Source organism: Botrytis fragariae (assembly GCF_013461495.1).
Source record: "Botrytis fragariae strain BVB16 chromosome Unknown tig00000012, whole genome shotgun sequence".
Taxonomy (NCBI): Eukaryota; Fungi; Ascomycota; class Leotiomycetes; order Helotiales; family Sclerotiniaceae; genus Botrytis; species Botrytis fragariae.
The window spans coordinates 1,693,235-1,909,521 of NW_023500989.1; the positions used below are offsets into that span (position 1 = coordinate 1,693,235).

At 43.0% G+C, this 216,287-nt stretch overlaps 69 protein-coding genes across 69 annotated transcripts; 39 read left to right on the forward strand and 30 right to left on the reverse strand.

Moving 5' to 3' along the window:
- Nucleotides 1–2,504: 2,504 nt before the first annotated feature.
- On the forward strand, nucleotides 2,505–3,702 carry Bfra_002743 (putative histone h1 protein; the record flags this gene model as incomplete). Its single annotated transcript, XM_037333156.1, has 6 exons — nucleotides 2,505–2,647; nucleotides 2,783–2,817; nucleotides 2,879–2,892; nucleotides 2,995–3,122; nucleotides 3,184–3,455; nucleotides 3,511–3,702. The coding sequence occupies exons 1-6, from the start codon at nucleotides 2,569–2,571 to the stop codon at nucleotides 3,700–3,702; spliced, it is 720 nt and encodes a 239-aa protein (XP_037195284.1). The 5' UTR covers nucleotides 2,505–2,568.
- Nucleotides 3,703–8,957: 5,255 nt separating this feature from the next.
- Bfra_002744 (putative phosphatidylinositol-4-phosphate 5-kinase its3 protein) lies at nucleotides 8,958–12,005 on the forward strand (the record flags this gene model as incomplete). The annotated part of the gene is made up of 3 exons (XM_037333157.1): nucleotides 8,958–10,279; nucleotides 10,330–11,333; nucleotides 11,383–12,005. 3 exons carry the CDS (start codon nucleotides 8,958–8,960, stop codon nucleotides 12,003–12,005), a joined length of 2,949 nt encoding a protein of 982 aa, XP_037195285.1.
- Nucleotides 12,006–13,946: 1,941 nt separating this feature from the next.
- On the forward strand, nucleotides 13,947–19,159 carry Bfra_002745 (uncharacterized protein; the record flags this gene model as incomplete). Its single annotated transcript, XM_037333158.1, has 5 exons — nucleotides 13,947–14,091; nucleotides 14,145–14,687; nucleotides 14,780–14,822; nucleotides 14,941–17,054; nucleotides 17,115–19,159. 5 exons carry the CDS (start codon nucleotides 13,947–13,949, stop codon nucleotides 19,157–19,159), a joined length of 4,890 nt encoding a protein of 1,629 aa, XP_037195286.1.
- Nucleotides 19,160–20,387: 1,228 nt separating this feature from the next.
- Bfra_002746 (putative dna-repair protein rad2 protein) lies at nucleotides 20,388–21,747 on the reverse strand (the record flags this gene model as incomplete). Its single annotated transcript, XM_037333159.1, has 3 exons — nucleotides 20,388–20,909; nucleotides 20,966–21,544; nucleotides 21,649–21,747. The coding sequence occupies 3 exons, from the start codon at nucleotides 21,745–21,747 to the stop codon at nucleotides 20,388–20,390; spliced, it is 1,200 nt and encodes a 399-aa protein (XP_037195287.1).
- Nucleotides 21,748–22,372: 625 nt separating this feature from the next.
- On the forward strand, nucleotides 22,373–23,886 carry Bfra_002747 (putative glutaryl- dehydrogenase protein; the record flags this gene model as incomplete). Its single annotated transcript, XM_037333160.1, has 3 exons — nucleotides 22,373–22,586; nucleotides 22,640–23,665; nucleotides 23,736–23,886. 3 exons carry the CDS (start codon nucleotides 22,373–22,375, stop codon nucleotides 23,780–23,782), a joined length of 1,287 nt encoding a protein of 428 aa, XP_037195288.1. The 3' UTR covers nucleotides 23,783–23,886.
- A 1,414-nt stretch (nucleotides 23,887–25,300) lies between these two features.
- Bfra_002748 (putative ubiquitin conjugating enzyme protein) lies at nucleotides 25,301–26,221 on the forward strand (the record flags this gene model as incomplete). The annotated part of the gene is made up of 5 exons (XM_037333161.1): nucleotides 25,301–25,344; nucleotides 25,513–25,558; nucleotides 25,694–25,723; nucleotides 25,843–26,026; nucleotides 26,082–26,221. The coding sequence occupies 5 exons, from the start codon at nucleotides 25,301–25,303 to the stop codon at nucleotides 26,219–26,221; spliced, it is 444 nt and encodes a 147-aa protein (XP_037195289.1).
- Nucleotides 26,222–30,244: 4,023 nt separating this feature from the next.
- On the forward strand, nucleotides 30,245–32,101 carry Bfra_002749 (putative cytochrome b-245 heavy chain subunit beta protein; the record flags this gene model as incomplete). The annotated part of the gene is made up of 3 exons (XM_037333162.1): nucleotides 30,245–30,423; nucleotides 30,476–32,007; nucleotides 32,067–32,101. 3 exons carry the CDS (start codon nucleotides 30,245–30,247, stop codon nucleotides 32,099–32,101), a joined length of 1,746 nt encoding a protein of 581 aa, XP_037195290.1.
- A 3,152-nt stretch (nucleotides 32,102–35,253) lies between these two features.
- Nucleotides 35,254–36,003, forward strand: Bfra_002750 (uncharacterized protein; the record flags this gene model as incomplete). The annotated part of the gene is made up of 1 exon (XM_037333163.1): nucleotides 35,254–36,003. The coding sequence occupies one exon, from the start codon at nucleotides 35,254–35,256 to the stop codon at nucleotides 36,001–36,003; it is 750 nt and encodes a 249-aa protein (XP_037195291.1).
- A 1,210-nt stretch (nucleotides 36,004–37,213) lies between these two features.
- Bfra_002751 (uncharacterized protein) lies at nucleotides 37,214–37,759 on the forward strand (the record flags this gene model as incomplete). The annotated part of the gene is made up of 1 exon (XM_037333164.1): nucleotides 37,214–37,759. The coding sequence occupies one exon, from the start codon at nucleotides 37,214–37,216 to the stop codon at nucleotides 37,757–37,759; it is 546 nt and encodes a 181-aa protein (XP_037195292.1).
- Nucleotides 37,760–39,172: 1,413 nt separating this feature from the next.
- Nucleotides 39,173–39,790, forward strand: Bfra_002752 (uncharacterized protein; the record flags this gene model as incomplete). The annotated part of the gene is made up of 1 exon (XM_037333165.1): nucleotides 39,173–39,790. One exon carries the CDS (start codon nucleotides 39,173–39,175, stop codon nucleotides 39,788–39,790), a length of 618 nt encoding a protein of 205 aa, XP_037195293.1.
- Nucleotides 39,791–40,717: 927 nt separating this feature from the next.
- Nucleotides 40,718–43,935, reverse strand: Bfra_002753 (putative small s protein; the record flags this gene model as incomplete). The annotated part of the gene is made up of 5 exons (XM_037333166.1): nucleotides 40,718–41,050; nucleotides 41,091–42,757; nucleotides 42,807–43,372; nucleotides 43,487–43,583; nucleotides 43,623–43,935. 5 exons carry the CDS (start codon nucleotides 43,933–43,935, stop codon nucleotides 40,718–40,720), a joined length of 2,976 nt encoding a protein of 991 aa, XP_037195294.1.
- A 1,660-nt stretch (nucleotides 43,936–45,595) lies between these two features.
- On the reverse strand, nucleotides 45,596–47,639 carry Bfra_002754 (putative transcription factor cys6 protein; the record flags this gene model as incomplete). The annotated part of the gene is made up of 2 exons (XM_037333167.1): nucleotides 45,596–47,378; nucleotides 47,440–47,639. The coding sequence occupies 2 exons, from the start codon at nucleotides 47,637–47,639 to the stop codon at nucleotides 45,596–45,598; spliced, it is 1,983 nt and encodes a 660-aa protein (XP_037195295.1).
- A 167-nt stretch (nucleotides 47,640–47,806) lies between these two features.
- Nucleotides 47,807–48,177, forward strand: Bfra_002755 (uncharacterized protein; the record flags this gene model as incomplete). The annotated part of the gene is made up of 2 exons (XM_037333168.1): nucleotides 47,807–47,908; nucleotides 47,995–48,177. 2 exons carry the CDS (start codon nucleotides 47,807–47,809, stop codon nucleotides 48,175–48,177), a joined length of 285 nt encoding a protein of 94 aa, XP_037195296.1.
- A 475-nt stretch (nucleotides 48,178–48,652) lies between these two features.
- Bfra_002756 (putative heterokaryon incompatibility protein) lies at nucleotides 48,653–51,101 on the reverse strand (the record flags this gene model as incomplete). Its single annotated transcript, XM_037333169.1, has 2 exons — nucleotides 48,653–50,616; nucleotides 50,684–51,101. The coding sequence occupies 2 exons, from the start codon at nucleotides 51,099–51,101 to the stop codon at nucleotides 48,653–48,655; spliced, it is 2,382 nt and encodes a 793-aa protein (XP_037195297.1).
- Nucleotides 51,102–51,535: 434 nt separating this feature from the next.
- Nucleotides 51,536–53,047, reverse strand: Bfra_002757 (putative f-box domain protein; the record flags this gene model as incomplete). Its single annotated transcript, XM_037333170.1, has 1 exon — nucleotides 51,536–53,047. One exon carries the CDS (start codon nucleotides 53,045–53,047, stop codon nucleotides 51,536–51,538), a length of 1,512 nt encoding a protein of 503 aa, XP_037195298.1.
- A 551-nt stretch (nucleotides 53,048–53,598) lies between these two features.
- On the forward strand, nucleotides 53,599–54,387 carry Bfra_002758 (putative integral membrane protein; the record flags this gene model as incomplete). The annotated part of the gene is made up of 2 exons (XM_037333171.1): nucleotides 53,599–53,894; nucleotides 53,949–54,387. Exons 1-2 carry the CDS (start codon nucleotides 53,647–53,649, stop codon nucleotides 54,385–54,387), a joined length of 687 nt encoding a protein of 228 aa, XP_037195299.1. The 5' UTR covers nucleotides 53,599–53,646.
- A 287-nt stretch (nucleotides 54,388–54,674) lies between these two features.
- Bfra_002759 (putative secreted aspartic proteinase protein) lies at nucleotides 54,675–56,834 on the reverse strand (the record flags this gene model as incomplete). The annotated part of the gene is made up of 1 exon (XM_037333172.1): nucleotides 54,675–56,834. The coding sequence occupies one exon, from the start codon at nucleotides 56,832–56,834 to the stop codon at nucleotides 54,675–54,677; it is 2,160 nt and encodes a 719-aa protein (XP_037195300.1).
- A 122-nt stretch (nucleotides 56,835–56,956) lies between these two features.
- On the forward strand, nucleotides 56,957–57,371 carry Bfra_002760 (uncharacterized protein; the record flags this gene model as incomplete). Its single annotated transcript, XM_037333173.1, has 2 exons — nucleotides 56,957–57,070; nucleotides 57,285–57,371. The coding sequence occupies 2 exons, from the start codon at nucleotides 56,957–56,959 to the stop codon at nucleotides 57,369–57,371; spliced, it is 201 nt and encodes a 66-aa protein (XP_037195301.1).
- A 30-nt stretch (nucleotides 57,372–57,401) lies between these two features.
- Bfra_002761 (putative het domain protein pin-c1 protein) lies at nucleotides 57,402–59,316 on the forward strand (the record flags this gene model as incomplete). Its single annotated transcript, XM_037333174.1, has 2 exons — nucleotides 57,402–57,699; nucleotides 57,896–59,316. 2 exons carry the CDS (start codon nucleotides 57,402–57,404, stop codon nucleotides 59,314–59,316), a joined length of 1,719 nt encoding a protein of 572 aa, XP_037195302.1.
- A 12,431-nt stretch (nucleotides 59,317–71,747) lies between these two features.
- On the forward strand, nucleotides 71,748–73,310 carry Bfra_002762 (putative camp-independent regulatory protein pac2 protein; the record flags this gene model as incomplete). The annotated part of the gene is made up of 1 exon (XM_037333175.1): nucleotides 71,748–73,310. The coding sequence occupies one exon, from the start codon at nucleotides 71,748–71,750 to the stop codon at nucleotides 73,308–73,310; it is 1,563 nt and encodes a 520-aa protein (XP_037195303.1).
- Nucleotides 73,311–78,259: 4,949 nt separating this feature from the next.
- On the reverse strand, nucleotides 78,260–79,905 carry Bfra_002763 (putative asparaginyl-trna synthetase protein; the record flags this gene model as incomplete). The annotated part of the gene is made up of 3 exons (XM_037333176.1): nucleotides 78,260–79,399; nucleotides 79,461–79,581; nucleotides 79,631–79,905. The coding sequence occupies 3 exons, from the start codon at nucleotides 79,903–79,905 to the stop codon at nucleotides 78,260–78,262; spliced, it is 1,536 nt and encodes a 511-aa protein (XP_037195304.1).
- Nucleotides 79,906–81,247: 1,342 nt separating this feature from the next.
- Nucleotides 81,248–82,370, forward strand: Bfra_002764 (uncharacterized protein; the record flags this gene model as incomplete). Its single annotated transcript, XM_037333177.1, has 5 exons — nucleotides 81,248–81,413; nucleotides 81,475–81,594; nucleotides 81,645–81,779; nucleotides 81,827–81,877; nucleotides 81,928–82,370. The coding sequence occupies 5 exons, from the start codon at nucleotides 81,248–81,250 to the stop codon at nucleotides 82,368–82,370; spliced, it is 915 nt and encodes a 304-aa protein (XP_037195305.1).
- A 2,370-nt stretch (nucleotides 82,371–84,740) lies between these two features.
- On the forward strand, nucleotides 84,741–85,163 carry Bfra_002765 (uncharacterized protein; the record flags this gene model as incomplete). Its single annotated transcript, XM_037333178.1, is given in 3 exon segments — nucleotides 84,741–84,911; nucleotides 84,922–85,065; nucleotides 85,095–85,163. The coding sequence occupies 3 exon segments, from the start codon at nucleotides 84,741–84,743 to the stop codon at nucleotides 85,161–85,163; spliced, it is 384 nt and encodes a 127-aa protein (XP_037195306.1).
- Nucleotides 85,164–85,608: 445 nt separating this feature from the next.
- On the forward strand, nucleotides 85,609–86,118 carry Bfra_002766 (uncharacterized protein; the record flags this gene model as incomplete). Its single annotated transcript, XM_037333179.1, has 1 exon — nucleotides 85,609–86,118. The coding sequence occupies one exon, from the start codon at nucleotides 85,609–85,611 to the stop codon at nucleotides 86,116–86,118; it is 510 nt and encodes a 169-aa protein (XP_037195307.1).
- A 1,217-nt stretch (nucleotides 86,119–87,335) lies between these two features.
- On the forward strand, nucleotides 87,336–87,772 carry Bfra_002767 (uncharacterized protein; the record flags this gene model as incomplete). Its single annotated transcript, XM_037333180.1, has 2 exons — nucleotides 87,336–87,565; nucleotides 87,679–87,772. 2 exons carry the CDS (start codon nucleotides 87,336–87,338, stop codon nucleotides 87,770–87,772), a joined length of 324 nt encoding a protein of 107 aa, XP_037195308.1.
- Nucleotides 87,773–89,164: 1,392 nt separating this feature from the next.
- Nucleotides 89,165–92,254, reverse strand: Bfra_002768 (putative sec23 sec24 family protein; the record flags this gene model as incomplete). Its single annotated transcript, XM_037333181.1, has 4 exons — nucleotides 89,165–89,251; nucleotides 89,314–90,494; nucleotides 90,550–92,158; nucleotides 92,237–92,254. The coding sequence occupies 4 exons, from the start codon at nucleotides 92,252–92,254 to the stop codon at nucleotides 89,165–89,167; spliced, it is 2,895 nt and encodes a 964-aa protein (XP_037195309.1).
- A 379-nt stretch (nucleotides 92,255–92,633) lies between these two features.
- Bfra_002769 (putative rna-metabolising metallo-beta-lactamase protein) lies at nucleotides 92,634–96,327 on the forward strand (the record flags this gene model as incomplete). The annotated part of the gene is made up of 2 exons (XM_037333182.1): nucleotides 92,634–95,430; nucleotides 95,948–96,327. 2 exons carry the CDS (start codon nucleotides 92,634–92,636, stop codon nucleotides 96,325–96,327), a joined length of 3,177 nt encoding a protein of 1,058 aa, XP_037195310.1.
- On the forward strand, nucleotides 96,328–96,981 carry Bfra_002770 (putative rna-metabolising metallo-beta-lactamase protein; the record flags this gene model as incomplete). Its single annotated transcript, XM_037333183.1, has 1 exon — nucleotides 96,328–96,981. The coding sequence occupies one exon, from the start codon at nucleotides 96,328–96,330 to the stop codon at nucleotides 96,979–96,981; it is 654 nt and encodes a 217-aa protein (XP_037195311.1).
- Nucleotides 96,982–98,852: 1,871 nt separating this feature from the next.
- Bfra_002771 (putative copper amine oxidase protein) lies at nucleotides 98,853–101,120 on the forward strand (the record flags this gene model as incomplete). Its single annotated transcript, XM_037333184.1, has 3 exons — nucleotides 98,853–99,131; nucleotides 99,226–99,433; nucleotides 99,484–101,120. 3 exons carry the CDS (start codon nucleotides 98,853–98,855, stop codon nucleotides 101,118–101,120), a joined length of 2,124 nt encoding a protein of 707 aa, XP_037195312.1.
- Nucleotides 101,121–102,066: 946 nt separating this feature from the next.
- On the reverse strand, nucleotides 102,067–104,514 carry Bfra_002772 (putative zn 2cys6 transcription factor protein; the record flags this gene model as incomplete). The annotated part of the gene is made up of 4 exons (XM_037333185.1): nucleotides 102,067–102,327; nucleotides 102,399–103,176; nucleotides 103,223–104,046; nucleotides 104,131–104,514. The coding sequence occupies 4 exons, from the start codon at nucleotides 104,512–104,514 to the stop codon at nucleotides 102,067–102,069; spliced, it is 2,247 nt and encodes a 748-aa protein (XP_037195313.1).
- A 1,604-nt stretch (nucleotides 104,515–106,118) lies between these two features.
- Nucleotides 106,119–106,514, forward strand: Bfra_002773 (uncharacterized protein; the record flags this gene model as incomplete). Its single annotated transcript, XM_037333186.1, has 2 exons — nucleotides 106,119–106,163; nucleotides 106,323–106,514. The coding sequence occupies 2 exons, from the start codon at nucleotides 106,119–106,121 to the stop codon at nucleotides 106,512–106,514; spliced, it is 237 nt and encodes a 78-aa protein (XP_037195314.1).
- A 133-nt stretch (nucleotides 106,515–106,647) lies between these two features.
- Nucleotides 106,648–106,779, reverse strand: Bfra_002774 (uncharacterized protein; the record flags this gene model as incomplete). Its single annotated transcript, XM_037333187.1, has 1 exon — nucleotides 106,648–106,779. One exon carries the CDS (start codon nucleotides 106,777–106,779, stop codon nucleotides 106,648–106,650), a length of 132 nt encoding a protein of 43 aa, XP_037195315.1.
- Nucleotides 106,780–109,442: 2,663 nt separating this feature from the next.
- Bfra_002775 (putative mfs monocarboxylate transporter protein) lies at nucleotides 109,443–111,441 on the reverse strand (the record flags this gene model as incomplete). Its single annotated transcript, XM_037333188.1, has 4 exons — nucleotides 109,443–109,985; nucleotides 110,038–110,620; nucleotides 110,676–110,709; nucleotides 111,141–111,441. 4 exons carry the CDS (start codon nucleotides 111,439–111,441, stop codon nucleotides 109,443–109,445), a joined length of 1,461 nt encoding a protein of 486 aa, XP_037195316.1.
- Nucleotides 111,442–114,654: 3,213 nt separating this feature from the next.
- Bfra_002776sa (uncharacterized protein) lies at nucleotides 114,655–116,021 on the reverse strand (the record flags this gene model as incomplete). Its single annotated transcript, XM_037333189.1, has 3 exons — nucleotides 114,655–114,910; nucleotides 115,072–115,318; nucleotides 115,349–116,021. The coding sequence occupies 3 exons, from the start codon at nucleotides 116,019–116,021 to the stop codon at nucleotides 114,655–114,657; spliced, it is 1,176 nt and encodes a 391-aa protein (XP_037195317.1).
- Nucleotides 116,022–116,388: 367 nt separating this feature from the next.
- Bfra_002776sb (uncharacterized protein) lies at nucleotides 116,389–116,614 on the reverse strand (the record flags this gene model as incomplete). Its single annotated transcript, XM_037333190.1, has 2 exons — nucleotides 116,389–116,523; nucleotides 116,573–116,614. The coding sequence occupies 2 exons, from the start codon at nucleotides 116,612–116,614 to the stop codon at nucleotides 116,389–116,391; spliced, it is 177 nt and encodes a 58-aa protein (XP_037195318.1).
- Nucleotides 116,615–117,650: 1,036 nt separating this feature from the next.
- Bfra_002777 (putative 60s ribosomal protein l27a protein) lies at nucleotides 117,651–118,456 on the forward strand. The gene is made up of 3 exons (XM_037333191.1): nucleotides 117,651–117,711; nucleotides 117,867–118,065; nucleotides 118,167–118,456. Exons 1-3 carry the CDS (start codon nucleotides 117,680–117,682, stop codon nucleotides 118,383–118,385), a joined length of 450 nt encoding a protein of 149 aa, XP_037195319.1. The 5' UTR covers nucleotides 117,651–117,679; the 3' UTR covers nucleotides 118,386–118,456.
- Nucleotides 118,457–118,725: 269 nt separating this feature from the next.
- On the reverse strand, nucleotides 118,726–120,225 carry Bfra_002778 (putative protein kinase protein; the record flags this gene model as incomplete). The annotated part of the gene is made up of 2 exons (XM_037333192.1): nucleotides 118,726–119,900; nucleotides 119,949–120,225. The coding sequence occupies 2 exons, from the start codon at nucleotides 120,223–120,225 to the stop codon at nucleotides 118,726–118,728; spliced, it is 1,452 nt and encodes a 483-aa protein (XP_037195320.1).
- Nucleotides 120,226–120,563: 338 nt separating this feature from the next.
- Nucleotides 120,564–124,370, forward strand: Bfra_002779 (putative condensin complex subunit 1 protein; the record flags this gene model as incomplete). Its single annotated transcript, XM_037333193.1, has 3 exons — nucleotides 120,564–121,380; nucleotides 121,429–124,136; nucleotides 124,200–124,370. The coding sequence occupies 3 exons, from the start codon at nucleotides 120,564–120,566 to the stop codon at nucleotides 124,368–124,370; spliced, it is 3,696 nt and encodes a 1,231-aa protein (XP_037195321.1).
- Nucleotides 124,371–125,364: 994 nt separating this feature from the next.
- Bfra_002780 (putative oxidation resistance protein 1 protein) lies at nucleotides 125,365–126,521 on the reverse strand (the record flags this gene model as incomplete). Its single annotated transcript, XM_037333194.1, has 2 exons — nucleotides 125,365–125,880; nucleotides 125,979–126,521. The coding sequence occupies 2 exons, from the start codon at nucleotides 126,519–126,521 to the stop codon at nucleotides 125,365–125,367; spliced, it is 1,059 nt and encodes a 352-aa protein (XP_037195322.1).
- Nucleotides 126,522–127,343: 822 nt separating this feature from the next.
- Bfra_002781 (putative uroporphyrinogen-iii synthase protein) lies at nucleotides 127,344–128,370 on the reverse strand (the record flags this gene model as incomplete). The annotated part of the gene is made up of 2 exons (XM_037333195.1): nucleotides 127,344–127,984; nucleotides 128,043–128,370. The coding sequence occupies 2 exons, from the start codon at nucleotides 128,368–128,370 to the stop codon at nucleotides 127,344–127,346; spliced, it is 969 nt and encodes a 322-aa protein (XP_037195323.1).
- A 398-nt stretch (nucleotides 128,371–128,768) lies between these two features.
- On the forward strand, nucleotides 128,769–129,395 carry Bfra_002782 (putative fad-linked sulfhydryl oxidase alr protein; the record flags this gene model as incomplete). Its single annotated transcript, XM_037333196.1, has 2 exons — nucleotides 128,769–128,847; nucleotides 128,977–129,395. 2 exons carry the CDS (start codon nucleotides 128,769–128,771, stop codon nucleotides 129,393–129,395), a joined length of 498 nt encoding a protein of 165 aa, XP_037195324.1.
- Nucleotides 129,396–130,038: 643 nt separating this feature from the next.
- On the reverse strand, nucleotides 130,039–131,571 carry Bfra_002783oa (putative uroporphyrinogen-iii synthase protein; the record flags this gene model as incomplete). Its single annotated transcript, XM_037333197.1, has 1 exon — nucleotides 130,039–131,571. One exon carries the CDS (start codon nucleotides 131,569–131,571, stop codon nucleotides 130,039–130,041), a length of 1,533 nt encoding a protein of 510 aa, XP_037195325.1.
- Nucleotides 131,572–131,797: 226 nt separating this feature from the next.
- On the reverse strand, nucleotides 131,798–132,635 carry Bfra_002784ia (uncharacterized protein; the record flags this gene model as incomplete). The annotated part of the gene is made up of 2 exons (XM_037333198.1): nucleotides 131,798–132,217; nucleotides 132,258–132,635. 2 exons carry the CDS (start codon nucleotides 132,633–132,635, stop codon nucleotides 131,798–131,800), a joined length of 798 nt encoding a protein of 265 aa, XP_037195326.1.
- Nucleotides 132,636–133,824: 1,189 nt separating this feature from the next.
- Nucleotides 133,825–136,027, reverse strand: Bfra_002785 (putative phospholipid:diacylglycerol acyltransferase protein; the record flags this gene model as incomplete). The annotated part of the gene is made up of 3 exons (XM_037333199.1): nucleotides 133,825–134,411; nucleotides 134,465–135,590; nucleotides 135,698–136,027. 3 exons carry the CDS (start codon nucleotides 136,025–136,027, stop codon nucleotides 133,825–133,827), a joined length of 2,043 nt encoding a protein of 680 aa, XP_037195327.1.
- Nucleotides 136,028–136,593: 566 nt separating this feature from the next.
- Bfra_002786 (putative n-terminal acetyltransferase c complex catalytic subunit mak3 protein) lies at nucleotides 136,594–137,286 on the forward strand (the record flags this gene model as incomplete). Its single annotated transcript, XM_037333200.1, has 2 exons — nucleotides 136,594–136,800; nucleotides 136,882–137,286. 2 exons carry the CDS (start codon nucleotides 136,594–136,596, stop codon nucleotides 137,284–137,286), a joined length of 612 nt encoding a protein of 203 aa, XP_037195328.1.
- A 122-nt stretch (nucleotides 137,287–137,408) lies between these two features.
- Bfra_002787 (uncharacterized protein) lies at nucleotides 137,409–137,703 on the forward strand (the record flags this gene model as incomplete). Its single annotated transcript, XM_037333201.1, is given in 2 exon segments — nucleotides 137,409–137,662; nucleotides 137,673–137,703. The coding sequence occupies 2 exon segments, from the start codon at nucleotides 137,409–137,411 to the stop codon at nucleotides 137,701–137,703; spliced, it is 285 nt and encodes a 94-aa protein (XP_037195329.1).
- Nucleotides 137,704–138,621: 918 nt separating this feature from the next.
- On the reverse strand, nucleotides 138,622–140,095 carry Bfra_002788 (putative dna polymerase ii large subunit-like protein; the record flags this gene model as incomplete). The annotated part of the gene is made up of 5 exons (XM_037333202.1): nucleotides 138,622–138,845; nucleotides 138,935–139,190; nucleotides 139,369–139,564; nucleotides 139,636–139,975; nucleotides 140,026–140,095. The coding sequence occupies 5 exons, from the start codon at nucleotides 140,093–140,095 to the stop codon at nucleotides 138,622–138,624; spliced, it is 1,086 nt and encodes a 361-aa protein (XP_037195330.1).
- A 1,036-nt stretch (nucleotides 140,096–141,131) lies between these two features.
- Nucleotides 141,132–142,767, forward strand: Bfra_002789 (putative wd-40 repeat-containing protein; the record flags this gene model as incomplete). The annotated part of the gene is made up of 2 exons (XM_037333203.1): nucleotides 141,132–141,502; nucleotides 141,555–142,767. The coding sequence occupies 2 exons, from the start codon at nucleotides 141,132–141,134 to the stop codon at nucleotides 142,765–142,767; spliced, it is 1,584 nt and encodes a 527-aa protein (XP_037195331.1).
- An 867-nt stretch (nucleotides 142,768–143,634) lies between these two features.
- Bfra_002790 (uncharacterized protein) lies at nucleotides 143,635–144,545 on the forward strand (the record flags this gene model as incomplete). Its single annotated transcript, XM_037333204.1, has 4 exons — nucleotides 143,635–143,753; nucleotides 143,843–143,999; nucleotides 144,135–144,229; nucleotides 144,389–144,545. 4 exons carry the CDS (start codon nucleotides 143,635–143,637, stop codon nucleotides 144,543–144,545), a joined length of 528 nt encoding a protein of 175 aa, XP_037195332.1.
- Nucleotides 144,546–145,227: 682 nt separating this feature from the next.
- Bfra_002791 (putative coatomer subunit protein) lies at nucleotides 145,228–149,185 on the reverse strand (the record flags this gene model as incomplete). The annotated part of the gene is made up of 6 exons (XM_037333205.1): nucleotides 145,228–145,470; nucleotides 145,521–146,641; nucleotides 146,697–148,595; nucleotides 148,652–148,971; nucleotides 149,022–149,071; nucleotides 149,144–149,185. The coding sequence occupies 6 exons, from the start codon at nucleotides 149,183–149,185 to the stop codon at nucleotides 145,228–145,230; spliced, it is 3,675 nt and encodes a 1,224-aa protein (XP_037195333.1).
- Nucleotides 149,186–149,860: 675 nt separating this feature from the next.
- On the forward strand, nucleotides 149,861–154,440 carry Bfra_002792 (putative udp-glucose:glycoprotein glucosyltransferase protein; the record flags this gene model as incomplete). The annotated part of the gene is made up of 3 exons (XM_037333206.1): nucleotides 149,861–150,006; nucleotides 150,060–150,410; nucleotides 150,465–154,440. The coding sequence occupies 3 exons, from the start codon at nucleotides 149,861–149,863 to the stop codon at nucleotides 154,438–154,440; spliced, it is 4,473 nt and encodes a 1,490-aa protein (XP_037195334.1).
- Nucleotides 154,441–155,628: 1,188 nt separating this feature from the next.
- On the forward strand, nucleotides 155,629–157,548 carry Bfra_002793 (uncharacterized protein; the record flags this gene model as incomplete). Its single annotated transcript, XM_037333207.1, has 3 exons — nucleotides 155,629–155,649; nucleotides 155,726–157,371; nucleotides 157,413–157,548. The coding sequence occupies 3 exons, from the start codon at nucleotides 155,629–155,631 to the stop codon at nucleotides 157,546–157,548; spliced, it is 1,803 nt and encodes a 600-aa protein (XP_037195335.1).
- Nucleotides 157,549–158,880: 1,332 nt separating this feature from the next.
- Bfra_002794 (uncharacterized protein) lies at nucleotides 158,881–160,015 on the forward strand (the record flags this gene model as incomplete). The annotated part of the gene is made up of 2 exons (XM_037333208.1): nucleotides 158,881–158,925; nucleotides 158,987–160,015. 2 exons carry the CDS (start codon nucleotides 158,881–158,883, stop codon nucleotides 160,013–160,015), a joined length of 1,074 nt encoding a protein of 357 aa, XP_037195336.1.
- A 409-nt stretch (nucleotides 160,016–160,424) lies between these two features.
- On the reverse strand, nucleotides 160,425–160,627 carry Bfra_002795 (uncharacterized protein; the record flags this gene model as incomplete). Its single annotated transcript, XM_037333209.1, is given in 2 exon segments — nucleotides 160,425–160,597; nucleotides 160,609–160,627. 2 exon segments carry the CDS (start codon nucleotides 160,625–160,627, stop codon nucleotides 160,425–160,427), a joined length of 192 nt encoding a protein of 63 aa, XP_037195337.1.
- Nucleotides 160,628–161,057: 430 nt separating this feature from the next.
- Bfra_002796 (putative major royal jelly protein) lies at nucleotides 161,058–162,449 on the reverse strand (the record flags this gene model as incomplete). The annotated part of the gene is made up of 3 exons (XM_037333210.1): nucleotides 161,058–161,348; nucleotides 161,400–161,943; nucleotides 162,031–162,449. 3 exons carry the CDS (start codon nucleotides 162,447–162,449, stop codon nucleotides 161,058–161,060), a joined length of 1,254 nt encoding a protein of 417 aa, XP_037195338.1.
- Nucleotides 162,450–164,855: 2,406 nt separating this feature from the next.
- Nucleotides 164,856–165,669, forward strand: Bfra_002797 (uncharacterized protein; the record flags this gene model as incomplete). The annotated part of the gene is made up of 2 exons (XM_037333211.1): nucleotides 164,856–165,508; nucleotides 165,570–165,669. The coding sequence occupies 2 exons, from the start codon at nucleotides 164,856–164,858 to the stop codon at nucleotides 165,667–165,669; spliced, it is 753 nt and encodes a 250-aa protein (XP_037195339.1).
- A 2,560-nt stretch (nucleotides 165,670–168,229) lies between these two features.
- On the forward strand, nucleotides 168,230–170,786 carry Bfra_002798 (uncharacterized protein; the record flags this gene model as incomplete). The annotated part of the gene is made up of 2 exons (XM_037333212.1): nucleotides 168,230–170,027; nucleotides 170,149–170,786. The coding sequence occupies 2 exons, from the start codon at nucleotides 168,230–168,232 to the stop codon at nucleotides 170,784–170,786; spliced, it is 2,436 nt and encodes an 811-aa protein (XP_037195340.1).
- A 1,608-nt stretch (nucleotides 170,787–172,394) lies between these two features.
- Bfra_002799 (uncharacterized protein) lies at nucleotides 172,395–173,639 on the reverse strand (the record flags this gene model as incomplete). The annotated part of the gene is made up of 1 exon (XM_037333213.1): nucleotides 172,395–173,639. One exon carries the CDS (start codon nucleotides 173,637–173,639, stop codon nucleotides 172,395–172,397), a length of 1,245 nt encoding a protein of 414 aa, XP_037195341.1.
- A 1,663-nt stretch (nucleotides 173,640–175,302) lies between these two features.
- On the reverse strand, nucleotides 175,303–177,122 carry Bfra_002800 (uncharacterized protein; the record flags this gene model as incomplete). Its single annotated transcript, XM_037333214.1, has 3 exons — nucleotides 175,303–175,878; nucleotides 175,953–176,975; nucleotides 177,084–177,122. 3 exons carry the CDS (start codon nucleotides 177,120–177,122, stop codon nucleotides 175,303–175,305), a joined length of 1,638 nt encoding a protein of 545 aa, XP_037195342.1.
- A 3,432-nt stretch (nucleotides 177,123–180,554) lies between these two features.
- Bfra_002801 (uncharacterized protein) lies at nucleotides 180,555–181,049 on the forward strand (the record flags this gene model as incomplete). The annotated part of the gene is made up of 3 exons (XM_037333215.1): nucleotides 180,555–180,631; nucleotides 180,814–180,957; nucleotides 180,987–181,049. Exons 1-3 carry the CDS (start codon nucleotides 180,614–180,616, stop codon nucleotides 181,047–181,049), a joined length of 225 nt encoding a protein of 74 aa, XP_037195343.1. The 5' UTR covers nucleotides 180,555–180,613.
- Nucleotides 181,050–183,002: 1,953 nt separating this feature from the next.
- Nucleotides 183,003–184,845, forward strand: Bfra_002802 (uncharacterized protein; the record flags this gene model as incomplete). The annotated part of the gene is made up of 3 exons (XM_037333216.1): nucleotides 183,003–183,833; nucleotides 183,880–184,014; nucleotides 184,072–184,845. The coding sequence occupies 3 exons, from the start codon at nucleotides 183,003–183,005 to the stop codon at nucleotides 184,843–184,845; spliced, it is 1,740 nt and encodes a 579-aa protein (XP_037195344.1).
- A 4,704-nt stretch (nucleotides 184,846–189,549) lies between these two features.
- Bfra_002803 (putative alpha beta superfamily protein) lies at nucleotides 189,550–190,602 on the reverse strand (the record flags this gene model as incomplete). The annotated part of the gene is made up of 1 exon (XM_037333217.1): nucleotides 189,550–190,602. The coding sequence occupies one exon, from the start codon at nucleotides 190,600–190,602 to the stop codon at nucleotides 189,550–189,552; it is 1,053 nt and encodes a 350-aa protein (XP_037195345.1).
- Nucleotides 190,603–192,043: 1,441 nt separating this feature from the next.
- Bfra_002804 (uncharacterized protein) lies at nucleotides 192,044–193,129 on the forward strand (the record flags this gene model as incomplete). The annotated part of the gene is made up of 2 exons (XM_037333218.1): nucleotides 192,044–192,215; nucleotides 192,327–193,129. The coding sequence occupies 2 exons, from the start codon at nucleotides 192,044–192,046 to the stop codon at nucleotides 193,127–193,129; spliced, it is 975 nt and encodes a 324-aa protein (XP_037195346.1).
- Nucleotides 193,130–193,378: 249 nt separating this feature from the next.
- Nucleotides 193,379–194,553, reverse strand: Bfra_002805 (putative short chain dehydrogenase reductase family oxidoreductase protein; the record flags this gene model as incomplete). Its single annotated transcript, XM_037333219.1, has 6 exons — nucleotides 193,379–193,658; nucleotides 193,711–194,002; nucleotides 194,054–194,196; nucleotides 194,250–194,315; nucleotides 194,367–194,415; nucleotides 194,463–194,553. 6 exons carry the CDS (start codon nucleotides 194,551–194,553, stop codon nucleotides 193,379–193,381), a joined length of 921 nt encoding a protein of 306 aa, XP_037195347.1.
- A 2,177-nt stretch (nucleotides 194,554–196,730) lies between these two features.
- On the forward strand, nucleotides 196,731–197,809 carry Bfra_002806 (uncharacterized protein; the record flags this gene model as incomplete). Its single annotated transcript, XM_037333220.1, is given in 4 exon segments — nucleotides 196,731–196,745; nucleotides 196,834–196,912; nucleotides 197,002–197,606; nucleotides 197,618–197,809. 4 exon segments carry the CDS (start codon nucleotides 196,731–196,733, stop codon nucleotides 197,807–197,809), a joined length of 891 nt encoding a protein of 296 aa, XP_037195348.1.
- Nucleotides 197,810–199,327: 1,518 nt separating this feature from the next.
- Bfra_002807 (uncharacterized protein) lies at nucleotides 199,328–201,444 on the reverse strand (the record flags this gene model as incomplete). The annotated part of the gene is made up of 5 exons (XM_037333221.1): nucleotides 199,328–199,951; nucleotides 200,005–200,462; nucleotides 200,623–200,740; nucleotides 200,794–201,148; nucleotides 201,212–201,444. 5 exons carry the CDS (start codon nucleotides 201,442–201,444, stop codon nucleotides 199,328–199,330), a joined length of 1,788 nt encoding a protein of 595 aa, XP_037195349.1.
- Nucleotides 201,445–203,184: 1,740 nt separating this feature from the next.
- On the reverse strand, nucleotides 203,185–204,557 carry Bfra_002808 (uncharacterized protein; the record flags this gene model as incomplete). The annotated part of the gene is made up of 2 exons (XM_037333222.1): nucleotides 203,185–203,795; nucleotides 203,858–204,557. The coding sequence occupies 2 exons, from the start codon at nucleotides 204,555–204,557 to the stop codon at nucleotides 203,185–203,187; spliced, it is 1,311 nt and encodes a 436-aa protein (XP_037195350.1).
- Nucleotides 204,558–205,739: 1,182 nt separating this feature from the next.
- Bfra_002809 (uncharacterized protein) lies at nucleotides 205,740–207,727 on the reverse strand (the record flags this gene model as incomplete). The annotated part of the gene is made up of 2 exons (XM_037333223.1): nucleotides 205,740–207,281; nucleotides 207,335–207,727. The coding sequence occupies 2 exons, from the start codon at nucleotides 207,725–207,727 to the stop codon at nucleotides 205,740–205,742; spliced, it is 1,935 nt and encodes a 644-aa protein (XP_037195351.1).
- A 3,912-nt stretch (nucleotides 207,728–211,639) lies between these two features.
- Nucleotides 211,640–214,712, forward strand: Bfra_002810 (uncharacterized protein; the record flags this gene model as incomplete). The annotated part of the gene is made up of 3 exons (XM_037333224.1): nucleotides 211,640–211,777; nucleotides 211,845–212,735; nucleotides 212,799–214,712. The coding sequence occupies 3 exons, from the start codon at nucleotides 211,640–211,642 to the stop codon at nucleotides 214,710–214,712; spliced, it is 2,943 nt and encodes a 980-aa protein (XP_037195352.1).
- Between the last annotated feature and the right edge of the window lie 1,575 nt (nucleotides 214,713–216,287).

The window sequence follows — 216,287 nt, forward strand, 5'->3', positions numbered from 1 at the left end:
TGGCGAAGCAGAATATTCGTGAACGGAAAGACAGAAGCATCGACGGGAGAAGAGTATCTGTTGTATTTATTGACAATCGTATTTGTTTCCATATGATAATGATCCCTTGCCCTAAGATGTATAACATGCTCAAAAATCTCGTGCATTGAATCGTTTCGGATTGCTGCAATAACGTTGTTAGGCTCTAATTTCTGCCAATGACCCCTGCATTGATGACGAGGCATAAGCCAAGAAGGAGGGAGCGAATCACATGGTATGGCGCTTTGACCCCTGCCGCTTTAGTTTGTGTCTGCCAATAAGAGCATGATATAAGAATTGACATCTCATTCACAGTTGGTTAACAACAGGAACGCAGGTGCAGTGCGTCAAAGAGAGTGAATATGAAAGATGCATCCCACAGTAACGTTCCTTGAAAGCCAGTTTAAGATGCATTCCCCCCAAAAGTAAATAGGCATTGCCAATCTCAACTTCCAGAAGCTCATCCATCCTCGTGTGGCAAACTTGTAAATGATCTCCCAAATCGAAGTAAAGATCGAAGTAAAGAATTGGTTGCCTTTTTTTGATATCAAAGATAATCAGAGCTCGAACTCCAAGGAATTAGGTAGCAGCCGTAGTTATTTGTATGTCGATTGGCACCCTGGCCAGATTGTGCGAAAGGACGATGTCAGTGAAAGTAGACGGCATTTTGAATAAAGTCAGTCATATTATCACCTACCGCCGACATTGATAGAAATATTAGAGGTCGGCATAATCAGCCTCACTCGTCCAATTGCCGAAATATGTTGTTACTGTAGGAGAATATATCTGGGGCTGGCAAAAGTTGAAACAATACACGTGGCATCGACACGATAGTTTCCGGAAATGCATATGCGAGTATAGATGACAGTGAACAAAGTCGAGAGATTCGGGTTAGAAATTGTTGTCGGGAGTGGTATGATCGGAGTAGCGTCGGAATTGAGCGATGAGTTGGCTGAATGGTATGTGGCATGGTGAAAACCACACCAGTTCAATCAACCGCACATTGCGATGAAAATTATTGAAATTGTTCGGATCGATAGAGAAATAATGAATATTTTTGTAGATAGAAATTTATTTCAAATTAGTTGAGGCTGTGTTGTATTAGACTTCTCTTCAACTTTTGTGGCACAATCCTATTTTGATTTTGCCAAGTTGAGTCATTTTTCGGTCGCACTCTTTCGGAACACCCGGACAAAGTTGCACCAGAGTACTCGCTATCTCTAAATGCTATGGAGATTCTTTGGAGAGGAATGTCGTGAAGATGATAGTCTCTTCGAAAATTCTTGAGATCTCGAAATGATGTTGAGAGTGTTCTTCGTCTTATGCCCTATGCTATGGCTGTCGCCTTGCGTATGCCTGCCAAACTCCGTAACCTAGCATAGCAAGCCCAACAAATAGATGAAGATAATTTTGTATGGCTCACAATATAAAGAAATGATCGATGATTTGCGTGTTTTTTCATCGGCATTGATGAAAATTTGAGGGAATTATTCAAAAAGGTAGTTGGGGTCTCGGTCGCAATCTGAAATAATCGCGAGTCAAAAATTGGCCAACTTTCGTTGATACTCATAATTGAAGCAGCAACAAGCCAAAATAATATTCTTCTCATATACACTTGATGATATGTCAAATAGGCATCCCCTCATATATAATTTATAACAATTGAACGTAGTTTCGTTGATTGTTGGGCGTATGTTGAAGATACGTAGAAAAGATCGTGATGCTTCAAAAAACAACAAATATCTCGACACCAAATTCAATCTGATGCACTCGCAACCACAACTCAAATTTTTGGAACAAAAGTGTCATTGATGTAACTATTTAATTGATGAAATCACTAATAACATTGAACATTGTAATATAAAGCGCGTTCCTTGTGTCTAATAGCAAAAACAGTAAGATATGTCAACTTCATCAGACTCGACGATTTGAATTTTATATCAATCATCTATCAAAAGCATCGCGTACTACGGTCATCAATTCGCTGAATTGAAAGATCAAAATAGTTTTGATGAAAAACAAAGATTCACAAATATCAAGAGGAGATACAAAACATCCCCTCTCCCCAGATAAAAGAGAAAGAAAAGTGTGGCAGATTCCCAAAAGTTGAGAGGGGGATGTGGAAAAGTGCGAAAAAAACCGAGTAAGTCGAGTTGGGGTCGCATGATCAAGGCGAAAGCTTTGAGGGGGTATTAGACGGTTGAACTAAGCATCCATTTCCCTCCTTTAAACCAATTAGCTTCCGTGAAATTGGAATTCAAAATGCCTTTCGTTTGCATTTTTTATAATTAATTGCTTAATTCGGACTAGTGATAACAATTCCATTAGAACTGTGGAAAGATCACCAAGACCTTTTCTCGCATCTACATAAACAAACCCCCCCCGCTTCCCAAACACGAACTTTCGGAACCTCTTTTGCCTTTCAACATACCAACAACTTTCCACGTACGATCAATTCAAATCATAATCTTTTGGACTTTCTTGTTCACTATCTCAACTTTTAAATCAGATTAACTACTTTTAAATCCTTCCTACCAAATATCAATCAAAATGCCACCAAAGGCCGCCACCACTACCGCTGCTGCCCCAAAGGCAAAGGCTGCTCCATCCGACCATGCCAGCTACCAAGGTAAGGAATAGCTTCCGCATCCACAACACCACGTCGCATACACATTATGTATACATGGTTATGATCGCATGCTTCTCATGCATCGGACGTGGAGCTTCATTTTCCCATATATCAATTACTGACGCGTCATGATAGACATGATCATTGATGCTATCATCAACTTGAAAGAGGTATGTTTTGATTTCCCCATCCACTTCTACGTTTCACACATATGCTAACATTCTTTCGTAGCGCAATGGATCTAGGTATGATTCCCTATTTATATTTCGCACAATCTCCTACAATCAATACTCGACGCGTCTCATAACAACTCCTCGTACTCGGATCTCATACTAATATCAACACAGCCGTATCCAACTCAAGAAGTACCTCAAGGCCAACAACAAGATCAATGCCGGCGACAGCATGTTCGACTCTCTCTTCAACCGCGCCTTGAAGAACGGTGTCGCTAAGGAGGTCTTCATTATGCCAAAGGGTAAGCCTTTCCTTGCATCGCCTCATATCAAACCTGTCAATATCTAATCCCTCTTCTCCAGGTTCCTCTGGCACAGTCAAGCTCGCACCAAAAGCCAAGAAGACCCCAGCTGAGAAGGCCCCAAAGAAGGCTACCGAGAAGAAGGCTGCACCAAAGAAGACTGCCGTCAAGAAGGCAACTGCCACCAAGGAGAAGAAGCCCGTTGACGTCGCCGCCACCAAGGAGAAGAAGGCTGCACCAAAGAAGGCCGTCGCTAAGCCAAAGACTGCTGCCAAGCCAAAGGAGAAGAAAGCTACAGTCACCAAGGCAAAGAAGGCCGTCACCCCTAAAGACGTAGGTCGACTATATTCTATACGCAGACATAAACATGACTAACAATGGACTACAGGCGCCAGCAGTAGTTGAGAAAGACACCGTCCTCAAGAAGACCGCTTCTGGACGCGTCACCAAGACCAAGACCGACGCACCCAAGAAGACCGCTATTAAGAAGACCGCCACCAAGAAGGCTGCCCTAAGAAGGCCGCTGTTGCTGCATAAACATTCTCTTACGAGAGATATTTGCAAGCATCTTTCTTTCTAATGAACTGTTCATAAGGCGTTTGGGAAGGAGCGGGATATCACGCGTGACTGGACCGCGTTTGTTTATTATTTGTGGATTCCATATTTTTTGTGCTCTGCTCTGCTATGGTTCTGGGAATATGTTAAAAGCGTAGTTCTTCAAGATTACATTTTTGACAATTACAGGTACTAGGAAACTGTGTATTCGACTGGAATGGAATGGATGGGCGTTGGGAGGGTAGGGGTTGCTAGATACTTGGGATTTTGTGATAGCGATTAGTGATGGATATCAGATTATGTTGTACTTGTACAAAAGATCAACGACAGCCGATGGTAGCGGAATATAAAGATTTTTCAAGTTCATTTACGATTTTGTTGCTGTGATATCTTCAAGTTCTCCTTGCCTTGCTCACGTCTGCATTGTGTTCTATTTTATTCTCGATGAATCAATTCCATGTGGTGAATTGGTTGGTTGGTTGGTTGATTCTTACTCGAAGATTTGTGAATTGAGGGTTGTGAGACAACATCTCTTTTTTTCTCTTCTTTTTACTATGAATAGCAAATATATACATTTTTCACTCCCTCGAGTATAAATAAATAGATAGACATTTACATTTACCTCCAGATATTCGCACGTCAATGGCAGAGATGGGAGAGAGGAAACAGATGGTGAAAGGTTGAAGAAGAAAGAGTACGCGCGACGCGTCGGTTGTTTTGTTTTGTTTTGTTATGTTTTGTTTTGTTTACTTTGATTTGTTATGTTTTGTTTACTTTGATTTGGGTTTGGGTTTGGGATTTGGGATTGGAATTTGATTCGGGATTTGATTCGGGTCCGATTGATGAGGGAGGGAGGGAGGGAGGGAGGGGAATGGATAGGGTGTGGAAAATGGAAAATGGAAAATGGAAAATGGAAAATGGAAAGTTATTTTCTCTCCGAGGATCCTGGTGGGAGATCGGAGGTTAGAGGGGGGGGTTTTGTGGGTATGTTTTGGTTTGCTTTTTTGTGGTTTGTGGTTTGTGGTTTGTGGTAAGGGAAGGGAAGGGAAGGGAAGAAAGGAGGGATAGGAGAGAGAGGGAGATTTGGGGGGAAGGGAAGGATTGGATGTTCTACGAGGGAGAGAATGAGAATGAGAATGAGAATGAGGGAGGAAGTCGTGAGTAGAAGTATATATGTGAAGGGGTTGTTGGAGAACTGCATATACATGTGAGGAGTAGATGGGAGAGAAGGAGAAGGAGGAGATGGGAAGAGGTGAGGTATTTTGTTTTTCTTGGTCGGTTGGTCGGTTGGTTGGTAGGTAGGAGATACAATGAGAGGTTTACTAGGTGTTGTATTTGGAGACATGTAATGTAATGTAATGTAATATAATGTAATGGTAATGAGTGAGATTTGTGAGGATGAGGGGTAGAGAGAATTACATGTTTGGAGACGGGATTTGGATATCTAGTATCTAGATGGTTTTGGTTTTGGTTTGGGGAGATGATGTTTCTAGCTCGGGATGGATGTATTACGTGTAGAGATATTTGGATCGGTATTAGATAGATAGATATTAGATCGATACATACCAAGTAGGTGAATGGAAAATCATTAGATGTAGTAGGCAGGACATAAATGAGATGGATAGGATATAGAGGGATATATATACTTTTACCACCCAGTTCTGTGATATTTATCTAGGTCTATTCTGATTGTTGTAAACATCTATTCTATCAACTCAATTGAATATACCTCCTACCTACCTACATATAATCTAACAGTATTAAAATAATCTTTACTCCCTAAAACATAAAGTAGATATAATACTATTTATGAAAAAATATGTATATACAAATAAACAAGTTGTTTTGATGCATCTTGAGCTTCAGGTTTCGGATTTCAAGGGTGTGCAGAGAGAGAAATAGAATTCTGTCGATTTGGTATATATAAGATGAGAGATGAGAGATGAAAGATGGGAGAGAACATATATCGGTTTGTGTAGGGAAGTAAGTAAGTGAAGCTTGAGCGATGAATGAGTGAGTGAGGTTGAAGGAGAGAACAGGAGAAGAGAGCAGAGGAGAGGGATGAGACATTTATTATTATTATCACGACCTTGGTAAATACCATAGTGGTTCCTGAAGATGATGGATGAATGATGGGATGGGATGGGATGGTATGGGATGGTATGGGATGGTATGGGATGGTATGGTATGGTATGGTATGGTATAGTATAAAATATCTAGGATGAGAATAGATCTACTCGTATGCGTATGAGATATTGGTGATACACGCACCTCCAGCTTCCTCTCCTCTTCCTTCGTATCTTCCTTTGTATCTTTTAATAACACAACACTGATACAGCGTTACATACACAGACATAACACAACATAACATAACACATAGCGCACGGTAGCTACCTACCCAGCCGAGCCAGCTAGCTTAATGAACGAGCACTGAGGCTGAGCTAGATGGATACCTAGGATAATAAGCCAGCTGGTGCCGCACACGTGAATTTCGGAGTGTCGGATGTACATGATTTATCCGGGTGGTTCTTGAACCGGATGGAGATGGAGATGGAGATGGCGTATGAAAGACTTGCATGTTTGTATAGGGAGAGTGGATGTGATGGAGATGGAGATGGTGAAGTTAATATGTATGCATGTATAAAATCCCAAAATTGAAGGAGATGATGATACGAGGGGAGAGGGGTATGTATATATGTATAGTATTTAACGATCTCGCGAGTGAGAGAGAGAGAGAGGGAAGAGAGATGAGTTGTAGAAGGATGAGACTTCTGGAAGTGATTGCGATGTGTTGTTCTTGTTATGATGATGATTATAATTATTGTTATTGTTGTTGTCCAATTCCCATTTCGATTTCCATCTTCCAACACGGAAAAGAGGCACGGAAGAGAAGGAAAGGGCTGAATAAAGTGCTGATGCCATGTGGAAGGATTTATTTGGGTGGTGTGGAGTCCCTTGGATGGTACTAGGTAGTACTAGGTATCACGTCCAAAGTACGAGTACCTGGACCGGCGAGACAGGGTAAATGGTATGGGTGTGGATGTGGACGTGGTGGGGGTTAAATTTCCGTACTGGTAGCTATTCTAGGATAGATGAGGAGGGAGGTGGAATTGGAATTGAAGTGAAGTTTGGGGGATTGTGATTGTGAGTGTGATTGTGATTGAATGGATCTGGATGAATGTAGATATGGTATACAGAATACGACGAGATGAGATTTTTCATGTGCGGGAGATTTGTTCTCTTGCTCTTCTTTTCTTGTTCAAGGCTATGAATGAATGAATGAATGAATGAGAAACCGTTGTTTCAGCGGTCTCTATCTGGGTTGCAGATGATCAGAGAGATCGACGGGTTATGAAAATATAAATGTATATAAATATACCAGATGGAATACATCAGACCAATGAGGTTGAGTGAGTAATGATTGGTTGGAAAGTCATCATTGATTGCATCATGAATACTCGTGGACACAGGTACAGGTATCTCATGCCTTGAATTCTTTGGAGTCGTCTGATATTTTGGGGTCGTTGATTAATTGTACTTGGGTGTGTATGTATGTATGTATGTATGTATGTATGTATGTATGTATGTATGTATGTATGTATGTATGTATGTATGTATGTATGTATATATGTGTATATGTATGTATGTATGTATGTATATATGTATATATGTGCCCGTATAACTTTCAAGCAGAGTAGGTATAGTCAATCATGATCTCATTCCCCTATTGATGAGACATCCCATCTCTCCTCTCGTCTTGTAACTTTGGAGGATGTATGTGTGAAGTACTTGAGAATGAATCATCTTCCTCTCTGTATACTCGATTCAATCCCTATCTATCTCCCTATAAAAAATGAATAATCTTTTCACAAGCTTATTACACACCTACTCACTCATTTATGAGAAACAAAAAGGAAGACCCTTGAAAATTATCCCCATAATAAATTGAAAAATGGATCTCCATGAAGATTAGTCTTAATGAGAATACCGTAATCTGTTTTTTCTTTCCTGTCTACGGAATATGAGAGGGTTCTATTTCTATGCACAGGTAGGTCCACAGGTAGGTCCACAGGTGGGAGGGACATGCATAGGTGTATGCAATAGGTACAGAATCTAACAGCTGGATGCTTCTGAAAATAGATTTTTTCTTTCTTTTCTTTTCTTTCTTTTGTTTTGGGGTATGGAAATTGAGATTGAGGGGAGAGTGAGTGATGTTGATGATTGTGGCTGTGGCTGATGGATGGTGGATGGGAAGCAGATGTATGCTGAAGATGTATTGAACGTGATATAATGATAATAATAATAATAATAACAATAATAATCACAATAACAATAACAATAACCATAAAAATGTATCAATATTGAATCCGACGTAAAGTACCCAAATACTTTGTAAGCAAATTGAAGCTTTTCATCTTGCACGAAGAGAGAACGTACGGGGACCAGGTAAATTAATTGTCATGGTGATATGCTTCATCTTGTCGGTCTTGTTAATAGTTCGTCTTGGTTGTGATGGACTTTCTTTGTTCTTCTTTTTGGTCGACTTGGCTCTTGGGTGGAATTTCCCTTGGGTGGAATTGCCCTCGTGGTGAGATGTAGGTAGGTAGGCAGGTTATTGGGTATAGTAGAGCGAAGAGGAAAATATCAAGTGGCTGGAATATCAACATATCATACATATACAGATCATACATATACACATCAGACACATAATAAAAACCTCATCCACTCAAGGAAAAAATAAAAGAACCTCTTAAAGTCTTAATTCCTACCTCTACCTAGTGCTTTTGCTGCACACTTGCTTGGATCCCTGATTGCAAAGTAATAATCCCGATACCGACCTACCTGCTACACAACCTTGCAATTCTTTAACTTCTCTCTCCCTCACTACTTTTAGTCTTCACTCACTCGTTCACTCGTTCACTCACTCACTCTAACTTCGCGTGCTAAATCCTTCAACTGGCCTAACCTCAATTCAATCTTCTCTTTCACCCACCTAAGAAATGATGATATGCTGATAATGTTCATATGCTCATATATTCTATCCAATTATTCGTCTTCACTTCAAATTCCATCTTGTTCTAACCCTCGTTACAACTAGTCAATTACTGACTTACTTACTCACTCAATAACCCACGCACTATCAATTGGCACCCGCATCCGCAAAACCCGTAATCTCCTTTTTAAACATCCACTACCCGTACCGTACTACCACCAAACCCTCTCGATTCACATCAACAACAAACGCGACTTAGTCTCGATACCCATTAAACAGCTTCACGAATGCCACACTTCGAAGAGATGCCATCGTTCTTAAATGACGACACAGGAGGCTCTATGTATTCTTCGTCATCCCGACCCCCATTGGATCTTCCCAGCCATCTTCGAAATTCACACGAAAAGCTATCCCTCAATGGTGCGAATGGCATAAATGGCATAAATGGCAGAACCTCAACACACAATTCAATAAGGAATGGTTTGGAGAACGGATCGGATCTATATATCGATGGTGGTGCTGCTTCAAATGGTCACTCAAATACTCATACTCACTCAAATGGTCATGGGACGACTGGCAGGCACCAAATGAATGGAGATTCTCATCATGAGCCAACCTTAAACTCCTTACCAAATGGTCGATCCAGCGCAGGTAGTTGGGATTACAGATCTCGTTCTTCGATGAATGGCAGTACATATTCGGTAAATGAACAACCCAATGGTTCATCCCAGAATGGAAGGAGGAGTCCAGGTCCTGCAAATGGCTTTAATAGGTTATCGAATGGTGCTGGAGATAGAAACTCTTTTGCATCAACAAATGGAACCATATCCAACGCTACCGTCGACTCACCACGACCAATCACTACGAGTGATAGTGAACACCAGAATCGAATTTCGAGTCCTCAATCACAGCCACATCCTCACAGCACAGGTCCACTAACTTATCAATCACCTTTATTACCTTCGACTCCAGTACCTACTAATAATTCATTACCTATACCCGAAACGCCAGGTCGTTCTACAAGTACCTCACCACAGCCACCACTACAACCACAACAACCACAACAACCACAAAGATTTTCTTCGCTTTCTTCACCTCCAACATATCCACCGCCCTCGTCACCTTCACAAAACTCTCTTCAGCACCCTGGTTCTACCCAGTTGAAGCACCGACACACATTAGAAGTACCTAAAGTTAGTTCGGGTAGAAATTCAAGGGATGGTAATGACGCGGTCTTTACGAGTGGAAGATTTTCTCCAACTTCGGTAGCGACAGCAGGTGCTAGACGTGGATCCTCAAGTATCAATAGACGAAATACACAATCGATACATTCTAATATGCCTCACGAGGAGGTCCCTCCGGATGAGGATGCACTAAGGTGGGCAGAAGCGGTACGACAGAAGCGTGCGAGTAAGAGAAGAAAGAAGGATGAGGAAGATGATGATAGAGTGGTGGTTGGAACGAAAGTTGATCAAAACCATGTTAACTGGGTTACGGCATATAATATGTTGACGGGCATTCGTTTTACCGTTTCGAGAACGAACGCGAAGCTTGACAGACCATTAACTGATGCAGATTTCGAGGCCAAGCACAAATTCTCGTTTGATATGTAGGTTACAATCAACATGTGCGAAATGACTTCACTAATATTATATACAGTACCGGGAATGAGTTGACCCCATCTGCAAAGTACGATTTCAAATTCAAGGACTATGCGCCATGGGTATTTCGAAGTCTTCGGGCAAGGTTCAAGTTGGATCCTGCGGATTATCTCATGTCCTTGACAAGTAAATACATTCTTTCTGAATTAGGATCACCCGGAAAGAGTGGAAGTTTCTTTTACTTCTCGAGAGATTATAAATACATCATCAAAACGATCCATCATTCCGAGCATAAGTTCTTGAGAAAGATTTTGAAGGATTACTATCACCATGTGGAGGATAATCCTAATACACTTCTATCCCAATTCTATGGACTTCATCGAGTGAAGATTCCTTATGGAAGGAAGATTCATTTTGTGGTCATGAACAACCTGTTTCCACCACACCGCGATGTCCATCAAACCTTCGATTTGAAAGGGTCAACCATTGGTAGAGATTTTAAAGAGGAGAACCTAGAGCAAAACCCCCGTGCTACGCTCAAGGACTTGAATTGGCTTCGACGAAACCTTCACCTGGAATTTGGGCCAGAAAAGAGACGAGTCTTCTTTGAACAAATGGAGAAAGATGTAGCATTATTGCAGAAACTGAAGATTATGGATTACAGTATGTTAGTCGGAATACATGATTTGACCAAGGGGAACGAAGAAAATCTACGAGACAAAACTTTACAAGTCTTCCAGCCTGGGGGAGATAGCCCTGTAGATGACTCTGGACCACCTGGACCCTTGATGAGAACACCGAGTAAATTAGAGAGTGCCAGGAAAGCCAGAGAATTACGCCAGATCATCAAGCAGGAAAAGCCAATTCCAATGGGTCAAAGCAGTTCACGAATGCCGGATGAAATTGAAGAAGAAAACAAGAAAGACTTCACATTCTACAGTGATGATGGCGGATTCCGAGCTACACATGAAGATAATAGTCCTGGAGAGGAAATCTTCTTCTTGTCGATTATTGATTGTCTCACTCACTATGGTACTCTCAAGAAACTCGAACATCTTTTCAGTAAGTAGACTTAATTTTCGCGGGGTAATATATGCTAATACAAAAACAGAGGGTCTCAAGCATGACAAGAAAATGATTTCTCCAATCAATCCCCAACCTTATGGCGACCGTTTCATCGAATTTATTGAGGGAATCACAAAATCTCAAGAAGAAGCTGCCCGAGAAGAAGAATGCCCTCTCCCACCCGTACCCCACACAGACTCCAACCTTACCATGGGTTCTACACGTCGTCGTTCAAATAGTGCACATATGCACCGTACCGTCACAAACAACACCACCATTCAACGTGCTGAAAATGAAGCCTTGAGAACTGAGCATGATGGAAGACGAGAGCATATCGAACCCAGAACCGTCTCAACAGTTAGAAGCCCAAGTGCGGAAAGGACGAATGGACTACAGGGACAGATACTTCCAGTTGTTGAGGAAATGGGAGAAGCGAGTAGTACGGGAGGACGAAGTGGAAGGAGTATCAGAAGTACACATGATGATGATGAGAGAAGGCCAGCTACGCCTGCCAAAGATTACCCTCCCAGTTTGAATGACAATCAAGGAAGACCGCAAAGTTTAAGGAGGATGATTAGTAGAAGTAGCTTGGAAAAGCAATTACCGCCTTTGCCGCCAAATGGAAGAGGGGTGGAAGAGAAAGATTCTGGGATTGGGATAGGGAGATGATTTGCATAGGCAGGGATTGTTTAGGAATGGATACAAGAGGAGTGAAATAATACATAGCGAGTTGATAAGGAGTAGAGTTGGAGCAATAGTCAGTAGGCGCAGTGCAGTAAGTGGAGGATAAGATAAGATACCATGATACCATCTAGCGAATCGCCTTTTTTACTTTACTTTCCTTTTACTTTCTTTCTCTCTGGGAGGTTTTTGTGGGATGGGAAACTTTCATTGAATCTTAATCACTTTTTTTTTTCTTTTCCCTCTGCTTGCTTTGATTTTTTCTGGGACTGCCATTGACTGGCTTGGTTGATTTGGAGGGTCGTCATCGTATTCGTAGTTGCTTTTCTTTTGTGTTTGTTTATTGTGGAGGTTGGTGGAAGGAGATGGGATGAATGAGGAAGGTGAAAGAGGGGAAGATGAGAAGATGGAGTAGGAAGGATGAATGACACAATCTCTACTATTGTTTGTTTCTTTGAGTTTGAGTTTGAGTTTGGTGGGTGAGAGTTGGGAGGAGGGGAGGAGAGGAGATGAGAAGAGAGGAGAAAAAGTTTTGTAGATAGATTTGGTTACGTTGTTGTTGGTGCTGTTGGTCTTTTTGTTGGATGGAAAGCATAGAAAGCATGGAAAGCATAGAGAGTAAGGGAATGAAGGATCGATCGTTGGGAGAGTGGATAGGGAATTAAAGCAATAGTTGAATGTTGGTGTTGATGTTGATGTTGATGTTGATGAGATTGATTGTGGTTGTGGTTGTGGTGTAAATTGTGTAAATTGGATGGATGGATGGTAGGATGTGTGGATGTATGTATATAAGGGGTTTGGGGGCAGGGGAGGAGGGAGAGTGTAGATAGGATACGATAGGATAGGGTGTTGAATGAGAAATGTAAAAGAATTATATTTTTACGTTTTGTTTTGTGTTGTGTTGTGAGAGTATGTATTACAATTGTAGGTGCATGGGTACTAAGTAGTTCTCAATGCTTATAAAAGGTGTATTTGCCTGTGCCTATACTTTTTCCTTCGTGGTGATGTTTGACATTGTATAGCTGGAGGGAGGGCATGAGGGAGAGGGTAGGGGGACTACCTGGTGATTTCTTGAGTTGAGAATGTGGTCGTTCTTGCTTTGTTTTGTTTTACTTTGCTTTACTTTGTTGTGGCGAGATGGTGAGATGGTGAGATGGTGAGACTGTGGTTTCCTTTTCCATTGGTCACTTTGCTCGATTTCATTTTTGGGGTAAGAGGAGAGGAGAGAGGAGAGAGGAGACGAGATTTGTTTATCTTCTGCACTTCACTTTGTCTTTACTTCTTCATCTCTCGCCACACTTTGGGCCATGTGGAAATGATTGTGTATGTGTATGTGTGTGTGTATTGATCCAAACGCTAGGTCTTTTGAGCTAGTACAAGGTCGGATACTGAGTAAAGAGAGTGCAGAGAGCGAGGAGAATCTGTTGTTAAGTCGATTACAACGGTGGGGTTTGGAAGGAGAGACGGGGATGGAATAGGGTGGATTGATGCTGCTGTGGGATCAGTTGCTGCAAGGAGCTCAGATACAACAGTTAGGTTTGGCACAGCAAGTTCAAACACAATAGTGGGGTCAAACACAACAGGCATACAGTGACGGTCATCACAATCAAGATCAGAGCATCTTCAATACGGATTCGACCGAAGCACAGAATCTTCGAGAATCAAGAGACGCGGGCGTATAGAGAAGCTCGCCAGCATTTGGTAACTTGCAATCACCAGGGGCTTTGCATATCAATTAGGTACAACATCGATCATTAAATTCTAGGCACCCACCGCCATCAAGTCTAGCACAGGTTGTCTTGCAGGAAAACTATAATCAAAGCCAAACATCCAACAATAAGGCACAGCTAGGACAACCGTTGGGATACCCCCTCTTCTACATTTCTTGCGAGAAACTGTAACGACTTGCCACTTACTGTTGGACCTCCGATGGCAGAAGAAAGACCTGAGCCAGTTGAGGATATAGATAAACAAATTCTCGAACTTGAGAAACAGATCGAACAAGAGTACAAAGTATCTGCCATCGCCGCTCAATACGACACAGCGGAAAAGCCAACCGCGATAATTCCAAAGCGTACGTTGCTGAACTTGAACAGACTCTTTCTGACGCACGCCAGCGGAGTCAAGAACTCCAAATCAAAGACTTGTTAGGCGCAGATATCGAAGATCAATTCGAAAAGTTGGCTGCAGCACAATTGACTTGCGTGTTCCCACAACTGAAACAAAAGTATTTGGAGCGTAATTGGGAAGCAATACTCTGTGGGGAACGTCCTCTACCCCCTTTCCACCCGGCGGTCCTATCTCCGCACAGGGTACCGAAACTATTCAAGATTGAAATTAGGATTCTGGTCAAAGCCTATACGATCCTCGAAAGTAGTTTGAGTGTCTGCAAAATCCCGACACAGGAATACGTACGCAGCATTGACATTGAATCGGTGCACGAACGACAAGAGTTCCAATTGCATAAAGCTTGTACCGCAGTAGCGTACACTTCTGATATCCTTCACATTCCTGATAGCTTGTTGCCGGTTACCAAAGAAGGGGTGCGCATTGCGGTGCAGAGCTTCGCTCGTGTGGGCGAGTTAGTATCGTACTTGTACTGTTTTGATCCTCCGTTGAGTCCAGAGACTGTACCTTTGGAGAATCCAGAAGCGAAGTATAAGGATCTGGGTAAGTGCATGGTGCTGATTTTCCTGGGCCCTCGAAGTGGACCTGCTGACTGTTGAATCGATCTTTATATTCACACACTGATTGACTCTTAGACATAGTTTTCCCTGTGGACGAAGCCGGTACTAAATCAGTTAGGTGGGGTATCTCGTGGTAGATTAGTTACCACGCACAGCATTCCTCATTCATTATTCGTTGATTGATTGATTGATGAAATACTCAAAATGCATATTTGGGCTGGCTCGGGTTCGGCCAGTGGGAAGGAGACGGTTAGACGAAGAGAGAGAACACCTATCAAGACTGGCACGGTTCTCAAGAAGAGAAAGAGTAGCGCGAAGATTGGATCGGGAATGGATGGTTCGAGTTCCACTGAAGATAGTGGGAAATCGAGTCCAGGTCCAGGTCCTAGAAGAGACTCGGTAATAGACTCTATTATGGCATCTGAAACTGATTCGGATGAGTCGATCGTTACTGTTGTTAGTATTGCAACTTATGATGTTGAGGAAGCTATGGTTAAGCCTTTGAATGTTGGTTCGCTAGATGGCGAGGGAAATCTGATTGCGATTGGGGAGATTGGAAGTGGTTTGCAGATGTTGCGGGAAGAGAAGATGGATAAAAATCTGCAAGAGGGGTCAGAGCATTCATCGACTCCGAGTAAGGTAAATGGGAATGGCATTGCGCCAATGGATATGGATGATTCAAATGGAGAGGATGCAGATGACTTTTCTTCGTCATTGCGAGGTCTCAGTCGTATTATGGCGAGTAATTATAGGATGTTTCGAGCAAGCAGGGAGGAGGAAGATCGAATCAAAGATTCGGACAATAATGTATTTGCTCAGAAGGAATCAGTGGATACTAAATATGGTATTCCAACGAGCTTACCCCTGCCATCAGAGATTGTCGGCATACCTGCCGAAGATACACAAGCTGTTTGGCATGAATATGCGTTTGCCGGAAGCAAAAATGAGCCAGATTCTCATATCACATCAGCTGCTAGCTGCATCAGGAAGAATAGCTCTGAGGGCGAAAATGAGCTGGAAAGACTTTTCAGGGTGGACTCGGTGCACACTTCGGAAAGTGAAAAGAAGGATAGATATCTTGATATAAAGTTTACCCATGCAATCGATATTGATTTAAATCTCAAAGAGGAGAAAGAGCCAGAGAAAATTGTCAAAAGCCCACATGAGCAACTCTGGGATGAGATATCGAAATCTGTTGACAAAGCTCTTGATGCATCGCAAGAGAATAGACGGAAAGAGAGTATCCGAGGATTTTCTCTCAAAGTACCTCATTTGGTACAAGAAGCTAAGCAGGGTCTTTATCGCTCGCCTTCTCCTACTCGTTCTAGCGCAAGCAATGAGATGGTGGGGGAAGTGAGTTCGTTGAAAGAGATAGAGTTTTGTGCGAGTGGACTTAAGGATCGTGGTGTGGGGGAAGGTAATCTGGTGACGAATATTGAGGGATTAGGCGGGGATTGTTCGGCTCGGATGCACAGGAAGGATGATCGTGCAATCGCGAGTCTAGAGGGGGTTTCGAGTAACCTTGGGAGTCCGATCTCGTTGTCTGTGATGGGGAGGGGGGGAAGAGATTATGCTGAGGCTGGGTTGGAGAAAGATGTGGGTGAGTTATGTGTAGGTGTTGGTGTGGATGGTGAAAACTGTGCATCGTCGGACTCTCCATGTCGACAAGTTAAATTACGTGTTCCTGGGGAAGAGATTGATGGAGACTTTTCAGATCACAAGGGAACTCGTGAAGATTCTGTTGAACGTGAGAATGAGCGCGATATTGCGAATTCGGAGCGCTTCTCGCCTGTGCATCAAAGGGTTATACAGTTGATGACACCTAAGCATGGTCGTTATCACACTGTCAAAGCAAAAGGTGGTAAAACGCCCGCGAGTTACCGGATGTTTGAATCGCAGGCACACGAGAAGACTGCATCGCAGGAATTGGGGGGTATTGCGATGGAGAGAAAGGCTTCGCAATATCCAGCGAAAGAGAGAGCATTCTCGCAGCCTTGTTGGTCGAATGATTTGCATTGGGTTCATCAGTATTCGTCTGGTTCGTTTAGAGCTGACGAGTCTAAGGATTCGAGTGGAGATGGGTCGGAGGAATGGTTGCTGGGGAAAGAAGGACGTAGTGAGATTGAAGAGGAGATGGAAAAATTCTGGAGAGCCAATTCGGAGGGACCGATGGCTCAGTTTGGGAAGGCGATGGAAAAGATGGATACGGAGACTGAGATTGAGAGAAAGAAACTTCCGGCGATGGATCGAGAGATGAAGAGGAAGATGGTGGATTTGGGATCGTGGAAATTCACGACGGATGAGAATGGACGGGTTTCGATGGGTAGCTCACAGGTTAAGTATCGTGATGGTGAGTTCTCTGATTGTTATGTTTGGGTGTTGGGTTGAATGATGTTGATGAAGATTGTAGTTCCTACGATTATACGACGTTCGTTGCCTCAGTTGGATGGTCCTACTTCGCCACCATTACTAGCGGTGGAATCTCCGGCTGGAAGTACTCGCTCTCCATCTCCTCGTAAGAAATTGCAAAAAGTTAATCGGTCAAAATCGCCGAGTTTGATGAAGACATCTAGTTCTTCGCTGGGGAAGATTTTCCAGAATTCGAGGGTGGAGGGGATGGAGGGGGGGATGAGGGATTTGAGGAGGGAAGTCGAGGAGTTGAAAAATATGGTGGGGAGGTTAGAGAGGGAATTTGGAGGGGCTGTTGAGTTTGGGGTAGAGGATGTTGGGAAGGTGGGAGGACGGTTAGGAGATAAAGTGAAGGATGTTTGGAGTGTGGTTTATGGGAAAGATTGGGAGGAAGGAGGGGTTTGGATAAATTTGGAGGAGATAGAGTGGATGAGAGAGGTTAGGGATGTGGGATTATTGAAGATCGTGGGAAGGATGAAGAAGAAAAGTGATACAGAGGAAGTTGCGCGTGTGGTGGATGGATTCTTGAAGGGAAAACAAAATAAATCATTTGAGAAAGATTTGATGATACCGAATTTAAAAAATCCTGAGCTTGAGGATGAGGATATTTCTGCTCCGCAAATCTCGATGGAAAAACTCGGGAGTAGGGAGTCGGCGGTTAGTGGTGAGTTGAGAATTAATGAATCTCGTACTACAGTACCGCAGCGAGTGATTAGAGACTTGTCCGCGGATGAGGTGGGGCTGGAGGGGGAGATTGCGAGGTCGAAGGGAGAAAGATGGGATTTGAAGGATGAGAAGAGTGAGGATTGTGACGTGGGGATGCTTGGTGATATGAGAGCGCGAGATTGGATGATTAGAAGGGACTCAAAGGTATCAGAGTCGGACGTGAGGAATTGTGAGTTGGCGTCTGAGGTGCCTTTGTATGCGGATTGGACTGGGGGTCAATCTGAAAGTTGGACTCAGTGTCCTTTAAGTATACAAAAGCTTCCAGACTTGTCGAGTCTCGAAAGTAGAGGGGATATGGAAAAAGAGGGGAAGAGAAAAATGGAGGAGAGCAGGAAGAACGAGACGGGTTTTGGAGGAGTGACTCGGAATAAAAAGTGCGGAAAGCGAGGTGGTGAAAATGAATCGGAGTTGGAACGACTTGATGAGGGTTTTGAAAAGGAGTGTAAAGCTAATGGAAAGGTGGAGGTGAGATATGTTGATAGCGAGGGGAATTTTATGGATCAGCGAGAGGCTTTTAGATATTTATCGAGCCAGTTTGAAGGTCTGGGAGGTGATAAGAGAAGAGAGAAAGGAAAGAGGAAGGAGGGTGAGAGGTCGACTCGAATTGTGGAAGAGGGAGTTGGAATGGTGGCATGTGAACACGGGTGTATGATTATTGGGGGTCGGAGATTGGATGATATGGAAATGGAGGGGTTGCTTGATGCTGGAGTTTTGGGGGGAAAGGGTGCAGAAATGGAGAAGAGTGATTTTGATGTATCGATGAAAGGAAATGGAAAGGGGGTAGGAGTAGAAAGGGAGGTAGATGCGGAAGAAAAGATGGTGGAATATTTGATTGAAGATTTATTGGCAAAACAGGAAGGAGAGAGAATGAAGAGGGAGGAATGGTGGGAGAGGGAACGGGAAGGGGATAAGATGGAGATTCGGAGACTTGGGGGTGTGGTAGAGGAATTAAGGGAGTTAGTTTTGAAAGGGATGGAGAAGGGAAAAGATAAGGAGGGGGGAAGAGTTTGTGGTGGTGAGAGGGGGAGTTTGGAAGAGGATGGATATGAAGATAAGGATGAAATGCACGATTGTGATAAACGGTGTTGTTGGTGTCAACCGAGTGGAAGTGGAAGTGGGAGAAAGGGTGGGAGGAAAGATGGGAAGAAACATGAGTGTGGCGCGGGTAATGTGGCAAACATGAGGGCGCGGGATGTTTATGGTGATCAGGATGAAGATGAAGATGGAGATTGGGATTCTGAAGAAAGGGGAGTGGGAAATGGGAATGGGAAAGGCTTTTGGGATTGGGTTGGTGGAGGGATTTTATGGAGACAGGATTGAGGGATAGATGGATTGATGGGGAAGATGTGGAAAAGAGGGGTAGGAGGGGAGGAAGATATGTATGGATTGGTGGTTGGGGGTTTATTGTTGTTTTGGTGGGTTTCCAGGGTTGGGATGTTATTGGCATTGGTACTGGAATGAACAGTATGGGGTGATCAAGTAGAAATTGCTTTTGGGGGAACGTGTGTGTGTGTTTGTTCAATATTTGATACAATATGATGGATGGATGGATGGAGAGAGGATGAATAAAGCATAAGATGAGATGGTGTTGAATAGTATGCGAGACTGGGTAAAGAGGGGAAGGGAATTGTTTATTATTGGTATTGTTATTGGTATTGCGACTGTTATTACTACTGATTAGAAGAGAGTTGAAAAGGAAAGAAGAGGAAAGTAGAGATTAGAATAGAGTAGATGGATCAGAATAGAATAGAATAATAGATAATAATGAATGAACGATAAAGATGATGAAATTGCGAATTGAAATGTTAGTATTAAGTTTTAATTAAAAAGAGCTCTGGGGGTAAGGTGAATTGAATTTTTGAGCAAATTGGATTGTTAAGTGAAGAGAGTATATATATATACAGAGAGAGAGGGGGGTAAAGGTCCTCATAAGCGAGAGAGGTAAGGGGAGGAGGAGGAGAAAGAAGAAGGGATGAGCGGGTGCAATAGTGGATGAGAGGTGAGGTGGTTTGAAATGGGACGGGATGAGATGAGATAGTATAGGATAGTATAAGATAGGATAAAGACAAGAAAATCTAATCAGCGGTGACCGAGTTTGGATGGATGAATAGATAGAGGACAGCAATTAAATGGATAGATAGATAGATGTATGCATATATGCTGTGATGTAGTGGGGATATAAAGTATCTGTGATGAGGTTAATGATGAATTTGATGTATTGTACTACATTGTATTGCAGTGTATTTATTGGTAGCGCATCGATTTACTATGTTATTCTCTATGTCAATATACCACCCTCTCCTTTCCAGCTACCCTACCTAGTATGAGTAGATAGTTGTACTTGTAATTGTAGTCGTAATCGTAGTTATTTCTACCCCAAGCAGGAATATATTACGTTACCTACCTACCTACCGCCTTGAACTCCATTCCCTGTCTTCCTAACATTTATTCATCTAATGCATGTGCGCCTGTGCAAGTAAAGCAAACCCTGATCTAGCAAATAATACACGTTTCTCCCATCCGAAAGGCATGAATAAGTTTTAAAAACTCAAGCAGTTCCTCTAGGCTTTGCTTTCGCCTTTGCCTTTTCCTTCTTCTCGTCCTTGACCTTCTTCTTCTTCGCCTCGTTCTTCTCATCATTTTTACGTTTCAGATTTGCTCTCTCTTCATCTGTCTTTGGGATTGGTTTGAAGAATCCCTCTAGTCTAGCTTGTTGCGATGATTTTAAATTCTTGGTGAGTTTTTGAGCAGCGCTGCGAACACGATCTTCCGAGAAACCTTTTTCGACAACGAGAAATTTGATGAGTCCTTCAATGTCGGGGGCTTCCCATTTGAAGTCACAATCCTCGTGGTCGGCGGGACGAACATCGGGTTTGAAGAATAGTTCGCGGGCGTCTTGGTATGGCCAATCTTCGGGAATGGCATAGCGTTCTTTCTTGTCGGCAGTGATCCATGCGACTAGGGTTTCGAGATCGCCGTGTTCGCGAATGAGTTTGAGGGCGGAATGGGGACCGATTTTGGGTATAGGGTCGAGGTAATCGCAGCCGAGAAGGATGCAAAGATCCACGAACTTTGAACCTTGTTAGTATTGCGCCGTAGTCTAGGATAAGCGTAAAGGTTTCTTACTTGTTTGCGATCCATGTTTAATCCTGTAAGAACTTTCTCCAAACTAACTTCTTGAATGGGTTCTTTACGCTGTTCACTAAATGTGAGATGTCGAAGAAGAATGGGAGAATCGAAACACAAAGTATCCATATCCTCACTTGCCGCAGCATAAACCTTTCCTGCTCGAGCCAACGCAGCACATTGTGCCTCTGCCTCCGTTGGCGCAATAATATATGGAATACCCATCAACTTTAACAGTTTCTGACACTCTGCATTATGCTCCCTAGTAACACGAACGGTTCTCCTTGAAAACTTCTCAATATCTTCTGCAGTACCAGTCTCCTTTGCTTCTTCAAGTCCTTCTGTTGCAGTTGCTTTGCGCTGGAAACGTTTTGCCAATTCGCCGGACTTGAGTTTCGGTGGTGCACCATCGAATACGTAGACTGGTTTGATACCATTATCGACAATACGAAGGGTGCGGTAAAACATGCCCATTAAATGAGAGGTAGTTTCGCCATCTTCGTTTGTGAGCATCTCACCTCCAGAGCGGACGGCGATGAGGAAACTATAGATGGACATGGATCTGAAAGATGTTAGTTTCTAAGAGGTGTGGATATTACTGTAGGAAGTACACACGCATCCTAGAGAAAAGTCAGTCAATTGCGCAAATGTGAGTATGAAATGAATAGCAGTAAGATACTTACAATAGCAACTTTTCTACCAAATTGATTTTTGATTTCTCCTTCCTTGACTGCATCAGGAGCTTCATCCTTGATGATTGACATCAACTGTTTGATACCCATGATTGTGGTGGTGCTTTATCAAAAGAGTGAAGTTGATGTATGGTTTAAATTGCAAAAAGTTGAGGAAGAGGGAAGACTTTTGATTTTGGATAGAGTTTGGAGTTGACGCGAATGAAGTGCATGACGCGCGATCTTCTCGCGTTAAGTGGTTCAAGCCTTAGGCAACAGAAGCCGCTATGATTTCAGGCATCCGATCGGGTTGCGGGGGAACTACGAGACTACTAGGTATTCATCATATCTAGGGGCCGCTTGTAAGACCTTTACTACAAAGTCAACTAACGATATGTGATCACCGGTGGATGTAAAGATTTGTCAACCTATTTAGCTCATACTTTACTTTACTTTACTTTACACCTCTGTGGCTAATTGTCTCCATCTTCATACGGAATTATGGATTTACCGCATGGTTGAATCCTTACATGCCTATCTACTCACAATGCAACATGTACACACGGATCGACAACCGTTTGTATCCGAACATGCCTCGGAGCTCCAAATCCAACTAAATGGTGGCCCGGATTAGTTTATAACTTTAGTACACCTGGGGAAGTGTTTATACCCAACAGCCCCTCTCACGTTTTCTTTATCTTCAAGTGATAATACAATTTACTTGTCGAATTTAAAGATGTATAGACCGATATTACGAAGTGCCGGTAGGCAATTGGCAAATGCGAGACCGGTAGCTATTACTACTAGAGGTCTTGCTGCTCATGCTACCCCGCAACCATTTGATTGGAAAGATCCTTTAAACGCACAAAATCTTTTTACAGAGGAAGAAATAGCTATTTCAGAAACTGCGGAGCAATATTGTCAGGAACGGATGCTACCTCGAGTTTTGCGTAAGTGTGTTAATTGTATGTCGGGAGCGCAAGCTAAAGGAGGGGTTAAATAGAGGCATATCGAGACGAACATTATGACCGAAAGATACTCGAAGAAATGGGGGAACTAGGCCTATTAGGAGCTACGATTAATGGTTACGACTGCGCTGGTGTATCAAATGTTGCTTCGGGACTTATTACCAAGGCGGTTGAACGAGTAGATAGTGGATATCGATCTGGAATGTCAGTACAGTCTTCGCTGGTAATGGGAGGTATCGACGAGTTCGGCACACAAGAACAAAAGGAGAAGTACTTGCCAAAACTGGCAAAGGGGAAATTGTTGGGTTGTTTTGGTTTGACAGAGCCGAATCATGGTAGTGATCCCGGTTCCATGGAGACAACAGCGAAACCTCATCCAACAAAGAAGGGCTATTATTCAATATCAGGAGCGAAGACATGGATCACAAATTCTCCAATCGCAGATGTATTCTTGGTATGGGCCAAGTTACAAGAGACTGGCAAGATTAGAGGTTTCATCATCGATCGAGCAGATTGTCCACCGGGGACCTTGGAAACACCTGCTTTGAAAGATAAAAATGGACTTCGAGCTTCTTTAACTGGTATGATTCAACTCGATGAATGTCCAGTACCTGAAGCAAATATGTTCCAAACAGTCGAGGGTCTTCGAGGACCATTTACTTGTTTGAATAGTGCAAGATATGGTATTGCTTGGGGAATGACAGGTGCACTGGAAGATTGTATTGATCGAGCTAGGACATATGCCCTTGAACGAAAACAATTCAAAGGCAATCCATTAGCCAAATATCAACTCGTCCAGAAGAAGCTAGCAGATGCCGTCTCAGACGCGGCTTTTGGTACACTGGCTTGTGTTCAGGTTGGAAGACTTAAGGACAAGGGAGAAGCAGCACCGGAGATGATCAGTATGATTAAGAGACAGAATTGCGATGCTGCACTTCGAAATGCGAGAACATTACAGGAGATCTTTGGTGGCAATGCTGCGAGTGATGAGTATGGTATTGGAAGGCATGTTTCGAATTTGTTTGTCACCCAAACTTACGAAGGACAAAGTGATATTCATTGTAAGTTTTGCCTTGATCTTTTCTTATTAGTTGATGATGTGATTCGAATTAATGCTAACAAATGCATTAGGTTTGATACTGGGAAGAGCAATTACTGGTATTCAAGCATTTTGTTGATTGAAATGGGTTGATGAGTCGAGTTAAACGAGTTAGCAAATGGGAATGAGAAATGTATGTATGAGATATTGATTGGGCCATATAAAAATTGGAGTAGAATGACCCGTGGACCATCAAGGTTTCGGTTCTTGACTCCTGAAAAGGAGGCTTCTTTTTGAAAAGGGGTGAATAGGAGGAATAGATGTGTAGGAATTATTACAACATGCCTTGATTGAACAAAGAAATGTAAAGTCGAAAATCAATATCAGCAATGTCTTGAGCTTTGGTGGAATGGACCTTGTATATCTATCTATCTTACTCATTATACCTTGTCTAACATGAAAAACGTGAGAATTTGAAATGGTCGAATATACCTGACTTCTCGAGGAGAAAAGGCTTTGAAATTTGCCACCATTCGGATATTTTCGGGGACAGTGGAAGAATAAGAAGAGAATTCATGTATATTGAATGAACAGTAGATATTTGAATGGATTGGTAAAGCTTATTATGTTTCGTGAATGGATTTGAGGATACATTGCCGACTCAGGCAAATATTGTTGATGGCCTTCTCTTCCATCCACATGTGAATTGTCATAGCTGTCATAGCCACCATCCCTTCCGTGATTGCTCATGAATTGTGAAGAGTTGACAAGAAATTAGTAATCTTCAAGTAAGTTCGAAGTGAATCCTTTAACTTCTATGGTACCGGTAAGTGATGTGATGTGTTAGCAAAAGAAGAAGAGTGAATAAATGTACAGCTGAGTAATTGTATGGAAGTATATCATAGGTTGGAATGATAATTGAATACTGCGCTTTCATACTGCACTTTCGCCGCTCCTTTGCAGCCCCAAAGCGAACAAGATAGGCCAAGGCACAAGGCAAACCAAAAGCAAAGGCAAAACGACGGCTGGCTGCCCAAGAACATTCATCGTACAGTTATTAGCTAACACAGACACAGACACAGACACAGACTCAGACTCAGACTCAGACTTGCGACTTCTTGATAAATAAGTTAACTTGCCGACTTGATTTTACAACTGAATTTGAGAAAAGATATTCCACCTGTAATAGAACTCTTCCTCCTTTCCCCAAGTGCCTACCTACCTAGTAGTCAAAAGAAAGAATACCTTCGACTCTCTACTCTCTCTCAAGGACAACAAAAAGTCAACGACCATTTGGTATGTACTCCAAGATCTTTCTTGTTATTCCATTTAAAATCTCCAGCACTCTTTACTTCTCCATGTATTTGTCTATACCATCTATACGACTCTCCAAAATACATTGATATAAAGATTTACCGCTTCTCTCTTCTGTACCATCTTGTACCCACAATCTCTATCCCCTTCCGTCATCTTCGGCATAGCCGCTCGCGTGTTTTTTTTTATGGGTGGTCGCTAACAACAAAATCGTGTCTACCAGAAATCCCAGCCCACTTACTCACCAGTCCATTAAACTACTGCAACCTCGAGAAATTCATCAACATACTCGACAACCCTTCACACTACACAACATCCTCCACACAATAATACATACTTCAAAATGGCTTTGAAGAGAATCAACAAGGAACTCACAGACTTGGGCCGGTATGTTATTTCTCTTGTCATTTTTGTCACCGCCACGACGTTTGAAAGATCTTGGTGGGGCTACTTCGTGAGCGGGGTCTGGTGCAGGATTATCCAAAACTTCATGACGGCGATGATATTTCATATGGATGGTATTGGGAATAGTATGCTAATATGATGTTTGAATAGTGATCCTCCCTCATCATGCTCTGCTGGTCCTATAGGAGACGATTTGGTATGTTGTTCCTCCTTCAGGATTTGATGCCCCTTCGAGGCACAGAATACCTTGGAATGCGCTCAAGATAGATATCACATCATGACGAGTAAGATATATCGAAGAATGGATACTAACATTATTTGTTTCATTTAGTTCCACTGGCAAGCTACTATCATGGGTCCTGTAAGTTTGATCTTATCTCCAAGTCTCTTTAATCCGAGGCCCTTCTGCCAACGATCTTTGAAATTTCGAATTTCATGAGTTATCACGATCATCTATCAATTTACTAACATCTCTAATAGTCTGACTCACCATATACCGGAGGTGTCTTCTTCCTCGCCATTCATTTCCCTACCGACTACCCATTCAAGCCTCCCAAGGTCAGCTTCACAACTAGAATCTATCACCCAAACATCAACTCGAACGGAAGCATCTGTTTAGACATTTTGAGAGATCAATGGTCCCCAGCTTTGACTATCTCTAAAGGTAAATTGTCACTTTCAATACTCTTTGATGAATCACAACTAATCATTTGTTTTAGTCCTTTTGTCTATCTGCTCCATGCTCACCGACCCCAACCCCGATGACCCACTTGTTCCAGAGATCGCACACGTTTACAAGACCGACCGATCTAGATATGAGGCCACAGCCAGAGAATGGACCCGAAAATACGCCATCTAAATTACCTACTATAACCTTCAAATTACATATGACAAAGCATGACGGATCGGAATAATGGATGGGTTGATGAATTTCCTCTGTGTTCTCTCTATCTCTTCTATTCTATCCTATTGCGTAAAGGATTTGCTGGCGTCAACGAAACTCGATGAATGGACAACTTTTTGGTCTGGGTTTACTTAGGTACTTTACTCTTTTACACACGGAATACATTACATGGCAGACTTGTAAGCGCTACTGCTGGGGGGAAGATTTTGCGATGGATTGGGGCAGAAATTGTGGGAGAGGCGAGAAAGATTTGTCGTGGATAGATATCGGGAGAATGCAATATGATGGATGAATGGATGGGTGGTGATGGATGATAAATAAGGGATGTGCTTGGGGAATTAGATGATCATGTTGCATGATGAACGGGTTGTCGTCGTCACCGCCTTTTTCTTACTATTCCTCCTATTCTTTGATATTCAGGTCCATAGCATTACTCGGAGCTTTTCTTACTTTGTGGTTTGCTTTTCTTCTTCCTGATTTCGTGACGATACCTTTTGAAAGGGGGTAGTTGTGAGTGAGTGTGAAGATGTGAGTTTTGAGATACAGTATCGGGTGTAAAATGTGATATTGGTGAAATAGTGGGAAATGTGATGGGTATTTAGTGATATCCATCCGTCCTTCCGTAACACAAGATTGGGTATGAAAGGTAATTGTGTGATCCGTCTGTTTATGGCATTTATGGTAAGGATAATACAAACTAGTTTCTTTCATTGTTTCACTTCAGGGGTTATTTATGTGGTTATTTGGCTTGGTTTGTTTGTTTTTGGGCGATGTTCTTGTCATGGGGGCTAAGTTTAGTATGTATGTGTTTTTTGTTTGGTTTGGGTGTGAGGGAGGAGAATTTGTAGCTAGAGTATACGGGGTGGGATCTGGATTTAGGTAGAAAGGAGGATTAGGATTGGGGTGATGAGTGTTGCTGGAGAGTTGCTGGGATGGTGGGGGAGATGGTGATTGAGGAGAATGATTGAGGAGGGAGATGGTGATGATCTTCTCTTCTTCTTCTTCTTCTTGTTCTTCTTGTTGTTTGTGTGTTGAGGCACAGACGGAGAAAGTGAGGTAGAAGTGTGTCTGTGTAAGCGCTTGGGTCGATTCTGGGTTCTGAGTTCTGAGTTCTGAGTTCTGAGATGGTGAGTGGGTCTGATTGACTGACTGTCGTGAGGATGTTTGATGTTTGATGTTTGAGATTTTAGATTTTAGATTTGGGTTTGATGGTGTGGGAATTTGGTAATGTGAGAATGTTTCGGAGGTGGATGGAGGGAAGAGGAAGGAGAGATGGTGTGTTTGGGGTTTGAGGTTTGAGGTTCGTGGGGAGGGAGGGTACGTACCTTGTTTGTTAGGATTCGGGACCGAGGGGGAGGGGTTGGAGAGGTTGTGTTATGGTGGGTGTGAAGATGATGAGGTTTTGTAGGGATTTTGAAGGGGGAGGGAAGGGATGCAGATGTGAGAGAGGGATGGAATGGAGGAGAGGGTAGAGGAAAGAATGTAATTGGAAGATGCATAGGTACTAGGTAGCAAAGATATGTCTTGAAACTCTTGTAACCTCTTCTCTCACGGTGCGAACACTGTACCCCGGTATGTATCTATGAGTCGGCGCTTTCTCTTGTAAAATCTAGAAAGTAGGTACCCGTACTCTTCATGGATATGTAGTCATACATGCACGAAGTCAGTATAAAATTCACACCTAGCTAGCTAGCTTAACCTAAGCCCGGCACTGAATACCGGATACTGCATGTGTCTATGGGGTTCCTTGTTGTTCATCAATATCAAACGGGAATTTTACCGAGTCTTCGCGTTTTGATTCTTGGGGTTTACGGAGGTGTGAGGATGAGTTTGAGATGGTGATGTGGGCTGATTTTGACGTACTATGTATGTACTACGTGTCGGTATGCGTGGAGATATGTGTGGAGCGGAGCGGTTGTAGGAAAAGATTAGTCGAGATGCTTGGAATTGAAGGATTATGTATGGCAAGGTAGGGCTGGAATTATAGTTGGAGTTGTACCTGTTTGTGTTCTTTGTGTTGCGTAGGTAGGGGGATCGACGGGAAGGATGGAAGATGAGGGGGGACGGGGAGTTCTCGGTACGGATTGCTGAGTTGTATTTATCTATCTATCTATCTATCTATAGATCGTGTAGAGGCCTAGTTGAGCGATTCCTGAGAATATTCTAATGGCAGGTGATCATCGAAGATACCTATTAACCGATCTATACAAGGGATTTTTCTTGGAGGTAAGGAATGGCGTAATGGGAATGGATTAATGGGCTGATGAGAGAAGAAATAGTGTAGCAAGGCTTGGGAGATCATACAATTGGTGTTGGGATATCGTACGCTGATATAGGTATTTGTATCTGATTAGTTGGCATCATCATCATGCGCGCCGTTGCCAATGTTGAATACTTTGATATTGAGTTATCCACAGGGCGCAAATAAGCTTTGAGGAGACACGAATGGTACCCCTTCATCATCAGCTACACTCGCCAGCCACACTCCCATATCTAAAATCACGAATTCAATAGGACAAGGCTTACCGCCGCGGATTTTCATTTCTATTAAATCTCTGAGCCTCAGAAGTGCATCAAACATCTTGGATATTTTTGGGGTAGTTGTTGTACGATAATGTCAGATGCGTGTGTATTCTGATTGGCTGCTGATTATGGCTTAGATGATTCTGGTTTCAGTTTTTCGCAATGCATGCTAGGCTCGCACGCTCGCGCAGCGCTCTGGGCAGGTTTCGGGCGGGGATTTCTGGAACGAAGATAGGATACGGAGGCTTGGGGTTACATCTGGGAGGTTTCGAAAACGGGGTTGTGTGTGTGATGGTGAGAGGTGTGGCGAGTGGGATATTGGTAATTTGTAGGTGGTTTGTTCTGGTTAGGATGGATGAGATAGCATATGACTTATCATTCGATTAATTCAACACCAGAACAGCAACATTCTCGTAATCCTTAACGCAATCAGTCAATTGGTCAACCCAAGCAATAACCGATTGAACGCGTGAACGGGTGAACTTCGTATCCTTGATGTATAGGACAATAACTGTTGTTCAGATTCGCGCTTATTAAGGTTATCCGTAACAAATTTAGAACCCCATATCAAACAGACCAACCACGGCCCCTCTCAACCCATGTAACATCAATCCCCAATCCTCCCCTCGACCATTTTCTCTCCCACGTACCTTTCGGCAATCCTGCTCGAAGAATTTTTCATCTCTCACACGTCCAAAAAGCTGATGAGACTAAACCTTAAACCCCCTAGTCAACTATGGCCACCACTATCACTGTTTCGAAGCCCCTCTCTCTGACCACCCATTGCAACTCAGAGACGCTGGTTTCTCGACTCTCGAACCCATGAGACTGAATTTGTTCTATACATTATGCTCAGACACTTCCATACGAATCTAATTGTCAGGCCATCACATCCTGTTCCCCATGCATAAACGTGATGTTCTGAATGTTTTGTGACATTACCTTCCTCCCTCCTTCTCCTTGGCAGAGAGTTTCCTCGTTTCTTCTCCTCTGCTCTGAACACCTCTTCTCTTGGATTTCTCTTGTCTTTTCTTTTTGGGATCTCTGCAAAGTGAAGTCATACAACTTTCGATATTAATTCGCTGATTTTGGGACAGCCATCGGTGCAGGCATTGATTACAGGTACGTTTTGAATTTGGACGCCGAGTGTCTTGTTGATTGTTGTATTACTTCTCTTGCAACCACGTCGCAAGCTAGAATGAAATTCTTTACTGACAATTTTGGGGGGGTTTCCAATAGGCTTTTATCGTTTTTACGTTCATTCAAATAATTTTCTTTCGTTTTTACGACTACCTTCTTTTGGGAACTTCTGTCTATTCAGCAGGTCCTGAATCATATTACCCTTTAATACTACAACGATACCCACGTATAATTTGGACGAGAAAGAAGACGGAGGGATTTTTTTTATTTTAGAACGACCTTCAAAAATCACGATTCCAGGTCGCAAAGTTTAAGATGTCTGAAAAGGCTTATGACAGAATGAGTACGGGGTCGGTGAGGGTTTCGGAGAGATCAAGATGGCCACCATTGACGAGAATGTTAATGTCTGGTGAGATGACGGCGGAAATGCCGAGGGAATTGACGATGAGGGAGAAATTCGACAGATGGATGGTTAACGAGGGATATCGACGATTGTGGGTTATTACTAGAATCACAGGAAGCATCGAGTCACTAACATCATTTCAGTTTCGTCTTCGTCTTCGCTTTACTCCATGTCATGGTTTTCACATTCGGTTTCTTGAATTATCAGCTCAAGGATAGTTTTGGTATTGCACGAAGTACATTTACCGTCACCTATGCGATTGCTAGATCCGCTGCCTTGACGCTGCATTTCGATGTTGCTATGATTTTGTTCCCGGTTTGTCGTACTTTGATCTCTTTGGCACGTCAAACCCCTTTGAACGGCATTGTACAATTCGATAAGAATATCACTTTCCATATGCTCACAGCGTGGTCTATTGTATTCTTCTCTTGGGTACATACTATTGCGCATTGGAACAACTTTGCTCAAATTTCAGCAAAGAATAATCTCGGTATTGGTGGTTTCCTCCTCGCCAACTTTGTCAGTGGACCTGGATGGACTGGATATGTTATGTTGGTTGCTCTTATGGCTATGGCTATTACTTCATACGAAAAATATCGTCGGGCAAACTTCGAACGTTTCTGGTACACTCATCACTTTTTCGTCATCTTCTTTGTATTCTGGTCCGTCCACGGAGCTTTCTGTATGATTCAACCAGATACCGCACCTTACTGTGTTAGTGTTGGTACATCGGCTATTGGTGTCTTCTGGCAATACTGGATGTATGGTGGTTACATTTACCTCGCTGAACGTATTGCACGTGAAATCCGCGGGAAGCATAAGACCTACGTTTCGAAAGTTGTTCAGCATCCTTCCAACGTTTGCGAAATTCAAATCAAGAAAGAGAATACAAAGACAAGAGCTGGTCAATATATCTTTTTCTGTTGTCCCGAGGTCTCGATTTATCAATACCATCCTTTCACTCTCACATCGGCCCCCGAAGAAGATTATATTTCCATTCATATCAGAATGGTGGGAGATTTTACTAGAGCTGTTGGAAAAGCCCTTGGATGTGAATTTGATAAGCCAAAGGATGGAAAGGGAGGATCCCAAGTTGTTGGTGTCAATCAAGGCTCACCAGGATCCGATGGAGCTGATTCGGCTATTCGTCGCATCCTACCCCGTGTCTACGTCGATGGCCCATTCGGTTCCGCCTCTGAGGATGTTTTCAAATTCGAAGTCGCTATGCTCTGTGGTGCCGGTATTGGTGTTACCCCTTTCGCCTCGATTCTCAAATCTATTTGGTACCGCATGAACTATCCTCAAAAGAAGACGCGTCTCGGAAAAGTCTATTTCTTCTGGATTTGTCGTGATTTCGGTTCTTTCGAATGGTTCCGTTCGCTTTTATTGGCAATCGAAGCTCAGGATATGGATAACAGGATTGAGATTCATACGTATTTGACGGCTAAGATTAAGGTGGATGATGCGACGAATATCATGATCAATGATGCAAATGCAGATCGTGATGCGATTACCGGTTTGAGAGCACCAACCAATTTTGGAAGACCTAATTGGGATATGATTTTCAAGAGTGTGAGGAAGATTCATAGTCCTAGTGAAGCGGGTGTGTTCTTCTGTGGTCCAAAGGTGTTGGGTAGTCAGTTGCATATCAAGTGTAATATGTATAGTGAGCCTGGTTAGTACTTTCCATTAATCTCCTTTTCACATTGATACAATGTACTAATACTGGAATAGGATTCAATTTCTGCTGGGGCAAAGAAAATTTCTAATCGTTACGACAACTTCACGTGCCACTGGGTACGATTCAAAGGGCAGCTGCATGCGTTACGAAGCAGCTTGGCTTCATTTATTTGACATCCATCTTATATCCATAGATGCATACATATTCCATTTTTCATTCATTTCTGAAATACCCTCCTTTTTGAACTATATTGTTTCCTTTATGGGTTGTATGTGATGGGTTTGGGTTTTGATTTGCAGTGGAGATGGAGAAAAAGAGAGGGGGAGAGAGAGGGACAAGAGATGTCTATTAGATTAGTTGGTTCATGAGAAACATGGATGGATGGATGGACGATGAGTGCGCAGGGCGCAAGATACCAATCAGTATATGAGAAATATATTATCGTATATTTTGATTATTATTATTATTGTGGTTGTGGTTTTTATGCATAGTACTAGGTATTCGAGATTGCAAAAGATTTATTTGTATTAATAGTTAAAAATTATGATTGCTTTTTTATAGAGATGAAGAATTGGGAATTGGAATTTGAGATTTTGAAATTTGAGATTTGAGATTTCAGATTTTGAGATTTCAGATTTTGAGGAGGGGAATTTGTGGTTTGTTGGTTACGTAGTTATATGTGGTTGATTGTAGATGGTGATCTGAATGTTGGGAAGATTGGGTGTGAATTTCTAGGTTTCTAAAGGTACAATTACGTATCTACATACTTGGCCTGGGTAGTATGTTGAATTCAATGTCTTACTGTATCTAAAGGGACTCGCGGTACTTGTATGGAAAGTATTCAAGCAAGTTCGAAGCTGGATACTCGTATTGCAAGAAGCGAGATGGTAAACTACAAGGGGACGGATGATGAGTTTGGTTTTTGCAGCAGTAGAGATGTACTGAGTATACTTTTTCGCTCTATGAGGAATCATTGAGATCAGATCATTACACGTGATGAGATGAGAAGTTGGATACTTTGTACGAAGTAGTTTGTACTGAGGAAGATGATATAAATGGAGGGTTGATAAGCTACCTATTGAATGGCATGAATGAAGTTTGAACAGGACCCTGTAACCTTGAGCCAATTGAATCTTCTCCCCTTTGTGTAGGTAGATAGGTGAGATTCTACAATTCTACACCAAATGATTCTACAGCCACTTTCCTCTCGATCGCTTCTAGGGTTTTAATTATATATATTGATTCGAAAAAGAAGCTTAAATGATTCTTTGGAAATTGGTTGTCGTTCTGGTCAATATCATTTATCGATCCTGGGATGGGTGGGGTGCCAATGGGAGATATTTTATTTGACTTTTTGTCATTTGAGGGTGTGCAATGCAGAGTTCATGTATTGCGTACATGGTTAGATTTTCGGATTTCTTGCTCTTTTTACTCGTCTGATTTCGTTCAGGTTTCTTTTGAGCATACTTTTTCGGGTATCGTTCTTTCTCGTGAATATCAAGATCAGTTGTTCCGAATCACCGTTTCATATCTCGGGGTGGAGTTTGAAGTCCAAGCACATGGATCTTGGCATCGGTAGAATGCGCAAGTGAAGATGTGCCAGGATGGTCTCGGTGTAAGATTGGATGGGAGCCAATTGGGGAAGCCAAGCGCGAAGCCAAGTCTCCATCGAGGTTTCGAAATCGTAAGTATGGGTGGATGATTTTAAAATGAGATGGGACGGGAGACAATAGTGGCTTGAAGGGGAAACGTCGTCAGGGGGTGATGATCATATATTTGAAGAAGTTGTGGAGAGTTGAAGTACTGTGAGCTTGCATCCGAGTATGGGAGATCATTGGATTATGGAGATGTGTTACTGCATTAGGGGATTGTCGGAGGGATAAATGGAGGTGGTGCCTACTTATGGAAAAAGGTTGGAGCAAGAATGGGTGCATAAAACAAAACAGGGTTATGGAGGACCCAGGAGAACTTGGATATTGGTGGAGATATACAGAACTAAGTACGGAGTACTTACATACCTCAGTCTCACAAAGTCTGCACGTCTCGGCGTACATCCATTCAGATATCGAACGCCGGTCTTGGTATTCTCCCTTCTTGAAAGACTGCCAGGATGGATACTGTACATCGCGAACGAAGACTCCGTAAACACGACGGAACCAGCCCGAGAATGGCGATTAAGCTTAACGGCGTCGTGGCATATTGATTAACTTTTCTACTCTTTTTTTCTATTCTGGATGAGGAAGGAAGATTTTGATTGGTAGGCTTAGCAAGTGGCAAGCCGTACTAAGTGCAGTTGAATGAGACAATGCGTTAGGTGGATATGCGATAATTGAATTTTGAGAGGGTGATTGACGATATATGAAGATGGGTGAATTCCTGTTTCGTTTCAATTTCCCCTTGGGCTGTTCGTCTGATCTTCTTGTCCTATAATTTTGATATTACTGGTTTTGTGGAACATTTTCTTTTTATTCCAAGGAGAGATTATTTTATGAGTGGGAAATTTTAGAAAAAGATTTGGAGAGGGGATTCATTCATTGCAGATATTATTACTGTATCTCTTGACGAGATTAGTCTTCTGGGAATTGGAAAGGGAATTTCTTCCTTGAGATATTCTTTGTATAACTCTTACAACGCAACTTCTTTATCGACTCGACAGGCTCGAGCTCAAGACATTATAGCATAACACTACACGAGGGGAGATTATCTGATAGATATCTCTTTGTCCATTCTTTCGACCATCACTACGACGAACCCACATTCTTTCAACGCCGGTTTCAGTCTCTTTGAAAAGAACATTTCCTTTAGGAGAGGGGGTTAAGAATATATCATCTCAACTAGACCTATCACGAACATCGATATCGCAAGATCACAACACAAAGTCTTTGTGTGAATCTTCGCCCACTGCGAAATAGATTTCTTTGACTCAGCCTGGGAACCAAATCATAAAGTTATTGATACCACCCCGGGGCTTGGAACTTAGTTTGAACTTTGCAACTGATTGGAACTTCATTCTATATCATTTTGGATACTTTACATTTTACCTATTACGTACTGCTGGATCAACATTTTATTTTCGAGCTTACAAGAGATTACTTTCGCATCGCTGGATAGCATATCATTTACCTTTCAGGTTGATCAATCGGACCGATCGACTTTGTACAAATTTACTTCCGGGGAACAATATACATATCCTACCCACTCGTTACATCGGGAACTTCATAAACATCACATCGAGCCGCAATGTATATTCCACGCCTTTCCTCCACTCTCAACGCCCCAACTCTCACCACCCGCGCGGAATCCCCCCCTACTTCCATCGCCAGTGAAGGATTCTGGGAAGTGCAGTTTAATTTCTGGGGAACCATCCTCGCGTTCATCGTCGCCATCGCTATCATCACCGGACTTTTAACATGGTGTTTAGTATGTCGCGGCAAGCGGATACAGAAGAGACTCGCCAAAGCCAAGGAAAAAGAACGTGAAGAGGAAGAGAGAGCCAAGAATGAAATGATGGGAAAGGTTCTAGGAGGCAGCGCAAATGGAGTTGCGAGAAATGGAAGTAGATTGGGTGTGGGAAGAAATGGGACGGTGAGGAAGAGTGAGATTAGCAGACCATTCCCAGCGAGATCAGAGAGTTCGGGGAGTGTGGATTCGATGGATGAGAAGAAGGAATTGGAGATGGAGTATGAGAGGCAGAGTGAGAGGGATAATCACTGGTCTGAGAGGGCGGCATGGAAAGAAGAGACGGTGGGGACGGAGAGTCCGGTTCCGTCGTATCATTCGAGGGAGAGGAATGGGGATGAGGAGAAAAGCGAGTGGAGGACGGAGAGTTTGAGAGGGGGTGATACCATCGGAAGTGGAAATGCAAGTTCCACGAATGTGAATGGAAACGCAAATGCATGGCATAGGATTGAGGTTAATGGAACGGTGTATATGGGGCGAGAGAGAGGTGATTCAGCATATTTGGAAAATAAAGAGATCAAATTTGTGTAGGAATGAGTGGTGTTATTCATTACAGGGCACTTTGAGTCAGATTGGAATTCACTGGATGATTCATACATATACTGACGAGATGTCATGTGCACTGAATTGAGCTACCCCTCACTTCTGATGGAATTTTTGAATTTTTGATGGAGAGTTTGATGGTTGGGTGCGGAAGGAAAGGGAAGGGATAGAATGGGAATGGGAATGGGAACGCAGGAAATGATACCATAGGATACGTTTGGAATTTGATAGCGGAATTTGCATAACTAGCTTGATAGTGCTTAATTTTTGAAGCAAGAGTGATGGTGTGATGCATACATCCTTACTTCTGTCTTTACATCTTTACATACATATATTAATTTCTAATCATATGACATCATATTATATAACATCTTAGAATGAGTTCAGGTGAAGTTCGAAGTACTAAGATGTGAGCCACCGGACGGTGAGAGGAGAATGCTTCGGGAAGAAAATTTCTTTGTATGTGTGTGTGTATATCTTCAAGTTATTCCTGGTATGGAATAAGGTACCCTACGTAGTGGTTAGTCTTTACATCTTTTTCCATACCTAATAAGTATTTATAGACGATAGTCTCGAGGAATCGAAAAAGATGTGCTGGTGAGATCAAATATAGAATACCTAAGTAGATGATGTCCTTATCCTATCCAAAACACATATCATTTTCTTTCACCCCTTACAATCATTTCTAAGAATACCTTTCTTGTCCTTGAGATTTATTTCTCAATATAGCAATCTTTTATATTTCTTCTTGTCTCCCGTCCTCTCACAAAGCCCTCCGCGACATATATAATTTCTCCATTGTCAGCCTACAAAGATCTTCATCACTGCTATCTAAATCACCTCTATCAAAGAGCTCTCATAATGGAAAACATCTTTTCTTTCTCCATTGCACCTAGTACCTTTGCTCCAAAGATATGCACAAAGAGAGTCTTTATTTCTATTGTGTGATTCTCAATCATCGTCTTGACTTATATTATATATACCTTCCTGTCCTCGCGGTTTTATGTCTCCATTCTTGATTTTGTTATACCACTTAACAACACAAATGAAAAGATAAACAGATAAACAAATTAAAATAGAACGTCAATCATTTTACTTATATACACGCTACTATATATATACTTCTCCAGCTCAAAGAAGAAACAAAAGTACAAGAATATAGATACAAAACACACAAAAAATAAAGACCAACAACAACATGGCGCCCGCACCACCCCCACAAACAAGCGTCTCAAGCCTCCTCAACCCATCCATCACGACCCACCTCCCAATCACCGTCGCCAAAGCCATCGAAACCGGCTCCGCCTCCAAAATCCCCTCTATCGAGATCCTCCCTCCGAAATCCACTTCCGCCCCCAAAAGCATCCCCACATCCACCTCCACATTCTCCACCTCCATCATATCCAAAACCAGTTCCACCATATCCGGAACCGCCACTGCATCAGCAACATCTACTGCCGATAAAGGAGTATTCACTCGTCCCTCTGGGAGCCTTACTGCGATTATCACGATGATTATTGTAGCGATTTTTGTGGCGTATTGTGTGATTAGGTGTTGTGTTTGTAAGAGTATGCGGAAGAGGAAGGAGAGGAAGGAGTTGGAGAGGGAGAGGGGGGATTTGGAACGCGAGAGGGTGAGACAGATGAGGGAGAGGGAGGCGATTGAGATGGCGGGGAGGATGAGGGAGAGGAGTAGGAAGGATGGGTGGGAGGATGTGCTTTTGCATGGGAGACATGTTGGTTAGGTGGGAGGGAAAGAAGGATGAACCAGAGTTTAAAATTATATTGGTAGGTAAGGAAGGAGAGGAGGAAAATCAGTAAGTTTAAAGGATAATAAGACAGGATCTCCGATGGAGGAAAAGGAAAGGTAAGATATTGTTATATAGGTAAGTCCCCTCCCCCAGAAGGTAAAGTAATTCACAGGTAAGTCGTACATGGTAGATGGCATCGGAGTCTTGTGAAAAATAGAAAGTAATTGAAATTGAATTATTGATAGACACACGAGATTCTTTCCGAGTTATGTTGATGCGATTTAAATTGTTTGGTGTGAACGCAAGATATTCAAATCTACTGGGAATTTAGAGGAGTCTCAGGGACCTGGAGAAGTCTCCAATACAAAGATTGAACTTATAGGGTCTAGACAAAGGAAACATATAACATGAATGAGATATCATCATTTGATTTCTCTATCATTCGTCTGGAATGACCAACTACCTACTACACCAAGCTCTTTATTTCATCGTTCTGTAAGTTATTGGACGCAGCAATTTGTGAGTCTCCGCATTTGCCAACGCAAAATTGAGCACCATATCAGGTATTCAATTTGAGAAATACTAATGTACCAAAAACTGAGCATTCAGTGCTTCGTCAGTCGACGTGGTACGGAATGAAAAATGATGAGATGTGTCTGAGATTGATTGTGGATATAGATGTAGAAAAAAGTAAGTACAAATTCTTTCGATAAAGTCTGAATATCTGAAATAATTAACGCCATCGTAATAATCCAATGTCTGACAAGCTCAGCCTATACAAAAGGAGTCAATACCACTACTTGAAGCTTGAATCTTATGTTTGGTTCGGTATCCATGGGCGACCGATGGCCTTATGTACCTACCTAAGTAGGTAATAAGCATAAATTTTGGCACCACCATATTAGGCACAATCTGACCTGTATACCACCATACTGACATCTAAAGGTAATGGATCCGAAAGCATTGCAAAACTAACTGGAATTGTAAGTGATTACGACCATAATACACGAGGAGCACTGTGAATCGTCGATTATATATGAGGTAGTCGTCTAATTTCACGGATACGAAGGAACTTCCAATTGCCTTACAGTATTTGCTCCATAAGTGCCATTTCTGCCTTGCAGTAAGCAGGGCATTTGCCAGAAAATTATGATGTTTACGATAGTCCAATATCATTTATTGGTGAATTCGGTGACTACGCCGTAAAAAAAAAAGTTCCTGTAGGCAGCTGTGCCGCAATTTCGACCAATACGGAATATCTTCAAGGCAGCAATGCGACCCACACCACGATGAATATCCAAAATCATGAGTTTAAAAAGAAAGGCTGCGCACGCTGGTGTGCAATATGAGTAGCAATAGCTTCGAGAAACAGACAGGCAGAACGACAACTGTTCAATCGAAGACACCATGGTCAAACAAGCAGAACCTCAAAGTAGCCCCATGCCTAGCATGCCTACAGGTGCCTCCAGCCAAATCCTGAAATCGACCGGCTTTCGAAAGTTTTCTGCTGTGGCTATGATTGTTCTTCTTTACACCACTGCAACTCCGTTCAGCCCAATAGCATGGCTCACCTCCTCAATCGAAGGCTCGTTATTCCTCGATCGAATTCTCGCCGGTGCACTCCTCTTTGCAGCCATGTTTTTTCAATGGCAAGTTGCTGTACAAGCTTATCCCATTGCCATAATTCTTCCGACTGGTAATCGTACAACGATCTCAAACGGAAATATCGTACAATCAACTGGGGATGTGATCTGGATATACGAGCCTTCGAAATATTGGGAATATGTGTTGATTGAAGGCTTAGGGTTGATAGCGGTTGAATGGGCAGGAGTAGAACTTATCAGGAGGGGTGTGGTCAGTGTGGTTATCGCGGCATTGTGGATAGTAGGTTGGAGTGTTACGCCAGAGCGAATGAAGAGACAGGGGTGGGAATATTTGAAGAAATTTTGGTTTTGGATTGCGTTGGATGAGATTATGAGGGTGGGACGGGGTGGTGGTGGTGGTATGAGGAGAAAGAGATGGTAAATTATGAATGCTGGATGATTTGGCGTTTGTTGATCGAGAATAATGTAAATTATGAAGAGCTTGAATCATCTGAATGGATGGACTAGAAGATACAGATGGAACATAAGAGCCGAAGGAATTCAATAAGGAATGTTCACATTTGAACCAACTTTGGTTCGCAGAGTCAAAATGTGTAGGAATACGATGAACGTGAAATGTTGAATACCTTTTTAGTGCTAAAGATGTACTTTGTATCATCAGTTTTTGCATTCCATAGACGAAGACGAATCCGATCACGACCAACCCCGCCAGACACTTTCAACCACATGACATCCATAATTTCAATCCAACAATTCTGAGAAACCTGATTCTCCTGATACTTTATTACTCTGCAATTATCTCAAGAAGCTAGACACAAGTCTTCCTTAGCTACATTGCGAACAGAGAAGCGTGTTTTTTTTAGAGTGTGTCACGTGAAACAATATTCTCGCAGCATGCTCGAGCAATGTTAGGCTGCATCACTGGATCATCAACATCTTGATTGAGGCAAGATGTTTCAAGATGAATTGATTTTTTTTATACAGGTGGACTTAAACTTTTACTGTATTGACGCGCCAACAAAATAACCTCGATTGTTACGCCGCAGAATAGCAACAAAAACCTGAGCTTTTACAACATTAAAACATAAAATCTTCAACATATCAAACCAATACCCCTTTGTCCACGAGTAGAAGTACCTCAAGTTTTGGATCGAAGTTCAAGAAAGATGCTTTGTAACATCTCCATGGAACTGAGAAGTACAACACTCTGTTGTAGTGATCATTCCTCATTTTCCACAATATACTTAGTACATATTCATCCAATCCCTTCGAAATGCATCAGGCCGACCCATCAAAATTACTCTTTCTTTGGAGTCTTTCAGTAATCAGAATCATCCCTCAAGGCAATCTAGTCACGCTTTCCTTTGCCTTTCTTCCTGTTTCTCTGCTTTTGTTTCCGTCCTTTATTGCCGCCAGATGAGCCAGGTGTTTGATTTCGACTCTGCTTCTCAATGGCTAGTTCCTCTGCCTTCTTTTCCGCAACTAGGCTCAGTAGCTTCGCTCCAAGGTCTGAAGAATCTATTTCGAATGTATCCTTAATGATCCGTTCCAAGGAATGTCGTACTTCCCATGGCTTGTTATGGTTTTCGCAGATATGGCTTGCGCTGTCATCGCTCCGATTCCTCGAACCGAAGCCAAAAAAAAACACCCTTGCGTTCCAGCGGGTGTTTGCAGTGTTGTTCTAATTCTTCATAACGAGTGGGGTATTGATTGGGAAACACTTTATGCCATGCCATCTTTTCTTCAATACAACACACTTCAACGTCGGCTCCGCGCTGGAGCATGATTTCTATTGCCCGAAAGATATAATTAAAAGACCTATGATACACAATAGCATAGTATTCAGTATGAAGAGCGTGAAGAAATATTTTCCACAAACTGTGACCGTGATACATCTCATTAAAATTGGCGTTGTTTTCCAACAGAAACACCAGTAATCTCAATCTGGGGTAGCTTGATTCAGATCTACGATAAGCAAAGCAGAATACCATCAGAGGAGGATCATATTTCAGTCGCATCAGAGAAGGATCTGATATTATCTTCATCTCAACATAAGGAGATACATTATCATTAACACATACCGAAAATAAGTTCATCATAATCCATAAATCCGCCCTGTCACCCTTGGAGACATCTTGACCAGGACATCTTTCATCATAGGTGTTACAATTAACATTAGTACGAAATATAGGAGTAGATTTATACTCAGACTCGTACCAATGTTGCAACTGATCAGTAGTTTGTGGATAGAAGTTCGAATACCGCTGAGCGACTCTATCAAACTCCTCAACCAATTCGAGAATATGGTCTTTGGCTCTGCTGGAGGCAATATAGTGAAGCCCCTTTTTAAAGTGTCTCCAATGTTTTCTCAGTCTTGACCTCCTCATGGCTGGAAGCCCACCTATATTCGTACGCGCCTTGACTGAGTTTAAATGCAAAATTGAAAAAGTAAACCATGGTTCAAATTCCAGGTCTGATGTATGAGTAAGGAGTGCTTCCCACCTCTTTGGCATTTGGATGTATTCCCGAGCGGTTCTATGAATGTAATTCACTTCGCCTGTGCTCTCGGTCAATTCTAAAAGTCCTCCGCATCGGGTGCGTAACACATTTGCCAACTCCCCCCTGTAATCCTCGGGCGACATTTGGTGAGAGAAGAAAGGCGTTTCATCTTCAAATATAGCTTGATTGAAAGACTTCAAGCCCAATTTGTAGGCAGCGTAGAATTCTATAGTGCCGGATCCTGACACATTCGCACGCATGAGTCTTTCCAATTGAAATATTCTCGATGTTTCTCCCATATATATACGATCAATAGATGATAATATGCGGTCAAAGAGGTCATCTATCTCCTTTGGGGTTTTGCATAGGCGAACTCTGAGCGTCGAAATATCGTCCCTTTGTTGGAGGCCATCAAGTAAAGAATTCACGACCAGCCTAACCCATAAGAATACCCCATCCCCGTCATCCACGACTTCGGTTATCAGCGCCAACGCATCCGACGGACTATTGTTCATCAGAAGTCGCATTTGTGAGTTATTCTCCAATTTATTTCGAACGTAGTTTGTTATGTCAGACTCCGTTAGGTCATGGAGCTTTAGTTGTGGCATGCTTCTGAATATATCCAAAAATCCAGTCTCAGGCCGGCTGGATAAGCAAAATTTCGCGTGCAATGATTCGGATAGCTCGTAAAAGTACTCTGCAATATCCCAATAATCTCCTTCATATTCATCCAAACCATCGATGAAGAAGCAAAATGATAATATTCCCGACGTTTTCTCGATTAATGTACGGAATGACTTTTTTAGTACAGGTAATGACCAGTCTATTGCCTTAATAGGGACATTATGCAGGGTATTCTCGAATGCAGTCTTCCATTCCTTGGGAAATACTTCGGGTATGAGAGTGCAAATGTTTCTCAAGAATCTCGTAAAGTAGACTTCGAAGTAAGCCAGATTGCGATCTTTGCACCTCGTCACCACTGTTCCAGAAGAAAAAGGATGGTGTCTCCAGGGGAGTATTATGTGCCCATGTTTCTGCGTAGCCACGAGATCGAGGATCTCCAACTATGAATTTCATCAAGGTTGACTTTCCAGATCCAGGCTTGCCATAAATCCAATAGATGCAATTCTCGGTTTTCAACCATTCGCTGAAATTGCTCCAAGGTTTGTGTTCGATTTTGGGATCGCAAAATATCCACTCAAAAGTTTGCTGATGTGCTTCGGCAATCGTCTCATGCCGAAGATTCATCGATGAAAATTTGAGACTTCCAAGAATACTTAATTCCGCCTGGCGCCGATGCCTCGATGCTTGTTGATCGACAAGCACACTGCGAGTGTGCGAATGCTCTTTCTCCTGCGACAACCTCAAATGATCGAAGTTTTGCTCAAAATTAGTTAAGCTACTCTGGTGATTGTATAGGAGGTCTTGCATTATTGCTTGCAATGCTTTATCGAGCGTTTGGAAATTGTTTTCCTGTTCGAGCTTGACTTGAATCATTCGATATCTAAATGGCCCTGTTAGTACCGAATAAGTTTGATTAGACTGTATGAATGAAGGGGCCGGTAAAGAGTACGCGAGTCACTTCTAATCTCACTAGCTCAGAAGATCATGGGCTTACCTCAAGTCAACAAGAACATGTGTCTCGAGATTGCTACGCAAATCACCCAAACGACTTTTCAACCCTTGTATCTTTTCCTCATTCAAAATAGCCCTGACTGCTTGTTAGAAGCTTGCTAGCCTGGGATGCTTAACACTTAGATTGAGCTTTAGGGAGCCAAGAAGACCGCTAAGTTCCTCGGACAAGTCGATGCATTTAGTGCAGATACTTTTGAGGGCTCGATCAGCATCCGCTGGTGAAGGTGAAGGTGCGTTTTGAATTCCTGAATGAAGAGAGCTCCTTAACGGCTCAACCAAGTCTTGCAAGCGATTTGTCGCCTCCCCAAGTTCAACATTGGCCCCAAGCTCTCCAGACTTATAAATCTCTCTTCCTTTAAAAGCTAGTCCCGTGCCGTAATCAATGAACTGTATCACAGCTGCCGCGACTCCCAAGGCTGTGACTGGGTCCATATTTCTCCACAAAGAATATTCAAAAATGACGTTCAATTTCGGAGAAAATAGTATCAAGGATTTTACACCACTTTAAATGATATATACGGTACAGTTGATGAGTCGGCGCAACGACCATTGATGAGGCTGCTATTTCAACATTATATATTCAACAGAAAAAAAGCCTAGATACATGTCAGCTTCTGACACACTTCAACTTCCTAGTGTCTTGCGCACTCCCTACATATTGGATGACCAGAGCCTATCAATTTCCTCAATCAGCCAATTATTCAACGAGCTGCTAATATTGTCTCGGTGGTTTGATAGATGCCAAATCCTCCAAAAATGCTTTGCATTTTGTATCACCAATCCATTTTCATTACTGGTAGGACGAACAACTAGTTCTTCAAACTGTGGTGACAGCTGTAAAGATCAGGAATTGAAATTTGTTGTGTTCTTGGAGTTTTTTTTGATACAATATTTTCAAAATCCGTAATTGACTGCAATCCGGACTGGCTGAGCACAAAGCGTCTCTTAAAATGGGCCTTTGACATGGTAGACATCCCCATGTTGAAAATAGAGGCTAATTGCCTCGAATGAAAGAGACAAATATCGAAATTCTGAGACTTGAATAGAGGGATGCAAATGAGACGTCGCGATCTGAAAACCGCGAGCAATACGAGTAAAAGCCGTGCGTTTGCACCAAGAGAGGAGGAACCACGTCACCACGTGACTCATATCGACAATTTCTTCTACACACCTTTTAAGATCAGGAAGATGTTGTAACTCTCATACGATTCATAAGCCGACCTGGGAGAAAGTGGTGTTTGTTTCATCTGAATGAGAACTAGGGAGCCGATGAGAGAAAGCTCTCTTACAAATTACTCCTCCAACGCGGATGCAAACGGCGAGCGAAGTATTGCAAGCCAAGAATTATCGTAAAGAAAGGAGAACATCATCTTGCAACAATTGACGTTATATTCATCCTCTCGGGTTATTCGATTGATCGTTGAAGTTTTGGGAGTGCGAGTGAGCACTAGCAGCTCTATTTATCTTGCGCCACGTTCAACCGTCGCAGAAACCCAATGCTTAAGTTATCTTATAAATCTCAAAGTATCGTGTTCTCGAAACTTTATACTCTTTTGATATCCTACAAGTCGTGAATACGCTTCACAAATCATACTCAAGGTAACTAGGCACGTTTTCCATTGCTATTCTCCATCTCAACATCCAATTCCATAACCCTTCTTTCTCGTCGCGCAACAATCTTCGGAGATCCACCAGAAAAAAGCTGGCATGACAAAAATCCACACTTCTTGTGTTTTTGATACCATTTTGATGCTTTCTGGAATGAAGGGATGACTGATCGAATAACTCTGATGATGCATAGCTTATCATTCTTTTTGATTACGCATTATGTACATAGTCAACCAACTGAAACACCCGTTAGAGAACATATAACCCTAAGATCCCTGGGGCAACTTCTTCCATGACGTAGGATTCATGCTAATCATATCTATTGCATCTCTCTCAGGCAGCACAACAGAGCGTGCGCTTCTGGATGTACCCAGACAAGATACTTAAATATTTTTATTATTCTGTCGTATAGCTGCTCTGCTTATACATATTAGTCCTACAGTGTGTCGCTTTTGAAATACATTGATATCATCCATATTCACTCTCAAGGGGATGCTCTAACGGGCAGTTCCTCGACCCAGCCCTCCGCATCCCCCAATTCCACACAACTTCCCGTCCTTCCTTGCCCTTGTTCACTCCTAGGACTACCACTCGTTCCCCGTCCCATATCACTCTTAGGACTACCGCTCATTCCCCGTCCCAAATCACTCCTCGAACTTCCACTACTGGACCTCCTCTCCCAGTTCACCGATCCAATCAATCTGAAAATTTGATTTTTATCCTTCGCCGCATTCCGCATGTGGCCATCTCCAATCCTTTCCGAGCCATCTCCCCATACCGAACCTTCTTTCTTCTCTGATGCACATTCATCCCATTCTGCAAACGTTTCGCTATCCCACACTCCCTCCCTCATCGGTTCCCCATCACTATCTCTATACGATCTCAAAAGTTCTATTGCCCGACTCCGGATCGTGGGGTCATGGCACCATTTTGCGGCAATGTGTAGAGGCATTATGACACCTTGTTCGAATTTAAAATTCCCAAGTTGTCGTTGGTCTTTTGTCTCGGTAAGAATCTCCTCAGTAATAGCCAATATACTTTGATACTCCGGAATGATTGCGTCGTGATCTGGTGGCGGACCGCCTGGCGCAATTTTCATAATTATATCCATCGCGATGCTCTGCGCTCTTAATAGATTGGCTCCGGCAATCTGATCAGTCTCAAGCGGTGGGATATCAGAACAGAACAAATCGAAGGCTGATGTCCATCTGATAAGTGATTGTGTGATTCCGTATTTAAGGGCCTTTATGTCCACTAATTCAGGCAGGCTATTTTCCTCTTTAAAGCCATTCGTTACTATGATTGCAGTGGAAGGATCAGTGTTTCTGGCGGCAGCGGCACATTCAGCTGCTAGGTATCCAAAATGTATCGATCGTCTCTCGATTAGCTCTAGATATAAGCGGGCTTCCTGTAAGTCTGGAAAAATGCTGGGCATGTCTTGTATTGTTCCGATTGATTCGTATATTGTCTCCTTGTGCTCTTCACTCGTTCCAGGGTCTCCAAATGTTGCAACTTGTTTGTCAAGCCTAAGGAAGGCTTGAACTAATTCGTCCTCGATCATCCTAGAGTCCGGAGAACAGAGACCTGCTTTGTAATTTTTACCTCTATAATTTCTTAGCCACTGGCGCAGTATTTTAACACCACTTCTAGCATGTTCAAGAGCAGTAAAGTCATTTCCTAACAACCATTCAAAACAGCAAACTAAAAGGCAACCGATCAAGGCCTTCCTTGGACCTTCACTGGTTTCTAGTTTAGACAATCCAACACTCATTGAACGAAGGGCAAGCCCATATCTCTTGACAGCAAAAACTCGCATTTGCACTGCTTCATCCGCGTATCCCCTCGATTGGACATCTTTGGATTCAGCAAATGAACCAATTGCGACTAGCATCTCCCGAAGATAGGATTCATCGTGTGCAGCTTGCATAATGATGCGATCCCATAACGACGAAGGAAAGACGCGACTTCGACTCCAAGTCACGGATATGCTTGTCTTAGTCAAATATGTTCGAAAATATCGTTCTTCAGATTCATCTCGGAAGGGCAGTCTCATCGACGGCGAGGAATGTGACGATAGTTGTTGTGAGTGAGATGACTGAGGCGATGACGATATTGGCGATACCTCATCAGTGCGAGGGAGAAGCGGTTTAGGGTCGGGTTTACGTCGATTTATAGAGATACGAACGCCATATCCTTCACATGCCACGCCAAACACCTGACATCGATTGCATTCGGGTTTTCGCTCGTCACATTTGATTCGCCTTCGTCTTTAAATGCAGATGTATTAGTGTCATCGAGCCTCACAGTGTCGACGAAGCATCGACTTACTTGCAAGTTACGCATCCGGACCGAACCTTGGGGAGGTTAGGCCGCTTCTTGGCTTGTCTTCCGGAAGTACCATTAAGCTGGGCCGAGGGGTTCATCTGAGCTTTATTGTTGTACGGAGTAATAATTGTGTTGCCATCAATTGGGCTTCCATCTGAGGCTTGAAATTGGACGATGTACCCGATGGGAGTATTAGGCGCCATTGCATACAATGATTTTTCTGGGAATTGCTTGACTTGTAGTAAGTATCCAATTGTCTCTAGGAATCGTCTCCAGATCTACTCGAGTAGTCTGATGATATTCAGCCTTAGACCAGACGATGGGGTGTCTTGAATTAAGCACGGCCCCCTGATTATGGATCGACTAGCCAATGGGATCAATGATAGATATTAGAGACGGAACTGAATCCGAGAATTCTGCTGGAGCCGCCAGTCTGGTAATGTCTACAACGGGAAAGGTAACATATCCACGGGTGTATCGATGCTGGTGCTCGATTAAGCTATTCAAATCGTGTATGGGATAAAGATGAGATGTAAGCTGACATCTAACGGGCTTAAGACGGGGCTCCGAAAGAATAAAAAAGCTAGTATCCTGAGAGAGAGGCGTAACCACTTCTTGGCCCTAGAAATCTCGTCTAATAGAGGATACCACGGATACCAAGGCATTTCAATCAATTTCATTTATTTTACAGGGGCGTTTCATAGACAAGGCTCAAAAAAATCACTGTATTTGACTTTTTGACATCCAAGGCCCTGGATGATGGAACCATGATAGGAACTCAGTTCCGTGGGTCTTAATTGTCTCTTTATCCGGCTGGGGCTGTATCGATTCGGGGGGCGATGGACGAAATGAGCTGCACACTAAACAAACCTTATAATCAATGTTCTACTCGATAATCAAATGCTTTCAATGTTCAAATCTGAACCTGAATTTGATAATCAATTATTGTTAGTCTTCTAAGTCGGTTTGGATAGGTATGCTAATATATTATATATTCCATTTCAATTTAATAGATACTCAATCATGTGTTTGTAAAATCCTTTTGGAGGGCAGTTTATATTATTCATATTTCTACATGGAGAGGTTTCCATGATATTACTGGACCCTTGTGCCGTGGTATCGCCACACTTAATTAATATCCTAGCAAACTGTTCGAGTAAACCATAAAGCGTTTAGCCTTAAACGATCTGCAAAGATGCTCTGGAAAGATGGTCCTTTACACTAAACGGATCGTGCTTCGGTTTGGGAATTCTTTCGGTCTCTCTTGCCATACCTTTGCGATAAGTTTTTCCATTGGAGAAACAGGCTGTACTGTCCAAGAATACTCACCCCTTTTTTCTGCCTTTTTCGCCTCGGAAAGTGTCATGATCGGTTTGCCTTCAGGATATCCTTTAGATCTTTGAATCATGATTGCACCGACCCTCCGATATTCATTGTCAACAGTTCCAGTTGATTCGACGAGAAGAAATGCTAAACTGCCGTCTAAATTGAAACCACTGTTATCTTCAGAAACGCCTTCGATGTGCACAAGGAGAAAGGCGCCAAATTTTTGGTTTGGATGTGGTATATGTTGCTGTTCGAATTCAAAACTTGCATGATCAGCGTCATTTATCCATTCATGAATGTACTCTTGAAGTGCAGGCCATGATCCGGAATAGATCTTCTCCATGCCATCATTACCGAGCCTTTCTTGAAATTTTGGGAGCGGCTCAGGGGGGTCAGAAAATCTCCAGTAATAATCTTCTAGGTTGTGGATTGGAAATAGGACCCCTTTCATGATCAACGCGCTGTCTGGCTCAAGGGGGCCAAATATATCCGTCCCTGAATGATGAAGTTGAAGATCGACTAAGGCTGCTATTTGATGTACGGCAGCATCCGCGAATGGATATGGTTCTAATTGTGCGCTTCCGGCATTGATGCTTGCCCAGGACCAGGAAGGAGCCAAATAAGATTCACGCTTCTTCCAATCAATATGTGTAAAGAACTGGGTGTCAATTTCAGACCCCGATACTTTTTTAGTCTTTCTGAATGCTCTCCTGTTCCAGAGTAGACTGGGAATTAGGTAAGATTTCCACATCCCGGAAATGTAAGTATCTTTGGTTATCATCGAGAACTCCCGAGCAATACCGGATAGAGCTGGTAATACATCCGTCATATATGTCAGATTCCTGATTGAGAACTGTTGCACCATTTCAGACCATCTTAAATACGGATCCATGCCCCAATTTTCCTGCATATTAATCCCTGTGGCCGCAAGCTTTTTAGAAGGATAGCCTAATTTGGCTCTACGATTATCAAGTTCCGAAAAAAGAGCATAAGTCTGTAAAGACAAACTTTGTATGGCGCGACTCATTCTATTGGTTTGTTTCTTCCGCAGTTTGTGTAAAAGATCTTTACTGTCGTAATTTTGATCCAGAAGACCGATGTGACCACTCTCATCCTCCGTATGATAGGCACATTCCCATATCATCTGATCTCTGCCATATGATAATGCTCGTGGTGACAATAGCCCTTCCTGGAACGTCCAGCCACGAGTGAACCAAGAACTAGACTTAGCAGCCTGACGAGATATGTGAGATACTAAGCGAAGTGAGACGCTGGTATTGGTGTCCCAAGGCAATTCACATCGTGCAACGGCCTGTACATTTTCTGGGCGAGGAAAATGTATTCCAGCGCTAGTCGAAGTGGAATTCGCTGCGACAATTGTGATTGTCGCGCCTGCGTAGACATCTCTCATCCGGCCGGCTTCAGCCTTCCAATCATCGGTGCTATCTTGACGGATGCAAAGAGCATCAATCCACACATATTTCAAACCGAGTTCCCTTGTTGTCAAAACTGCATCTCGTAGGGTAGCCGGAAAATCATTCACCGGAATACCGCTTTTGAGACTTTGATATGTTGACTGTTCCAATTTCAGGTAACCATTGCCACCCCATAAATAACTAAGGGCTGCCCATTCAACGTCACCACGATCGGGGTTTTCATCCAAAAATGGATTAGTGTCTGTAGAACCTACATCAATGAGGCGTGTAGGACATCGAGTTTTGATGGGTCCGCAGTCCTTATGATCTCTTGAGCAAACTCTCAACCATTGTTTGGCCAGTTTGTAGCACTCTGGAGAATTTGATTGTGCGAATATCGGCCTTCCAATAAAAGGACTCTCCTGATGTACGGTACTATCTGATATTAATATTTCAGTAAATTTGAAATCATGGGAAAGAAGGCTATAAAATGAGATCAGGCCTACCTGGAATTGCAAACACTTCAAGATTGCATAGATCCCGTGGAGAACTATTTGCAGGTCGTTGGGACACCAAAACGTAAGGACTCTCACGTTTTGCGACACTAGAACTTCCTGTTCCAATGAAAATCTGACCCTGACCAGTCTCATCAAGCCACTTGTCTACAACTATTTCTTGCTCCTTCTTTGATCGAGTCGTCCATATCAAAACACAAAATTCACATCCAGTTTCCGAAGAAGATTTTAGAGCGGCGGTGCTTATATGGTGCTTGTAAAATTCCGGTAGACCAGGCCGTACCTGCAGATCAACACTCTGATATCCACTTATTGCTCCCTTGGCTGATGTCGCATTTTGAGCGGCGGAATCAAGGAAGAGCTTTCGAAGATCGAACTTTTGACATGTCTCACAAAGATTCGATGACATGATGATAAGAATAATGATAATTGTTCTTCCAGAAAATCATACAGGCGCAAAAAAATTGTTCATCCAAATCAACTTATAGCAGCTGCTGACAGCGGGCGCTTATGTCAAGTTATGCGTAAAACAGCTGAGATCTCAGCAGGGATTATATTCCTGCAACGTTTAGCCCCCAAATACAATTGACTAGACGCTGGTGCGAATTGTACACGAACTGTACGACAGAAAGCATAACATACAAAAGTGACTAGGCACTCTGGTGTCAAATATCCGGTCCATATATTTGAGATAATCTTTCCAATATCTGAATCTAAAAAATGCATGGATTCTCGGGTAAGGAAGTTGTGCCATTGTTCTTCATTCTTGAATTTTATCGGAATGCACTGTGTCTCGGGCGTGATGTGAGAAAGATCAACATTACTTTAACATTTCTATAATTCTTAATACCAATTATGGCCATCTTCTCCTTTCTCTTCGTTCTTTGGATTGAGCGACAAGATCCTCTGCGCAGGAAGCGTAATACCAAATTGTGATTCAAAAACTCCAGAAATCGCACGCCCTTTAACGGTATCGAATGAATCATAGCCCTCGAATTCGCCGTTAATCGCAGCCCATTCTGGTGATAACGGAGAAGTTCCATTGCCTAAATCGCTCCACCTTGTCACAGTCATAGCTTGCTTGAATCTGTTGACTTGGTCGGTTTTATCCTCGGCAAATTTAAGTTCAACCAAGTACTCTGTTGGGCATCGTGGACATCGACGCAGAGGCTGACACACAGAACATTGCGAAGACATTTGACTTCTCTGATTTGCAAGTGAAAAAAGAGCATTCGGACTGTTTTTCAATGCTGAGGACGTTGTTTCTTTGCGTTTAGGTATGTGCCCCAACGCACATTTACATACATCCATGAGATCACCATCTCTCCAATGAGCGCAGACCGAAAAGTACGGAAAGTAATCTTCGCGGGAATACAAAAGGTTCCGCTGCGCACTTATAGGGAGATCTGGTTCTGGAAAACATTGACTGATCACACGTAAGAGAAGATGGCCTTTTTCAACATAATATCGGCTTTGATGTGACCAGGTTCCTGTGCCTTGGGCTCCAAGTTGAGGATCTTTCCAGCGTTTGGATATCGATTCTACTGTAATTCCATGGCTTGGAGAGTAGCGATTTGAGCGTAATACAAGCTGCACAAACGAAAACGGAAGAGTATGGCCGACAGTTAGTCGAGTCCTTGGGGCGACCTGTGTTAGAGCATTTGGACATTCGAAAAGATGATTTATAATATGTGTGGCTTTCAGACGTTCTTCGCCTGGTATTATGCGAACATGATAGATTGCACAGGGGAAACAAAGAAGATGATTAGGAAGATCACGGTCCATGTGAACCAAAAACTCAATCCTGTATCGATGGTTTTCTGGAAGATCCAAATTATGCCATGGTTTACGTCCAACTCGATGAAGGAGTGTTTTGCTTGAGAAGGCAAGACTCGCTGCATCACTAGGTGAAAGATATCCCACAATAGACCTCCAAATGCTTGAAGGTAAACTGGCTATCGCGAGCTCTCCGGGGGGCCGATCTGGATTATCCATACCGTAAGCTTCATGCATAGAATCAAAAGATCCCACGTGGGCTAAACCGTGGAGCAATGCGGTATGATCGACCCTCTCTCCAGTTTGCTCATCGACTGCACCATCGAACGATCGGCCATTGGGGCGAAGATATTGAGTGGCCTGTGAAGCCCCTTTTCCTTTCGGATTGGCGGTCTTCGGACGAGTGGGCTGCTCTTTCCTCAATTTATTCCGAGATGGTTTAAATCTTAAAGTATTGACGGTACTCCCTGCATCTGACTCGGCTTTCAAGTAAGCCGACTCCCCTTCATCTGACTCTGTCTTCAATCTATTTCGAGAAGCCTTTGGGCGTAAAGAGTTAAAGAGTTTACTGAAGACCATGATACTTGGCGCGATATAGATATCTGAGACCCTTGAGATTACAGTGATACTAGAATTGGTAAATTTGCTATCAAGAAAATGTACAAAGGTTAGTAGAACAATGAAAAAACGTTAGCACAAGGGACGGGACGCGATGTGATTGCGCCGGCAGATCCGCGTGCTGAGTCAGGCGAGCTTCCCAGTTACCGCAAATAGCTCCAAAGCTAGTATGTGTATGACATCAATAGTAGTAGTACTTGAGTATACCTAGTGTGTCCTTCATAGGTCTTCTTAACAAGAAAGATATTGACAGTTAGATGGATGGTTCTATGATAACTTAATAATCAAGTACTGGGCAAGACTTTTCAAGGCGAGCAGCCTCCCATCAAAAAATGCCGAAAATTATGATCCCAAATTAGAACTCTTAGTAATCATTGATAAACGCATAACAAAAATTACTAAGCCAACCCCCTTCTACATTCTGGCCACTAGATATGATGTCCAGTGCATGCAAGAGCTCAGCCTCGAAAACAGATGCTACAATATCAATATAGAAATGCTCAAACATTTTTCCCCATTAAGGTAGCAAGTGCGCATACCCAACTACTTTATCCATACACATGGCACGACGAAGAAAACCGCCGCGCGCTGGCGCCATTTCCGAGTTACCACCCTTAAAGATCCTCAGCCAGATTATAATCCTTCAAGTGCTCTGGTATGTTATCGGGACGGCGCTGATACTCTTCACCGCACTGGTTGCTGGAAGAGCCTTTTCCTTCGATATGGTACTGAGTTGGAGGAGCTTAAGGGGTGATACAACCGTTGGCTGGATGTTAGGATTTGTTTGGATGTTGAATAGTTTTATAGGGTTTGTTGTTGTCTTACATCGATTCTTCCTCCGCGGAACTGACATAAAGTACAGAGTTATCTCCCTCCTCCTTCTTGTTTCGCGCTCCAAGCTTATTCCTGATTTCGCCATAACCATCCATTTCCTGCATCTCCTAATCACGTCCTTCTATTCGCACTCCGTCCCCCGCAATTGGCTTTGGTGGGCTTTACAATTCGCATCTGCGTCTCTCATGACATTTTTAGGCATATGGAGTTGTCAATGGCGAGAACTGCGCCCTATAAATTTTGGTACGAATTCAAATACTACTCAAAACAACACAAATACTGTTACAGATAGTACTGGTATGGAGAGAGATATTAGTGCCGGCATGGAAGGAGAAGATGACGTTACAAAGGATATAGAGCAAGGATATGGAAGAGGGAGAGGGAGGGGTAGAGGAAGAGATGGGGCTGGAGATTATGAGATGGTTGGTATGGGAGCAAAGGCAGATGAGAATATCAACCCTGGTTGAAGAATAGAGAAGAGGGTGCTAGCGGTTTGTCGTTTGGATCTGGATTTGGGCGTATAGACAGGAAGCAGATATACGGAGGCGTTTTGGAACTAGGGACTAAAGATGTACTATTATTGATGCACAGCGGCAGAATAGGCACTGCATTGTAACAAAAGAATATAAAGATACCCAAGGCAGGTTCAATGGTTTATTATTCCAATTTTGTACTTTCTTCCTTTTGCTCAACGATTTGTTTGTTCAATTTGACCGTTGATTACGATTTAGGAATCGCCAACTGTTTTTGAGTCTTACAAGTATGTCCTTTCTCTTCGTTTTCCCATATTGTCGACTGGGCCATCCCAAAATTCCTTTCCAGGACCAACCGGCCTTCCATCAAGTTCGATTCCGTCACTACCGGGTCTAAATATCTGAGTTCCACTGGAGTTCGCCCTTGCCAAATGAGCTCCTTGAAATTCTTTCTCTTCATCACATTTCAAGGTCCCGTCGTCATTGAAGTCTTGTGGAGTGCACACCTCTGATAACAGACTTGTTCGTCTTCCTTGATATGAACCGGCTACTAGCTCTAAAGGTGGCTGAGAGCTTGATCTCGATTGAATAAACATTGCTCCTGCAGCGTGTTCTGTCCTTATCATATTTGGTGAAACATAGCCACCTGTGTCCCTGAACGAATCGGGCGGAATCATGACATGTTCTGGTTGACGTGAATCAGCTAGAAAAGATGTGACGGCTGCCATAGTATCTGCTCCCTTAAAGAAAGGAGACATTAGTCTTAAACCTGGTAATGAAGGGGTCACAGGTGTCGCAGGAGGCGTGGTGGGGATCATAAAAGGTGACAAGGGAGTCATTGGAGTCATCGGGGTCAGTGGGGTCATGGGTGTCATCGCACCACTTCTTGGAGTGTTGTAGTACGGGCTATCATCACCACCGGCACTATGAATGTCTCCTCTTTCTTGAGCTCGACGTCTTCGTGCTCTTGCATCCGTGCTGAGTGCTGAACTTGTTGCATCACTTTCTGACTCTGATTCGTCATTTCTAGATCCTCTTCTTGGTAAGGAAGCTTGCAAGCTACCCCCAAATTGGCGCCGTATCGATTTCCATCTCTTTACTACGAGCTCCCTCACAGGCTGCACGTATACTGGATGGGGCTCTGACCTGAGGACTGGCTGTAGACGATAATTGGTCCTATGTGGCAGAGTTGGCCGTACTCCTCTATATATCTTTGAGGTATCGATATCCGCATCATCAGCCAGTATTGGTGGCATTACTTCTGGTAGATCTTTGACCAATGAATGCCTAGGATTGTGTCTTCGGTTATCAGCTCCGGACACGTGCATTGTTGTCGGCATTTTTCCACATTCGATTGTATGCCCGTCTCTCAATTTCTGGCCCATCGGCGTTCCAACTTTGCCACTGAATGTGGAATTGACGCTTAAAGAATGATTGCTTCTATAGCTCCCAACAGTGCAATCACATGCCGATTGTTTTGAGATATTCAATGCTCTGTGGACTTTCTGTAATCTACTTCGTCTTCTTGCAGGTTCTGACGTGATACTCAACGGCGTAACATCGCCACTGCATGGCGGTGACGACGAATAAGTCGATGACCCGTCATAACCTCCGCAATCCCATGGGTGGATCGGAGATGTGCTTCGTGCTTGATGTCCAAAGCAAGGTGAATACCGAAATTGGGTGTGCATACGCAAAGAACTCATCATCCTAGAATCTGGTAGTTTCGAGTCTCCTTTCCTGTTATATGATGTTGGAGTCGATGGGAGAGGTACGAGATACTCTGGTGCTAAAGTGAAACAAGCTCCGAGAAGTTGAACAGCAATCACTTTTGCAAGTTCTTGTACGTCGCTGGAATCTGCAAGATTGGTATCGTCCATGGTAGCGTAACGTTTCTTTAGAGGCGGTCTGGAGTCGTCTCTAATATCTCTCATCCAAGCTCGTGTGCTGCGCTCCCCATGATTCTTTGGAGATAGTGTGGAAGTACGACACATACGGGTACTTCTGAACTCAGGTGACCACCAGAAAGGCCTACCAGTACGACAAACATATTGCCATTCGTGTATTTCTTTGTTGATGATATCCCAAGAAACTTCCTCGGCCTCACTATCGAGATCAGAATCAATCTCGCTATCCCAATTTTGACCGAGAGTTGCAAGAGAGCTATTGCTCATGGTTGACAAGGTTCGGCGCTGTGGTTTTGGTCGTTGGGGTCGTTTCGAATCTGCCATATATAGTACCTCACTATTCTCGGAGCTTTTGTCTTGGGGGGTTTCTGCCTCAAGAGGATCTGCGAAGGATACGGACTTTCTGAGGTTTCTTGTGAGAGATGCTCGGCGGGCTCGTCGAAAGAAATTAGAAGCAAAGGATGAGCTGGAGGGTGGGGCGGCCTTGCTGGAAAACTCATGCCGGGAGTAGGGAGAATCATTTTGCCAGCTCATTTTAATGTTATTATAAGAATACAAGAAGGGGCGTGAAACAATAGGTGGGCATAGGTTATGATATTTCTAGGTATTGAATCCGATGATACGGATTATGAATTTGAGAAAACGGGATTTCGGATATGGAATCATACCGTTCGGCAACTCCGAGCAATAACCCGTCAACATCGTTAAGAAATGGAAAGAGCTGTGGACGTATAGCGTTGGCACGAATGCACCTTCCTTATCCCAGACTGGTAAGTTTGTATTTCGAGCTGGTATTGCAAACTATAGTCCCAACTACACCACTTCCGTTGATGATAGTTGCCACTGCCATATGTCTGGCACTACCTACCTACATGTTTCATCAATTCTCACATGCGACTGACAAAACTTACTCCTTCGCATCAAAGCATTGATCTCACATGAAGCTCACTGCGATATCACGTGAAATTTACCCCACTTACCAAGGTTATGCCACACTTGTTAATCTTCCATTCTTGTTTCCATGATCAATCTAGTTTGCACATGCAACACATTACAACCGAAATAGCTTAAAGTGACCTTGTTCGGTACAAGCCTACCACCATGGGTATTTGTGATTTGTGTCTTGCCATTCCTGCAGAGCCGTTTCTCAATAGAGGTATTGAGGAGTTTTCACATGTTCATCATCTTTCAGTGAAAGGTCTCGAGATATCCGCAACAAACTGTCACATATGTGCCTTATTCCATAGTGCTATTGCTTCCGCTCCATCTCGTAACGAAGGGCAGAAGACTTATTTGAAGATCGACCGAAAGCAAGGGGCTTCTACCCCTCTTAGAAATCCTATTTCCTACCAAGTGGGAAGGGATGGGCAGTCGTATCTATTTGATGTAGAAACTACGGGTATGAGGAACTCTCTTTGATGTCAGTCGATCTCGTGCTCTATTAGGGGTTCCTCGCACATAAATCTCACATCTCTCAGACGACTTAAACTCCAGCCTTTTGTTCCCGAGAAATCAGAACATCACCTCTATCATATCATCATGGATTAAAACCTGTATTAATGAGCATGTAAACTGTAATATACATTACGATACAGGATTTCGGCCTCGTCGGCTCATTAATGTTGGAAGGTATGGCACACCACCTCGACTAGTGGAGACGCAGCAAAACAATGATCGTTATACAAAGTACCTTGCGTTGACACATTGTTGGGGAAAGGAAATGCCAGAGGCTGCAACAACAAAAACCAGAACACTCGAGCGGCGCTTGCTCTCCATCCCTTTCAGGACGCTACCTCGAACATTTCGCGATGCGATCACTATTACCAGACGTCTCGGACTACAATATCTATGGATTGATTCTTTGTGCATTGTTCAAAACTCTTTGCAGGATTGGCAACAAGAATCAGCTAAGATGGGGAAAATCTATTCCCATGCATACTGCACGATCGCAGCAGCGGCAGCAACCAACTGTGAAGGGGGCCTCTTTGCACTACATAGCGAGCTACCATTGCTTCCTCAAGCTCCTAATCAACCTGGAATACTTTTCAAGACTCCTTACCCCGGATGGGACAATCTTTATAACAAAAGTACACTGATTCAAAGAAGCTGGACCCTACAGGAGCGTGAACTTTCGCCCAGAATTTTACACTTCACTAAACACACTTTGCTTTTTGAGTGCCGAGAGGCTCGAATATCCGATCATAACCATGGATTGAATAGCAATAAATGGGCTTTAAAATCTAGTTTATCACGTTATGTCTTGAACTCGAGTGTAAGGTGTCTTGACAAGATTCACGAGGGTAGTCCGCACCACGATATGATGACTGAAAAGTATCATGAACTGTGGCGAAAGATGGTGCAGGATTATAACAACCGTAGACTTACGCATCGTTCCGATAAATTCCCGGCGCTTTCTGGTCTTGCTCTCGAATTTGCTTACCTCTTGAATGATGAATATGTAGCCGGTCTATGGAAAAAGGACCTTGTCAGAGGCTTATGTTGGAAGTGGTTGTCAAATCGTGCGAGGCAACAAAGTACGCATAATTATGGACCTTCATGGTCTTGGGCCAAGATGAACGTCCCGATAACATACGGCCTTCTAAGAGAAGACCGGGTCTTCGAATCGAGGGTCAACAGAGGACAATTTGTTCATGTACCAGTAGATTCACGAATTAGCGATCCGGAAATTTTACACATTAGTATCGTTCCTGAAGGGCAAGATCCTCGTGGCACTCTTATCTCAGGGAGAATATATCTTCGCGGACAATTGCTCCAATTACAACGGTCTAAAACTGGTGACTATTCTATAGATGTCGAATCATTACCAATTATATTTGATCATTTACCTCAACCACCGGTAGACCTTTACCTGATGAGCTTAGGGAGAACAAATGTAGGGCTAGTTCTACAGGTATTTGAACAAAGTAGCAAGGAATACAATCGAGTAGGAGTAATTGCTCCTACGGAATGGGAATGGTTTAAAGATATCAAATTCGAAAATATAACACTTGTCTAAATTGTCGAAAGGATATGGTCCTTGACCAATGGTCCCTCGGCAAAAGGTCAAAGATCATGGGCCCAGATATTGATTGAATACTGTGGGTCGACCTCATAGGAAGATCCAGCGGTCAAGAGGATAAAACTCTGAAGCCGCAGGAACAACCACATGAGTGAAACTCTTGGTGTTATCAAGATACTGAACTTTCCTCGATTTCGATTCTAAGAGCAGAGCAAAACATGAATGAGAGGCATGCCAAATCATGGTGCAATCTCCCCAACGCAAAAGGGCAAGTTGAAAGAGGGGCGTCTGACAATCTATTATTCAGATAATAAATCTTTCGCGGCTGCTCCATTACCAGACCGGAATATCAAATACAGTCGCACAAACTCGTGGCCAGCCTTTGTAATCGTCGCCAGCCCTTGATTCATGCCACAGGAAACAACCCACCGAACTTTGAGCCATCACTCCTTCGCGCACCTTATTTACGTTACCAACTTTGCTCTCATATTCAAGATTCATATCACCCAGTAACGGCCAACATCAATGGCCAACAGGAAGCAGTCGCTTTTGCCATGTTAGAGATCTTCCGGAAGACCGTGGGATATGAAGACAATAGAATGTAGTGACAAGATGTAGTGATTCGATATGGGCAAGTACTTAGGCTATGGAAGGGCCCATTAGAGGCTGAGGTATGGAATAGGGAAGAAAGATGAGGAGATGAGAAAATGAATAAATCCGACTTGAATCAATCTCTTTTTGTTACGTACTTGAGACATAATGTGATGACTAGATGAATCTGGGTTGAATGAACCTTATGGAGTATTAACATCCGCAATCAATATTCCTCTTTAAGATGGGACGGGATGGGATAAATAGATTTGTGTGATATGATGTTTTCCTGTATACTGAAAGACAAGCCTCCCTCGGGCTTTGAGAATATATATAACCCATTGAATACACCCGCAACCTACATATAGTGCAGTGGACCGCGCATATATACACAATATACATCACCTACCTATCTACGAATGACATACGAATGACATACGAATCTCTTCTCATCCTCTCCTTTTCCCCTCTCGAGAATCGAGATCCCGTCGAAATCTATTCCATTCCCGACCGACAAATCTCCTACCCTACAACCTTCTTTCGCCTCCCCATACCTATTTCCCTTATCTCCATTCTTCCAAAATATACTCATTCCGTTTTATCCTTTCCCCCCTCCTCCCTCTCTATCCAGATTCTAGACTCTCATGCCCCAAAACCTACCTATTATCCATATCCCCTCTAATACCAACCACCCACCACCTCACCCCCATTCGCCCACTCACCCAGCCCCTCAACCTACGAATCACAATTTCCCATCTTATCCCATCCTATCCTATCCTATCCTTCCCATCCCAATCCCCTCCTCTCCAATTATCCCCCAACAAACAAAAAACAAAAATTAAAAAAATGAACAATAAAGATGACGCGTCCCTACCAGGATCCGAGTCGAACGGGTCGAACCCCCGGATCCCTCTTTCCTTTGGCTTTCTTTTTGTTTTTTTTTTCGCCCTCTGCACAAGTGAATATGCACAATGAATGTGCGTATGGAATGGTGGGCCTCGCTCGGAGGGTTTGTATATTATACAGTTTATACTAGATGGGTGGGTTATGGGGCTGGGAGATTTTGGGTGATGTACTTTGTTGGTGGATGGGATGGGATGGGATTGGATTGGTGAGGGATATGGATGTGGATGGGAAGGAATGCAGGTGGATTTTTTGGAGGTATGGAGGTTTTGAGTTATTAAGCTTGTTGAGACGTTTGGGGTTGGGGTTGGGGTTGGGGCAGGGGATTCGGGAGGTTGATTGGAAGGTGATTGGTATCGAGTGTTGGAGGATGAGAATGGAGAGATGAATAAGCAATGACGAGAATACCTTACCTACCTAGCATATAGAAATTGATTTAGAACCTAATCTTCTTATAGTTTGAATTGTTATCTATACATACCATATATATATTTTTTATTCTCTTATCTAGAGGTTTGAGTAACTCTTCAATGAGTCTTGTTGATACATACCTACATATTGATAATGCTAGAGAATGTGGAAAAGAGAGACAGACGAAATGCCAAGATGACAGGGAGAAGGGAAGATTTTTAGGTTTAAGTTTAAGGTTATTTTTTGGGGTGCTGGATGATGTGATGATATGTCATGTCAAGTCATGTCTGTCTTATGAGGGTGATGTGTGAGGATAAGAATGAATCTAGTCGATTGTTGAAATGGTAGTGATTGGTTATTTGATTAGTCGAATGTAGGTATATTGACGTTGACTCTGTATTATGATCATTAGTCATGTTTGAAGGACGGCGAAGAAGAAGGAAAGAAATATATCCATCTATCTGTTTGATCAACGTACACATGTGTGTACCTATGCATGCAGTCCGCTCTTCAGGAAAAGATCAGAGATCTCACCAAAAAAAAATGGATGAATGGTTGGATGGATGGATGGATTGAACGAATATAATAAGCAAACAAGCATTCATTTCATCTCTCGTCTATTTACCTAACCTTCTTTCCTCTCAAAACGGTGGCGCGAAATAAGAATCATGGGATGGATTCTGCAAAGATGTCAGATCGTAAATTTCCTTTCTCGATATCCCATCTCCATATCTCATCCCCATGAGCGGACGAATCTGTAAGCCGCAAGATATTCCATCTCTCGTAGCCTAGCCTCGTGCTGTTCCTCAAACAAGGGCCAAAGTATCACGCTGACGCCAAGCATCGCTATGTGAGCTTATACATATATGCCCATGTACGATAGGTACCCTTTCAGACTAAGAACTGCGATTCGTGGGCTCGGTACGGTGGGCGTCGTGTCTAGGACGTCAGATGCAGATATGTAGCTGACAATTCTCCACCGCGACCCTGATTCTTGGGATTTGCGAGGAGGCGAGTGAACGAATGAAGTTTGAACGAGCGAGCGGATAACCGAATCGGCTTTAGGAGATGGGGATTACGGTCTTTTGATGCTTGCTTCTGTTTGTGAGGGTCTCCCATGGAATTATGAGTGGGGAGTAGTGTATTGCTTACTGAGCCTTAACGTTCGACTATTTGTTCGTATTGTAATCTAGAGATGGGTTTACATGTCGCTTTTTGCGTGCCGGGAATACGAGACCGACGAGATGATGTTTCTGAGTGATGTGAAGTGAAGTGAGGATTATGGTTAGCGATGATGATGATAAACCGATGAGAGTGATGAGATGATCAGGCAACTCCAACATGTCAAGCCATTGGCCCCATATCCCAATCCCGCATGTGAATCACAGCTAACATAGTGAACCATATGCCACGCTGTCGCAGAGCAACTTCTCAATTGCGTATCCATTGCGTATATATTGGCGGCTGAACACCCATCATTACTCAAACGAGAAGCACCCAAGTCACCTCACTTCACGCAACACTGATCTGTGTAACCTTGGCACTCATATCACATAACAAACAAGCAACGACAAACGGATCTCTACATCCATCCAGAACTAAATAAGCTCGTCATCTCACTCCCAGCCTTATTCCTTATTATTACCCCATCTCCTCATTCATTCCCTTCCCTTCCTCTCACCGGAACTGTTTCTCCCATTTCGTATACGCGAATGCAACTACCCGAGCCCCCGTACCGCAACACCACCTACACACATACATATCTGTACGTCTCGTACATAAAAATAAGAATTTAAGAGTAAGCTTAAGGTTCCCGGCTATCGCGAGATCTTTCCTATTCTAGTTTCCATTACGACCCGAACTAGGTACACGACGTGATAGCAATCAACCATCCATCATCCATTATCAATAAAAGTGATGTGACACCCTCGCTCGTGCGGCCGGGGAACCGGACATCGGGTTCGGGTTGATTATACGTATTGGATGGAATGATTTGTCCACCTGTATACATACCTAGCAGTCATCCTGTACATCCTGAACAAGAATCCAACAGTTGCTACCTGCTACCTAGGTCCTCCTAGGACGCCGTCTCATTCTCCAAATCTAGAACATATTCCCCTCTCCCCAACCCAAACTTTGCCATCGCGTTAAACTTACCTACCTCCGAGTCTACCTACCTATAGCAGATATCGACATATTTTTCCGCGTCTTTAGGGGAGATCTCGATGCACAAAAGCGCCCAACTCAGATCGTGCGCGGCATCTTCGGAGAAAGTGTTTTCGCCGTTATCGAATAGCAATTTACCAAGTTCTTGGTTTGATCACCACGGAAAAAGCCAGTCGGTCATTCATTCATTCATTCATCCATTCGGAGTACATGTCTACATACATACATACATACAAACAATGTTTGCATAACCTATCTATCCGTCCCAAGCAAAAAGTAATTCACAAAGGAAGAAAGGATTGAAATATAATAATAATAATAATAATAATAATAATAATAATAATAATAATAATAATAATAATAATAATATAATAATAATCATTTAAAGTTTATTAGAGTTCACTAGCCCCTCCCCTTCATCCAAGTAAAATTAACCTTAAATCTTCTCATGTGCCACAGCGTGGCTTGGCACTTGCTTGGCCTTGTAGAGTTCTCATGTGAAATTTGGAGAGAAAATTGTATTGTTCTTTGCGTATTTGTCTGGAGACGAAGCATGGAGAGGAGATAAAATATGCTTGGCTCATTCATAAGGGTTAATGTGATCAAAGAGAGTTTAATATTGGCAGAGGCTGTGTAGGATGGGCGTTGATTTGTGAATTGTGAATTGTGAATTGTGATTATCGCATTGGAAGTAAGTTTTGGGGACGAGTTTGGTGTCATGCTATGTATGCGGTACGAGAGGTGGTTCTTGGGTTTGCTTGGTGCGGAGGGAATATGGTTTGATGGGTTATGGAATGAGGAGGTTCTAGATCTTGGACTGATTGCCACAATGGATGTTGGCTTGGTTGGTGAGGATGGCATGTGTGTATGCATGGACGAAGTATACCGATGGATGTACACGAATGAATATAGATGTGTATGTGCGCACAAGTAAGCATCAGTCCATCCGATCGCTATTTACCCTCATCTAGCCACCACCACCACCACCACCACTGACACCAATATTCATATCCGTATCCATGATACGAGTACATCATACATACCAACATCGCTCCAAAATCCCACCACTCCCAAAGCAGGCTAGAGCCCATCTCGTGCTACTCACTGCAAAGGAAGATTCCGTTGCTTACCTCCCCGTCATCCCACCCAATCTCATTGGCTTTATGAATCATCATAGCCGACCCGGATCGACACCCTGAGCACTTTAATTCCCTTCACTAAAAAACATGCTTAAACTTTGACGGCTGAACACATCCACTCACAATACGAAGAAGACGGCGCCAAGCGCAAACCAAGAAAAGTAAGAAAACGCCTTTGATGGGGAGAGTGGAGAGGCTTGCGTGGAAGGTTTGGAATATGGATGGGGGGTGTGGATGGGCCCCTTCATTTTTTTCTCTTTCGAATTTTGATTAGAATTCCACGCTGGGTTTTTCTTGGGGGAGACTCGGGAGTCGGGCGAGGGAGAGAAAATGGAAAAATTGAAATTGCGTGAGTGAGAGTGACATTCCAGAGAAAAGATTTTTTTTTGTAAAGAAATCGAGAGGATTGTTTAGACAATCAATCAATGTCTAATATGTATTGATAAAGAGAACAAACAAAATCTCATCGGACTCCATACCCCAATCAATAAGAAGATATTGAGTAAGCATCACCTCCTCCTACCGTAGTACACACGTACTAAGCTTAAAAATTCCCGCACCTCGTCGCTCTTGAGCCTCAACCTAAATTCAATAGTGTGGTTACACAGGTGAAGAGCGGCAGACACGAGCTCTGTTTCTCTCTTCAGAACATATTTACTGTAGCAAGATAGCATTACGCGGAAAGAAAGGAAGAAATCAACAAATCGATAAATCAATAAATCGATAGATAGTTCAATCATCAATCAATCAATCAATCAATCAGATACACCAATCTAATGCTCAAACCCTAAAATAACAACGATTACGATTACGTCTCTTTATACTTTTGGTTAGCTCATGCGTCAATCCATCCATCCATCAAGTCATCATCATCATTCTACATACGCACGTCCAACATACATATCATTCGTTCCGCACTCAAAACCCTATTTCCCACATAGAGTTTCGGGGCCGATGCAAATAATACATCCGATTTGTTTCATCATGCGTCCATTCATTCCATTTGGCTGATTGTGAGCACTATTATCATGTATTGTAGCTTGGGGAAGGGAACTAGCAAGTATAAGGTTATCAGATGATGTGTCTAACTTCATGATCACCTTCCTGGTTACTGGGTAGTCACTCAAACAGGAGGGTTGTGAATACACCCGGACTTATGCCGGCGAAGTCCTTAGCCTTGTGCTTCGGATGAACAGATCCTGGTTTGATATGAGGTGAGCTGGGTTGGTGGACGGTGTGCTTTGTTGTGTGTATGATGTTGACGATGAGGGCTTGGGTGGAGGGTATAGCACATCGGTATATAGTCTCTTTTTCATCTATTTTCGGAGGAATTGCTCCATCGGCGATAGGTAGTTTCTTCGCTGAGGTGGACTGGTACAACAGGATAAGCTTCCAGAACACAGGATTTTGGATGGGCCTTGATGCTATCTGTCACTTGTGTGTTGTGTAGGAAAGCAGGTAAGATATTGCATAATACCGTAAAACAAAATACACCGAAGTTCATCCCGATGCAAAAACTTCGGGGTTTATCGAACTGAAAATAGATAGATAGACGGATAGATAGGGATCCAAAGCATGTTGGATCTGAATCTGGATTTCCAGAGAGCTGCTATCTATAGATCCATTTATATGATCGTAGGAAGTGTCTTGGAATGGAAACTTATCCTCTGTACGACCCAGAAGATCGACGAGTATAGCGTGATGTAAGATATAGATGGTACTCAAGTAAATCTATCCATCTATCTATTCGTCGAATCCATTCCCTCTCATTTCCCACCTGTTTGCTGTTCTACCTACCAGCTTACTGTACATACATAGGATATACATAGGATACACATACGCCATCCATCCAATCCTCCCCGTACCGAAGCGACCAATCCCATGCAGCCCGCGTCAAAGCTGACTGACGCCAACAGCATGACAGACACCCAAAGCTAAGAAAAAGAAGAAGAAAATAGGGTTAAAGAGTCAACTTAAGAGTAAGCGTAAGCTTTTAAGCTTCATTACGATGTGTATTTTTTTTTTGAATCCATATGTACTCCATATTTATATATTAAAGCGGAGATTTAATTACCTACTTTCCTACGCTCGCCTCGCAATGTTTCGCGGCGTGAAACAAATTGGGAATTTGAGGATTGGGAAAAAGGATTGGGGGAGATCCACTGTATTCGTCAGTCAGTTAGACTTTGGGGAGCGAGAAGGGAATACTTCGTAGGTTTCTATGTATGTATATATATATATATATATATATTCTCCAGTATTGTGTATAAAGTCCGAAGAGTCCGATTAGAAAGGCATTTCGGGACCGATGGTTTGAATTAATTTTTAATCTGGAGTTGAGTAGATACAGAGTACGCAATAAGGTTATGAATTAGATCATAGATGAGGAGAGAAGAAAATTTTAGCCCGGAGCCGCGTGCGAATCTTCTCGTAGAATGGGGCGAAGGAACGGATAAGGCATGCCGTTCATTTTCGAAGAAAATGTCTGTAAAGTGAGGTTAGGAATTAGGATAGCATAAAGTGGCCTGATTTGATTAGAATGATCTAAATTGCCTTTACACTCCTATAGGGACTCCGTTCGTAGGATTCGTGATGGCGGCTGTGTTGATCCTGGTCGATGTTGTGTTTGTGCTCGCTCACGATGGCGTGTTACCTAGGTACTATCTATATGTACATTGAGGATAAAAATATGCTACTGTGAAAAGAAAGTTGAGAGAACCCCCAAGTCAAGAAAAGATCTCAAACAGTTACATTACATCTCGATGTCACTCCCGAAATCTCATCCGGAAATGAAGAATGAGGCCATCCTATTCCTCGCCTGCCCACTCGTGCTCGCGGCTGTTTCTCGTGTCTGCACGGCAAGGCTATATGCAATACGATGCTAGCTATGCGCATCGTATCGTGTCGTAAGAACGTTACCGACTGTCTGGATCAAATTTGTGCTGTCCTTACCTTGCCTTGGCCTCTCACGCGAGAAGATTGGAGGGGTGTAAAGTAAGATACTTTTAGAATGCTGACATAGGTTACAGGCGTTTGGATGATTTCAAACAAGAATATGGGGGCCAAGGAAGGGGAAGAGCTGCCGGTGAGCAAAAATTCACTTTGATGAGGCGCTGCTTGCTTTTGTGTATTGTTGTGTTCTTATGCGGCCGGTATATTACTGTTTGATGTGCTGACTGCGCCGGGCAGTGATGTGCATGGTGATGAGACCGATGGACTTGGCCCCGAGGTGTACGGAGTACAGGATATTAGAGCAAACATTTGGTAGGTGGTCTTGTGATCTGGCCTTTTGTTGGCTGTTTGGTGGAAATGGTGAGCCAAGATTATGAAATTCGATGATCAGTGTAGCAGTGTGGTGGATGATTGTGGGGATGTGGGATCAAAAAGTCTTGAAGTTGGTGATGTGATGATTTTCGAAACTTCACCCCCAACAAATGACTGGCTGTAAAGCAATGATGTTTACGATTCATATACTCGGCCAGGCTTCAGCCCCCTTTTCAATTGCCGAATCTGGAGAGCCTTGAAGAAACATAAGCTTTTGCATTTACGCTCACACAGTTACCTTTTTGATCCTTCAGGTTTGATGATATTCACATCATACTCCGTATATGATACATAACAGTTGGACCAACAGTCGTAGTCAGCTAATCATGCTTTTGTGTGGCTGATGGAGACTAATAGTCCCTTCTGCAAATCTGTAGGCGATGAAATAAGCTCATACACAGTTATAATCCATGTAAAAGCAGGGGTTTTGCCCGTCAATCCCAATCCGAAATGCTTTCCTTGAATCCACTAAGCTTACGAATCCAGGACCCTCATCATTTATCCTTGTTACCAAGGTTACATTTGTAAAAAATGACTTAAGGAAGATGGGGAGAGTGAAGATGTATTGATTTGTCGGTCCCGGTCAAGATGTAGATGACGGATGAGTGTTTGCTGACGATATATATTGGAGGATAACGGGTGATAGTGCTCTCAAGAAGTATAACGATCTCCATTGGCTCGTGCAAGTACGGTCTAGCGAGATACTTACAAACGCGCATACGCTCGTAAATCATCAGAATCCCAAACTATGAATGATATCGAAACAAAGTTTAGTGCATCGGCGTGCTATCATAGAAGCTCATTAAGTTTTCATGGAAGCCAAGTAAGTTTATTTAGAATAAAGATTAGTTTAAAGAGGTTACGAATGCCTTTAAACCCAACTAAGGTAAAATCCCGTAGACAAGACTTTTATTGCTTGTTTGCTTGCAAGGAACAAGGAAAGCTTAAGGCAGATCAGATCTCCACATCCATTTTGCTGCCCACGAGTCCTAATCAGACATTGGGCTAGTAAGCCAAGAAATTCTATTCGCACTTCCAAGATCAAAATTCTTTCTATTGTAAATTGCGATTGCTTGGGAAGATCATACAGGTTGCATCAATTATGTATGTATCTTACGTTAAGTATAAAGCTAGAAGCAAATGAAGGGGGAGCTTCGGGGAAAGAAGATCGAATATCGGCAGTTGTTTGCAATCCAGATTAGACACATTTTCATACCTGGTATCTGTTAGATATTGCTTCAGCTACTCCGTGCAGTCTATTTGTATATTCATCTCTGCTGCTCAACTTGGTATTGCCAAGGTTCAGCCAACAAGAAAGACCAAGGCATTCTAATACGAGTAACAGAAAATAGACAACTTTGAGGTATCAACAAGCTTTAGACACATACCTACGCGAGAGACTGAATGAAAAGAATGTCTTAAAAAAGGATAACTGCGTGAATTGGATACTGATCTTACTCAAAGAAGTAACATGACCCTTTCAATACTACCTAGTCAGTACACTTTCTAATTGTGAAGTAACCGTATGGAAATGTAACCCACTTCAGGACAAAGCATTTACACCCCTGGGAAACCAAGAAAGTCCACATACTCGTTCAGTTACCATGCTCGTACTTCCATATTGCTCCATAGGGTTTAGTTTGGAAGATCCAAATGAATATTACAGCTTTGAGCTTCAGACTGAATGGATACCCATTCCAAACTTAATCTACAGAGTAAGATTTTCACCAACCAACCGGCGAACCTTCTTTTACACTTATAGATTTTGCTGGGATTCTGGGATTCTCATTTGCTACAAGATATTTAGCATTGTTGGTGACTGGGTCCTCTTGCCTTTGCATCTGCCATACAAATTGATACAATCGACAGTACGGAGTAGTCTTTTACCTTATTTACTTTAAAAGAGACGGGCGTTTATATTACGAGTTACCGGCATGCTTGTCTTTTCCAAATTCCGTCCACCCCCATCTGATCTTCTTACAAGTTACAGGAGTATGCATTACCTGGTAGACCAAGACTAAAACCAAGACTAAGAATACGTCCACGCACGACCACGACTGCGACTGCTTTATATTCATCGGACATCTTTGAGTCTTTACTATCCGAACTAAGTCTTGAGGGCTTACGCTGCACCATCCAATTCACAATCTCGATCAATTAGATCATACATAAACTCCTGAAAGGCCCCAAAACCCTAAACCCTTGAACCTGCCTATCTTCTCCACCCGAAAACGGTTTATCAATTTATGCCGACGTACTCGTCCATTTTCATATCGCGCGGCACTTTTGACGAACAAAACCAAGGGATTGGTACGGCACCGAGTGAAAGATAGAAAGATAGAAAGAAAGCTTAATTCTTATTCCTCTTCTTCCATTTCACCCTTTCCTCCTTGAATAACTTAACTTTCCAACCGACAAACAAGAGAATCAAAGTTCGATAAACTTTCACCTACTTATCAGTTAGCTATAGTTATATCAACTTCGATCCGTCAACGTCAAAACCTCGAACTATAGCACTCTTCAAGTCGAAACTGTCAAGATATAAGTTAGCTGTTCGGCCCATTCACAACATCTCTCTTCTCATTATATCAGGTATGTACAATCATCTTTCCATGAATGCACACATATACACGCACACATGTTTCATACACATCTTTCATATTGTTCAATCATCTTCCCCTTTTTAAAAGAGAGGCATACAAGAGACGAGAAGAGAAGAGAAGAGAAGAAAGTATCCGGGTATTCGAATATTCCAGGTGGTGTACCCTACTTTTGCTGTTGTGTACCCAGATACCTTTAAATCTTCCAGCTCGCACTCCCGTTATTCGTTATTCGTTATTCGTTCTTCGTTCTTCGGTAGGAGAGACAAACACACATCAGTTACATCATTGTCTCTATCATCATCGAAATCGAGAAACATTTCCAATCCCCTTCAATCCCATCCACTCCATACCAACTCAAACCTTCACATTCATTCATTGCACACCAATTATGTTTCTCTTCCCAAGACTCTTCATTCCTCAAAGTATTTGAAAGAGCGAAAGATATGTCATCTCAACATGTTCGAACACTCGTATCAATTCAATGCGCGAGGAAAGGATAATTGCGGACACATTCAAAATCTTCGCAAATCCACACATTCAATGTTTCTCATACAATTGTCATTCTATTTTTGTCGTGGACCGTTTTGTATCAGAATTGATCTTGAAAGAAGCAAAAAAGATTAAGCTCAAGTTCGAGCTCGAGCCGTGTTCAAAACTCTACAACTAGAAACTCTTCTCCACAAGTTCCACAAGTTCCCAAGTCAAAATCTATTCATTTCCTTACTTTTTTCTTTCTCGGAGTAAGAATAAGCGTGAAGTCTGTGAAGCTTTAGTTTAAGCTTCTGTCACCGTGTGCGTCAACTTGTCTCATGTTCGCGTCGACTTCCGTCTTGTATTTTATTTTGGGGTGGGACAAAAAAGATTTCGAATAATTGACTAACAATTCATCTGAAGCGGAAAGAAGATCGGTAGAAGAACCTCTTTCATCAAACGTCTCACCATCAGAAATACACTCGACAATACCTTCACTTTTTTGAGATTTACGTCAAGGGTCAAGATTCAATCAATCAATAAATAATCTACCCACCTCGATTTTATTACGTCAAGAACGTTAATGTGCCGACTTCCTCCCACCCGCACAACCTTCCATATTTGACGTCCGAGAATCTGCCAAGAAATTAAGCCGCGTAACTTCATCAAGAACAGAAACGCGAGAGGATAAATCTTGAGTTCACGAGTCAATTGATTTGGACAGCCCTAGTACGATTTTACATTGAGCAGAGTTTATCTACCATAATTTACGTTATCTACAAACACAATCGATCTTCAATTACTTAACCCATACTCCTCCATGGAGACCTACCACGGACATGTACGCACTCCTGCGGATGCGATCAAGTTATTCGAAGCCTGCCGACTTGGTCTATTACCTCGAGTACAAAGAAGACTATCGGAGAAGGAAAGACAGTCAATAAAGGCCGGATCAGTATTTGTTTGGGATGAAAGAGAAGCTGGAATGCGCAGATGGACTGATGGGAAATCATGGAGCGCAAGCAGAGTGTCGGGGAGCTTTTTAACATATCGGGAGATGGAAGGAAAGAGAGGAGGTGGTCAATTTGTACCACCGCCCGCACGGAGAATGGCAGGAAAGACACCGGACAGTGGAAAGGGTAGCGATGACGATCAGGATATGGACGGAGATGGGCCGGACGGGTACAGATACAAACCCGATGGTTTGATGAAACAATCCTTCAGTATCACAACTTCTACTGGGCATCATCTTCATTTAATCAGTTACTACTTCTCGCGACATCATCCAAATGCTCCCGAGCTTCCACAGCCTACAAGTGATCCACAACTTCAACGGATTGTCCCTGAAAAAGGCATGTATCCAGAATCGACAGTTCATGAAGCTCAGGGTCCAGCTATCACCAGAGCGCCAATGCAACAAGGTCCTTATATGCAACAGCCACATCCACACATGCATCAATCTCAACATCGAGTTTCATATGGGTATCCTTCGGGATATGGTCCATGGCCGCCATCGCCAGTTTCTACCCCTCCATATCATCCTCAACAGATGTATTCGTCACAACTTCCTCCGCCACCACCGGGCTCAATGCATCCTTCCCCTTATCACATGGCACCGGGACCTCCGCATACATCTCCTTACCAATCTCACCAGTATAGTCCTCATCATTATCCTAGTCACGCTCCCGGCATGATGGCACATAGTCCACCACAACCAACAGTATATGACCGACCTCCACCACCTCTCTCAAACTCCTCTTTGCCACCACCGCCCCCACACAACTATCAAGCCGGTGCTCCTCAGTCACATCGCCCAGTCTATCGTCCCAGTCCTCAAGCTGAACATGCCAGAATACAAGCTGAACAGCATGCACTGATGGCTCAAAGAGCGTTACAAACAAGTGGAATGATTGATCCAAGATTGGCCCAACCGCCGCCACTTCCACCAGTTAACATCGGACCCAACGGGGTTCAAAGAACAACTACTCCACCAAGGCAGGCAACAATTTCCCCGGCTCACACACCAAAGAGTCTCCATGAACAATCAGCCAATTCTCCAAATGGAACACCAAACGGAATTAGTAAATCAGAGGCTCAAACAAAACCATCCATCTCGAGTCTTGTTCATAACACCGATTCAGCATGTGTCCTAGAGGATAACAAATCGAACAGTGGCAATACTTCTAGACCTGGCTCAGCTAGTCCAAGACAAAATGACAAGGTTGAATCAAGGATAGATGAGGAAAAGAAAGCTTCGGGTGTCACGAATGGGGCATCAGAAATCGGAAAATTAAACGCAGGAATTTCTGCTGCAGGACTTGGGTGTAATGAAAGGGAAGATCGAAGAGCCATAAGTGTCTTGGATCGAAAATTTATGATCTAGAGGGAGAGGGGTATGGATGGTATCAGGGGCATGAATACTTGGCGCGCAAAATTACAGGAAAGGAGAGGTCGGGAGGGTCAGTCAATAATGGCGTTAGGTATAAGCGGAGTTTTGCTTTTCAGGAATGATATCCCATACTTTCGTTTTTTTGGTTTCGATTTATTGCAACATACATAGTTTTCATCCATTCTTTCTTCTCTGTACAATTTTAGATGCACAATCAGGCTTTTTTTCATAATGAAAGGAACAAGCAAAGGGGTATGGCTCGGTGGTTTGTTCGTTTGTCTGTGGATGGTTTAACGTTACATTGCATTGCTATGGAGTTCACTTTTGATACTTCTCTTTCGTGGTTTCTGAAGAGGAGAGGAGAGGACAGGACAGGAGATTAGATGGGACATCATCTACTCATTCTACCTTATATTACATTATATTCCATAGCTAGATACACATAAATTCAGAGAAAAAAGAAGAAATCAATTTGAACAATTTGGTCTTGTGTCTATGATCTATGATAGTATAATCGAGATGAGACGAAATGAGATGATATGAAATAAAACAATGAAAAGAACCCCCAAATTCATACGTGTGTACGTTGTATGCAAAAGATACCAGAACTGGAGAGAGCTGATTATGTGGCGGAATGGGGGGCGGGAGAGACAGAGGGAGCCTAGTGCTTGGGTTGGGGGTGGTGGGGGTTGTAGAATGGGGATGGGAGGGGAGGGGAGGTGATAGGGGCAGTAGGGTGGGATGTGTACTGTGCTGTACTGTGCTGCAAATATGAATATAAAGCAAAATAAAATAAATCAGTATTCTGAAAATATATATGTATGTATATATAAATGACTCAAAAACAAATAAATTAATAATAAATAGCTATACCTACTCCAAGAAAGAAAATGTGATGAAACGAAATGGGTTGTGATGGGTTGTGAGGTAATTTGGTCCCGACAGAGTGGTTCATTCACATTCTGTATCTTCTGCATGTGTATATCTAGGTATATATATATAGGTACATACACCATGTCATGTATGATCAATCGTATAAGCAAATTTTGGGATGGTACTACTGTAGGTTTGCTTGCTTATTATTATATTCGAGGGGTGCGTGGTTGTTGAGGTGGGATGAATGAAGAGTCAAGGTGTGAGCTTGGTTTGAGCTTGGTTGATTGGGTGTGGTTGGTTGGTTGAGAGGGGAAGATGTGGTGGGATGAGATGGGATGAGATGGGAGGGGGGGATATTGGTGGGTTGTGTGTATGTATGTGTGCATGTTTTTCTTCGGGGGATGAGAGGGGAAGAGAAAGGAGGATGTAAGGATGGGGGGGGGGAGTCACTGATGGGACGGGAGATGGATGTTTTCTGTTTTTAAGGGATGGAATGCTAGGATATTGAATGTATGTGTATTGTGTATGTATGTAACGTAGAAATTGTACATAACGTACTAGATAGAAAGAGAGCAGCAGAGATGAGAAGACAAAAGAAAGTGGAGAGGAGTTATTTTAAAATTTGTGTTTTATTCATTATTCTACTACTCTACCTCTCTACCCAGAACTCTGGTAATCCATGATTTGACCGTGTGTGAGATGAGATGAGACGGTTCGATAATTCATCAGATTGTAGGAATAATACATATGGATATCCACGTATATCCACGTATATAATAAGCATAACATAATGAAAACTGAGATAGGGTGAGATGAGATGAGATGAGACGCGAGCCTCATGAAATTAAGTCAAGTTTGATCTTGCCTCATCTTATTTCATTCCATCTCATCTGACCTCCTCTATTCTCCCCCCAAATTTTCGGACGGCTGCTTGGCCCCGGCTAAGTACCTACCCATCTAGGTCTCTCAATCGGATCAGCATTTCTTCACCAAAGCACTTTACCGAATTACCTCACCGAATCTCACCCTTCGGTAAGCGACACTTGCATCCGTAGTATCTAAAGAGCCTAAAATCGGCTGCGTATGTACATGAACACAAACATAGACAAGCATACTCGTACGCACACCCACGTTCCATAAACGAGGTAGTACTTCATTCTAAGGTTCTCTGCATAGCACATACCCCGTATTATCTCACTCTGTAAGAAAGATGAATCTAGGCCACACTCCATCTCTTGTCTGCAGATCCTAGATGTCAGGGACGAATAAATAGGAATCCGATCCGCATGATATTCTGCACGCATGTCCGATTGAGTCTGCTGCTTGGTTCTGCCCCAACAGTCCCATGAGATTGAAATTAACATTAACCTACTCGTGGATATATTTCGGGAGGGTGGTATGCATACAGTATATGCACACGGTATGTAAACTTGGCGCTTGGCAGGGGCACGAATCGATTTGATTTTTCAGGGTTGGAGAAGAAATGATTAGAATACAAAATGTTTAAGGTACACATCTGACTCATAAAAATCTTACCATTACCAACAATTGGCAAAAATGACAAATCTAACCGAGTCACATCTCGAAGAAGAAGAGCAGGCAAGCCAAGATATTGTAAATGCAGACGAGAAGCGAGCAGTCAAGTAAGCAAGCAAGAAAAGGATTTTCATGAAGAAAAAGTGGAGTGAATGAACGGTGGCAGTTGTACAGATATGCAACAATGAGGCGCGTTTAAATTTGAGCCCAGGAACATCATCCGGATATACAATTTCCGGTAGTGAGGAGAGAAAACAAGGTTTTCTCTATTTTTCCATTTGAAGATAGATTCCCGTGAAAATGTCCACAAGCTAAACTTCTTCAACGGCTCCGGTGGCATGGTGGCTGCAATAGTAAGAAAGAGGGTGTGCTTCAAAGCCTGCAACATGCGCCAACTATGCAAATGTGAGCATGCGAGCATGGAAGCGAGGTAAGAAAGGTGTAATGATATGGTAAATTGAGACCCCAACTTTGGGGTGCTGAGTAAATACAGGGGTAGTGCATAAGGTGTGGGTGGAGAGCTCGAGGTAGTATTGGAAAGTTCTTTGGGAAGAGCAGGCAGGGAGTAAGGGTGGATTGTAACATCGGACAAAGTGACGAATAGCAATTTATTTCGAAATTATCACCCTATTTGTGGATTTTGAGAAATACAGAGGAGATCTGGTTTCATTGGTATCAAAATAAGCTCGCGTAAAACAGAGATATAATAAATACAACTTTTCAACAACGCCAAACTTGACTTGAAGTCGAGACAAACATGCGGGGTCGTGGCGCTTAACTTCTCATCCTAATCCGAAGCAAAGCGCAGCGCCTGCCTGCCCACCTAAAACCCGCGCCCAGTTACATAGCTACCTAAGAGGCACAGCAAAACACAAGGTGTTGCGTCTCGGTCGAAATTATCCAAACTATCCACCCGGGATTTTCAGCTCATGTTCCAGATTGCGCTTCGGCGCTTGTCTAAGGCTGGCGGATAAATTAAAACATGCTCTTTTGACTTTTATACTTTCGAAACTTTCGAGGCTATGCTTCGACGACGTATCGGAAGTTGTTAACCACATATTCTAGCAACCCAAAATGGGTAAATTCTCCGATCCTTCCGCATCTTCATCACATCTGATATATCTATCGATGGATCCTTTCACATCTCAGATCTTGGCTGCCTGTAGGAAGTTACTCTATTCCCTGTGTTCTTGGTATTCAGTTGAATTGCCGACATTCCATTATCTCAACTTCTACCTACCTAGTCTTGACGATAGGAAAGTAAGCTTCATCTCATATACCGGCGTGACATTCGTTGGTTACTGAAGCAAGGGTGTTTCGAATTTGGTGAATCGTTATTTTAAATTCGAGGGGTATCGGTGATTGTAAATTACGTGAGGGCTTTGTCTTCGATGTGACGATATGTTAGATGCTACTCTTGCAGTACACAATCACCAACTGTTATGAATGCAGTGCTACACGCTTCAACCAGAATGTTCACGCCCTTTTCAATTCCCAAATCATTTAGTGCTTCTACCGTTGGTATGAAAACAATGAAGAGTATTGAGTGCGGAGAGAGAGAGAAAAAAAAAGAAAAGAAAAAAGTGACCAGCAACACTGAGTAATATTCAGTAAATAAACTATAAATATTCAAACAAATCTTTACTTCTGAGGTCTGTAAACAACCAGGTATAGAGAAACCGACCATATTGATCCACCCGTTCCGTTAACTATAAATTTAAACTAGACACAAACTTCTATACATAACCCGCAAACTTTATGCGGGCACCTACTGTTCTCTGAATCGAGAACGCTATCCTTCGCAAACGATCTGTCAAAAATAAATGACCTGTGATTAAATAATCATACATCACTTCCGTGGCCTGCTGAAAGCTCAAGCTGGGGGTCAGGGGCATGCACATGCGAATGAGGCTGGAATCAGAATGAAACTTGTTGAAGATTCGGATGTGCACCACCTGAACTCAGGTACAGTGTTGTATTTTGGGGGCACACGTTCGCAATCATGGTTTCGGTGAAGATTTGCGGTAAATTTCCAGTTATGTGGGGAGGATTCTAACTTGACATCTTAGTCATACGCTTTCAATTTGTATCATTTAAGAGGGGAAAAAAGCGGTTGATGGTTGGTTGATCGGTTGGTTAAAGGCTAGGTAGTGGAGAGGATGGCGGTGAGCAAACAACGTCATGTAACATTTCGTAAGGAGGCGAAGCTGACTTTGTAACGATTATGCTAAAGTTGATGTAGGCAAGCATTATCCGAAGATAAAATCGACATTAGAGTGTGTTGGATTGAGTGACAAGATGCACTGAATTGTAATAATTGCTGCGTCTCGGGTTGCCTACAGCGAGGCATTTTCCTGTTGCCAAGAGATTGTCGCTGCATGGATTAGTGATCTCGTGTCATAAAGCTTTCTATTCTCATGATGCCCACTATAATTGTGTCGTTCGGGCTCCCCTAAGAAAGCCTCATGGCAAAGCTATCCCGGGGTTGCTGGCCCTCGCCTTGAAACCACCATGCGCCATGTTGATTCATTTCAGCAATCACATCTCCCAACCCACCTTGGAAATGCGACTATCTCTCTGATGTTCGGGACACCAGAAAGATACCCTAGCAATCTATCGAATCCCAAGCCGAACCCTCCATGAGGTACGCTTCCCCATCGCCTGAGTTCTGTGTACCATTTCAAGGAACCAAATTCTTCTTCCCCTGCGTCACCTCGCAACATACCATTCGCCCGCATTGCAGAGATGAGTTCTGGCAATCTATACTCACGCATAGATCCACCTACAATTTCACATGCTTCTGGGACTAGAAGATCGAAGCACTGGACAGTCTCCTGTGTTCCTCCTGTACGCAAATTTTCTGAAGGTAGCATATAAAATGGTTTGATGCTTTTTGGATAGTCTGTTACGAAAACAGGCGATCCAAGTCCGACCTTATTGGCGATATATCGCTCGTGTTCAGCTTGAAGACCTGAACCCCAGGCGGGAGGATGTTCGAAAGTTTGGCCACTATTTTCAAGTTCTTCGATTGCTTGCGCATAAGTGATCCGCGGCCAAGGCCCCTTCATCATACCTTCCCATCTTCGGGTCAATTCATGTCTTCTGCTTATTGTATCTTTCTCCTCATCTCCGCTTCGCTTCGATTCCAATATTTCTCTCCCTACTTGAGTAGAGTATAGGTTCGATGTCAAATGTCTCAGCATGTTTTCCACAAGATCCATAATTTCATCCATTTTTTCAACGAAACTGCACTCTGCTTCCAACATGTAGAACTCGCTCAAATGTCGTGGCGTATCACTTTTCTCGGCTCGGAATGTAGGAGATAATGTCCATACTCTTCCCACTGATTGGGCCAAAGCCTCCAAGTGTAGTTGACTCGAAACAGTCAGGTATTTTGGCGATCTGAAAAATGTTCCATCATCACCTTTCCCAATTGGTCCTTTGTGCGCGCTACCGACTTCAAAAACTTCCCCCGCGCCTTCACAATCTGAAGATGTAATTATAGGAGGATGTGTTTGGACGTAATCCTGTTCAGTAAAGAATTGTGTCAGAGAAGCTATGCTTTGCGATCGGAATCGAAGTAATGCTGAATTGAAGGGCGTTCGCGTTCGCAAATGAGGAATGGTGCGGAGGTATTCAGGCGTGTGGTATTTGTTCTGTAGCGGAAATGTCTGCCAATCCAGATCAGTAGTGATCATCAATGACAACGTATTGCATCCAAGCCTTACATACGGCGGGATCCGCGGCACCTAAAACATTTACTTCAAGCACATGTAACTCATTGCTTTGTGCCTTCTGGTTCGGGGAAGGTTTCCAGTATCCGGTGAGACGTACAGCTGTACCCGTCGAGAGTCTATCGTACGATTAGGAGTGGAAGAGAACTTATTGTATGGTTATCAGACCTTTCAGCTTGTTGTGGGGTAAGAAGAGCTTGTAACGGTTGCACACTTGAGCCATCGCCAATTGAAGCAAACGATATCTTTTTTTGGTTCCTAATTGAACGAATAAAACCATTGACATTGACTTTAACCTCATCTACATTTTCGGGAGATGTTCCAAGTAATTTCGCAACAGATAATTGGGAAGATCTAGTAGGATAAGAAATACTGAAGCTCCTTAATTGAATAAAAGATCGTGCGACATATTTTGATTTTGCCAAAAAGCGGGGTTGTACCATTGTTTCTTATTCGATATTTCAGAGAAGCAGGCGACTTGGCAAGATCGACAAGATTAATTTCAAAATTCTCTAAATGGAATAATTGTGGTTGCCTTTGGTGATTTTGATGTCGTATCAATCATACATTCTTTTTGATGTTCATGCTTTTCTTCGAGCATCTGATATTAGAAGACGTAGTGGTAAGTGAGGGTCACCGTAGCCGCGCGCTAAATGCGGTTCCAAGGAATTAGGTAAAGCATTGCCGAACCGAAACGACCCGAGCCGTTGGCTAAGCATTGCAAACTTTCCATCAGATCTGATTCATGATCAATCAACAAACTAAAATCGTGTAAAAATGCCCACATTCAAGTTCGAACTAGACAGATTATGGGGCTGTCATCTAAGCATATTTATATATCGAGATCTGGAAACTCTAACCTTCGAATCCTCGTCAGGGGCTCATAGCATTACGAGTCTGGGCGTCGCCAAAAGCAATTCAAAATTGGAGAAAATTTTTCATATTGCTTTCTCAAACCTTTTGTTTATTCGTTTTTATCCTCCCTCAAATTTCTCCCAAATGAATTGTATAAACAGGCTTCTACATCAATGATTCCTCTGCCACAGTATACTAAGTGACGAAAGCCTGCCTTACACAACGATTTCTGGAATGTACCCCTATCTGTATAACGTTATACGGTACCGGTATCCCATTATTACTGTCTATACCCGTTATCATTTTGAACCAGTTCGAATATGCACAGACTAATATTGTTTCTCATCTGCCCTTACCTATTCTTATTGGAGAATAACGATGGTTGACAGATCTATTTCTCGCGAATCTTATGTAACCCACAGAATTTGATCAAAAGATCTCTGGGTCGGTCTTCGGTAACATGCATACTTTTGGTCACTTGGTAGCAAGGACTCGGAAGCTGCAACCCATATCATCCGCCTCCAATTCACTGTCGATATGTCTTCAGCTCGGTGGAAATGATCTTGACTCAAAAAGTCTGGACCTAAAAAATCAATCATCAATATGCCTTTTCTTGACTGACAAAAGTTCCGGGAATCTATCAGCTCCAGGTCTGTGATCGAGATCGTGCATCAGGAATGTGGACTAGATCGCGCTCGCAGCATTTACTTTTTTTTGAACCACATCTCTTGTATCCCTTCGTTTATATATACTCGGGCCATGCCCTTCGTCTTGCTGTCGAATATCGCGGTGAATCGCATCTACTATAGCTTTTAATTTAAGAATTTGCTTCGATATATACCCATCTTTTTTTTTCATTCCGCCGCCTTGCATTAGTCAATTTCTCATTCCATCTAAATCCTTATTTTTTATTTCACCTACAGTTTCAACATGCCCCCCTCAAAGCCAAAGCCTTCAGAGATCGCTGCTGAGGCAAAGAAAACTTATGTCCCTTATATACGCAGTGCATGTCCGCAGTGGCCAACTACATCGTACTTATGTCATTCAGATTCTTTACGAGACCAGCCAATTAGAGAATCAAGACAGTATACATTTGGTAGGTATTCTAGGGCCTTGGGAAAATCTTAGATTTAGATTTATTGGCTAACATTTCAAAGCTTTTATGGAACGAGATCCCGTGGATCTTGCTCTTGAATGGACGGCCAGCGAGAATGATCGACCCATTCCAGTCGTCATGCCGGCACATGAAAGACGACCAGGTGGTGATTGGGAAGCTGGTATGCTTTTTCTAACCGGGTGCCTATCCCCTTCTAACTCATTTCCTCAGGTGTTATGCAACCGGAAGAATGTTTAGCCAGACGAAGCACTCTATATACTTGCTTGACGACACCGGCATCAGATAACATCACATCGAATAATTACCCCATTCCCGAACGAGCTGGTATTATCTCTCAGAACGTTGGTAAGTCAACTAGACTCAAATGTGATATTTTGCCTAACAAGCCCAAGTTGTTTTCCGCAATGGACCAGAAAAGTATGAGCCGTGGTCAGAATACAAATGTGAGTTTTCAAAGCATCAACTATGAAGTTCTTGTTAACAAAGATCTCAGCACTGCCCATAATCTCTGTGCCTACCGTCAAGCGTCCTAAGCTTGATAGCTCAGGCAAAAAATACTCTTTTAAAACGGAACGGGAATTGATGAAAGCTTCCATCAAGACCGCCTTGCGGATTGCAATTTTCTACGGTTATGATAAGATTGTAATCGGAACGTATGGACTTGGCCCAGGTTTCAAGAATCCACCAGAAGAAGTTGCAAACATCTGGCGTGAGCTGCTCGTTCGTGATAACGAATTCAATCAGCAGTTTTCGGCCATCATCTTTGCCTTTGAGCCATGTGAAGGTCCCGGAGGCTCCAGCTCTAGCAGTCCAAGTTCCTCATCAAAAAGTTCAAAGTCATCAAGCTCAAGTAGCAAAACTTGTTTCACTCACGAACTCGAAATTTTCAGGCAGACGTTCAAGCCAGCAAATCTCCACGGCGCGTTCAAGGCTTGAAACTTTTCAACGGTGATGTTTGCTTGGCGTTCTAGGTGGTGCAAAGGGTAATAGCTGTCACGATGCAGGCATGGGTGTATTACATAGTGGCGTTTGTGACGCGACAGGGAATACAGAATTCAGACTTGGCTTAAGAGCGGTGGGAAAATGTTGGGACTACTTTATCATTTTTTCTGTAGTCAGCTATTCAATTGCGAGACATTATACTTACGAATGGTTCTTACTACCTGTTACTGAGAATGCCTGATTACTACACATGGATAAATTGGAAGGTGAGACAGGGAGTTGAGGAAAGCTCCTTGAGTGATGGGCTATATGGAATTTTATCCGCCGATTACTTCCTCCAAGGAGGACCAACTAAATCCCATGGCTTGAAATGTAACTTCCTTGGAGAGACCACACTGGTCATTGTTGGACAACTTCGCCTAACGTTGAGTTGACGGAGACGAAAATATCTCCGGTCTACCTTTGATTACTCTTTAAATCAATCATTTATTTATGCGGGATATCCAATTTCAGTCTTATGTTATCAGCTCCTAATTCCCAAGACCTAATAATTCTCCGTTTCCAGATATCACATCGTGGTCACAGCATGCGTCAAACGGAGATTTTCCTGCGCCTTCCTAAAAAGAAGAAATCCACCCATCAGAAAGCTCAAGTGCATTTTTTTGCGGCACGCAACGCAATGATAGTATCACATCAATATGACATATGTGGCTCCAACCCCAACCAAATATACAATCTCCCGCACGATTCCGCTCCCAACAATAGAACTCTCCAGATCTAGTGCGACGTCCAGACACGGCCGAGCCTACTTCCCGGGCCCTCTACTTTGTCTCTCCTTGCAATGTGCAACGACGTTCGACCAAATCGGCGGATCCTGCATTGCGTTACTGTTATCCGTATTGCTTCAATCAATTGGTATGCATGTTCCCTACGTTACACGACGCCGTTCTAGAAGGAGAACGCTCGAATCGTGGAGGGGGTTTTATCGAATCTGAAAAGAGATGTCAAGGCTGCGGGCCGCAAGTGCAGTGTTACACGCGAGATGCCGGTAATCGAAATCTCTGTACCTGTACCAGTACCACGAAAGGTTAAGAGAGTGTGGAGAGGTGAGATTGATGGAGATACGACGTCACAGATAGATGTGGGAGAATGCGGTGAGGTGGGACCGTGGGACGAATATGATCATGTGAAATGATTGGTCTCGTTGGTACGCCGCTAGGAGAATATTTATTGGTATTGGTATCACTATGAATCTTTTTCGGATCTTGACTTAGGAGTTTTCTATCACAGCTGCATAATATGACGGATCGGAAATGTTGTGCAGCATGAGAGAATATTGTTGTGGCATGATCTCGAGAAGCACTGACTGGCACAGTGAACAAGGGGGTACATCCATTCGGCCCCCAATATTACCGTTCCTGGAAACTTGAATCAAGGAGAAACATGTCACATTTTGTGACCACATATGACGTTGGGTATTTCTTAGAAGTCTAGATAAATTTCGATTGATTGTGGGCTCTCTATCGAACACCCAAGTATTGTTTTCTCAATCCGTCGAGCCACTTCATGAAAGCTCTAGCCTCATATCATAACTCCAGGTTTAGCTCCAAACTGGACTACCGATCTAACTAACCTGATCTATAACGCAGACCTTCATCTTTCGATGTCACAAAGGCTCGGCCCGAGTTGTCATACCAGCTTCAAATGCCAGTCATGGGCATGATGGTACCGACTCGGCCTTAATCTTTCGGACGACTTCGGTGGTACACAATTTTCCCGATCACAGTAACTTGCATGTTTGACCTCTTTGTATTCCTGCATATGATGTTGATTGTGCCGCGGACATTTCTTCTCCCAAAAGTAGCCAATAATGTGGCTACATCGTGGGCAGACAGTTTGCACGTAGATACACATTTGCTCTTGCTCTCTCTTTGCTCTTTTTTCTTTTTTTGCTTTTCTTAGTTCTGAAAGTGGTGATATCCTTTGTAATGTATCGCTTGGATGGTTTTGGAAAGGGAAGGGGTGTACAATTTAGAACTTCTTATCATTTGTAGAGCACAAGCCGTGTCCAAATGATTTTTCACGCAACTGCTTTGACAATGTTCTTTGTTCGTGATTCATACTATGTTATTGTCTGAGACTTGTTTTCTTTGATAAAAAAGCTTTTTCATTGTTATCTATTTCTAAAATAAGCTCACTTGCAAGCGAAGAAAGAGATATCGATATCCGGGTGGATATGCCGGTTTCTGCATTATCTCAAAACAATGAGCATCAGAGACGCGTGTAACGGAGATAACTCCATTGCCTTCGTTAGATTCTAGAACCCCCTTTCCTTGAGAATGTGTGATATTCTTTTGTGATTTAATGACTAGAAAAGGAACACGATTCTTGGCATGCTTTCCCATAGCCTTCAAGTTCTTCCCAGAGCTTTTGAGATTCACAAGCGACTTACATCTTTCCTCCTCCACCCTCAAATCTTGGTCACCGCATAAGATATGTGCCTTCTCGAAATCAGATATTGCATCACGTGCAAAAGTCGGACTAGCGTGCGCTTCGTGCCTCCGAATCCGGCCTTAAAAGTATTCGTACCGGAAGTCAAACAGATACCGGTATGCTGTTCCAAATGCACCAGTCTCCCAACGAAAAATCGAATGCCAACGAACGAAGATCCATTCATGAGACGATGATAGTATATGGAGCATGAGATTCTATGAATAGCTGGCGATTATGGTTCCAGTTGCAAAGAATGGACAGGAAGGGATCACAAAATCATATCGTAGATCATAATATGAGTAGTCTTTGGAAAACGATCAGTACTGCAACTCATATGATCATGGAGTCGTTGTGAATGGAAAGGGGGGCGAGTGAACAGTGCAGGAACAACCTCTCGACTCTCGAAGAATATCTCTCTCATCGTTAGCAAGGGGTGCGTCTACACGCCTGGAAATTAAATTTCAAGTAGTGAAATAGAGACTGCGTTGAAAACTTATTGTTATTTTGAGCTCTATTTAGTGCACCTAGATTACATACGAATTGGTGAACAAGTTCGAAACAAACCACTTCTTCAATCTATATAAATCCTTCTTTATTTCTATTCCTATCATCTCTATTTTTCTCATCAGCCTTGAATTCACAGGAATCAGTAGCATAAAATCCTGAATCTGCAAATCCAAATCCTTGAACTCCGCAACCAAAGCGAATTTCAGAAGCCCCAACCCAAAAATCACAAATCATGAAATCCTTTTTCATGATTATCTTCCTCTTCCTCACAATCGCCAGCCTCGCAGCAGCGACCACCGTCCAGGAGCAACACGACCGAACCCACGACATTTTCACCTTCTACCACCACGACGTCGGTGCCGAATTGAAGCCCCACCACTTCATTCTCGACCTCAACTGTTACGTCGTGCCCGCCTCACACCCAGCCACACTCAAGCTCTCTTGTGCTCTCGAAAGCACTAGGCGGGTACACGAGTCCGACAACGACCCTGTCGATTTCCAAATCCATTTCCAATCCAAGGGAGTCCCGATCTTTCGCAATGGACGTATGATTCGACCGACAATTCTTCAACCTTTCAAAATCTTACATTCGCATATTCCTCAAGGAGAAGAGCGAGTTGCAATGGAGGTGGCATGTTTGAAGACTCATCGGGGATGGCTTCATGGACAAGCTCAAGCGGACATTTCATGCGATGTTTTGAAGGTGGAAGCAGTGGATACACGAGATGAGGCCAAGCAATGACGACCCTTTTCTTTTGGCGAGAAAAAAGAATTGCGATTGAGTGGAGCTGAGAATTGATTATTTCCTTTTGATTCGTCATTGTCAACACCAAAAATACCAAATATTTTACTAGAAAATCTTCCCTCCTTAAATAATGTTTGATTCCTCCATTATTAAAACCACCCAATGTACTATATGCAAATGTATCGATATTATATCAGCCATCAGAAATCCAACAGCAACTCAACATTAAATCTATACAGTGAATATTACCTCTCATGTGATGCACCACGCATCGCCCAATTTTGCGAGTAAAGAAATAGACCTTGCAACTGAAAAAGAGAAGGCGAATGTCAAAACTGTAATATTTACCTGATATACCTTTTAACGCTGGCGCTCTCCAAAATTCTAATGAAGATCTCAAATCAAATAATCTTCCAATTCCGGACTTGTAAGCTAGTTAGTTTCTCGGATTCTGTGAGGTGTTCGACTTACTACTCATCTCTCACTGTATATGATAGTGAATATATCTCTAGACAAAGCACTATCTACCACATACGACCATAGACTGAAGAGAATTGGGCATCCCGTCCGCTCTGCCATACACAAGCTTCAGATCGGTGGATTAGTAGTTGGGTGGGTGACCACCAGCGAATCCCCACTGTTGTATGTTTTTGTTTTGCTTTTTATCTGGTGGATCACTCACTCTTTTGTAACACTTCATTTTAGCAGGGCCGACTGTTGAAGCGAGGTAGTTGGAGAATGCTGGAGAATTACAGTGTACATCCTTATTTTCCTCGTCGCTCACACCATAGGTCTCTACGGGTTACAAGATGGGGTATCCTCAGAATGGGTGGGGGAACTATGTTTTACTCACTCACTAGATGTTGAAACAAAGAGATTTTATATTGGTCTCAGGTGGTCTCTCCATATAAACGGTAGCCGCATTGAGAAGAAGCTATTGGACACGAGAGAAGCGTATTCTCAGACAGGCTATCTACGAGATAGAAATGGAACAAGAACGATAGCTATCAAAGATATGAAAGATAGATACCCTTGATACCCTTGCCTCACGGGTGTGAGGCAGAAATATGCCCCCCTCTTCTCTTCCAAGATTATTTTTGAACAATCCTTAAACAACGACACGTATCGCCCACTTATACCCCTCCCTATTCACTTCTTAACCCTACGTATCCTTCCGCACAACTAATAAAACCAACGTCATACAATAATTCTACATGACGACCAAGCTCATCAAGCCTAAGCCAGAAAACGCACCAGTCAAAAGCGAGGAAATCCCGCACAAAATCTCCATCTTTGCCTGCGGATGTAGAATCGAAGATGAGCGACCCATGCTCGAAAAACTCAGGGCTACTTGGTGCTGTTTCATGAAAACAGAAGCCCCAAAGCCAGTCGTTGAACGTCTGTTTGGGTTCAGATGCAAGAACTGTGCTAGTCTCGGTCGAGTGTGAGTGTCTTAAGTATTTGACGCAACCCATTATGTGTTGATATCAGATGAGAAGCTACTAACTTCTCACCTTAACAATGAAATACTAGTTATTATTGAGTATATTCCTAAAGTTATTTCGACATTAACTTTTATGTAGCAAGAAGTTATAGCGAGAACAAAGAAATAGAAGCATTTCACCCAAAAAAAGCCATGATCCATATGTAAAACCAGTGACGAAGTGAAAATGAAACATGTGAGAAGCTAGAATATCAGACAGTAAATTAACACCGCCACATAAGAGCTGCCACAAAGTCCCATCGGAGATACATTCTTCCCAAAGAAACGTCGCTGAGCAAACATCCGTCGCACAGCATTCATCCACACCCACATATTCAGTGGACGAATGAAAAAATTCAGGAGTTTTCAATCATTTCGAGATTATTCCTCCCAAGATGTAAAAATATTATAAATCTAAGATTAGACAACGAGGGAGCCCCTCACCCTGCAAATCTTACCATCCGAAGACTCCTCGGCTCCTCGCCAATGCAGACAACAAAAACCCATACTCGCCATATAAATCCCTTAGATCCAGAAAGCCACCGGAACACTTATTATCCGCGCTCACTCAAACGCATGACTACCAAAATAAACGCTTTTGCCAACAACATGTATTTGAGATAAAATCTTCTGCCCGCCTAGTCTCAACGCCATATGTAAACACTTCTCTCAAAACCGTTTTCCGCGCATATATGCCGTGCATGACTACCACCATCTCCTTCCCGACAGTTCGTCAGTTCGTTCCTTCTTCCTTGTACCATCCGCATCATATACTCATTTGATCCAATTCTTTACCATTTACGACCAAAGTTTAGCAAGCGAGGTTAGGAGGACATGGATTCGTGCGATTCGACAAGCATCACTTTAGTGGTGTGGTGTAGAGTGCCGACGCCGTACATAAGCATAAATAGAGTTGCATTCCCTAGTCTCTACCACACTTGTGTCAACCATGGCACCATCTAAATACTCCCTTGGAGATGGAAAAGGATATACGAGCGGAAAATAGCACGTCTAAAATAGGAGTTGACAAGGGAAAATATTTGATTTTTTTCTTCAGTCAATTCATGCACACACTTACTGGAAACATAACATGGTACCAATTCGTCACCAACAAAGCCCGGGGCTCGGCACACTGGGTAAATAGTACCCGGCGGGTCAGCGTCTATTTACGAAAAAGAAGGATAACTAAGACTCGGGACGACACGCGTGTTTGCAGCATTACCTTGGCAAATTTCTCGACTTCCTACGAAGTAGTGATCAACAAAATTAATGAATAAACTCTTGGCCTGGTTAATCATGAAAGGGACTATATCCATACTAAGCGGTGACAGAGTTCAGCAAGGCGAAGCCGAGATCGTTTGAAGAAGTAAGGATTTTAGTCGGGACCGAGATTTGGATGTTAAATGTTGACTGATTTTTTATGCACGCTAATCACATATACTGTCACACCGCAGTACCATTTCCTCCCCCTACCAAAATCCGACCCCAAAATTCCCTATTTTTTTTTCGGGCTTGAACTACGTCGTACGCTTTTCTTCATCCATCATAACATCATGAAATTTACCAGTAGGGAGGTCTCAAACCTGCAAAATTCGATGTTATTGATGAATTATCCCCGCTATCGTCCTTTTTTCTCTGGCCAGTTAACTATTTCCGCAGATAATGTTAGCACTAACGTTTCAGTCTTGGTCGGAAAAGAGATGGCTTACCTCCAACTGTACGTGCCGATGCAGGTGAACCAACCAATCCACATAGCTCTGGGCCTCATTGTTTCTATCTTCTACCAATAGTCTGGCAAATTCATATTCTGCACCGTCAAGACCTTGTCTTGCAAGTTGAATTGTCAGAGCTTTCGCTCCACGCATTGTCTTCAGATATTCTAGTATGTTTCGTACTTGGGCGCTGAGATGAGTTTGAAGCACCGGCAGAGATGAGAGGTATGGGTCCAATGCCTTGAGGTTATCTTTGTCTTCGCCGAATAAATCAATGATAAGATTAGGTGAAGTTTGGCCGTGCATCCATAAGTAGCAATTTTGTCCATTGTCCACAAGGTATACCCCACCCTCTTCAACTCTGGCGAAAGAAGCCCGTACTGAGGGTGGCATCCTAAGGTGGCCGTCTTCATTTGCAAACCCATCTTCGGGGGCAAGGTTGTGAATTGGGATCATGCGAGGATAAAGGTATAAAGAAAGCTCTAGAGCACCCATGCTTTTGATCATACGCGCGTCGTGAACTCGGCGGTCGGAAGGTTCTTGTCCGCCTTTAAAAGCGCGAGATTTGACAAGACCCAGAATGTACATACTGAATTCTTTGAGGTGCTCTGGTAGAACTAATTGACCTGGAGGATGAGATCCCGAAAAGTTCTTACGATATCCTGCCAATATATCGACATTTTTCTCTGACAGGGCACCTCGAATTTCCTTTAATGAGTGTGCAAGCATTTTTGATGCTGCCTCTTTGGCAATCAAAGTATAAATAGCATCTTGATCCACAAAGTTCATACAATCCTTAGCTTGATCGCTCACGCTAGCGATGACATTTGAGCACCTAACTCTTCGCTCACCACTAGCTGTAGTGTAGAGTAGAGCACTTTGAAAGTGTGCATCCAACTTGGAATCTAGCTTTCCGTCATAGCTGAATAAGACTCCCATAGCTTTATCTGCATCAATAACGCCAAACTCAATATCAGCTCCAAAGGTATGTTGGATAAAATTGCCATGATATGAAGAGATCTGCAGGCCATTGGAACATCGGACCTTCATCAGCGCTTGATATCCAGTCTCGCGTGTAACGGAGCGCACAACTTCATGCGACAATTTCTCATTGTCTCTTGGAGAGACGAAGTTGGGGTAGTAGAATGTTTCTCCTCCAGTGGCAGCAGCAACATGACCTAAGAACGTGGTTAGTAATTCCAGCAACTAGGATATAAGTTCGGAGATATTTACCGATTGTTGCAATATCAAGATAACCACCACCAGGAGCAGCAAGGAATAAGTCAATACCAACTCCAGTTGCAACCATCTTATCCGCTGCTTTCCTCCAGCCAGGGTGTTCAGTTGTAAAGAGCTTTTTGTCTTGTTCTCCACCATGGGGTTTCCCATCATCACGGAGGAACAACCTACCAGGCCCCCAGGTTGGAAGAGCCGATAGAGAACACACAATCTTTCCTCCAGTCTTCTCAAGAGCTGCCATGGCTGCATTGATAGTAGGAAGTAATGCCGGCTCAGGATTTTTGACTTGAGAGAATATTTGTGGGAGTTGACTCAGTAAAGATGTAATGTTGGACTTTGCTTCATACGGATCCACGAAAAGTCCATCACTAAGGGGAACAAATGGGTCCTCAATATCCGGCATGATCAACATCTGAGCTTGATCTAGTGCAGGGTTCATGTTATAAAAGTGAATGTCCTTGTCGAAGGTTACGAATCCGACCTTTGATCCTTCGGGAATTCTGCGTTTTGAAGATCCATCCTCTTCAGTTGAATCATCACCTCCATACAAAGCTGCCAGAATGCCTTCACAAAATGCTTCCAAGAATCCCTTGTTTAGCGCTTCTTGGCCTACATCGATCAAGAAAATCCATCTCAAACCTACCGGCTCTTGCGACCAGTATTCTTTTGGGACCAAGAACTCCACAGTACCTCGCATCAACTCGGGCCTCTGCTCCCTATCAACTCTAGCCCCTTGTGGTGTAATCGCACTGAAGTATTCCGGAGGCACATCGTTTGCATAGTTGCACATATTGCACACAAACTTGTTACCTCCCGATCTGAATACCATAAATGGGTTGATGTATGCACGGCATCTATGACATCTAGGGGGGCCTGTTTCTCCAAAATCCAAAACTGGTATTTCGAGCTCTCCTGGCTGCAATGGGGCTAATGGCTGTAATAGAAGTCCAAGTGGCAACCCAGTTGAATGTAACGCATCTGCCGTGGATGGGATGTTGTTCATTGTCAAACGTGCAAACTTTGGCGAAGCGTTTCCTTGGTCGTAGGCAACGAACGGCACTGTGGCTGTTGGAGGAAGATGATGCTCAAATGTTGGGTATACGTTCTTCAGGTAATACTGCGCTATCGCATCTCTCGATCGAGGTACACTGGGAATTTGATCTGGGTCTACCCGGCCTTGCGCCGAAGTCTGCACATTAGCAGAGAAACTATCCCCGAGTCCAGCCCCAGCAGCATATTCATTAAGTGTGGCGGGATTCGCAGGATTAAATGGCGCATTCACAGGGGCAGGAAACTGGGACATTTGAGGTGTAATGGGCGAATTTAGGAACTGGCCGCCTGGAGACGGCATTGATGAAGGGTCGGCATTGAGATAAGCTGAAGGGGGAACGCCGCCCTGTGGCATTCCATTAAATGCTTGCGAAGAGCCTTGAGCTTCGACAACATGGTATGCGTGCCTATCCTTCTTCTTTTTCCTCGGAGCTGGTTGTTGATTCGATATCTGTAAATTCTCCATGCCGAGATCGTTTGGGTCTGTGGGATGCATCATAGGATTTCCCTGGCCTTGGTAGAGAGGCTGACCCCCATAAGGAGGCTGCTGTTGCTATAAATCATGATCAGCTCATGGACAGAAGCAGGAAATGATCCTTAGAAGACTTGTAAATAGAACAGATTGCCTTACAAAGGGAGGTTGCGCCATTTGTCTGTCGAAGATTCAGATAGCTGCAAGATATTATAATATTATATGGATTTGCAATAGTAGAGAGTCCGCGATGACAAATGTCATTAACAGGAAGAACTGGCAAAAAACATTGAAATATAAGCCAAGGTATTAACTGGATGGAAATGAGGATATAAATTCCGCCCACTACTTCCTTAAGGCTACCTTGCCTTATGTACCCAGTAATTTTGGACCAGGCCTAAACCTTAAATTTTTAGCGTGTTATCACATTATTGGGCACTAGGTCGCGGCTACAGCCTTTCAAGATAGCCTTGCATTGCTCTTTATTATTGTCAACTTTGAGACAAATACATCGTATTGCTTTTCTCTCTTGTATTCATCACAGCATGCGATAACAATGTTCACCTTTTGTTCCTTACAGGGAGCGCAATCCGAATCATCGGCGTCGCAATCATTACTTGAGCTTGATGGAGGGATCAAGGTGCTGATTGATGTAGGATGGGATGAAACTTTCGATGTGGAAAAGTTGAGGGAGCTGGAGAAGCAAATCCCTACGCTTTCACTTATTTTACTTACTCATGCAACCGTTCCTCATATCGCAGCTTACGCACATTGTTGCAAGCACTTCCCTCTCTTCACTCGAATACCTGTCTATGCGACACATCCTGTCATCGCGCTTGGAAGAACTCTCTTACAAGACTTGTATTGCTCAACACCATTAGCATCAACCATTATACCCACAACATCCTCTTTCCTCCTTCAATCCCCAACGAAAGAAGAAATTAACTACTACTTCTCGCTTGTTCGTCCTTTAAAATATTCACAGCCTCATCAACCACTGAATGGGGTAACAATTACGGCCTACAACGCTGGACATAGTTTAGGAGGCACGATATGGCATATTCAACACGGACTTGAATCTATTGTATACGCAGTTGACTGGAATCAAGCTCGTGAGAATGTTTTGGCTGGTGCAGCTTGGTTGGGTGGGGCAGGGGCTGGAGGAGCTGAGGTTATTGAACAATTACGAAAACCTACCGCGTTGATATGCAGTAGTAAAGGAGGAGAACGAGTTGCTTTACCTGGAGGTCGGGCCAAGAGAGATGAACTTTTACTGGATATGATTAGATCATCAATTAGCAGAGGAGGGATTGTCCTTATACCGACAGATTCTGGAGCGCGAATGATGGAACTTGCATATCTTCTAGAGCATGCTTGGAGAACAGAAAACCAGGAGGAAGAAAGCGCATTCAAATCCGCGAAACCTTATCTAGCAGTGAGTACGAGCGAAATGACGATGAGATATACAAGAAGTATGTTTGAATGGATGGATGAAGCTATCATTCGGGAGTTTGAAGCGCAGCCTGGCCATGAGGAACAACGAACTGGACAACAAAGGAGAAATGCGGAGGAAGCAAAACAACACATCGGCCCATTCGAATTCAAACACCTTCGATTACTTGGGCGAAAGGGTCAAATCGACCGAATGTTGAATGAGACGGACAATCTAGGACGATCAGTAGGGAAGGTTATCCTTGCTAGTGACACTTCTATCGAATGGGGATTTTCGAAGGAGGTGCTATGCAAAATCGCGGACGATGACAAGAATCTTTTGATTTTGACCGAGAGACTGAATCCGATAAGTGGAGCTCCAGGTTTAGGAAGAACTTTATGGTCATGGTGGGAAGAACGACGCGATGGGGTCACTTCGGAACCAAGCTCAAGTGGAGGAATTCTGGAACAGGTATACGGAGGAGGAAGAGATCTCGAAATCAGAGAACCCAAACGCATACCATTAGAGGGTAATGATCTGACTGTTTATCAACAGTGGTTGGCAACACAACGTCAATTGCAGACCACTCTTCAACCGGGTGGCGCTACAGCTCTTGAGGCTTCTGCTGATATTGTTGATGATGCTTCATCGGATTCATCGTCAGATTCTGATGACTCTGAGAATGAGCAGCAAGGAAAGGCTCTTAACATATCCGCAACCATGGGCCAAGCAAATCGGAAGAAGATTGGCTTGAGTGATGAAGATCTTGGCGTTAATATTCTTCTTCGGAAGAAAGGCGTTCACGATTTCGATGTGAGAGGGAAGAAAGGCCGTGATAAGATGTTTCCCATGGCGATCAGGAGGAAACGAAATGACGATTTCGGAGAACTTATTAGACCAGGTGAATTCCTACGGGCTGAAGAACGAGACGAGGTGGATGGACAGGAGCCACAGCGACCTGGAAAATATGATACGAAAGATACCCTTGGCAAAAAAAGAAAATGGGATGATGTTGCAGCGTCCGGTAAACGTAGAGCGTCGAATGAAGGCAAGAGACAGCAGATCGGCAATAACGAGGATGGTTCTGTAGCAGATGTCCCAGAAGAGGATGACCTAATGGACATTGTAGAAGAAGAGATTCCTGGACCATCCAGATTGGAAATCTCAATCAAGACGCTCAAAATTAATCTCCGAATTGCATTTGTCGACTTCTCCGGACTTCACGACAAACGCAGTCTTCAAATGTTGATACCTCTAATCCAACCTCGGAAGTTGATATTAGTTGGCGGTATGAAAGAAGAGACATTAGCACTCGCAAGCGATTGTAGAAAGCTTCTTGGTAGCACGAAAGAAAAACTCATCGATGTGTACACTCCAGAGATTGGTGTCATTATTGACGCAAGTGTAGACACCAATGCGTGGGCTGTTAAACTCACTGATTCTTTGGTAAAACAACTACGCTGGCAGAACGTCAAGGGACTAGGAATTGTTACTCTTACTGGCCGACTAGAAACTACACATATTGACAGCGATTCACACAACTCAGAAGGTGCCAACAAGAAGCAAAAGATGATAAAAGAGGAGTCAGAAGAAACTCCAACACAGGCAGCTCTTGATTCAGCAAAAGCTGTTGTTGAGATGCCAATTTTGGATGTCCTACCTTCGAATATGGCGTCCGCAACAAGATCAGTTGCTCAGCCATTGCATGTGGGCGATTTAAGGTTAACCGATCTGCGAAAAATCATGCAATCTTCTGGTCTCACTGCTGAACTCAGAGGAGAAGGTACTCTTTTAATAGACGGATCTGTGATTGTCCGTAAGACTGGCACTGGGAGAATCGAGGTAGAAAGCGTTGGCGTCACAACGAGTTCCTTTTACGCTGTTAAAGGGAAAATCTATGAAGGTCTTGCGGTAGTGGCAGGTGGATAAAACATTAACAGTCGGCTCTTCCAAGGGGCCAACTGGAAGAGCCAACTATTGCAATCAAACGTCATTGGTCTTTTCAAAAAAAATTAAGGATAAGCGAAAACTGCATCTTTTTTGTACCAATATCATACATAGGGGGCCTCAAGGTTGGGTTTAGTCCTGCATTCACAAAATATAAAAATACACCCAAAATTATTTGTTGGTGATTCATCCTTTGATTGCCAAGTAATGCTTTAGTATGTTTCCGTTTCTGTTGCTGAAGTTATTTTTTGAATCATCAGAGGGAAGTTTCTTAATCGAAGATGTCTCATGATTCACAAACATTTTCTCCATTCACGACCACTGTTATTTCTGTCCGAGTGTGTCCCCTTTGCATGGTCTATTTAACCAAGGCTCTTCTTTCTCACAAGCCCAAACAATTCATCAATACTCTATTCATCTACAACCTCTGTTTATACTCCTTATCGCTCATATATCTACAACTTTTAAACATTTCTATAATCAACTACCAGAACCTAAGCTTCGGCATTTTTATGTTCAACTCGACATCGTGGCGTCCTCTCGAGAACCAAACCTTGTAACTTTACCTTCATACGAAGACGTGCAAGTTGTTGTTTCGTACAAAACCCTTTGTGATCCTTTCGACAATATCCAGCAGGTCCAGCTTCTCCGCGTACAAATTTTCAACATTGCCGGTTGCGAAATCTTCTACTACCAAGAACTCGTGGCAAAATCCGATCCCTACAGTGGTTGGAATAGATACCACGGTCGAGACCCAGGACCACCACCTCCGCCATTCCCACCTCAGCAACCCTTTCCACCTAGACAGCAAATATATCAACTGCCGATCGCACACCCCCCTGTCGTATATCCTTCTAGTCTACAACAATAAATGGCTGGCATACCATTCAACTCCTACCACGGTCCAGATTCGGGTCCTATTCCCCCAGGTGTCGGTATGGCATTTCCAAACTCCCCATTCCCCATGGGCTACGCACCATCGCCTTATGGCTACCCCGATTACTACTCTACGGGCTATGGCCCACCAGGCTTCGCAGCTCCTCCATATCCATTTTCCAGCACTCATCCCGCGCCCCCTTCTGCCGATAGAAGCGGCATGCCTGGAATCAACGTCAAAAATCAATTCGACGGCATCGGCCTTCCCCCAGGCTACAACTATCTCTTTCCCCCCTCTCACTGCCTTGTACATGTCTTCATAACCGGCTCCACACCCCCCTGGCTCGCGAACTCCCCGCTCTATCCACATGATGTGGCTAATCATCGTAAGTTTTTTGTTCCGTCTACCATGACGATCAAGGATATGATGCAACAACTGGGTTGTAGCAATAAGGATGCGGATAAGAATGTGATGACGGAGGTTCAGGAGGTGGGGAATGGGAAGTGGACTAAGGGAATGGTTTTTAAGGGAGGGAATGGTCAGAGGATGAAGATGACGCTTGCGAGTTTGGGATGGGACATGGGAAGAAAGAGAACCGGGTTGCCGGGGCAGGGTCCAGTGATCTGGGTTTATATTACGGGGGACTAGGTGGAAGTGGATTGGGGGAATTTGGGGTTTCGAGATGTGGGTAGAATGCTGGAAATAGGGTTGAAATAAGTGTCATCGTTTCGAAGTATTTTTTTTTTCATAACAAAGTATGGCTTTCCAATTCTTGGAGTTTCACGAGGATCTAGTTAAGTCTATTTGGACTTTCGCATAATGATTTTGTCGTATAGGATATGTCCACTAAACAGGAATCGCAGAGGAATGCGAGGTTTTCATAGTATTATTTATCAAGTAGTTTACATATTCTAGCAATATAACAATATGTTATTTAATCAAATGAATGCTCGCCCATGTGATCTTACACGGTTGTGTTTTAAAATTCTCCTTCCATACCTAATCGTGATTCATAGCCGAAATACATTGAATTGTATTCACTGTCGCTTCGCCCCTTTCGATTGTCGCTTGCAACTCGCCTGTGCTCTGAATGGATCATTGTGGCCATAGTTAGAGTGATTCAGAAATATTCGGGATATTCATACATAGTTGGCATGTATGCTCAGTGAGACAAATGGAATGCATTGGTCTGTCTTTCTAGGGAACTAAAAAACACAATGTTATACATGGGGATCATATTTTTCGGATATGGAGATATGTATCAATTTCAAGACGTGATCTGACTTCGCTTCATCTACCCCAGGAATTTGACAATTCGCATGCAAACGAAGATGTCATACTACTTGAGTACGTAGTTTCTTTCCTGTTTGTGATTCGCCTGCTATCTTGTAAATGACAACAAGTGATCCAAAATTTAATAATCATGAATCCAATCAAACTTTTGACGGACGGACGTCTTCACGAGGGCAGTGCGCTATATATATTTGGATGGTGCAGTGGCACGCATGGATGCGAGACGCCCAACAGACTCATAAAAGTCGTAGTTCATTCAAGTTGACAATCTTGTCAGAGGGTCGGTCATGTTGACATTGTTTGATCAAGGAATCAGTCAGCCCCTCCAACTCCTAGAATAGACAAGAGCAGCACAGTAGAAGCGCTTCAAACTTGCACCGTAACCCATGATGTCGGCAAACGCTGTTTGTGTACGTTTTGAGGATAAGATGTAGGGTAATGGTGAAGATGTAAAGAAGATGACTTTTGCCACTTTGACCTTTTGCCCTTTGCCTTGCGACAATAAATAAGAAACATTTCCGGAAACAATCGGCTATCACTGTCCGGGCATGCAAGCGTAGATAAGAATGAGGTAACCGGGATAACCGAAAGCTCTTTTAGGAAAGTCCATGCGAAAGACGGAGTCAGAAATTCCACAAAACATCGGATAATACTTCAGCATTTTCGATATCATGAACTCGATACACACAATCCACATCACCGTCGACACATCGAAATGCATCTAAAGTTTAAGCTTCCAAAGCCTATCTGTTTCACAAATAACGATAATGCATATGACAAGCAAACATCAAGTAAATATTTGCTAATCAACTTATCTTCATTCGCAGCAGATTCTTGAATCATGGATCTATTAGTGATCTATCATCACTACTCCAACCCCGCGTTGCTCCTTTTGGAATGTCCATGCGAATGATAAAAGATAGGTGGATGAAGTGAAGTGGGGTTACCACAGACACATAACATGAAAAATACATGCAACATCTAACAGGACGATGATAAGATTATGCGAATGCTATGATTCGAAAGAGGGGTCCAATAGATTGTAATGGAAAGTTATCGTACAATATTCATTCATAATTGAAATACGAACATCTTGGCTCATTACTCCGGTAGCTAGAAACCGTACTTATATTGAAGGGACCCCTCCGTTTCTTCTTTCCATCTTGCATCTTCACATTGTATTTTTTCTGATCAGCTCTCGGATACTTGCTTCCACGACGCATACAATGTCTACAGCCGAAGTTTCAACTTCCCTCCCTTTTGTGGGAGGCAAGAAAACTGCCTTGGAACATCCTCTCGGTCCATTGACTGCTGCAGAGATCTTGCACAGTTCGCAGATTATTAAGAGTTCATGGCCTGCTGAGGTTACGCTCCAATTCAAGAGTATTACCCTCGAGGAACCAAAAAAGGCTGAACTGGTCCCCTTTCTGGCTGCTGAGCATTCCGGATCTGCTCTCCCAAAGATCGACAGAAGGAGTTTCGTGGTTTACTACATTAAGAATACTGTAAGTCTACTTGCTCGAGTTCCTTCATGTCTATTTTCTTGAGTGGCAATTGGTTTAAATCGCTCGGGAACTGATACTGATATGCCTTCTACAGGATAAATTACACGAAGCTATCGTCAACTTGTCTGCCGGACAGGTAGAGAGCAATGTCAGACTTGGCCCCAATGTTCACAGTGGTGCCGACTCGGAAGAACTGGTAGCAGTCGAGTTAATTGCCCTGGAAGATGAGGGAGTGAAAGCCGCGATTGCAAAGCTTCAACTGCCAGAAGGCACTGTAGTCGTTTGCGACCCATGGATTTATGGTAGATCTACCTCAGCCGTTTCGAATGAAAGTTTTACTGACGATTCTCAGGTTCCGATGGAGTTAACGAGGGGCTTTTCACCGATGACAAACGCTATTTCCAATGTTTCCTTTACATTCGAGACCCAAAGAACCCCAATGAGGTCGATGGTAACCATTATGCTATGCCTCTTACCATTTCCCCAGTCGTCAGTGCCGAGACCATGAAAGTTACACGTATCGATATCATGCCAACCGGAGCCGACAACACAATTAAGGAACTCTCGCCATACAAAGTTCAACCTCCAAACGAATATATCCCAGAAGCACAAGATCTCCGAAAAGATCTCAAGCCATTGAACGTTATCCAACCAGAAGGTGCTTCATTTGAAGTTACCAAATTCAGTGAACAGGGACATACTATCGAGTGGCAAAAATGGAGCTTCAAGGTTGGTTTCAACTTGAGAGAAGGCATGGTTCTCTACGATGTTCACTATGATGGGCGTCCTCTCTTCTACAGATTGTCTCTTTCGGATATGAACATTCCATATGCCGATCCTCGTAACCCCTTCCATAGAAAGGCTGCTTTCGATCTCGGTGATGTAGGTGCAGGTATCACTGCAAACAACCTTCAACTCGGATGTGATTGTCTCGGTTCAATCCACTACCTCTCCGCCGTTCTCAATGACGACAAAGGAGGAGTTCTCGAGATGCCAAACGTAGTCTGTATTCACGAACAAGACAACGGTATCGGATGGAAACACACCAACTATAGAACCGGCCGTGCAGCCGTCGTGCGCAATAGAGAGCTCGTTCTTCAATCCATTCTCACCGTCGCGAACTACGAGTACATTCTCGCTTTCCAATTTAACCAAGCCGGAGAACTCATGTACGAGGTTCGCGCCACCGGTATTCTCTCCACCCAACCCATCGATGAGGGTCTCACCGTTCCATGGGGTACAGTTGTACACCCAGGTGTCCTCGCCGCCCATCATCAACACATCTTTTCTCTCCGTGTGGACCCTATGCTCGACGGCCCTCTCAACACCGTTGTCTACGACGAAGCGCACCCCATGCCCCGCAGCGACTTCAACCCCCACGGTGTCGGTTACACCGTTGACACCAAGCCCATCACCGTCTCTGGTGGTTACGATCTCAACTACGACGTTAACCGCACCTTCAAAATCCAAAACTCCTCTGTCAAGAACCCGATCAACGGAAAACCCGTCGCCTACAAAATTCACGTTCCTCCCTTCCAAAAGATGCTCGCGGACAAAGAATCTTTCCACCACAAACGTGCCGAATTCGCAGACCACAACATTTACGTTACATCCTACCGGGACGGCGAGCTCTACGCCGGAGGAAAATACACCAATCAATCACGCGGTGGAACCGGTGTGCGCTCCTTCGCTGATCGTCAGGATAATGTACAAGATGAAGATATTGTCGTCTGGGTCCAATTTGGTATCAACCACGTACCGCGCATTGAAGATTTCCCCGTTATGCCGGTGGAGATCATCAAGGTGGGATTGAAACCAGTTAATTTCTTCACCAAGAACCCCGCGTTGGATGTGCCACCCTCGGAGCAAAGCTTCAACAAGAGTGTATTGGCGAAGGATAGCGCGGCACAACACAAGCAAGAGGCTGGCGAGGCGGTAATTGGATCCAGCGGAAAGGTGTGCTGTGTTAAAGAGGGAAGTAAGTTGTAAGTAAGATATGAGGAAGCGAGCTTGACAACAAATATAATTGCCAGCTACGAAGTTGATACGATGATGATGCAGTTTTATATGGGTTAGACATATCCTACATGTACGGCGTTTGGAATTGCTTAAGATGTATATAGCAGGCGTTGAGAAACACGGATATACCAGGAGAATGGCTAGCTACCTACCAACCCCAGGGAAGGGGATCTTTTTTAGCTGAAAGTCATGTAGAAATATATATTGTACTCCGAATTTTCTGCTGTTGCGTTTCATTTTCCATTTGTGATGTGTGAGAGGAATAGATTACTCCGTGTTTTCTTGCTGACGAGTCAAATGAACTTCACATACATTGTATTGGATATGCTAATGTGGATATCATTTATTTCTTGTTTCTTATTCTACATGAACTGTTATACTGCATGTGCAAATTGCATTGATTGCTCCGGCAAAAAAAACCCATGCGCGATGTGTGGTTGCAGAAATGTACCGATGATCTAGTACAGAGTACCACAAGATACCAAAGTTGTTATCTCTTGTGGCTGATCCAGCTACCCAGCCCACCCGTCCCCCCATCCAGCCCCCCAAAAACCATTTAAGCAAACCTTATTTTTTTGTTTGCCATCCTGCCATTGATTGAATTCCCATATGAACATTGTAGATCCAACCACTCCATCTGCTTCACTCGAATCCCAATCTCGTTCACCATCATACATACATATTCCATGCCACAAAACCAATCGTCTGCCCATCCCACACAATCCATCTATCCGTCCATCCATTTCACAATAAGAAGATCTGCGCCCGAACCCCATTTGCCCAAATTTTCCTTGCCATTCCATTGCAAACGCATTAATCATTTCTCTCTCTCTCTCTCTCTCTCTCTCTCTCTCTCTCTCTCTCTCTCTCTCTCTCTCCATCTCTCGTCACCTAGCCCCAAACCTTAATTATGATCTTACAATTCGTTCAAGAATCCTCCAGATTGAGCGAATCTCGTCTGATATTCTCTGAGATCGGCCCAACTACTTAATTCTTCTTCCTCATCAACCACACCATCAGCACTCTCACTTCTAGCACCGGCCGGACTAGCTCTCTCAAGTTTCATCAAGATATCCAGGAATTTAGCTAGGTACTCTTCAGTTTGTAATGCGAAAGGTCCTTTGCGATTTTGCGGGGTATCGACTAAAGTTGACGCTATTTGGCGGATTTTATTAACCTATAGCAGAAATTATTAGTAAGCCCGAAAATGAAATTACTTGAGGAATTAAAACGGAAGGGTTAACCAACAAAACTGCCACCATTAGGTTCCATGTTTACTTGTTGAAGACAACTTAGCGCCTTCAGCAAATCCTTCACAATGCTCTCCCTTTCATTCATGACAATAGACTCAATTGAATCTTCTGTTGCTGATCGTGGCAGCATTCCATCCAAGCCACTTGCGATCAGACCTGGAGATCCTAATTTGAGATCCCCTGAGCCGCCTGCTTTAGCTTTGAGCTGCTCGTAGGCATCTTGAAGATTCCAATACTTCTCAACGAGATATGACCTGGTGGCCAGCTGACTAGCGTAAATATTAGATTTCATAATTTCATATTGTCTCCTTCTCTTCTCATTTCCGGTGACTCCATTCCAAGATTGTCCTTCGATTCCACCTGAACGAGCACCCGGAAACCCTTCCAGAGGTGGATAGTAGGCGTCGTTTCGTTGACCAAATTCTCCTGATTCAGAATTTTGCAGAAGCATCAGTTCATCTGGTAATTGGTCCAGAACGTGTTTGGCAGCGTTAAGACATTGTGAGAGCACCCTTCGTTGACGTTGATAGTCAAAGACTTGATCAATTCCGTATGCAACCTCCATTGTTGAAAGAGGTGTACATGTCATGTAGGTCTTGACACCCATATTAAATCCAACAATGCCTGATAAGACACCTTCAGGCTGTGATTGGATGTGATCTACAAAAATGTATTCATCGTCAACTTCCACGGGTAGTGGAGGATATGGTTCGTTTGGGGTTGGTGGAGGGATCAGAAGTTCACCAAAAGTTGCACCTAGTTGTTGCATTGATCTTCTTCGTCAGTAGGACATTTCTAATAGGGGATAAAATCACATACCGAATACCAACAAACATAACCCAGAATAACCTTCTGCCGATCTCTTGACGAATATAATCGACAGGTTCAGGCTGATCAACGTATTGAGGACTTTCAGCACCAAATGTCGCAGGAAGATGACCTATAGTAGCCATCCCACCAGTATTCTTGGTTCTGTGTGCTCCCAACATTCTTAAAATGTTTAATGTCTCTCCAAAATACAATCTACATTGTCTCCAATTAAATGTGTATGCGCCTGACAATCCGAGAAAATAACTTGTAGCTGCATCGTAGACCGAAAGATCCTTATCGAGGTATCCAGCACCCCTAGCTTCAACTGCCACTTTATGACATCTTTCGACCAAATTGAGCGAATGTGGGAACAGATGTTCTCGATGTTGAGCTTTGAGATGTAGCCTAGGCTTTCTAGGAAATGATGCTACCAATATTCCAACCATGGATGCCAACAATGCAAGAAACGATGAATTTGTTAGGTCTTCTCGATTTTTGAGTGCCACTCGGAATGAGGGTTCATGTGGAAATGGGGCGAGCGGATGTATGTATGTGAAGAAATCATCGACGAAGAGCTCAAGAGTAGCTAGTGGCAATATCGATTCGGCAGATAGAACTGCGTGTGAAGAGAACGATGCCAACGTCGCAGCAACATTGTTTGGTGATGTCGGAGAGGAATAAGATGCGCCACCCGAAGATTCAATCTCGAGTCTTCTCTTTTTTACTGCTTCCGCATGTCGATTTGGTGGACCTCTGCGACGACTTGGTCTGTCGAATGTACATGGAATATCTAGTGCAGCGCATGCTCGACATGGAGGACCAGACTCGTCGCACTATTAAGAAAAACAAATGTTTAGTATTTACCCCGCAATATGTAAAGATAAACTTTGGATGCTTTGGAATTTTTCTAGACTCACCTTGACTTTTCTGATACTGCATGAATCGCATGCTTTCCGTAATCTATTTCCTTTGGGTACTTCTCCGGTTCCATTCATGGATGATGGTGTTCCAGCTTGAATGGGTAAACCATCATGGCCATTCGTCATTCCATCATTATACTGTTGCATTGGTGGGGGCATTTGGGGTGATGGCTGACCCTGTGGAGCTCCCATTTGAGGATCATATTGAAAAGAGGGTGAGACAGGTATGCCGAGCTGTTGTTGATGCTGGTGTTGAAGCTGTTGATTATGGGAAATCAAAGAATCATTTGGCGATGGGATTGATGTTGGGCCGTGCAATGGCAAGGAATTGTAGCCATTGTTATTGTTGTTGTGACCATTCGGAACTGGGTAGCTGGACATCTTGCCAATAGAAATCCCTGAAGTTATTTTATTTTTTTGTCGGCGAGGGTTGTATACCGGTGCAAATCCGGTAGAATTGGGGAAGAAGTGGGAGGGGGAGTGGATTTTTGTTGTCCCTTGGTGTTCTGATACGAATTTTTTTATCGGAATTGGTAGTAGGTAGGTATGGAGTTGGTTGAGTTTTCGGATCGAAGTTTAGACGTGGGAAGTGGTATATAGTACCTAGGGAATCTAACACCAGCAGTTATACATATATAACACGGGTACTGGAGAAAATCGAGAAGTGAATGGATGGACGAATGATTTAACAAACAACCCGACAGACAAACAAATGAATAAATAAAAGATTAATAGGTTCAAGCCCTTTCGAAAGAGAATTCTAGAAGAAGTGGAATGTAATATAAAACTCTTCACTGTCGTCGCTATCAGAGGCAAGAATCAATTGAAGAGGAAGCCGGTGGTGAATGTGTAAAGTTGTACTCGAGTATATGTATGTATAAGATGCAACCAGCTTTTTCTTCTGCTTTTTCTTCCTCTTCTTCTTCCTACAATCCAACCGCTTTTTGAATGTTGAATCTTGGGGGGATAAGAGACAAATATTTACACGTTTACAGGGTTGCTATCGATGTCAACCCTGGTAAATTTGAGTGAGAGGGAGAGCTTGACGTTTTCGGGGAGGGACAGAAAGTAAAAGAGCATTTACTTAATGAAAGGTGGAAATCCTTGGGATGATCAATTGGGACAAGTTGGGATTTGTCGTATATAGACTCATGAATGGGACGTTTTGGAGGGGGTTGTGATTCGTGAATGGTTCTTCAGGAGGACAGTGGCTCAAGTGGGAATGATCACCTAGGTATTTGTGGATGTCGATGGCAGTGATAATTGTGAGAAATAAGAGGAATGAGAGGAATCCCTGGCGGTATTGTGATACAAGGGCAGTTGGGTACCATTGATGATCTGTGGTTTCTGATAGAACTCTATTATACTTTCTGAGATGTGGGATATTACTACGATATTGGATATTGGATATTGGATATTAGACGTTGGATTGCTTGGTGAGGCTGTAATCTGTATGTGATGAAACTTGAAAGTAGATATCTCGAGAGACAGAGTAACTCGAATGAGTTTGACAAGATGAACTTAATTTGGGGCCAGCATCCAGAATCCAGCATCCAGATCCGGCCGGCCAGGTACATGTGATTGATTGCTTGACTACATATTAAATATAGTTTGAACTTTGATGAAGAGAACTACGGATATGGAACAATGGCTTGACAAGACCGTCGGCTTCATATCTACCGACCTGAGTAGATAGTAGAGCGCCGGGAGACATTCAGTAGGTCAAAGCAGTCAGATACGACTGTAGTTCCAAGATATTTCCCTTTGGCCGCGATCTCTACGAGCATCATCAACAGAATCCATCCAGATCCATCCAGATCCACGGACTAAAAGATGCTTCTTCTCATATGAGCCCTGAACAGTCAAAGGACAACCAACGACACACCTGCATAGTTTGGATTATCTAATGAATTGCCAACATCTCATTGTCTATCTCTCTCCCGGTATCTCTTTCTCACACAGACTAACACTCTTTTAAATGCACCATGGAGAATTCTTTAAACACCTATCTCAAAGCCAATCCTCTTCCAGTAAATGATCTCTGGGGACCTGACTTATGCATTGATGCACCGCCATTTCGAACATTTTAGGCGGGGATGGCGGCTTCTAGAAAACCGTTAGATTGATTTGGTTTCTAAATCCTGAATTTATATTATAAGCTTATGCATTCTTTCTCCAATACAGAATAGAATGCGGGAACGTTGACCAGATATTGGGTACAGACTGCAGATTCCAGAGTTCTGCTTCCCGAGCCCAAATATCTTTCTGCATGGAATGAAGAGGAAGAAGCAGAAGAAGGACAAGGACGCAAGTTGCTTTGGACCCCGACACGTGCATGCTTGAAAGTCACAATGTCACATTTCTCGTGTTGTTCGTGGTAAAAAGGACCGAGATAGAAAGAGAGAATTGCTTGATAAATTCCTTGCCTCCTCCTTGCTGCGGTCTTTCCCCAACCCAAGCACTTACGTCTCAGAAGGAATATCTCGATAAAAGGTATCCATCTGACTTCTTTCATCACACTGCTTCATCGTCGTCATCGTCGTCATCATCATCATGATCGTCACCATCATCTACGGCTGCTTGAGCAGCAGTGATATCGTGGCCCGTTAGGTCAAGTCCGGAAGGTTGCAGTGTAGAACTTCGCATGCAGCATCTGATACAATTTAGAGTTTTCCTCTACATGCACCTACCCGGGCTCGCCAGGGAATGTGTAATCTTTACGGTGAGGCCGATTGAGCAAATCACGCAACTGATGCAAATACACGAGAGATACACAAATCTCCTAAGCTTCTTCCAGATTTCAATCATCAATCTTGATTCTTCACATCACAGTAAACTTTATTAGCTGCGAGTCATGTTTTCTCGTCACAAATTGAATGCAGCGCGCATGCCGCACGCCGCACGTCGCACATACCGAAACTTCATCAACAACTTCATTTGGATCCGAATGCTGAGTCTTTCCCCATCTTACCCATCTTACCGTGGACCCATTGCTCTTGCGATTTCATCCACCAATCGCTACACCTAGCATGATGCTCTCCCGTTGACAGGTCTCAAATGCTCCATTCTCATCTTGACAGACTTTTTCACTAATGTGATCTGTAACAAGCTGAAGACGCTGGGCTGGGGACATCACTACATAAGGTTCAACACCTTACTCCAACTACTTTCTGGGAGTCGGGCCATCATATCATGCCACCCGTACGAAAGTATCATCATCTCTATGAGATTGCGTTTGATCCCTTGACCGCTAAATGAAGCAGGATCATCGAGGCAACTCGAGGTAATTACGAAAACAAATGTTTCCTCCTCATACGCTTCATCTTTTAGAGTTTTTGGTAAGATTTATACTCAAGATTTGATTGGATTCCATTTTTGCACATGGGAGTCGATCACAAAAAATTACAATCTACAGCTGCATAAGCTTTTCCGTGAGAGGGGTCCTACCATCGATCTTCCAAGGTTCATTGAGCATACGTTACAACCAAAAAGAAGGGTAGCAAGATCGTATGATGGGTCGTACCGTCTGTCCACCAAGTCCTCTATTGGTAAATCATTCCCAATGACAAGTCTCAACTTCAAACGTCACCCGTCGCCCCGCTGTCATCTTTCCTTCCAAAGACCATGCATGCATACGTCAAATCAACACTTTCAGCTACCGCCAATACCGTACCTATACGAGATATAACGGAAAGCATGATATTTATAGGGAAAAATCGGGTGAAGAATTATGCGGCAGCATCGGTTGATCCTGCACGTACTCATAAGGCTATAGGCTTATTAGAGTACTTGGAACAACAACAAAGCCAACAAGATCATTGTTGTCTTACAGCTTTGCAATTCATGCATAAAATTCCTCTTTCTAAACAAAGAAATTAGGGCAGATAGGGCTGCGGAGAGACTGCACTGTCCCATCTCATCTGTCTTCGAGATGTAACACCACGAGCGAGAGCAAACCAAACTAACTCATTTTCTAGCATCAGACTAAATAGTATCAATTTAACCTTACCGGTATTCTCCTAAAAGTCGGGATGTTTGGAGCACAAAATTGCCAACACCCACGACTACGGCTATACAAGACGACGGTCGTAGCCTCCAGTGTGCACACAGGCAAGCTAAGCCTTACTTACTAGGTACTTTCTAAGTATGGCCATGGCCTTCGTGGGTTGAAGCTTACCATCAACCTTGGCAAGGTGGAACAATTATTAAAGATTTTAGTGAGTGTAACTTGCCGGCACATGCCTGCAAACACTGATGGTTGTCGACAAGGCTCAAGCTACCCATGGGATTTCAAATATCATTGTTGAGTTTTCATAAGCAACGAAATTCTTTTTTGTTTTATCGCAATTTGAGGTCTTCCACTCAGCTTTTGGCTATTCCAATCTGGTGCCACTGTGTTTTCTTGGCCTAGATCTTCAAATAGCACGTTCCTGAATTCCGGTAGCGGGTTGCTTCATTTGCTTAAGGTTCATTTTCTACCTTCACTTTCCCCAACTGTCGTCGACTTGATTGTCAAAGGGCAATACCCATGACTACAGTAGTGAGTTACAGCTTACTGGTTAGCACAAATTTGCGGAAACATTGAATGAACCCTGGACCCATCAGTACCATGCTTGTGCGTGGCTAACTAGGCATGGTAGCTACGCGTGCATGCCTACAATGCGGTCGATGTGTCAATACCCTTTCACAGGGCCCACTCTCTCGAGGTCAACCTTGAACGCTCAGCCTTTTAACTTTCATGATTTCATTGTGGTTGCACCCTTACAGCACCACAATTCACGTGTTGCTTCGGTCATATTATGGGGCTCTGCTCTTCAAATTGTACCGAACCATCTACGGATAGCGGGTATCCCACAAATGGACACAAATGAAATCTCCGCTTTATCAATTTTGAGCAGATGCGGTAAGGAAGCCGATCTGGAAATGTGAATGGCTTCCATACTCACGCATCTGGATTAGTATGCCGTAGGTGATGTCAGGAAAGGATGAAAGCTTTTTCACTTGCATCTATCTTCCACTATCGGTGACACTATCGGTGAATACTAAATAGGTACTGCTTGCACAGTGTTATGAAAACCGTAATCATCTCTTGTGGCTGGGTTTGATGGGGCTTGTAGTCATGTCTTGTTTACCCCAGAAGGTTTAATCTTAGCTTGCGTGTTCAACGAGCGCAGCGCGGGTATCATTAAACTACCGGAAACATCCGACTACAAACGCCCCGTTACTCGTATGTATCTAATCTAATGGTACAATGAGACAGACTAATAGCCGCAATCATAACAGCAATCTAGCTTGGACCTCAACCCTTCTCACATCTTAGTAAATAACTTCTTGGATTTAGCTAACCTTGCCATTATCAAGAAAGCAGTCCCAATGAGCAAGTCAGCAGCGGCAAAGATTTGCGCGTACTCGTACCCCCCATTTTTCTTTTGAATTAGCACTCCTCCGATAGGAGGACCCGTCAACACAGCAAAACTTACAACGGTAAATACCATTCCCATTCTAACGCCGGCTTTTCTTAGGTCTGTGGTGAGACTACTCAAAGTTGCCGGAAATAGTCCTTGGATACCCGCTGCAAAGATTCCATACATAACCGCCCATGCATACAAACCACCTCTTGATGATACGGCAATCCAGCAGAAGCAAAGAACGCTGTCTATGATTGCTATTGGAATGAGTGTATTCAGGGGTCCAAATACTCGATCTGCCAGGTGATTTGGTAGGACGCGACCTACTACCCCAACGGCATTCAGTATGATTATTATATTTATCGATTCTGCAAGTGGCAATCCGATGATTGATCTTGCGTACGCTCCAAGGTAATAGAAACCAAAATATAAGCCCCAAAAGTTCTGTTTGCTCGCATCAGTTTGTGTCGATCAACACATGATTACCACAACTTACGAAAAACATTCCAATTGCAAATAACACATATGGAGCGTCCTTGAACGATGCATAGTCTATCAAAGCACCACTCTTCCTCGGGGGAACTCTCTGCTTAATCCCAATATTACAAATTCCAAGACACACTAATTGAATAAGACCCAGCGATCTCATCGTCCACCCATATCCAATTTTGGGCAATAACTGTTGCACCATAATCGGGAAAATCACACCACCTGTTGCGCTTCCCGCAGCCGCAATCCCTATGACCAAGCTCTTCTTGGTACTAAAGTACGTACTGAGAGTTGCAAGAGCAGGACAAAATAAGCAGCCATTGCCGAGACCCATACAGATTCCTTGCGCCAGGAATACTTGCCAATAGGTCGTGGAGATGGAGGTCATGAAGATTCCGACGAGACCGATAATGGTGCCGATGAGGAATACGGAGCGGAAATATCCAGCGTCGGTGAGACGCCCGGTAAAGGTACCGACGAAAAAGAGGAGGAAGATTTGCATGGAGCCGATCCAGGAGATATCGGAGGCGGGGCGGTTGAGGGTGGTGACGTAGTAGGTTTGGAAGACGCCGAAAGAGTTTATGAAACCCCTGTGGTGGTGTTAGGTTGGATGCGAGGTATTGGGAATGGTTGGGGAATACTAACCATGTGTTCATGATGACAAGATGACTGAGGATGACTGCGGAAATCAATGAAGTTAGTGGATGGTTCGGTAAGGTCTAATACTAAACCACTGACATCTCTCTAGCAAGTTTCTGCAATTCAATTTAATATACAATTTAGGCGTGTTTTGACACGGTTTCCCTCATTTGTCTTGTCTTTTTTTCTCCTTGCATTTATATTCGAAGTTTCTCTTGGACTTGTACCTGCACTTGCGAGGATTTCACGTTGACACTTTGTATGAAGACTACTATCACGCGAGATACATTGGCGTCTGATCTCTCCATGCTGTCCCTACATTTCCTTGCCGTTTCAACATTCTTATTTCTCCCTTCTCTTTTTCAAACCACAACCTTCCTCACAAATATTTATTCTTCCGTCCCTCCTCCCATTTCTCCATCCCCGCCTCTCACCCCGCGAAATAATAAAAAGAAATAACAAAACACACACCTTGCACCCAGGCTTTCGTTCCTCCATCCGGCGGCGGCCCCAGAGCTCTCCAACTCGCGGTCGTCACTTGGGTTCCATTGGTTCGAGTTCTCCGCGCTAGGGTTTCTTCAAATGCTGCGTCTTTTTCCTCGGAGCCGGTTGTTAGCTCGGGATCGGAGTGATCGGGATGGTGGGGTGAGCTGGAAATTTCTTTGTCGGGGTTGGCAGTGTGGATTGGGTGGGTTGGGAGGTAGCAATAGCTGGTGTAGGTTCCTTCGGTGGTGGTTTTTGGATTTATGGGATTGGAATCGGGGTTCGCCATTTTGGATGGAACTCCCAATTGGGGATTACGTATAAGGTATAATATGATATAATATAATATAATAGTCTGAAATCCAGCAAGCGGTTTAAAAGGAGAATCCTGATTTATATAAAAGAATCTATCTAACAATTGGAATCCTCCGAGAGAGAGGGAAAAAAATCATCCTCTGAATCATTCACTGGAAGGAGTCATAGATAAAAACGATGGTTTGGTTGATAGATAGATAGATTGATAAAGTGGATCCCCCACACCGAGCAAGTGTTGAAGAAAATATCGTAGGGGAATGGAGTTGAAGCTTGGATGATATGATGAGGTAGATGATTTGATTTGTGTGTGTATGTATGTATGTATGTAGATATGTAGATGTGTAGATATGTGATTATGAGAATATGTGAAGATATTGTATCTTTGGGCAATTGTCGATTTTTAAAGAATGGAAAAGCAGATGGATAGATTTCTATTTCTGTTTAGAGAATTGATTTGCAATCTTCTTGATACACCGATTTGAGGGTGTGTGGTTACTAGATATGTAGGTACTGGGTAGGTACTGGGTAGGTGCTGGGTAGGTACTGAGTAAGTAGGTGTTGACTGAGTAGTGCATTACCACCTGGTATACTGACTGGTAGATGGGAATGGAGAGTGTATGCGTAGGTAATGGTAATGGTAATGGTAATGGGAGATTTTATTACCGGTTCGGATGTTGGGGCCGAGGGTGGGGGCGAGGGGATGAGGATGGAGATGGGGATGGACATGCAGGTTGATGGATTGATTGATGATGTGTAAGGAGAATATAGATGGATATGTTTATATGAGGATGAGGATGAGAGGATGGATGTTTGGAGTGTTGAGTACTTGGGTATATTGGTAGGCGAGGGGAGGATATACAGATATACACATGTACATCGAAACCCGAGTACAGTAACCGAATGCTTTGGGTGTGGAAAATTGAAATCGATGTATAGGTATTGATGTAGGTAGGTACCTAACCCGAATTTTTATGTAATGTGAAATAGTGGAATTGGATAGTTGAAGAAAAGATACCTACATGGAGATGAGTGATATGGTGGTGAGTAATTGAATGTTTAGTCCTGCTGTTATGTATATCCATATACTCGGGTTTGTAGTTGTATTTCTCTCGACTGACTGACTGACTGACTGACTTACTGCTTTGCTATCGAGGGATATAATTGATTGATGCGCCGGGAAGGATACAGGAAGTTTGGATGATCATATACACACATACATACATACATACATACATACATACCCAAATAGATAGAAGATCACCCATACATACCTCTGATGACAAACAAACCAACAGACGGCAAAAACAAAAGCAAAAACGCGGGGTTGCAACCCCGCTGTGTACTTACACTACAATATTTCATCAGACACCGATCTATTACCGGTAATCTATTATTTTCCGACTCCTATCGGGGACTTTGATTCCTAAGCATTTGTAGCTTGGACATTTGAAAGGATATTTACTATCATACTGTATACACCGAATTCAAGTTACTGGTCTGGTACTCGAAACCCAATATACAGTGTACGAGTACCTACCGAAAGTATATCGAAATAAAGACCCACTCGCTATACTTCATAGATGTTATGCAATAAACTGACACTTGGCACTGACACTGACAGAAGCCAAGACAGGGACAGACTGCCGTGTTGATATCACAGGACGAATGAGAAGGAGAGAGGATGAAGGAGATGCCGATGTCGCTTTCCAAGATATCTATTCGAAAGCAGTGAAGACATCTTGGGTAAACAAACCGTAAATGGAGAATGGCTCCAGGGTAAGTGAGCCCTGCGCATCGAGGAGAAAAGGGAAGTTTGCCGAGCGTGCGCGGGTAGGATGCATGCCAAGAATCCAAGGTGAATAATTGAGTTTGTGTCTGTGTGTAGGTTTTTATTGCAGGTGGGAGCCGTGCATGCTAAGGGATCAGGGTCCCTCGAGGCCCTGGCGACTTTTGGGTATGGAGGGATGCGAGGGAGGCATGAATGAGACACGGACGGATGCGGATGAGGGGACACGGATACGGATGTGTGAAATGGCGGTAAGGAGGTGTGGGTTTTATTTGCTATTATCCGGACGCACTGATGGATAAGTTTTCCGGGCGAACGGGGGATTGAAAGGTTGGTCTGCGGGCTCACCGGGAGCAGGTTTATTTTGGGATGGGAAGTTGTGAATATACTTCTTGCTTTTGCATGAGTGATACTAGGTTGAACTTTTCCCTATAGAAAAGGTCTCTAAAGTTTGAACCCACTAATGCGTTTAAACGAGATAGATATTACAAATTTAAATCATTCGAAAACGAATTCAAACCATCCGGTTTGTTGAATTAAAATCTTTGCATTGAATGTTGAGATTACCTCCTCTTTAAGGTCTTTTCGAACCTTTCCAAATTTAGATATGCAATAAAACTTACCATGAGGGAAACACCAAATCAACTACAAGCTAATATTCTTCTATCAGAGATAATTCCATAAAGTTCACCGATTTTGAGGCTTGGAGTATAATATATTGTGTTGAAGGGGCTGAGGGTGCAAGTCAGGTGGCCATTTAATGAGTCTGGTAAGGTTTGTAAAGTGAGGAAATAAGAAAGAGCAACAGGAGCTTGATTTGATAGTGTGTGAAGTATGAAGTATGTCTTGTCGTGAACGTCAACAGAGAGCAAGTCGGATCTAATTGCCTTAACCGATACAACATATGGTTGACTGGCTTACAGTGACTTGAATAAAAATGATGGATGCGAGTCTATAGATTGCTTAATGAAATGAGACAAGATGAATAGCTGTAGCGAACTGCTATGGAATTAGAGCATATGCCGTCCTAGGTCAATCTCTTATACTACATGAGTACAGACGCCTATCCCGAACATTTACGTTACTCTATGGCTATCGACAAATTGGAACAAACCCAAGCGTTCGTGCATTCCGTATATGCCGTATATCCGAGACCCTCCTCCATATATCCAGTCACATGAATACCCATTTCCAAGACGCAATCTCTTCATACTCCATATAAGCATATTTTACTTCGAATATGAACCCCACCCTTCCTCAATCTCACTACATCGTCCTCAAAACCCAAAACCCAAAACCCAAATGTTTAACTTCAACACTCCCAGCCATCCCAGCCATCCCAGCCATTTCCCTGACAGTACCCTTTTTCAGCTCTCCAAACTCCAATCTCGTCTTTGCCGTTTATTTGTCAAGAGGTAGTGAGCCCATGCAATGACCCTTGGGTAGAGCATCGAGTTCGGGGTTGCGCGTCGTAGCGACGAGAGCTGAGAAAGCGGTGCTATGGGCGACGCCATTGCTGATGCATGATACTATGCCTATGATGATACTTATGAAAGCTTTGAAGCCTGCGATGCTGTAGGATAATATAAGGGTGCGCAGATTGTACTGGTAGACGATTGTTGATCTTCTATATGTTACATTGTCGTATTCCAGTTTCCTGTAAAATGACTATCAACATGGCCACCTATAACTGGGTAAAAGTGCACTCTTATTTTGTGGTGTTGCTTATTGCCACTACACTGATATCCAAAATACAGTAGTAATGATAATGCTGAATCTGAATTCTGTGAAAACTTCAAGTATTTGAAAGGTACCTACGTCAATTGAGCTGCGCTGAGCATTCTTATTGTGATGTTTTGATAAAGATCCTCAATTGCTTGATCCAAAGTTCGATTGCGACACATAAATTTAGGCTTGCCAAAAATTCTGCTAGTGTTATTGATTGGCCGACTATACTGTTCGGACATCGAAGAGTTAGACCACACAATGGAGCGGGTACTACTGCAAGAGGAATTGTCCATTTTCATTTTGTCATAATCACTAGCAATGCCTCTCACAAGTACATCTATCCATAAACTGTTAGTAAAATCCTCACATGCGTCGAGCCCACTTCTTAACATCAAGCTGGAAGATTCATCAATTAGAAATTTCCCACTAGCTCCAAGCCAGTCTTCACGTACAGTATTGTTACCCACTAAGAGGTTGCATAAAGCTACAAACGATGCAATGTAGGAGTCATGTTCAGTATATGGATAAGGGTTGAAGTAATCGAAGCCGTCAGCGTGAGAATTCATCAGTACACGCTCAAACCCTATGGTTTGAAGACTGGTGATTTTTTGATCGCCATTTGCAACATCAAAACCTACTTTGTAAGATGTGTTAACTAGCGAGCATGCAAAATTATCTCGTGAGGTCTGCACACATAATTGTGTCTTTAATTTCAAATGGATACTTGAATTAGACGGTAGTGACCAGAGGTTCTTATTATTGAAACCTAAGGAGTCGAAACCCGCGAAGAGCGGCGTGAATGCAGAAAACATAAGCATTGGAAAGCCAGGTTCATAAGAGTATGATCGGCTTGCAGTAGTAATATTGCCTAGGATTGAAAGTGAATGAAGCGTTATTGTATCATTAGGAAACGAGGCGATAAAATTGTTGAAAAATCGCTTTTGGACATCTGTCAATGATGAACATCTTATAGTCGGCCCCCAAAGTTGTAAGTAGTAAGACGAATTATCGGCCATTGGATAATGCGAAAGAACATCCATATTCTCAGCTGCAGACGTTGTGAGTGCGGAAACTTCAGCCGTTGGTTGAGCGAATGTATCGAATTTTAGATAGTGAAATCCTTTCCAGCTCCAATTGAGAGTTGGAAGTTTCGCTGATTGGCTTTCAATAGAAATGTCTAGAACCACAGATAAAGTGGCGGGCGGTGCAATAGCAGCTAGAGCTACCAACCCGTACGAAATATTAAGCAATCGTCATCATTGGTTTCATAGGAGGAAGTGCTTACCAGGAACATAATGCTAACAGCACGGCCAATTTGGTATGTGCAAGTAGTTCAACATTGAAGAAACCAGTAAGCGTTGACTTTAAGGCAAAAAGATCGTCAATTCCATTCAGCGAGAAAGAACCCTATTTGGACAACGTCCATAACTGCTGATCGTAAGCTGCTTCTATTGCGGCTGCCAATAGTGAAGCAGTGGCATAAGCAAATATGGTACCAAAGCTGATAGGCCATTGCTGGCGTAACGGTGACTCAGCCGCAGTCTTATAAAAGGAGTAGGAATAAAGGTGATGCCCAATGGCTAGAGCATACCCATACAAAACGAGCAATATCATAAACCAGAGGGGTTGCCATGCGATTCCCCATTTCACGTATTGTCGTGATCTATGAATCTTGCAGGAATTTGGTGAATGAAAGGTGTATGCACATCAGGAGAAAGGGCCTGTTGTGAGCCCTGCATGTCAATCGAATTTTGCAATATCAAATTGATACATTCAGAATTACTTCGTGAGGATGTGCTCCCGTTTTCGTGTCTTTGGACCATACTAGGCTGATCGCTATAACTAGTTGCCACGGTGTGCCTGATATGGAGATTCCACGTCGTATACAAGAGAACAGTATATGAGCATGGAACGACCGAATCAAAACTGGGTGCTTTGGTTAAAAAATTTGGTCAAAAAATTACAATCCTCAAAGTTAGATATCGAGTCAAGATGCCTGCGAAATGTTTAGGAGATGCCGAATGATACCAATCCCCAAGTCTTGGAAAACCCCATTTTATAACTCTAAATGACAAGAAACGGTTTGATTTCAGAAAAATGGTTGGCTTATGGAAATTTGTTCTGTAATCATTCCGCCTCAGGAGAGACTTCGCCCACGAGAAGTTTTTTCTGCGGAGGCATCCTACATTGCATTCGTACAATATACAAGAATAGGCCAATAGAGTGCAAAGATTGTTCCACACTGGTAGTGCAATACTTGATTTCTAGAGAACGCATACCACCAAGGTAGATTGATGATGATTATAGACCCAGGTAATTTGGGGGTTGCCCGCTATTGACTGAACATATCAACTGGATCATGATATATTGTAGCTTTTCTATAGAGTCTCGGGTTCTATTGAACATTTGAAATTCTGACAAAATGATATGTGTTTATCATCTTTATCCAACCCAGTAAGATTGAAAAAATGAATAGAAATTAAGAAAATTAATTTCGAGATTAACAAAAGAGAAAGCATGGCGAGGGTTCGTGAGAAGAAATAGAACTGTGGGACCTGAGGCAAAAACTATTTTATTTGTTCGCTTACTAGCGTCCACGTGCGCCCACACAATTGCTTGAATTCCTATTAACATTTTTCGAACTTTCAAAGTCTCACCAAAGACATCGACAACCACACGGCACTCTTTCAACGACAAGATGCCTACCCATTTGAGCAAAACCCGCAAGCAGTACGTTCTATCCCTCGAAATCGCAATTTCCTATCGACAAAATTACAAACCGATTGAGCGCGCGCGCCCAGATCAATTCCCCTCGAAGTTGTTGATAGTGTATTGGATGGAGGAATGAAAAAGAATTGAAGCTGACGAGATTTTTTTCTGTATAGCCGCGGTCATGTTTCCGCCGGTAAAGGTCGTGTAGGAAAGCACCGCAAGCATCCAGGTGGTCGTGGTCTTGCTGGTGGTCAACATCACCACCGAACCAACATGGATAAGTACCATCCAGGTTACTTCGGAAAGGTCGGTATGAGATACTTCCACAAGCAAGGCAACCACTTCTGGAAGCCAGTTGTCAACCTTGACAAGGTACGTTCAATTCCACGATGATTTGGCTCGCGGGGAGGTTGAGATCTTTCGAGATGCGATTGATATGGCACAAAAATACATTTACTAATGTTGCTATCTAGCTTTGGTCCCTCGTCCCAGCCGAGAAGCGTGATGAATATCTCTCCGGCGAAAAGAAAGACACCGTCCCAGTCCTCGACCTCCTCCCACTCGGCTACTCAAAAGTTCTCGGAAAGGGTAGAATCCCAGAAATACCATTGGTTGTACGCGCAAGATGGTTCAGCAAGGAGGCAGAGAGAAAGATCACAGAGGCTGGAGGAGTTGTTGAATTGGTTGCATAAATGGGAAAATTCATAGCGAATGGATTATAGGTTTTCTCAAAATACCATGAATGGCTTCTGAACAAATGGCTATTGGAGTTCTTGATGAAAATGAAAGGAATTATGAAACCATTTTTTCGTTGGTGAATTGATTTTCATTATTATGGGTGCTGTGCAATCTGAGAGAGGGTTCACTTTTTGAAGTAACCTACACCTAGATCGGGTGCTATGTAGAACAGTATCTTGAGAACTGGCATGCAATATCACCATATCCTCGCAATACTAATATATATACAAATAAAGTCCCAAAACAAATTTACCATACTCCCCATAATCCCAAAAGCGCCAATACACCCATTCATTACGCTGGAATCATACTTAATTCGTCCTCATCATAATCTTCGTTCTTGATGTCATCTTGCGTTGGTTCCAGAAGGAATGGATGATTCAAGGCATCTTCTGCGCTAATACGTTTGTGCGGATTGAGCTCCAAGCAGCGCTCCAGAAATTCAACGGCCAATTTCTCTTCCTTGGTCAATGGCTGTTCCGCCCCATCTGGTCCTCCATCATTTCTACATGTTGACCATAGGATGATTTTCTCCAACGCAAACCCTGCCTGACCAATCGTAGGAATATTGGTTTCAAAAACAGTCCCGTGAAGATAAGCACAGTTCTTCATTCTCTTGACTCCAAATATTGTAGCAATCTCAATCATTGCCTCAACATCATCAGCGGAATTAAAGAACGGAAAACGTTTTGAAAGTATAGTCAAAAGTATTACTCCGGCAGACCAGATGTCGATTTTTGTTCTTTGCTCTTGACACTTGAAAAGGACTTCAGGAGCTCGAAAGCCACGAGTTCCAGCCCGATTTGCACGCCGCGATGGTCGACTGTCATGTTTTGGGTAGCCAGCCGATGGCAAGTTTTGAATGGCTACACTATTCTCCAGCTTCCTTTTGCGTGTGTCATAATCTCTTGTACACAGACAAGATTTACAATCCTCTTCTTCTCGCTCTGCCAATCCAAAGTCCACAAGTACGCCCCTTTTCTTGTCCGGCTCGTAGAGGAAATTCGTCGGTTTGATGTCCCGATGAAGAATACCCTGGGCGTGAACGGCCTTTAGAGCGGTGAACAGCGACCGGAAATACACCTGCATATCTGAGACTTTCATCTTCCTAAAATATTCCCTGAAATCCGTATGTCTGAAATATGGTAGAACTGCTACTACTTGATCGGTATGCCTGAATGCTGTGATGAGGGGGCAGACTGAATCGCAGCCTCGAAGGTCGTTTAGGAGATCCAGCTCATTGAGGATTCGAGTTGGACTGCTTGTAACATAAATTTTCTTTATGGCGACATACTTTTTCCCACGGCGTTGTTGATTATATTGGTCTAAGACATCTCGAATTCCACCGGTCCTCCTTTTCTTTACGGGCGGTGACGTCCATGCGGAATGTTCTTTCTCTTCAATATCCCAATCATTATCGTAATGCTCATATAGAAGATCCTCTGCTTTGTAAACGGTAGAAAATGTACCTAGATCGCGTTAGTAACCGTACCATATCACACAATTGCTTCATTTACCCTCTCCAATACGATTTATCAGCCGAAATCGATCCTTTATGCCCTTGAAAGTTGCTTCAAATTTGGCGATATCCTCTGCAGTAGCAGCATCAACAGCATCATCGCTTTCGTCAGAGTCTTCCGAATACCCTTCTTCTTGCAGCCTTTCGTTATCTTCAATTCTTGATTCGTCGTTCTCGAGGCCCTCTTCATTCATTGCCTCTTCATGATTTGTCTCGTCATTGTGAATTTGGAAAGAATTTTTGGTATTCCCTTGACGTTGACGTGCTGTTGACATATTGCTATTGAATAGAATTTTGAGTAAATTGAGATTCTTAAAGACCCATCACTGAACGGAGTCGAGATCTCGATCGGTTTGCTTAGTACAATCTACGCAGTAGTAATTTATTGCTCGCTGTATGTGATTTTTGGCGGGGTCTTCAAGTCGCGGTCAAATCGCGGTGCAGATTCCAGGCGCTAGTCCTAAAGTGGTAGAAAGTCAACATCAATAAACACAAAACCCCTAGCAACTATTATCGCAAACTTCACTCGAACAAACAAATAGTTCAACGACAATACACAACCTCGGTTTATGTATTCTACTGCGATTCTGGATAGGTCGTTATTGTCGACAATATGGATACGATAGATTTCGATATCAATGATGCTCTTAAGCATTATATGAGCGACCCCGCCACTGTTCCGACACCAGAGGCAGATTCCAACCTTGTCGATTGCGAAAATGACCCCGAATCGCTCACAAATGCCCTGGTCAACAGTGTCCTTAACCCCATCGTGGATTCAGTTGCAGAGAATCCAGATGCTATAACAAGAAGTTCATCATTTGATTCCTTGCAATTCCTGCTAAAGTGTGTACCAGTTTGTCCTCAATCTACTCAAAATTACCCCACCGAACCAGATTCTGAACTCTTCAAACTTTCTAGATCCTCTTCCGCCCTACCTACACATGCCTTGAGCAAAATCTTTGACCTCATAGTCTCCGGTCTTTCCGCCGAAGCGGATATCATTCATAACGATCTCGAAACAGATGAACAGGAATTAGTGGCTCACCATAAACAATTACTGGAGATCTTTGGATTCCTATTACAATGGACGATCGCAGCGGTGGAAACCAAGGCGGCCGAGAAGTCGACAACTGCGCCGGTGGCTCGTGGAAGAGGCAAGGCCTCAAAAGCTAAAGCAAGTGCGAAAAACGAGAACTGGGACTCATCTGCTCAATTACAAACAGCACTTGACACTATGTGCAAGGTCTTGAAGTTAAAGCTTTCAAAGATATTTCTAACAACATCCGAGAGGGACACATTTATTAGTCTATTTACGAGACCTGTGTATATGGTACTAGAGAGTGAGCAAAGAGTTAAGAATACAGCAATCCGAATGCACGCTTTCAAAGTGCTCTGCATTGCTGTTAAGCATCACGGCCACGGTTATGGTAGGTTATTTTCAGATGTATAAGGGGTTTGAACTGACTAAGTGATAGCTGCACAAATATCTATCGTGCAGAATTTGACCTACTTCGAGCATTTAGCCGAACCTATGGCCGAATTTTTGCATATTCTATCAGAGCAATATGATTATCCTCAATTATCGGACGAAATCATTCGAGAGCTTAGCAATAAAGAATTTAATAGTAACGATACCAAAGGACCGAAGTCGGTCTCAGCATTTATCGTCAAACTCTCTGAGCTCGCTCCTAGGCTGGTTATCAAGCAAATGACTATGCTGGCAAAGCAACTGGATAGCGAAAACTACGCAGTACGATGTGCTCTCATCGAAATCTGTGGAAATCTCATAGCAGATCTGAGTAAGCAGGAGGAACGTGGCGATAATCATAAATCGCAACTCAATGCATTCTTTGACGTATTGGAAGAACGATTCTTGGATATCAACCCTTACTGTAGATGTCGAGCAATCCAAGTTTATATCAAGCTTTGTGAACTTGAACAAAAGTTTCCAAAGCGTCGACAGAGAGTCGCCGAATTAGCCGCGCGAAGTTTAGAGGATAAGAGTAGCAATGTCCGCCGAAATGCAGTCAAACTCTTGGGAACCTTGATCAAAACTCATCCATTTAGTCTAATGCACGGATCGCAGTTGAATTTCAAGGAGTGGAATTCTCGATTAGAAACCGTTGATGCGGAGCTGAATGCACTTAAGCCTCCAGCCGAAGCAGCTGGATTAGCGGATACTACCATAGCAGAAGCAGATCCCCAACTACTAGACGATGCTACTGTTCTGGAATCGGATTCTCCCAAGAAGGCTCAAGCACCTATGAGCGACGAGGAAAAAATTGCGGCAATCAAAAAAGCACAAGAAGAAGCTGCTACTTCAGAGGCTATCAATAAGTTAACTCTGACCAGACGATACTATGTTGAGGCTCTTAAATTTATTGAAGTTTTACATGGAGCTACTACCATTATCTGTCAACTGCTTGGATCGAAGAACAAGAGCGAGGTCATTGAGGCTATGGACTACTTCGAAGTTGGCGACGCTTACAATATCGAACAAAATAAGCTTGGCATCAGGAGAATGTTACGTCTAATCTGGACCAAGGGTAATAGTGACGAAGGAAAGGGTGTTCAAAATCATCTTATTGATTGTTACAAACGTCTCTTTTTTGAAGCCCCTGATACATACAGCGGAAACGATGCTGCGAATTACGTTGCACGTAATATGATTAGTTTGACGTTTGGAGCGACACCGGCAGAGTTAACGTCCCTTGAACAACTATTAAGCACCATGATGAAGGCGAACCATATTCCGGATCTCGTCATCTCAAAACTTTGGCAAGTCTATGGAGTCCAGAAGAGAGAAATTTCGAAGAGTCAGAGACGAGGTGCAATCATTGTGTTGGGTATGCTTGCTACCGCAAAGCCGGAAATTGTGGTTGGGGAAATGGAAACAATGTTAAGGATTGGTTTGGGGAGTCTTGGTAGATCAGACTTGCAGTTGGCCAAATTCACATGCTTAGCCCTGCGAAGAATTAACCCTACTGGAAGGCAAGCGACACAGCAAACTTCGAAGCTTAGTAATGATCATGCCGTCCTCGGAAAGTTGGCTGCTATTATCGAAGTGGAGTCTGATAATAAAGAGTGGTACGGTGTAGCCGAGCAGGCGATTAGTGCCATCTATGCCCTTTCGAAACATCCAGACAACCTTTGCTCGGAGATTCTCCGAAGAAAAACGAAAAACGTATTCCAGCGGCGAGCTGCGGCAACGCCTCAACCTAAATTGGATGAGGACAATGATACAGACATGATGGACGTAGATATGCCGGATGCAGACGCCGAAGAACAGGGACAGGAAGAAGAAGCGCCACCAGCGGAGACTGAAACTCCAGCACCATCCGAAAACAAGCAGAAGGGTTCTGTTGCGTTATCGCAACTTCTATTTATAGTCGGACATGTTGCTATTAAACAGATTGTGCATCTTGAGCTTTGCGAAATGGATTTCAAGAGGCGGAAGGTAGACGCTGAAAAGAACAAAGCAGCGGAGACACCAGCAGATAAGGCCGCGAAAGAAGCTGCCGATGATCTCGACATGATAGGAGGAACAACAGAAGATGATTTCACGGACGCCATGTCACACATCAGAGAACGTGAACTGTTATTTGGACAAAATTCTCTACTCGCTAACTTTGGACCACTTGTGGCTGAAATTTGTTCCAATAACACAACCTACAAGGATCGCAACCTTCAAGCAGCTGCTACCCTTTGCTTGGCAAAGCTCATGTGTGTCAGCTCCGAATATTGTGAAACCAATCTTCCTCTTCTCATCACTATTATGGAGCGATCGAAGGACCCGATTATCCGTTCGAACGTGGTGATCGCTCTTGGTGATATGGCCGTCTGCTTTAACCATCTCATCGATGAAAATACCGATTTCCTTTATAGACGATTGAACGATAAGGATGCAAGTGTGAAGAGAACTTGTTTGATGACTCTCACTTTCCTCATTCTTGCCGGTCAAGTGAAGGTCAAGGGTCAACTAGGAGAGATGGCTAAATGTCTCGAAGATGATGACAAACGTATCGCAGATTTGAGCAGAATGTTCTTTACTGAACTGAGCACGAAGGACAATGCTGTATATAATCACTTTGTTGATATGTTCAGCTTGCTGAGTGCCGAGAAGGAGCTTGAAGAGGACGCTCTCAGGAGAATCATTAAGTTCTTGGCTGGATTTGTTGAAAAGGTATGTTGCTACATTTTTTGTATATATTGATTTCACAGGAATTGATACTGATCTGATAAATAGGATAAACATGCCCGCCAACTTGCCGATAAATTGGCAGCTCGATTAGCTAGATGTGAAAGCGAAAGACAGTGGAACGATGTCGCATATGCTTTGAGTTTATTACAACACAAGAATGAAGAAATTACCAAGTTGGTACAAGGAGGATTCAGAGTTGTACAGGCCAGTGCTTGATTTTACGTCGAAGGTGTGTGTCAGGCAGGAGATGAAAATTGGGAATGGGCTTTCTTGTATCGAATGGTTGATGATAATGATGATTACGGTGTTAGGGTTATGATCATCAAGAAATGATACTTGATACCTGGCGTTAGGTTGTATGATGTATTAATGATCTTGATGAATATAACGTTTTTCGACATACGATAACCTAGAATTTTCCAAGTGCAAATCTGGATCTGAAGTGATTTCGATGATAAGAATGAATGGATCATATCTACATTTCTCTTCTATCAAAATGTGCATTTCCTCAGCTAGCTACTCCACACTTGGATCACGCGTTTAGGTATGTTATATAGTGCTCTTGAAAAAGTACGGAGAGAATACTAGGTACTATTTACTCTCAACATTCACCTCTCGACGAAAACTAGAAGTATTGGAGAAACGAATTGTCGAGCTCACCGGGGAAATGTTCACCTCCCCGGTGAGCTCTCAGCTTTTGTTTTCTTTCTACCAGATATGAGCTGAGAACGACAATTTTTGCATTTCCTCGCATGTATTGTGATATTGCGATATCTTGCTGAGAGTAATAGTACTGACGTGTTAGGAACGGAATAGAGTAAAAGAGAGTAGAATCTCAATCACATCATGTTACACTGTACTACCTATCTATAATGTGAAGTTTCCACGTCGTTTGCCATTTGCTCCAAAAATCCCATTTCAATCCTTGAAAAGGAAAGGTTAGATAAAGTAGCTAAAACGGTTCTTTCTCACTGTATACTCCTACTGTATTACCAACGCCTACCATTTTCTTATTCATGAATTGTAATGAGAGTGAAATAAAATTGCTTCAAGCTGCCTACAAATTTCGCAATAAGGGTATCATGCATATATCAATCAATTCGGATCGTCCTGCAACCTCCTCTTCCCTTTCTTCCACACCCTTTGCATCTTCTGCTCCTTTTTTCTTTCTCCTTGCCGAGGATCTTCTCCTCCTGTGTATCACTGCCACTTAATTCCCAATACTCCACACTTCTACCCCTATGATATCGAATTTCTCCCCCTCCTCACTCAATGGTTCGTTTCCGAATGTAGGACAACTGCTACTTACGCCTTTCTCAAATGTATCATCTAACCAGAGTCCATAATGCCCATCTCCACCTCCTATTGATAGGAACCCTGTTTCGCAGAGCATCATGTAATCGTTTATTCCAGAGTAGGGGAAGGCTTTGAAGCGGATTCGTTCGGGTGTGCTGGCGCCTGATTTAATGGAGGAGGGGGATTTGGGAGGGGGTTGGGAGAAGGTGGGCGAGAGGAGTGAAGAGGGATGGGCGGGGTTTTGGTTTTGATTTCGAGGAGCGCCGATGGTGGTTGAGCGTTGCAAGTTCGTAGTATCGGAGGAAGGGGGAGGGGGAAGGTTTGCTAGGAGGGAGGAGGAAAGGATGGTTGCGCGCCAGAGGAAACATTCTCCTGTGCCGAAATAGTGAGGTGCGGGGTGCGGTGCTTCTGTCAGGTATGCGCCGAATAACTATAGTCCACAATCTCATTAGCCAAATGTCCAATGTCATACGCGTCGCAAAGACCTCCAAGATAACAACCAGACAAGAGATAAACAGAGATACATACCCCACCCTCTCCATCCTTAACAACCAAGACAAAGCCATTCCTCAAACCCCTCAAGTCATCACACTTCTTATAAAGCGTCCCCAAACTAACCCCATCCTGTTCCAAACTATAAACCAAATTCCATTCCTCACACAATTGTAATCGTGGGGGAACCAGTAATCTAATTTCCTCCGCCAATGCGCGGCTCAATAATTGCGCAGACGGATCTGTATTTTCTCTCCACCCCTTCAACGTCACCGGATACAAAGGCGGTGGTTGAAATGGCGACGCTGTTCGGTGAGGAGGTGTGTAGACGCCTTGAATACCATTTTGCGCTGGGGAGAATGATGGAGATTGGGATTTCGCGTGATTGGAAGTATTGTTGTGATGATTCCCATTGCCGTTACCCGAATGAGTAGAAGGTTCGGTGGAAAAACGTCGCAGTAGTCCAGTGACTGCGGTGGAAATGGTCGGGACAGCCCAACTTGTGGAGTTTGAGAGGGCGGGGGTAGAGTTGCCGGAGGAGGACATGGGGGTTTCGTCGTGATAGCGATTGTTTGGCATTGTGGATGGATGCGATTGTGAATACGGTGTTGGAATGGGTTTACTGCATTAATGGACCCGCTCGTAAGTATATGTCGTGTATGCGATGCGTGAGTGTTACTGGAAGACTTCGTGGTTTTGTTCCGAGGATAGCTTGGAACCTTTATAAAATGAGAATGCGGGAGGTAGAGCTTCTTGGAATGGATCTCGAGATGGCTGCTGTAGTAATTGAGAGCAAGAATCGTATTTATACTTTGAAAGCTGTCGTAGTTGTACTTGAGTAATTGGTTGGAGTGAATTCACCCATTCGTGGTCTGATGAAATGAGAGATGTCGATTGTCGATTGTCGATTGTCGATTTCCAATTGCCAGTGCTTTGATTGTTGAAGGGGGGCGCCACTAAGTTTCAATTGGTTAGATTAGCTGAGATACGGATAAGGCTGAAAGGTGTGCGGGAGCCAAGAAATGTTTGTTTGAGTGGTAGATTTCAATGTTTTAATGCTCATGTTCATCAAAAGTTCTGAATGTTATATCTCGTCTTGGGAGATTCATTAAATTCCTCCCAGCCGAATTTGAACGTTCTATCTCATACATAACATACATCTTCAATGGTATATTCAATCCGAGTCGACGGTTCGACAACATCCATAGCCGTTTTTGTACGTTATCAAAACAAATGATCGGACGATTCCATGTATGACAACCTTTGGAATGGATTCCCATCAATATTACTGCATCAATTCAATATGCTGTATCACCAATCCACAAATTACATACAAACCTGCACCTGAAACCCAAATAAGCAGATCATGTGTCAAGAATCTTGCAATCATTAACGAGATATCTATAACAACCTATTATCCAAGAATTTCTTAATCCCCTCAATTACTCCTTCAGGACTTGGCTTCTCAGCACAAACATCCGGTTCATAATCAAAAGTATTCTTAAGATAATCTCTGGTGGTCGGTCCAATCGTCGCGATGAAAGTCTTTCTCTTTCCATCCTCTTGTTCATCTGCTCGCTTTATTCTCCCACTTTGGGAATCTAACATCCCGAGTGATCGTAACATGGCATCGCATCCTGTCGGTGAGAAAACAACTACCCATCTGGTATCCCTATTCTCCGTCTCCTTCAATAAAGCTTTGAAATCTTCCTCGAAGGATTCCATTACCCCCGTACCATAAACGACTAATTCATCGACTTGGATTCGCTTCTCGGCCGATAATTCCGAATTCATCAATGTTTTAGGAATGATATCCCGTCTCTGTTCACCAACCATGAAAAGTAAAGATGGTTTTAGGGAGCGATCCTTGTACCAATTCCCATAATGTTCTAATATGTAATGTGCCAATGCTTCGCCATTTCCTGATTCGGCACCAAAGATATTTAAGGCGGGGGTTTGAGGTATCGATCGTAATGCTCGTGAAGTAGCTGGGCCGACGGTATAGACTGGTATATTTTGTAGATGTGGCCACTCATCGCTCTCTAAAATATTATCAGTCAATGATCTATATCACTCAATCAAATAAGATCCATCACATACCATCTTCGTTTTTCCCCTCCTCCACCAACTTAGCAAATAACTCCACAGCCCTCTGACTTGTGAAAATCAAGCCTCCATATTTCTTCCCCTCTTCTCTCCCAATGCCCTTCTCCTTAAGTAACCTCTTCACCTCATCCACTCCTTCATCCACAAACCTATGTTCCAATACCGGCACAAAAATCGGTTCAAACCCCCTATCACTCCCCTCCATCCCTCCATACCTCATCGCATTAAAACTCACTTCCTCAAACCTCTCCTCATACCCATCATTCGGCACACTCTTCGTCTTCAACAAAAACGTCGGTATTCTTCTCCCCATTCTTTCCATTCCTTAATTTTCTTTTCTCCTATCTCTCAAATTGTCACTCGTATCGTAATTTCCCTAGATTCAAACGTCAAAATCTCACATTCGGAAAAAGCACATGAAACTTTATCCATCTATCCCACTTGCGGGGCACATGTCGGAGAAATGACGATTAGCCTCTGCTCCAAGCTATCAGCACTAGAACTCTTTCTATTCGACAACGACATGTCAATCTTTTAAGCTTAAACCATACCCCTGTACCCATGTACCCATGCGGAAAATGCGGAAGAGGCCGATCATTTTCCTTTTCTTACAAACCAGAGCTGCAATTATTCATATATGTAGACATTTTTGTACATTTTGTAAAATTCAGACTTATCTCATCTAACTTTTGTTCCTTCCTTCGAATAATAAAAGTGAAAATGTCAGACGACACACAGGATGAAACCACAAATACACCTACCGCGAGCGGTGCCGTCCCTCCCAAAAAATACCCCAAAGGTGTGATATTAGGAAAAGATGGGAAGCCGTAAGTCACACATACTGATTTCCCCTCCCCTTCCTCCTCTCAATCTTACCACATCACATCACGGATATTCACTCAACCCTAAACTAACCCCCCATTCCCAGCTGCCGCTCCTGCAACTCCTTCGCCTCCTTCACCTCCACCACCAAATCTCTCCAATCCACCCCCTCCCCCACCCCCCAACCGACTGCCCCCCGACGTCGAAGCCCTCGGCCGCGCCTCCTGGACCTTCCTACACACGCTCTCCGCCTCCTACCCCAGCACCCCCACCCCCACCGACCGCACCAACATCTCCACCTTCATGAGCCTCTTCTCCCAACTCTACCCCTGCTGGACCTGCGCCTCCGATTTCCAAACCTACATGGCCGAGAACAAGGTGCGCACGGAAAGTCGTGCCGAGTTTGGGAAGTGGATGTGCGAGGCCCATAATGATGTGAATCGGAAGCTGGGGAAGAGAGAGTTTGATTGCGAGCGCTGGGAGGAGAGGTGGAGGACGGGCTGGAGGGATGGGAGATGTGGGTAGGAGAGGGGGGAGGGATGTAATGAGTTGAGGAGCCTGAAAATGGATTCGGGAGTCTACAAAGAGATGGTTGGGGTTTGAGTAGTGGCAAGATATATTATGATCTTGTGAAGTGAGGAGAGGTTCGAATATGAAAACATGGAAGAGATGGTCTTGTGGAATGGGATGGGAGGATGTATTATATAGATGGGGAGAGGGTGTACGATATGATATATGATGAGATAAGATGAGATGAGGTGTATAATATAATGGCCAACCCAGCATAATTCGGCGTTTCGGGACAAAATCAAGAAGGTCATGCATGGAAGGAGGTAATCTCGACTCGAAAACTGTACATGAATTTATGAAGAATTCTCTTCTCAACATTACACTAAGAAAAGTATAAGAGTATAGGCTTGATGTATAAAGCTGATTTATTTCGCTAATGATGCGGTGCTGACTTCAGTCGATGATGTATGTATCCCCCTAATCAACATCTAAAATACATTTCATACAATTCCTCACTTTACCCCTTCCACGACAACACATACAATCGTCCATCTACCATCTCAATCGAACAGATGAGTGCCGATACCACTCCTTCAACATAAACATCTGCAGCCTCCCATCTGATGTACAGGTTCCACTGCATTGATACGTATCAAACTCAATATCTCCTCGAACACTCCAACCTATCCCAATTCATCAGTAGTTTCTTGAAGCCGTAAAATGAAACATTACAAACAGAGCCTTCATCATCCATATCAGAATCAGAATCTTCATCATCGGCATCATCAGTATCATCCGCTTTCACATCTTTCTTCTCCTTTTCGCCCTTCTCGCCAATTTTTCTTCTCTTTCCATTGGATGCATAAGCAGCAACATCAAGACTCAAACTCCTAAAACCACCCCCAAAGAAAACCGAAGTAGTAACACCACGTCTTTGTCTTTTTTTCTGCCCTTTCCCTCCAAGGAGATTTAAGTCCCAGCGATCGGCTTGAAGTTCTTCAATATTGTAATCCGCCTCCAATTTGGTGAGTGTGCTCCTGCTTTTATCATTGGTCTCTTGCGCGGATCGTGTAACAATATTCGATTGACCTGGTGGTTCTCTATCTTCGTCCCTATTCCCATTACCTGGGTTTAAATCATGACTTCCCCCAGACCCCGAATCTTTTTCATCTTGTCGATCTTGTGGTGCCCGTTGACGACGATTGCTTGTCCCTGATCTAGGACAATCATAATCACTTGACGATGTCTCGCTTTTCTCACTGTTTTCATCATGAGCTTCCGAACTTGTATCTGAACTTGACTCCTTATTTTCTTCCTCTTCCGTATCGGAGTGTCCCTCATTCGGCCCTTGGAGAATTGACACTGTTTCCCTCAAGTTTGTTCGGGAGTACACATCAGCGAAAGCCATGATTCTATCCCCTATCAAGGGTCGAAATCGCCTCGACGTGTTAGAAATTTCACTACTGGCGGGCCGGTCGAATACTGCGAGCATCATACCAAGAGAAGCTCGAGCTACACGGCCACCTTGGGTGGATGAATCAGATTCGTTTGAGAGAAGTTGAACAGGAGGTACAGAGCCTGCAGTTACAAAACCAGCTTGTGAAGATCGATCAGAATCACTCTCACAATTTCGAATATCAAGTGCAGAGATTGAGGCTGATAGTATAGTAGTCATCGTCGTCCTTGACTTCGAAGGTAAGTCGTTATGAGATATCGATGCACTATTAGACGGCGCAGTCTCCATCATCATGGTAGAACTTGACGAACTTGACAATAGATTTTCACCTGCAAAATTTCCCACTTCAGGAGCAATGTGTGTAGCATTTCTTGCGCTCCCAGCCACTTGCATCTGCATGTATCCATCCTCACCCCCCGCATACTGGTTCTGATCTTGATCTTCAGATTGCCGAGCAATCAAGGCGGAGGAGGCCTCCAATAATCGTGGATCGCTTTTAAAACTGATCTCTTTTTCTTCTGCTTTCGTTGCACTGGGAGTCGCACTGAGGCTCGTGCTGGAGGTGGTGGTACTGCTGATGGCCGTGCCCACGATTGTACTGGGTCGCGTGGTGGTACTGGGTTGTCTGATGGCTTCCAATACTCTTTGATCGCTCTCAGAATGCGTGTCCTCTTTCTCTGCCGTTGTTGCACTGGAGCTGGTCGCAACGCTACCGGTGGCTTTTCTGGTAGCCATAGTGATCGCGACTGTAATGGATTATGTGGTGGCGTGACTATTGTTGGCTTCCAATATTCTTTGACCGCTTTTAGAACGGATCTTATTTTTCTATACTTTTGTTTCTTGGGGGATGCTCTGAGGCTTGCTCTGTGGCTTGTACTAGAGCTGCCACTGAACCTGGATATGGGGCTGGACCTGGAGTTGGACCTCGAGTTAGACCTGGAGTTGGATCTTGAGCTGGACTCTAAGCTGGGCCCGGAGCTGGAGCTGGAGCTGGAGCTAGCGCCGATGATGAAAGTAGTTCTAGCAGTGGCGATTGCACTGGGGCTGTCTTTCGAAACTTCTTGACCAATATTTGAAGCCCCTTCTTTGCTGTATTCACCTGTCTTCGGCACCACTTCCTTTTTCTCTTCTTTGGCGCCAATGTCTCTATTATCGTTCTCTCCACGGCACTGACGAATGGGGGACTTGGCGGGCGTTGACATGTACGTCTTTTAGGTGGGCGTGATGCCTGTGGTGACGACTGTACTGGCGATGCGTGTCGCGAGTGTTCTCTCGACGTCGACTGTACCGCTGTCTTCAGAGATTTCTTTTCCTCCGCTGGGCTAGACGCTTGAGACAACGTTCGTCTGACTTCCTGATTCTCCTGACGCTCTTGAGTCTGCTGCGAATCCATCAATCGTCTCGTCCGTCACCCTGCTTACACAATAGTCTTTCACGATATAACTAGCAAATTCAAAACCATATATTGTCATGGGGTTTATAAGTACTACCTCCCCCGTTGCCCTGACTGCAGTTGTAATTGCAGGAATGTGTAAAACAGGCGACGGAATCGTCCTTGCTGCTGAAGATGGGATGTATGCTGCTTCGGGAGTTTGACCCGCAGAAGAGAGTGTGGTGTTAATAATGACTACTTGAGTTGTGTTATCAGGAGGAGTAAGATATATTGTATTACTAGTTGTTACTAGTGGTACAACGCTTTCAAGCGAGGATGCTCCTTGCCTAGAAATAACACAACTTCCAGTTCGCCCACGCCCACAGATGTAGGGCCAGGTAATTGTGCGTGGATGATGACCAGGCATGTAATCGAGAGAGAATTATCCTTCAGCCCAACTATTTTATGAATGGTCTCAATTGACAACTCAAGATGAAATGAGAAGCACTGAAGGTGTAGGTGGTCAGCGAGTGACAAACTCTCAACGTATGATGCACTGATGTAAAGAATAAGACAATAAATCTATATCCCCAAAACGAATGTGAACGAGAGCAAAACTACCCTAGCAACAAGCCAGAAGCAAGAATTGTGTAGAGAAAACGAATGTTGTTATTGTAAAATTGGAAGCTATGGATAAACAGTAAGCTGATAATAAGTTGATGAAGAGAAAGAAAACAGAAACAAAAACCAAAGTCCTCTCGGGTTTATATATGAGAAACTAAGTAAACAAACAGACCAAATCGTTCCTACTTCACGTAACATAGAAACAGCAAGTACATTACTATCTCCTTCTGTCCTTTCCTTCAGCATCTATTGAAACCACATCAGGAACTTGCGATGAAGTGAAGTCACAAGATCGATTCCGTGGGAAATAGAAAGAGGAGGAGGGTTTGAATAGGATAAGTATACTACTAGGTATAACTAGATAGTACACATAGGTAGGTATGCAGAGATCCAGAGCCTGAGAGTTTTTAGAAATTTCAGCAATTTCAATGTATTGAATAAACCTTCCTCCTCTGCTTACAAATTCGAGATATCGAACTATCGAGCTATATCAGGAAACCACGTTCGTTCAAGACTCCAAGTGCCGAACATCAACAATCAAGAACAACATCAAAACCGAATTGCCAAAGAACACATACTCATGATTAACAATCACCACCAACCGAAAAAGGGGCAAAAGCTCTTCTTTCTCCTCGCTAAACAATTAGTTGCTGACACAAGTTTATCACTACTACATATATTTATCCCCTCAGAGTTCCTTGCTCACCTAACAATAAACGTGTATTAGAAGAATTGCGATGTACACAATGCTTTTGTGTTCAAATATAAGGTGCGGCTATGTACAACACATGAAAAACGCACTTTCTTCCCTCTCCCGTCTAAAACGCCTGGATTCCGATCCCAACTCCGACCCTTTCCCATGCGACTCCATATTCTAAGTCGTTCTGTATGATATCATGTGTTGTATCATTTGTATATACAATCTTCAACCCTCGCCATTCCCCAATCCCGACCCAGCCCCAAAGGAAGATAAACACAAGTGTTTTTTTCTATCACAGTTCATCTTTATTTCCCTTCTTGTCCCCATCCTTCCCCGCCACAATCCTCTCCAATGTCTCGAACACCTCTTCCACTTTCTCTTCAACCTTGTCCCTAACTCTCCCTCTTCTCTTCTCCTCCTCTTTGCCATCATCTTCTTGCCCTTTAACTTTATACTCCTCCTCTTCCCCAATCTCTACATTCGCCGCATACTCCGCAATCCTACTGACAACCATTTCCTCAATTTCCTCGCCCCTACCTGCCGCTACTCTCAAAATCAAATCATTCAAGCTTTGTCTCCCCAGAATATCCACATGATCTCCGGTATTTGGACCTCCACGAGGACTAAAACGATCTGGTTCGTGGGGCATTTCGTAGGTCTTAACTTTTACACCTGCTGGATTATAGCGATGATATTTCCAGCCACGATTACACATGTAACCGACACTGAGTAAATTGACGGTTCCATCACCTTCGCCAAGAATCACGCCGTGGTCTATGTTAGCTTGGGATAGACCGGTATCGATTGTGATATTGAGGGACGAAAGGGGATTGTCCGAGTGGCGATAGAAATAAGCACGCTCGGTTGGTTTACCGATACCTGTTGAAAATTAGCACCGGTTAAGGGGAAGTTTTGGAGATAGAACAACATACCATAGAAACAATAAATTTTCAGATTTGGCGCAAGAGGTAACCTCGTCTCGAGTGGATTAATCCATTTCCTTGGATCCTTTTCATTTGCTTCCACTTCGGCTGTAGTATGAGCTACACCATGTGAATAGCTACCTTTGACTGCCTTTCGATACCAATCTTCTGTGGTATTGAATAAATAGTCTAGGGATTGCGATACTGTAAGATTTCGATACCCCGTCGATGTATTTTGATTTTTGAAATTTAGAAATTGTCCATAGCTGACTTCCTGACCCGGAGTATCATCTGGTGCCCAGGTTGCATTACCCCAAATAGCATCGCCTCCAATAGGGAGCATGGATGAGATTCCTGGCATGGCTCGGAAGAGCTCAGCTCGTTCTTCTTTATTGAGGAATTTTTCGAGGCCATAAACTGCAAATGCATTTAGTTGCGCGGTATCTTTCATCTCTCCTGATAGCACAGCAGGCAATCCTTTGAGAGCTCCAAGCATGCATCCACTAATATTGATCCAAGAATCAATATATTTATCAACCCAATCATCTCCACCGTTCCCGCCACTCGGAGATGCTACCCAATGCATGAAATAGAACAGCACTTGACCACCCATAGAATGCGAAACCAAGACCACCTTTTTGTTTGAAATCTTACTCGCCAATTCGATATGCGTCTTTAATCTTGTGAAGTATTGATCTCTAACCTCCAGGTTCGCATACGACAATCTCCAATCGTAAGCTGCCGTGTAACTATTTGTAGGATCGTAACCAATCGTCGCCAAGTTCTCCAGTATCTTACTCCAAATCCAATATCCTGTTATGAAGAAGTCGGCAGCGTCAAATCCTTGCGCAGCTCTCAATTTGATTCCGGGAGGATCCAGTCCAGTACGTTTGTCTAACATAATATGTCTCTTCCATCCTTCTTTGTCTGCAACCAAAGCTCTCATCATACTCCAACTTCCCCACAATCTTTTGCGAAAATAAGGTCGTGAAGCATTAGTGGTGCCCCAAGATTCCAACCCCGTCGAGATAACACCTGGAACCATGATAACTGGATGATGCGCAAGAATTCCCTGCGACTTGAGATGCAACCCTACAGAAAATGAATCATAATTCACAGCTTCCCTTTCTCCCTTCTACAAACAAAAATTCATTAGCCTCACATTTCAACTCAAAACCTTCCCATGCCCAACTTTCCCTCATAACCGAAAGAGGGATACAATACAGAAAGGCCAGCACCTACAGCCAGATCCCTTGCATCCTTCACAAATCCCGCAGGTAACACATCCATCAGACTATCCATAGTAATCCCCTCCAGCATTTCCGGCAACTCGAGTAAATCATTCTTGCCCGCGAAAAACCCCGCTATCACCAACCCAAAAAGGCCACCGAGGAAAAATATAAATGTATTGCGTCGTTTTCTATGTCTGCGTTCTTTGTGTGTGAGGACTCGAACTACGGGCGCGAGACGCACTTCTTCGCCGTTGGAGGGGGAGGAAGAACGGGTTGGTGGAATGGAGGGGGAGGGGGATGGTGTCGGAGTTCCGAGGAATAGGCGGCGGAGTACGGACATGATGAGAGAGCGAAGATGAGGATTTATGGGAAGAGAGATGATGAGAATGGGAAGAGGCAAATAAATATCAATTCATCTCTCCATTGTCGGAAAATGGGAAGCCGAAATATGAAGAAAGGAAAGTTTTTTGTTCACAAATAATTTGGGCTCAAAGTAATCGATCCATCTAACTTGAACCTGCCAAGCTACGTAATCGCATTGACCCCAATTGTTTGCGCTTGCTTCGGGATTGGCAGCTTAGCGGCTTGTTCGGAACTTTTTGTTTTCCGTTCTCATGTTCAACTTTTGATTGGTTAATATTTTTACATGTGAAGAAAGAAACCAAAAACTTTCCCTCCAACATCTCAGGAATCCAGAAATGCAGAAATTCGGAAATTCAGAAATTCATTCAAATTCTGCCGAAGTTTCTCCAGGAGCCAGTCCAACTTATCGGATCATCATCACCGTTTGTTCCGGTGGTCTGGTGGTCCCCTCCATCAAGATTCATCCCATACCTCACAATATACCCCAAACACAAAACACAGGTGGAGATCTCACAAACAACCACTTCGATACTTTCCGCAGACATGGCTTCAGAAACCAGCTCCGGAACACCGATATCTGCAAGCAATAGAGATTTACCAGCCGAACTACGATATATGCAATATGAGCATTCACTCGAAAAACAATATTTGCCCTCAATTCGAGCCCTGATATCTAAAGATTTGAGCGAACCTTACAGTATCTATGTGTATCGATATTTCCTGTACCAATGGGGAGATTTATGTTTTATGGTACTCCTCCCTTTTCATCCCCAGCCAAAAAAACCCAATCAATAAATCAATTCACTTCCAAATAAAACTAACATTCCCCAGGCACTCGACCCCTCTCTCCCTCTAACCCCCACAACTACCCCCCCTCTCCACGGCATCCTTATCGCCAAACTCGAAACCCATTCCTCCCACTCCCCACCTACTCTGCGCGGATATATAGCCATGCTCGCAGTTTCATCCTCATTTCGCGGTCAGGGCATCGCTACCAAATTGGTGAAACTGGCAATTGATGCGATGGCCGCCAGAGGAGCAGATGAAATAGTTCTAGAAACTGAAGAGGGTAATGTGGCCGCAATGAGATTATATGAACGATTGGGATTTGTGAGGAGTAAGAAGTTGAATAGATATTATTTGAACGGGAGTTGTGCATATAGATTGGTGCTGCATTTGAAGAGGGTGGGCGACATGAGTGGGATGGTGGAGGGGAGGGATGAGGATTATGTTTAAGGTCTATTTGTGAGCGGTGATGAAAAGCCTACTGATGGCAAAAGACAAATCTTTGAATGTCGAGTACTATCGCAAAGTAAGGGAGGTTTGGAGATAAGGAGGGGAACGAAACAGAGGTAGCGATGCGGGGTCCCAATAACAATGGGAGAAAAACTGAGGATATAAAATGGGAGCTTGCATTGGTTTCCATCTCCCCATTCCCCCATCCCACTATATCCTCCGTATCAGCACGCCGATCAATCAGAAGAAGAGGATGTATGGACAACTTGTCAATCAAGAAAGGTCCCAGAGACGGCGAGGGCAAGGAGGAAGAGCATATCTCGTCTAAATACGGCCCACCACCACCACGAAGAAACGGTACTAACCGACCAAATGAGTAAGTAAAGGGTGCCCACTATCCGCAAAGGATCTCGGTAGCAGTTAAAATAGTAAGATAGTAGAAACCTCCAATCTTACCTACTTGTACCCAAGGAAATTATCTGTAAATTCCAAAATTGAACAGTCCATTCGTCAAAATCCACTCTATAAATTCAACACTGAATATCGAGGACGTTTCACACTTCCAAGATGGTAGGTGGCAGCTCGTTTCATATCATTCCGCTCACCATTTAAGGATGATAGATAAATTATTACCCAGGTAGGTACCCAATATAATGAAGTATATATACCTCAACACGAGCCCAACTCACTACCTCCTCTCTACGTCCATCCTATCCTATTCCATTCTATTTTTCTCTCCCAAACGAAAAATACAAGTAGCCACATGATAGATTATTCTGATCTTAGAAAATTGTATTTGAGACTTCTAGTCAACAGCCGATACACTTTCCCGATGACTGGCAAATAGCTATCTATCTACACTGAGATTATATTATATTCCTCGGACATCTGTATCTGTATGGGTGTGCTCAAGCATCTGTCCCTCTTCGAATGCGGCCTGATTATCCACGATCGTGAAGTGAAGAAAGGAAAGTGCCATTCGCCGAGATAGACCTCATCGAAAGTGTGATTTTGATGAGACGCACATGTTGCTGACTTCCTAAGCCATCCTACAATCCTAGCTAGATCTCTGGATTAGAGTCCCTCTGGAAAAAGATATTCTTTAATCACGAGCTGATTCGCTGTAGCTAGCTCCAAAAAGGTCGTGTCGGAAAAACATTCATGGTAATGGGACTGTCATTTTTATTGATTTCGTTACGTTTCCAAATCCTGAGAGCGCCGAGAAGAACAAAACGTGCTGACACCGCTTGAGCATTATCTTCTCAAGAACCCTCATGTTCATCCTCAAGCCAGACCGTAATTCAAGCCCCGCAATTTCTCAACAAACCCAGCATCTCATTCATAATCAACCCGACGCATAGCCAAATCACTTGGTTCCTTCTTAATTTTTCGAAAGAACGAATCCACCTTCCCATTTTCCTTTTTGACAGTGCGAGATCTTAGTCCAGCAGCTGTGGAAGGAGCAAGAGGAGGATTTTTGAAAAATTCAAAAGAGTTGTAGAGAGAGGCTTTGATGTCGTAGGGATTGTGGGAGGAGAGTTCTAGGTAGGTGTATACATCTAATATCCCAATGGTTAATCTCGTTTCACCAATGCAACCTCGTCTAGCTCCCTGATAGAATGTGGAGAGATGAATGAGGCATACATACCTGCTTTGTAATAAATCGCGCCCTTCAGAGCCCTATCGACCAACCCTAATTCTCGAATAGCTTTCAAAACTCGATACACATCCATCTTGTCTGAGAAATCTTCGGTGTAGATACATATGAGTCGAGATTTTTGGAGTAGGCCGGCTCCATCGTTGGGTGCTACTTTAGCGGATATACCGAGAGAATTGGTGGAGGTGGCTTTGGCGATTGCGGCCCAGATTTCGTCTACTTCGGAGGAAGGAGAGAATATCATCCACTGAGGAAGAGTCAATATTAGAGTTAGAACGTGTATATGGTAGAGGGAGAAAATAGGAATATACGGCGGTTCGATTGTAAATACCCGATATGTATTGAGGGTTATCCGAGAACTACTTGGACACTAAACAGAGGGGTAAGAAGCTAAGATATCCGGCGCAACAACATAAGCGAGATACACTACATGCCTTCCCACTCGTACATCCACAATCAATAGCTGTATCTAGAATTTTCTGGACAATGATCTCTTTCTCTTTATTTATCATCCGATCGATTGCAACTGTGGACTTCTTCGAGTTTTCTCTCTCGATGGTATTCCGAATCGTGATCAGCTCATCAAGTAAACGATTCCCCTCGGTTACACATCTCGCCCAGCTATTTTCATAATTAGTATGTGAAATATGCTTCTCCAAATTCTCTCGGTCTTGGTATCCAGTATCACTCACTCGGTATGTTCACTAGGAGGAGCTTCATCGTTTACCGCAATGCCTTTTGGAGCCTTTCGGAAAGGATTGGTAACAAATATCCACGGAATTGATTGACTAATTTCCGTGGTTCTTGGTGGCAATCGTCGCAAAAAATCATCAATACTCTCATCAAGTTGCCATGCACATGCCTGACCTGCATACGGATTATACAAAGTCGCTTTGGATTCTGGATTTGCAAGGGCTTGGGCAACATTGGCATCTGCTTTTTCGGTTAAAGTTGGTTGATGACTTTTCCAATATGCTGTAGTGTCAAAGTCTGCAGCACGATCTTCGAACGAAGCTTTGGTCTCGGGATCGCCTAATGTGAGGGTTAGTAGTGGGATGAAAGAGGCGTCATGGCTGAATTACCATAGAAATCCGATTCATCTGATAGATAACCCTCATTGTCTGATACTTTGGTTTCTTTTCCATTCGCCATGACGTTTTTGGAAGAGACTTTCTCACACGAACTTTCGGGTGACAAGTGAGTGAAGTCGAAGTTGGAAATTGGAGAAACACGTAGATGAATTACTAATATGTGCACGTAAAGCAGTAATTATATGACCACTGGATCAACAAATCTTGAGTAGATAAAAGTAATAGTACTAAGATATGTATGGAAAGAGATGTAATATTTAAGAAATTTGACAGAAGATTTCGACTTGGAAGTGTTGAGGGGATTCACTTCAAGAAAGGTTATGCACGGACCATAGAATGCTGTCTTTTGATGGGCATCCAAATCTTGCTTTCTAGGACGAGAACCAGAAATGTTTTTTTAAGTCAATTGGGATATTGAACTTGTGGAACATTCTAGTGTGTGATGCTTGGTGTTTGATTTTGACGCTTTGGAGTTTGGGGATAGTCATTGATATTGGATTTCGTGTTGGAATGACATTTTCACCGAGAAGTATTCATCCTCTAGACCTTTCAACAGCAAACATGACCTGCACATGTTTTTCTCGGGGACGGGGGAAGCAGACACCCGAATGCATAGCGAACCACAGGGGTTCGTAGATGCTTGCAGAAGTTTGATGAAGAAGCAGTCCGGAGTACATGTAGAGAGATGGTTATGACGGGAGTGGAAACGAAGCGGAAATTGTGTGGTACTCATATTACTCCGATTCGCCGCTCCTTCTCAATATATTTGGGGCGGCCGAGCGGGATATAAAGGAAGGATGGAGATTGATGCGTAAAAGAGAATCCATTGGTTAAGCTTTCGTGACTTTGTGACTTCTGGTTCTAGATCTCGCAATTAACCCTTATGGTGACTTCATCGCATGCGGTGGCGGTGCAATGTGGCTTGAATTCACAATACTTTTCCTTGGAAACATTTAAACCTTGAGACAAGATCAACATAAAAAAATCGAAACATTTAGAACAGTCATCCCTTTCTCTCATTGCACCTACTATATTTCTCGGGAGATCTTTTGTGAGAAACAAGCTCTCCATGCCAAAAACCCATCAATCAATCAAAAATGGCCTCAAAGATCGAAGTCCTTGATTCTGATCTCTTGGACCTCCCTCCAAGTTGCATAGAATTTTGGCCAAATAACCCTTCATGGTTCGTCATTGGTACATATGAGTTAGATAAGGAAGATGAAGACTCATGGGTAAATGTTGAGAAGGCTTCGAGTGAAGTTGCTGTGAATACAGACCCTTTTCCCAATAAAGAAGGAATAATCTCTCCAGCTCCTTTGAGTTTAGTCGATCATTCTCACGAACCACTTGTTTTTGTCGAAGATAGCGATGTTATCCCGGAAGAATCAAAAGGCCAATCAGAACCTCCATCAACTCTTCAAAAAAGGAATGGAAGTGTGATGCTATATCATCTTGAGGATGGTTCCCTGTAAGCATCATTCACGAGCTTATGTCCTTCTTGTCACCTCTGATATGATTAGAACCCTTTGCCAATCACGTCCATATCCATACGGAGCGATTTATGATCTTCACTTCTGCCCCACAGACCAAGATTATTTTGCAGTTTCCTCCAGCACGGGTAGAATATCCCTCTTCAAAATAACGACTAATGATGATACTTCTCCTAATATCGAACACGTCAATACATGGAAGATATTTGATGATTCCGTTCTGATCACCTATTTTGCGTGGTGTCCTTCAACATCTACAGATGGCTACCTATCTTTAGCTGTAACGGCTTCAACCGGAGTCGTTCAAATACTTAACATCACTGGAGCTATCTACGGCAAGATACATGGTTCGGACTTACACATGAGGAAGGAAGAACCGCCAGTATCATTGCATTCTTTAAAGATCCCATATTCTGGCGAGGAGCCTCAATATGCATATTGTTGCTATTGGGCTTGTCATCCTTACATATCTTCCGAAAACTTCGGGATCTTTTCAGGAGGCGATGATTCGAAACTCCGCACTTGCATTCTAGGAAATCCCCGTAATAGGGATAACCATGTTGATTTGAATTTGCAAACGTCATACTCGGGGCATGATGCTGCTGTTATCTCTATTTTACCATTACCATGTGGGGGTAGAAGATGGATTCTCTTAACTGGTAGTTATGACAATAAAGTCAGAGTCATTGTCATGGAATGGTCCCACGGCCCAGTAACGTATGATCAGCTTGCAGAGGAAACACCAATCGATGTTGTAGCAGATTTGGATGTTGGAGGTGGTGCATACCGACTTGAATTCCTTCACGAATATCCCAGACCAACCGAAAACGAATCCAGAACTGAGTCCAGCGACGACATCTCCTTCCAAGTGCTAGCGTCATGCATGGAAGTCGGCGCAAAAATCCTAAAAGTAGAACGAAAAGATAGCATCTGGAGCGTTAAAGTTCTCGCATCCATTAACATCGAAATTCCCAAATGGCCAAACCCAACCAACAAATCTCAATTATGTTATGCCAGCGCAGTTCAGCCTGGCAGAAGAGATGGAGGTCTGGTTTTCCTAAGCTCTTATTTTAATAAGAGACGACTGAGTGGTACACCGAAAAGAGTACAGCCTACTATCACGAATGAAGATATGATTTTTGTTAGCACGTGTTTTAACAAGCGACAGTTGGGCGTTTATAAATTTGTGGAGGGGGGTAATAATGAGATTGACGAAATTGCAGCTGGAGTTGAGGCTCTTTGAGCATCGCAATCTTCGAATGATGGAAAAATTGGAACATTATATTTTTTAGTACTCGCATTGTTAAAGCTCTGCAGTTAATGAGCCGTCGGATGAAAGCTTGTTAATGGATATTGCCGATAATATCACCAGCATCAAGATGGGTACCTCGCATGCCGACAGGCATAAAATCTTTGAGAAACGACCTTAAATAAGGAACGTCTGTATTTAGCTAAATATCCTGACCCCGAAAGGTATTCGAATTATATTATGTATATCAATGCAATTTGCTTGACGAGAAAGGTTTTTGTCAAACGAATCCCACTCACTTAGCAAACAATTCCTTCTTAACCCAAAATTTTCTCAATACTATAATTACAATACCACCGAATATAATACATACAATCTGTTTCACCAGTCTATCCATCTCGTACGTATGTTCTAGGCTTCATCGTATAAACCAATCACACACTCCCGAGATCAGGCTCCTTCATAAGCACCAATCATATTAACCGAGCATCAGGCTACCACGTTTTACCATATTATTGACTATGCCGTTTTCCCCTGTTCTTCTCCATGTACACTGTGCTTCCTTTACTTGGCGAGGCGTGAGATTAAAAATCGGGGATTGAGGATTGAGGGAATGTATATATTATACTTGAGTAGACGAAAATTATCAAGTTTCTAATCGTGCGGTTTTAAGAGCCATTTTGTGTTTCGGTGATCTAGATTTATCTCATTTCTCCTTCACTACACTACAGATCATCAATAAATCCTACGCCCCCTCCTACAACGAGATTCCTCCATCATGGACTCTGTCCCCACCACCCACTCTCCTCCCCGTCCCTCTCCCTCTCCCCCCGTCCTGAACCCCGCTCCCTCGGCCAAAACATGGCTCACACAGTCGGTGTCTTCCAAGCCCTCATTGCGTTCCCCGTGATGATACACGCAGGTGTATTTACATTTTGGTGTTTAACGCTAGATGCCAATTTTACGATATATGAATTTGTGTATGTCTATTTACTCCTCTATGAAAAATGAAAAATCGCTTTTTCCATCTTTTGATTCCCCTTCTGTGATAACTAACAAAACACCCCAGAAATGCCCTCTCAAACGCCTTCTTCTCCGCTTCGATCTTGTTTATCATTATTACTCAACGAGGGGGAAACAGTGGGGATATCAGTAAAGAGTTTATGGTCTGGTTGGAAGTGGCAAAAAGCGGTTTTGCGAGTGCGGTGTGGCTTTGGTTACTCTTCGTACGTTTTACCCTTTTGCTTTTGAGAGTCTGTATGAGGATAGGAGAAGAGCAGGGAAGAGGAGAGGGAGGGATCTGTGGAAATTTGTACTGAGCGATGAAAATCCCGAGCTAATCAAACTTTATAAAATCATAGGATAGCATTTTTGGTCCCGTCCACAACTCCTACAATCAACCGCAATCACGAACGCCCCGAATTGCACAGGCGATTATTAGTTTTCTTGGTTTACCGTATGTGTTCCCTCTCTCCTCTGCCCTTTGTTCGCCTGCCCTTCCATCCTTACCACATTACCTCTTGGTTCCCTCCCTTCTGGTTTATCTCATACAATCTTAATAACAGATCACACTCCCCATTCAAAACTAATCTAATTCCCCTTATTCCCCAAATAGTTTCCTCTTCTATCCTACCCTCGCCTTCGCTATTTACGATCTCAAAACAAGTCGGAAATCTGAATTGAATGTGAATGCAGGGGTAGCAAGCACAGCAGTAGATGTAGATGAAGAAGCTGCTGCGGGAGAGAGATCACCTCTATTGAGTAGGGAGTAACTCTAATTTAGAATGTTGGATTTGTTTGACAATTTGGGTTTGCGGAATGGTTGTATAGATGGATTGGAGAAAGTGAAATTGAGAGAAGGAAGAGAGATGAGGAAGAGAAGGTAATGTGCATCAATACATTGAAGAAATAAGAGAGCATTGTAAGGTTTTTGAGAGCAGCATCATGTGAAAAAGGGAAGGCAACGAAGTAAGATTAGAAATCTGAAACGGGAATCATGTTGGCTATAACATTTCGATATCGCCAGTGCTGCCATTGAATCCGTCAATCCCCAACCCAGATTCGTGGGTTCGATAGTTGTGAGCTTGAGTGTTGCTCCTAAGCAGGACTCGCTCCAATTCAATTATATAAGAAGGGTTCCGGATAAGCCAACCAATCATTGGATCGCGAGATTTCGATTCCATAGACATCTTTTTCTGAGGTTGTGTTCACTACTCAGACAGTTAGACTTATGCCACTTGAAAAGCACAATTCTGTACTCAGCAATCATCATCTATACCTGGGATGCAACTACATAATCTTCATTTATAACTGAGCAGCCAAGAACCACGTTCTACATTCATCAACTAATTTAACGGCGTAATTTTTCCTCAAACTCCAATATGAATTTTATCACCTCAACCAAAAGATATCTCAATCATCCTACACCACCCTAAATTCATGCCACCATTGCACCTAAGCAACAAGTTTCAATCCACTTCCATTCTTACCAACCTCGCAGACACCACATACTGCACAGACAGTACCCTTATATTTAGCTTGATATTTGCTACCATCAAATGCGCAGACTTCGAATGGGGAGCCAGAGTAAATAGGTGTGTGTGAGGCAGCACAGACATCGAATTCAGCAAATTGATCAAACTCAATCTCATGGGTATCGTTGGGGTTACGTTCACAATTAGCCTTAATCTTACGAGCCTAGAAATTCTGTCAGTTAATGTCATTAAATAGTGGTGTGGACTGCTTACATTCTCAAGAACCTTGGCACTTCCACCGTTTGCCAACATCCTGTTAGCGAAGCTTAACGCGGAGTTATAGTTCTTGCTGGTGAAAGCCAATTTCATCGCACTCGTTAGAGCTAATTGTCTATGAACAACTTCCAACTTGGGAATAGTGAAATAAGCTGACAATTCCAAACTGCGCTTGAGTTTCTCTGGTGATTTTGAAATTTCATCAGCAGTTCCAATCTTCCGCCTTGAAATTTCAATAGCCATTGCTATACTATATTCTGATGCTGTCGTGATGAGTTTCTTTGCCTCTGATACCTCGGAAGCGGTTGAGACAGCGTTCACAAGCAGAGCATGAAGGATACCCTTGAATATAGTAGCGCCATCTTCAAGTTTGTTTTGTCGCATGGCATCGTATCCTCTCTGTAGGTCGATGGTTGCTAATGATTCGATATCTCGTGGAATAATAGGAAGAACCTTGCGAGGATCTGTCTCATCAACTGTTCGTCGAACATAATTGACCAAAGGCGAGAGACTTGCGGATGCAGGGAGGTAAGTCTTTGATGCTTGGTAAATTTCCATGAATCTAGGTTTCAAAGGCTCAAAGTTGACGGCGCCAAGTTGACGATTGAGTAGTTGCATAGCAGTTTCGAAAGAACCGCCGGCAACGTGATCAGCAGCGATAGGAGAGTTGCGAGCCCATAAATCAGCCTCACTGCTACCAGCGCCAGCCTCTGCACTATCAACATTGACAAAGTCATTCTCAACCTCTGGGACAATATCATCGCCCATATCCCATCCTGCAGCATCTTCATCATCATCATCGGCCTCAATGAGAGCACCAGTTTTAGCTTCATCATTTCCAGCTTCGTCAAAACCGAATCCATTTGCAGCAGCGGAAGGTTCATCCTCTAGGGAGAGACCCTCGACTTGACCAAGAAGGGCTTTCTCGAAGAAAGATTGCGAAGTTGCCTTTGTTGGCCAATTTGCCTTGAAGGTGGGGATGACAGGTTTGGGAGGGGTAAGTGGCGATCCAAGGGTAGGCAATGTGATTTGATCTTCGGTGAGGCCAGTAGCCTCGAGAATCGACTCGCATTCTTCTGTAAGTCCATGCGATTTTGCGGTCATGTAAGCAAGAGGATCTAATCTGGGTTAGTACTTCGTATGTGAGTAGCAACATGTTTAATGGAAACTTACAAAGATCAATCTCCTTGAACATCTGTATCCTATCTTGAACATCTCCAAGATATAGAGCGTTCTGGAAACGGGCAGTGAAGTCGCCACGATGTTCCGCAATTTTGGCCATTCTCGTTAGTTTTGCTTCGTCTCCAGTGGCTAGATACAGGAACGATAATTTGTCAAATTGTCGCAACTTCTGATATGTCATCTCAACAATTTGATGATTACCGTGAGCTAGGGCTTCCGCTGTCAATCTGGACCACAACTTTGGTCGGTCTAATTGCTTGGCCATCTCAACTGCGACTTCTAAGTTACCACACTCGATTGCCAATTCAAATCGAGTTTGTGGATCTTGAACGAATTGTAAGGCAATCTCTGGGTAACCCTTCTTTTGCAAATAAGAGATGATACTTTGACCAACAAGACTGGAATTCTTAATGATTTGCAACATCTCCTCATAGTTTCGCTTCACAAGGGCAAGCTTGAAACGATACTCAGTAGGATCAATATTCAGAATCTTTGGCTTAGCACTTCGGTCTAAACAGTACATAGTACGTGCCTTCACTCTGACAAGATAGACGGTTTGATCGAGGGTGCGAACGATACCATTGTCTCCGTTCAATAAAGTGTATTTGATGTGGTTCAAAGTTGAGTAAAGAAGAACGCCTGCATCATCCCAGGTTGCACTCTTGATGCGGATGGTTTCGTGAAGGGTGCTGACTTGTTCTAGAGATTTTGTAACAATTGTGACATTATGCTTGCTCAAGAGAGCTGCGTATAAGCCGTCGTTGGACCAGACAACATACTTGACACCCGATACAGTAAGTTCAGCAGTTGCTTTCTTTTGCTGGATGTCATATAAATGAACGGCAGTGGGGGTGATCAGCAAAAGATTACCAGTTCCACCAAAGTATATATCGGTGGTTCCATTTGGAGGCTTGATGGTCTTGGTTGTGGAGTTGGAAAGATCTTTGATATCGATTTGTTGAGTTGTAGCATTAAAAACGGCGAATCTGTTTCGTGCTACAAATACAGCAGAAGTACCTTGGCCTCGTTTTGTGTCATTTGAATCCATTGAGCCGGCTCCATCTCGAGGAAGATTGATGAGTTCATATGAACCGCCATCTGCAGGAGAAGTGACCAAGACAGCTCTTTCGGCTGGGTTGTAGGAAAGTGATCTAGGTGGGACCCAAGGGCTTCCGAGTTTTTTCAAGGTCAATAGTGTTGGACTTTCAATATTCTTTTGGAAATCATAAGATTTGACATGTTTATCCTTGGTGATGTAAAAGAGGTTGTTCTGATAGAAGGCAGATGCAGGGCGTTCTCGCTCAAGTTTGAATACCATGACACCATTATCGTGTCCAGCAGCGAAAAGGTTTATCTCAGGGTGAGCTGCAATGACCCAAAATCTATCATTCTCTCGCTTGAATGACTGCACTGATGTACGTTTATTGAGATCCCAAACTCGGATAGTTTTATCTTCGCCAACTGACAAGATCAAATCCTGATGAGGGTGGAATAAGCATCCAGATGCGTTTTGGAAATGCCCCCGGCAGGTGTCGACTTCCCATGCCTTTGTTTCGCTCATTCGCCATAACTTCACGAGTCGATCATCACCAGCAGAAACGATCAGAGGTAAAGTTGGATGGAAAGCTACCCAATTCACACCTCTATCGTGTCCTTCGAGTACGAATTTGACTACAGCATCAGTATTTCCAAACATATCTGCTTGAGCCTGGTTCCCTCTTGACATCTGGTCTTCGAAAGTCATCGAAGTTGGCGCCGAGTGCTTCTTTCGCAAGCCTGAGATATCCCAAACTCGAACCGATTGATCAAGGGATGCAGAAACTACCAAATCGTCTTTGGGATGGAATTGAGCGCACATTGTGTAATGATTGTGACCGGTCATTGTGCAAACTGAAAAGAATATTAGTATCGTATGCGAATACAATGTTGAGCCATTCCCAGCTTACTTAGAGAGCGATTCTGCCAGTTCCATATTCTAATAGTTTGATCGTCCGAGCTGGAAATGATCCAAGGAAGCTCATGATGAAAGAAAACTGTGCGAACATAATCCAAATGACCGTTCAAGGTGAATAGACATCTGCGAGTCTGCAATGACCAGACCTTAATCTTGTAATCATCACCACCGGAGACGAAGAGGGGTTGTGTCTTGTGGAAGTCAATTCCTCGAACTGGCCCATCATGCTCTTCAAATCTATCAATCAATGTTCCCATGCGATAATCCCATAGCTGAATGGTCGAAGAATGTAAAGAAACTAGAATCCATGGCCTATGAATATAGTTAGGTATAGGTATTGCGCATGGAATTTGTGAACGAACCGTTTAGGATGGAAAGCAATGCCCTTTGCTCTGGAAGATTTCGACTCGAACTTATATGCGTGTCAGTATTATAACCCCATTGAGCGAGCCTCTCAGTTTAAGAGTCAGAGGCCGCAACATACCTTCGTCAGCATCGTCGGGGAGGAATTGGAATTAGATGCCATGTTGACCGATGCTCTGAATGACGAACAACCCTATACGTTGCGCATCAAGTAACTGGGCGAATTAAATTAATCTTCTCCTGGTATGACACTTTCTCAAGTATAGTGCACAGTATTCTGGAGAAAGACGTAAGAAGAAAAGATATCCGGTGGTTTGTTTGAAATTAAGGTAAAGTACAGGAGGATATGGTATTAAACATCGAAGCGTGTGAAATGCGACGTTGCTGTTTCCCGCAAATAAGGCATCAACACACTCAATTGACAAGGCTGCCACCCAATTAGCACCAAAAGCTTCACCAGCCACAGGAGCTCGAAACAATCCCTGAACCACTTTTGGTTGGAGCTCTAGATTATGGAAATCTGTCCCTTGAGGGGAATGCGATAAGACCTCAATTCTATCTAGTCAGCCTTGTCTATAACATCTTCATATTCTACGAGTAGGGAAATTTTTAAGTGATCTCTACTTATGATATTTATGCTACTCATGTCTCAAATTTGATAATACATTGTAAACTTTCTTTTGTCTTGATCTTCAGGCGGACAACAGCTTCAAAGAGTTGTCTACCATCGTTAGCCTTATTAGCCTTATCTATAGCTTGGGGAAGTTCCCCTATGAAAGACCGTATAGAGGAGCGTCTTCCAACACCCAGCCGAAGCTTTTAGAACTCCACATTCAAGATGGGAGGCTTCACATTGCCATGGGGACTCTCAGGAGCTCTATTGGCATCTACATATCTTCATTCCATCTGTGTTACTGCTAGCCCATCCATCAATGTTGGCTTGCAAACATCCTTTCCCTCAGCCCCATATCTCCTTGAGCTGCTGTATGTTTAAATCTTCTTAGAGTGCCTTTCTAGCTATACTGATACCCGTGTAGAGAAACTGCAGCAACGGAAAATGTATCCTCGTACTTCCCTCTCCTTGACCGGATTGCAGACGGCTATTTTGCAAGAGCATCCACCGACAAAGACCTATATGACAAATTTATAAAAGTTCTGACAGAAGATGGTCATATGGATCCGGAGGCACTTTCATCATACAAGCTTGCATTGTCAATGAGAGTGGCTGCACCGCGTATTGAAGCACAATTCCAATATTATCACACTGCCGCAGAGGCCTCTATACAAACAGAGCAAGATTCATCCTGTCCAACATGGGTGCTCTTCGATGGACATCAGTATTGTTCTCACACATTGGATAAGCCTCATGGAACAGTGACTGGCGATTCGTGAGTTTTGAGTGATCGAGTGAAATCATCAAGTGGCTAATAGTTGGCTTATAGACAAACACAAGAACTACCATTTGACTATGTTCTCGGGAATCCTACTGGACCCCATTCCATCTTATATGCTGATATAACATCCTCAACATTTGGTTTATTCCACAAAACCTTGGTTAAAACTGCTCGTGAAGGTAAAACATCTTATCGTCTCCGTCATAGGCGAGCGATCGATGCTAGCTCGAATAAGCCTCTCATGATTCCGGGCTATGGTGTAGAGCTCGCCCTCAAAAGAACTGACTATATCGTTATTGATGACCGCAAAGATGATGAGGGAACAACTGAATCCAAGACCGAGGCCAAGGTCAAGTTTGAAGACGAGGAGGTAGCTGATCTCAAGCCCCTCTCCACATCAGAGCTTTCTTCACTGGGACTCAAAGCATCTAGTTTCATTATGCAGAGTGACAAGCCATTTGATTCCCTCATCAAGCTTTCACAAGACTTTCCAAAACATTCCAGTGCTATAGCTTCCCACAATGTCTCTTCCGAGTTCTTTGCGGAGCACAATTACAACCGCGGCAAATTGGTCCCCGCAGGGACCAACGTATGGTGGATGAACGGTGTGCAAATGATAGATCGTCAGATTGATGCTATAAATATCCTCGATATCTTACGAAAGGAGAGAAAACTGATCCATGGTGTTCGTGATCTTGGGTTGACAGGACCTGAAGCTGTCCAGTTACTTTCCCATTCTAGCATTTCCGAAGCTAAGAGTAATGGAGACGTTCAAAGGTTTGATTGGAGAGATGAGATTGAGGGAGGTAGTGTTATCATGTGGTTGAATGACATCGAAAAGGACAAACGCTACCAAGAATTTCCCGAGACTCTTGGCGCTTTACTGCAGAGAACATATCCTGGGCAGCTCCCCTCAGTCCGTAAGGAAATTTTCAACTTGGTTATACCAGTGGATTTCAGTACGAAAGAAGATATCGCACTCGTCGCTGAAACACTTGCAAGTTTCGTCAAAAGAAAATTAGTCCTCCATATTGGGCTTGTTCCAATCACCACTTCTCCAACCGCTGTAGAGCAAACAAGAGTCTTGTATCATCTTTTGGATGTTTATGGACTCTCTGGAGCTATTGCTTATCTTGAGGCTTCCGTTACAAATGGGGCAGCTAACCCAACTGAAAAGTCTTTCCAAGCCGCTATCGAGGGACGGGAGGTTCGAGCCGAGAAGATAGCAATTCCTCTTGTGGATTTACTGAAGTCAGATCATTACAACGATCAAATTGATGCTGCAGGCCGCTGGACCACAAGACTCTCTGCGAACGGCGACTTTCCACCAATCTTCGTAGATGGAGTCGCGCTCCCTAGAGACGAAAATTGGTTGCAAGCAATGGTCCAACGACTCACCGCAGACTTGCAAGTTATTCAGCAGGGAGTTTTCAACGAAATATTTACCCAAGAATCTTACATCCCAGACTTCTTCCTCTCCGAAGCAACGCCACGACGAAACTCCCTTATAGTTCCAGAAAGTGACAAGAATCTGAAGATAATTGATATTACCACTCTTTCGAAGCAGCATGGCGATCTTCTTTCCAAATTACCCAAGATTGGATCAGATTCGGCATCGCCTAAGGAAGATTGGGCTCACATGATTCTGGTAGCAGATTTATCATCTGCTTCTGGTTTAGAGCTTCTTTTATCCGCGGCTACATTCCGGGAATCTGTTCCAGCTCTTGAGATTGCCATCCTCCATAATTCTCCCGGTGAATCCGAAACATCAGATTTCAGCACCCATTTGTTCTCACATATCCAGAAGAAGTCAGACAAACCATTTGTGGACGCACAAGTTTTGTCTAGCTTAGTGAGCCCTGAAGGACCTGAATTGGATCTCACGACTCAAGATTCCGCAAGGGCTTTTTGGAAGGAAGCCGGTCCATTGGTCCGAGCTGCAGCCCTGTCACCAGGTGAAAATGGCATCTTGCTTAATGGACGGCTTGTTGGGCCAATACCTGCTGGTTCCGAACTTAACCAAGAAGACCTTGAGCAGTTGATCTCATATGAACGTGCCAAACGCATAATTCCTGTTTATTCTGCCATGCAAAGTCTCGGATTGTCAGATAAGATTGCTGATCCTTTGGCTGGTGCCAAAATTTCCTCGATGGTCGCGTTGTCATCAGTATCAGATACACCCGATGGCATGTTTGAGCAGGCACCAACTAATAGAATCAGTGCATTCGACGTTTGGAACTCTTCTTATACATCCATCGAAACAGGAGATTCGTCAACTGCAACCATACATATGACTGTTACTATCGATCCAGCTAGTGAACAGGGGCAGAAGTGGGTTCCAATCGTGAAGGCTATATCTGAACTCGAAGGAGTCTATCTTAAGATGTTCTTAAACCCCAAAGAACGTCTCCAAGAGCTTCCAGTCAAGAGATTTTATAGATACGTTCTAGATTCGAAGCCTACTTTTGACGACGAAGGTGCTCTGATTGAGCCTGGTGCCTCGTTTACCGGCGTGCCACAGGAGGCATTGTTGACTGTCAAGTTGGACATACCACCAGCATGGCTAGTTGCTCCTAAAGTTTCTATCCATGACCCGGATAACATCAAACTCAGCTCTATCAAGGCTGATGTCGATGCGTTATATGAGCTTGAACATATTCTCATTGAAGGTCACTCAAGAGACATGCCATCTGGCAGTCCTCCTCGCGGAGCACAGCTCATTCTAGGCACCGAGAGAGACCCACATTTTGCCGACACCATAATAATGTCTAATCTAGGGTACTTCCAATTCAAAGCTAACCCTGGATTTTACAAGATTGATCTACAGAGTGGAAGAACCTCCGAAATATTTAAAATTGATAGCATAGGCTCAAAAGGATGGGCGCCTGTTCCTGGTGACAACACCACGGAAGTTGTTCTCATGAGCTTTCAAGGAGCCACTCTATATCCTCGTCTTTCTCGCAAGCCTGGTATGGAAGGAGAAGATGTCCTTGAAGCCAAGGTTGAATCTGCAATGGACTACGTCTCCCGAGGATTAAACTTTGCGCAAGGCATCTTAGGCAGCAAAACAAAAGCTACTGCAGCAGTGGAGGAGCAGGCCGAGATAAACATCTTTTCTGTTGCTAGTGGTCATCTTTATGAGCGTATGCTGAATATCATGATGGTTAGTGTCATGAAGAACACGAAGCACACTGTAAAGTTCTGGTTTATTGAGCAGTTTCTATCCCCATCTTTCAAAGATTTCATTCCTCATCTTGCCGCAGAATATGGCTTCAAATACGAAATGGTAACGTATAAATGGCCTCATTGGCTCCGAGGACAAACTGAGAAGCAACGTGAGATTTGGGGCTACAAAATCCTCTTCTTGGATGTTCTTTTCCCATTATCTCTAGACAAAGTTATCTTCGTGGATGCCGATCAAATCGTTCGTACAGATATGATCGAGCTCGTAAATCATGATCTTCAAGGTGCACCATACGGCTTCACTCCTATGTGCGATAGCAGAACCGAAATGGAGGGTTTCCGTTTCTGGAAACAAGGCTACTGGGAGAAATTCCTTCGTGGCTTACCTTACCATATCAGTGCTCTTTACGTTGTAGATCTCCGCCGATTCCGTCAGATTGCTGCAGGAGATCGTCTTCGCCAACAATATCAATCTCTCTCTGCAGACCCAAATAGTTTATCAAACTTGGATCAAGATTTACCAAACCATATGCAACAGGTTCTTCCTATCCACAGTCTACCGCAAGAATGGCTTTGGTGCGAAACTTGGTGCAGTGACGAGAGTCTCAAAGAAGCGAGAACGATTGATTTGTGTAACAATCCGTTGACTAAGGAACCGAAGTTGGACAGAGCAAGGAGACAGGTACCGGAGTGGACACTGTATGACGATGAGATTGCCGCTGTCGATAAGAAGAGAAAAGGGATCAATATAAATGGAAATGAGAGTGCGGAGGGTAGAAATACGAAAAGTAGAACAATGGAGGAGACGGTGGATACAAAAACTAAGAAAGATGAGTTGTAGATGAGTGGGGAATAGAGAATTGATCTTTGTATGATGTATAATATTAGTTTATTTGTCATGATGCCTTTGTTTGCGTGCTTTTTCACTTCGTTCACTTAATATTTCAAGCTTCATTATTGCTGTATCAAATGTGAAGTGTTGATAGTTACACAAGCATCATTGACTCAAGCCTTTGTATATTGCATGCTTCATTGTAACTGAGCCACATATTTTCATCGCCCACTGTCTGACTGCTGCACAAGAATGAAGTAATAAATGTGTATGATTTGTATGAATTCCGGAGCAATTATTCATTACAAACATCTTGTTCCAAATATGCATCCTCTATATTCCAATCCATAGCTAGTAAGCTAGAAAATTGTACACCGCTTCAGCTCTGCTTGGGTCACTTTGAACAAGCACTATATCTCTACTTGTTCACATAGATCGAAGCGTTGACTGTAGGATCAAAGAATCAGGAGAATAAAGCAAAGCAGATTAGATTTGCAAAGTGTAGAAGCATCTAGTGATCTATGAATATACCGAATGAGGGGAATTCACACCCAAGTAATGTATACGCAACACCAATAAGGATATAGTAGATATTCACTTAGTCTGATATTAAGCCTTACACTTCCTGGACCTTCGTACTTCCATTAGTATGCCTTTGAAGTTCATATGGAACATTGAGCAAGTCAATCTCAACTCTCTAGACTGAAGGTACTTTAGTCACTCCTCGTCACGAAGGAGATCTCTCCCATATATTGTACATTATATCCAATTAAAAAATAATCAAAATCACATCAAGTTTACATGTTTCTCCTCAAAGTAATAGATGTCAGTCATAGTTCGAATTCACCCCTGCTGAGTGTCTGAGAATTCAACAGAGGTTGGAGGTCCGAGCACATTTCTCTGGATTTTGGCCGTTTTAAGTGAGCTGTATCCAACTCAAGAACCTCCCATTCGAACACTCCATAAACCTCAAAATCTGCAAACCAAAGTTATGGGTAGCACTATTAATCCTTGAGATTTCATATACCAGTTTCGTCTTTCATCAACAAGAGAAGAATTGTGGTACTTCATTTCAATAAAGGATACAGATTATTTTGGCTCAATCAACAGAGACCCATCATAACTCACTGTTACGACTTCTGGTTTTCACAAAAAGCTTACACAGAACATTGACTGGAAGGTCAAACAGAATTCAATATGCCTTTTAAGCCGTTTTTCGTGAGTATTTCCTTTCTCTTCAAAACCAATCAAGCAATTTGTTATCTTTTAGATCTCTTGACTAATTGATTCGTAGCCGTTCAATCAGGACCATCCAACCTTTCCTGCCGAATTTCGCTCCCAGCAGAAAGATTTCTCTTCAAGGGACGCAGCGAGAGGGGCTAATCCTATTCTACAAGATGATCGAATGAACCACAGCTTTATCTTCGAAAAAGGATGCCGCATAGCATTTTCTGGATTTTTCCGTCATGGATCAAAAGACTTTTGTCTTGTCGAAAACATGAATCCTGACCTCCTCACGGAGATCTTTTTCGAGATCAAACATAGTTCCAATCCTTCGGAACATGCAGATATCACAGCTGCAGTATGTGGTATCCGCGATTCGACTAAGTTCTTCTTCGTCAGCTGCAACTATCATGACCCAGAGCATATTACTATTCGCACATATGCCAAATTTAGGAACTTTGATTGGAATGACCAGTCGCAGATTGATGATCTCAATCTCTTTCGGATGGCAGCTATTGCAGAGGGTTGTGGCATCATTGCTTTTGCTGAAGACGGTCAAATACTCCCTCCATCTGAGATGAGATCGACGATTGAAGTAACACCTGAAGAGCAAAGCTCGAAGGAGCAGAGGGCTTCCACAATCGCAGAGTCTTCATTTGATGACATGCAAAATGATACACGCGTCTCAAACAGCTCTGATGCAAAAATTCATGTTACAGCTTCCACACCCGTGCTTTCAGGAGCGCAAAATTTGCAAGCACACCCGTCGGCACCAAAGTTCCAGTTTCGACCAACTGCACCGCAATTCCAACCAGTTACGACCAAATTTCAGGTCAATAGCAGGCAGCCCCATTTCAATGCCGGACCACTTGAAAGTGACCGAGTTCGGGGAGCGCCGGGCGTTGGGCAAGGGCTACAGAGTCTTATACGGCCCGGAGGACATGTGCAACAACCACCCGCTCAACATGATCGCAGCAATGAAACATTACACCAGTTCAACCAACGACAGGTCGACAACCAAGGCCAAAATCCAGGATCCGGAATGCAGCAACGACGTGAAAAAGTTGCGTCTCCTCACTATTCTCAGCAGATTGTGACCCAATTTCAAGGACAGGAATTTGGGATGCGAAAATTGCCTATCCATCACGGGAGTGATACTTTCCATGCTCAAGAGTATGGAACGCTACCACAACAGACACAACAAATTTACGGACATATGCCCCAATATACAACATTACAAAACTACACTCCACCACAGGACCAAAGATACAATTTTCAGCAGCAGCATCATCGACAGAGCTTTAAGCAATTTCAAGCCCAAGGTGACGTGATGGATCAGTGGTATAACCAGAAAACCCCATTACAATTCCAAAATCAAGTCTGTGGAATGTATCAACAATATGACCAGGGCCAGCAGAAGCTTGAACAGCCTCAACTTCATGGTCCCCACGCACCTCGTCAATATGTCCAACAAGATCAAAATGACTTCCAGAATCTTGTGGCCTCTCAACAAATTGCCCAGCGAAATCCTGTCCAAATCCAAATCGAAAGACACGGGGGAGCCCAGCAGTCACGGCAAGGTTATTATCACTTTGAAAACCTGACCACTGCGGAATTTCAACAGTATGAAAAGAACAGGAATAATAGCCAAGATTCGAACCCTCAGAAAGTACAATCTGCGCCCGAACAAAATAATCTGGACCCTCCCGAGTTCAAGTACTGAAGGCGAGACACTGACTTCTCGGAGCAATAACAAGACATCCGAGTCCAGATACTGGTGCAGGTGCAGGCGCAGGCGCAGAGGTGGGTTATCAAAGTGCTTTAAGTTCCATTTTTAAATGGGGTTTGTCGAATGACTTCGTCGGTACTCGTATGAGTGTCGAAAAGTATTAGAATATGTGGCTTCTATTGTGTAATGGCTGCCTGCAACTTATCAGTCCGTCGGGGGATATGTATATCGTGGGAGAAGGTGATCATACTAAAATAAGCGGATGTTAGTGATGTGAGCTTTCATAGTAGATGGGATAGGGAGGTAAAGAAAAGATTGTAAATAGGCCTGCTACTCTTGGCGCAAGAAATCCCGCTGTTCTTGTTCGCTTCTACCTAATTAGTGTTGCGTTTTTGCTTGGTATCAGGTGTGGAACAGACTATAAGGTTTTTGCAGCAGGATATTAGTGATGGAAAGCTTCTCAACATGGTCAGGGAGAATTACTGGATTAAAATGTAAAGAGAGTTACTCAAACCAGCCGCATGACGAGGTGTTCCTGACAAAGGTGATTACTTTACCTTGTCGTGTTATGCAAAAGTTTCATAACTTCGAGAACTCCACGTCACTCACATATCTCCCAACGATCACAATGATGGTGATCTTCATGATTATTTCAGGTCTTTTAGAAACCCTCAAGACAAAACTGAGTGAATTTGCTGTCCTAGCTATATTCGACTTGAAGCGAAATCCCGTGACTTTTGGGAAAGCAGTGTACAATTGAATTTCTCCCCTCCTCCCCTCCGCTACGGCAACCAGTCTTTTCATGTCAGTTTTGCAACCACATTTCTTCGAATTGCAAAATCAAGACGGCTTTCTCTTCCTTGTACATTTCTATTGAGTGATACAATTTACAATCATTGGAGTCAGAGTTGCCATCACTTGCACTTTTTTTTTTTCTTACTGAGCACCTGGTGTCTCCCCTCTCCACCGAATATTGCACAAGTTTGAGAACAATAGACTTTCATAACACTAGTAGGGATTCCTATGATGATAATCTTCTATTTCTATTGTTTTCGGTTAGATTTGCTAATATTGCCTGAAAACTAGCAGCTCATTCTGACAGGAACCGATTGTCATCAAGGCAGAGCCCAAATTACTCAAAACAAACTCAAAAATTGGCGCATCACGAAAGCTTCAGTCACTTAACACGCAGATAATAAGCAGCCCAAGATTTACAAAAACAACATCGTCGTTGGCCATTGATAGCGACTGGGTTGCCCTTCACGTTTCAAATACTTGTTCAAACCAAGCAATTTGAGTTGCACAGAATTCCCACATACAACCCTCACAAGCAGGTAGCTCTACTGGATTATTTATCAGAAAATTCAGGATCAAGTAAGTCCAACAAGCTACTTTACCTTTCAGCATGCTAATATGGCTTTAGAACGTTTTGAAGGTCTTCGCCAGAAACAATTTCAACATCCTCTTCTAAAACTTGAAACTACTACAAATTCATTATGTCTCCACCTCAGATATCCGTAGACGTTGCTTTGACCTTGCTTGTATGTTGGCTATGATATAACATATCTTTGATGGAACAATTGTATACTAACTGATACCCAGAGGAACAGCGATACTAATTTTCTCATCGGCTACGAAAATTCGATCCCTGATCCGAGATACTTGACAATCGAGCAAAGAAGAGACCACACTGCTGCTGTCTTGGGAAAGCCCGAGCCTCATAAGTTCATCTACTTTCATTTCAGGAAGGTCGACGACTGGGTAAGATCTAAGCAAATTATCATGCATAGATACCCCAATGCCCGCCACCACGATTGGGACAATCAGGATGATATCAATAAGCTCAATGTGTTCAGAATTGCTGCCATCACATTAGGATTGACTGGTACTGATGTTTCAGTTGGAGAGAGATGCTGGAGCATTGTACCCAAGTCACTAAAGAGAATGTGGTTCCCAAATTTGGTACAATTTGTTGAAGAACGCAGAGCTGAATTTGCCAGATATTTAGCTCAGGCGACCATCGATGAAGAAGCTGATGGAGATGATGAAGATGATGAAGACGATGAAGACGATGAAGACGACGGAGATGATGGAGACGACGCACATAATGGTATTTCTTCAGGGCTTTCCGATGAATTTAAGATTGTAGCTGACATTCCTGGAGGTCAGAATAACCCTATTACTCTAGCTCACAGTACCACTGAAGCTGTAGCTGTATCCTCAGAAGAACAGCAAGGATCCGCAGAAGCAGAAAGCGGTATGACTCTTGAGACAATTGATAATCACAGTGTTGTAGTTAACAGCTCAGATGATGACGACTTATCATCCGATGGCGATAGAGATCGTCAAGCGCTTCGAGCCTATGACGCTGCTCAAACTGCGCTCGCATCTTCCTCCAACATCCCCGTTGGATTATCAATTCTGAACCCAGAATTAAGCTCTGCTTCTACACATAGCTGCTCGCCAATCTTCTACTCTCCATTCATTGGCTCTCCAATCGTTGGTCCTCAACCATTGAGTTTACCTGCAGAAATGGGATCGTTGAATCTCAGTGATGACCCTGATGAAATGGACTTTGAGTTGGAGAATTCTGTCAACAATGAGAGCTATGAAGAAAGTTCATTGCTATAGAGAGCGAGATAGCTGCAGGTGAAGGCAAAGTTTGTGTGCGTAAATTTATCCAGAACTTAACTTCTGATCCAAGCTAATGTCAAATTTCCAGAATAACAAAAGCTTGCGTTGAGAAATTTGGATGTACTGGGATCTCAGTAAATCTCTAACAAAGTTCGAGAAATATCCTTGGTGTTCGTATGATTCGATTCTCTCCACCAAGCCTACGTGTTGCTCAACTACCAACGTCTCACCATCGGCGAGAATATTTACGCGGATCAGCCTCGGATATTCTGCGAATCCAACAGCGATATCTCTACAGTTTCGCAAAATTCCCCTTTCAACAAGCCTCCATTCCACAAGCCTTCATTCCTGCGACTTATGTTTTTGGCAATATTATGTCTAGAAGAGCACCTTTTTTTGATAATAGTCAATGGCAAAGCCAGAAAGAACACCGGTGTTGGCATAGCGGGTTCACTACGGTTGGCTTTTGAATGTTGTTTCCTTTTCTGTCTATTTCTTTAATTTCCTTGATAATAATAAAGTTGATGGATTTCGTCGCAGAAAATCTGTTGAACACAGACATAGCTTCGTTCAGACCTTCTATCAAAGACGTTGTTCTTCAGTCGACATTGCGTCTTCGTCGCGATATTGGATCAACGCTATCTTGGCTAGATTGCACTTGTTTGTAATCCTTCCGGGAAGTCATCTTAGCTAGGTAGTTCATGGAATAAAATTCTCTTGAATCAAATACGATTGAACGGATTCTCAGTTTACTCGCTGATGACGCATGAAATGTCTCTGTTATGATTCTGCTTGTACATGTAAAAGCCGCATACCAAGAGAAGATCAATTGAAACTAAAATTCATCACTTCTAGTTAATATTCATGAGCCGCAGCTACCTTTTCTGTCCTGTGAACTCCAGAACGGAGCACCTCAAATCGGGGCTTTTTTTCAGCATGCCAGTTCAAGATACAAACAGTAATTCTATTTCAATATATATTTACATGACTAAGTAATTATTATCATTAAACTCTGAGGTGTATAGCGAGCGCCAAGAATTTAAACAGCAGGTCCTCTACCAATCCAGGTACGATAACTTCTGAAAGGACCTCTTCGTTTATCAATATTCTTATACTGTCTACCAGGAGCAAGTCCTTGTTGATTGGTAGTAAAGTATAACCATCCATCCAAGATGGCCATTGTATCAGCAGCCTGAACTTGACCACCACGAACGAGGGTCTTGAGGTTATAGTTCGCAGCTGCTACCATGCCTTCACCACCAGCTGGGACCCCGTTGACCTCATCGGTGACTTCGGACTGAAGAGTATCAGCGTAGAGAATTGCGTTTTGCTGCAGGTTGAATTAGTAACAGTATGGAATCATAAAAGGTAAGAGACATACAGCAGAAGCACAAATATATACTCTTCCACGGTCATCAGCCGTAAATCCAGCTTGCTCAGATGGAAAGTTTCCAGGATTCTGAACTACGGCCTCGATCTCTGCGTCTGTCAAATTAGAGATGAAAGCTTCCTGAGACGCAAAGTACCAGTGGTTAGAAGCCTTGACACCCCAGTACACATTACCCCCAGTCAACGCAATGCCGTTAGTTCCAGAGTTGAGGTTTGAAGATGTAGTACCGACCCAGTTTCTGATGACTTCTCCATTGTACATGGAGATAAAATGGGGATCGGGGGTCGTGAAGGTGCTATTGAAGAGATGTCTAACAGTGGCTCCGGTGTCGAGATCTATAGTCGTGATAGAACCGTATGCTGAGTCCTCGGTAACAAATGCATATCCGGCGGTGCCAAGAGTATTGTTGACTTTGATATCGTTCAACTGGATTTTGGTATAGTAAAGCTCAGGTGGATAGATATAGTTACGGATCAGCTCTCCGGTAGTGTAGTTGAATGCCATAATTTTAGCTCCATAGGTCGTGGGGTAGGAACTAAGTGAAGGTCAGCTGATGTTTCACACTTCAAAAAAGCACTAAGCCCCTGAATTCGTAGACGAAGAAACAGAAATATAAACATACGCTCCATTAGGAACTCCACTATCAATAACCCAAAATGTGCCCTCCGCATCCAAAACCACATTCTGCACATTGACAAAGCACTCTGAAGCATTTTGACCCGCAACACAATTTTGCCATTCAGCTGATGGCCAAGGAGCTTCACTATTGAAGCCTGTTGCTTTTGTAAGAGTCCAGTTTTGTGGCTCCATATTCCGTGCATAGGTGAAGAAGATATTGCCATCCGGATCCAAACCTAGTCCCGTAGGAGCACGCACATACTCATGAACGGCTTCCAATCCTGGCCCGATGACATCCAAATCGGCTGAACATTGTCCAATGGTGGTGAGATTGGTGCGCTGTTGTGATAACGGAATCGGACAGGTGCCATTGAAGGTTTGAGCGGCTGCTGTCGCTGCAAAAGCAGCTAGAAGGAGTAACATCCTTACGAGTCTAGAATGTTCGCGTATTGACGAAAAATGAGAAGCACAAAGAAACTCAATAAAACACACGGTCTAAGATCCATTCATCATGATTAGACGGGAGGTATGTATTTATTTGAAAATTTGAATAAGGCTGCGCCTGCAATCATGGCAATACTGCGGTACTGAAAAACTTCGGCATTTCGATTTAAGGTTGGTGATGATGATATTCGGAACTTGGCACTCGCTTGGCATATTCCACAATTTATTTAGAGGCGCCGGCGACCCCTCCACGGCCACTTGGCGCATGATATTGTGGAATAAGCTCAGATTAATGAGGTGGACGAAGCGGCTTGCTCGTGGTGGATCTCCAAACACCTTAATAGATAAATTGGAGGTAAATTATTTGTTCCAAGGAATTGGCAAACTTTCTGCGATATTGTATATATAAAGTGAACCCGCGGATTTTTTTTTGGAAAGAAATGCTATATGTCTCGGAGGTTTGATTCTGATTAAGATAAGGTTTGCTTACTTGGAATTTCTACAAAGCTCAAAGAGGGCATATGCTGTGCCAAGTGGATGCTGCAAACTAACATAGCTAATTATTAACTGTGACCCCTTTTTTGATAATGCCCAAAATCTACATTTTCCCCAGCATGTCATCTCAATTATATCCTTATTTCATTAAAGATAGAAGTACAAAGTGTGCGAATGAAAGAGACCATGGACAAATAATTTGTTAATGCTCTGTTATCGGGAATCATGACATGCTAAAACCAGAAATTTCATTTATGAAGTTCTGGTTTAAACAAGCTTCGATATCTCTTTTTTCTCACATGGGTACCCGAATCGAGATTCTAGTGGCCCAAGTTCGCCTAAGCAAAGCAACTCCTCTGACGCCAATTCCTCAATCAGTCAGATCTCCTAGGATCGGACTAAATACTATTGCCTTTAAGAAGGAGTTGACGAAAAATCCTGTGATCAGATGTACCTGGATCTTAAGATCGAGAATAGTGGAGTTGCTGTTCGGTACTGGCTGCCGCAAGCCTCAAGTTTATAAGTTAAATTTGGTAGACACTGAGGTGAGGGATCCGCCGTTCGGAGCGGAAAATGCTGAGAATGTAGGGAATTGAAGGTCTTAGACAAGGAAGTCTTTAGCAGCTCGATATTCGACAGGAAATATGCTAGGTCGCTGATTATAAGGAATGAAACGGCTCATTGATATCTTATGTTAATATCCCGAGTTCTCCAGAGCGAGAAGGAAGTACTTGGAAGGTAATGCCTTTTGATGAAAACATTTTTTGAAAAATTGGGATTCCCTCCTTGTTCTCTCCATACTTCATTCATATCCCATTCATTGCGAGTGGATTCAAACGTAATTCGTGTGCAAACTGGAGATTCAAGAATGACATATCCGCGTCGTGTACCCAAAGACTCGATAAATAAAGCCACGGATTCAAAATTCAATACCTACCCGGGTGCATTTCGTTGCATTGTAGTTTTGTACTTGAAAGGGGTATACCTGGTCGTGATTCAGCAGTTATATAATAAAGATAATATACGATGGACTTCGAAATAGCTCTGTAATTCTTTTAGTTTGAATGCAATGGAATGCAAATTATCAATCTGTAAGTGAAATAGAATGAATCTCAATGATGCATTACCGGTATTCTTATAGAGTTGTTTTTGGCATTCACCTAAAGTGCTCTGTGTTGAAGCTACCCAGCATTGTTAGCCATTGGACAAATCAATTTTATCTGATATCATTTGAATCAATCACAACTAGCTCCTCTTACTTTTAACATGTAGTAATGCTAGAAACCACAAACATCACAAATAACTCTATCTAATTCCTTTCCTGATTCATTCCATGTATAATGTGTTTGTATTTGATAGCATTTAGTTCGAGTTAGTTTTCTACAGCAACTGTGAATAACGAATCCCTGAGCATACTGTCGTCGACCTGCCGACCAGCTGTACGTCGTTTCAGAACAAAATGACCGTACCTTTATTTATCTATATAAACAAAAGATCTTACAACCTGAGAACTTCTTTACTTCATGAGATAACTTTCACACCAAGTACCTGAGAAATACTACTTTCAAAAAGACTTCCAAGGACAAAATCTTTCCACCACAGAACCAAGTTCATACACTCTTTCCGTATTTTCATACTTGAAACATACTGTCTGTCAAGACATCTACTATCCAGAAATTATTTTAACTCAGGACATCAACTTGTAAGTATATTTCACTATCAAAGACTTGAGAATCTATCCAGAGTTAAGTATCAAAGCACTGCTCTCAACTGCTCCATGGTATCCAGCTGAAGACTAGCCAGCAGTTTTACTCATCCATACTTTTTATTTTCAACACCAAACAATCGTTTATATTCACTAACGGTAATAAAGATTTAATCTAGATCAACATGTCCCAAAAGAAGAACCAAGAACTTCCACCCACCAAGGCCCCTCTTCCCCCATTTGGAGAGCCAGGGCACCAAGGAAAATCCGCTCTCCTCCGCGAAAACTTTCTCTGCAACCTCGCAGATGCGATCGTTCCTGCTGGTCTTTTCGGTGATCACAAGAGACACCGCCGAGACAGCGCCTATAGAGCTGGCGACTTCAAAAAGGCCGATGTAGAGGCCCACGATGAGGAGGATGACTGGGTCAATTTGACAGATAAGACAGTCAAATCTGGTCCTCTGCAGATCACTCCCCGTGATGCGAAATCTGAAGAGCGTCGCCGCAGTCCCAGCATGAGCAAATCACCACCAACGAGTCCGGGCTTTAGCCAGGCTAAGCTCAGTGCGAGATCAATCCAGGATGCCTTTGTTGCTTGGGCTATCACTGGCGATACCGATCTGACTCCTGCCGTTGTTGGCCAGCCCGACAACTCCAAGTTCGTCCTTCGTCGCTACGATATCCGTGATCCTACCAAGATCGAAAAGAAGCGAATCGATTTGCACATTGATGAATTCGACTGGAACAACAAGGAGCATGTTGATAGGTTGAATAAGGCTCGTCGTCACTGGGAAATCAACACTCTTGAGTCTAACCCTCAGACCAGTGGAAAGTCCCGGTAAGTCACACATGTCCTGAGAATTGAGAGATTTCAAATGACTAACGATAATCATCTGCAGTGTCACAATCGATGGAAGACGTTCGCCTGTCGACACCTCCGTCGGAAGCTGGTCACCTGGCGATGAGGAGGATGATGATGGAGACTTGATTGATTTCTAGAATAGCTAGAAACTTAGCGAGCAATATTTGTTAGCCATTAGCTGACTACTGAGCATGTTGAATCATTATGGGATGTTATGAACGGGACAATTCCTTGAGATGATGTAATGACCTTGGGGTTATGGAGCGGCAGGACTTATTTGTTTGTTTTGACATCACAGAATTTCACGGCGTTTTGCATGTTTGTAGACCAGGTTTTACACAGATAGAAAATGAGCTTCGGTGCATACTATTCGTGTTCAGTTTTACATGTGACTTATTCTGTGATATGACTACTAGTAATGATGCCCCTTGATAAATCTTTTGGAACCTCGCATATGTCGTCGAAAGATAAAGCTTAAAATGATGGAAGTTAAGTTGATCATCAGATAAAGGGCTGCCGGGTTTGAAATTTCAGGAGATCGAAAAGGTGCCCACACTAAGGAAACTTCCTCTTTTCCACCCCGAATATAATTTCAGGAATGAGAATGATCTCTTGCTAGGTGCTAGATATCGCGTTCCGAGTCTGATTTCTAATTAACATGCATTTACTTCCCACAATAATCGGTGGTATACTGGACTAAATCGTAGAGCAGAGAGTGATGAAGAGAGAAATTTGAGATGAAGGTGAGACTATGATGGACTTCACAAAGAGGGATGACTCAGTGTGAACACAGAGATGGAATGAAAGGGAGGACGAAGAGATGGGCATCGAGATGGGAAGAAGAGAGGAGTGGGTGCTAGTGGATACTAAATCGTAGAATGAGACAAATGTAATAGATACTCCGCAAAAACTGATTCTCCTTCTAATATGCTTTTAGATAATTAAGCCCTATCTAACGACAGATCTGATTTATGGGGTCTTTTCGCTTGGAATCTTGGCGTAATATGTGCTTCTCCTCCTGTACCTTCTTTTGTTTCTACCAGCCCGAAGGCTAGAACAGCGGAGTACGTGTAAACGAAGGTGATGCGAGACTAGAACCAAGAAAGCTGGCGGGAATCGATGCTGAATAGGATATCCAGCCCTTTCATTCTCATTGCCTCCATGCATAGAATATGAGAAGGTTGTAGCCTCCACTTGAAACGCATCTTGGACTTTGGAATAGTGATGGGGCCTGCTCCCTCTCTGTGAGTTAGGATTTAGGATATGCCAAAATCTAGAACCAATTCTGTTTGAAATGCTTCAACCTCCAGCAGATACATTGCACTGATTGGTCAAGATTTTGACAAGAGACAAGGAGAGGCTCACATAACTTGTTTCATTGATCTCAACACCTTAAAGAAACTGAAGACCCAACATGAGTGTCTATGTACATCCCATGTATGCTCGAAAATGGTGAATGAAAAAGATGAAATCTGAATTCATCCTCATACCGACAATATCCATACGTTAAGGTAGAGAAAGGATAGAGAAACCGCAGTATTAAACCAATTGTTTGTAGTAAAACATGTACAACTCTGTGAGGTTAACAAATACATATTAAATGCTTCTCTCGTATTCACTCGAATCAAAAACAATTGTACCATCCCAACCATCTACAATATTCACTCCTCACTTCCCCCAAGAATACAATTGTTTCTATATGTAACATTCACATAGCAACCACCGTATCAATGGCGGGGTAAAGGGTGATGCCTGATTCTACCGAAAAAGGGAATCTTTTATCAAGTTCAACATTGATACAAAAGGATCCGGAATTTTCATCTTCTTCGAATTATTTCTTTCTCACAATAACTTCTTCCACCCTCACAACATCAACGTTCCGACCTCACAAAACTCTTTTCAACTCTTTTTTTAACAACAATTCAATCTTTTCTTGGTATTGGATTTCAACTTTCTTCCGTCAGCAGCAACCTCTTTGACACGATTTCTTGATTTCTTGATTTCTCTTGAGAATATCCCCGAAGTTTCCAAAATACATTTAACCTTCAGTAAGTGCATCGATTCTTTTCCAGCTCTTTACATGCCATCTCTTACCTGAGTTCTTTGCCTATCCTTGTTCTTCACTCTTGCGAATTGAAGCACTTCTCATAAAAGCAATCCTCTTCCTGCAGAATACACTTCCTCCACTCTCTCTACCCTCGCGCTCGCGCAGATAGATCAATCTCCTGCATTGTACTTAGCTCAGTCAATCTTCACTTTTGTACGAAGAGCCTCGTATCGTCGTTCAGTGCACTCTTTCTGGAGCATCTTCTTCCCAATCATTCTGGCACATCATCATTCCTTCTTGCGCTTGTGCATTGAATATCCAAAACCTTTCGTTGCACGTCTTCATTCAGATCTGCTGCCCCCATTGCATAACAGATTCGTACAAACACTTTCATCTTTCATCCTTCGATCAATTTTGTACGATCATATCTGACATTTTCTTGTCAGTGACATCACTCTGCACACTCTCCCAACTCAAGATTATCTGGTTCACATCAGTGAGCAGTCTTCCAAAGATCTCGTTTATTCTTTGCATGAGTTCCAAGAACTAGGTATTCACCTGAATTAACTGATTGAAGATCTCATGTATTGGTACTAATTCATTTGAAAACTTAGCGAAAATCGAAATCCGAACACAGACGAGTACACATGATGCAGAGTATACGAGAAATGAAACAGAACGGAGGAGAAATCATGTACAACCGTCCGAAGTTACCTCCTTGCAAAGGCTTGGATGTTCTTAGTGCCGCTGCTGCTTCCCAGGAAGAAGATCGAGCTTCTGTAACTTACCACAAAGATCTCGGAGATGAACAGCAAAGATCTGCCACTCCTTTCGAACGCCTAGAACATAGCTCGAGCCGCGTTTCTGGGAACAGTAATGGTAGTAAGTCCAAGAACGCCTTCACGGCCGGTGAGAAGATTACACACAAGACTTCTTTGCCGAGCGACCACAGAGACGGATCGGAAATGTCTCTCGATACAACAATCAGTCCCTTACGTTCTCCACGTGTATCGCGGACTATTAAGGAGCAGCTCAGCCAGACTTGCCCTTTCCAGCGTAACCACTTAATCGGTAGATTTTGTTTTAATTGTCGATGTATGGAGATGCCATGGGGAGACAGACTTCCAGTGGCTCTCGACACGAACGGCAACAAAATCCAAGTCCCCCCACAAGGTGCATTGCTAGAGGGTGTAAGGAACTTAACTGAACCGTACGAAATTGCCCAGCTTTCTTTGCTCGTCGAGTTTCGCATCATAGAACAAGACCTTGCCACCATTCCTGGTCTCGTTGCAACTTTCAAATACTTCCCACATTTGCATGATGTTGCTCATCGAATTGCAGATATGGTCAAAGAGCTTCGAACCTTGGCTGATGAAAGTGAGAGTGAACGAGTACCACAATGGTTCGATACACTCCATGAGCTGTTGAAAAATCCAAATTTGACGCATGAACAATACTTCGCACAGATAACTGGGGATTGGAACTTCCAAGCCAAGAATCCAGCACCACCCGTCCAAGAAGCTCGAATTCCAACACGTGTATTTACCGGTATTCCAGCAATGCTCACCATAGAAGATGCAATCAACTATGAAAACAATCGCGACAGCCAGACCGAAGCTGAGGCTCACGAACTTATGGATCATCTCAATAGGAATGAGAGCAGAGGTCCAGGATTTGTACAATTCACGATCGACTTTGTAAGTTGGTTGAGGGAAGGAGCGCATAGCACTGGTAAAGGTGCGCCACAATGGAGTCCTCGCTATGCTCAAGAATACTACAAGCATGTGTATCCCGCGCGTGCATTGGCTCCCGGTATCAAAAACAATGGCACACGATTGTGTGGTCGATTGGATTTCTCAAGTCATCGTGACTCCACACCCACAACACCACGTTGTAACGAAGAAGCTTCTGATGTTGAGCTCTACGATAGCAATGATGACGAAGAAGAGCTTGAAGGAGCTTACTTCCGTAAGCTTCCAGAAGTTAAGAAGAATACGCCAGGTCGTGTCAATGTTACGTGGCGATTTGTCGAAGGAACAGATATCACAAATGCACAACTAGGCAACCCTGATCCTAGCAAGTTCTACTTGACCCGCCAAAATGTCGATGATCCTGAAGAGATTGATCTCCGCCAATACGCACAAATTGCCGGATTTGACTGGAATAATCCTGCCGATATCAAGAAGCTCAACAAGGCTAGAGCTCAAAACCGTAAGCGTACCCATGGTAATATTGCCGAAACACGAATCCCATGGACACAGTTGGAGAAGGACAAACTCATAGAGGAGGTACAAGATGCGATTAGGGTTGGTGAAACCAGACACACGATTGACTGGGATGAGATTGCAGAACGTCTCAGACAGAGATTTGATGGCTTTGTGCAGAAGAAGGGATCCAAGTTGGCACCAGGAGTCGAGAGAGAACCAAAGAATGGCAAGAAAGATAGAAGTAAGTCAATATTTCTTTGATGCTGTTGTATGATTCAAGACTTGAAAGCTCGGAAGTTCCGGGCCACTATTATAGATTCACTTTATTCTTGAGATAGGATAGCTAACTAATTATTTCACAGCTCTCAAGACTAGTCGCAGCGATCGCGTAGGTTACAACCGCACAGGCTCTGCAACTGAAACACAAGCCTTAAAATATCCAGACATCCTCAAGTTGATAAATGATGCAACTGGACTTGGTGGAAAGGGAGGTCGTGGCATGCTTAGAGGTCCTCGTCGACTCTCGCAGGCTGCTGGTGACGAGAAGAAGGAATCAAACAGCCGGCCAACAAAGCAAGACACGCACGCCTCCCGCCGCAGCTTTTCACAGTCTATCGATGACGAACAAGATGAGGACGACCATCCAGCAACAAAGAAATCAAAGGGTAGCAGGGCTTCTGGAAAGATGTGTAATGCGCAGACCAAAGAACTTAATCCTCTGGCAAAGCGAACTCTGGACCTTCCCAGTTACAACTTTGTGCACATGTTTGATGACGTATACGATGAAGAAAATAATCGTCCATCGAAGAAGGCAAAGATTATCCATCGTCGCCACTCAAGTAGCCCACCACCTCGTATGCTAAAGAAGCATTATAATGATGATGAAGATGACGGACCGCTACCTTCACCATCCCGATCATCTGCATTGAACGCTGCGTTTAGATTGAGGCTTCCGAAGAGTAGTGCAAAGCAATTTGACGCCACTTCAAGCAGGAAATAGGCTGTTTCCAAACCCATACCGGTGGAATCTCTACTACTTCTTGGTGTCAGACATGCTTCCTCGCGCTCCTTGTTTACGCATAGATTCCAGCTCAGACTATGGCACCAAATAATATTCTCGATATTTTGTCTTAATCTTCAATAACTTTCGGTTCTCAGTCAAGATGTTGAGAAATAAAAGGTTTTCACTGCAAATTTTCAATATGTACGATTACTGTTTCTCAATAATACGAGTTCAGCACAATTTTCGCAGCGATTCAATTCAAAAAAAGCACACGCGAACACTTTACCCAGCTATTTTCGCCTATCAGAAGGTGCTTCTCATGAAAAATGATGACATCAAACCCACGCATTCGGCATTCGACAGTTCTACACACCATAAAAGTTTCTTTCATCTTAGGTTTAGGTATGGCGATAAGGTACGGTACATAGTAATATGGATATGACGAAGATTATACGAAGAAATAGCTTCGACGGCATACATACAGCTCTTATTGTTTCTTCTGATGCAATAGGGTTGGAATATGTATGATAACTAGAGGTTATGGAGCACTTTTACAATCATGATGTAATTTCTTTTGTTTATTTGGGTTTAGGTTGGGTTTGTGCTTCATTTTATGATAGTGTAGGATAATTAAATCGACGAAGAAAATGTTTAAGCCAAATTTGTGATGTGCGTGGTGTGAGTTGTGTTGTCTTTGTACTCGTAACGTGTTAGGAAGTGATGATGTATGTATAAACACAACCCCTTTTTGTCCGCTTATGCACTCCGCTTTTGTGTGACGTCAAGTATTCAATCCTCCTACTTTGCTGGAATCTTTTCCACGCAGCTACCTGCCACTTTTATTTTTCAAAATAAGAGGTGTGTGTTTCTATTAACCTAGGAAAATCTCAAAGGCCCCTGTATATCTACGAGGACAGTCCGATAATGATTGAGACCCGTAATAAAGAGTAGAGTGGTAAAGATACGGATATTCATTTCAAAGTGCAGGCTTAGAACTTTAGAAAAGTTGCCGTAGCATGGACTTTTATGTAGATGACTTTTTACTTGGGATGACTGGATGTTGCGACGGCTATTGAAAGTGATCGCTGTGTAGATATCTGACGGAAGACAAAGCACCATTTATCGGGAAAATCTTGCGGTTGAAACTATCGGATTCCAGAGGGGAGCGAAATTGCGAGTGGAAATTGGAAGGCTGGATAGAAGAAGGATTGTGGAATCAATCTCGAGAAAGTAGCCTTGACAGAAGAGGACTTGGAAGGAGGGAAGGGAAGGGAAGAGAAGTATATCATACCCAATGGGGAGACGTATGCATGAAATCCTCATACTTCCCCAAACGGACATGATACCGTGAGACCAATAATCCGTAGTTCTTTCCCAGCGAATTGTAACAATGTCAAGTTGAAATAAGGGTTGTCAATTCATATTATGTATTGGAAAATTATATACAAGAACGTAATGATTATGCTTGCGATGAGCTCTGTACAGTGTACTCTATTCATTCCTCTTTTTCTTTCTTTCTTTTTCTGAAAATCGGATGAGTTTTTCCATCCATCTCTTTATCCACATGTATCCTCGCATCCAGACTTTTTTTTATTCTATGATTTCCTAATAATCATCTTCTTCCTCATCTTCATCTTCCTCGTCGTCGTAATAGCAGACATCGTCGTCATCATCACCGTCATCGTTGTCGTTGTCGTCATCCCCTGCAGTACTGGAAGATGCGGCGGCAGCGGAAGTAGTGGTTGTTGTGAAGTTGGTGAAGATTAGGGTTGGAGCTGCTGAGGAGAGGGTTTGGGAGGTGATTGTGGAGATGGAGATTGAGGAATTGGTGTATACCAAGGTTGGGGCTGCTGCGGAGGTTTGGGAAGTGATTATTGTTGTGTTGGTTGGAGAGAGGGTGGGGATTAAGGTTGTGGTTGCTGCGGAGGGGAGTTCGGAAGTACTGGTGGTTGAATTGGATGGGGAGATAGTAGAAAGTAAGGTTGTGGTTGCTGCGGAGGCGATTTCGGAAGTACTGATGGTTGCATTGGGTGGGGAGATGGTTGATATTAAGGTTGAGGCCTGGGAAGTACTGGTGGTTGCATCGGTCGAAGAGATGACGATGACAGAGGTACTGGCAGCGGCTGAAGGGATCTCAGAAACACTGGTGGTTGCGGCTGCAGATGGAACTTCCGAGGTACTGGTGGTTGCCGCGACTGAAGAGATTTCAGAAGTGCTGGTGGTTGTTTCCGCTAAAGTACTGGCAGCAGCAGATGGAGTTACAGTCGAAGTATAAACGACTTCGATTGTAGACGTAACTGTCTCGTAAGAAAAGTCTGTTTGAAACGCAGTGCTCGTGACAACACAAGGATTGGTTGTCAATTGCACAATGTTGAAAACGCTTGCCGGAGCTGGTACTTGAGTGACTGGTCCATTATTCAAGAAGCACTCATAAAGAGCACCAATAGTGGTAAACACAATTCCGTTACATGAACTGGCAGATGTTTTCAGATTGTTGAGAGCGTTGCAGAAGGATACACAGATAGAAGTGGCAGCAGCTCCAACGGGCTCGACATAGGCACGAATAACAGTTCCACCAATGAGCGATGCACCGCACTGCTGAGAATAATAATTGCCTCCGGTCAGGGACCAAACTGCGCCGGCCGAGCAAGTGCCTTTTGGGATTACGCTATCTACATTACAGGTAGTCGCTGTAGTGATAACAGGGTAGGCAGTGGTAATGGTGTTTGTGACTGTACTGAGGGTGGTCGATGTGACTGCAACTTCTGAAGGACTGACAGCTTGTCGTGGGGCGACGACGACAGCCTGACTCAAGCCGGTTAAGGCAGAAAGAACGATCAAAACTCTCATATTGGATGACTAAAAACAGTTTAAAAGAACGACAGATAGAAACAAAGATAAATGAGTGATTGAATTGAGAGAGACGAATGGATATGAATTATCTAAAGAGAGATGATCTACAACTTTGTATAAAAATGATTGTGGGGAACCAAATTCAGCTCTATAGTCCTAAGGAAAACAATGAGATTTGCGCTAAGTATAGATAGTGCGATACCACTAGTATGCGAGCACGTTCTGGTCCATTGAAGAGCAGAGTAAGATCGTTTGCGGAGCGAGCCGTATTTTCTTGCCACGAGGCAAGCATTGCATTTGTATATTTGCACACATCACATGAAGTCTCTTGGGGTATCGTGATTCCTTTGTTGTTCTGGCCAGGATGAAATCTGAGAGAATACCTTCTCTGGACACCAATTCGTTGCGTTTCCGATTCTTTCACTGCCTCCTAGAAGATACCATAGCATGTAAGGAACATATGGCGGACCCAACAGACAACACGACCCCAGACTAATTACCTGTGTCCCGCTATGAGACCCTTCATTCTTTTCTTAGCCTGAAAATAACGGACGAACAATCCCATTTAGAGCGCCGACATAGTCGCTTACTATGTCAAAACCTTCATTATTTCCCAATCCGTCTCTAGCTTCTTCCCATTCTCAATCATCCGAAGAAAGAATACCATAGGAGAAGTGGATTGATTCGTGAATGTTCACCAGAATGGGATATCTGTGGATCTGGGGCTGATTGTGGCTTGCTCATTCATTGCTCTTTAGTCCCTTTTGGTGGGAGAATGAGAAATTTTTAAAATTGCAATATCTTTCTACCGCGTCTAGATTTTTCGTTTGTTTTCCCCTGAATTTCCTCTCCACGATTCGTTGGGTGATCAAAGCGCTGGGATCGCCGTGATTCGTCGATCTTTGCATCTTGAGGCTTTGATTGGCTTGTTATGAGTGATGATCCTCCATCTCATGATCATGTGACTCTATTTCTTCGATGTCAATGTATAGGTCTTGTTTAAATTTTATTTTAAGCTTAATGAAGGAAGAAACTACGGATAGAAACAAGGATAGTTGAGTAAAGACGCTTGTTTGTCAAGGAGGGAGCTTCAGGTAGAATGATCTTAAGATGTCACGTTTCGGCTGAGATTCGGAATGAGGTGCATGGGCATTCATTTTAGTTCACTTCAATTCGAGCATTGAATAAACGTTGTCTTTTGACTTCGAGACCGACTGGACCACATTTTCTTCTTCGAATGCAAACTATAATATCAATGCTTCGCGATGACTAGAAGTGATTCATATGCTCAAATGCTGCGCCATAAACATACAAGTTCTAACGAGAAGAGTCAACCGTACACCAATGAAGAACCCAATCACGCTCAACTACCATTAAAACCATCTTTGTCCATATCTGCACACTCTGATCGTTAGACCAAGCTCGTCATAGCGAATCAAGTCCCTAAAAGTAAAAAATCCTACAAACCTTGAAAATTAAGACTTGAATGGTTGCGACGGAAGCTCTTGTGTTAAATTTGCTCAAGATTCTTAGTGTGGCAGTCCCATCATTGTAGGTGTCCAGGAGTGGACGAATGAAAGAAAGAGTAGTGAAAGTTCCAACATGAAACTAAATGACCATTGAATGAGAAAATGTAATGTATCGTACTGATTTGAAATACTCATTGACTCTGCTCCGAGCTTTTACGTGTCAAAGGATGGACATTACCCGGGGATTTCTTGCCGTCAGCCTGGCCTGATTTTCTACGCTTCATGATAGGCTCATTTTTTGAAGACTCATCAGCACTATCTACCTGCATCTTATCGATTCGTGTCGAAGAAGATTCAACACATGAGTTTTCTTCCTCATTCACCATTTGCATTTCAGTATCGGGCGCGGCACAAGCAGTCGTGCCGGCCCTGATATTTGAAGGAGGATCTTGATGTGTATCATCAATTATCTTAAGCATCTCGTCAACAGACTTGCGCTTGCTGGGGTGTTCTATGCTGTTTCGAAGTAATAGGTCAATATCACCAAACTTGGCAGCCTGGTTCATACAGCCAGATGCATTCCGATCGGAACCGGTTCGATCTTTTTTCATCTCGCAGCATCTTTTGGTTTTGTGATCTATGCGTTGCATCCCAGCGTTCCATATACTTGGTATGGCAAGTGCGGAGCCTTGTTTTTGTGTGACTTTTTCCAGGTCGACGTTGATGTTGTGAGCAACTTGCTCCCATGGCATATTATGCTTTGTGTACTGCAGGTCATGGTTAGCAATTGTGCGCAACAGAGCAATGCTACGTAATATTCAGTATGAGTGAGAATACTTACGCCGTTTTTGAGACCCTTGATTACTTGATGTCTCAAGAGATCCTTCTCAACTTGCGACCAAGCTAAGCGGGGCGGAGTCTTTGGCCCATTGGTTCGCAGGATAATTTGGTTTCTTCCTCTATTTAAGGCATGGATGGCCTTCTTATCATTCCAATCAAAACCAGCGATGTGAGGATACTCTCTGATACCCATGATGCTTGGGTCCTCGCGAAGCTGACGTACCATGAAAAACTTCGACGTGTCCGGTGTGGCCCAACAAGCAGGCTTCAAATCCTGTCCTGGGACAAATTGCCAAGGAGATATTTGGCGTTTGGTTTTGGAGTCCCCAACTTCGCCCTCGTATTCGTCATCATTACCGTCGTCTAAATCGTTCACATCGGCTCCATCGCGACTAAGGAACAGAAGCTTTTTACCCTTTGATATGTTGTCAGTGTTATCATAACCAAGGTCATCATCTTCCTGCTCTGGATCATCATCTGCAATGGGTAAGGTAATTAGTTCGTTGCCTTGCAAATCAATTTTGAAGGCTGGTGGCACTGCCTCAGGTCTGCGATATCGTGCTTTGAATTTGGCCACTGTCCAATCGGGATTCAACAGAGCTTCGTGCAATATATTCCACCATCTCACTAAGCCTCTGTCTGGAGAGTTAGGTGACGCCATGACTGTAAATGAGATATCTACAATAGCGTGGGCAGCAGCCTTGATTCGTCCTTGTTCGATCATAGGATTAATTTTGACAGCCTCCTTCCATTTGTTTTCCAAAACTGCCCATATGGCCATGGCGACCAAACTCATCTCATAAGCATTGTCGACTTGAACGGCTTGTAAGATTGTGCCTTTTCGCCCCACGAAAACTGGCATTTTATTATATCGGGAAATTGGCATAAAGCCGCCCCAGGGCATCTTCATTCCTTTGCAGATAGTGCAATACTGTCCAATCGCGTGGCTTGTAATATCCCCAGGGATGCATGGTGGGCCAACCTCTGGATACGGTGCTGTGAGCTGTCTCGGCTGATGTCCTGCCTGTATTTATCGGTCAGTATCTACTAGTGAGAAACGTGGTGATATGGTACGGGAAAATGCTATCGTATATCATCCTGATCTCAGCAAGGATAAATGTGTGAGCTTGACGATAGCTTGGAGGGGGACTGTTCGGATGGAAGTAGTCATTATGCAAATATTGGTCTCAACGCATAAGCCAACTAGGCTATCAATATACCGAGATCTATGGCGTTTCCAAATTCCAGATAATGACTGAAGCACCTGATACGTATTGATTTTGTGAAGCGAGGTGGGCTATTTATGATGTGCAATTTTTAGCGGTGAGAGAAATACTGTATAACAGTTCGAAGACGGCGATGAGATCCATGAATAGAGTCTCAAGCACTGAGGTAAGGTAAGGTAAGGGATATGACTGTGATGGTCCATGTTACGAGAGAACGAGGCACAGGGCGTAATGGATTCCACGAGCGGAAGCAACCCAATTGAAGAATCCGCTATAAAAGGTCATGCACATGGAGGACAATGATGGAAATGTGTTGATGCGAGAAACACGCTATATAGATATGCATATGAAAGATGAACATACCATTCTGTTGTTTGTTTGATATCCTCAGAAATCCTGAACATGTATCGATGCGACAAGGAAGCGATCAAAAGTGCAAGCTGGGAACAACGAATCTCTCGTCAAGAACGAAGAAGGAGAGAGGCAAGATAAAGTAATCTTTGCAGTCTTTTGCGGTTCTCTAGATCATACAATCGCGGTTAGTATGTACAAAGAATCAAACAAAGTGTGTAACTTACGGAGTGTATGTTTGTGGGATTGGAAGGGGCCTTTTGAAGCTGCTGGATGCAAACAAGTCGAACAAGCAAGCTAGCAAAATCCAGAATTTCTTTCTGGTAGTGTTGATTGTTAGGATGACAGGCTTTGTCAAAAGCGAGAGCGGCATAAGAACTTGTAGTGATCCATTAATGAAAGCACCCTGCAAGGTTACTTATGAATTCCTGTATCTGGCTTGGAAAGTTGATTATCTTGGCAACAAGAGGCAAAAATCATAAAGTAAACCTGATAATCAAGATATAAAGAAATTTTTTCAAAGTAATCTGTTTATCTGAGGTGTGATTTAAAAAGAGTGAAGGTTGTAGTAATAGAAAGTGATTGTTATTGTCCCAGAAATCAAGAAATCACCGTGTGAATTTCTTTTTGTCAAAGAATATTGCCGGTGAATGATAGAAATCTCACCCAAGTCTTCAATTACTGGATATCAAATATTTCATTAATGCATGTGATCCTGCGTCAAAATACTTCACTCTTGTCTTGTGAATATCAAGATAAATCTTGAAAATTAATACAGCTCGGGTTTAGCCGAGGTTAGGGCCAAATCTCATCTGATTCAACATGAGTTACTGAATTTCAAGCAGTTTTCTGCTTACTGTTGGATAGAGATTTCTGGATAGATTTGTTAGATAGATAGCCTTGTATACAAGGCGGAGATGGTATGACAAGACCTTGATATTCAATAGATGGTTATTTTCAGTTCTCGCATGTGATGGTAGACTTTTTTATAGGAAATTTTTATACCCATCAATCTTATTACCTCTTTGACCGCGAGCCACTAGTCATTTATTTTTCAATCATTCATGGTCTTCAATCTGTATCTCCATCTTCATATTCATCGTTCATTGATTGAAATTCCTACGCCGTCTTCATCTAGATACGTATGTAATGTTTGTTCTCGCAAACAAAGTCTAACATCAGTTGCTATCTTAATTGTAAACTTGCAGGTGAGGCTGTGGTTTGTCCTTAGTGTGTTAGTATCATTTCTTGTTCCCTGATCTCTTCATAAGACCTTGATTATATGGGCTTTCTGTATGTCACCGTATACTAATCAGAGTCTTGAGTCTTGAATAGGAACCACATCAAGCCACACACTCAACTGCCCCGGACTGAAACCCCCTGACTAGGTGAACCCCTTCAGACAATATCTCCTTTATTCGAAGATTTCTACATCATACACAACAAATCCTCTGTTTGAGAGCCTCCACATTCCATATCTCTATAACCTTTATATTCGATAGAAATGATGCACAAGGAGGGGGAGTACTTGATGAATCACGACTGAAATTCCACAACACATGTTTAAGTGGGTCAAACAACAGGCGAGGGGATTAGATCGGGAAACAGCAGGAGCGATGGAACTTGATACGTACATGTATTTCCCTTGGGAATAGTTGCATATCGAGCGTTATTACTTAAGTGGGAAAAGCAAACCGAAGCAGTGGCGAACAACGATGTACAATAGGAGGAATATGGAGAGAAGGATACATAACTTGAACATAATCACTACGATAGACGTTGGTCTTTGGAAGTACAAATCAAGAACAGGATCTCATAAGGAATGGGCAAAAAAGGGAAGAAAATGGAGCTAATACAAGCGAGGCCGCAGGAAAAGGAAGGTACGATGAACTTGAACATTATCTTCTGCCCTCGTAATGCAATTTGCGGATTTTGAAAGCTACAAAAATGTTAAGCTCAGAGATGTAGGCTAAGGAAATAGGGTAATCGGGTAGTACGCAAGGCTGAAAAATTCCTTGAAGATTGGAGACTGCAGAGGACACCTATACTGTGTTCAAGATTCTGGGGGGTTGGATTCTGTTCAAATGATTCTTACTGGTGATATGTCCTCACAGGAAGATAGCTCAAGCTTGTGCACTCTGTAAGACAAATATAACAATACAGGTAGTAAATGTAGTATAGAACCTCTGGGAGAGTAGGTCGATCAGATCTAGAAAATATCAGTTCTAACGTACCGGAACTATTAATTGAAATTAGGGCCAGTCATGAGTCTACGTGCAAAGATATCTTTGGACCTTTATTATACTCACGTTCTGATCATAGATAAAAGTATAAGCTTCCTAGGTGAAGATGCCAGATCGAGAATGCACAGTGCCCAGTAGTGATTATTTCAATTCCATGACATTTTCGGATCGCTTGTTGCTTCAGTGTGTCGCGCTGTATTGCAGCATCTTCTAGGCTTAATGAGGGGTATTCCGACCCCGCAACTACCCTGTAGGCCCTGAAAGTTTGAACTTCCATTGCAACGTTTACTGAGTTGGGTCAAAACCAGGAAACCCTCATCACCATAGCGAATGGCCACAAGCTCGGAACATCGTATATACTGTTATGCCTTCCTATCTTGGTAATATTTGATAAATGAAATTTCAATTAGGCTGTGCTATATGATCCGCTTCTATTTATTGCAGTTCTTCAAGTAGAATCCAGGAATGCAACCCCATTTTAGCACATACCGACCACTTCCCTGCTAGGGCTTTCCTTCCGATCCCACTTCAGTCATAGATTGAAATAGCCCTGGAGACGTAGCTTCCCCCTCAATTTTGATGCGCTGATAATTTCTTTTACTTTGAGTGTTCTAACCTGATTCGAAATCATCTGAGAGCTCCTGCCTACTGAGTGTCACGCTGACTCTTAATCAGTTTGATAGTTTGTAAACAGTGCAAAAACAAGATTCGATAGCGGATGAATATCTAAAGATGCCATAGAATACCAAAATAGATCTGTATTTCAGTTCTAAATTAAAATAGATGTATTTGGAAGTGTCTACCGGTTTAAGCTCAAGATCACCGCAAAGCTCAACATCTGGATGTCTATGACTGTTCGAGTACTTCTGCTCTAGACTAACAACAGCATGATAGTAGATTGTAGCCGTTTGTCAGATAACTTCCAAATCACCATTGGCCACTGTTTCCATAGGAGCAATCATACAAATCAGAGAGCTTGTATTTGGGCTGAGGAAAATATCGCGTTGTTCATGTGGTACGGCCGTCTTTTCTGAGGATGTAGAACTGCTCTAGTTCGAAACGAGCGTTTGGTAAAGCTCTTTTTGTGAATATTGAGAGTATCGCGAGTGTATTGAGAAAGAGTAAGACAGTAGTAGAGATTCTAGTCGACGTAGATTGTGTAAATGGAAAGGGCAACCTGAACAGAGTAGGTTAGCAGAGAATATAAACGGCTAGAGCAGACAGAAGAAAGGGCAGAGAGTAGAGGGAGCACACAATGAAAAGCGCGGGGCGGTATAGCCAAAGTTTTAAAGCGAAAGGGACTGCAAGGAGCAGTATAAAGCCTCAAGCAGATTGGTAGGCTCAACACGGTAGTGCTAAGTAAGTGGTAGGTTCTCGAAGTGAAGAGGTATTGAGACAATGAGATGGCGAGGACCTGGCAAAAACCAAGTGATTTGTGAAGGCATAACGCTAGATAACAGGAGTAGAAAAACGCCTTAGATTTTAGCTTCCGCGCAGTGTTATAGTTGTTGTTAGGAGCAAGGAGAAGAAAATGAAAGCGCGAGAGAGAAGAATCCTCTTCGCTAGATAAAAGAACGAGATAAGATATTTTCGGTTAACGCAAAAACAGCACTAGACGAAGCAAAAATATCAATGGAGCATCCAAGCATAGACTCAAGATAGAGAGTGATTACTGCGCGAGCTATTTTTCAAGATAGAATGCTAAGTATGAAGTTTCTGATTCAAGATCCGACAAGATAAGTCATTACTATAGCAGGCCAAGCTAACGTCTACACTTAGTAGCAAATTGAAGCGCCATCACCGGAATCCATTACTTGCAGAGACATGCATGCAGAAGTTGATGATTGGTCGTATGACTACTAACAAATAGTCTTACAGAAGCGGACAAAATTACCGGCTGTGAGGAAGGGTATTTTAGATGATTGCAAAGGGGGCATCTGGCAAGATGAAGCCAGAACATAACTTCAAGACATCAAAGGTAAGCAGCAAGTCAATAAAAGAGTTTCAAACATCTTACGAATCAACCTGCTGGCTGCATATGTGGCAAAAGTAAAAGCTAACAGGGCATAGTAGAAGTATCGCGGTACGTACAATCAAAACAGATGACTCTATATCAGTGTACACGAAAGAACGAAAGCACGTAAAGTGTACAAAGATCATGTCTGGGTGCTAAAAAGCTCATGGGGGGATAGTAGCTGTAAAAAGTCCCGGTGGGAGAATTATACAGTAAAGACAACAGATATTCTGGCGCTTGAAGTGCGTTTCTTATCACGTTAGAGATGTGACGGGAACACTAGAATGATAGATTTAGAGCTATTTGACTTAGTGTGTACTCTTCTAGCAAGAAGAAGGAAAATTGGGGTCAAGAGACTGGGAAGAACTAGAAGGCGAGGAGGATAGTGGGAGAGTGGAACATATTTGAGTTAGGAAACACAAGATCAGCATGAAGAGTAAGAGGAAATTTGTTGCCAAAGGAGCAGGGGGAGGTAAGAGAGGAGATGAAGACACAAGGATGAGAGAAAATAGGAGAGATAAAGAGAATCAGGGGAGGAGGAAACAATCTGTCACTTTAGGCTGGAGGAGGAGGTTTAGATTCTAATTGTCGTAGCTTTGAGTTGAACATAAACCGTGGGGAGTATACTCTGCTCCGCAGAGTTTTGTGGCCGTAGAGGAATTTTAAATCAGTGACAATAGTTTCTAGCTTTGGCCGAAAGCTTTGGAGTAGGGTTAGATTCAATACGGTAGGTCAGTGAAAGAATACATCAAATTAAGATATTCCAAGCAGGCATACCAAAGATTTTCAGATGTAACTATACATATACAGATATACAAAAGGGCCAAATGTCTCCTCTCCGACCGCTCGTCGATATGGTAAAGCCTTGTACTGAATTATATTACTGATTAGCCTTACCAAGTAGCCTTGTATGACTGACAAAGCGAATTGATCACGCCACAAAACGTAAAAATGCGGTAGAAATCTCTGCCGTAGACCTGAAAATCAGTGATTAATACTTATAGCGTTTCTGTTGTGTCGAAAAATCGACTGTTCGCCGAAGTTGTTCTTAATTGATTCTTTCTACCTCTATTCTGACTGTATTTAACAACGGTTTATCCATAAAACACCTTTTTCTTTTTGCATATTACACAGTTTTCGTATAGAAGATTGCCCGTTGAGATCACCTCTATCTTTTAATATCTCTTGCGACTACAAATAACATAACTTTTGGCGTAATGGAGGGCGAAAATCAAATAAGTGACCACTCGATCGCCCCAAGATCCGGTCTAAACCCAGACGATCCACTACCATCCATCGAGAGCAACGATGCAGGCTCTATACAAGATTTGTCAGCTCCAATACCTCGTGCTAGAGAACGAAGACCACAAAGAGGTGGGTTAATCGGAAGTCAGCGTTATCAAAGAGTCCCCAGTTCCTCCCAAGTCCCACCACACCTTTTGAGAGCAAGAAGAGGCTCCAGTCCCGCGTATGCAGCAGCTCTCAGTCCTTACCTTGGCCCTATAAATCCTCGAGGACATCAAAGACTTTCTGATAATCCAGTACCTGCCATGATGCCTAATCAGGTCCAGATGCCAGAGTCTTACTTGCGAACAGCCAACACTGAGAACACGCAGTCATTGTCTTGGACTCGCAATAATAACACAGCAGGCTCTAATCACCCGACAAGAGCACAATTACAACCAAAACAAGATGTATCTTCTGGTCAAGTAGCTGATCAGACTATGGCAGACCGTGTTCAACATCTTTCTGGAAACTTCCACTATTCAGGTCCTATCAGCTACAATCCACTCACCGAGGCACTCAATCCCCAAAACGCTTCATTCTACCCAACACCGATGTCCCCAAACCCAAGAAAACGTCGTCAAATGCAATCTAATGCTGCTCATCACTCCTCCAATCGGCAATCAGACCCCTCTAATCAAAGGTCCTCTCAACGAGATTCATATATGGGAGGCATGGAATCATCAGTAGATTTACAAGCATTGAGAAGCGTAGCTGTTGGATCAAGTAATGCTACTCAAGGCCCTTGGGGTGTTCAACTTCCTGTATGTATTACGTTTATTCTTCATTCAACCATATGCTAACTTGTAGAAGCAATCCGAAAGAAAGAGAGGGCGCACAATAGGCTCCAAGAACAACAACACGGGCTCTACAACTATGCAGCCCCCACCACCGCGATCAGTTACTCCCAGTCGTCCAGAAAGAAGTCCCGTTCCGTCATTTGCTGTAAGTGTCTGTTGATGAATCCTCCTACCTCTCAATCTCTAACTTCTTTCTCCTTAGATCCCGGTAGCTCTCAACGAACAAATAGCTACACCACATTCAAAGCGTGAAGCTAATTTCAGTCTCGTCAAAAATGCTGCTGCGATGCTTGATCCGTTCACCAAAATAGTTCCAGGTACTGTCAAGCTAGTAGCGGATAATGGTCAAGTGTGGGAGTACAAGTATGCGGGAACTAGACGAAATTGGAAGAAAGGTCAAGGCGGAAAGGTCACTGTCGCAAAGCTCAACGAATGGGCAAATTCTATCTTACGTCGCAGACTTCCTGGAAGCTTTCCTCCTGCTGCAAAGAAAGGAGTCTATTCTGCTCCTCCTCCACCCAAGCCAAAGAATGATAAGTGGACAGAGTGGGAAAGAGCATTCCTAGAGGCACATATCCTGGACGAAGTAAAGGCAAAGAAGGCCAATCTAGACGAAGAAGATTGGCAACTTATCGCAGAAGCCCAGAATGAGGAGTTTTCTGGCCATAAGAGACTTCCCAGATTGCCTATGGCACAACTTACCTCGCGTAGTCTCACCATTGATGATGTTCCGGTCATTAGAGGTGGGGGCTATACTAAGACCGAGGGTTATTTTCCAGAGCGCTCAAGCTCGGAGATTCAGACCATCCTCTACCATTGGCCTGATATTCATGAGAAAATTAAGCAAGTGATTAGGAGACATCGTGGAAAAATTCCAACTTATGTAGATTGTGACACCGATATCAGTGATTCGGAGCGTACGTCAGATGATGAGAATGGAGATAAGAAAGCAGATGCAGCTGATATTGGTGCTTAAAGGCCTATTTCTGAGGATTCATGGCCATTTTGACGAGTAATTTGAGCATTATCGGGGGTTGTTCATAGGTTTTTAGAGGATTAGCGTGGATAATATGAGCATTAGTACTAGAAAATAACAAGCGATGTTTAAGAAAATTCCCAAATGATCATTATGATGTCTCGCAGCTTCTCTTTGATATCTATATAACCCTAAATATGCACATTTTAAGGTAGGAAAACCTACTAATATAGACTAAAGACTGATTGTTAACTCACTGATACAAATAATTAGCTAGAATGATAGATATTTAAGAAGAAATAGATGTAAAGCACTTATGAAATTAATTCCAATCTTCATTATACACTCTCTCAAACTATAATTTACTATAAAGTGTGTTAAGGTGAATCGTTTTTCCAAGAATTTTCCGGAACTATTCCGGTCTTTCCGGCTTTTCTCTCTCCCAACAGACTTCTTAGAAATTTGTAACTAGAGGATGAATTTGATCATTCAATTTTCTAGTTGTAACATGAGATCATTCTCGTCTTTTCAAAACTTAAAATATTTTTTCATCTCGAGACATATACTAGTACTCATCTTAAGAATCAAAATCATAGTCTCTTTAAATTAGAATACAGTCTATAGTATTTACTACTCCTTCAATATTATCAGCCTTTAATATACAACTACTATAACTATCTTGAATTCATATTTTCTCAAATCGTTTCAAGATATAATCGAAATATAATTCTTTACTTAGTATATGTATACTAGTTGTACAATTAGACTACACTCATCTAGTAAGACGTCAAAGTTCGTACAGATCTCGATTTATATCGAAATTTGTAGGCGTTTTTGAGACAATAATCTATACTTAGAATATAGAAATTGAAAATATGTCTCATTATTCGAGAATTACTAGCTTATAATGTGTAATTCTTATGTTTCTTGTCAAAATATATAACTACATTTCTTTTAAAGACAAAGTTATACTAAACTTATAGTCTTTATTATATTTACTCTAGTTCTATAATCAATCTATTCTCGTCTATTGATTAGAGTCAAAACTATGATTGTATTTAACTTTATATCGTGATATAGTACTAATATTTACTCTAGTATTCTAGACGATTACTCGTATTAAGAAGAATATAGTCTAGTGTATCTATAGTAATCATTTAGAAATTATTAGTTTATATCATCTGATTTCTACAAATGATTTGATTATATATACTCGTATATTATTAAAGAATGAAATTCCATTAGAATTAAACACTTTATTTGTTATACTTCACGTATACTGTTTGTACGAGAAGGATACGGAAGACGTAGCACCCACGATATGTGGGTCCTAATTGTCTAATTGTATTCTGTCTAAAAAGCTAGCTATGTACAAGAGATAGTAGGCCTTATATAGACCTACTGAAAGAGCTAGTCTCTTCTTTCTTCGCTTAAGGCTTTGTTACAATAGCCTTACTACAGTAGTGATTGAATTGAAATCATTCATTTTGTTCACACATATACAATTAGATTATTCTATTCTAAATATAACTTCCGATAGAGTATGCTACGAAGTATAGGCTAGAATATGAGCGCATTAAAAAAGTTGAATGAACTAAAAATTTCGACTAGCTACGAGGACAGGACCGCAAATACAGATCATAACTCGTACTGATTGCGTTAGCTCCCTTTGCTCTAGCAGGATAAAAATCACATCTTTTAAGATATACCTGAAACTACTATATCTGTATGAAAGTAGGTGAATGACATTAGCTCATTAGGCTAATGCGGTATACTCATCGGGAGGGCTAGTCTCAAGTATGAAGATTGTTCCTTCCTATACATAGCTAGCTCTTTAGATAGAATAAAATATTGACAATTAGGACCTAAAATCGTAGGTACTACGTTGTGTATACTCTGCTTAGACTAATGATATCAGGACGAGGTATTATTTGTGGTAGTAAAAGGGTTTCAGAGCATAATCTACAATCATTCGACTTTTCCAATGATTTGGTTGAGTTCTGTTGAATGGATTTACTTTCCTCGTGTACAATAGCTTAGCAACAGTTATCAAGACATATATCTCAATTGATTCAATAGTCTTAATACAATAGTCATTATAATGCAAGCCTTAATATACCTAAAATAAATTCCAAAATCATATGAAACGACTCAAGCTCCAGCAAGCTGATCATGCATTATAGTGATTTTGATTAGCTATATATCTGATTATATAAATAGCAATCACACGAATCTGAATTATATGATCGAAAATTCAATCAATCGAAAGTGAGGATGAGAGCAGTGCTCGTAATGGGTGGGTCGGGTTATACGGTTAGATGGGGTGAATCATGAGTGAGATTGAGTCGAGCAGTATGAAATGGTGATCCATGACTGATTTTCTGGGTCGGTTTTTGGCTCAAAAGCTTTGTAGGTGGAATGGGTCACTATATTATTGAATGTAACGAATATTACATGCCTATATGATTACTCATCATGCTACTCTTAGTCTAAGACTAGCTTGAACTAAGCGACCTTTTATTGTAAAAGAGATGGAGAAATCCTTAAGTATCTCTTTTCTTTTTAGCTTTCTTATTCTGATTTCTTTAACCTTTATCGATACGATCTAGGATGTGATCGCAACCAATCAATAGGCTGAATCACAAATGAGCTAACAGCCTATTTTGGAGTAATGGTTTAAGTTGAGTTAGTGAAAGAAGGTACGGAACCTACCGATTGCGAGTACTGAATAGAGGATGAGCGCGTAGTGCACTCTATCGTCCTCGAGCCAGCCCCATTCGAATTTCAGGCTCTTTGTGAATTTACCACTCAATAGTCTTGTACATAATAGAGAATTGAACTATTATTTCATTCGTCGACACACGAATCACGCGATAATTTTGGCGCTGTCACGCATCGGACACATCAATCACAGTGCGAAATCTCATACGCGCATGCATGTATTGTTAGTTTATATATGCACTCTATAAGCGCTGAGCTCACTCTTCAATTATAGGTTCCGAGGATGATCTGTATTCCGTTAAGTTAGTCCTTCTACGGCAAAGTATTACAAGCTCATCGCTACTACAGCCAGTGCTCACAATGAGCGGTTTCCAAACTTTCTTTTTCAAAATGCAATAAAACCCGCTGATTTAAAGAGAGCTATTAGGCAACTCATTATACAGTTCATGATTGATCAAAAGATAATTTATCAAAACCCATTCAGCAATCCACCAGACTACCATCTCACCCTCCTTTTTTTTTTTTCGTAAATAACAACAACAAAAGCAACAACACACCTCCAGACTCGTCAACCCAAATTTTCTACACACAATCAAACAATCAAAAACTCTTAAAGACCCCGTACCATCCACTGCTTCATCTTCCCTTCGTTCAAAGACACTCGCTCTCGCAAATGGGGATCTTTTCTCCATTTCTCCTCGATAGACACACAAGCAATCATGAACGCGATAGGTGATTCATATACATCTAAAAAAGAACTCTGAGAACTTCGAAAACCCGGTCATTCGTAAAACTTACATGCTGTGACAGTTCACCGCCAGTGTCAAGCGTTTTCGTAGGCTCCTCCAATGTCTTCTCCTTGAGAACTTCTTTCAATATTCGCCATTGCTTTTTCATCCTTCCTATATCTTTACTTAACATACCAGGATCTCTGCTTCCTGCGGAGAAGGCTCCTTTCGATTAAACAGCTTACAATTCTAAGGAGAGAAAGAACTGATGGGAGAGTCATTAAATATATCAGTCTTGAATATTCTACAAAGTAATAATAGTAGAAGGTAGTAGGCATTTCACTATTCAGTATTGACTAATCACCTATGGTCAATATATAACAAGATTGGCATTCTCGCACAGCGCCTTCATCAGGGTGATACACTCTAGAGTAGACCGACAATACTCAATATACTACGTTATCCTTTACGTAATGTATGTACCGATATCCTATCATACTAGAAACTAACCCGCGTAGTTTTGATATCTAGGAGGCAGGAATGACTACGATCAAGCTTCAAGTGAATCCGGATTATTATTCTTTTTACCATCCATTCTCAGCTTAACGTGACTAAATAACAGAGGTATTCTTGGAAATAAATATTTAGTTGTGACTTGAGGTATATCGATATCTACTCTATCGCCACGTAGTAACTTATATTTAGAATATTATGATCTGATATATGAATAATTTAGTAATCAGGCGTTAATTTCCTCTTCACAAGCTGACTTTGACACCGCTCAAAAGACATGTACATAGGTTCCAAAACTTAGATCCTGTCAAGAGTTTTTGAGCTGCATTGAGCTGAATAAGTGTCATTTATTCTAAAAAGATTCTGAAAAATGAAACGGTTCTATTGTGTCCGAGGGCGTGGGTGACCATGACCCCATAAGGGGTCTTGAAATAAGCTGTCGAATAAGAGAAGAGGGATATATCACGCTATTTCAAGAAAGGCACTTTATAAGGGTGAATCTGTTCATTTCAATGCAATGAAAATAGTGCAAGGGCCTACTCTTGCTGTTAAGAAAGAAATGAATATTCTACTCGCTCAACTTCCGCAATGCCACAATCTAGCCTCTACGCACACCTGGCGATACATCCCTGGTTCATTCAATCATGCTTACATAGCATTACTCACACACCCCGTCTGATCTATCCACATGTATATCCACATCTCATAAGAGAAGAGAAGAAAAAAACCTCTTCCTAACCCCTTAGTTGGCAGCAAGGTTTTGCTGGAAAAATTGGGTGAGCTTGGCGAAGGGAATTAGCTCGACGCGGTCGTAAAGATCGACATGACCTGCGCCCGGAATCCAGACTAACTCCTTTGGCGAGCCAGCACGCGCATAGGCATCCTCGCTGAACTCACGCGAGTGTGCCTGATCGCCCGAGATGAAGAGCATCGGGCGTGGAGAGATGGTTTCGATATCGTTGAAGGGATAGAAGTTCAAGAACTTGGTTTGGCTTGCAACAGTGGGATGGGTGGTGAGGTTTGGCGTTGTCGTGAGTGGGGTGAACTCACCACGAGAGGTGCGATAGAAGTCGTAAAACTCGCGGTCAATGGGGGTTGACTCATTAGTGAGCACGTTAGGTGTGCCGCCAGTGACCGCAACTTCTGCCCCGTCAACCTCAGCCCAGCGCTGCTCCGATGCACGTGAAATCAATTCTTTGCGCTGCTCAAGGGTCTGGGCGTGACGCAGCCCATTGCGGCTGACTGAGCCCATGTCGTACATACTTGATGTGGCAATGGCCTTGATGCGAGAATCGATTTTGGCGGCGCTGATAACGAACGAACCGCTGCCACAGACACCAATCGCGCCGATCCGCTCGCGATCAACAAAAGCCTGTGTGCCCAGATAATCCACTGCCGCGCTGAAAGCCTCGGCATAGAAGTCTGGCGATACAGTGTTCATTGGCTCACCCTCGCTAGAGCCCCAGAATGGAAGATCGAGCGAGACAGTCACAAAGCCCTGCTCAGCCATCTTCGTGGCATATAGGTTGGCACTCTGTTCCTTTACTGCACCCATAGGATGACCGACGACAATGGCCGGCGTACTGGCGGTCTGGTTGTTGCGAGCAAGATCGTTGGGAATGAAAATGTTTCCCGCGACAGAAGTTCGAAATTGGGTCAGGAAGGTGATCGACTGAACCGTTACCTGATCACTGCGATACCAGTTGTCGGCCCCATAGGACAAGTTTTGTGCCATTGCAAGCGAAATATTAGCAATAGTGATGCTGAGTGCAGCAATGCTGACGCCTGTCTTCATGATGATGCTTTTTTCTGCGAATTAAGTCTGAGAACGAAGCTTCCTGTTGATGTGAGTGACAAGATAGTTTCTGACAAAGGGACATATCGCTGGTCTTATAGTGGATGAGTTCAGCAACGAAGCTTTGCACTGCCATGGCCTACTTGACGTATGCTACGTCACAAGCAATGTTATGCAATACTGTAAGGTTTTTTCAAGGGATTAGAGATACACTGCCTCTACAAGGTATTGCAGGACGCGTGTTTCTATTAACCTTTAACCATCTAAGACACAAATGCAATTGGTTGCAAACCTTTACTTGTGGGTTGATTGTCCCTATATCCGCTTGCGTTGGTCTCTTGCCAAGAAATATTTAATTTATGACAAGCTCCGAGAATAATCCTATCTCGAATACCTGTCAGTTTCTTTTCAGAGTGTTGATCTCGATCGGTTTACATGTTTACTTGGGGAAAATGATATGAAATTCTGGCAAGTCGCCGCTGTAGGTAAAGCTTCTGAGACATGTGTATGTCCATTTGAAGATCAGGAAGAATTCATCTGGACTAGCGGCGACCTCATAGTTTATACAACATAAATACTGTTCTTGCTGATCGGACGGAGAGGGAATAAATCTCAGCCGTTTCGTTACACAGAAACCTGGTTCTTTGAACAGTAGATGACGTTATCCTGAATCTCAGCGTACCTGAGGGTAAAGAGCCGGTACCATCCCCCTGAATAATTCTAATTGTAGAAGCCCAGTTTTACATCCCCTGTGAGGAGTATATCAATTATCACGCCGAGTCTAAGGCTATGCTACCTACGATATGCAATAGGACGAATCGAGATTTCGGTACTGCTGGAGGTAGTTAATGATTGCGTCGTACATCTGAAAGTTCACTTGCCGGCTCGCTTACCACATATAGACCCTCTGTCGGTAAACTCTCCGGAGTGGGGCGTAAGCAGTCTGCATTAGTGCGACCAAATTCTACTTGGCACGATCGGCATGATAGATAGGTAAATAAGACCTTACTTTGACTTCATCAACACGAGCTTCAGTAAAGGCTGTTATCCAATCAATGAATCAACCGAGAATCGGGACAAGAGACTCCAGAATTGAATCAATTGAATAAGTAAATTGGTGTGACGGTAGTAATGATGATGATAATGATAGTGGGCAGCCTTTCAAACTGTCAATTTGGTTGAAGTGGAATTGATTAGTAATCGACCGTGATTATGCCGGGCACGTGCGATAGTAACTAGCGGCCGTCAAGAAGCTAAAAGAGCGGGGAAGGGGTGCATGGACATCGCCACTAGCGATCGATTGCAGATACCAAAATTTAAGATGAGTTGTTCGCTGATGCAACTTCTTTAACTGAGTCGAGAAGACTGTTGGATATAATCTCTATTGCTCAATTACAAAAATATCAATCACGCCGTTCGCAAAGTCTTTCGTCCGCACAACATGGAATACAATACAAGACGTCCAGAAGAAGGTGGAGAACTGGTCGGAAGCGTGTTATTGGGACGGATGCCACAGCAAGCAGAAGTACGATTTGCGGAGGATGATTGGACGGGCAGTACAGATGCTGCTGAGCGAAGGAAACGTCAGAATCGGTTGCATCAAAGACTTTATCGTAAGCTCGACAAGCGGACAAATATCCTTGTGCATCTACATCCTGGCCTCGGCCGAAACCCTTGGAATGAGTGTCTTTAAATCATGTTTATATTCTTATGTTTTTTCTTAGGGAGACGACAAAAATTATTGAGCATGCAATCAGCCCCTGCAGGCCTGGTTATGAAAGAAACGGAACCATTGGAACCGGAAATTGATCCACACTTGACTACCCTCCTCGAAGTCATCAAACAACGGAAGCAACCCCACGATCCTGCAGATGCCGTTTCCCCTGGGCAATTTACTGAATACGATTATAAACAAATTTTAACTTCATCAGACCTGACGCCTCCCCAGGTTCAATACATTCTTACACAAGTTGAGCAGTGCATTTCTCGTCAGCGCATGTCCAGCTTTCCCCGCGCCGACCTCCTTCTCACTCTAGTTCAGTTCAACGTCTTTCGTGCTTTGTTTAGCAACATGGTTGCTTTGGGGTTCAATCTTGACTGGCTGACGGCAGATGCAATTTCACCATTTTTCCAAAACACATCACACGTTTGGGACACGAGCTGCCCAGCCAGTCTCTGTCCAACCCCACTTCAACGTCAAGTCTCCCATCATCCCTATTTGGACCTGTTTCCTTTCCCAGAATTAAGAGATAATATGTTAAGCAAAGGTGAAGATTTCGATGACGACGATCTTTGCCATGATCTCGTTGAAGTATGTCATGCTCCGTCTGAAAGGAGTGGTCTTATCGTTTGGGGCAGTCCTTGGGATCCATCCAGTTGGGAGGTCACCACAGAGTTTGTTGAAAAGTGGCCTTGGATGTTGAGAGGTTGCAAAGAGCTCTTACACTCAACAAACTTCTGGAGGGGTAAACGCGGAGAAGAGGAGCTGTGTTCTGATATCACGCTTTCTGAAAGGGTGCATTCTTAACTTTGGCGTAGAGCATTGATTGCTGCCTGTGCCCCCCACATCTGAGTAAAGGCAAAACAAGACGATTAGATTCAAAATCTCCCCCCATCAACGGAATTTAAGCATTGAAGACAGGCCTATCAGAAGTCCCTCAGTATATAATATGTGTCGGGAATATTTAGATCGTCTGCACGGCCCCACGGCCAGTCGTCAAATCCGGAAAATTGAAAGTTACAGTACAAGCGGCGATATATAAATTCACAACCTCCCCTATGGCAGAAACAAGCCTTCGTCCACAGGGGCTGCTTTCATCTGATCCAGCTGAATTTCTTGGATCAGCTCATTCCCAGGATAATCATCAACGTCCAAGTCCAGATACCCTGCTGGTGCCCACTTTCCAGCCGAGACAAAGAGTGATCTGCCGTTAATTGTTCGATCAGACAAGATTCGTAACAGAGCACTTGCTGCATCTCCTGCTTCCGCAAATTGTACCCCGCACTTTTCTACGTGCGCGAAAGCTTCCGCAGATAATATCGACGTCTTGACGTACCTATCGTCAGATTAGCAATATGAAGTTTGAGTTCAATTGAAGATTTGAGTACCATGGAGAGATGACGTTGACTCGGCTGCCATGGTAGAATGCTGTCCTTCGCAGAGAATGCATAATACCGCGTGCAGCCCACTTTGTGCTCGGGTATACAGGTCCACGAAGGCAGTCCAGAAACGCTGCCCCAGATCCGATCAGCACTAAGCATGTATCCTCTTGCTGGGGTGATGGCTTCTCCCCATTTTGTTCTACAAAGTAGTGAAGAGCTAGTTTGGTGGTGTACAATGTCCCTTTTAGATTGACATCAACTGTTTTCAGATTTGGTTCTGTGGGCTCCTGGCCCTTGCCTATAAATTCATTTAGCTGAGTTTTGGCGGTGTAGATAATCTATTGCTTGCCTGCGAAAGTAAAAACTTCATCAGGAGCACATATGCCTGCGTTAGCGATAACATAATCCACCTTTCCCGTAAAAGATGCAGCTTCAGCAAAAAGACGACGCTGATCTTCCCAAATGGTCACATCACACTTCACAAATTTTGCGCTCAAGTGATATTAGCTCCAGATCCGAAGAAGAATGGAAAAACAGAGTCTTACCGCTCAAGCTCCGATGCCAACTTCGAACCACCTTCGGAGTCCATGTCCCCGATGCATACATTGACGCTATTTTGATCATGTTAGGAACATAAAGAATCTCTGATATTAGCCACCTACCCTGCAGCAGAGAGCGCCCTTGTATATGCTTCACCGATTCCATTTGCACCTTGACTTGGTCAGCACATTTTGCTGATAAGAAATATTCCCTCTTACCTCCGGTGATGACGGCAGTCTTTCCTTTCAAATTATTTGCATCAAGTGTTTTCGTACAATCTACTGGGGGAGAGAGTTTGTAGCCTTCCATGTCTGATGAAAGTAGGAAACGTGAAGAGGTAGAAGTTAACTTATTTTCAAGAATTGAGATAGCAGAGACGGAGAACTAAGACTTGAAACTCTTTCAAAATTCAGCCAAAGGTTGGGGCAGATGTCGATGCATTTATACCACTTACGAATCATGTATCTCCGCCATGCACGACTCCTAGTCTACCTATATTCGCGATTAAAGGACCACTTCCGTTTCTGCAGCTTGCTTACGATGATGCAATCCACGTGATCTAGAAAATTTCCCCAGCAAAAAAGCAAATGCCAAGACGTCTGCTCCATGATATCATACTGGTAACGCACGCATATGCTATGTCCTATGTATCACTACATTTCTATTTATCTGCGATTTCCATTCACACTCAAAACCTCCTTAGCTAATACCTTTTCCCTATCAAGCAAAGACTGCTCGATATCCAGCGGTTTTCCTTCCCAGGGGGCCTTGCTTAGCGCTGCACTTAGCACCATTGGGGATAAGCCAAGTCCGAGCTAATGCACTCTGCTTATGGTCCTTGCGAATTAAATGCCTGAGTCCTGTGCCCAAATACCAAGGCATGTGTGCATGGATGCCAATCTTTGAATCACTGAACGACAAATTACTCGCAATTTATTAGCCTTTATGGTCAATTCATGCGATTCGGGGTTATGCTTACAGGTATATTTCCTCAACGCCGTTTCAAAAAACAGTCGATGTGAGCAAGACTTACTACAGAATTTAGAGCTGCACGACGAGCGTTTTTTACGACAATAGGAAGTTAGAAGAGCATTACTGGAAGATTTAACGTTCTTGACTACTTCTAGATTTCATCTAAGCGTGGAAAGAGTCTGCAGTGTCTTGAATCATGTCAAAGAATTCCCTCATTGAATAATGAGTGGAACTTAGCAAGATGAACACGTTTTGTCGAGATGCTACTTTTGATTTGAGACATCGCCGTGCCCTGTTTATTCTAGCTACAAGTTCTCGTTGAAGAATACATGATTCTCCTTCTTAGTAACTAGGTGCTCTATATTCTCTTTCCTCTAACGGACCTGTTTATGGAAAGACAACAGAATGCGTTCCCCAACCCAAATGTATGGAGGAAGTGTCATCTTTGCAGCACTCAAATGTCATGCTGAAGCTGAGAGCCGACTTTTAGAGCGTCATTCAAATTTTGTTCTTCGCAGAATATTGATCTGATTCCTACAATCTTGCCATCAATTTAATTAACAGCTTCGGTAGCCGGGGATGAAACTGAACCAAGAATGAAAAATCCATTGATCCTTTCACAAATCAAAGTCTTTGTATCCAGCTGAATAATTCCTGTTCTTCTTTTTTGAACAAAAGACCCTATAATAACTTAAGCACGAAAAGTTTGACATTGCAAATCAACAGCTCCATTCATCTAGCAGCCCAAATGATCCGCATTGCTCAATACTGCATCTGAATCATGGCATCCACAAGGCTTAAAGCAACTGTATATATCCCATTGCTCGCACGAGCACAGCGTGAGCTCATCATGAACACCACAGCCTGGAAACGCATATGTTTTATAGAGTCGAGAGTGATATTGAAGCAGAAGTATTGATTATAAGCCTTACGGTTGTTTATATACCGGTTTAATCGAGCTCGAACCTTCCGTAACAATCAACGCAAACCCCTGGCAATACTCGAACAATTGTACCAGCGGAAACGCAATTTACAGAACACTGACATTCGCTGGAAATCTTTGTGGGAATTACTTCATCGAGTCTTTTCCTAATGAATTCTTGATTTAGCCTCATATAATCATCAGGAGCTCGCAAAACCAAGGAACTTCAGCGTTTCATCATCACGCAGGCTTGATGTGACTTGCTCATAATGATCTCAAAATCCAGAATTCTCTACAACCTTATAGTAGCTATTCATGAAAGCTTACTGTCAAAGAAATTTACTTTTCTTTTTTAAAAATGTGATCGATTTCGTGAACTTGTACAATTTTCCATAATGTTTTAAGCGAGTGCTGAAAGTCTAATGAATGTGTATTATAACGTCGTTAGAGTATCAGTGTTTTGCCTGATCTCATCTATCGCAGAGCCACAGTTTCTGCTATTACTATAGTCTGATGTTGCATAATTCAGATAGACAATATCAGTGATACCGTGATGGACATTCAGGGGTACTCGTCTAACGAGAGCCGAATAATGACACATCCGCACGTGATTTACAATCCTAGCCTCATATTCACTCAATAATTAATTGATACGAAGTTCAATTAGCTTGTACAGCCTCTTTATTTAATTCTAGACGGCTCTGAGCTTCTTTCTTTATCTTTTCGGCCTCAAGAATCGTCAAAGGCAGATACCAATATCCACATCTAATCAGGGTAAATTCCCCTTCAGTATAAGGTCATCTACATTTGCTTGTTTGTCAGTACTCAGACTAACAATAACTCTTAGAATAGTCGTCTACCAGCATACACACCCCCTCAAGAAATTGCTTGGACACTTCAGCAGCAGGAAAATCTCCCACCATTCCCTCGCGAAATGAATACATCACTCCCACCTTCTCTGCGAAGCAAGCTTGGCGGAAAGCGCGATTGGACACTCAAACCCAGACAAGACCTCACGCCAGCAATGATCGGATCACAGGAACCCAACAAAATGCGAATTGCACTGCTCAGTGTGACAGAAGCTGGCTTGGGTCGAGAGGTCTACTACGATCGGGGTTATGGCAATGGTGAGCCATTCGACTGGAACGATTCGAGCGACATTTTCCTCTTGAACGACTGGAGACGAGAGAAAATTCGCAAATACACACCTAGAGACTTGGTACAGATAGAAGGCACAAAGGATGTCGGAAATCGTGTTATCGAGAATAAGGTTGTCAAGAAGCCAAGTGTTCCCAGGGCGACAATGAAGCAGCCTCCAAAACCGCAGATTGCCCAAAATCAAACGTCGACTAGACTCCGAGAGCATGTAGAGCCCAACAAAAATATTGATGAGGAGTTTATCACAATAGTCGCCCGCAGCAGAGAGATGGAGAAATTCCGTGCTCAGAAGCGCAGAGCTGCACGCCAGGTAACACCAAGACTTGCAAATGGTCGTCGCCAGCACCCATAGAGTTTCTTCCTATCGATCTCGAAAGACTTGATAGCTTGACACCAAAGCAACAGCGACGCGATCAGAACTCGCACGTCAAAAACTGGTTTGTTATCTTTGAGATGATTGAGAGATCTTTCGACCTACCGAGCCGGGAGATTGGAGTCGAGTATAATCTCTGAGTTTCTCTGCTTGGTCTGACTTTTGAAGTGCATCTCTTGATGATATTCTCTGGCGTTTTTGGCAACTTATATAAGGTACCGAATAAGTTTCAACAAAAATTGTGCCCCGCAGTCTTCGACTGACTAAATTTGATATTACTGCCACATGAGAGGACCGACTTATGAACTCGCAAAGGAATGGGAAGTGGAAAGATTTCCGTGGAAATTGGCTTATTCTGCACAGTGGTTTATATTTTTGGTATTTCAGTATGGGGTTTAGATTTGCAATACAAAGCATGATAAACGTCAGATTCCCAATTTGTTGTGAGAGTTCATTCCTTTGCAACTTTTTTCGCATCTATTGTCTTTCGTCAGCCTTTTGAGCTAAACTATGCTCGAAATTCCAACCTTCTAGAATGTATAAAACTCTAGCTAATATGAGCAAATCTCTATTGGAACTTCTACTGATCAACAATGCTTATCATAGATGCGGATCTAGCACTCGGTCTCTAAATGTCTTAAGTAGTTCAGTTTATGCCCCTGCTGAGCCGCGAATTCAGACCTGCTCTCTTATTACAGATCCAAGTGACTATACCTCGTCCCTAGAAGATGTGAACAATGTTTGTCCATCTCTTGCGCCAAATCCATCAATTTGAGTCACCATATATTCCACGCCAGCATTCCTCTAACCTGCCAAAAATCTACCTCAAATCCGGCAACTCAAGCTTTGGCGAGACTATCGCGATGTCGATGAAAGTTTATGGAGATGAGTTAACACAAATATATTCTCACACATAGGGGAATCCTCGTTAAATAGTTCAATTCTAAAGATCAAGAGGAACGCCCGTCCAGGGCACGCTAGATCCATGTTCCAAACAATGGGTTCTCAAAAATAGATGAAAGATAGCTATTTGCCATGGTCAATTAGACGTTCGTCTTCAGTCTGAAGTAACAACACGTCTAAGGGTAGAGGAATGCAGCTGAAGTAGCGGTAAAAACGCTATATAATCTGCATAAGGAGCGGCAGAGGGAAGAAAGGAATATTTGTGACCTGTAGACAGAATTGACAGAATCTTCACGGTGATACATAATCAACTGAATCTTTTGGATCCTCCTAGATTTATAGCCACGTAGCCTTTACTTGATATTGAATTTAGTAGTTTCAATGCTTAATAGTATTCTGGTGACATGGTAAGTTCACGGTCAGTTTATCACGATTTTTTTCGGTCAAGCTTGGGTGATGTACATGCTTTATTTTTCAACGCTGAATCATGATCTAATAATTCTTAATTTTCCTCAATCTCAATTTTCCCGGAACCCATCGACGAGAATACAAGGCCATAAACTTTTGTCCCAAAGAATCCGCTACTAGCCTCATGTTATAAACTCTTGCTGTCTCATAAGAAACCCAAAACAATCAAGCCCCGCCCCAACAAAATTATAGACTGAAAGATCATCTCTGGATGATAATTTTTCGTGAAAAAAGTAGAAGTGACTCCAGATATCTTGAGAAAGGAATGCGTCGAGATGTGATAGGTGTTACTGATCATCGTCGAAAGAGGAAATTCTTGACTTCTTCGCCGACAATGCAAATGCAGCTGTCGCATTCGTATCCTCCATCTCTCGCTTTCTCTCATTCTGTTCTCTCATGTAGTCATCTTTCAATCTTCTGACGTCCTTACCGTTAACGAATTTTTTGATTTGCTTTTTGTTCCGATATACTCCGAGGGTGTCGTTAAATTCTTTAGTGACCGACGAAAAATCCACCTTTGAATAAGTTTTTGTGCGAAGACTAGTTTCATCCAGTCGCTTGATCATTATGTTCCCGAGTTTGTATTGTTCCTCCGAAGACCAAGCACAATTAAAACCGAGCCCTGTTTTCTTTCCTTCTAGAGGAGCCCCTGATGTCCTGTGTAACATTATTTGACGCCATTGGTTAAGCGCCGTAACAGCATTTCGTGAGTTCCACTTCATTTTCGGTTTGTATTCAAATAGAACTCGGTCCAATTTAAAGTGTTCAGGGATGTCTTGTTTCGGCTCAGTGATTAAACTTATGTACTGAATAATGGTCTTGCTCTTATCCGGTTTGTGAGGTTCTGCCTCTGCACGGTCGTTGTTGTCAATGTATCTGATTCCTTTCCATTTGAACATTCGTGGGAGACTCTAGAGTTGATAAGACTATTAGTGACTATTGAAGTAGATCTTTGAAGCCATACTTGATCTCCCTCATAATCTTCCACTTGAATTGATTCCTCATCCACCTCAATGTTCATTCCCTTCTTTAGATTCTTGTACTCTGCTAGGATCCTCTCCAAGCGGTAGTCATATCGACAAATATTTTGGATACTTTCAATACTCCTTTTTGGTGCATAACGATCATCGTTTAGTTTATCTTTGCCATCTTTTCTAAGAGCGCCCTTCTCTTGTAAGCGACCCGCACAGCGATGATTAAACTCTTCAGTAACTGACTTCAAAATGTCTGACATTGGTCGTGTTCCTGTGAAAGATTCTGTTGTGTAGCCATTCAAGATTTCGCATAAAGTATCTATCTCATCAAGTAGCCAGTACGTGGAATTATTCGCAAATGTATTATGTTTTGGCTTCTCTGGCATGTCTTCTTTCTGTTTTAATTCGACTCCGACAAAACGCCCCCGAGAAATTGGTAAGTCGCCCGCTTGTTTGGCCATTCGGAGGGCTTTGAATCTTTACTCCGTGATAAAAATAACGATCTTATCAACACGGGATAAATCTTTGATAACCTTTGTTTCCTGTAGTGATGACTTGTTGAAGATTTGTTTCGTTGTGAGATGGAGTTCATTCATTATCAGGGCCACCATATGACTCTTCGCGCTTTCTCTTCTTGGAGATGGGTCTCTGTAGAGTTGGAACGGGAGTTATGACCAGACCATCTGCACTTTCCTGTGAGCTCATCGAAATAAGAGCCTTAGCCGCCTTTGAAGATCGAATTAGCGTGATTTCATTCGATTGGAATTTAAATACAATACCTCAAATATCTCTGCTTCTGCTGCATTTCTCACAGATGTTACTTCCCCGCTATTCTCAACATTGGCATTCATGCTTTCAGGAGATGCTGTATCATCGTACTGTCCCTGAGCAGATTGTCTTATTCCAAGTCTCGTGACGACCTGTCTTTCATGATGTCCCCATCTTGCCCATCGATCTAATTCTGCCTCCGCTTCATCTTCATCAAGATTTTCTAGATATGGCGCTAATCGACAGAATTTTCTCCGAATCTGGAGATACATATCTGGCCGACGTACAGGGCTCAACTTGGTGATTTTGAGCATATCCGCGCAAAGTTTTGTTGCTTTTCCAAGAGTGAAGACTTTATCTTCATATCTAGAAAATAGTATGAGGTGGCGCACTATATCACGGCAGAAAAAATTGCGATTGAACGCATACGAAAGGTCGCGAACTGTAAGCATTTCAAATTCGTTTAAGTCGGTACCGTCAATGAGCTTGAGGTTGAAAGGATGAAACCTTTCTGCTGCACCAGCAGCTTGAAGAATCCTGCCCAGAGATTCATCGTCGTCAAAGTCCATCGTGTCAAATAGTTTGTTCCAACGAGAATATTTCTGGTCTAGTACTGGATTATTCCAGCGAGGATAATCTAGGTCAAGAAAAGGTGATGCCATGTTGTGCAAGCTTCGCAGACTATGGAAGATCTGGATCACTTTTTCGATAAATTAGTGTATGTGTTGTGACTTAGAACTAGCTCTGCAAAGATGGGGCTCGAAATGAGTACGTGAGTGAGATGGGTCGTCTTTTAGAATACGAACCTTTTCTCGTTTCAACTTCAAATTCAGAAGTTCCAAACTTATGCAAGGAATAAAGTATGCAAACTTCGATTCTTTGGTAGCCGGCTTCAAGATTGCATGGATCTGCAAGATACTTGAATGTCAAATCCAACGAACTTCCAATCGTTCTTAAATATTAGTAGCCGAAGTGCTATTTCTCTTGTTGATGTTGAGTGAGAAACTGAAGATTAGATCTAAAAAAAAAGTCGGCCGTGCCGTCAGGAAGAAATTACAACATGGAACACGGGCCGTAAAGGTGGCAGTATTAATCTGGTGAACGGGGGGCGTCACGTGGAGTTACAGCAGCTTGTACCGCGCCGAGACAATCCAAATTTTGATGCGGTTTACGTCGAACTCTGTGCTTCATACTGTATGAAGCAGCTTGTGGCTAATTAAATTTCCTATTTCTGAGGCTAGATGGTTTTGCCGTACATATATTCCCTATCGTACCAGTTCTAGATTTCACCTCTTTCATGTTGGATGAGATGTGAAGCACATCAATCTAATTGAATCCTTAGAGATTCATTATTCCACCTTCTATCTGGTATGTACTAGTTGACTACAGGCTTGAATTGCACTCCCATACAAGAATGGTATATTTGTTACCACTTGAACTCTTTATCATCTTTGTCTCTTCTAAAAATATATGCATGGAATGTGTTGTCCCTTGGTTGAACAAGCAAAGTAACTTCTGCTGTAAATCCTCACTTTTAGGTTGTAAACTACTTATTTTTTACTGCTTTCTACTGTTTAGTGTTTCTATCTCCACTGTAAACTTGGCTTTTTCCGTCCTCCAGACAGAACCGATGTTGTAGCTTATCATCGCAAGTTAGATCCGCCAATGATATGGTCTCGTATCTCATTCAAAAATTTGCATATCTTCTCATGCTGCACATTGAGATACTTGACTGCCACAAGTCCATGCGTGGAAAAGAAACAAATAGTCTTTTGAGTCTGTCTACTCATGTAAGCTACGAAGACCTCCTGTGGATGGAAATTTAAAAGGTGCAGCTCCTGAGATCTATTCTTAGACAAGGTAGTCTAGGCTGTTACATCGAAAGTGATGCAGCTGACTTTTCGCTATCTCCTTCGGTTTTCCGACTACGCGACGATTAGCAGTGTGGCGTTGCCCATAAAGTATAAAGGGCACTAGACACATTGATTCTTCACTTGACTGCTACTTGGCGAAAAGTATTTCGAAATCTGAAATTTATTGCCGACACAAGTGGTCCTGGAATAACTTACGCAGGGTGTTTCACAATGTGTCATTCTAAGATATTTTAAACTGAATTTCGGAAACGAGCGTAGAAATTCGTTGATATCTAATTTCACTCAATTCTGAAGACAATATGTCTGTGTTCCAATTCTTACTACTGTTTAAATCCAGAAAGTCGACATCTGGCTTCTTTATCCTACAATTACCACCCAGCCATCCATTCTACAACTCTAGCTGTGCAAATTCAAAACTCAGAAGCCATCCACAAAGTTTTGTTGGGATAAAAGGGAATGGGAGATAAATTAGCTCATCATCGATCAAATGATCTCCTACTCAGTTCTCCATCACGTATCGCAGGCAATTTATTGCATATCCTTCATCTCAACATCTTCTTCCTGGTTATCTAGTTGCCCATGCACCCCAGTTTCATTATCTGAACCATCTCCTATTCCAATTGGGTTGCTCTCACTGCCCAACTGGTCCTCTTGACTCCTATGACTGGAAGAACGATCATCGTTCTCTTTTCCGCTCCTCCGTTTCTCCCAGGCTAGCCCGCGTCTTGCACCTCCATGACCTCCCTTCCTTTTATACGGTGTGGTTCGTTTTTGAGGAGTATAGACATCATTTTCGCTACCAATGATCGGCTCTGGCTGCTGCTCTACATATTGACGCTCCTTTATTCTACCAATCGGCGATGATCCTTCATTCTCCCCACGTTTATTATGATCAGCCAGTTCTTTAGTTAAAGCATTACTTGGATTTTGACTCCCAGTAGAATCAGTATGTCGGGAGTTAAATTGGAGGGATGGAACGATTTCGTTTGTTCCAATCCCACTATTCTCACCTCTCTTCAGAGAATTTCTTGTTAGACGAACTGACGTTTGCTTTTTCTTTCCTGATTTGGTAGCACTAACTGCGTTGTGATCTCTTAGACTGTTCACCATTCGAGTTCCAGGGGTGTTCTTAGGCTTGCCTGGTTCAATGAGTGAGTAAATTAGACAGGTTCCGGTGGATGAACAACCAATTTGTACTTACCAGACTGCTTTTCACTATTGTTAATTCCATTAGTGCCCGGCTTATTTACAGGCGTAAATTCAATTCGACTCTCCTGATTGTCAAAGTCCTGTATTTCAGTTGAAACACTTCTCATAAGAGATTGCACGGCATCACTTTGGTTTCTTTCTTGCCTTTTATTTGGAGTGGACCCTTCTCTGAGATGGTCAGTAACACTTCTTTTCACTTGTTTGTATGCATCGCTTGGTGTTCGAGGTAACTTTTGATCATCCTCCTTGTCAAAAAGATCTTGACAATATTCAGCGTCAGGCTGTACAAGGCTACGATCTTCCTCGTTTTTCCTTTCTTCATCCTGAGCCTGTAAACAAAACTTTCGCGCACTTTCTACCCCTTTCACAACCAGAAAATCTGCCTTTGTCACATCACAATCTTGGATTAAGCGTTTGATATGAACTTGATATCTTTCTCCACGTTTCCATAGCTTCTGAATGTCGTTCGCAGCTTGTTGCTCAACCCAAGTAAGGCTCAGAGTTGAAGTACCAAGTAAGCTTGACATAGGCCCAGATACGCATATCTTAATTCCTTGTTTCGCAACTTCGTCAATCGGTGGAAGCGTAACAGCTTGTCTGACAACACGGCGGATCGCTTCTGGATCTTTGATATTGATATCATCCAGAAGTTGTACGTATGCTTGGCCTCTGATCATTACAATGCCTCTCATATTGCTGGCTTTTTGCGAATTCTATGTGAAACTCGGCACAAATTCTTCAATTTAAAGAGACTTGACTATGAGTACCGTATATCTTTGACGTCTCGTCAGCTATTCATTCGATGTTATAAACTTGATTTAAGTAGTGCCAAGGATGATAGCTCTTTGCAATGATTCTCTAGGCTCGAGCATTGTGCACGTCGTGGACTATCCGAAAATGGCAGAGGAAGAGAAAACTTACTTGATTCCTAAGAGTAATACAGATATCTTTGATATCGTAGACTATAAAATATTCGGGGACGTGATGCGGTGATAGTCTTATAGTTAACGAGGGACATTCCGTGCAGAAGAACAATGAACGCTGTTGGATAGAAATTCGTGTCTTTATGATTTAATGACTAGCTCATTGTGCTGAAATCGATATAATGGATAACGGACTATAAACTAACAAGTTTTAGAGCAATACACAATTTGTACTAGAAGATACTTCATACTAATCTATCAGAATCAGTAACCCATCCACAGCTACATATATCATGTTCAGACGACTAGTTGGGCGACTTACTCGGTATTGATGTATGATTTGGAGGAAATTCTTTATGAATTATGCTGTGAGTTGTTGAAAAGATTGAAAAATATCAAAGGTAGTCGTGGTAGAGAATGGGGAAGGAGGTAATTGTCCACCACTTCTGCCCTTTCCTCAGCTCTTGGCCCTGCTATTTCTGGTCTCCGGAGCTACACATTGCCCGGAGAACTTTTATAGCCTGTCTATGATTGTCCAACAATTACTCAAAGTCTCGACTCTGCTGTCAATTGCATGATGCACTTGACAGGAGAACATTAGATCACAAGTCGAGGTAGGTCCATGTATATTATACCATTTGAATTGTTCTCTATTCTAAGATTAAATCACATATTTGTGATCATAAAAAATTACGTTGAGTCCTTTATAACATCTATCTTGACTTGAAAATGTGTAACAATCATCACTTTCATGCACCAACAATTTAAGAAGTGCCATATAATTAAAGCAAAAGATCATTTGAAATGCTTCCCAAACAGAAATAATCAACCAATCAAAAGACTTAGTCCAAAGTCCAAAAGACTGACTCAGATGACAGCTCAAGCATCCCAGTGCAGCAAAGTTTGTGAGCAGAAGAATTGTAGTGGAGCAAAACCAGATACATGACTTCTTCAAATCTCAGGAGCTGGCTCGGAAGTGCTGCGCTTTCTGGCGTTAGCTTCAGCAATTTTTTCTCCAGCCGTTTCTTTCATTTGATGATTAATCTTCCAATCAGGTATACGAGGAACAATCGGTCGTGGCTGGGCGAAACTTCGATCGAGAGGGGTTGCTGAAAGATCCGGTTTCTGCGTGGAAGCTATTTGATGCGAGCCAGATTCTGAGTAATTTTCTCTCGTTGCAATAGTGGTGGATGCCACTGGGACAGGTGACATGGAATTAGCCGGTTCGGAAACAGGTACCATGCGAGCAGTCGGCATTTTAACAGGCGTATCACGAGGAGATGCGATGGAACCAAAAGTCACAGGTCGAAATCTAATCGGCGCTGGTGCAGGTACAGTAGGCGCAGGTGCAGTAGGAGCAAGTTTAGTAGGTGCAGACGTAATATTGGGTACAATTGGTCTGGGAGCCGACCATTTCGACTCTTCAGGCAAATGATCATACAATATTGTAGCCTGCTCAGCCAAAAGATCAAGAGCTTGTCGTCTGTCACCAAGTCCTTGACTCGTCTTGAAATTGGTTGAGGAACGGTGCAATTCAGTTGACGGTTTATCATAAACAATCTCTTCGTTGTAAACATTGCGTTTCTTGTATCGACTACGAGGTGGCTCTGCTTTATGTTGAAAGTTGGCCTTCTGGCGAGGTTGAAGTGGCCGAGGCTGGGTAGGAGGATGAAGTGAAGGAGTTGGAGCCAATTCTGGTGATGCTTCGACTATAGAACGATCGGTTTCATATGTAGAAGAGGCAAAAGAGCACTCTTGCTCATCGAAAGACTCTTGAGCAGCTGCCTTATCTCTGATCTGCTTTCCTAATTGACTTTGCCCGCGGCGACTCCTTGCTGGTGGATGACCATTTTTCTGTGCAAGGGCACTATTTCTCAGCAGTTCCATCACTACAATGGCATCGGGAGCCAGGAAGTAACCCATCTCTTGTCGTAAGACCCAATCATGGCGTCTGGGTATCTGGCGATCCTCACGAAGTGGTACAGAGATACAAACAGCTTCTCGGGGATTCTGGGCGCTACTTTTGCAACGATATCGCCGGGGAGCACCGGGTATTCCTTTATCCTGCTCAATATTTTCAATTGAGGAGTTGTAATCGTCAGCGATCTGCGTCCAATCGATATCTTTTTTGGCATTAAGATAATCCCGAACTAATTCGGTGAGAATCTTTTGTTCTTGCACAGTCCAAAAATCGTTGTTGTCATAGACTTTACCAATGTTTCGTCGAATGACTTGATTTCGCCAATTATTAAGTGCATGCAAAGATTTGGCATCATTCCAATTCACTCGAACGCCCTTTGAATCATCCTCGTATTGGAATTCGACATCGCCTTGAATCAGCTTATTTGAACAATCGTCGATTTCTTCGGTCTTGAACCTAACTACAAGTTTAGAGGGGTCTGGTTTGCCAAGAATCGCAGGGCTTCGGTCAATGGTTCCGTCGTCGATGCAGCGCGTGCCTCTTTTACCCTTCGGGGCGTGTCTTTTGTTTAGCTAATGCGTCTTAGTTTAAGATACGGAAAGAGAAGTGAAGAATATGAACTTACTCTGTGTCTCTTCTCCTCCTCAGTTTCACTAGTTAGATCAGGGGCGGGAGCTCTCTTCCATTGTAAATAGCCTGGTGCATGGCCAGGGCTGAACAAAGCTTCTGGATCAATATATTCAGGGTTTGTAGTGGTGGTGAGAGGCTCGTCGACACTTGCATGAGGATTGGCGGCAAGTCTGGGCCTCTTAGTAGCGCTTACTCGCGGTGAGATAGGCATTTCTTGGATATGCTCTGGAAGCTTGTCAGATTCCTGAGGCTTCGGGGTGTTGTTGTGAGAAGACATCGCGAAAGGTCCTGTTGGCATGCACTTGTTAGAATACCTCTTTCTGTAGTGTTCCCATAGATTTTCACCGAAATGTTTGGAGAAATGAAGTAAGAGAATCCACATCACCATGCAGATGATTTATTTGACTAAAATTAGATAATAGGATGAAAGAACTATGGCTCAAGCTTTTCTTTTAAATCTTCTCCCAATGTCATGAAAGAAGTAATATGAGAGTGGATCGAAAGACTCACCGGTATAAAAGAGGAAAACACTAATTGCACTTCTCCATAGGATCAAACATCTGTCATCCTTCAGGATACTTCTTGGGAAACTAATTAGTCAAGCTCTGTTAGATAAATTTTCACTGATGACAAGAAAGAAATTGGCATGAATCGATGGGGGAATATGTGCGATCAAGTTCAAGTGATAAGGAGGGCTGTTAGAATTCTTGCAGGCGGACTTGCTCTGTGTGATCAACTCCTTGCAAAGTTCTAGAGAAGAGTATTATGGAAAGATTGATAGGATTAGAGATGTAAAATGCTTGAGAAACTGAAGCTATTGTGGAGCAGTTAATGGTGAAGTCTTTTGTGTTGCGGTGTTGCGATAGATACGTGCTACCGTCCGCTTTCGCTGCAACTGCTGGCAGAAGAGAGCTTCATCAGATCGCTCCTCAGCTTTGTGTGTAGTATAGTGGTGAGAAAACTTGAGAAGCTTTGTAGTTGTGGAAAACAAGATGAACGTATATGATAGACAAGATGGTGAGTTAACACAGGAAGAAGAGAATGTCAACATACTTATCTTGAATCACTTTCGCATAAGTCTCGATGTTGATGTTGTTGGGGCAGCAATATTACATCCTGGTGAGTCCGAGTTAGTTGTTTTCTGTTTATTTTTATGATAAACTGGGCATACTTCAGCAAATTAGATCGTTCCAATCATTGTTAAAGTAGTAACGAGTTCATTTGCTCTCATCTAAGACATAATCAGACATGTTTGAGATGAGAGATATTAAGTTGAATGGGAGTAGCCTTGTGCTTATACAAGGCCATATGTTGTGACCATAAACTTTACTTGATATCAAATGGAAATCCTTGCGGATATTTCTTGATAAAAAAACAGTAAGTTGGTAGCTTTTCATATGATTCAAATTTCAAATTTCAAATTTCATCCCTCGAGTCAATCTCCTATTCTTCATCTCAAGTTCACAAGACTGCAGCCGAACTCACGACTCTTTGACATGACCTTATATAAACATTATCAGCCTGATTTCACTCTTTATTGCTTGATCTATAGTCTATTTAGTAGTTGGGAACAAATGTTGAAGTGATGAGGAAACCACCAGTAACATATCTGTTTCTATAACGAAACAATAGGAAACTTGTGATGTGATGCTTCTGAAAACTCTATTCACTTCACTCATAATCAGCTCTTTTTTATGAATACACAGGTTAATGATATGGTGAGCCAGACTTTGTGTTGTTTCTTAGAGTCTAGAAGAATGCTGAATGTGGGACCAAATTTTTAGAATGTGATTATTCATTCCCGAGTAGTTACATGATTAAATTGATACCTATCTGTTAAAAGGAAGTCGTAGATGAAGACTAATGGGTATATATCACGAGCAGATTCTAATATTAACCAGACTATCTCACTTTTAAGGATATCTTCGCGTTAAGTTAAGCCCATCATAAATTTTAAGCTTGAGCAGGGTTGAAAAGTCCAAAAAGATATAGCTACTGACTCTGATTTCTCATGATGCTATCATTTCAATGGGATGGTTCCTGTTACATTATTATTATTTTGTAAAGAAGAGAAAAGCGCCTCCAGTCACTTATCTGGTTATGAGTGGCAGAGCCACAAGAGACTTTAGAGATTGTGTTTGTCCCAAGACTCACCATCAGCATTAGACAGTAGTCAAACCACATTGAACATTTTATTGAGAAAAGGAATTCTTTAGCTTCTAGTTTTACACTATCCATTCACACAAATAGAATGAGGGATGAGAGGTATGAGTGAATCGTGACTCCCACAATGTAATTAGATGTCGATTGGATCCCCAGTCTAGTTTGTATCATTATTGACACATGGATATATGCTATCTTTTGTTTGTGACCTAAACTCGTGGTATGATTGTATGCACAGTATCCTTGAGTCATTTTATGTTGTTTGCCAAAACAATTTTATATATTACTCAGAATCATTCAATGAGCATGAGTATTTAATTTCAAATATATTCCCTTCCTGTGGCCAATTCAATGCTCCTCACCCGTTATCTCATTGCAGACCCCCCGGAGAGTTTTTTCTCAGACATTGAGAAGTGTATCAACTTCACTTTGATCAAGCAGTGCCGTCTTTCTTGTTTCTAACTATCGAATGAGCCTTCATGCTATCTTCTACACGCTTGCTTAAAAGCTCATTAGACTACATCCCAATTCTCGAGTTGAAAGTAAACTAATCACTATCTAATTGCCTATCAAGCGCAGCCACTACTCCCACACCAATCTTCCCAAAGAATTGTAGGTGATGGTAAATTGCAATTCCTTTCATCCTTCAATCTTTTGTGGCGCATCTAGTCCTGTGGCATAACAGGCTATTTTGATTCCTTGGTCTCATTCATGTGAGGAGATTCCGAAGCTAACATAGAAGACTCATCTCCTCTTTGCCACGCCAGATAAGTCATTGTTCTTCCTCCTTTGCAGATCTAGAGTGTTCTCTGCTCTAGGTGATATATACCAGCTATTGCTCTTTGTATGATTCCTCGACATGTCTTGTATTCATTGAAGTAGTTCGGATCTCGCTTTGCATTTTAGGGGGAATTCGAACGGTCGAGTTAATTTCGAGACAAAAGGGGTTCAGTGATAATCCGAGGTCAGATGTCTGTTCTAAAGTGCAAAGGTTAGCATACTTTGTGCTATATGTAAGATATGCGGTAGAGTAAGAAAGAGAAGGTAGCCGGAAATACTTCTAGATGGCGTTGCTCAACGACAAGCTGCTAATTCGATCAACAAACATCTTTATTGTTTCATTATGGACTGGAAGATGGAACTATAGAGATGGGGAATCTGAAATGCCATTAAATTATGAGTCTCAAGCCTGCAGGTGTATTCCAATCGCAAAGAGCATATGGAAGGGTTGATTGCGCACCAGATCATGTCAAAATAGAATCATTCCGCTCTATCGCTTCATTTGAAGACTTTCAAGAACAAGAACAATGTCGTGGATTTCTAACAGTTAGAGATTTCGCAAGTAGTTTATTACTTCTCAAATGGTGTCCAAGTTAGGTATTTGACACGTGAAAGAAGTCGCATCTGTATCTAAACATTTTAATGAATCTTGAAGATCGTTTATTCCTGAATTTGCCATTGAAAGCAACTAATTGATATCTTTGTCTAATGAAGATTACAAAACTGTCATTTAATTACTAAGAACCCTATGAGGCTTGAGATTGTAATGGAACGGTCACCTGTGAGTGGCTAGTTGATTATTGAAATGTGGGTTTATATACAGCTACTATCAATACACACTCACTGTACTCCATCAGTAATGCGGGGGACAGGTACCAGGCACCCGGGTTTCATCGTAAGGGTTTCCATTATATATATACTGCGACGCTATAGGCTCGATCGGCGATGCTACGGGACCTTCATTGAATTAACGCTATTTTTCAAGCTCCATGGAACAAAATTCATCAAGGCGTTACCCAGTTAGATTGATATCAATCTTCAAACTCATATACAATACATCAAGCGAGGCTTAGTACATACGGTACTTGATACCTCAAATTAGTTCTTAAGTACTTGATCTTTCTACCGGAATTTGCTCCTCTTCTTTTTCATTACAGAGAAGTCCTCGATAATTATAACAATTCTTACTGAGAAACATCGAACTTCTATAAAAACAAATCTAGTACAACATCATCTTTTTAAATCACCCTCTCTTGAGTAGACCTCGCACGTTATCTTTCTATCACATATACAGAAACTTCATTTGAATTTATCAATTACATTAGTCATTCTAAGAATTTAAAATCAATCTATCACAATGGCTCCTCCTCATACTTCAGGAACCAAGGATGACCAGGATAAGTCATCAAATAGAAAAGGCGCTAGCATTAGAAACAAGGATGCTAGCAGGGTAAACAAGCCTTCGGTACGTAAGACAAGAGCATCAGGTCAAATGGTATGGTTTCTCAAAACAATGAATTGAAGGAAGAAGACTATGAACTGAGGCTAATTACCGCTTCTAGGCATCTGGATCAAAAAACTCAAAGTCGAACACAACTCCTGCCCCACGTGCCAAGTCATCGAGACTTTCCGAAGGTCCTGCGTCTGAGATATCACAAGACGATAACGTCCAAGGTGAGTCTTCTACGCGAACCTTAATTCCACGTGCTGCTACGCGACAGCTCATCCCACCCCCCGTCCACTCAAACGAAGGGAATTACGTCGAATCTCCTCAGCTGACCAGATTCTCTGAAGATTCACCAGTAGCTCAAAATCTTCGCATGAGAGAGTGGGACCTCGACGGTGGACGCAACTTGACACCCACAGAGCAACGACAACACAAGGTTTACAAAGCCGATCGTGCCAGAACATTGAGGGACGAAAAAATTAGTGGGCGTCGGACAGCTGTTCATACACAGCCAGAGCCAATCCACAATACTCTGCACGCCATCCAAGCTAGGAGACAAAAGAGACCCGGCCCACAACCACTGTCTGCAGCCATTATGACTTCTTTGGCTGCTGAAAAAGCCAAATTCAAGGAAGAAGAATTGGCGGCCAAGCGTGACTACATAAAGAAACACAGTGGTGGGGGTTGGGGCATTGAAGACTATGAGGAAGTAAGTCTTCGTGGTGGACGTCCTGAAAAGGGTGCTTTAACCCCCACCAGCAGCCCAGTCTTGTCTTCTCAGTCTAGAACTGATTCTGAATCAACCGTATCTGGTGATTCTCCCATCGAAGCCACGGGGCCTGTTGAGGCCGCACATTCCCGTTTGGCTTCTCAGCCTCCATCGGAACATGGTGATGCACCTGTCGACTCCGACGACTCAGTCATGAGTGCTGCTGCCGAGTCGGTCACGTCACCAAGGTCCCATTTACTCCCGACAGCGGGAAGCTTGGGAAATGGTAAAGGAAAGGTGAGTCTATCGTCTATTATATTTATGATGAAGACCTGGCATGCTAATAATTTTTTCTTACAGGCTGTGGCTATAGATGAAGACGAAGAGTCTTCTGAAGAGTCAACTGAGGATCCTACTAGCGATGATAACATCGCAGATCGTTATCGAAGTGCGACCCACACCTATGGTCAACCTAATATGGCTTCGAGCAGTCATGGGCCCATCGAAAGAGAAGCCAAGAAGATGCCTCCGGGTCATGTTGCCATCGGCGAAGAAACTCACAGCCGAGATCAGATTCTGGTTGGGGCTCCACAGCCAGAAGCTTTAATCATCACGATCCGAACCGAAAAGCGCGATGAACATGATGTGGTAACTGCTCGAGCTTTGGTTACCCATAAATATACAAAAGGAATAAACTGGTCCGACGCAAGAGACGTGAAGTTTCTCAACAAGTGGCGAAGCCAGATTCTAGTTCGAGCCTTTAAGGCAAAGCATGAACGAAGATGGAAATACACCCTCAGTGAGATGAACGCTTTGTGCCACTTCCTTGAAATCCAGCTCGCTGCACCTGGAGTGGATGGTCTAATGACCAATGTTGATTGGGCAGAGGTCACAACCAACTACAACAATCACTTTCAGGGAAAGAGACAATATGCTGGCGAATTGTATGCCAGCGCTTCTTACACTGGTGATGATGGTAGAAAGACATCTGCCGCCGGTCAACCAATGAAGGCTGATCGTGATGCCCCATTTCGATCTGAGATAGCTTTGAAGAATCAAATCTATCACTTCAGAGACCAACGAGCAGTCGACCTTGTCAGAAACTCGAAAGGTGCAAGACCGTCGGATGGACCTCGGAAGCCCGCGGGTGATGAACCACAGGATGATACTGAGAATATTCCCTCAGTCTTGCCTAGTGAAAGGTCTTCCCCCAGTTCCAAGGGATCGCTCAAAAAGCTGATCTTTAAGTTTGGGAACGGTAGCAAGGTGACTCTCGAGAACAAGAAGAGAGCCAACACTGAAGACGGTACAGATGAAGAGATGTGCCCACCGAACAAGAAGACAAAGGTGAGTGGGCCTTCTCATCTCCGTGGGGGCAGCGGTGACATCTGGGAAGGCTCCGAATCGAACTTCGACTACAGCGAAGATAGTGCACCACCGACTCACTACCATGATCGCGAGCTACGTTCTGATTCTCCCTTTCGACAAGGCTTCCCTTCTCGAACTGCACGAGCCTTTTCCGATGCTCAACGTGTCTTGGGCCAAGGCAGGGCAGCACATGGTGTCAATAACCAACCCATGATCGCTCAGTCTACCTCTGGATCTAGAAGCCAGCAGTGCTCGAGAGAAATTGAGGAGAACTATGATGATGATAGTGACGATGAAGGCACATCATCCTCATATAAGGTCAATGTGAATCCATGCCTTCCTCAAGAGGTTCAATTTCCGCCTGTATATTCACAGGCTCGCCACCCACTTCCCGCAGTTCGACATCCCCTCGTAGATGCACAGGGTATTCGTCGTCGATCCAGACATCGGCGTCCACTCAATGTTGACGCACCACAGCGTCACCTCCTTCCCAATGGAGCATTTTTGCCGGCTCAACATGGCTTGCCACAGATAGCTCCAACTTCAAACAGCAAGAAGAGAGTAAGGGATGATGGCACTGCCGGTATAGGCAACAACAACCAACAAGTCCCATCGAAGAGACCAAGACTGCACGATCAAGATCAAGATCAAGAAGACGATCAAGACGAATATGAAGATCAAGATGAGCATCGAGACCAACACAGCGATCAACAAGAACCAATTGCAGAAGGTCCGAACCAGATTTTCTTCGCTCCATTCCCACACAATTCTAGTGTGGCCAATCGGGAAGCTGCTCTTCGATTACGATTGCGAGCTTCAGTGAGAGGACCACAAGTAGTCACCAGGACACTCAGGCAAACCGGGCCTCGCCTTCCAACTCTGGATGATTATTTCGCTGAAGAGTGATAATTTCTTGTGAAAGGAAGGGGGACATTCCACTTTCCAATTTTGTGGAGCATATCTGTTGGGCTGCCGTCTGAGGTAGTGCTTGTAAGAGGGAGTTCTGGTAATAGGTTGGATTTTGGCTAATGCTGTGAACTTGAGTTTCGATATCGGATATGCTACGGATCTGAGAATATCTAGTGTTAACTATGGCATCGATTGTTTGCGAGTTGTGAATATTATTCTAACGTGGCGGGCCACCACGTTGGACGCCTTTCCATCTCATGTCAACTTGTAAATTGTAGTTGGGAAGTTGGCTAGGTCCTTCAGCCACCACTAGGCTTCCTCCACCTCTCTGCTGGTGTCAGTTGAGACCATTGGTACTTCAGGAGTGGGTGATATAATTTTGTAAAATATTTCGGAACACGGTCTGTTGTGTACACAGGGAGGGCTTTGAATTACGGTAGCGATTTGGATTTAGGCAGCGTTAGGATTGGTCCTGTAATTGATGGTCAAGAAATGGGTCAAGAGCGTTTAGCATATGCTCACCAGCGTTGAACGATGTTTCGGGCTGTTTTCTTCTGAATTCTCGGTTTGTGGATTTTCTCCTAAGCAATCATAGAAATTGACGTGTAAACAAAGTTTATAGCATGCTCGAGTGTTGCAATCATTAGTGATGACCCCCATTTGTCAAAGTCAAAAATATTGCGAAATATTCCAGATAAGCCTATTGACCTTGTGGAACAATGTTTTCCAAGCCCACAATCAGCAAGATTACTTAAAGAGCTTTAAGGCTAGAATTATTGCTGTTTTTTATTAATCGTTTGGATTAAGCTTACTTCTATAAAAAGCTATAAGACTAGCATCGCCGTCTACTTTGAGTCTCAAATCCACATGCCCCTCTCACTAGAAAGGTAAATCACTTGCTGTAGTTGCTGTCTCATCGACTGTCCACCCATTAAGGCTCTACATTCTCTAGGGATATGAATCTATCTTTGAGCCCTTGATAAATTCTCCCAGAACATTTTCTAGCCTATTTTATTTTGTTCTCAATAATGCAAAATATATTGCTCACCAGAAAACTCGCTCACGAGACTGCTCAAGTGATGTCCTCCCCCTCCCCCTTTTTTGACATTGCGTGCGTGTACTTGAATATGAATTAGCTGGCATCACACAGTGAGAGTCTCTTAGCTAAAGAAAGTAATGCAGTCGCATAACTTAGTCGAGACCGTCTGAAGGTCAGACTTCCCTTACATGCAATTCATGGCTATTGCTAATACTGATAGCAACACTTTTCATTCACGCGCTCGAGACTCCTCGCATTCTGAATGAATAAGCCTGGCGAGTACAGCTTGGTATACTAATACCATTGTTTCCGAAGTTTATGGAACTCATGACCAATTATGGTGACTAACTTGTTAAGTAGTCACGTATTCACGATACTCATAAGATTATCTCTTTAGGTATCATCAACTTCAAGATTAATGTGAGACGGCTTAGGAATTAATCCGCAAACAGAATACAAAGAAGATGGACTACGCTTTAACTGATTGTACACAAAAAATTGAGGTCTGCACATTGTTACGATCCGTCGAATGG

What these genes read in the sequence shown, in the direction of transcription:
- Bfra_002777 (XM_037333191.1), top strand. Translation starts at nt 117,680, where the DNA reads ATGCCTACCCATTTGAGCAAAACCCGCAAGCA. An exon ending in TTGAGCAAAACCCGCAAGCA is followed by an intron (nt 117,712 to 117,866) that starts GTACGTTCTATC and finishes TTTTCTGTATAG; the next exon opens with CCGCGGTCATGTTTCCGCCG. An exon ending in CAGTTGTCAACCTTGACAAG is followed by an intron (nt 118,066 to 118,166) that starts GTACGTTCAATT and finishes GTTGCTATCTAG; the next exon opens with CTTTGGTCCCTCGTCCCAGC.